Raw genomic sequence first — 270471 nt, forward strand, 5'->3', positions numbered from 1 at the left:
TTTCCATGAGTTGGTAGCTTTTATTCTGATTGGCCTTAGATGTCATTGGACATTTAAGTATGTAAATGCTATATGAATTCATAGGTACATCTTCTAATACTGCCATCCCTGAAAGCACATCTATGAGGTGATCTGGTGAGGAACTAACTATTAAAAAATAAAAAAATACATTTTAGATTTATCTCTGCTTAAGTGAATACAAGTATACTACACATAGTATATATATTTTACAACTGCATCTTGGGCAGGTAGTAAAAAACACTCTCCTCCATGCATATTTCATGTGTGCAAAGCTGCATTTGTGTATGCAACAAAATAAAGGACCTGTCTATGTGCTTCAGCTATAATAGTGTTAGACCATCTAGTCTAGGGCAGGATGATGGTACATTTGGTGCAGATTTATATTTCTGGAAATCTGGGGTTGGATCCTTAGTAAAAAATGGGTGTGGGCTTTAGTAGTCAGAGCAAGCCAGCTCCATTGCCCAGGGCCTGAATGTCTGTATGGATCTGGTTTGTGGTGTGGTAGGAACACTGTTCTCACCTCTAAACTGTTTCTCAGTGTAGAAAAACCAGTAACAGTGGCCTTGACTGCAGACATTTCAGCAGGAGTTTGAACCCTCAAGTCATTCCTTCTTAGGCTAACAGGAATTTGTAGGGAATCAGCATGTTAGTGCTGGAATTTCCTGCTGCACTTAGGAGGTCTGTCATCCTAAATGACTTCCTAATATCAGGGCTCTGGGGCCCTCCCCTGCTTTACCACTGTAGGCATCATCAGCAAGCAGAAGACAGGACTTAGTTCAAAAGATTTGCTGCATGTTTCAACTCTTTATAACTAACTTAGTAACAAAAATATGTTACCAATCCCTTTCAGAAGGCTATCTACGAGGGTGACTTCACAGCTCGCTGAACCATGCACGACACATTTAATAGGTGGGACAAAAAAGAAAGACAGGAGTGCTGTAATAGGAACCAAAGGATTTGGATGCATGAATCACACTGAAAAATGTTGCTATTATGGTTACTAAATCCTCTATTGCCTCTTTTTTTTTTTTTTTTCCCCAAAACCAGAATAAATATAGAAATGTTCCACTTACTGCAGCACTATTAATATACACGGCTGGAATAGCAACGAGCTGCCTCCTTGCCTTGTCTTCCAGTTGTGCCCTTCTTTACCAATTCTTGTCACTACAGCTCAGTTCAATTGTTACAGAGCCTTCCCCACAATGCTGTGATTTCAAAGTAATTCCCGACTACATCCATAAATTACCAACCACTGCACGTGCTCCCGTATCTCTGGGGGGAACTAACCAGCGAGTTTATGCGAGAGCGCCTTGCACACGGGAAAACCACCGAAACAAACTGATGCATCTTAAACTTGTTGGTCAATCCCTGTTTGTTTTATGTGTCTGAGCTGCTCAGCTCAGACAGGACAGCAGCTGCAGGCGGAATTTTCAAGGAGAGCTCTCTGCTTGACATGTGAAAGACACCCCTCCTCACCTCGACGTTCACTTCTGCATTGACACTGATACTGATGAAGGGACTTGTCCACTGGTCGAGGTTCTGAAATGGATGATTTCTGTGTAACATGCAAGCAATACAGATCATGTTCTGTGTGGTATTTCACAGAGCAGTACTGCCCCAGAAATGCACATTTTGAAGCTGTTTTCCTCATGGTGGCAAGCTGTGTTTCAAGGAAAAGAGGGAGAAATCCACACAATGGCAAGACCATAACACCAAGGAATTCCTAATGAGGGTACAGTACAGAGGAGAAGCAGCTGAGAAAAGCTGGCAAGTAAATGCAAAGATAGATTTATTGCAGTGCTAACAGATTGAATGAAATGTGGTGGAAAATGCAACAAATTGGGAAATAAATATTGAAATTCTCAGCTGCTCAGATAGATATGAGTAATATTTATAAATTGGGAATGTATGTAATTCAAGTCAGCTAGCAGCAGATAAAATCCTTAAAAAGACAAGGCTTTTAGTAACCTTTTTACCAGTTAGCAGGCCACTGATCCCTGAGGTCTTTTGCCTTGATCTGCTAACTCATAAACTGCTGTGGCTTAGGATTTTACTTCATTTTAAATTTTCCTAGTGACATTTTACATTTTTGTACTGAAGAGGCAAAGTGTGCAGAAAGAAAAAGAGTTTAACTGCTTTCACTAGATGGATCTAGAAATTTTAATAAACTCATTTATAAATGATTGTCTGTAATGCTACTGTACAATGCATAAAGAAATCTAATTAACCACAGTGAGTCTAACAGCACTTCCACTGTCAGTCAACAGAGCTGCTCTATATGATGAAATTATTATGTGTGCTATTTGCTCTATACACAAATTAACATTTTGGATGGTTGCTACCATGATCCTTTTACAGGTTGCCCTTCAAATAAAGTAAAACACATAACAAATGGAATTGAATCTAATTGAATAATGTAATACTAGCCTCAGTCCATTTCTCCCCAATCAAAGATGTAATAGGTTTTGTAATACTAATTATTAACAACTTGCAATTTGTAGAACAGATTCTTAATACTTGAGTTAGGATACCCACCAGCCTGTAGTTTGAAAATTATCTTTTAATTTACTGGGATTACAGATTTTAATATGTGATGAAGTTTCTTTCCAAAACCTAAGGCATTTAATAAATTTTGTTAAAACATGGTTCCTGTATTCTGCACCTGCAGTTCTACTGAGAAATTATTGTTATGATTCCATTCAATAGCAGGGCATTTAAATAACATCAACATCTCTGACCCCAAAGAAGAGTCCAATGGCTCTGCAAAAAAAATTATGTGAGCAAACCATAGAAGAAGAACAGACTGGTGGCTCTTGGTTTTGGTAAAGCTAGGTGTAGAAGAGATGATTGAGACGAAAAAGTAATAACAAAGTTCATAAAGACAACTTAAAAGAAAATGCTTCCTCTCCCCTCCATAGCCCACGGGATTTACCCGAGGTACAGGAAAACAAGCAGCATGTTCTCCACGTCCCACGGTGAGAGGCCACGTGTGGCAGGGATTGGCTGTGCCAGAAGATGGGAATCCTCAGGCATTTAAAGCTCCAGGATCTCCAGTTCCCCAAAAACGGCCTGACTGTGCAGTCAGGACTGTCATGTCATCGTGAGTGATCACAGGGGCAGGGCCCAAGAGGTCAGGCTCTGATGTTCTAAATTCATTTGCCTCTTTTCTCTTCAGCAAATTTCTCCACTGCACACTGAGCTGATCCAACACACAATCAAATGCCTAATCTTAATCATATGCCTAAATAATTCACTGAATGAAAACTTCTACAGGGGCAAAAGTTAGCCCTTATGTCTCCAATACTTGGTTCAGTTTACCACTTATTACCACTTCTATTAATAAAGACGAAAAATGTCATACTATTGTTAATAAAGTGATTTGCAACATTATGCATGTTTGCTCCAAACACTTTCCAAGTCTTTTTTTCTTGATGCAAAGTATAAGTGAAATTGTAGCCTGCATATGCAGCTCACTCATATTAAATGAGGGTTTTTTTGTTTCAGTGATACAAAGCAAAAGGATAGGAAGCAAATTGTGGGACGTGAAATAACTTGTTCATGGAGGAGTTAAAGTATTCATCAACAGGAGCACTTTGAAAACCCAGGAAATTCTGATCCATCACTTAGCTGTGGGCTTATGTGACATTTACAACAAGCGTGTATATTTTGAGATAGTTGACAATGACATCTTTATGTTTTTGTTATCAAAGCTCCCATCTTACAATCCCCTTTGGTCCTGAGTATTGTTAAAAATGTGCCAGGGTTATGGCTGTTCATACCTTTCCACTTCTAAGTGGTAAAATGATCAGAGAAGAGCAAAGCTTTATGATCCCTTCAAGGTATTTGAAAATGACATTAAATGACGTTTATAAAGATTTCTAAAAGTCAGAAGAGTCTTCTTTTCTTTTTGAGGGTTTGTTCTCATCCTTTTGAATTGTGTTAGATGCCAATTCCTGCACTCTCCTTCTAGAAAAATACAAAGCATAAGCTTCTCATGTCCCATAAATCCACTGATAGCACCTGCACATCAGCCATCCTGGACTTCTCTGGAATAACAGCTTTTCTTAGGACCTACATGGTATTGATCTGCAGAGCTCTCCGAGAGCATTAACTGCTGTATTTTTGCATCTTGCTGAGGAATCTCCCCATTTTACAGAGGAAAAGTGAGGGAGATGAAGCCAATTTAGAACCAGGCATCAGCACAGGTAATTCACCCTGGAACTTGGAAGATTTAGAGGATGGAGTTAGGATAGGGTTGTTTTCTTCTGCAAATGAACACAAAAGTTCAGTTCACATAGTAGCTGAGGAAGTGCCATAGACTGCAGCTATTCCAGTTTGTTGACTTTGTTGACTATAAAGTGCAGTTGTGCCTCTGGAAGCCTCTTACAAACAAACAAACAAACACCCAAAACCTGAGTGCATCTCTGTTTTAAGCACATGAATAATTCCATTTGCTCAGTTACTTTTGGGATGAATATTATCCAGCTGGCGAAAGGCTGAATTGAGGCTTAATTCCAAAGGAAATGTGTTAAAAATCAAAGGGGAAAAATCCCATTCACTTTAATGGGAAGAAGCCCAGGCCCACAACTGATGCTTTATGGACATTTGCAACATGTAAAAAATTGCAGGAAACAACATCTAATGCTAAGTTGAGCATATTAATCTCTGGTTTCAGAATCTTCATATTAAATGATTCTGCATAAAAAAGTATGTACTGGAGAAGTAAGGTATTTTCTTGGAGAATAAAGATCTGTTTAAAGAAAATCTTCACTACAAAATATGACAAATCTAGAGTGAGACAAGAAGGACACCAGTTACTAAGTGTGCTTCTCTTCCTTAATTGCTATTCTTAATTGCAGAAAAAGACAGCAATGTATTTCCCACGAAAAGCAAAGTGTTTCACGCATTAATACAGAAAAATCACAACTAGAAACAGGCAACAATTTTGACAAGATTGTGCCTCATATTCCACATATGCACAAACCTAAACTACATCCCCACAGAGAAGACAAGAAATGTGACATTTTTTCCTAGATATACATCCTTTGGGTCCTAGTACAGAGCTCAGGAGATTCTGATGAGTTCATGCACCTCTCCCTGGGCAGTCAGGCAGGAAACAACCTGTGCTCAGAGTTCACCTTTGTCCTGCCAAATGTCTTGGTAGCAAACCTTACCCCAGTGGAAAAGGTGGCAAGATACCTCTTACATCCAAGTGGGAACATGAGTTTCCAACTCAATCCACCCTGAGAGCAGCATAGCCTTAAAATTTACAGCAGAGCTGCCTTGACTCACACATACATAATATTAATATGATATTGCAATCACCATTTCTCTATGTGGCATAAGAAATTATATTAAACAGGCACTAGGTGACAACTAGCTGTCAAAATCTGTAATGAGGAACCAGTAAGATCCTTATCAAAATAATTTTCAAGATGTGTGTTCTTTTCTTTTATATTGAGATGACAAAGAATTCTCAATATCAAAAAAATACATATTGCTTTTGATCTTTTAATTAATTCAAACTTGCAAGAGACAAGGATGGAGGCAGAAAAACAGAAAGCAAGAAGTTCTCTTTCCTGCTTTGTAGCTACTGCAGGTGGTTTTAGAAATAATCTTCCTTACACCAAGAGAAGTTGCCTGAATGGGGCAGAAATTCTTGCAGAGGTCCTGGGGGAAGGTGTGAGTGCAAAGAGCATCTCAAACCAGCCCACCTGTGCCTGAGAGGCTGAGGGGGCTGGTAAATGAAGGGGACATTAAAGAGGCACCAACAGAGACCAAACAGCCCCGTGTGCCAGAAGGATCCTGCTGGAACACCGGGAGTTTGGCACAACTTACATCCCTCCAGAGAGTCTCTGGTTTGAGTCAAAGGCAAAAGCTGGACTGAAAGAATGTCCCTTCTCATCATCCACCACTCTTGGGTTATATTGCAGCCAGTTATTACAAAAACAAACCACCCTCCCCCCAAATCCTGCTTTTTTCATCTTTTTAATTATTTTTAACAGGTAAATTCCTTAATCTACTCCCCAGCTGTGAGAAGTACAAATATTTCAAGGACTGTAATCACTGCACCACCTGAAGTCAATTTTATCTGGTGACTTTGATACTAGCAAAAAAAAAATCAGTTTTCCCACTCTACATGCCTGCTCAGAAAAACCCAATTCTGTGGGTGCCAAGCTGCCAAAACTCCAAAGAACCTCCTGAGGTTTATTGAGGAACTGGAGGATCACAGGACATTTTAAACACTTTTGTGATTAAATTCTCACTTCCAGAAAAGCTGAATTACTGAATTTTACATATGTCTTTTTGAATTGGAGGAATGTTATTTCACAAATACTTGATGTCTTAACACTGTTTGCTGGAGTTCAGACATGAAAAAGGGGGCTGGACTGAAAATAAGTTTTTATGACAATGAATAGACTGGCTCACATGAAAAACACATTGACTGACTTAATAGTTAAGTGCAAGTCATTTCCTTCTTATTTTGTTGGGGGTGTTTTTAACTTCAAATAAATTGCATTACTGTACCAGTAAAATGTAAATTCCCCCTCAGTTTTGATAAGGACCATCAATACAAGAAAAGAATTACCTTAATGCCCATTGCACTGATGGGTTCTTAGAGACTGTATCTTTACAATGATATGTTAAATTTTTTATCAGTTTCCTTAGTGAGGTCAGCACTATTTATAAGCACTGAAGATACCAGAAAATACAAGAAAGCATGGCAGCAACAATACAGGGAACAGGAGCACTAGAAATTAAGTGGTAATATTATCACTCAGTATTTATAGTTACATTCTCAGAACCCACCTGTTGATAGTGGCTTTTTAATACTCACTTTCTTAACCTCTGAGCCAAGAAGTTACTTAAGCATCTTTGTACTTTCAGTGGGGCTACCTAAAAGCTTAAAATGAGAGATATGACTGAAAGGACTGAGTTCAGGCATAAACAAATAGGAAGTTGTGGGCACAGACTGCTGACAGTGATGAATTACCAACAATGCTAAAGGGAGCTTTGAGCCCCATCCTCCTTGGCTGCTGGGACCACTAAACCAGCACATCCCACACATCCCATGAGCTGAGCAGGGAGGGCTGGAACTGGCTGAGTCCTGTGTTTCCTCACCATCACCTCAAAGGAGTCAGGGCACTGGTGAATATTTGCACTCCTGAAGTGGCACAAGCCAATACTGCCTTTCTTCCTGCAAATTATTAACCTGCTTTTACTGAATTCCTCACTGAATTGTAGCCCTTTTTATAAATGCAAGTTAAGGAGATACAGACAGCTTGTCAGAGACCATGCAGTCAATGCTGACACATCAGCACTATAAATTGTTTCCTAATCCCATACTTACTTAGTTTGCATGGGATCCCCAGAATTTTTTTGTGCAGTTTTTTTGGAAGTCATTATGATATTTTACTGTCTCTTCTAAAGTTGAGAACTTGCATAGAAAGATATTCAAATATAGAGTCTAAACAAAAAAGCCCTTTCTGTCTTCTCCAAACAATTCAGTCAATTGTAATAAAAAACTACTAGTGCAAGTTCTACCTGGAATATGAGTGTAAATATAGACGTGAGACAAGGAGGCACGGTGTTTGTTATGTTAATATGATTTATGGCAGCAAGGTTCAACGCTATCATTATGATAATTTATTGCAGACAACCACTTTCATTTCAACAGTGGTTAAGGCCCAGGTCTGGTACAGATTGGTAAAGTTCCCTGGGCTGGACACCAACAGACTGATGGTTTGGATGATCTTCAAATGCCCATTAGGATTTGGGTGAGCATTCCTTCACCTTAGTGAATCACAGCATTAGCCTTTTCTTTGATTTTGCTGTAACATTGATTTGGGTTCATGCTTGTATCTCAGGCTGTTCCCAGTGGTAATTCAGCAGCTGACTCACAAGTCCTTCCATCATCCCTGCCATGGGGCCAGCAGCCCCTGGGACAGGGGGAAGCAAGGAAGAGCAGGAGCTGTTCCAGCTCTGCCAGCTTAATTGCTGGAGATGTGCCAGAATCTTTAGGCAACTAGAACAGAAGGGCCTTGCTGATCTGACTTATTCTGACAGAAATGAGCCAGGGAGTGCACAGGAAAGCTGCTGTACCTGATCAGGGGGAACCTTCAGCAGGGCAGGAGTGATGGATGGCAGCAACCTCTCCCATCAACACAGGGTAAGCCACAGTTCAAATCATTTTGCTCAGAAGTTGCCCAGTTCAAAACTGTTTCTACAATTGATCTTTTTTGATCCAAGCTAATTTTGAGTCAAATGAGTCAAATGCTGGCTCTCCTGAGAAGGTATGAACCTTAATTCTGCTTTACTGATCTGGAATGTGTTATGTTGGTATAAGAACCTCTAAGCATGTGGATTTAGAAAACACTTTTTGAACTCTGTTCACGTAGCTGAACTGAAGATTCTTTCTCTGGCTTGAAGAAACTAAATGTCCAGCTTGTAATTGAGTACTTTTAAACTGACAGGAATCCCAGCCACAGTTTTGAGATAGTAAAATCCTCACAATTAAACTACACAAACATACCTCAGAAAGCTGTCTAAAATCACATTGCAGTCATTTTTACCTCTAGACACATGAGTAGTCCAGTGACTTCAGTGCAGCTTAAAGGTTACCAAGATTAGGTTTAAGAAGTTTAGCCAACTGTATAAATTGGAATGGAACTCAAATAAATGCAGTAAATATCAACCCTCTTAATTTTAGTGAGCTACAGGAGTTTTGAATGGGAACTCACACAGTAAAACCTGGATGCTGCAACCAGCATTTTTGTCTGTTTGGAATGTCCCACCAATGTACACAGGAGAGTGATATTCTGCTCCTACCCCAAATACACCCTACTACATTAAACCATTTCTCTCGGGATCAAATACACTGTACCAAATTCTACAGTGAAAGCCTGATGCAAACCTCATCTCAGTCTGCAGAAATATTCCAATTGATTTCAGTGGGCTTTGGAATAGGCCTGTATTGACATCCATTCAACCTTACTGAACTGAGCCTTCCTGTGGAGCTGCAGCAGCCAATATGGCCACAACAACTTCAAAACCAAGCGTGAAGGCCACTGCCAGTCAAATAACATCACAGCAAGTAAATGACAGCAGAACGAACTCATTATCATTTATCTAGATTAAAAAACCCCACAAGTTTCTGAGCTCACTACTCTGTTTTCCAGGTGAAGAAAACTTTCAAGTTGCCTTTGATCCCTCATAGATTTTTTCAGTCTGAGTCATAAACTACTTATTCATCACAGGCCACTGAAACAAGTATAAGGTTTTCATGAGGATGATAAGCTTACCACACTAAAAAGATTCACAAAACCTAATATATTGGGGAGCTTTGGCTATCTGCTAGCAACCAACATCCATGTAATTCTTTTCTCTGCCATTAAACTCATATTAAAATCCCACTGACATCTGTAGGATTTGGCATTCTCTCATCACCAATTCAGTTCTTTGCTCACTTAGTGGTCAACACACCCTTTTACAACAGATCATCTCACTTGCTTGAGACATTTGGTTTTCCACATGTAATGCCATAATTTCAAGGAGACTGGTCTAGGAACGAGGATGTCTGTGTAAATATAAAAGACAAAATCTCTTTGCGGGTTTCTTATGTTCCGTATTGGGATGTTATTGTAAGAAATTAGTTGGGAAAACCCCAAAAGAGAATTTATAGGCAAATCCATGGAAAACCTTAATCTGTTTGAACAAAGCAGTTTAGTAAACATCACTGGTAATTTCACTGAGCATTTCCTAAAGTATGCTTAAACACATCTACACTGGAAATAGAGGATGCCACTCATGCCTTTTATAATACCAGAATAGGAGACATTAACCTGGATTTTAATAAGGCATAAAGACGAGAATTGCATAGAATGCTTAAAACTTAAGCAGCAAAATGATGCCCATCATTCAGCAATCCTCTCAAGGAAAGAATTCCCTCTTGCTGCACAGCCTCATTGTTTAATAAAAATCCATCGATACATATGGGAATTCTTTAAGGTAAGCCATTTGCCCCTAAAGCCTTGAATGACTGTGCCTCATGTCCAGCCTCACTCTTCTCACTGGACAGATGATGGCAATTAATTTGTTAAAATCCTGAGTCTCTTTATAAGCCATGAGAAGAGATGGAGTAAACATCAGCAGAGATTGCTGCAGTGCCATGAGCACTTACACCACCCTGGGAACTAGCAAAACGAACACAAGAATCACACTGACTATTAAGTGCCTGCAGTTCAATTCTTTCTTTCAAAATAGTGATGATTTTGTCCCATCCAGTTGCTTTGAAGCACTCAAGAAATCTGATCTACCACCATTAAATACCATCAGGTATATTTGGAACCTATGACTCCTACACATTTCCAAGAGACAACGAAAATAACAACGTAGCCTGTGGTTTCTTCTCTTAAAGACGCTCTCCTTCCCCATTCAGAGATCCAGGCATCCTCATTTTGCTAGAATACATACATGTGTTTTAAAAGTATGCCCTAGTTTGGAGAACTGTTTATAAACCAATCTATTTTCAACCCATTATGCATGCATCCCCCGCTGGAGCGTTTGTAATATGACCTCTGCACACCTGCCAAGAACTGGGATATCAGTTTGATACCCAAAGCATCTCTCTCCCTCCCCCTTCCCTCTGCCTTGCTGGGATCAATGAAGGCACCCGCAGTCGCAGGATACACCTTTTCACACCTGCCCTGAGCCGGGATTTTCGTTCGCAGCCCAAATCCCGCGTCCCCTCCCTTCTTCCACGACATCCCGAGCCACCCGCCGGGCACCGCGGCCCGGGGCAGCCCCTGCCCACCTCCCCGTGCCGCGCAGCCCCCTGACTCCGCCAGCGCTGCCTTGCTGCGCCCACTTTCCCCATCCGCAGCAAGTGGAAACCATCCTCTCCCCGCGCCAGGTGCGCCTCTTAAAAAAAAAAAAAAAAAAAAAAAAAAAAAAAAAAAAGAATGGGGGAGAAAAATAAAAAAACCGGACCCACTTTTTTTTTTTTTTTTTTTTTTTTTTTTTTTTTTTTTTTTTAAACAAAGTGAGCAGCATCCTCTGGAATGCGCTTCCTGAGAAGAAGACAGACCGCGAGGGAAGGAGGGAGGGAAGAGAGGGAGGTCGTGCCTCCCCCCCGCCGCCCCCGCTCCGGGCCGGCCCCGGTCCCACCGCAGAGCGGCCCCGCCGCCGCCGCCGCCCGCGCAGGCACCGCCTCCGCGGCGGAGCGCGCCCGGCCCGCGCCCGTGCGCGCCGCCAGCACAGCCCCGCCGGCCCCCGCAGCACCGGCTGCGGCTCGGGGACATGGCGGGACGCAGCCGGGATTAGGGGAGGAGGGGGAAGCCCCCCGAGGAGCGATGGTACCTCCTGACAGCTAAAGGTGGAGGTAGCGGCGGCCGCAGCCCCGGCGGCGCGGAGCGTGACCTCGATCTGTTTTTGGGACTGCGGGCGGGAGCGGCGCGTCCGATGAGCCGAGGAGGTTAAGGAGCAGGAGGATTTGGGGGTAAGTAAGGGATTGCCCCAAAACCGACAATTCTTTTTTTATTATTATTACCGTTATTCTTTTTTTTTTCGGGCGGGGGGTGGTGGGTAGGATCTATGCAGAACTGTTGTGCCTGGGGGATGCCATCAGCTATGCGTTGCAGCGCAGGTACTTCGCTAACTCTCGGCTGGAGCCTCTCGCTGCCCTTCCACCGCCAACCCGACAAGAAGTTTGGGTCTTATTCTCTTTCCCTTCTTGTTTAAATAAGTTTTAAAATATCGGCGTTCTTAGCGAAGCCGGCCGGCGATGCGCTCAGCCCTCGCTGCTCGCAGGCTCCGGCCGCCCGCCCATGTGATTTAGGGGGACACCCCCCCACACACACACCCCCACCGTCAAACAACCCCGACCCCGCGTTCTCCGGGGGCCGCGGGGGTGGGCGCGGGGGGCGGCGGGTCCATCCCGGCCGGGGAAGGGGCTCCGTGAGCGGGGCAAGCCCGACCCCTGCAGTCGCCTGTCGGAAGCCGCCGCGGCGCGCCGGGATTGCAGCATCCGCGGCGGGGCTGGGGAGCCGCGCTCGGAGCTGCGGGAGCTGCGGGAGGGGCGGGGGTGGCGAGCGCGTTGCAGCGGGTATTAATCTCTTTTCCGCTCGTTCCTGTAGCAGCAGGAGGGGAATCCCCCTCCCTCCGCCGCCTCCCTCCCCCGGCAATGCCGGCACTGCCCCGCTGAGACGTGCAGAGTTTGGGGTTGACTTGCACCTGGCCGCCCTGGAATAGAGACTCTCCGGATCGGATCGGTTGGGGGTTTGTTGTCTTATGTCGTGTTGGGAAATCTGGTGGATTTTTTTCTCGCTCGTGGAGGAAGAGCCCGGTGCAGGCAGTTGGCTTCGTGGTCTTTTTTGGAGGGCGAAGGAAGGGAAGGGATCTCGCTTGAGCCGTGCGGAGAGAGAGCCCGGACATGTGTTGTCAGCACATCTGGGGAATACAGTCTGCAAGTCCGAAAGGAAATTTGCTGGGATCGTTCAAACTGCGATATTGATCTTTGTTATTTTTTTTCGCCGAGGGATGCACTTGGCATGAGAATCGGAGGATGGAAATTGTTTGGGAGGTGCTTTTTCTTCTGCAAGCGAATTTCATCGTCTGCATTTCAGGTACGCAGGACAGAAAGGGCGAGGGAGGGGGGGAAATACCGTACAGGGTTCCCAGGCTTCCCCTTATTAAGGGGCAAGAGGTACAGTTAAATCAAAATTGTGGTTGAAAAGCACATGAATGATGTGTTGTGAGTGAGTCGTGACAGAAATTCACAAACATCACTTCCCTCTCCCTCTTAATTCCAACACCTGTGTTGTAATTATGATACATTGGTTGCAGTGAATAACCACAGTGTACTGATAAGAAAAAAGGGTGATAATTCATAATGTACCTGATTTTGATAATTATTCGCAGCATTGCCGTGATCCCAGAATTTCACAGCTCCTGAAGTTCTTAAACTCGGCTGATCTGCAGATCTTAAAGGGTTTGCGGTTTGTTGATGGACTTGTCATGCTCTGCTGCCACAGTTCAGGGTCTGCAAAGAGAGGGATAACAGTGAAGAATGTGCCTCTGCTTTTAAAGTGAGCTTTACTGTGGCTGTGCTCTGAAAATGGATTTTTTTTTTCCTTTAAAAAAAGCCCCATTCAGACAGCTCTGTGGTGGCTGGGATTTCCACCTTTATTTTAAGCTTGCAAAGATCTCTCTCCCCTCCAGTATGTAGAAGTCAGGTAATTTCAGTTGTCACCAGAGCTTGTCCAATTAATGAATAGGCACAGCCGGGTGTCGAGCATAAAGGGAGTGGAACAATTTATTCTTGGGGAAAACACTCCCTTCGACTGCAGAAGCCCTGGCTCTCTCGTTAATTTGTCATGTTGGTCGTGCTGGAATAAATATGTTGTGGGAGGCAGGAGCGGGGAGGTGGCCAGTTTTCTAGTTTGGGACACTCCAGGGAGCCCCATGGGGATCCAGGCTGCCTGTATCTCCTGCTGTTCCACTTCTCTGCAGGCTGACTCTGCCCTCCAGCCATTGCGTAAGTCTGGAAATGGGAACGCAGGCAACGCAGGCAAGGCACTGTCGGGGAGAGCTCGGGGGTCCTGGTGGACATCTCGATGTCCAGCCTGGAGGTGTGCAGGGGGAGGGAGCTCCAAAGCTCCCCTGGGACCATGCAGAGGTTGGCCTGGGCCATGTCCCCGCCAACAGCACCTGCAGCATCTCACCCTGGCAGTGCCGGGCCCCACTGCGCTTCCTGCAGCACTTCCCAACCCATCCACCCTTACAGCCCTTGACTGGTGACACACCAACACTGGAGGCTCAGCACCTCTGTTCATTTGTATTGCCTGCACCTGCCCCAAAGCTTTTTTATTCCTGAGCAAATAGCTTTGCTGTCTGCTCACGGTGTACGTCAGCCCTGCTTTTATCCCCACAGACTGGCACCATCTGCTACCGGGCACCCGGGTGACACTGGCAGCACCCCAGGCTGACCTTCCACTTGTGCCCATTGGTACCATCAGAATAATTCACTCTCTCACTTTTTAGAACAGCGAAAACCTGCTGCCTCTTGTCATTTAAATCTCACACTTATCTATTTAGCTCAGCGTGATGTGCCACCTGTCCAGTTCTCCTCAAATTAGGCACTTCCTAAAGTGCCACAGTGAGAATGGAAAACTGAAGCTCATCGCTTTCTTGCCCATTCTGACAGTAATATCCTGAGACAGAAAGAAGCTGTCCCGTTCTGTGCAGCTCCTTCTGCCATGCATTCAGCCGTCGGTGTTCCCAGAGCTCCCCCCCTCCTTTCCTCCTCTTCAGACATGGGAGCCCAGGCTTGTGAACCAGTGGGATCAGTCCTGCAGGGGCTCCCATCGCTCTCCATCTCCCTCTAGCACTAATACCTAACACTGTACACACTGATACCATCTCTGCTTGCTTTTTCTCTTATTTTGTTCCTTTTTGGGATGGAATAAAGTGGATAAGTGAATGGTGGGATGCTTCTGCTGCGTGGTTAAAGCTGTGGTTTCAAATAATTTTAACCACACAGAGGATGTGTACATGTTTTAGCCTTTTTTCTTTTTTTTTTCCTTCCTAGGGATTTTTTTTTTCAGAAATCCTTACTGTTTGTCATCTTGGTAAAAAGGATTAAGATCTGTAGATATCTGACTGGCACTAATGCTTTGTATCTTTCTTCTGCTCTCCTTTCTACACTATTTTTTGTAATATATGGGATGTCTGGATTACAGTGCAAGTGAAAGAAGGTGGTGCAAAGCCTGTTAAGGGTTTGCCTCCACACTGGATTCCAGACACTGTGTATTTTTAGCGCTTCAGCACTGGTTATTCATTCAACATGTTACTTAAAAAACCCATTAGTTGAGCTCTAGTGCTGCAAATTACCAGAATGTAAATTAGAGTGTGTGGTAGTATTTAGTTTCTTTTTTTTTTTCCTCATTAAGTCAGTAGTTCCAGCAGTGAAGCCACAAGCCAGATCTCTCGTGCATGGATCTTTCCTGAACATCAGCAAATGCTTGATTCAGGGTCCGTTTAAACCTGCGACAGCCCTCCTACTAATTCCAGTGGTTATTTGGATTAGGGTCTGTTAAGGGCTGCTGTTCAAAGGGATGATGTCAGTCACTGAATTCAACAGACTATTAATTTATCATTACTAATAGACTTATTTATTAAGCAGAGGTTCAATGTTATGTCACGTTGTCTTTTGCTCTGTATTTACATAACATTTAAATATAAATTAAGCTGAATGTAGCACTTGTGCTGTCTTATTTAAAGTAAATAATGAAGTTATACAATTGACTTTTGGTGTCTCACACATGAATTTCTTGGAGATAGTATATGGAAAGTAGTTTAATCTATTAAAAAGAGGTGTGCATATATTTTCAAAATATTTTATACCTTATAATTTTATCAGTCAGCTGTGTGTATGAGAGATTACTTGGTTTGGAAGAAATGATACTGAGATTTAGGATTTTTTTTTTAATTACTGGACCTTGTGTTTGGGAAATAATTTATCTGTGAACATCGTAAACTGAATATTTTTGTTTTCTTGGCATACTGGATTCAGGCTTTTGCTACTTAAAATTGCTTGTTTGAAAAGAAAATGTACTTTCTTTGTGCAGATGCAAACAAGACACAAGAACATGTTGAAGGATCACAAAAACCATTTCTGTCCTTCAGAAAGAAATGAAAACCCTCGTCTACCTTCAAAGTCATATTCATTCCTATGAGTTGTAGTCTCTGAGGAAAAATAGTCATGATTTGTATTATGACTTCTGAGGTTTTGTCCTTTTAATGATATTATTCAGCATGGAAGGAACACAGGGGAGTGGAGGTGAAGATGTCCTGTAGACACAATGCTGGAGTAAGACCTCAGTGGTTGTTGTTCCTTTGAAGATGCAGATAATCATGGCAGAGGGATTACACTGTTTGTATACAAAGAAGATAACTGTTGTTGATACCAGAAGATAACTGGTATGATGTCTAGAATTTCCTTCCTGAGTAATAATACCACTAAAGATTAATTAGCATCAGTGGGGTGGGGTTGTGGAGCCCATAGTGGCAACCACATTTCCTTGCATAGTCATTTGTATGAACCATGAGGGATTTTATTTTTTTTTGTGATTCTAGATATTAACAATCAATTTCAAGTAGAAAGCTAGAATGTTGTTTTCAAGCCTTTGCAGGATACTTGAATTAAATAAGAAAACGAAGCTGTCATGGGCATTGATAAAGAAGGTCTCCAAGTGTATTTTCTGTTAGTCCATCAAAAAAATAATTTATAAAACCTTCATGGTCAACATCTTTATGCCTTCCTATGAATTGATATACTACCTCTTATAGTTTTGGCTTTTGGCTACTAATATGGAAGTGTTTTATTTTTATCCTTTGCCAAGTCCCCAAGTCACGGAGGGGCAAATCCCCTTCACGATGCAACTTCTTTGGCCTGCTTGGCAGCACACAAGTGTCATAAATCATGTATCACGAGCAACTGAGACGGTGTAAAAAAGGCCTTGTCTATCCAGGAATTGCACTGTGTATTGAGCATCCGATGTAGCATCTCCTGGCACTGAGGGCTGGAGGTGGATTTGGAGCATGGTTGCACTTCATTTTCTGTCTTGCTGCTTCTGCGGTCTCTGAGCTCTTATTACCTGGCATAACACAGAGCTGTCCTGTAGGAACTCTAAATTATGCCAGGGCTTGAATTATCTGTTGAGTGATGGTCTGTAAGGTCTGATAACTCTTTTTCCCATAGTATTGCACAGCCTGAGTAATCCTGTAGAAGAGAAGAATATCAAGGCTCTAATGTCCAACATGAGAAGAGTGAATGGTTCATTGTTATGTTTGGACAAAAATGTTGAAACCAAGTTAATTATCCTCACATAGTGTCACAGAAATAGCTTTTTCTGGCACTTTTAAGTAAGAAATGTAATATCCTAGGGGAAGGAATTATTCATAGCACAGATATATATATATATATGAGAGAAGGTGATCACTGGGCATACAGGAGGCGTAACATGTACCTGGTAAGGAAGAGCTTTAATCATTAGGATATTCTTTCCTGCTTTATCCCATCTCCACAACTTCAGGTATGTGGGCAAACCTTCATGCCTGCACAGAGTTTGTTGATGTAACTGAAAATCCACGTGGATTCACTCCCAAGATGGAGGCCATAGGTTGTTTCCAAAGACCCCCAGTTCCTCATCACTCCAATGCTTTCTCACTTCAGAGTCGTTGCCGCCTTTTCAAAAGGTGTGAAGATGTTTCTACTTTAAAATTCCATGGAAATAGCCTCCTGCAAGTGTGTGCTTCACTTTTGTGTGTGTGTCTTGTATTTTTCATCATTTTATTTTTATTGTTGGTTTTACAGCTCGAGCGTGCCCAGATAGGCATTAAAAGTGCCAAAAAAACACACATATTTTTAGCTTATGTAAAGGTAGTAGAAGGCAACGTTTATGAATAGTTTTGCACATATTATGCTGAGCTATTTTCTATCCAATACACTGACAAAAGGAAACTGGTTATTGCTGCTATTCTTTTCCTCGGTAATGTAGATGCCCAGTTTTCAAAGGGACCTCTTCACCTGGTTGTGTTGCCTCATTGTAATGCAGCTGAACCAGATCCCAAGCCTCCAAGATAAAATGAATTAAAATCAGGAATAAACCCCCAGCTCAAATAAGCAGTCACAATTAAAGAGTGTTCTTCAAGATGCAACTGATGTTATAGAGGAGTTTTGCCCTTGATATTCTTGGAAAGGTTTGAGGTTTTTATTCTACAACAGCTAGATTTTAAATGTAGCAAGGACTGAAATGGCTTTGAATTTGCATTATGAATATTCCTTACATACCAATGAACAAGGAATTCCTGCTTTCCCTAAAAGACTGTTTTGCTTTTTTGTTGCTATTGGTCAAAGTCATTCTTGGTTGAAAGGTGGTAATTTAGCTGAGGAGGAAGCTGCTGTTTTTGTTGTTATGACTGTTTATGGCTAAACTTTACATGGCAAAGACTGAAGTGGATGATTGGCCCATCTGGGCTGTTAATAGAAGACTATATAAAACTGTTCCATCATTATCTCATTACCAGCTCAAGCAGCAGACAAAACTAGATGACAGTTAGTTATGGACAACACTGACATACTGTGATAAGTGTTATTTTGCTCCCATCTTGTTTTTATCTTCACTATACATCATGTTGGAAGGAATAGAAACTAGGAATCAACTTTTAATTGACTTATTTAGAGGCAACACTGTACAGTGGGTCTGCATTTCCATTGAAATGCCATCAGAAAGTACAAAAGTGCCTGTCCATACAGAGGAGAATATCTACCTCAGTGGAATTCTTTTTTCCTAACTGATATATTGAAACATTAATGGTAAATAAATAGGAAATCAAATTTTTAGAAGGATAATAATCTGGCATTTGAGAAAGGGGAGAGTTTGTAGCCAAACCTATTTACAGTTGAATTCAGAGTAGTAGAATACTTTATTGCTGGTTTAACCATTGACGGTTAAAAAGCTGCCAAGGATCTTTTATTGGAATTTCCAGAAGATAAAATAGCAAGTTGTTGTTGTCATAAACATAGAGGACTGAAACACTGTAGACCTATACCCTGTGTAGTGCCTTCCTGGTGATGTAGACAAGTGCTGGATGGCTCATGCACATGGGTGCATGTAAGTGCAACCTTTTAATTTGTCCATATGGCAAACATTGTCCTGCAGTGCTTAGCAGGGGACAGCTGAGGTAAGAAGGTGTAGGAAGACCTATATTTACACCCACCTTAAAAGACCTTGGAACTCCCGAAAATGTTATAAAGGGCTTTAGTGTTAATAAGATTTGGGACTTAGAAATTGCAAAAATTGAAATCTTGACAATGAAACGAGCTTGAGATGGCAGATGGCAGGTGTCTGTGCTCCTGTGGAGTGCCAGGTACAGCCTATCCATGATCACAGCCCTAAAATATTTAATTTTTATTTACTCATCTTGAAAAACGGAAGGTGATCAGTTTTCACATATATTGCATTCTAAAGTCAATGGTCAGAACTAAAGAAAATAAATGCTTTCATTGTTAGATGTATTTTTCCACATGAAAACATTTCTGGTTTCAATTCAAGGATCTGTAACATTTGTATTTCTGTACTAAAAATAGTATTAAACTTAAATGCACTGCAGTTTTAGCTTTTCTAATACTGTTGCCAGAAAAATATCCCAGCAGCTGTAATCCACAAATAACTAATTAGAATGTACTTTTTAGCAAGATAGTAAAATAAGTATAGAGATCAGATAATATCAATAGTGGTATTTGTTCATTTGGACAGTCCTTTTTCCTCCCTTTATCATTAGTGCTTAACTTTATCAAGCTTGGAAGACTGGGATGTTTGTCATCTGGGTTTTAAGTGTGGAATGGATGGAGTTGTGCACTTACTGGACCAAAGTGGCTTCTAAGCACAGTGCATGGAGGAGGAAGTTAAGAAACATTATCCTTTCTTTTTTTTTTTTCCCCCTCTAAATGTGTTGACACCTCTGTGTTTTGGAAGCAGCATTTGAGTAGATGAATTTAGAGGGAAACATGGGTTTTGAAAAATCATCCTCTTGTCAGTTTTGTGGGTTGTTTCCAATTCAAGTTCTTTTCCTGCTGGTAACTACTTTAGTGCCATGTTCTGCTTCAGGAATAATCATCAGAAGAGGGGTTTTTTTCACTCTGCCTGGGTAGAAAAACTAGCACGGCTCCTATGGAATTTAGATTATTAATGCTAAAAGAAAAAGATAATGAGTACTAGTGAAGGGTCTTTTGGTATGTGTGACTGTGGAAAACTGCACTGTTTGAAGTGATGTGGAAATGACCAAGCCCTGCCTGGAGCTGTATTCCCAGTAGGATGGTGGCTGGATATCTGAAGGAGCAGGTCAAGAAGGATTGCTGCTGCCACAGCTAAAATTTGCTTGGCAAGGTGACACACTTGGGCTGCTGGAAAGAGCATTAATTTGCATTTGCCATCACAGCAGAGAAAAGAAACTTTCGCTCTTCAGGAAAAAGACAGAGCTGAAGATTTCTACTTGCGGGTAGAAAAGGAGAGTGATACTTCACTAGTGTTCCTGGAAGTGAGATTTTATGGAGAATGAGCCATTTGTTTCTACACTGGTGGAATGCCATACAACTTGCAGCTGAACTGTGCTATCTGCCATGTGGTTATGGAAGGGGAGGGCTGCTGCTGCTGGAAAGGAAAGGGGTTTATTTACCCTATTTGGATCCTAATCCTGCTGCTGGAAGGGAAAGGTGTTTGATTGACCCTGTGCTGGTCCCAATCCTGCTGCTGGAAGGGAAAGGAGTCTGATTGACCCTATACAGGTCCTAATCCCACTGCTGGGGAGTGTGTGAACAACGCCTGACAGAGTCCTCTGAAAGGGAATGTCAGTTTGGATTTATCTAAGAATGAAAGGTATGAATGAGAAGAGCTTTGCTTTACATTTCAGTTAAAAAAAAAAGAATTTTGTTGGCAGAACTTGGAACAGAATGCACAGTGTTGGCCACACTTTCATAGATGGAGAAGCTGAGGTAAAGTGTCGTGAGAAATCAGTCAGCAGGAATTTAAGTAGCTGCAGTCCATCCACTTCACCCTCATTTCTGCCTTGTGACTAAAGGATTATGGAACACCTTCTTTCTGGTCTGGGTATGAGGCTGGATCACCTCAGGCAGTGAGTGCCTGGCTGTTCCTCACATCCCCTGGCCTTGCTTGACTGCACTATCCAGGATGGTTTTCCAGCCTTTCCATCGCTGACTGGAGGGACTGGTCACAGCTGGGCGCTCTCAGCAGGTTCAGTGGACAGTGAAACCTGGCAGTCTGGCCTCAGGAAACATAAACCAGTGCTTTTCAAACCTCTAGAACTCAGAGCCCAGCTGAACAGTGATTTATGGTCATTTCTGCTCCCTTGGCCCCCTGACTTGGGGCACTTTCCTTCAGCCAGGTTTATCCTCAGCCTTTAAGCTCATGTGGTTTCCCCAGAGTGAAGGGTCACAGAATGGGGTCTGGTGTGTCCCCTCAGAGATGGATCCTCCTTTTCTTCCTCTGTACTCTGTAGTTTTTATCCTCATTGTACTAGCAGAGAAGTTATCATGAGGTATAATTATGGTATATTTAACAACTATATCAATCAGCATTTAACTTAAATTGGTTCCAGGAGGTAGCGTGATATTACGGCAAAATTCAGATCCAGACGAGGTTTCTCCATAAATCTGTGTTATTTAAATTCTGTTTAAATTATTAACATTCACTCAGTTGGCCTCTTTATGGTTCTGTCGTGACTATGAGTAACGAGTGGGTTCCTCAGAATGCAGCACTTGCCTCCCTCGTGTTTCACATCCCCTCCCCGTGGGTGTGAGTGACAACACACAGTTAAGGGCACCAGAGGTTTTGGCCCTAAATTTTCCTTTGAAATTCACTCTCTCAGCATCCCAGCAGGTTCCTTTACATCCTGGTGCAGCTGTTGGATATGCAGTGTGCACACATGTGAATTTTTCAATGGGTGAAATCCTCACCCCAGGGCATTTTGCCCATCATATCTGAACTCCCATTTTTTATTTTCCAGGATGCTCACCTGCATTCACCATTTCTGCTGGGGCTTTTTCTGTTCACATTCATACTGCATATAAGCATTATCTTATTGTCATATTGGGTTTTGTGCCTGCTGGAAAACAAAGTAATCTACAAGGACTTCACAGTCTCCTCTCGTTTGCCCAAATGATCCTGAGGGTACTCTGTGGCAGTTAGTAATTCTGAGTGGGACTTAAAGTTTTATCTGCAGATGCATAATTTTTATCTTCACTGGCCCCTCTGGCACTCTCTCCAAGTTGTTAACAATTCATCTTTGCCAGTCTGTAATTGTGCCTTTGCTCTAGAGTCACAGGTATTTAGCTCACTGTGGAACAGGGTGTAAAATAGAGTAATAAATAATATGATTTATTTTATTAGGTAGCATAAGTATGTTTTCATTCTTGGGAGCTAAAAACTGAGTCATCCTCTTTCCATTTTATTGAGATATATTAATACCCAGATTCAGCAAAATGCAAAACTTAAAAAAGACATGCTTAAGTGTTCTGCTCTATCTGAGTACTAATATGTAATTGTATAAAACAACTTAGATTAAGTATGTGCTGAAGTGCTTTGCTGAAGCAAGAAGTGGCAGTGGTATAATTCATGAATAATACAAAATCTTTGGAAAAGACCAGCTAAGATGAGCAGAATTTTTCATTATCTCTCTTTAAATACAGTTGTGTAGCAAATAAGTTTCTATCCAGGTAAAATCATATCAGTTCTTTGTGTGGTAAAGTGAAGATGCAGACTTTTCCAATATGACTAACATAGGAAGAGAAACTGTACAATCAGAATTAAAATAAACTGGATTGTAATTTGTTAATTCTCACATCATTCAGGATGCCCTGAATGAAACAAACACCATTTTCCATGATAGCAAACACATTTTCCCTGGACTATGGTAAACACAACCAAAAGACCAAAAAGTGAAATTACAAGAGGTGAGAGGTGATTTTCACACGTGAATTTCTGTTTCGCTTTCTTTCCGGCGCAAATTTTAATTTTCTCTTGATCAGACCTCAAGTCTTGATATCAAGAGGGCATCCAGTGTAGAGCCTGTGCAGGGACAGGGGCAGAGCCGTGTTGTGTGACGAGGAAACACCCCTTCTACCAGGTGGTACCTACAGGGATGCTTGGGAAACCTCACGCCAGTGTTGTGCAAGCAGCTGGCACAGTCCAGATTGGATAAGCAGAGTTTAGTCAGACTGATAGAGAAAACTACTTGTGGGGAATGTGTAAAAGTTATGGAGGTTCTCTCTGTCCCTCTGTCTGGGCCTAAACAAGCCAAACGTGTCCTCTCTGTTGCTGAGAGAAGGTGGGGGCAGGTTCAGTCTGTGTCAAGTGGAAGAATTCCTCATGTTTTAAACGAGATGAGGCTCATAAATAACATTATGAAACAATTTCTACCGTGGGCAAGAAAGTTTGCAGAAGTATTGCACTATTTATAAAAACAGCTGGACAACTCTACAGTCCATTTACATCGTGTTCATGTGTTTGGGCTCTATCTACCAAAGGGCACAGAGCCTGCCAGCTTTTTGCTTTCCTCCAGCCATTGTCCTGCTTTGGCTCTACTTGTTGCTTCGGAGACAGCAGCAGGTAACTCTCCCATTTTTAGATCCTTACTCTATGTATAAACCGTACAGACCTTCTGCCTCTACTCTGGTTTTATGTTTTTAAGTACTTATTACTTTGCAATAATAAAAGAGCATTTCTCACTACAAGGTAGTCAGCATCTTCCTTTTAATGCTCCTGAAAAAGAACCTGTGCCTCAGATTTCAGACCACAACTAGTAACAGCTGAATTTAAATCCTTCTTGCAAGATCTCCCTTTTAATGGCTTCTTTACTGATAGCCTGATAACTGCTGTGAAGGACCAAATGATGAAGTGTGTCTTGATCACATTATATCATCACATTACTGGCCACCTAAGAATTGATTCTAGGCACTGAATAATCCAGAACTTAGAATCTTTGAAATAGAACATTCTTATGTATAAAAGCAGACTATATGATGTAATACTATTTCATTATTTTTAAAGCTCTTAAATGTTTTGGATATAACTTTCACTGATATTATATAAACTGTACAGAAATAATCTCCTGGCATTTGCTTGGAATGACAGTCATCAATTCCTACACATTTATTTAAAATCTTATGTAGAAACAAAAAAGTATTTGTTTTAGACAGCTTTGTTTTGGACATTTTGCCAGGAAAGAATGCAAGCTTTGCTAATATAGGCTGAAATAAAGTGTAAAATAAAATCTTTGAACAAGCTGTTCACAGAAGGAGCGTGCAGTGGAGTTACTCAGCCAAAAATGTTGGCACTGAGTTTAGTTAAGCATTAAGCAGAGGTCTCTTGGTAAATAGTCCCAGCAGGAACATCCTGTGACCTCTGCTGTGGGGATTCAGGTATGTGAGGGAACCGTGCTTAGGAGCTTTACTAGTCATGTGGTCACAATGATTTTCAATCACTTTGGTTATTGCTGGATTAAAATTGAGGCTGCAGAGATTAATGGTCTGTTGTTACTAATCCACTAAACCCCTGTTCCTAGATCTTTTAAATTGACTGAACCTATAGATTGTTAAGTAACTGAGAGATATGGATTTGTAATGGTTTTAACTATCTTTCTTCATGTTTGGTGTTAGCAGTATCCTGTTATTTATTGCTCTTTGAGACAGTGATCTTGGCTGTTCTTGAGTGGGAGTGAACTTCATAATTTTTTATTTACACTATTCTTTAGCACAGTAAAAGTGTGTATCACTTCTAATGAATGTGGATGGAGAAAGCTTTACTATGTTTAAATATGAGCTGGTATTAGTAGAAGCTAAAATAAGAAGTGTAGAAATTAAATGTTGTCTTTACTTTGTTGATACAAATGGTGCCACTGTCCCTAACTGTCAAACCTGTCATTGTCTGCCCTTAACAGGGCTCGTTGTCCCCTCAAGTGGGTTTTACTGACATTTGAAGATGATTTGGACAAAATCAAAATGGTTGTTCAAGCTTTTGGGAAATTGTGCTTTCTAAACTATCACAGTATTTGGAGTATCAGGGCCCAGGGCTTTTCCCAGTGAAATTAAAAAGAGGTTGATTTTGAGTCCTAGAAGAATGTAAAATATATTCTTCCCAAAATTATTTCCTTTGATGAAAGGTGTTGAGTACCTGGTGCCTGCCAGAGTGGTGTGGACACACACAGTGTCTGCATGACACACAGGAGTTGTTTATTTTGGTTTTGATTGAATAAATAATGGCAACAGCCTAGCTCTATACAACTAGGTTTGGGTGTTTATTTAAACTGCAATGTGACTGTCTCTTTAATAGGAAAGACAGTTGAATAATCATCTAATTACATCTTGCTCTGAATGTGGTTTTGATACCTGTCTTTCTGAAAACAAGCAGAGTGTTCTTGCCTTTGTGTTCACTGCAGAAGATGTGAAACAGTCAAAATAAAGTACAGTTCTGCATTTTATTGCACTTGCATTAATCTGCTTGGGAAAGGGGAGCAATCTACAGTGTATTCTACATGTTTATATCAACATACAGCAAGGTAAAGGGGCTTTATAATTGACTTAAACTCTGACAGGGAATTCCTGTGATTAAAATAAACCCCTTATTTCATGCAACCATCCCTGTTTCTGAACCCTGGTGACTTGGCTTATTCTTTTGCCTTCTGGTTATCTCAGTAATAGTATGTCTTGATTAAGGACTGCAAGGAGCTTTTACATCTGTTCTTGTCACAAAGCTTTGTAGGATAAAGTAGGCCAAAGATACCTCATCATGCAAACTATGGACCTCCAGTTATTTCTTTCCCTCCAGATTTAATATTGTGTTCAAATAAAACTGGGACGGTGGAAGTAAACCCAAAGCACTTAAATGAATTTTTGGCAAGCTCTCTTGAGGAAGAAGAAATTAGTAATTAAAGAATTAAATGTATATGACTGGATGAAGAAAAGGAAGTTATTGTCCTGCCAGCTAATACTGTCCTTGTCCTGTAGGAAATCAGAGTTCACTATCTCAGTAAAACAACAAGCACTTATTGAGGTGAAGAGATCAATGAGAATATTCACAGTTATTGTGAAACTGAAAGGGAAAAGTGACCTCTTTTTTACAGTAGAAATACCCAAAACAGCTAAACACGAGTCTTGTCCTCAGGTCATGTTCTCCAGGAGACTAATTGCAGAGAACTGGACATTAATTAAACTTGCCCCATAAGAGACTTAATGTTCATAGCCAGGCTTTGAAGCTTCAACTGCACTTTGCAAGTGATTTTAGACCTAAGTTCCAGGTCCACGGTGGGGTGGAAAGCACACCCATGGTCCTTTGCTACTTTAATCATTCTGGGATTCTGTGAACCCTGGCCTTTAGCTGGCATTTAGGTCTGCCACTGAGCAGTTCTTCCTACCTGACCAGGTCCACAGGGACCAGGGGCTTGTCTGTCCCTAGTCCAGCATCCAAAGTAGTTCTTTATAACCACTGGGTAAGGGAGAAATACTCCTCCATTGGATGGACAGCAGTTTTTACCTGCTTAGCTTGAGTGCAGACTAACAAGCAGCCAGATCCTGTATTTACATAAATCAGCATAACTCAAAGGAGCTGTTCTAGTTTGCTGGAGAAAGGAATGACTCCAGGACGTGGGTCCTTCAGATGCAGGTCCTGGGATGTGGCATTTTGGTGAGTTTGACATTTCAGTGAGAAGTAACAGGCCCACTACCTCTGTTAAACTGAATGTTTTTTGCACGGTTCTAATCCAAGTTTAAGACTGACTTAAATATTGTAACAGTTGCAAAATAAATATGTAGTCTGCTCATTTGGGGGGATTTGTTTTTACAGAGAACCCCATTATGGATGGTCCATTTTTCTAAAGCTTCTGCCATCTCTTGCACTTTTGGTATTGCTGTTTTTTTCTCAGTTGCTCTTGGAGGCAATATTAACAGATGGTATGCATTGCTCATTAAATCTGCATCTACACCTCTCCAAGGACTGCAAAGATGTTGGGAAACAGACCAAGTTACTGCAGTAAATGCTTAGAAGCTTGGAACTTACTGTGCTATTCATAAGCAGTTTTCACTATCGGGGTGTTTTGACCTGTAAAGTAATGAATACATTGGTGAAATAGTTATAATTTAGCCAAGTCCAGGTACAGGCCACTTTCTCACAGATTGAGCAAAATCTCTGTGTTTCTTTCCTAGTTGCTGTAGCTGTGCTTTGGTAGTGTCATAGCCAACAACTCTTCCCTTTTGTGTTTTAATAGTGGACATGAAACCTATATTTTTTTAACGCCTAATGTCCCACCTCCATTTACATGTGTCACCTGAGGTACCTTTCCTTTTCCCTGAGATCACTTTCTCTGTCATGTTGAGCCCTTCTCTGTGTCCTGTCTGCAGTGATGGCCCTTCCAGTGGATGAAACAGAGAGATGTTACTTTTAGGCTTTCTCACCCTGAATGTACCTTTGTTGAAGAGGCAGAGCTCTGATGTGTGAGTCAAAAGGGCATCGTGCCAGTGTGGGATTTGCTTTCCTTGTGCTTCAGATTGGTGGTGAGAGATGCAGAAATCCAACCAGCAGATAAGAATTCTCATTTCAGGCTTCTTTATTACTCTGATTTGGAACTGATGGGATCTGACTGGCAATCCCAAACACATCAGTGTAACCAGAAATAGGGCGCTCCCTTCTTGTTTCTCTTAAGCTTTTCTTTTCTTTAGTAAAGTGTTGGATCAGAAAGGTTAAGCTGTTGTTGATTCCATGGTTCATGGAAAGTTAGAATTTAGTTCACATTTCTTTCATAGTTGACCCGTGTTAAGGAAGCTGAAAAGTACATTAAGTGGAAATGAGATCTACCCCTACCACTTTTACAGAAAGAAAACAACCCTTCTGTGTTTGAACTGGTCTAAATGTGCACAGCGAGAAGGAAAAACTCAGCAATCTCTCCTAGTATTTTGTATTTGTGTTTATGATTTTCTGTTGGCTGGGGATATTTCATATTCTGAAAGCAGAGTCTAAATAAAAAAGGGTATTTTAAAATAATCGGTTTCAATAAAGGGCTGCAAAATGCTGTGTAGGCACTCCTAGCATGATATTAACCTGGTTTGCGTTAATTTAGTTTGTTTATTTGGAAGAGGCTGAAGTGAATCCAATAAACCCAGTCTAAATTTAGCCCATACAATTTCTGAGCATAGACAAGAAGACTGTCTACCTTAGATGCACATTTCTTCCTTGTGTTTTACAACAGGCAAATGTTATACTCATGGAGATTTGCAAAATGAAGGGCCAATATAAAGCAGCATCAAGAAAATAAGAGATTTTTTTAAGTTCCTAGTTTAAGAAAATGAAGAGTGGAACAATCAAGAGTGGGACAAAGTGCTCTTTCATATACAGTTAATAGAAGTGATATCTCTAAGCATGAAAATACACCATTGTGTTAATTATCTACATGCCACTGATACTATATTTGCCAGGAGCACAGTGGGATTGATCCTGAACCATAGTGGTGCAAGGTAGTAAATTTATCAGTGCTCCATAATTTAAAGTAGTAAAAATGACAACTGAAGCTGCTCCACTGAGTAACTGGAAGACTTAGTTCTCCTGGGAGTCCTGCTTCTGATCCCATTAAAACTGCTGAAGTTTTCACCACTAACTTTCACTCTACCAAAATCAGACTGTAGGGGCAGCAAGTGACTTTCACCTAAGATATTTCAAAGCTTAGGCAGTTTGAGGTTATTCACTTTTGGTCCTGAAGATAATTTTCTTCACCTGTTCCTTAGTTCTGAGTTAGGAGGGGAAAGGGGCATGAGTAGCTCAGTGAGGGATCAATCTTACTGAGAAGCAAAGAGTACTTGGTTGTGAGGGTGGGAATAAAAGAAGAGTGAAGGACCAGATAATAGAATGAGGATGCAGACTAATGGGGAGGATGCTGGCAATGGAGGACAGCACTGATTGGGTGTTTCATTGTGCACTTTGCCAGAAACAGAGGAGAAAGGGCATTGATGGTTCTGCTCCTAAATAGGAATTGTGTTGGTAGCTCCCATAGGAATAAGACAATCTCTTTGTCTGAAGAGTCACAGAGATACAGAGACCTTGACTTTCCAGTCACCAAATCTCCATTATTTTTTTAAAGTCCTTAACTTAATGCACAGAAACTGTCAGAATATTTTAAGACAAAATTGTTAATAACTTAAATGTGGAAATTCTCCACTATGTAGCTGTTGACCTTTGAGGAGTCTGACTGCTTACTGAGATTATTTCATTAGTATTTGCACATTGACTTCCTGCCAAAAAGTCAATCTGCTTTTCCTTTGCATGGTTTTGTTATTTTGAAGGTCTTCAGCTGTGGAACAAAATCCACTATGTAACAAAGAGCTGGCAGAGTTGGAAGCTTTCCAGGAAGAGCCTTCCAGGTTAAACTCTGGTGATGCTGAAATATTACAAGTGTTTTATGTGGCCTCCTTTCCCTTGTGCCTTACCCAACATAGCTGTTCCTGAAGAAGGGCAACAGTTAGTTTTAGTTCCCACTGCCCTCAAGAGAATCTTCCACTTGTTACCTACAGGATGGAATTTATTTGAGCTTGGGATCTGGACTTTGCTTTTCTCTTTTATCAGCCTCGAAACAGGTTGGTTTTTCTTAAAGATGTCTATGATGAGCTTAATGATCCCTCTCATGGAGCTGTTTAGTTGTGATATAAATGACAATATGGATCTTATGTCACGTTTAGGTGCTCAGAATTTCTGCATTGTTGAAGACACTTATACAAGGTGTCTAAAATAACATGTAAATGTCCCAATGAACAAAGCACAAGGAAAGGCTGTTTCAGAAAGGGCTGATTTGAAAGCAGATTTACTACTAGTGGCCACCAGGCAAATGTCAATTCATTTCTGATACAGAATCAAAAAGGAGAAAAACAGATGTACATCATCTTTTCTTTTTTCTCTCCTTCCCCTGATTTCCTCCCCAAAACAAAGGGAAGGTCAAAATGTCACCAGAAAGATCAGGATGGAGGTAGCAACTTCCTACAGGCAGTTAAAGATGTCTGAACCATGAATGTCCTATTTATTGAGCCTACAGGGCTGAGATCAATTTTTTTATGCTAGACAAAAATTGATGATCCTGTCAAATACTTGGAGCCTGGAGGACAAAGCTATGTTTTATAAATTATCATTAGACCCCGAGTTCCATCCTTTAGTAGATTGGCAAAGCCTGCATTTCACAGGGGACACACTAAAGTAATTCTCATGTTCCAGTCCAGTGGAGTAAACAAACAGCTGCATTCTGCACATGCTGCAGATTCAGGATCAGCTTCCAGGAGAGCCCAATTAGAAGCATATGAAGGCAGCCTGGGCTGTCTCCCTGGGATAGGGAATGCATGGCTGGGGGTATTCATCTAATGCCTGACAGGATGGAGCTCTCCTCCTAATTGGAGCTTTTGGATGCTACTACAACCCAGATGATATTCTGCCCAGTCAGTCAGCACAGCTCCACTGATCTTACTAAATATACATCTGGCTCTAGGCTGTCTCTTCCTAGAGGAGAGGGCCGTGGGCCTTTATTATTCTCAGTTATTTCCAGGTTAATACAGTGGAACCTCTGGCTCAGGAGATTCCTAAACCTCCAGCGGTATTGGCCGGAAGATTTTAGATGAAGGATCTGTCTTTGCTGCCTATTTTTGTATTCTTTTTTCCAACACTTTTGCTGCTTAGTATTGCTGCAGATCAGCAATTCCCAGACTTGTTTGCACCTGCATCCAGGATATGGGATAACAGGAGATAGAGCAGTTTTGAGAATGCTTGGCCAGAGAAGGGAGAAGAGTGTGAAAGAGCTGGAACAAGATTTGTCCATGGATGTCCCAGGAGCTTAGAGCTTCACAACTGCTTTCCAGTCTTTTCCCACTGGGATTACTTTCTTTCAGGACCTTTGCTAAAAAGCAGCTCAGCTTCAATGTCCCCTGGTTCTGTCCTTGCTGACTGAAGTGCCTGTCCCTGTCTTCAAGTTTCTTTTTACTGCTGCAGCTGCTGATCTCTGTACTCACTTCTCCAGGAACATCCCCTCTGCTATCCCCAGAAGCTCTTCACTAACCCACTCTTAAAAGCAGCACTCATGTCTCATGTACTGGGTTCTTCCCAGGTTGTTTGATCTGACCTGCTGCTGTTCCTTCATATGAATTACATTCCCATCTATTATGGTTGCAAATATTCTGCCCACAGATGTACACCCCATCACACACAGACACAGATTTGCATATGTAAGCACGATAAAAATGGAGTCAGCATCTGAGAGAAACGGATTTCCTTGGTTAAGCTCAAAATAAGTTCCAAAGCCTATATCTTATCAAGTGAAGGGCTCTGGGCTGGGTTTTGGTGTCTGCTAAAACTGGCACTTGCTGGCTGGGTGAAGGCAGCTGTGCTGGGTGCTGGGTGGGGAGACAAGCAGACAGTTGGTGTGGAGGAGATTGTGCCCAAATGAGAAGCTGTGGAATGGTGGAAGCAGAGAGAGAAGGGGGAGAAAAATAGGTCTGAGAGCCAGTTAGGTGTTGGAAAAAGAGAGGAAAGATCTAATCTTGTAATCACTCTGGTAGGCACTAAATTATGCTTTTTGTTAGATTCTTTTTTTTTTAAGTTTTATTAAAAAACGAGAGGAGAAGCAAGCAAGGAATTCATACACATTTACAATTTAAAGTTATCTTAACACTTCAGAAATACCAGTGCAAGGGTTGTGTGGGAAAAGGCACCAATTTAGCACATTTAGTTTTATTGCAGAGGTTGTGGGATGCAGTGAATAAAGAAAGGGATTGCAGGAAGAGGAAAAGATAGTCACAAAGGTATTTAAGGCTTATCTAGGGAATAGAATTTTATCACTGTCTCTGCCAGAATTTGTGTTGCTTGGCAACACATTTCAATCAAACTTTTCAAGGGTGGTCACTAATTGTGTGTTCCTTGTTTCCTCTGAGGCCTGATTTGCAGAAGTCCTGAGCAGTTACAGCTAAAACAGGTCAATGGGAGAAATACTTTATATGTATCAAATGATCTGCAAGTCTAAACACTGTAAAAAAATATTGGGGCTATCAACTGGCTAAAAAAGGTAGAGAATATCTTTTCCTGACTCTGGCATTCATTTGCACATTTGTAGAAAAGGGACACAACCTCTTCAGGAATGCTAAGAAATAAAACATTTTGGGAGTTTGAATCATGTAAAAATCCATGCTACTTCTGCCTTGAAGTGCCAGGAAGTCTGGCTGACATGGCCTTTCATGGCACTGCTTGGTTGGCTTCAATTAATGAGCCTTTGAGCCCCTTCTCACTAGCTCAGTCCTGAAGGTTTGGGTGGGGGAAAAAACCTGCTCAAACAGCCATAATAAGGAAAGCATAAAACAAACCCAGTTCCCTCCTTTTTACCCAGTTTTTCTACTTCCAAGTGCCAGTCACCTGAATTTCTACCAGCTTATCTGACCCAAGAACCATTAGCTTCTTACTTAATTAGCAGGTGCTGATCTGGGTTCAGATCATGCTCTGATAAAGTCATTGTGGATTTGTCCAGACTGAGTGGAGGAGAAAGAAAATCAGACCCTTAACAAGACAGCTTTTGTTACCCTCCACAGCCAGAGAGATCACAGCTTTGTCCTGACAGCAAGTCCTCTGTTTCACTGTGGCTTAGAATGTAGTTGGGAGACCTTTTCCAATCCTAAAGTCCAGGCAGGTCTTTTTGAGGGGAAAGAGAAAACACTGAAATTCATCTTAGTTTTGTCATGTTACTGTAGGATAACAGTAATGTGACTGTGGGCCATATGTAATGAGGTGGCTGCCTTCATCCAGCCCCTGAAGTGCTACTTAATTTGTGTATTGAGGATCACAGACCATCCAGCTCCTCTAAAGCATGGAGGAGTATTAAAAAATTTCTATATTAGCCTTTTGTAAAAGGATACCAGCATGTGTAGGAGGTAGGTAAAACATGTCATCTTTTAATCCATTAGGAGTGCCTGTGGTTCTTAATTCAAAGCCTAGAGAAATGTAAGCTATTAAAACAGTACTTTCTGTTTCTATAGTACCTTTTACCCCAATATCTCAAAATGTTTTCCACTCCTTGTTATAAAGAAATAAAGAGATGCTGCTGCTCAGTGTGTACAAACCTCTTTGGGGAGGTCAGAGATGGTTGACTCATAGTTCACTGCCAAATCAGAATAGCCGTGCCTTGCACTGCATTTCACAGAGATAATTGCCCAGACAAACTCTAGAGTAATGAAAAAGCTGCCTTGAGGGTCTTGAGGCTTCCAGGTCCAAATCTTGTATCATTCTTAGTGCAGATTTACATGAGGCAGGGCAGCTTACAGCTGGTTGATACTTGAAGTTGAAATGGGGTAAACGATGACAGTTTTTATGATGTTAGTTAAACCCAATGCAAATGTCTGTGTTAACATTTTAAGTGGATTCTGACCTCGTTTATATTGATTTATGGTTGAAAACATGTTTACAAGTTGTGACACTAACCCAGCTAATACTGTACTAGTTTCTATTGATTGACTTCACACGAATTGATGGAGCCTCTGGGTCTGCAGATAAGACTTTGACTTTGTTGGGAAACAGAGCCAGGGAGAAGGATGCTGAGGAACAGAGGATGAATAATACAAAATGCCTGTTTAGGATGATAATTATCCTAAGGAAATAGGCCATTGCATGTCCCTAATGTCACTTACTACTGTCAACCACGTTTCACCACAGCACCAGCCACATGAAGCCACACTGAATTCAAGAATGTGGCTGAATGCAGATGGAAGAAAAGTGGTGCTATTATTTAAGCAGTAATTTGGAGTTTAGGGTTAAGTTAATTTCCTTAGTTAGTCTATGTTTAGCATTTCTATGTCACTTTCTTACACGTGGGATGAATGAAAAGTTGTTCAAGGAAGAGGAGAAAGATCGGCACTTGAGATGGGAGGTGACAGGATTTCAGAGTTGTACTTTTTGAGACAGTTAAAATTTGCTGAGCTTCTGGATCACCTTGACATTTACTCAAATCACAGCAGTGTTATCTGTGGGTTCCTGCTGTGTTTAATAGCAACAGAATGGGTAATGCCTAACATTTTAATGTGTGCTTAGCCTCTGATCTGTGACAGGTCTATAATCGTGTGTTGAGAATTCTTTGAAGATGTCTGATGAAAAGTGATTAGTGATCACTTTTAGATTATTGACTTAATTTCCGAAATGGAATGTCTGGTCTTTTGGGGTTTCGTTTGTTTTAATCCTCAGTAATGAAGCTTGATGGTCCACAAAATGTTTTGTTTGTTTGTTGTTTTTAGAATAGCTATCAAAAAATTAAAGGAAAGGATATGTTGACATCCCTATATCCCTATGTGGTAAAGATAGAGTTTGCTAAATGCCAGTCATGCCAAAGTGTCATTTTACTCATGCCAAATTCACCAAAAAGTCCTGCAATTGGATTAATTAAATGCCATCCAAAGGAGAAAAAGTATTCTTTTACTATGAGCTATTTCTGGGATAGGGGAGAGGATGGGTGTAGATCTCCCTTCCACTCAAATCCAATCCACTGTTATCCCTACAAAGAGTATTAGAATAAATATTGCCCTATAACTGCTAGGATAAATAGTGAGAGTTATTGGATTGCCGTTGAAGAAAAGCATATTTTAACAAAGCATAAACCCAGAATTTATTAATTTTGCGTAGTCTTCTGGTTCTCTGGGAGTAAACAAACCTTACTTACTTCCCTAATACCAGAGGTGATTTCGTTTACTGTCCTGACATCTCCCACACACTCAGGCTGCTTTCTAAGGGCAGAAAATAATAATAAGAAGTGGTGAATATTTGTAAAGTAAATATTGTCACCATTGGGTGAACCTGCTGCTGGAATAGCCCCATATTTAACCAACCGAGCTGTGCAGCAGTAGTACAAGTCCAGTGCTACATTCCTCATATCTTCTTCAACACAACTGAGGGTTGCAGTTTGAAAAACTACAGTTAAGAGAATCCTTTCTCAGAAAGAAAGACTGTGATACAGATGGGTCACAAAACCCCTTGTGTTTGTTCTGGAACGAACAGTCAGTGAATATCTGAAGTCATCAGGAGAATTCCTATCAGTTTGAATGTTTCAGAATGCTCCTGGTGTAAGCTGCCATGAGAGCACCATTTATCAAAATGTCTTGTTCTGCAGAGTGCTGTGTCAGTCTTGTTAAATCTTATTAATCATCACTTGTACAAGAAAACTCTTGAGTTACATGGACCGCTGGCATTAAGGAGAGTTACAGACTCCAGCTCCTTATTCTGTACCAATAAGAAGACCATAAACAATTTGAGAACCTTGAGGTGAAGTGGTGTAACTTTGCAAAATAGAGACACACACAGAAAGGATTTGGCCAGAAGACTCAAGGTCAGCAGAAGTTTGAAGCAGGTTAAACTGCTTGTCCTCCAGCTAAATAATGGGGTCTCCCAAGAGACCTGTATTTTATACTGTTTCTAACATACGACCTCTACAACTTTTGGGGGCTGCAAAAATTACAGAAATAAAAAAAAAATAAAATAAATAAGAGCAGTCTTATCAACATATTGCTGCACTAAGTTGTGTTGGGGAAGAAACAAACAGATGCCACGTACACAGTACCATAAGGATTAAAGAAAACATGATTCCTTTTAGGTATGTGGCTGGATCAACTCCAAGCATGTGTGCAAGGGTGGGGATCAGTCTGACTAGTGTAAAGTCAGTTGGCATCTTCTGGTACTGAGCTTAGTTTCCTGTGCAGCTGAGTGAAAACCTGGCTTTGTCACATGCCATTTGCAGTGAAACGGGGCTGGTATGAGGTTGAAAAGTGGATAAAGGACCCCAGTGTAAGATCCTTTCCATGCATCCGCTTTTGTCATCCAATTTTGCCCCTAAGCATCTGTCTAACAGGGCTCAAAATCGAGTTTACAGAGTCAGTAGTATTGTTCCTTGCATAATTGTACGGTCACCCAACCAGAGAGAGTGGGCTGTGCTTTGTGTGCGTTATTCATCAGCCCTCACTGGGTTTCCCTCGTGGTTACTGTTGTTTCATGAACAGGCATTTATGCCAAAGGGAGAACTAAAAGGAATTCAGTCAGTTTCTCGTGACAATTTTAATGTCTATGAGACAAATGTCAAACTTATTTGATTTGTTTTGACACAAGTAATTGTTTGCTTTAGATTAACTTCAGTTTCCAAATATTTTTTAAAAACTGCTGATCCCCTCACTAGTTTGCCTGGCATTCATGAGGTTATTTCAAGTAGACTTAAGAGTTTATAGGCTGGCTGAGATTCTAGGCATAAAATTCAGTGTATTCCAGCTGGAAGATCAAAGGACTGGAAGTAACTTACTCCCTACAGAGTCAGACTTCTCCCATCAGCATCATCTCTGACTTTTGCTTGTCTTTCCCCCCTTTCCTTCTCTACTTGTGCTTCCCAGCATCCAGATACAAAGCAGATCTGTGATCCTGCAGCCATGGAGCCACATGCTTAGCCTGGTGCTGAGACACAGAGCAGTCTGTATCTGCTTGGAGACAGACACAGATATAAATATATACAGAGAGAGAGAGAATGTCACATGTGACTTCAGGCAAATCATGGTAAAGGAAATGGCCAGTCAGTTGTCAACAGAGTGTGGTTGATACTCCCCTTTCAGCACTGCAGATGTTTTAGGAGGGCAGTCTGGTTGGCCAGGCCTTTTTCATCTGTGCCTGTAAGCCTTTCTGCACACATAAATCCAGGGCTTGAGTGGGAAAGGCTGAAATACAGGGAAGGAGGGAGGTGCCGGAGGTGCTGTGTTTATGAAATAGGTCCATAGATCTGCATATCCCACTGTTCTGGGTTCAGTGCTCGGCAGATGTGGCAGACCCAGCAGGCATTTGTTTGTGGATAACCAGGTGTGGGATGTCTGTGTCTCCAGGGGGTGTGGGGTGTTCTTCAGGCAGCTGCACAGCAATGGATTTGCCAGAGTTCTCCTGCATCATTCATTGAAGCATTCTCTGATCAAAACTGAATCCAGGAAGAATCTTCACTGGAGGAAACAAAGCTGCTCTGAGCCAGCCTGAATTCAAGGACGTTTCCCTCTCTTTCTCATATTTTGAAAGCTGGTGTGCTGGGCCTCTGGGAGCTGCTGCTGTTGGAGTGCATTGCTTTGTACTGTTGCACTGTGGGGTGTTTTTGAAGTTGAAAATCTATCCATATCAATAGATGGACAACTGTTTGGTGTTTCTATAATTTAAATGATGTAGGCAATGAGTATTGTTGATGGACTGGTGTAAGAAACCTGGGTAACAGGTGCAATGCTCTCTGGTTTTTAGAGGACACTGGAAACTACCAGGTGTCCCTGCTTTAGATATGGCAGGTTAATAAGAAAGGAAGCACATATATTTAAAATCTATGACTTCTGTTTCCAGTCCTGAGTTGGTTTTGCCCTCACTGAAAAATAATTCTTTCCTCTTGCTACTGGCAAGAATAAAAGACTAAAACTTCTGTGGATTTTACTTGGAAGAAACAAGGACCACACAGATGAAAAGAAGGAAAGCCAGGAAACCCCTGATGAAATCTTTGCAGTGGCATATTTCTTCTTACAGTTTCCTTGGTGTAGATACATTTTTTAAATTACTACCTTTGGTGGCTTTTTAATTTTTCCTTTATCTGTATCCAAAGTCTCATCTCTCAAAAGACAGGGAGAGCAAGCTATAAATAACAGATATCTAAAGGAAGGTGGTGGGTTTTTTTTTTTCTACCTGGGATTTCTGCATCAATAATTTAGAAAGTGATTAAAATTCTTTGCAAAATGAAGCAGGTACATGCATCACAGCCAGCGTGAAATACCTTCCACCATAACTTCAAAACTAAACAAGAGAGAGAAAAGAAGCACATCCACATCACTGCTTTTGACTCATGGCTGAAGAGGCTGAGAAGGATTAACTGGGGACACCTTTGCAAGGACCAAGAAGCCAAGAAATGTAGTTTGGTTCAGAGGGATCAGCTGCACTCTACAGTCACCCAAGGTGGACAGAGCTGCGTTATTTCTAGTCAAGAATATTGCTGGTTGGGATTGGAATAACAGAATAACTGCATCAGAGTGCCAGAGTAGCACTGCTGTCTCAGGAATCAGTCCAGAGAGGGGGAAGGGAATGATTTCTTCCAGGATCAGTGGATAAACACAACTATGGACAGATGGATGATAGAAGTAATCTCTGAGGGATAGTCCACAGAAATTCAGGGAAGCAAAAATGGTGTGGGGAGAGGTATGGGGAGAGATTTGTCTCCTGGAAAGGTTGGGAACATGACAAAGTAAAAATAAATTTAAAAGTTCTTTTCATCTGGCAAGTGGGATAAACAAACAACACCTCCAAAATGGTAAAATTTTTAGGAATATCTTTTGAAAATAGTCTAAAATAAACCACTAAAAGCTGTATGTTCAGGTCCCATCACTGTAGTAACTAAGCAGTAATTAATGAATTGGGATGTTGATATAATACAACGTGGCTGGCAACTGAGATGAACAAAACACACTCTTTTCTTATCAGTCTTGTCTCATCCTGGCAGCTGTTCTGACTAGAATGACCTTTCCCTCTTGCTGCTCCTCAGTTCCTTCACTGCAGTTCAATTTTTCCATACTGTTTTCCCACCTCTAATTTTAGAGGCCCAAAAAAAAAGCTGCCCTTTCCTTTTTCCAGGTTTGGATAAGCTTTCACCCTAACACTGATGGTTACCTGGAGTAAACAGGTAGCAGTGAAATGTGTACTCCAGTTTATTCATAGGGATTACTCCACTTTGGGTGGGAAGTGGCTTGAGGTATTGTAAAGATTACCTAATTTTCTTCTCTACTCTCCTAAACTGCATCTTGTGTTGTAAATTAAATTTACAAGTATGTAAGTAAGAGTAAGTTAAGGCTGGTAATACACAGCATTCAAGTTTGGTTTGTGGCCAGTTTAATACAAGTAGGATTCTGCTCTTGCACTTTGTTTTCTTAAATGATTTTGGGTTCATCAGTGATGTAGTGGGGAAGTAGAACAGCACTTACAACCTGGGACAGCTTTGTATGATGCAGGGCCAGAGTCTCTGCTTGCTTTTTGGGACTCTTAAGAATCATTTCTTTTTGGGAGTTGCTCCAACTTCCCCCAGCTATCTCAGAAGCAAATATCCTTGATTAGTCCTTTTTTCTTGCCTCCAGTGACATACACTTATTTTTCACAGTTTTTCCAGGAATGTGAGTGAAGGAAACGTTTATAAAACCCCTGTATTGTTAATATGGACCTTGGAAATTTTTTATAGCCCATGGCACTTTGTTGTTTGGTAGTACACAGAAACAAAGCTGGTGATGCTAACCCTTTTTGGCAGCTTAAAAGGAATTTAAGTTCATTGCTATTCAAGATTCTTCTATATTTGCCATGTACAGTAATGGGAATAAGCATAAACTGGGCCCTCTTGAAAATCTGCATGAGGTACTAACATTATTTTGAGCAAGTCAAGATCTCTTTAGTCTGAAACAATAATTCACGTTGGAAAACACATCGTTTGTTAACACAAATCTTGTTAACACCACTGAAAGTACTGCTGCTTACTGGAAGAAAGGCTGTCACTTGCCAATTCAGAAAAATTAGCTACAAAGTTGGGGTTTTTTCGCCTGTTCTGTTAAGAAATGTCTGGTAACTGAGAACCAACTCTTGCTAGAAATAGCTGCAGTGGTGATGGTGAAGAGCAATTGCAAAACAGTCACGTTGTGATGGGTTCAATTTTCTGTCATGATGCCACTGCCTGAAATGGATCCATATCTTGGCTTATCCTCTGACATTGGATTTCTTCTTGATGTTATTATATGGCCAGAAAAACACTTCTTTTGACTTTGTGATCTCAGAAAGCGCCAGGACATAAAGTTTAAGCGCTGAGGATTTAGGTGGCCCAGTGAGCTGTGAGATGATCTGGATTAGTGCCCTGACTGCCAACCCCAGGATGCCTGGAAATCCAGGACTCTGAGTCCAGTTCAGTACGATCAGAAGAATTTTGCCTCCCCTTTGCCATTAGCTTTTGAAGGATGGTGTTGTTTGTCACGATTACTTTAGTTTCTGTGTAGCTGTGTCAGCTGGGAGAAAAGGACTCCCCTGTGCATCATTTTGTGTTGACTGGGGTGGGAGTTCATGTACATACAAGACCTCCAGGCTGCCACTTCTAGTTCTGCTGAGTTCTTTTCCTCTTTTTCAGTTATATGTCCCTTTGTCAAGACCGTGGAAAATGCTCATAATGGTATTGCTTAAACATTTTGAACTCTCTGCATAGGATGTAGCTCCGAAATGCTTCCGGTGTCACGTTCTGGACTGCAAGTTTTCGTGGGCTGTAGAATTCCATGGAATGTGAGGCTGCTGTGTATTTTGTAGGATCAAGCACCTAATACTGATGCCATGCCATTATTCCTGTGGTTAATTGGAAGACCTTGATTTTTACCCCTTGAGTTTGCCTAAGCCCTGATGAATACTTAAATTCTGGACACGGCTCTCTCATGGGAAGACTGATGAAGAAATAATTTCTCTTTCCTGAAGCCAGAGATTCTGATTGGTAACTTTGCTACTTCTGATTGGTAATTTTGTGTTTAGAGAGTACAGAGAGCAACTGGGGTCAGAAACCTGATGAGAAGTTCAGTATCACATGTGCTCCTCAGGAAGGAACTTAGTGGTTTCCTTTTAGAGGAAACACTATTAATTTAGCATTAATAATGTATTGAACTTTTAAGGCTCCAGGATATTGAGGCCATTTCTTTGAATTTGCTGAGTGTCCCCAAACCACACTGAAGTTGGTGGGAGTGGAGGGTACACAGTGCAATGGAAGGAGCTGCTCTGAAGTTAATATCACAGGGCATCTTGCTGCTTCTTACTGCATTATTTTATAAAGCTCCTCAGACTTTAGATCTAGGCATAATTAAACAGCTCATCAGAGAGAGTAGGCTGTTGTGTGTGCTGATGCTCCCATCAGAGCCTCTGGGAAACACCAAATTGTATTAATGTGGTTTTGGGCCCCTGAAACCCTAAACATGCCACCGGTGACTGAGATGAAAGGTGCTGAGTCTCTGGTGTCAGAATTTCCCACCCTGTCTGCAATCAGTACTGTGTTCTAATTGCTGCAATACAGCTGTATTTTCCCCCCTGCATTAATTTAATTGCTTTGATTTCATACAGTACTTCAGCTTTGATGCAATTCTGATTCTTGTGCCATAGAAGGAAAAGAACACTACCTCATTCAAAAGTGATGTGAATCCCACAGATATGAATGGGATCTGAGGAAGCAGAGGCCTGTATCCCTAGTTGATAGTATTTGTGGGTAGAACCTTCACTATTCTTTCATTCAAAGCTGCTCAGCTTTCCCAGACAGCAGAAAAAACTACATGGAAGTTCCCTGTCTCTCAGTTGTTTCAGAAATGAAGAAATTACCAAAATAAAGTATTATTTTAAAAATTGAAGGAAATAACATTCAGTGTAACAGTGCCCTAGCATTCCAGCCAAGCTAGCCAAAAAGTACTTGGAGAGGGCAAACTATATTTTACATTATGTGGTCTAACTCTTGCACATGTGTGTTGGTCACATCAAGGGACAGCAGCTTTACAGGGACATTTGGTGTTCTATAAATCGAGTTAGGAACAGTGTGGAGAGTTTTGTGTCCAGTTGGGTGCAGTGATATAAAATAATTCACCCTGCAGTGCAACCCAGCATGTACATTGGTGTTCTTATGTGCTCAGGGAAGAAGGAGTCAAAAAGGTTTCAACTTTTTCTGACTAAGCTTTAGATACAACCCATGTTTTTGTTCATTTATATTAAAACTTACATAACAGAATTGGGCATATAAGATTTATGGAAAAAGTGCTTATTACAAGTTGGCACCCACCACCCAAGCCCATGTTGACACAACTCCCTTTAACAGCCTGATAAGAGCTTGTTCATCTTGTGTTCTTCATCAGCGTTATTGGGAATGATTCCTGCTTACACATGAGCTTATTTGAATGGTTTTGATAATATTCAGAGGTCAGAAGGCAAGGAAGTTGGTAAATAGTTATATTTCTACCCTCCTCAAAAGCCAGCTGCTCAGGGGCAGTGGCTGCAGCAGTTGGCTGTGCTGTAAATGTTGCCCCACATTGTCACTGCTCCCTGCCCACATGAGCCTGCTCGTGTGAAATCTCACCCTTTGGCCAAGGCCTGTAATTGGAATCTTATCAGGAAACAAAATCACAGTAAATAGAAAATGCACAAAATAGTCAAGTCTCTGAGCCACGGCAGAGTTCCCATGGTAGTGCCTTGCTTTTGCCCTCAGATGTGATAAAATCAGGTCACATTCATTTTCCCTGTGTTGAATACTGCTTGGAATTCACAGCAGCAGTGAGAGCTTTTGCACATGGGGATGGGGGGGAGAAGGATTTACGGAATTGGAAAGTATTAACTGAACAAAAGAGCATTTGCATGTTTTCTGAGCAAAATGTTATCCAAAATAAAAAAAAGGGGGGGGGGAAATCTGGCATAGCTGATGAAAGCATTTTATTTATTGATCCCCTTATAATCCTTTGTTTTCTTTTCCCTCCCTCATCGTATGGTGATGCATACAATTTATTTCTAAGCAGCCCAACCTTTCTTGTCCTGTAGCTATTAATTTATAAATGATGCTTTATATAGTGCCTCAAGTGTGTGTTGTTAGGGTCTTTTAATATAAAAAGGCTGCATAAAAACATCTGAAATAACAGCTGCAATTATGTACAGACTTGTTTTAAACAAACTAAATATTAATTACAGAGGGCTGAATCTTGAGCTAATTGCATCTGCTTAGTTCCCCTGCTGTCAGGTCCACTTTGTACATGTGTATTCTATTTGCTTTAAGAGGCATTTGTTGGTGGGAGCCAAAAGCTGGTATTTGCATGACTGAAAGTGTTGAAACTTGTATTTTAGATTGAATAAGCCTGTCTTCCCTCCAAATTTTAGGCAACCCACCCTTGGGTTTAACGGTGTACAAAATACCCACATGAAATTTAGTAATCAAAGCTGATTATATTAACTGTAAAGTAGGTATATTACCTTAGATTCTGTATATGGAGTTTAGCAAAAATTATTGAAATTTTTCTTTTTTTTTTTTTTTTTTAACCACCCTGTACTCTTATCTACAGGGCTGAATTTCTATTAGGACTCATGATCTGAAACGCTACAGTGAAATTCCTCTAATTTTAATTTTATTTTTATTTTAATTTTAACCCATTAGGCACAACTGTCTTGTCAGTGATTTGTCAGAAGACACCTTGAGAGTGATGGAGCTACTTAGAGTGACCTGTGGAACTCTGATGGAAAATCAAGTGGCATTACATAGCAATAGGCTTATGGTAGCTGGGAGAGAACCAGCATAAGGCCTATAAAGTCTGTGGGATACAAAGGGTGGGTATAAGTGAAGATCACACCAGCATCTAATACCTTGTAAATAGATTTTTCCCTTTCAGTGTTCACCACTGTAAGAGCAGATTTGAGGGTTTATTTTCCTTGAAGCAGACGCTGTGCCATTTTTCTCTCTCATATCAAAGTGTTAGCAATTACTTAATGCCTTGCATTAAGTTTAATACGAAACCAATGGCTCATAGTTGCAGCTGGTTTTCTTTTTAATCTCATAACTATGTAGAAGTGATAAAAATGTTATGTACTTAATGCCAGGGCAATACTAGTCAGGTTATTAGAAGTAAGACTTAGGATGTAACTTAAATAGGGATGAGCATGCAGAGTGATTAAAACAGCAATCAGAAGAGCTCAGATCAATAAAATTAAGATGAAAAAAGGTCTTTTTCCTAACTGCTGTAAGCCTGATTCTCCCAGTCTAGCATTTTTTATCCATGTGAAATGGCAGTGAAGTGAATGAAGAATCCTGTTCTGGCAGGATTCTGCTCTTGGCTCATGCCCAGATGTGAATGACATAAAGGATGGCATCAGATACAAGCCTTTCTATGTTTCATTTAAGTACAGAAAGTAAATAAGTAGTTGTAGAATGGCTTGTTTATATCTTGCAAATAAGCATTTTTACTGAGGGGTGTTCTGTATTAGTTACAGCATTTTATGTCATTCTGACAAGGTGAAGACTTCTTAGCACTGCAAATTTGTGCAGGTATTGCAGCATCTGCATCGTGGTACCAGGGATCTGAGGAAATGTTATCTGGTCATTGTAAAATAGTTTTACTGACCAAGCAATAGCATCTCTTTTAAACATAATGCTATATACATTTTAACCTCTAAGCTAGACACAGTTAACTGCTGGCTTTGTGGGATATTGGCATCTCTGCTGTTTGCATTCACTGTGCATTTGTTGATCCTGTTTCCCTACACGTGGAAGCCACTAGGAAACAAGAATGCACAACAACTTGCAGAATTTAGCCTGTAATTTTATGCTCTGCAGTGAGACATACCTCCAATAATCTGACAGGATGAAAGCAACACGTGTCATATCAGCCCCAAATAAATATCCTGTCTCCTCTACAGCAGCTGCACTGAAAGAGATCTGACATATTGGTGTTATATCAGCAGAGCTACTAATCTCAGATACCAGTGATTCCAATGCCAGGGGAGAGAACACTGCACAAATGGAGGTCATTCAATATCCTCCAGCACTTTGGACAAACGTGGCATTTTGGACTGTCCCTGCTAATGGCAGAACACAGTGCTGATGCTAAAAATTGCTGTTGCAAAGCTCCTTGTGCAGGTAATCTGCAGTGTCTGCTCAGATGGGCCTGTTTATCTTGGTACCTTGCAGAAGCAAAAGCCATGGTCTAGGGTTTAGTGGTAAAACCAGAAGTCTCTGAGGTATCACAAACAAAACCTTTCTTTTAGACATTTAACCCTCTTCAGGGAATACAATATTGCTTTCTAGACCTTTCATCTCCTCGTGCCAACAAGGAGCTGCCCAGGAGCTGCAGTGCTGTGGCAGGACCACAGGAGTGTCAGAGGCCACACGAAAAGCCCACGTGCCTCTTTCTGTGCTCCTCGAGTGGCAGAATTGCAATTAGAGGTACAATAGTATAACTGAAATCAGGAAGATCTTGGGAGAATTTTGCTATTTTCAGTGTCGTGAGGTGGCACATATGAAGAATCTTTGTCCTTGGCAACAATTCCTGAGCCATAAGGTTGAACCTGTTTACTCAGGCACAGAGCCATTCTGTCAGATGGGCATTGGTACCCCAATTGTAGAGACCCTGTGTTGTGTGTGCATCAGGTGTAAGTGTCCCAGATAGGATTCCCAGCAAGGATTGTCCATATGGCTGTTCATTCTAATTTTATATTCCCTTGTTCCATTACTAATCCAGGTATGGGTCTGATTATGTTTCAGAAATAGGGAACAGCTTTCTTTCTCCTTTCCTAAGTCCTCTTGCCCTCTTGTGTAACAGAGATCAGAGTAATGGTTTAGGAGAAGTTTTGGGAAGACAGACTTTCCTCCTTGGCCTTACCAGACCTCATCCTTCTGCATTCAGAGAAAGGAGAGCTTTCTAAATCTTTTCCCTTTCTAAGTAAAGTCCCTGTAGGCTCCATCAGAGTAAATCTCTGGCACCAAGCTGGATTTCACATGCACAGCAGAGTGGAAATCTGTGTTCAGTCACTCCCTGCACTACTTTACAGGATGTTTTGCCTGAACTGGTATAAAACATTGAGGTTTCAGGGTTCAAGAAAGAGCAGGGCACTGGGGATTGTCTCCCTGGCTGCTCCCACACAACCACCACCTGCTTTGCCTCTTGATTTCTTCAGTGGCCTGTTTTCTGTAAATCAGCAGTACTGCCAGCACTGCTTCTGCTCTACTTTAGACATGGCTGGGGTACAACATCTTACTTTGCTTATTGTACTTCTTGTGTTTCATTTTCACATGAATTGAAGAGATAAGGATCTGATATCTGTGGAATGTGCAGAGTGATGCCAGGTCATGCTCTTGTCTGATAGCTGAAGCAACTGCACAGACATCCAATTACTTAGTACAAAGCTTTGATAATCTAATTTTCTTGCTCATCTCATGCAGTCTGTCCCATACTAATGCAGCAGATTTTAAAAAATTGTCCAAAAAGTCTTATTTTTCCTGCTATTCCTTTTGGAATTAGCTTTACTAAGTATTGGGGTAACACACTGAAGCAGAGCTGCAGAGCCAGAGTCTTTTGATTTTGGTTTAATTTAAACTTTGAATAATGGATTATACTTTTCTTCTGGACTTGGAATGTATCATTTAGATTAGCCACAGAGAGGGAAAAAGCAATGTATTTTTCAACTGTATATGCCTCAATGAATGCTGACAGTAAGCTATTGCATTTGAAAATACCCGTCCTACTCTAAGTCTTAACTTGCTTTTATCTATATATATATACTTTTTTCACCCACTTTTAAAATGCATCTGCCTCTGGTAGGCTGAACCAGCTTTAGCTGTGTATATGACTGCAAGCTGCACTTTAATGCCATGTAACTTCCTGGGATGTTTTAAGTAGAAGAATTATGGCTGTGCTTTGATGGACTCACTTATTAGTATCCTCTCTCATTGCTGGAGCATCCCAAAATCTTTGAGGACTTCTGTTGCACAGGATAGAGGCATAAAAGTAAGTGTTGAGATCAAAAAAATTGCAGTTCAGACTGGATATGAATAATGTTCTGCTCAGATATTTTGATTGTGGTCTGGGATTTGCCATTTTCCAAATGTTTATGGAGTGTAGTCCAGCACAACAAAGCCATGCACAGTTTGAGTTCTCCAGGCAATATTATAAAAACTAAAATAAGGAAGCAAACATCATCTGCAAACCATAAGGAGTACACAGAGGAACAGTCCCTTCAGTTTAACATGGCACCACTCAGTTCATGGAACAAGCATCAAGGGCAAATCTGCATCCACACATATCCCATTCCACTGGTGTGTCTGGATTTTGGTAAAGCAGAGTGTTGGTCTTTCTGTCAGGATGTTTAATTAACTTCAGCTTGACTTTTGTTTCTGCAGTTTACAGTCATTTAAATCAGAAACACTGTTTTGTAACTGATAGAACAGTATGTAATGGTCCTCATCTTGTATCCTTTTTAGCCTGAATTTCACATCCTCGTTATAATTTTTAATGACAACAACAATTTTTATTATTTTGCTGGAACTTTTCCCAGGGTAATTGTGTCTTTTGTAAATAATATGTGATTTAGAAATGAAACTGCAGCAGAAAGCTGCTAAATCCAGCATCTTCTGTGACTACATTTTTATGTTAAGAAATTCTTGGGCCTACTGCAAGAGGCTGAAAGTGTCTTAAAAAGAAGATCAACCCAGAATTTAATTTAATGGTGCACAAGGTAACTGAGCTTTCTGTATCTCAGTGAGAGTTGCTCTAAATAGGAACATATCAAGCAAAATACAAGTGAAGGCAGAACATATTTGCATATCAGCCCTGCTCTTATGGAGATAACTGCACATTTATCTTGCTGTGTGTCTGTGTGCCCTATGAAAATATTTCCAACTAATGGAGATTTTACATTTTGACCACAAAATTTGCTCGGGTTCCAATTCCCTTCAAGACAAAGAGAAGTAATGACCTTATTAGACCAATCAAGACCTTTCTGCTCTTGGCTTTTCAGGAAGTTAGAGAAGTCCTTCAGGCAACAGTCTCATCAGGGGCAAACCTTATCCAGAGCTTGGCCTTTTTATTGCTACAGCCTTCAGAGCATCGATCAGAGCAGCCTTTTCTTGTGCTGCTGCCCTGTGCTGTCAAACACAAGTGTAGAAGAGCTGCCTGTCCCACACATGGACCAGCAGCAGGGTGGCCATGGGGGGGGATCAGTAACAGGGGCTCCACTGCAGACAGGAAAGATGGAAAAAACATATTCCTGCCTCAGCATGGCAGCACGAGCCAGGATTTGGGAAGCCCCGGGCTGTGCCTTTCTGGTCTGGCTTTGGAACTCAAAGCAGAAGCAGTTACAGACACAGCTGCTGTTGCCTGTGGTTCGCTCTGCCACTTCTTCCCCCTCAAAGTGAGACATTGTTGGAGAACTTGGGAGAGGAAAGGGAGAAACTGCTTTTCAATCCACACCTTGGACTCAGGTATTGACCACTGAGCCCACCCCTTTTTCTCTGCATTTTTATCCCATGTTGAAATTCTAGGTGGCATAGAAACCATCAATAGTGCTATAAATCCTCATTTTCTACTTGAATTGTTAAGTTTAGTGATCAATTCTTCAAAAGCAGAGTGTGATTTACTGCATGAGAAACAGGGACAAGGTTCTCTAGGATACAGATGCTATGCATGATTCTGTAAATTGAATAAAAATCACTTAGAAACTTGAGGAATGACTCTTCCTTAGAAGATGGTACCCTGATTAGAGTTTCCAAAGTTTGGCTAATTAAGTCCTATGTTTTGCCTTAATTTTATGGTTTCTTTGATTATTTCTTTCTAGCTCAACAAAATTCACCAAAAATCCATGAAGGCTGGTGGGCTTACAAGGAGGTGGTCCAGGGAAGCTTTGTTCCAGGTAAGTGTAATTTAAAAACTTTAGTCTTTATCGAATTTTTTTTTTTCACCAGAATTAATATATTTGGATTTGGGGAAGGTTTTTTTGGTTTGGTTTGTTTTATTCATTGCAAAGATTTGAAGTTCACAAGGACTCAACACCACATTATAGTGAAGCATAGACTAGGTTCTGTCAATACATCATCCAAAGACTGTGGCTGTTTTCCAGGAAAGGAATCAGCTTGATGACATTCCTGGTTTCTCTCAGTAAAACTTAAGTGATGCTACTTGGTGAACAGGAAAGGGAGGACTGAAAAGCAGTACTGTTAACTGGATTAACTTATCTGATTCAGCACTTCTAGATAATCACATTTCTGCAAATTTAGGAATACATGAGGACAGGAACCCAATTGAAAATGAGCCCAGCATGCAAGTTTCTCTGCTTTTTGTTTTGGAAACAAGAAACAGTGAGTGAAGAAAAATCATAACTTGGCTTCAGTGAGATTTAGTAAATGATAAATAACAAAGAGGCAGCTAAAAGGATTCTGTTCAGTATGTTTTCAGTGCAATAGAGGTGAATATGCATTAATTTATGTATATTAGCTGTCTCTTGGATGGTAAAGTAGTGCTCCAAGTTCTATCATGAATGCACCATAAAAATTGCCACATGATCTTGGCTATTGTGTAAGCTATTCCTAAAGACCTGTAGATTTGATCTATTATCAGCTATTTTCACTGTTGTGAGAACTCTAAGAATCTTACAATCAAAATGCCGAATGTCTTGGTAGGAATATTTGTGCAAATGAGGGGAAATATTTCAACCCTCAAGTTTCTGGCACTGAAATGCCTGCGAAAAGCACGTATGAAAATCAACATCTACAGGCCTGGAGCTTAATTACATGTTGGTGTAGCATAAAGTAGCTTTTCAGATTTCCTTGAGATTGGTTTGGGCTGTCAGCGACACTCCAGTGTGTTGTTGTGCATGTTTAGTTCCTAATGCTGGCAGCAGGGGAAGAAACCTGGAGAATACAATCACCTGCTTTCAAGATACTTCAGCCTTCCCAATTTGCATGACTCAGGCAGATGCCCAGGAGAAAATGAATGAAAAAAAAAATATTTGCTGAACAGACCTAAGCTTAAAGTTACTGAGAAAAATAATTCAATTTTCAGGGATGTAAGGAAATGTATGTGTATCAAGTAACAGTACTTGTGGTATTCTAGTCTTAATACTGTGAGAAATTTGGGCTTGGGAACACCCTTAGAAGATTAAGGAGGGAACAGTCATGACTCAAGCTTCCAAGAAAGAAAATCTTTTAGGCTGGTGTGGAGGGACACCTCCTTTCTGAGAACACCCCATGAGTGGAATATTGGACTAACCTGGCACACATCCTCAAGAACTAGTGCAGAAGGACAGTCAGAAACAGCACCCTGAAGAAGCCATGAAGAAAGCAAGGGTAATTTGGGGACACCTTCCTTTCAGGCTGCTCCCTTTCTTTCAGACTCAGCTCTGCAGCCTGTAACCCTCAGCGGAAGAGAGACATCGCATGAGATTTTACAAAACAAACAACTCTCTTTTTTTTTTTTTTTTTCCCAGCAGCACCTAGATTTTGGAGCCTTTGAAAACCATATTTAAAGCATTTCAAGGCTGCATTTATGGTTCTGCTCTCAGACTAACACATCACAAAGGAGATGTTAGTGCATATTAAGTTTACCCATCCTGGTAGGAGCCACATATCAGATCTTGCCTGAGATGCTAATTAGCACCTGAGAGGTGAGAGCTGCAGGCAGGCTCAGGAGCTACTGCTGAAGTTGCTGACTGATGTGCACTGAAGCAAACAGCTACAGCCATCTGCTAAGATGTTTTCTTTCCACAGCTGTTTGTCCTGACCCAGAGCTGGAAGTTAACACCCCCAAAGATATTAAAAGGGAGTGTTTGTCCAAGAGTCTGTCACTGAAGCTCAAAACTGCCATCTAAGCTGATATGATTGATGTGAATACAGCTCTTGAGCTGCTTGGGGGAGCCCCCACAAGCACAGAGATGATTAACTGGGGGCAATAGCGTTGTGAAACACAGCAGGAGGAGATGCTGGAGTTTGTCTATCACAGCTTCAGCTGGGTGAATACTTTTTGCCTACTTCAAAGCAAAGTCAGTGTCTCCCTTTCAACTATCACTCCTTTCATGTATAGCTGTGTAAGAATGCATTCAGGAGAGTAGCACAATGTGCCCAGGTTAGAATATGCCATTCATAAGTTTTTCTGCTTAATAATCTGTTTTGGATGCATTTAAATCAAGTCCTAAAAAGTGCTCCAGATCCTGTGCAAATTTGTCGTTGAGCAGTTCATGAAATCAAACCATATTTCACTACATTCCCAAAATTCCAGGCTCCCTATATTCTGGGATAGATTTTAGAAAAAAATTGTTTTAAACCACTAATATTTGTCTGGACACGGGAGTTTTTCCTACTGTAAACACTTGCAATCACTGATGTGTATCTACAGGCAGGAAAGGATGCAGGCAGAGATGAGGTAGAAGACCCCTCACACCATCTTTCCCAACTTCCCTGCTTGTGCTGCTCAACAGAGGAGGCAGAAGTGGGAACTGGCAGGTTCTCTCACTGCAGGAACTGGCTCAGGTCTGTCTCGGTGCCCAGCCTTGCAAGAGGTGCAGAGTCATCAAATGCAGGAAGGAAGGTGCATCAAGGCTGGATCTGTGTGTGCTACTAAAGCATAAACCACCCTCCCATCTCTCACCTTCTTTATAAGCAAAGAACTTGCTCTTATGGTTTAAATCATGTAGGCAAACAAAGTAGAAAGTAAGTAGTGCTTTAAAATGTTAATCAAATGCAAATTAGGTTCCAAATTAAACTTCAGGGAGTGTTCAAGGATGAAGAAGAAATACTTTCCTTTATACATGGTGATTTGCATAATAATCAAATAATTTATATTATTACAAACTTTCACTACATAGACTTTTTTTGGTATGGAATATCAAAGTAGTTCATGATGGGTTAAAATACATTTAAATAACCTTTTTCTTATCTTTTGTTTGGCTGAGTAGTGCTGTGACTGTGACCATGTTGTGTCACTGAAGTAGTGCAAGCAATTGCAGGGTGGCCAAGACAATCACATTTCAAACTATTCTGTACCATTTCTGGTACTTCAAAGAGATGTGCAGAACCTTTGATACTTTACTCTCATGTGTCTGCTTGTATTGATTCTTTTCATACTGTTCCTGTTTTTTCATAGCATTATGAAAGTGGGCTTTGCTAGGCATAAAATATAAAGGTGGTTAAATCTAATTTGTGAGCATGGAATTCACTTGCCAAAACTCCATCCTGTTGCAGAAATTTTGGACTATGTGTGAGTAAGAGGGCGTAAGTGTTTCTTTCCCAGGGAAGATTACTCTCTCTTTAGGACCCTCCCTGAATTACTCCAAGTTACTTTACAAAGTGTTAGTGCTCAGCTGGGAGGAGGAAGTCCATCAAATAACAAGTGAACATTGCTGAAGGGGCAGATGTTCTTCTCCTTCCTTATAATCAAGGTTGTAAAACATCTCTAATCCCAAATAAAAACTACATCCACTATGATTCATTATTGGTTACAGATCACCACATCAAAGGCCACCTGTTCCCCTGAGATTCTGAGATGAGAAATCCCCTGTTCATGGTTCCTTTCACAACTCATTTTACTATAAAGGGGGAAAGACTGTTGGAGTTTGGTGATGCTGTTCCTGCCCTTTGCAAGGATCACATTGATGGGATTATGCCCTAACACAGACCAGCTGGCAAAGCTACATTGACTGGAGGGAGACACGGGCAGTGATTGGGAAGCACAGAGAAATTCCCTCCAAGGAGGAGATGAATGAATTTGGTAATGATTTACAAGAAAAAGGAGGTCTGAAACAATTGACAAACTTGATCATGAGCGCCAAAACCTCATTTTAAACTTCCTGCTATCACCATGTGCTCTTGTTACGCCCCACAGAGGCATCTCAAGTGTCCCTGGTTTCTCCCGTGTGAGCTTCAAGATTTGTTTCTATTGCAGCTTTGAGATTTCTTTTAAACTACACACTTCTTTATGCACTTGTCCAAAAATAGCCTTTGATGGGCAGGTCACGGTAAGAACCATGAAGTGTTTGTCCACGGCTTGAGACTGAGAGATGCAAAACTTCAAACCCACACCCTTCAGCTCCTCAGTTTATGCCATCCTGCAGTCACAGAGGGGTCTGTTTCATACACTGAGACTGCCTGAATATTACAACACAAACCTGCTGATTGCTACTCCTGCACTGCTCGTTTTTCTACTAACTATAAAATTTTTTCTAGTCTTATTTTGGGACTTCAGGAGGCTGCAGCATCACTCACCATCTGGTGCATTCTGCTTGTCAGTGAAAACAGTGGTGCTGTCTGAGCTACAGCAGTGTTTTAAACAGTCTGCACACACTCTTCAAAATCATACAGTCTGGTGCTGACTCTGAAGAATTAACCAGCCATATATAATTATTTATTGGAACAATAATAGCAGTTTTTCTTTTAGAAAGCAATATATTGGAACAGCTCATTTCTTCAGGGTGATAGAGCATAGATTCTGGAAATCATTCACTTATTGATTTAAACTTAGATTAGTATATATATTTCACCTTTGGTTGTCAGTTAAAGATAGCTTGAAGGAAATATATTTTGTAACAAATATTTTCTTGGTTTCTTACTTCCTTTGGTGATTCTGCAAAAATTGGCAGTTTTCATATCATGTAACTAGAAAGGAAACTAGATTTTTTGGTATGTTTTTACATGGAAGTTAAATATAATTCAACATGGACTTTCTCCCTGTCACAGCACCTGGTGGCTCTGTGATTTGGTTCCCACAGCCCCCTCACTGGCAAGGAGCTCAGGACTGAGGGTCACCCTTTACAGGTGCTTTTGTTACTGTCACAAAACTCAAAAACTTTCTGTTTCTGGGTCCTTTCATTCCTTTGAACACCCATCTGCACAATCCTTTTCACAAGAGTCTTTTCAGTAGAGGAAGTTACTGTCTTAACCATTTCCCAAACAGATCTCTGAATACTGTTTTTCCCTCTAAGCTGCCTTGGCTCCTTCCATGAAAAAAAACAAAATTTTAGAGGACCAGCAGTGTGAACTAACTGCAGTAAAGCACTCTGAAAACCTAAAACTTTAAACCTTGACAAACTTGTGGTTGTACCACAGTTCTTTGCTAACATGGTCTCGGATCCCTTTTCTTTTAACAGCCCAATTATCTTTCTTAGATATGGTTTTTCCTCCTAGGTTATCATTAGTATCCACAGAAGAAAAATTGCGTGTAACAGATGTATCTCAGACTTTGCCTCATTATCCCAACATGACCCAATGATTCAAGTTGTCTCCCTGCCTGTTTCCAGCCACACCAGGCACTGCAAAGGCCTTCCCTTTATAACCAACACACTGAATGGCAGGTTGTTCCTTGCTGTGTTACCACCTGTCCAGGACCTGCAGGTTCCACCCCCTACGACACAAACAGGGTCCCTCTTCTGCTTCAGGAATCTATTAATAAAGGAGATCTTCAAGGGAGGAATCTGCAGATCCTTCTCAATTATTGTTCCTCACACTCTGCTGCTAGGTTAGACACCCATTTTAGGGATAGCAGCATTCCAGCATTCAACTTCTTGATGAAGTTGAAAACCCTCCTTCCCACTGTCCTGAAGTGGATGCTGCTCACATCAGTTCACACTAAGTATGGGTTATAAGCACAAATAACAATTAAGTACCAGTAATTTTTGAAACAGTTGTAGCAGGTGGCACTACCTCAACCTGCATGGAAGGAAGTTTAAGAGATTTAATACCATTTGAGCATTTATGTCCTCAAACAGGGGAACAGGGTGCAGTATCCAAAAACATCTGTCTCACATACTGTGGAGTCTCCAATCATTACAGAATCTTGAAGACCTGTAGTTACTGTTGGTAAAGTAACTGCTCTTTCTGCAAATTTAATGCAGTTTATTTTTTTAATGTTATCCAAGTCCACTTTAAGTCTATTAAAAGTGAAAAGCCTGCAAGCAAGGGCTGGAGCTTTGGCTATTAATTATGTTTTAGCAGAAGTCTTTGTGTGTGTGTGTGTGTGCACATGTTTTTGTACAGGACAGTAGCTCACTACTTCCTACATTAAAAACCCCTTCCTATATGGATTTTCATGGTACAGTGTAAAATAAGTTAGTGTCCTATGGAGAAAGAAGTCACTGAGAATAGTAAGGAATAGTATTTTTCTGTGGTAATGAGGTTCTTCCCCACTGGTGTGTAATTGAACTTAATCAGAGAAGGGTTACAATGCTTCAGCCTATGTTTGCTTAAGTACTTCTCCCATAAATCAGTGTGGGATGAGATAGAACTGGAAGGGATTGCACTACAGCATGGAAATAGGGATGGTGAGTGGTGCTAAGATGTTGCCTCACTGCTCCTCCTGTCATTATCCCACTTAAAAAAATTACTCTTGTAAAATGCTTTGATGAAGAGAATTATATTTTAAGAGTACTACAATTACAATTTGCAATTGTCAGGTGGGAATCCACCTCCCATTTCACTGAGACTGTTCACATCAGGATATCAGTGACTTCAGGAAGATTATTCCTGTGATAGACTCAGCACCAGTGAGGACTTTATATAAATACATTTGCAGTTGTTAATTCATACATCTCATTAGTACAATTAGTGTAGAATTGCCACTTCCTACAGGGAAGAGTATGGTCACCACAGCTACACCCTCATCTGTGTTTAAAATAATCTCCTGTGAACTAAGACCACACCACTGTTCTGTGCACAGTTCACAGAGTAACTCTGCTTGTTGTTTCTTGTCACTGAAAGCTTTACTGTTCCTTACAAAAAACTTCCCTGTCAAACCCTGTCCCCTGCCTAATAAAGAGGTCAAAAAGAAAAGGAAATGAGACTCTTACCTAAAGGTAAATACATCCTGTGGTGTGCAAGTACTCATAGGCTGCTGTGACTTAACTTGTACATAAGGAATCAGAGGACTGTTTGATCATACCATTTATTCAGTAACCTGCTAACCTGACTTTATTTCATCTGTGTATGTGTAGGATTACTTAAGCTCCTCAATTAGGGGACTGACAGAGACTTGATAGTCTGAAACCACTCATTTGTACTCAGTGAAAATTTCCTCTTATAACACCTCTCTAAAAAGGTCAGTTGTGAATTCACTGAACCATGAATCCACTGAACATACCTGGGAGCAAAATCCATGCTCATCATTTACCACCTCTGCCTACGAGCACCTGGAATTATTATTTGGAGAAGTTTTACTGCTGTTACTTACAGGGATTAAAATACAGCTATCATATAACATCACCCCCACCACGGTATTTCTGGGCACATGCTATTTGTGGTCACTGAAAGATTTACAAGCTCTAACAAAGGAACTCACAATAAAATACAGTCACCTGCTTAATGCATTTCCGGGTACCTGCTGCCCCTGCCAAGCTGTAAATCACATTATGGGGAATGACTCTGCCCAAAAAAGGAACCTTCCTGAATGTTATTGATTGGGGGTTTTTTTCTGCTACTGAAAATACAACTTAAAATCGTCACCTTTTCGCTTTCTGAATAGAGAGTGGTTTTATATTAGGCCGCTTTTTCATTTTATATTTATAAAATGTACAAAAAAATGCATTAGTGTTTCCAGACCGAGAAGTCACCAACTTTATAGGCAGGACATAAACCCTGAAAATAACAGCATAACATCATAATGGGAAAGCTGACAGGTCGTTAACTACAGCAGAGCAAATGGCACTGCTGTAATTCACATGTGCATGTAGACAAGGGCACAGCCTGCAGCCTTTCCAGAGCCTGGGCAGAAGGGAAAAACACAGGAGGATGGAGCACAAAATCACCAGGTCACACTGGAAGTTGTTCACTTGACACATAGCTGATAGATGAACCCCAACACAGAGGCTGTTCTTTAGGACCTTTTCCTCCTCCTAATTCATTTTTCCTGTGTGTTTAATATCTCTGAGATTCAGTTATGGGGGTTTGGGTGAAGATTGAAGGTCTTTACACAGAGAGGTCATTTTACAAATATTAAATGAGGTGTAGGTACAGAAAGATGCATAAGGTGAGTTCAAGGCAGCAGTGTGGAGGCTGGGAGAGAATTAAGCAAGCAGTTCAGAGATCTGTGTCATCAGGCTGGTCTGCCCAGTGCCACTTGATTAGAAATGAAACAAGATGTTCCTGCAAATCTTTTGGAGAAACCCCTGTCTTTTGGCTGACTAAAATGCAGGGGTGCAGCTGCCCCAGCAGAGAAGCAGCAGCGGGCACAGGGTGGGCACTGTGGGCTTGGCACCTCCTCCACGTGCATCACCACATCTTCCACGGCAGGGGCTCGGATTAACAGAGCTGAGGAACGTCCCGTGGTTATTTGCAGTGGCATTTTGGCACCATCTCACACCGTGTGACAAGCTCAGAAGTGAGGAAGGAAGGAGGGTGTGCAGGCCAAGTGACAGCCAACTGCAGGGCCACTGCTTCAGTTCAAGAACAAACCCAAAGGTTGAAAGCACCTGCAGTGAAACAGTGACGTTTCAATCAGGGATTTTTCCTCCTTGCTTATAAGAAATACCTGGGTCAAGTTGGGTTTAGTAATGTCTCTGAAATCCAGGCAATACTTTGTTCCTACACTGGAATAATTAGGAAGCAAGTCTGGCTGAAGTAGTCCCTACAAAAGCAAGCTGCTGCCAGTTTGGAAAATCCTAGGTTATTACTTTTGTCTGAAAATAGGTCACACTGAAAACAGTGGGATTTGCTTGCTGAGACAAGTGCTATATCCCTTGAATAAAGGCCATCAGAAGCTGATTCTTAAAAAAAAAAAATAAAAAAAAATCAATATTTACAAGATTACATTTCTTTTACAATGGTTTTATTTAAAACCATCTCTTTCCAACATCTTTAAGTGCAGCGAAATTACTTATTTACACAGCTGTGTAGTGCAGCCTCCATCTCTTTTCAAGGGTGTATACTCTGCAATTACATTAATTATGTGCTTTTTGAGGAAATCACATTTTAATACCATATCCTCTGTTACTCAAGGAGGAGAGGGGCTGCATGGAGGGAATAAACCTTTGTACTGGGATCATGCTGGTGTTGCCACAGCACTAAGCAGGTACAGGATGAAGGAGATGCTCAGCTCTGAGAGGAGCTGCTCCTCCAAATCTCAGTCAGATGCATTTAAAGCCGTATCACGGGCCAGCTGCCCCTCTACAACATGCAGCTGGGAGGGATGGCTAATTCCCAGCTTTACTCCCAATTTAGAACTGCAGGATTTAGCTGTTCTGTATGACTCAGAACACAGCAGATGACATAGGAGAGAACACATCAGATTATGTAGTCAACCTTTCTGTATTTTCAAACTGGGCTACACAGGCTGTGCCTACAGAACACTGTCACTGGTGCATGTCAGGCCATTTTTCCAGGAGGGAATTCTGATTCCAGTTTGCTTTTCCTATCCAGCAGTTGGGCATCTTCAAATGGCTTTTCCTCCTAGCCTTAAATTAGGCTTTCTTAAAATAAAGAAAGAATAAATGACTGAAGTCTAATAGGATATGGCTAAAACACTTACACTGCATGGCCTTGGCAGGCTCTATTATCCACACACTGACATCTTCAGAATTACTTGGTATTTTAATGTGCATTTAAAATTGGTTAACAGGAGTATAAATTAAAGTAATAGTGAAACTAGTCTCTCAAGATTTTATTGCTCATTGTAATTTTATGTTTATGGGCTTATTGCTGTGTGGCAGGACTGGTGGCATTTTAGTTTTAGAGAGTACAGTAGTAAGAAGATGGTGCCTCACCCAGAGCCTGTGAAACCAATGGAAGTCCTTCCACTTGACTTCAACAGGCTCTGTCTCAGGACCACAGTCACATCATTTTCACTGTGAACAGCTTGGATTTAGTTTCTCAGCTAAGAACACTGTCCAGAGAAAATTCCTTTATAGATAGAATTTTAAACACTTAATCTCAACTAATTTTACATTATTTTTCATGCAGCTCTTATGGCTAGCTTAGTTAAAAAAATTAATGAAGAGGAAGAAAAAGATGAAAATGGAAATTTTGTATTTGTTGAGATGTGACATGAGTTAAAAGTTGTGTGCAGAGATATGACTCAATTCCTACACCTCTCAGTGCAACCACAGTGGAATTCTGGAGGGGACCAAAGGAAAAGTCCTAACTAAAGTGGCAAAAATTGCATTGAATTAAAAGATGTGAAACTCTTCTCCTGTGCTAATGATGCTCAGGTTTCTGTCTTATCCTTTGTTGCTAATTCTCTACCTACTCTTTTCACAGCCTTCTCTCAGTACAAATAGTACATTTGGGCAGGCACAGTTACACACTTAAGGAATGATACAGAGCTCCAAGTAATAGCTGTAGAAGAGAACAGAAATTCTCCCAGCTTGTTATATCAAGTCATGAGTATTCATGTTTATTTGTGTCCATTAATTATAACAAGCACTTTACATTTGCATATTTTTTGCATTAAAACTCTGCCTAAAAATACCATTAGATTGTAAAGATAAAGACGTGGAGGAGCTCTAGAATGTGACTATTATGAAATACATAAGAAAAAGAAAGATCCTCAGGTTCCTAAACAACACCTCTTGATTTAGAAAGTCTAGTCTCTAATGCAGAATATTTTTTTCTAATAGTTTCCACTTCCAGAGCTGGTTTAGCAGTCTAAGTCCCAGTGGCTTTTTAAGATTGATGGCCACATCTACAAAGTGCATTTAAGTGCTTTAAAATGCAAACGACTGGCCAAGGAAAAGGAGGGAAGTACCTCAGACACACAGTTTCTCCCCAAAGGCTCTGGGAGCTGGGCATCCAACTTGCTTAGGCAAGAAGATGAGAAGATCCCAGGAGGCACCTACTGTATCATTTAGTGCCTGAAGACCATCATAATTCTGTCTGTAGAGTTCCAAAGTACTTAAATCATCTTTAAAGAAGAACTTTAGTGCCTGGAAGAGTATCCTCTATTCTCTTAGGGGTTGAAAGTGGAGTAAATAACTGAAGTATTAGTTAACCCCCCCACCTCCCAAGCCCTTAAATGAAAATTCAGAGAAAGTTAAATTACTTTAAAGCAGAATAGGTAGAAGAAATGGGTTCAAGTGAAAGATGTTCTTGTTTCTTGCCTGCTTCTGGGAAGATTTCTGGTACTCTGTTCCTAATGGGCCCTTCAGGAAGCTGTTACTGAGATAGTGGCATTTAATTTTCGATTTCCTGCTTGACCTTGTTCTGCAACAGGAGTTTGCATTGGTTTTCATGCATAATGTACCTGAAGACACCTTCACCTACTCAGTACATAACAGTGTTGCTGGACCATATATTTACAGGGAGGATTTTGTGGAGCTTGTCATTCATAACTGGGGAAGGGGGGATTCTTGGATGCAGGTTCTTAAATACAAAAGCTGCTGGAATCACATCAGCTGGCTTTAACAAGAAAACATTTTCACAAGTGTTGTAAAGATGTATTTTTGCTTACTAACCACACACCTACAGTCACATTTCCCAAAGTGTATTAAACTGCACTCCCATCCTCTGTGTCACATCTGCCTCTGAGAGAAGCAGAGCACTAAATCTTCTGACATGACCTGTCTGCAAACATCCTGTCTGTGGACTGGGCTGCAGAAGGGGGGCACTGGGTTCTTCTTTGCATTCTGTGTGATTTTTATAGACAGAATAGTTTTCAGAAGCCCTGCCATTCTCTGTCCTTGGGTAGAGAGAGGCAGTGAACATTTCTGTCATACTTTTCTGTCCTAGAGGCAAAAGGATTGGCTCAAGAACTTGTCTTATTTTGTGTCAGCAGAGGAGAGCTCCACTTTCCCTCCAAATAGCCCATTCTGTTGCTTGACATATTTGCTTTTAGAGCCAGAGTCTGCTTGTCAAAAACAAGCCAGCCCAGTACATGTTCTATGATTATGAGAGAAAGTTTTTACTGTTGTGACTTCTAAAACTGTCTTGAGCTGCAACAGGGGTCCTGCATATTGTAGTGTTAAATATGCAGGAAATTCATATTTTTGGGAAGTGCTTTCCTTTTACAGCAGAAGTTTAACAAATAGAACCAGATTCAAGTGTCCTTATTCAGAGAATCTCTAAATTTGGTGTGTGTTTTCACTCCCTAACTTGCCTCTTCGCTTCGTGAGAGATATTTTAAGTAAACCCAAGATGATACTGCACCTCACCTCCAAGTGGCTGTGGGTAATCTTCTCCCAGTACAACTTGAATTTCTATTCTCTCCCTACCATAATTTGCATGAAAGTAACTGTTAAATATATAATTTCATATTATGAATAGACGTAACCCCAAATATAGAGAGAATTTCATATTATGAATGGACATAATCCCAAATATATTTGTATCTCCTCATTTGCTATCTCAGCTAATGCCCAGATTTGTTCATTGTGAGTCTGGATGCACTATAAGCTAAACAGAAATGGTCAAACTTCAGCCTTTTCACGAGCTCAGTTGGATTTTTCATCCCCAAAACCCCACTGCTTCAGCAGAGACCTTCAGCCACCTGGGGAGCTCCTCAAACCCACCTGCTCCAAAGAACGAGCAGAAATGCCTTTAAGCATTGCACTGATAAGGGATCAAATTCTGCTTCTTGTATTTCCTTCTTCTAAAACAACCAAAACCTCCTAACAGACCCAGCTACTGTGCAGTGCAAACCAAAACATCCAAGACCAGAGAGGATGATCACAATATTACATTTCACCAGCCTCTAACACCTTAAATTAATTGTTCTACTCATCCTGATAACAGGTTTCTGATTTTTTGTTTTTCAAGCAGGTTTTTTCAACCATGTTCTTTGCTACACAGCTCTCCAGCTGGGGTTCACAGACACATTTATGTGTGCATACACCTACATCTGTAGAGGTTTTTAACATTTAGGATTCAAATGTTTGATATACAGAACGTTTATCTACAGCATTCCCTATGTAATACTAGGAAATAATACATGTGTGGTACAAATTAATCTAGTGGTTGAAGAACAGCAGATATAAATTATTCTACAAGACAGAACTTAATTAGTGGATTTTTATGGTGTGTGGAGATGGATAAAGCGCTCCTGGAATGCTGAGGCCTTTGCATGAAGATGCACAAATAATTTCAGGTTGGATTTTTTAATTGCTTTTAAGAGCTGAAACAACCATTGGGATGCACAAGATGTCTTTTCAATAGTCAGTCACCTCATTTATGCATTCTTTTATGGATTTTAACCTTGTGCTTTTTTTGTGAATATTTTTCTGATAGAATTTGAGCTTTTAAGGATCAGGTTTCTAGAAATAAGCCACAGGAAATTGGGATAATAATATCTAATTCTACATTAATGTCAGTCAAACTTATTGGGAAAACCTGTTGTCTTATTTCTAGATGCAAAAGGTGGGTCATCTTGGAAACTTCTAATGTCTCTGGCACTTTTACCCTGTTTCTTATTATTCCCCAAAAATTTTTACTCTCTTCTTTTTTATAGTTTCACCACGCTTGGGTACCAGACTGTATGCAATGAACAGCTCTAGTTTCTTCATATACCTTTGGAATGCTCTTATTATTATTTTAAAATAGCTTGTACACTGCCAAGTACTGTATCCAAAACAACATTTTCATTGATAGTTGAACTGGGGCTTTGAGCTTATTTTAAATCTCAAACACAACATGGATCATTGAACCCCCAAACAACAAACCAGCCTGATTCTACTTTCACCTGCAAAAATACATCCCAGCTTTACAGCTGAAAACTTTGAGAAATTCTGTACATATTTCCAGTATGGAATCCACTGCAGGTAATTAGTTTGACAGAAGATTACAGGAGTTTGGGTATTTGATTCCCTCATTTATATCCCAGTGAGAATGTACCCAGTAGAGAGCACTGGGGCCAATCAACAAAGGAAGAAGAGGATGTTTTGGATAGAGGAACAACAAATCCATGTTGTGCAAAGGATAGCAACAGAAAGGCAGAGAGTTACCACTTTCACTCTGATTTAGCAATGCAAGTTGGGATGGGCTCAATCCAACATCCTTCCCAGCTGCTGTGTCTAAAGTTAGGAATGGACTTGTAGGAGGACCAGCAACCCACAATGAAGCCTAAGAATGTCCACAGCAGACTTAGCTGTGAGTGCAAGGTCCGTGAGCAATGGTTTAATGCAAAATTGGGTTTTGCTTTGACTGAAATAAATGGAGAATTTTATTTAGTAAAAACAGCGAGCACAGAATTTTTTAACTTTCACAAAACTGGCAGCTAAATCCAAGAACATATGTCCAATTTACTGTGTGGGCAAGGCATTTCTACAGAACTCTAAAAATAAGTTGTTGTGTATGTTTTCTGAAGGTGGGAGTGACCTTCTGGAGATACTTGAGCTTTTAGGAATCATCTTCAACAGGAAATGAATGAATCACGTACTGAGTTCACCGTGTTCTGTAGGTATTTCTTGTTCTAAACTTACAGTCTGTGGGATTAAGCCTTTTCTCACCATTTTTACTTCAGATTTGCTCCAGTATAAAGGGTGTGGGCAATAATCTGGGTGTGGGGAGTTGCTTTTGGATTCTACCAAACCCAAACGATAGTAACGAGAGAGAAAAACAAAATTGGATTGGAAAAATTACAACTTGTTTTTTGTAGGTATACATCATGTATAATCTTGTAAAACTGCTATGTAGCTTCTGTTCTAATCTCCATTTTCAAACTGATTATAAATAAATAAATAAAGTGAAGTAAGATTTCCTTGTTATAAAAGCATCTCAAAGTATGTCAGTCCAAAGCACTGACTAGAATCTGCATGTTTGAGGTTTTCACATACATTTTTGTTTCTCAGCTCTGCGTAGTGTTGCCATTCAGCCCTGTTAAATGTGAGTGTAAGAGTAAAAAATTGATAGTGAGCCTCAAGATTCAGTTCTTGCTACAAGAAAGAAAAGGGTTCCATTTTTCTCTACTGTATAAAATCCTATTTGATGGAGAGAACAGAAAGGTAACATGAGAATCCATCACCTGTCCTCACAGTACTGAAGAGATTCAAGAATATGGAAGACAGTGTAAATCAGTAGATATTCCTCAGCCATAGACTTTGGAATGGGCCATGTGGAAGTATTCATGAAGGCAAGCCAGAAAGATTGGAGAAAAGGCAAAAGTCCTAAGCAAACACTCCTAGTTCTGCTGCCAGCAAGTCTCCCGAGACTCACACAACCAGTTAGGAGGGGCCCTGGAAGTCTGAGCTTTGGAAAGAAAATCTGCTTCTCTCCAGCTTTCAGAGTGAAGAAATATCAAGCAGTACTTGTTTTGGAATACATGCTATGATTTCATGGGCAAGCTTCCCAGAGATTGTTTGATGGAACAGAGGAGCCTCGTGGCAGCAGGCCAGCTGGCACCCTCAGCAGCACTTCATGATCTTTGGAACCCATGAGAAACAAGCAAAGCTTCCTCCACAGATGGCTACCAGCCTCCTCCTCATCCGTTCCTCAGTCTGGGACTCTGAAATCAATATTTTCATAGGCAGTGCACAATTCCAGCTGCACCTTCCATGGACGTGCACTCTTCCAGCCTCCAGTGGTACCCATTTCTCCTGCTGTCACGTGGGCTTAGCCAGTGGTTCCTGGTGTTAAAGTCTTCACCCCCAAATAACAAGGATCCCACTTTCCAAAGTAAGTTATTGCATCATCCAGTTTCTTTTGTCTTCAGGGAACCTTTCTCTCCTCAAAATATCGAAATAGTAACTCAGTTACTAACCTGAAGAACAAATGGTTTTCTAGCTCAAGTTTCTGTGTTTCTCTTTGGTCCTTGCTCTGAGTTCCTTGAACTCATCCTTCAAAACACAGAAAGAATCAATGGTTTCAGAGGGGGACCTCCTACTGTCTGCTGGTGAATGTCTTTCACAGTGCTATGAAAGCCTAAATTTGTATTTTAGTCTGGCTATGGCACCATCATATTTGAGTAGAAGAAAAATCAAGATTAATCCTATCTTGCAATTGTATCATGAAACAGCGTTTCAAATGCAGTATTTGCACACTTGAAAATCTGGTTTAGAACATCATAATTAAAAGAATACCAAGGGAAAGGTCACATCAAAGCAATATTGGAGGCCTTGCTGTACCCTCTAATCCTAACTAAAGGGATTCTTGCAGTTTGAGTTAAGAAATATCTGCTTCACTTTGATTAGACAATGTTTTCCTTTACTAATTCACGTTATTGCACCAACTTAATTATAAGAAATTGTTTTCCTGGAGACACAGAAGTATAAGCAATGGAAATAAAAAGAGAAGTCCCAAAACACCTATACAAAGATACTTGCTCTGGGCTTTGTGTTCTCCAAAGACACTCTGAAAGGACTGTTCCTCAGCTGTCTTTACGAAATAAAGAGATTACAAAGCAACATGGAATAGCGAAAATGCAGCATTTCTGTGTTTTGATATGTACTAAAACTTATCCTCCTTGATCTCTGCTACTGTTTAAATATATTTTCTGTATCCTGTCACTTGTTTACTACCGTGTTTTGTTTAATTTCACTGAAAACCTCTTACATATGGCCAGGAACAGAACCATCACTGGAAAGCTTATTCTTAGAATATTTCAAGGCTGCTCCTGAAAGGGCTCTGCATCCTCTGCCCTGAAAATAACAGAGCAGCTTTTTGTCAGACCTCCAACATGGCACATTTTAAAAGTGCTTATCATTATTTTTAACAATAGAAGCTTGTGGCTTCATACACTTCACATACTGCATTCCACATTCTTTCATACATGTCAGAACCAAACTCCAGTGGAACGTAATTTCACTGTGTTTTGCCAACTCATCACACATCTTAGCAAAGGATAACAACTGAGACCTGGCTTTCTGAGAGCCTGGGGCAGGAGCAACCCTCCTGTCCTGAGAATGTCGAGGCTTTTGTTGTTCTTGTTTCTAAACCATTGCCACTATCCTAATTAGCTTTTGTGGTGTTTGTCTTTGAACAGCTAAATAACTGAGGTCTCTTGCAGCTGTCTCATCTTTGAGATTAATTGTAAACATCTGCCAGCTGGTGAGGACAGTAATTCTTGTGCTTGTTCAGTAGAGCTCCTGAAAGGACATTGGTTTATTTATTTTGTAAAGCCCTGCTTTACAATTTCTTTGTAACCTGAGATTCTCTCTCTGGATTTTCCTTTCTTTCCCTCATTAACAGAGGGTTTATATCCATTATAACAAGTGGAAGTAGAAATCAGCAACAAAGCAAAATGCAAATTGTCTTTTAATGCTGTATTTCATTCTTAAGATGGCATCAGTCAGAAGTCTGTGCTTATGCAATCTGTCGAATCTCTTTCTACTGTCAGTGAGAAGAATTAAATGAAACATTTCATTGAAACATGTTCTACGAGGGAATAAAGTTTTTACAGTAGCCCACAAACATTTGGGAAAAGCAAAAATTCTTCTTTCAAAGGTCAGTACAAGTAGGAATAGATGGGGACCTACATAAGCAACCTGAGCAGATGGTTAGAAAAAATGAAAGTGGATGGCTGAGAAAAGGTCCCTCTGACATTCACTATTAGAGACAACAGTGGCTGTTAATAAAGCAGAGTTAATTCTATAGCAAGGAGTGAAATATTTAATCAGCAGTACTTCATACATAATTCAATTAACTGCCTTCACTCATCAGTATTAACGAGAGCTGGAGCTTGGATTAATGTGCTTGAGCTCCATAGCAGCACTCCCAGGCTGCTTAAATCCTGCCAAAACTTAATAAAGCACTGCCAGTCAAATTACAGTATCTGTGCCCAGTGCATCAATGTGCTGATATTACAAATCATCCTCTGCTCACATCATTGTTTGCTAATTCCTTATTTATGCTGATCTCTGCACTAAACAGTTTAATTAGTGCACAATGGTAGAACAAGTTAAATTTCTTATCCCTTTCTTGGTGACGTCTTTAGGATCATCCAAGTTGCTGAGTAATAAGTATAAATGGTGCCTCCATGTGTTTCCAAACCCTTAATTTTTTAATACATAGATTGCCACAGTGGGATTTCTATTAGTCTGAAAAAGAAAAGTGCTAAATTAATTTCTGCTTTGGTTCTGAAGAGCGTTTCTATTGTGCTGTTCTAGGCATAACACAGAGCTCAACCCTCAGTTCCCATGAACCACCCTGATTGTGCCATTCCCTGCTGGTAGTACTCCCTGTGCTTTCTCTCCCTCTCCAGGAAGAGAGAAGGGACAATCAAGCTTTACAAAGTATTTTCCTTTCTGCCACTGAGGGATTGGATTCCCAGAAGCTGATGAACCCTCCTCAGCAGAAGCTGAGAAAATGATGCTTTGGCATTATATCACATTCACCTGTGACCATCCAGGAGCCTTCAGAAGAGCTAAGCCCAACCTTCCAGAGCTGCTGAAATGGGAGGGAGGCAGCCTGAAGCTGCTTATTCCACCTTTAACTCCTCTGAAATAAATCTCTGCTGCTCCTCAAAACCCTTGGCCACGTTTCAGCCAAGGGTGAACTGAGGCCAGACCGCGGCATCCAAAAGGAGATTTGAAAAGTGCTTTGAAATGCAAGTTCTGGAAGCATTACAAGCTGTCAGAAGAATCATAGTGAGATAAATGACATCACAGAGAAAAATGTGGAAGAGCGTGGCTTTTTTATACATTTTAATCTTAACACAAGAAAAGCAATGAAGATGTCAGAGAATTACAGGGTTTGTGTACAGCCAAGGGCACGAGAGTTTCAGGAGTCCACAACATGAGTTTGAGGGAAATTTTGTTGAAAAGTAATTTAGAATTCTACATCTTATTTTGGGGGACAGAAAGGCATGTGCAAGTCACACTGGACTGGATTCTACCTGTATAGACTCTGCTTTTTAGTTTGTCTTTCTGACATTTTTCCTGTCAGCTGGAATACATGAAATGCAAGGAAATCCAAGGAAATCAGTCACCACTGAGTTCCTCGATTCACGAGGTGAAACCAGTTGAGGCTGAATTGGGAGTGGTGTCGTTCTGCTGGGAACTGTAGCACTGTACTTGGCATTGAGTCTCTTGAGGACAAGTGAGGATTACAGAATGCAGCACAATACATAAAAGCTACATAAAAGCAAGAGACAGCAGCCAGAATTTCTCAGAACAACAGAGAAACTGGGTCAATCAAGAACTACGTAAGGAGGAATGCTATTTATGCTATATGTTCAGCAAGATGTGCCATCAGAGGATTTAGCAATTCATCCCAAAAATATTAGAGGTTAAGACTAAGTTGGATATGTTTTAAAAACAGAAAACAGTGGAGAATCAAACCCTCATTTTTTTAATAAATTCAGCACAACTCCATTAATTTAAACAGATCCTCCCCAGTTTGGAGTTTCCTTACAGTTAATATTTCTCCTTTATCATGTTTTTAATAGGGGGTTTAGCAGCAGAAAACGGAATGCTAAGTTGAAAACAAGTATTTCCTGGCCCAGTATCATTATCAGAACCTGTATAAGGGTGGCAGATTTTCAGGGATTCAGCACTGAAAATGCCTTGCAGATGATAAAAGTTTCTCTTAAAGGAGCATAAAATGAGCTACATCCACATGGAAAGAAATAATTCGAATCTGCTGATAAAGTTGAAATCCTCTTTATCCTTTTGCCTTCTATTTAAAATATAAGAAATAAAGACAATCTAAAGGAAAAAACACAGTGTCTACACAAAATCTGATTTAACCTAACAAAGAGGCACTCTAGTGCAAGTAGTATTGCAAAATGGAAACAGAGGACTTAGTTATGAATGGACTGCACCGGGACATTTCTCAGCAGTGGCTCTGTTTGTCAATGAGATAAAAACCTGGCAGCAAATACAGCACTATTGACTCATGAATGATCCAGACAGACTCAGTTTAAAACCAACAGAATAAGAAACTCTTGAAATTCACTGGAACAAAAGAGAACATGGTGCTTGCAGGGAGGGGACACGTAGAAAACTGTCCCTTTTCCCCATCTGTAGTTCTAATGGCAAAAAATCTTCAGTCTGTCAGAAGTTTTAATAGTTATATTAAAGAAAAAAAAAAAGAAGAGGAATAGATCCTCCTGACAGTCTTTTCTGTGATTTTTATGCCCTGCACAGGGCAGTGGCACAGGCTCCATGCTGAATGGCACTGTCGGCCACAGCTCCAAAGGCAGCTGTAAATTCACAGATCTCAAGGCTGGAAGATGCTGCCAGATAATGGGTATGGATTTTCTGTACATCATGACTGTGTGTCATCCAGCTACCACCTGTACTGAGCCTAATAATTTGTCTGAATAAAGCAGTACTCTATAAACTTTACTGCTGAGCAAACAGCAGGCTCTTGGCAACATCATACTTTGCTCTCCCTTTCAGCTTATCAAAAGATGACTCAATTACCATTTAAAAGTTTTTACTGCCTATGAAGTCAAGGACTGTAAGATTAGTAGTCAGCTTGAAGGTGTTTTGAAAAGAGTAAATGTATCTTAATGTGAAGAACTGACAGGTTTGCATGTAAGTGTTAAAGGACAAGGTGGAAGCCAGTGTTGGTGTTAATTTTAACCAGCAGAATGTGTACAGTGAATAATGGGGAGATGAAAATGAGGGATTCTGTCAGCATCTGAGAGGGGATGATCATCCTGGTAATAAAGAAAACATTGGAACAAGACTGCCTAGTGTAGGCAGTTGCCCAAACTGAGAGACACCCAGACTCAGGGCTTGGAAACAGAAGAACTAGAAAGGACAGTTTCTTTTCCTGCTGGAAAAGTCATGGCAAACAGCAAGACTGGTGATTAGAAACACGCCTGTGAAACTTTGCCTATTTGCTTGCTTAAAACTGTGGCAGGTAATTGGCTCTAAGGTGCTTTTATCTTATGGCAAAAATTCAGGGAAGCTACCTTAAAGTTATATCTTGTTTAATGTTGAGCCTAAGTCCAAACTGTGGGTATCATCTTGTTTAAGGAGTGCAAAGAAGCTTACTTCATTTTAAACCTATTTACTGTGCCCAGTGCCACCTGCTCCTGAACAGTCAGTGGCCAGAACAATCATTGCCAACTTCAGGATCTGTGGAATTTGTTTTCTAATGCAAAATTAAGTAGGATTTCTATACAATGTAGAAGTGCTGATGTACAAGGAATAACAAGAACTAGGAAAAAGAAGGAAGAATTTTAAAACTCTTTTGATAAACTCAGGAGTTTCAATTTGTTTCATTAAACCTCATTCAGGAGGAAACACGAGGATATGTGTGTGCAGATTGAGAAGCTCAATGTACTTATGAGGTTCTGTAGTTCCATCTTGAGGGGGTTTTTTTTGCCTTGTGAGTGGAAAAAAATTCCTTATTAAATGTGAACCACGGAGCATCCTATCAGATACTGCTTCACATAGCTGAGTTAGGGAAGAGGTGAGTGTATATGAGAGCAGGCAGAACAAGACAAGCAATCTGCACTCATCTGACGTCAAGGTAATGCAGCAAAGCTTATCTGATAGATGGTTTGTCACAATCAAATTTTCATGCACCCCATACTACAAAAAGATATTAAATATACAAGACTCAGTTTAAAAATAAACTAAATAAAACTATCCCACGTATCTCAGATTAAGGGTTTCCTGGGTATACACACTAGCAAATTGCAGTAATCATCCTGAATCTTATGTGTTACTTAGAAGCACATTGTGAAGGGATCTGGTGGGAGTTCATATCTAAAATTACAATTATCTTCTCTTAATTTAGGAATGTCCTCCTAAGATTGAGTGTCCTCATTAGGTGACTGTCTCATAGCTTGGGTGTCCATTTCCTTTGCAGTACCCAAATAAGTTTTCAGCAATCTTAAGGTCTAGGATTTACAAGAGCATGAAGGAAAGTTCCAGCAAAAGATTTGAGTAGAAGCACCTTCTCCCCCATTACAGAGGGACCAACCATGATTTTCCCACAAACTCCTGAGTAGCTAAAAGTAGTAGAGAGGTCATTCATGTGTGAAAGAGCCACCTCCACCATACACATAAGGGATAATTCCCAGGAGGAAGATTGAATCCATCAGACTGTTCTGGGCTTTTAATTCTGTTAACACCTGCTTTGATTGTGAGCTTAATGCATCTCCAGCCTATGGAGAGCCACGGTTGCCTTGGAAGTGATATGTTTGTTTTGAGTGCAGAAAATGAGGTTCATCTGCTTAATGAGTTACAGAGTGTTTTCAGGCTTTTAAGGAGTCATAAGGAGTGTTACCTCGGGGGAAAAGAGATCTTAAAAACTGTGCTTCCTACTTCTTCAAAGAAATTTCGAGAACTGGAGATTTCCTAATCACTGGTATCTTTGGAGATACCCAGGCAGCACTGTGATGAGTGCTGTGGACTGTGGTACATTACTCAGTCCATCTGAACTGCTGTTTCCAGACGACATTTCATAAGAACTTTTGATTTAAAATGCATCACAAAATCCTTCCACCAGCAGAAGCAGCTTCAGATGGTATCAGAGAAGAAATTTCCCAGAGGTTACAGTTTATGGAGGGTTTTCTTCTGTAAATTGGAGTGTATTTTTTGAAGGAAAAGAAACTGAAAATGGAGAAATTCAGTTGTGAGAACAAAAAACGTAGATTATTCCTCAGCCACCTGCAGATATCTCCTCTGTTTAAAAGGTTGTGTCCACTTTGAGTTTATATGCTGCGTAGCAAAATTAGAACATGCATGAAACATGCCAAAAAGTAGAAGTTAAAGGGAGAATTTCAGGGCTTGTAAGAGACATGAAGCATAAATATGAAATTAGATGTGGATAGTTTGTTTAGTATCTTTTAGCAAGTGATGTGTATTCAGAATGTACCTGTGATTCAGGAAAGCACTTAAAGTTAAGCACTAAAATCATATTTTGTTTCCTTTTGGAGCTGTTAAGATTTTCAACCTTAGGATATGTTGCTACTGAAATCAGACTGAAGTTTCAGAAGAGTGATTATTACTTAAATCACAATCATAGCAAATCAGTGAAGTAACAAGAACCAGGCATTGTGCAGGCTCTGAAATAACTCACACGCAAATATAGCAAAAAGTATCACTGCACATCATAACACAGAGGAGCAAATCGCTGGGCCAAGTCCCAAGAAATGATGTATAGAGACCATTTTCCTATTAAATTGGCCACAGTTAATGCTACAGAAACTAAATTAATACTCCTCTCATACATTAGGTAGCAGGCTGGTTGTAAGTGGTGCAGGAATTGTCATTATATTGCTCTGCTGGTTTCCTCTGGCAGCATAATAGATATATCTGTTACCCCAGCTGACAACAGCAAATAGTGCAGAACAAAGGAAAGGCATCACTACTGATGGAGGTGAAGCTTCCAATGACAATTTGCCTGCCTGTTTCTCCTGCACAGCAATTAAACTGCCAAGGAAAGCCTGGGTAGTCCAGTGCAGACTTTAGGAAGACGGTGCAGCCAACACCAGCCGTGAGAATATTTTTGTTTGTTGTGCTGAGGGCTTGTGATTCATGTTCACTTTTTTACTTAGCAAATATTTCTGAAATAAGCACTTTCCATTTTCCTTATAACATCTTTGGTCTTTTCTGTTAAAGAAGAAAGGCACACTGGAGGAAGTTTAGTCACTGCATGTAGCTGATAGTTACTAAACCACTGCTGCTCTTCTGAGTGCAAGCCAAGAGGGATTTTATTTCCATGTGTACTGCTCCAGTGCAACAAAATTTCTACAGCTCTTTGAAAAGCAGGGTAGGAACTTCATAAAATACCTTTCTTAGAGCTCAGGCTGAAAAGTCATTGTATGTATTGTTGTGAGAGATCAACGTGGAAAGCTTTTCTTATAAGGAAAATTTCTATTTGTCCCACAAGTCTCAAAAAAATTCATTCCATTTCCTGCCTGCCTGGGACAGTGCAGAAACTTGGCTAAATAAACCAGAAAGAAATACAATTTTGATTGCAGGAATGATGTTTACTTCCCTTTGGGTCCTTTCAGGTCATACTATCTTCTTGATAGTAGACATCTATAGTGAATTTGTACATGGCAATTTTAATAGGCTTCCTGATTACTGACTTGGCTTTGGTAGCTTTGTGTTAGAAATTTAAACAGAAAGAAGAACACTAAATACAGCTAATCTGTACTTACTAAGTCTTCTGGGTATTTCTTCTACTGGAAGTGTATAAATAACACTAAAGCACGTTGCCATATACCTGAAACACAGACTCTTATAGAAAAATAATCATTTTGGCCATGAACAACAGCCTGTGTCCTCTTCTCCACTGAGAGCACAAACTGAAATTATGTCACCTAACCCTAAATGTATTCAGATTTGTGTTTAAAAAGGAGCACTTGATTTTTTTGCTCGTGTTAAAGCCAGGCAGGTGGAAGAGACTGGTCAGTATGTGAGACCACAACCTTTTGGCTGGTGCAGTTTCTCTGCACTTAATAAACCTACTTCAATAGGTTTATTCAACTAATTCAAATTAAAACTGGAGGGGAAAAAAAAAAAACAAGCGGGAAATAAAGTCAGAAGAATTTTTTTCTTAAAAAAAAATTACGTGGGAATGGTTAAGAGGTGGTAGTTCCAAGGCCTAAGGAATTACTGTTAACTAGTTTGATTAGTCCTATTTCCAGGATTACTCTGCTCATATTTTGATTTCTACAAGTATTAGCCTGTGACACAGAGGTCAACTGAAACTTATATTTTCAGTGATTATGAAGCTACAGATTTTGCCTCTGGGCAGCTTTTTTTTATTAACTGGTATATTTGATAATCATATTCGTAATAAATTTCAGAGTTGATTTAGGAGCTTGGGTCCATAAGAAGGTACTTCTAGTCATCTTTGCAGTCTTTTCCATGTGCATAGTCATAAATTTTCTAATCAATCTGGATGTAACCATTTAACAATTTTCTTCCTAAACCTCTTTTTGCAGGGCAGGTGTGATTTTAATCTTCTACTGCTAGAAAGACCATCAAATGCTGTATCCACAGGCTGAAATTATTCAGAAAATAAGATGTATTCGGTTCTGTGTGAAGGTCACAAGTAATAAAGCCTCCAAGGCACTATCTTCCAGTGAATCTCTGCTGCCAAAAAGGCAACATATATTATCTTTTACACATCTCCCTTGGAAGCAATTGATGCTCATTCCTTCTGAGCTGTTACAATCTCTGGCAGAGAGAAATAGGCTGTGTTCTGGAGCTAGGGGCCTTCTGTTCTCTCTGTGACAACACTGGCAAGTAGACTATGGTCTTTGTGCCTCTAAGATTTTAGCATTTTGCACCCTGTGCATTGCTCCTCTGACTAGTGCCCCCCCTGCATTGCTGAAGTGTGTTGGTGCTACTGTGATGCTCTTCAAGGTGGAGCAGTTGCAGCTCAGAAGATGCTCATGCAGTGCTGTATTTCTCGCAGAAATAGTGTCTGGCTGGCTACTGTCATCTTTCACAAGCTGAAATAAGTCACTGTAAGCCACAGGAAGGAAGTGTCACGTGGTGACTGCCTTACAAACTTTGTGCCACCTGCCAGCACTGGTCAGATGAGCAGCGTTTTTTGTGGTGCCCTGTGATTGCCACAGAGCCAGGCACACACCCACAGGCTGGGAAAACAGCTGGGGAGGGGCTTCTGCAGAGATCACTGCTGTGCTAAACAGCTTTTCAGTCATAGTTTGTGGGGCTGCTAGTTGGAAATAATAGAGGGTTCTGCTTGCAGTGGCTGTTTGGTCTAACCTTGAGCACACATCTGACATCCACAACTCAGTCACTCCCGCTGGCTTTCTGCACTGAGCCCGTGGCACTTCCATTGTCACGCACATTCCCAAACCCTGTCTTACATCAAGAGGGAGCATCCACTCCTTGCCTGTAACCTGCATCAATCCCTGCTGATGCATTCAGAGCAGATCTGATCTTGTGATTCAGTTCCTAGATTGAGTTGTGCGTTTGCCAGCACTCAGAGGCTTCCAAAGCAATTTGGGGGCAGTCACTCTTTGTGTCTGTCCACGTGTGTGTTAACAGGGAGATCAGGCACAATCAGATTAGGAGCAGCAGTAGCAGTATATCAGAGTCACAGCAGAGATGATAGTGTCACCCTGCAGCACACAGGAGGTAGTTCCCTGAGCCTCCATCACTAGACTGCCCACACTGTCCTGGCACTCTGGCTCACACTGGCAGCCTCCCTGAGCTGTGGTCACGTAATCCTCCCTGAGCAGCCTGTCCTGGGGGGCTGCTCTCTGACCTGATGCTCAGTCCTGCAGCTACTGGGCCCCTGCCAGCAGCTGGGAGGCTGCTGTGATGCACAGCCCTGCTTCAGTGCACAGCCCCCCTGATTGTCCTGCTCTGGCTCCTTTCTGTCATCCCTGGCCTGTTCTCCCCCATCCATCCAAAGAGCCATTGACAAGGAGACTGAAGGCACTGGACTCAGGGGAAGCACTAATCAGGTCCTGCCCATGTCAGACCCCCAGCACAACATGCAGACCCTTTAAGAGCACCAGATCTGCCCTCTCCTGGCTAATTTTTGGTGGAATAATTATGGCAATACCTTGACAGGGTTTAACTCTGCACTTCTGATTTAATAAGATATTGTAGCACTTGAGAAAGCCTTTCCTTAAACAATTCAAGCATTAAAAAAAAAAATATCATCCACGTCCTTGTCTTCCATACTACAGTTTCTTAGCACTAAAGACCTAGTCCCTGTAATGTAACTAAATAAGGTAGATACAGATACACTTTTACTTATTTTTTTGCAGGGGTGGTCTAAAATTTAGAGAGCAAAACAATATGAGTAAAGATCCAAGTCTGTGTTCTGTGTTAAGTTCAACATAAATTTCAGCTCTACAGTCTGAATCTGTAGCTGCTGAAATTTCCAGGCTATCTTCATTTTTCCCAAAGTGTGTGGAATGGCAGTGGATCAGTGTGCACACCTGCCTCACACCTCCCACTGCCCCCCTGCACTGCTTTGTAGGGTCCTGGCCATATCCACTCCCATCATTTCCAGCACTCTCTCCTCCCTTTCTCTGCTCCCAAACAATCTGGAGTGTTCATTTTTCAAGAATTGGAGGGGATTGGTTTGTTTACAGACAAAACCAGCTTGAGAACCTTCCCCAGTCACTGTCTGATGGGAGTGCTGCAGAACATTCCTCTGCATCTGACTGCAAAACTTGGAGGTAAATGAAAAAACACTTACTAGTAAAATTAAATACACATTTAGGTGAGTATTTAAGAACCTTCACGGCCTTGTGAAAACCAATATATTTGTAAAATGTTTCCCCACTGACAGCAGAACTCAGCAGTTTCCTTTGCTGTACCTCTGTCCAAAAGCAGCCTCAGCAAGATCAGCAAGGTTGTTTGGAAGCTCAGAATTCACAGCACCTTTCAAAACTGAATGCATTAATGGACCAAGAGGTTTGAAATATGACCTTGTCAATAAAAAACTCACATTACATTTGAGCAACACATATGACAATCCAATGGTAGGGGAGTTCCTAACAATAGCAAGCTCATATACAATTAAATACAGAAAACCTGTTTAAATAATAGCTATGCAAAAATGTGAGTAAGCATGTAGTGTTTACCTTGCATTTGTTACAAAAGCCAAGAGGGCCATGGACAGACCAACCTCAACAGCTCTAACAAGCAGAAGCAGGTTTGGAGCTTCAAGAGGGAGTATTTGAATAAGATGAGGTGCCTCCCCAGTTATATTTTATATGTTTCATTTTATTTATTTGGTGAAGATAAATAATTTCATTTGTTCTCTGGTTTGTGGGGAATTTACAGATAGCTTGGCACCAGTGCAGTTTCTTTCCTCTTTAAGAAGTTATTCAGTATTTATGTTGTTTATACAGGATTTTTCTGGACTAGACATCACACTGATAGACTTTTCAGATTATGTAAGTGTCCCAGTTTTTCAGACAAAGTGCATCCTTTCCTATCTTCCCTTATTTTCACCTGATTTCAGAGAATACATTTCAGCCTTTCTGAAAATTTGGCCAATGACAAGCCTTAAACTGATCATACCAGTGACCACCTGACATTCAGCTGATTAACAATACAGGATTTTTTTGGGTAGGAATGTATTTCCTATGCAGAGCATTTGTCCTGTGTGTGCACACAGGATACAGAAACCAGATAATGTAGCATGAAACAAGAAATACCCTTGCACTATCCCTTTACATCCCAGACAGGAATTCCCATGTGAGGTGTTTGTCAGGTGTTGTAAAGACCCATCAGATACAAACACTTGTTCAGGAGGAAGGGAGAAGACAGCAAGTGAGACTTCTAGGGAAGATCCTTAGTTATTGGTATCCCACCCAACCAGGTTTATCCTGAGTCAGAGGGACCACAAAGCCCTTTCTGCTCCTGCCTGTTGCATGTGCAGGGTACCAGAAACACCCCAGGAGTATTTCAGATAAATCACTTGGTACAACAGATCTAAACTGTCCCTAAAGATGCAAGCCCTGCTAGATAAGGATGAAGTTGGTTTCTGTGCTCAGCAGCAGCCCATCTGCAGAGGTTGGGTGCCACGTGCCATGTGTACAACATGTTGTCAGGGAGGCAGGGACCAGATTCTTCCCTAACAGAAATATCAGACCTTCAGAGTCCTCACCACAGAGGAAAACCAGCAGATCACCAGTGAAAGATCAATCACTGGACAGCAATTAGCTGAACAGTTTGATGTAGCAGCTGAGGAGAGGCCAAGGTTTCTTGCCATTCCAGAATATTTTGTAGTAACGCCTCTGTTCAGAGTTGTGGCTTGGCAGCACCATGGGGAAGTTCTAAGAGATCAGTATTGCCCACACAACATTTTTTCCCAGCCTGTAAGTGCCTCAAGTCAGCTGTCCTCAGGACTCCTGGCCTTTCCAAAATAATAAAAGTTACAGAGTCTCACTGTGGAAACAGCATCCCCAGGCAGAGCCAGAGCCCTGTGGGATGGGGTCAGAGAAACCTGATTATTCTAGAAAACACCAGAGCACAGAACATCACTGTTCCTGTCGTGAACTGTCATTACAGATACAAACTGCAGCACTCACTGGTGAACTCTGTGCTTGCTCCTCACTTGTCTTTGCAAGTCAGCAGAGCCAGGGCATTTCTGCATTCCTTGCTGTCATTACCTGTAAGAGTCTTGTGGGAAACCAAAATACTGCAGAGCTACAAGTCATTCTCAAGAGGCTGCCATCACACACAAATGTTTTGGAGAGTGGGGCTGGCTAACCCCTGCTAGATGGTCCTTACACCTACCCCTCCAAACTGAACCCCTTAATGCCCTGCAATTTCAGATTGGGATGCTCATTATATTCATCCTAACAAAGGAAGCACTAACAGATGCAGACATACACTGAATCTGGCAATAAATAGTTAAATTCCAACTCATTACCTGAGAGTTATGTTTGTTCTAGTAAGAGGATGCTGTGAAACACTGGGATACCCAGAAAGAGCACTTTTGATAGAATAAATACGCTGTCTTTTGTTATTTTTTATGTTCCTTCTTTCATTTATATTTTTCAGCAGAAGGATCGATAGTATCCCAGAGACATTAAAATAAAGCTGAATCTACAGAACAGAGCTCAAGGTATCTGCTGGATAAGCAGTCTTTCCCCTTTCCTTAAAACAATAAGTTCCAAATTACTTTTCTCTGAAGAACTTTCTGCTCTGTTCCGATTTCATCTAGGTGAAGAGCTTTCGTCACCTTTCTTCTGGACCTTCTTTAAAATCTTACATCTCACTTGCCCTGTCTCAGAACAGTCATTCATTTTAACAGCAACAGCCATAGTGCCCATTTTCACAGTACAAACAGACAAGCCAAAGATGAAGAAGCACGAGGAGGAAAGATTAGAGATCACACGATAGCCCAAAATCTGGGCTTCCTGCATTTCAGTCCAAAGCCCTGTTTAAAGTCCAGAACGACCATCACAGCTTCTTTTGCATTTCATCTTTTTCCCTTTCAGTCTGCACTTAAATCCAGGTCGAACTCTCCCTCTTTTCCACCCCCCAAATTACAATGAGTGTCAGGCAGATGTGCTCAGTTGTGATGCCAACTTGTTCTTTGCCTACTTCAAGGGCAATCTGTTGAACCCTGGCAGTGATTGATGACTGAGGGACTGACCAGACCTGATTAGAAAGTGCCAGCTGAGTGGCAGGTAATTGGTGCAGCTCATTACTCATAACACATCCCAGGCACTGGCAGGCAGAATGAGGGAGCCCAATGTCCCACAGTGGCAGGGGGTCTAGTCCATGTGTACCCTCTGTGTCCTGTGCTGAGAAAAGAGGGAGAGTGTGTTTCCTTCCTCCCTTCCCCTCTTTTATTTTTAGCTCTTTGCCAACAAGGATTTACTTTACCCAAGACTGACACTTTAATGAGCCATTTGTGCCAACTCCACTAAACATCCCAATTTCTTTTTAGCCTCTAAACCAAACTGTCCTTTAATCTGTTTTCATTTCCACTTCCTGCCATGGTTGTGCTAAACCTTTCAGGAGCAGGAACTTCACTCACATTACATGGAAAGACCATTTTCCCCAAGACTGTAATATCCTTTTGACTGGAATGAGAGAGAAGCACATTATATTTTCACAATAGTAGTAGCCATGGCCCTAGAAGATTGTTACTTGATGTTGCTTAGTTTTGGACCTGGATACACCACTGCCTATGGGTGCACATTCCTGCTGCCATATGAATAATGCAAAAAGAAAAGACAATAGGAAAAGCATCTGTAAGTGCCTTTATAAGCAGCTGACCTATATTTTTCAGAAGCACTAAAGTAGCATTTGATTGTATAGTTTTAATATGTGTGTTAACCCACCACAGTGTGGCAGAGAACAGTGTAATTACATACTGCTGTATAACTACTCTTTATCCCCAAATTAACATAATTTATAGAAGTGAATTAATCTGGTTTAATCACTGTAATGAACAAAGTGGAACTGTGTTCTACACTGGTATCCCAAATGTGTAGATAAAAATAAGTAAGAGCTTTGCAAGGCTAGAGGTCACTAATTGTGATTGCTAAATACTTTTTTCCAGGTAATACTCCCAATTTAAGAAAATGTTTAATTAGGCAGAAATAAGCAGCTATAATTTAAAAGGTAAATTGAAGAGGGCATTGCAGGATGCATCTGTTAAAGGCATAGCAGAAAACTACCACTTTTAAAAAGAAAATATCTTTCCAGAATCTTAAATCCTAATTTCCCCTTCCCAGTTTTCTGTTCTCTCATTTAACCAGTGCAGTTGTTAAACTTTTCTTGTCATTGAGAATCCTTCATAGAGAAGGAAGATGACATTTGAACAGACCAGTATGGAATTAGGAGTATGGAATTACTAGTATGTAGTATGATGCTGTTTGAGTTCTTCACAATTTTATTGTTTTTACATATTTCAGGATTTTCTGATGGAAATTTTTTTACTATCTCTTGAAAAATGGCAATGTGTCTTACTCTTGAGGATATATTTCATCTATCAACTCTTTGCTTCTCAAAAAGAAACCAGAATACTTTCAGTTCTCAAATTTGAAACCATTGTGATACTGTCTAATATTACTGCAGTCTGGAGGTTTCTGTGACCAATTACTGAGATGAATGCCATTCTATCCTCTGCCATTTCTTTGGTGTCCCTGATTTATCTCTCAAAGCCTTTATGACTCTACGTTTGGCTTTTATGTAGAAGCAGAGCAGGTCATGTGGTTATCCAGAGGCATTAGGATGATAATTTTCTTCAAGCTGAGTAGGTGGAAATAATTAATGGACTGCTTTATTGATGTACATAGATAGCTGATTCTCTCTGTGGTTTCAATTCCCAGCTTCAATAAAGTAGCTTGAGATTTTATCTGAGGGACCAGTAATTACACAGGGCAGGAATAAGCGTTGCACAAACACAATCTGATTGTGTTTTATGCCGTTGCCAGGCCAATGCTAAAGCTTAAAAACATAAACAAAGATCTGCTGCATGAATAAGTTGATGCCTTTCATTTAAACTCAAATTCTGGGGTAACTGGGGAAAAAAAAAAAAACACTCAGAAAAATCTGTGCTCTTGAAAGTTGAGCAAACTTCAAAGAGGAAGTTACAGTTTTACTGCAGCACAACACAGAAATAACTTTACTGTCTTGACTAGACTCCATCTCGTGTTATTGACAGTAGCAGATACCTTGGAAAAAATAAGCATCTATAAAAATAAACACCATAAAAAGAGGATCACATTTGCTACTTTTTGTCTCTCCAAGACTGATGCAGATTTTAAGTGAGGACTCTGGTAATTGAAGTCACTGTGGTTTTCATCCTAGAGTTCTGACCAACGCAAATGAATGTTAATTTTCTCAATTTATACTAAATGTCAGTTTTCTGATGCTTGATTTTGAGACAGTCTCTCAGATTCAATCCCCATAAAGAAGCTCCTGTGTGGGAATGTCCCTTGGCACCTTGTAAGCAATAGGGGCAAGGATTGATACAGCTTTGCTGTCACAGTCTTTCGTGTGCTCCTCTTACAACTGTTCCTACAGACTCAGTCAAGATTCCTTGATTCTCACACTCTTAAAAAAGTTATTAGTGGCTTTTAAACCTTTAGAAAATTGTTCTTTGATATCTTTTGGCAGGTCTTATTTCAGTCCTATAATTAACTTGACAGATTCTATCATCTTTTCCATCTTTGTTATTTAGACACCATTTTTTGAAGGAAGCTCCCTTACTTCTGGCCACCTCCTTTATTTCCCTGTTGAAGCTTGCTGCCTTCTTGGTCCTATTTAAACAAAGGCTCAAAACAACCCAGAATACCTTAACACTTAGTTTCTAATCTGGCAATTGCAGTATCCATTTTACCATTCAGGTGTTGTTTTTTTAAAAACAAACAAACAAACAAACAAACCCACCATTTTTATCTACACAAAAATTAACTGCATAAGGTTTTCATTCCTATAGAGATTCAGTGTAGTATGATACCCATGATACAATCATAGAATCATTAAGGTCAGAAAAGAATTCTAAGATCAGAGTCCAACCATTAACCCAAACTCCAGGTCCACCACTAAACCATGTCACTGAGCACCCCATCTGCACATTTTTTGACACAAAAAAAGTGTTGCTTCTGTAGTTACTCCTAAACCAGAGACCTTGCATTGCTCAGACTGAATCAGTTAACACTGCTTGCCTGTCCACAGCCCTTTCACAGCCTCAACCTTTGAGTCCAGCATCATTTTCCCCCCAAAATGAAGCAGTTAAGATGCCATACACAGCACACACCTATGTTCCCATCCTGGGAGAACTGCTGCCTCCTCTCCCAGCACGGATGCAGCCTGTTCCCATCAACACACACTGCAGGCAATACCATTATGCTTATCTGTGAGTTTGCTGTACCTGCAGAAGGGCATCCTTATGGGGCACTCATTGCTTTCCCCTGGAGAGGGGAGGCTCATATTTATTTAGGCAAATCCTTGGTGCTCATCACCAGGAGAACAGCATTCAATCCTTGCTTTATTGTCCTAGCTGCTATTATTTCACTGTTGTTATGCATAGGTTTGGTAAAAGCCATCAGAATCCCTCATTCTGTTGTGTCATGCTGATACTAGAGCATCTCCATATATCTCAATATAAATTGTTCCCAGTAAATTGAAAAGAGAGCAGCTGCAATAAGATACAGACTGAATAAAGATGTCAGAGATTTCTGCATCAGTATAAAATATAAGTAATGCCTCTCACCATATAACATGCACAAAAGTCTGTTGTCCACAGTGCACCAACATACAGAGGAAATAAACTTTGAATTTCCTTTTCTGCCGTGAGAAGGTGGAAGGCATTGATCAGACAAAACCTTATCACCTTATGTCTGTGTAATATGTTTGCAAAGGCTCAGCTCTCAAGTGCTGAAAGTTTAGGGAGATTTATAGAGGAAGGCAGAGACGACACGATCGCTATATATAGACTTTTGGTACAATAACCAGGAGCTGGAGCACCTTGTTAAATGAGATTTTGAGCTGGTATGTGGGCTGCATGCAAACCAGCATGTCAGAGTAGCTCCTGTACAGCACAGGAGCCAGGCTGCTGTCTGAAATGCTTCAGAGGTCCACACAGAGAAGCAGCATATTCCATACACGACTAGATTTTTTATGGAAATACAACAGAATTGTGGGGAAGGAGATGCTGTTTCATTAATGACTTAATCCCTAGTAGAATCTTGTCTGCTACCTAAGGTGGTATAAAAAAAAAAAAATGAATATTTTTATATGTTTTCTACATTCATGCACTAATTTCTTTAGACTTAACAGTTAATTCAGTACTTGAGTTTAATTTAAACCTTGGTTTCCTACATGAACCTCCTAAGATTTTTCTATTGCAGTTTTTAATACTTTTAGATTACTTTGAGCATCTAAGCAGCAGCACTAATTACTTTAATTAAATGTAATCAGACATTAATATTGCTTAATATCCCCATCCACTAGTTAACTCAGGTGTGCAATCTTAGGCCAGTCATCCTTAATTAACCTTGGGTTGAGGCACCAGCAAAGTCATTCTGATCACTGGGGTAAGTTCACCATTGCTGCACTTTTTGTGCTCACAAACAAAAACCAGCGACAGGCACCTATTGGAGAGGTTGGGCAGCACGAGTGTCCAAGGCATGTGGAAGGAATCAAAGACTGCAGCACAGACTTACCTGTCTGGGGCCAACTCTGCCTTTGCAGCACAACACCCCGACTCTGGAGCTCCTCCTGGGGACACGCTGGTGTGACAGGCACAGCACGGAGGGCAAGTTCCCTGTCAAAACCAGAAATAACATTATAAAACACCCCCTCGTAGCAGATATTTTCCAGCGAGGCTTCTCTGGGTCAATGCCAGTTACATCATAAATTGTTTAACTACTATCAGCTTGAAGGTAATGGACTGGCCTGTTTGGTTTGCCATTTTATTGCACTTACCATGTCCAGTTTGTTTATTTATTTTTTAAAAGCTTGCTAAAAACTTGTTTCTGACCAAAATGGGGTTTTCTTTTATAATACCTTAAACCATTGAAGCAACAGATTTCCCTTTTAATGTTTTCCCTCTTGATCCTACAGCCCTACAGTTTCATCATTAATTCATTTTTTTTTAAATAACAACACAGATAATACCACAGGGGAATTTATCAAGGGAAACCAGGCTATCTCAATTAACCTAAACTTTTATTTTAGGTCTCTGTATAAAGAGGGATTTTCTCTCTGACAAAAGCAGAAGTGAGCTCCTATGGTATTTCTCTTAAACAAAACAAAACAAAACAAAACCAACAACAAACCCCAAATAATTGTGTGCTGATTTAGTTTTAATTGCACTACATGTATTTTATTCATTTCAAAGCATTAGCCCTATCATTTGGTATACTCTGAACTTCCCTAGTCTTGCATATCAGCAGTGGAAGTGGGAATTGACTGGGAGGACAAAAAGAGGAGTCAGAGAAATTTTAAGACCATGCTGCCAATTCATTTTTCTGGTCACAGAAAGCTTCACTTATTTTTAGAGACCTTCCATCTGACCTTCTCTGGGGTGGTTTCACACTGGGTTTATTATTCAAATAAAAGATTACTGACATAATTTGATGTGGGCATCTGCAGTACTGGGCATTTTTGGGTGCTATTCCCTGATCACTGCTTTCCCAGGGCTGTAAAGCATTACAGTATCCATCCCTCCTTGGAGATTTCATGCAGTTCATACTAAGAGGAGTGTCTGAATTCAGTGTCTGTTTCAGCTGTTAAGAAAAGATATGTCACCAGTGAATTTAAGGTTTTAACAGCACACAGTCACTTCAAATTTGTATGCAAGGAGGCTTTAAACTTTGCTGGCTGCACCATTTCAGTGTTGACTAATAGAGTTCACCTGCCTGTGGAGCACCTGTGGCTGCACAGCCAGACTGGCACAAAGAAAGAAAAAGTTTCAGCTGAAAATTGAGTTTTCAGGTATTCTGTAATAAAAGTAACATCTGTGGACAATAGCACATGAACTACTGGAGTAAGCAAATACTCAACAGCTGCAAAACACTTTCCATCACTCCTGCACAGACACTCACCCTGAAGTTCTGCTGTGCAAGCAACAGCCAAAGAATCCCCCAGAAAGTTTATCTAGTTTTGTAGAAAAGTTACACAAACCAAAGTTTTACACCTACATCCACTCCAACTTAGAGGGCAAAAAGAACTGAAATCTATAAAACACTCACCCAGATCACCCGTTTTCCACCTTTCTCCTCTCCAAGGAATATCCTCCCAATGGTTAAAGTCTACAAAAACGTGAGGGCCAAATCCAGCCACAACTCCATGTAGCTCCCCCCGGAGTACCCAAAAACTGCAAGCGGGAGCACTTATTCACACTGCAAAGCCCCGATTACAGGAACCAAAAAGCTTTTTATAGCCCACTGATGGGTTGTTTGCAGCTCCACCCACCGTGAGAAGCACCTGTGCTCCTACCCCAGGGCCCCAGCAGTCCCCCAGTCTGGGTTTTTAGGCTTTGCCACACCCAGCTGGTGCATTAGAAGAATACTTTGAGGCTTGAAGGCTATGGAAACTTTTAACAAGTGAAAAGAAAAAAAGAAATAAAGCCAAAAAGCAGCAACAACATTTGCACCTGTGAAATTTTCACCTGCTACACAAAATTACAGAACAGTTCTGATAAAGTCAGAGTTGCCTCATGTGCCTTAGGGGCAAAGTGTTCAGACACAATCTAGATGTGTCCTTTGTGTGTCTTGTAGTTGCTCTTCACTCATTTAGTCAGAAATTTTTTCAGCACCCAAAGAGAAGTTCAGGTTGATCTTGTCTATAACTTGCAGATTAGATGCAGTGTGACCTTCAGCCTGCAGTTACAAGAATTAATATGTATCTACACCACTTTTTTTTCCAATTAGGGGTGCAGAAAGTAACTCAGTTTATCCACAGTCAGGGCCCCTCCATGTTCCAAGCCATTGCACATCCATGGAAAGAATTATTCTTCCTCACTACCTTTCCAGCAAGATTTTCTTTAGATCAAAACTTTGTCTAAAGAAAGGTTTGGGTGAACAGAATTTGGTAGAATGTGTCTGGAGAGCAGTTCTGTTCTCTGGGATCACCATATGTGAGTTTCAGTTACAACATTTCTGTGATTTGTAATGATTTTTCCCAAATATGAAGGCTTTTAAAAAAGCTGAGTAGAATGGGACAGTTTCAGTCCAAGGACACGTTGAATATATGCAAAGTTAGCATAAGGACTAGTGAGTCACATTCCTATTGCTCAGTAAATATTCTGTAATAGCAAAGGAGCTATTTGTTATTGAACCTGGGATTACTTCAAAAGAGGAAAAAAAAACAGCCCAGCCTTCTTTCTTAATACAAAACTATATGAAACAACATGTTTTAGCTTTTGTGTATGAAGTTCTGAATTTCAAGTGCTAGATGAGTTTGCCTGTTTTCAGTTAAACCTCTGTGTGCAGACAATCTGACAGTTTGATTACCTGCCCATCTGCCCTGCATGTGTTGCTCCAGTCTTTCCAAACTTTCCTTAAACTTGCACTCTTCTTCTGTTTTACAGTGCCCTCCTTTTGGGGTTTGGTGAACTCAGCTTGGAATCTTTGCTCTGTTGGGAAGAGACAGTCACCTGTCAATATTGAAACCAGCCATATGATTTTCGATCCCTTCTTAACTCCACTCCGCCTGAACACAGGGGGAAGAAAGGTAGGTGTTCATGTTCTGGTGCACAAAATAAAGGAAGTTAGTAGACTTGAAAAACATTTCCTATATTTTATATTTCTAAAGCATTTACTTTCATCTATCAGCTTTGAGGCAGAATAACAATGTAGTGCGTTTTAAGGACACTCCTCAAATAACTAAATTATCAATTCTGTTTATCCAACTGAAGGGTTGATACTTCAATTCTGAAATTGTTTTATAAATAAAACACCTCGAACCTGTCAGCAGTCTTGGAAACACTCATTAGTTTCTAATGCTTTTGCCTTGCTTCCCTTGTGTGGGGGTGCTTAAAAGGGTATTTTAAAGTTTTTATTGCTTATTCCGTGCAGGCAGTTGTCTCTTATTCAATCTGTAGCACAGAACAATGCAGATGAAAAGGCTCTGTAACTTACAATATCAGAGCAAGCAGAGACTCTAACAAAGGGTTATTTGAAAATGATTTATCTTCCTTCGCTTGTTGTCATGACAAATGAGATATCTGCTGGAAACAGCAGAGATTTTAGGAATTTGCTCTGTACATCACATGGAGGTTCTGGTGGTACATGTGCAAATACATCAGAATTGATGTAAAGCTTCATCACAGAAATGATGAAAAGGTGCTGTTGTTATTACTGAAGGACAGTAATGCTTCCAACTGTGGCCCAGATTCCAGGGTAATATATACATTTTGCTTTTTAAACAGAAATGTGTTGAGGTTTTTCATTTTGATACAAAAAAAAAAAAAAGAGGAGTTTTATTGACATTGCTGTTTGTGTAAAGGGTTAAATATTTCCCATTATTTATAAGTTACAGAATGACAAAATGAGAAACTCAAGAAGGTGGAAGTTGTCAGTGAGTCGAGCCCAGGAGGTTCAGAATATTCAATGTCCTTACCAATCCTAAGAATTCAACTGGGTTTTTGTACCAGCTCAGAGTGAAGCAAATGCCTGATTATTGATAAAATTTCAGAGGCACTGACAAGCTGGGAGATGCTACATCATTAATGAAGTGTTCTTACCATGCTCACAAATATTATCCTGCAGTGATGGCCTTCAACCATGTCACGAGAACAGGATTTGTGCTGGTTGTGGTTTTTTTCAGAGAGGTTTCTAAAACATTTGAATCAAAATTTTCCTTTGAGAAAAAGATTGCAATTTTGATGCCTTGCTAAAAATTCTTTGCTCATAGTTAAGGCTTCAGTGGGGGTTTGCTTTGGCAGGTAGTATATTTGTGTTCACTTCTTGGGGAATGTTTTTTGTATGTTAAAAATAGAGGTGTGTTTCAGATGGGCTGAAGCATTTCAGTTTTCAGCGCTCTGAACCACTTGCTACAGCAGCCAAGGAATTTCTTAGACAAGACTTAACTGTGATTATGCTGAACATGAAAGGATTTTATGGAACTGATCCTAAGAAAAATGGTGAATAAATAAAAAAGGGATTTGATGTGGTTTCAAATCGGAGTTATAATAAGCTAGCTTACATGCAAAGTGAACAAGAGAGACAGCTAGATGCACACAGTCAGAATTATAAACCTCTTTTGGAAAGGGTGCTGGGAGGAGAGTCAAGCTGTAAGAGAGCACTAGATGGAAGGAAATGTTCAGTGCAGTTTTCTTGGAAGAGTAACTTCAAATTTTTAACAGATTTTTTTTTTAATTAAATTAGAAATCAGCTTTATTTGAGTTTGAAAAATATTTACTTACTTTTGAAAACAACATTTCTACTTTGTGTTCTTCACTTTTGAAATTAACTTAAGAAGGAACAGGAGTGGTTCACCCACAGGAACAGAATCCAAGACCAGTCTGGAGAAATTCAAATAATACCTGAGTGATATGATCACAGACTTAATAATTCCTCTTTCATTCCCTACCACTCATTTCCCTTGGGCTTTGTTTTTGGGCAGTGAAGAGCATTGCTTAAGTTCTGTAAACCAGTTACATGTTTAATTCTCACTTTCCACCCTGGCAGGCCAAAACTGTTCCAAGCCATTCCATTGCAGAATTTCTACCTAAAGTTTCTACCCTAAGCACATACCTTTCTAGCCTGTTCCTTTGGACAGTTTATTCTATTTCGATGTTAGTAATGGAAGCCTTTTAGTAAACGAAATTGAGACTTTCCTACAATTTTTTAGACCACTTGGAAATATAGTAATGTTTTTCTTTTTCCTAAAGAAAAGGAAGGATCTGACAGGAGAATATGAAGAACAACATCACTGTTTTCCTGCCCCTCAGCCTACAAGGGGAGAAAAGCACACTCTGTGGCCTGTTACACATCAGGTGTCTTAACAGTTACTTCTGGTCTGAGGCTTAGAAGAAAATTTTCCCCATTCTATTCAGGAGCAAAAGGGATGGCAATGCAATTTGCCAAATATTGATACCACTTTGATCCAATTTTTAGCAGTAAAGTTTCAGTGAGCAATAATATATTGCTTTACATGCTGTCCAACAACTGCAGGGCGGTATCAGGTCACACGATTTGCAATTCAAGCACCATCAGATGTTATTCTGAATTGTGCTGTGTTATTTTGTGTGTGTGATTCTCCATTTCCTGAGAAAGTGGCTCTTCAGGTCCTGAAGGCTGAGCATCATTGATAGAGATAATTGGATTTCAAGATCCAGAATCTCAGCACAAGATACTTAATGAGTTTACATGCAGATAAATTCCCCAGAAGAAATGCTGCTTTTGAGGGAACTCCCCAGGTTTCAGTTCTCTCTCAGGCCCAGCTTTGTCTCTTGATTATCCATTTTAGTGAATTTAGCATGCAGCCCCTTTCAGATAAACAGCCCTTTTTTAATAAACAATGCAAACCCTTATTAATTTGCAAATCACACTCCTTCACTCTGTCACAAACAATGACATCGTTTGACTTCCTCTGCCTTTTTGCTTTGGATTCACACGAGCACCAAAGCAATCAGCAACAGCACAACAGAATAACTTCCAGTGTAGTCTGGTGACATTTAGGCAGAAAGCACTGTGGGTTTCAGTCTCCAGGGATTTCCAGCCTGTCATGGATGATTGTGGTGGATGAACAAACCCCCTCCCTTCCCACTGAGCGAATCCTCTGCTGGAATTCCTTCCTCCGTTCACCAGTGCGAGAGCTCTGCCTTTGCTCCCCCAAAATTTGTCCCCTGTCTTACTGTAGCCCATCTGCCTTTGATCTCCTGGTTTTCCGTGGACTTAATTTCAAAGCCCTATTTCCATGATTGTTTAAAACTACACTACAGTTCCTGGCCATAATTTTTTTTTTTCTCCTAAAAACCTGTTAAGCAACAGCTTTTGCTTTAGACACTGAGTGCATCCCTGCCAATTAATTAAACCTTGTCACATCAGGGACACTGTGTCTTACTAATCATTTTAGGTCACACTCAAGGACTTAAATTGTGGCCTAAAGCAGGTAAAACTCTGTTTAAAAATCACTTTATTTTTAAGACAGGGAAGGACATTGTACCTGATGTTGACCTCTGGGGAAATAAATAAATCGATGTCTGCTGGCCAAGGACTGTTACAGACGTTCTAGAGCTCAGTGTGCATAAATGGAAGCTACTCAGCAAGATCCATCTGCCTGCTCACATGGAACATAAATGAATGCAATCACGTATTATTTAAATTAATATCTTTATAAATAATTGGTTCGTTCTGTGCATCACAAGATAACGGCGACATTTAGCAGCTTCTAAACTAAAACAGGATAGGGGAAAAGAGATTTATGAATTGAAATCAGTTAAATGGTTTCTCTGCCAGCTAGCTCTGATTCCATGCTGTTCAATCAATTCAGAGTATTACTAGCATTTTTCTCAAGAGTGCAATATATGACAACTGCCAAGCTTTGCTTTGGTGATTACTAAAAGGACAGATACTGGTGTGAACCATATTTCAGCACTGCAGGAATATAAAAAATGAATTGTTAGAAATGGTCCAGGAGGAATGGATAGCAATAAGACATCAATGTCATCTGTAAACTGACTTGTGATAAATTTTTAGAGGGCTTAATAATATGATTTTTGATTTAGAGTGGCTTTAGAAAGTCAAAAGTCTGATGCAAACATCAAAAACTTAAATAAATAAAAAATGAAATGCATTGCTGCTTAAGTAATTGTTTCTAATGCTTCTACAGTATTTCATGTTCTCAGATGTGTTAGTAAGTGAACATGAAAAGAAAGCAGCAGGTAAGATAACTTGTTTATTCACCCTCATCATTGACTTCAGAACAGGAAAACAATGTTAAGGACTATTTCAGTAGGACTTGCAAACTTTGCTGTTAGTAGACCAGATATAGGGAAAAATATATGTTCAGGGTCTAGATTTACTCTCTGTTGGGACTTCTTTTTCCTTATCACTTCAGTTGCCCTTGAGACTGAATCAGTTTGGAACACGTGAGGACTCAGATGTGCATCTCAATGTGCTCTTAATTCCTGGTTGTCTTTGATAACAGAGCAACACTGAAATCACGAAGGAGCCCTGAATGGGTGCAAGAATGTACTTCTGCAGCTTCTTCATAGCATAAAGAGTTTTTTGCTCCAGTGTAACTACTCTGCTTGACATTTAGCCATGTCTAGTGTCATAAAACAAGCTCACTTGTCTGTCATGGGAAGCTTCTTGGGAGATCCTGGGCTTGGCCAGAAGTGATTCAGGGGGGCTGACTCCACAGGCTCACTGGTTTGGAGCTCTCAATTTGGCAGCAGTACCTTTCAAATTATATGTTAGACCATCTCTCAGCTGCAGTTTTATAGTAATTCAGAGCAGCCCATGGTGTCCTTGCAAAGGTGGGTTTGCTGCCCCTGGAATTGCATTCAGTGCATGTCACCTGAACCACCAAGGGCTCTGCTGTTACGGACACTGGGCAGTCAGTCCATTAGAAAGAAGGGTAAAGACTCTGAGGGATTACTGAAGCTGTGATAACTGATACCAGCCAAAGGTCTTGTCCATTCTTTGTCCCTCCTCATGTTTATTTCAATAAGTTGCTTTCCAGTTTTCAGTTCCTAATGATGAGACTTCAAAAAAACCAAAAAAGACTGGAGCAGCAGCTGGCCTCCAACTACTAAACAGCTGAGTTAATATTGTTCTTAATGCCCTATTTTTATCTTCTAATAGACATTGTGCATTGCTTTTATTTGGATTTATTTCATCCTGCACTTGGGTCTATTTATAAACCTAGGTATTTATTTCAAGCCTTGCAGAAGTAGAAGGCTACTTGTGTTTCCACGTGATTCTGTACTTGGGGCTGTACTCACTGATATGAAAAGACTGAAGATTTCTTCCCCTCACACTGATCCTGCTGTTATAGCAAAGGTCTCCTCACACCACGTGCTTTAAATTAAATACAATTTTGGATTTTCGCACTGTTAAAACACATTCCCTGGTCTCAGAAGGATGATTCATTCTTAGCTTTTCTGTTGTTGTTGTTACAAACATTATTAAATGTATAACATATTGAAACTTAGTAAGATACAGTAATATTTTATTGAAAGTGGGTATTTTTGGCACAGTATCAAAGAAATGTTGTTAACTGAGAGCCCTCTGTAATAAATGGGGATGTTCCATGTAATTTTGTACACAGAAGCTGGATCATATAATCAAAATCAAGATATCTGAGGAAGGTGCAGGCACACATAAGGTGGTTGTTCAGCTGCCACCAGTTCATCAGGTGGCAAAACACTTGCCATACCAACCAGAAATAATGAGGATCCACATCCCTCTCCTACTGGTAAATCCTGGCCCCACCATTTTACAAGTCTGGGTTTGCAGTTCAGTGGCAAAAGGCTGCAACTTACATATATTGGAGACTTCTTTTCCTTTTCAGAAAGCAAATGTTGGTTCAGTTCTGTTCAGTCCTCAGTCCTTTAGGAAGGTGACATCCAGAACTTTAAATAGCTCTATAGCTGTAGTGGCTGCCATCACCTGTGTTTGAAATTGCTCTGGAATTCTGTAACAGTGTGGATTAGGGCACTTGTGTGTGTGGAGAGAGACTTTATAATGTGTGTTGGGTGTCTGCTGCCCATGTAGGCAGGAGATCACTTGGGCTGAAGGTCTGTTTGTGGCAGCAAGGTGCTGATCCAGCTTTCCCAACAGTTCTACAGGCAGCAGGCACAGGGATTGCTGTTGGCAGCTCTGAAGGGTGAGCTGTCAGGGACTCAGTTCTTGACAAATTAAGGAAGCTGGGGAAAAGGTTTTCTTTTTTTTTTTTTTTTAGTAACTCTCCCTTTCATCCATACTGGCTAAATCAAGCAATCACCAGATATTTGGTGGGGGTTTCTGCCTGCCTGGCAGCTGGAGCTGGTACTGTATAATAGGCACTTGTCAATTCTGCTGTGACATAAATGGAACTGCTGCCAAGGTGAGATACAAATTGCCCTGGCACTCAAATGTGCTGTTCAGAATTCTGAGTAGAACTTGGTGTTAGAGAGAAGTGCGAGTTCATTGTTTCTGCTCTCAGTACTGTTAATCCCCAATGGTTGAAAATTGAAGCAGGCACAGTTTGCTTATAGATAGAAGAATTAAACTACGTATTTTAGGATTAGATTCTAGAAAGGAGCTTAAGGGAAAAAACTGAAAAACAGTCGTCAATGAACTGTATCTAATAATCAAAAACAAATCTGTGGATCAGCAGCTCCTCATCTAACTGGGATCTGGATGGTAGAGCAGTGGGGGCAGTTAAGCTGAGTGTCATCCAACAGGCTGAGGGAAACCATCAGCAGATGATTCTGGAGCAGAGAAGGAAAATGTGCATAAACTGGGGGTAAGAAACTGTTCTTAATGTAAGGGACATTGTATGCCACAGGGTGTTATAGACCTGGCGAGAAAATCGGGAAGATAAAATTATCCTTTGGCATGTACCCTGTTTTATTTGGGATGTGTTGTTCCTGTTCAGAAAGCCACAGGGAATGAGAGCTCATGGTAGTCCTGTTAGATGTGTGGTATCCTTGTGTCACTTAGGTAAGTGTTTGAATCAGTAACTCTTGTTTGTGTTATGTAACTTTGAACTGAATCCATTATAACTGAGCAGTTTTACCTCCAGCCTTTTTATCAAGTTATTGCTTCTGTCCCTGAGCAACAAACAGACCCAAATTATCAAGTTAGGCCTGATAATGGAAATTTTAGTCTTTAAGCTGAAAAGAGAGAATAAAGTTAAACTTCCCTACCAGAAATCACTGGGGAGGTTATTTTAAATATAAAATGTGAAGAAGATGATTAAAATAAACATTTTCTCCTGTAAACTTGCATAGAAGAAGAGTGCATACTGCCCTCTTATTAACAATTCAGTGCCACCTGTCCCAGGGAAGCTGTTCAGCAGAAGAGGATGTTGCACAGAACACAGTAATATGGCCTGTTGCCACACATATATTTGGGATACACATTATAGCTGTTGCCTAAAGATCAGGACTCAAAAAAGACTCTCCAGGCAAATGGAGGAGGAGGAAGGGGAAGGAGAAGAGTGGGCAAGTGCTAATAAGTACAAATTGTGTCTCTTTGCTTTCCATGGGTGTTTGTAAAGGAATGTTTAAAAGGTAAAAAGGAGTGGGTTTGCCCTTTACTCCTGTATCCTTTCTTCTGTACCCCAGCCAGCAGCTGGAGGCAGCATATCAACATCATCATTTGCTGCTGATAGCATTAAATCCATACACTCACATTCTGCAGTGCTCCTTCCCTGCCACACAAAGAGTGCAAAGGAATTCATCACAGACATGACTTTAAATCACAGCACCTTCCAGGGCTATGCCAGTGGCAGCACAGCTGTGCTGAGGTGGCACTTGAAAGCTCCTATGAAGATACCTTTTTGCCTTAATTAAGTATTTATCCTTAACTAAGTTATTTCATCTACTCCTATTTTGTGTAGGGCTATTTAAGACCTCTACCCAAAATAGTGTTCAAATGTGCTGAGCAAAGAAGCCTTTGGGGGGAAAAAAAAGAAGAAAAAAAAGGTTAAAATGCGAATTATTTTGAATCATACAAATGTACTTTTGATGTCATCACAGCCCTTGCAAATAAATGTATTTGTGTGTTTGGTTTTGTAAAGCAAATTATTTATGTGATGGACTTTGATAGCTGCTTTTGAGTGAATAGGCTTTTGATGCAAATACACATTTGTGATCTTTTCTTTCAGTGTGTTACTAAAAGGGCCAGGCTGCCGTGGTTTCCATAGCCTGAAGATGGATTGGGATGTAAATCCCTGTTTGACACATATGGGGCTATGTACAGTTAGAAGCACAGAAACACTGTTAACAGGTCTCCTGGCTTGATGTTGCCCGGGGACACAGTGAATGCTCCGTGCTCAGAACCTCACTACAAAGATGGATTTGGCACGGGCAGAAGCAGTGATGTTGGAGAGATGCTCAGATTCATAAGCCACCAGCAGGAAATCCATGCCTCTAAATCTCAACTTTAGGCTTGAAACTTTGGCACTTTATCTTGTCTATTTGAAATCTTCCCAATGTGAGTGAGCCACTGTTCTGCCCGTGACCAGATGGATGTTGCATCCAGGCTTTTTATAGTGCTTACACCACGCTCCTTTTATAGATATATTTACAGCAGAATATTCTTTGGAAGCACAGGGATGCATGACAGCTTTATGTGGAATAGTCCTCTATTATCATGCAAAGTTTTGTGCCATCTACTGACCCATTCCTTACAACCCAAATGTCCCAAGTCCTTGAAGTAGCCACATAATGGTCCTAAATGATTTCTGTATCTTGTTTGATTTTTTTTTTTGAGAGGCCTCTTTGTGACAGTCTTCTGTTAACACAAAGTGTTCCATAGACAGAAGAAATAATGCAGCCTGGTTTTCTACAGAATCTCATTTTAGCTTCTTTACAGCCTCTGTCTCCCATTATCACTTCACTACCGCACAGATCCCCTCCATTAAAAGACAAAGGCAGAAAATGCTGTGGCTATTTCCAAGTTCTTTGTGTCAGCAAATGCACCTGCTGACTGCCCAGTTGACTGCTGCTAAAACAGCAGTCTGTGATACCTGAGTTTTACCTGCCTGGTCCTCAGTACAAGGTTGGTTTGGTCTTTTCTTCTACCCAATTTTCACAAAATACTTTTTGACAATGATTTCTTCTGTGTCAAAACTAGAATGAAACTGGCCAGGAGATACTGGAGTTAGTGTGGGGCAAGTAGGAAATTGTTCCCAAAGCAGTTTGTTACTATTATAATGCAGCATCTTCTGTCAGAGGCACTTACTAAAAGCAGTGTGGGTCTATAAAGGCAGGAGCTGTCAAAGGCAAGGATTTAAATGACAAGCAGGGAATTTCACAGGTAGATGCACATTAAGGAAAGGAATTGCATATCCTACAGATTTCCTCTGTTGACATCATCACATCAGAGTTTGGCTGCTGTTTTCTCCAGCAGAAATGCATCATTTTCAATATTTTTCAGGGAATATAGCACTGAGGACTCGTCATCATAAGCAAAATCAAGTTAATAAACTAATGAGAATATAACATTGCCTGGATAAAAATCTTAACAATGTACCCAAGGAGTGTCTCACCCAAGGAGTTTTCCTTCTGGAAAAACTTCCTTTGGAAGATCCTGCAGCATTTGCAGGAAGCACATGGTGTGTTGTTTCCTTAGAATTGGGATAAATGTCAGTCAGGGAGGTAAAGCATCACAAAGCCTCCTGAGAACCACTGCAAACTGCAGTGCCAGGACACCTGTAAGGACTGAGCAAGGGCACAGCTCAAATCCTCTCCCAGCTCTGTGTTAAGGCTCACAGGCCAGAGGGGCAGGAGAGAATCTGCTCAAAAGTACCAAAGCTCAGAGAACAAGCAGAGTTAAATTGTGAGAACAGGATATCTGAGTTGGCACTGCACAGCTGGCCTGGAGCTCAGCCAGCCATGGTGGGCATCTGCACTTGTGTCAATGGTTTGGGGGAAACCTCTGCCCAAACAGCAGGATATTTGAATGGACTGGTATTTTTCCAAATGTCATGTTCTTTAAATGCTGTTTGAAGATGAAGGTTTGCTCAGTTCCCCTTAGAATATCACTGCAAATATCACCAAGATGCTTATATGTGTCCAGCTGCTTTATGACCTCCTGTTCCTCCTCTCCCAAAACACTGCAAGGAAAGAGGAGAAGCTATTTAGCAGGAGGAAATCTGAAACCATTTTCGTGATGAATGCTCACCTCTGCGAGTGAAGGCGTAATATCCTCATGAAAGGACCAATCCTTCATTCCCAATGACTGTCATGTTGTCTGTGTGGCTGCCTGGACCACTGATGATTGCCCCTCATCCCCTACAAAAGAAGCAAAAAATATAAAATCAGAAGCACAGCTCTGAATATACTTCTTCACCACAAACTCCAAAATGTTTGTTCATTGAAGGCTGTGCTAATGAAAACTTCCACAAGGCACTGGATAAGAACCCAGAAATGATCATAAGTCAGGAAGTATTTCTCTTGCATGTCCATCATTCTTTTGGTAAAAACCTATTTCATTCCCAAATCTCTCACGCTGCTAATGATTAGGTATTCTCAATCCAGTGTCTTTTCTCAGCTAGTTCTGGGCTATCTGATTATCTCATTTAAAGGATTATGTATTATTTTGGCCAATGGAATTTGCTCATATCCTCTCCTCCACTTAGACTTGTCTTTTCCTGAAAGCCCTTGAGCTGTAAAACCACACAGCTGAAATCCTTTGTCTGGTAATGTTGTACCATTTTAGTGCCCAGTTGTGCCCTGCATAACTAATCATGAGGAAAGGGATGTGAACTGTGTACTGAAGAGATTCCTAAAAAGAAGAATTACTGGGAGGAGCAAAAAGCCAGCACTTAGAGTTTTCTTCCTGCCTCTGCCAGATACCATCTGTTATCTTTAGGAGGTCGGGGACTGTGCTTTCCCTGTGAGCAGCATGGAGGTGATGGCTGGAGAGAGGGAGCTGTGCTGCTGAAATGAGCAGCAGCCTTTAACTGAACACTCCACACAGAAATTAGGAACAATATTACAGCATCTGGTGTGTGTAATGGGAGAATAAACCAGCTGTGCTAGGTGAAATATGGAGTACGTCAAATTATTACAACAAACTTTATAAACATTACTGTTAGTCTGACTGCAATCATTTTTTTAATAGCAGGAGAAGACAGAGAGAGAAAGGAGCTCTGCACATCAAATGCTGTGAAAAAGAATGATACTACTGTAAAGAGCACGAGAGCCAGCACCCAATTAGAGCAGACAGAAACTGGCTGCAAACAAGAAGGAAACTGGAGCAGCAATTCCAGAATGAGAAGGATAGTTCTCATCTCAAGATCTGCCATGGTAGCAAGAGGCCACAAAGCATTAAAGAGATATATTTTGCAATTTTTTGCAAAATGAAAGTTACATTTCATTGGCTTTTTATGGTATTTTGAGCCCAATCAATAAGCTTTACGACCTGCATCCTCTGTTGGCTCATTGAAGCTAACTGGGCTATCAGCTTTCTGTCTTGGTGCACTATAGATGGGCAATCACACTTTATTTAATGACTGAAATGGACATCTTTGGTGATACAGGATTCTTCAATGAGATATGTAATTGTTCCCAGCTTATGCAGCTTTTATTGAATTATTATTGAAAACATAATTTCATGCTTGGTTAAGTCATAAATTTAATTCATTTCGCTGGCAAGATACAGTAACAAATATGACACTACCAGTATTGCTTGGAGGAAAGGAGAGGAGGTTCTGTGTAGCCAACGAGTATAAATTAGCTGAGCACTCATTGGTTAACTTTTCAGCATTTTCTGCTCGTGGATTTAAAAGTGCAGGAGAAACTTGTCCATGTCCAGTAGATCAGTTTTGACAGAAAGCTGGCACTTGGTTGTAACATATAGATTGAGTCTCGTGGGCACATTGCAATCCCAGTTAGTTGGATAAAATGGAATTGCACTGGCTCTGCTTTTTGGTGGCTTCAGGACACAGATGAGTCATTGACTAGGCAAAGGTCTTGTGTCTGCTTTTATTAACCACATTAATGAATTAATTAATTATTTCATTAACCACAACTGAAAGTTTAACATCTCAGCTGTGTGTGCATCTGTGGGGCACTCTCACAAGTGCCTGCAAAAGGCAGGGGGAAAAGGTAAGAACTCCCTTTTGTTAAAATGAGCTCAGTGAGACTTGTCTGAACGTGGACCATGTGCAAGGTACACCCTCTTTTTCCTTTTTAGCCCCAAATCCATGAGAGACTGGGCTGGCTGAAGCCCTGGATTTCTTTAGGTAGGACTGACTGCTTGGAGCAGGAGGCTGGACTGGAAACCTCCAGAAAGCTCTGTCAGCCAGCACGGCCTGGACTCTGTCTTTAATCCTGACTTCTCTCCAGAAACATTAACTGCTTAACTCTGCTTTAACACAGGCATCTGTGAACAGCCTGAGGAAATGCCTGCTTTTCTTGGTAAGGAAAACTCAGCTTTTAGATGCCTGCAGTTTAATGAAATTAATTTCCGTCTTATTTCTTGAATATAAAGCAATTCAGACTGTCTTTGACACCTCAGAGTAAATGCATTGTAAATGAAAGGCAGCTGGACAAACTTTCAGTGAATTTAATGAGGTGAAAGGGTAAAGCAGATACTGGAAATACATTTTTTCATAATAGATTGGAATTTATGGAAACCCTTGCTGACTTCACAATTAAACCAGTTATTTAGCATCTGCAACATTATTTGCTTCAAAAGTCATAATTTTTATCTTACTAATTCAACCGATCATCTTAGAAGCACAGTGAAATTGCATTAAATATACTTAATATAATTTTTTCTCTAAAAAATCAAGCTTAATTAGTTTTGCAGCTTTCACAACATAAACATGTATTACAAGCCTTATGGCTTTGACTCTTGCAGGATTTGATTTTAAAGTCCAAGTCCCTCCATTTAGGTGAAGAACCAGAATCAGACACTGATATTTATGCTGCATCCCTAAAAGTAAGTAACACATTAAAATGATTAGACCTTTTATGCCATGGTTGCCCAAATTGTGTTTTCTCAAGGAGCCCTACCTACCTACAGAATATTTCATCATTTTTCTGCAAAGAATCTGTGGTGATATTTTTACTTTAACTAACAAGGTTTTCCTTTCTCAATTTCTGCTCTGACTGTACATGGGGAATTTTTTTCTGGCCTGTTGCTGTTTGCAAGCAAGTTTTAATTCAGAACTTTTGGAGGCTCTTTTGTATGGCTTTGAGTTTCTTCACAACCTTTTGAAGTTGAGGATGCAACACACCTCACTGGCCTAATCTTTTATTAACCATATTTTGCTTATTGTACTTTAACATAGAATCTTGTTGCATTCAATGAAGTGGCTTTTGGCAATCAAAGGAAACTATTTGAAGAGGTTAGCAAACAATCTTTGTTCTAGCTGAGAAATTAGTAGATATGTTAAGTAGTATAAATACTGCTAGGGAGTAAAAAACCCTGATTTTTACCAAACAGTTGAAACAGGAAATAGCTTAATGCATAAAAAAAAAAAGCATAACATAGTGAAGCTATATCTTTTAATTATTAAATCTATGTTTCTACAGTAGAACTCACCAAATGTGGGCTTGAGAAATCACTGGAAGTTAAAAAATTATTACCGAGTCAAATACCATAATTTAATGAATTAGCCTGGTTGAAAAATAAGGTAGGTGCTAGAATTTTCCTGGCATGGAAAAGCCACACAACGGCCAAAGTTCTAACTGAAAGGAAAATAATTTTTTTTAAAAAACCACTCAGGGAGTAGTAAATTCATAATTTGTACTGAGTAGGAATTGGCAACCACCTTGTCAATAGCTATAAAACGCCTTATGTGCAGAAATATTTCAGGACATCAAAGACAAAGAAATGTGTTTGGCCCCGTGCCTTTGCATTCAGTATACAATTTATGTCAGCTTTATTTTTCCGTTTTTTTAGTAAGCTTTTCTTCCCCATCTTCTCTCTAACAAAGGGCGACACAGAAGACAAGAAGAGCAGCAAGACTGGACTTTTTATGCAGTAGGGAGATGTGTCAGTACCATTGCTTTGTTTGATGTTTTACTGGACACCTTTCTGTGCCTCTGTTCTCAAACTCAGCAGCAACCCAGAAGCTGCCTGCCTTGATATTATGATGTACTTGACCAAAGGAAAAATACCTGCAAAATAACTTTAAAGATATTTGCATTGAATTCCACCATCTTTCTATCTCTGCCTGTTGCAGGAAGAAAAGCTACTCTTTTATTCTAAAAAGGCATGATTACTTGCTCCTGGTCTTGCTATCCTTTTAGAAAAGGTTCTTTCCAAGTGCAGGTAGTCCTTCTCTATTGCTAAAGGAAGTGCTCTATACCACAATATCTCATTTAAATACTTTCTCGGTGTTGTGCACTTTTTGTTATGTTTGCAGCTGTTTTAAAGCACCTCAGCTGAAGCCTTCAGAAGGCAAAATACACACAAATGTCCTTTATGAGCCTTTCTGGCTTTGTCTCTCCCGATCCCTGATATTTTTCTTTGAATGCATACATCTTCCTTTTCCAGTTCACAGAGATTGCCAGCGTGGCTCTCAGCAAACAAGGGTGAGTTTTAAAGGATCGGTGGAGTGCCTGTGAAATCATTGCCCTGCATTATTATGGCTTATCTTTCTACTTTCATGGTCTATAGTCCTCATATGGATTTATTTCATCTGTGCTTGCACACAGCCTTGTACCCGGGCCTGCTTAGACTCACCATAAAGCCTCATACTTAAAGGATAATGGTCATGATGGGGGAAGTATACAAGGCAATAAACAGCTTTTGCAGGTGATTAAACACGCTGAAGCAAAGCTGAGGCATTTGAAAAACCCCAAAAGCTGTTTACTGTAAGCTCGGCAACACGTCAGCTGTGTTCAACAAGCCACAACATTAAATAAAAGCTTTTGCCTTGTCTTGGAAGGACTGGGAAGTTTTGTTCACCAAATAGATGTTTCCTTCTCCTTTTTAATAGCGTGGGTGGCTTTCTTTGTGTCACATACGGTTTAACAGGAGATAAGTTCCGGAGTAATTGCTTGGGATAAAAGCAGCAAAATGTCTTTCTTCACATTGCTATGGAGGTTCTTGATGATAGTCCTTTCCTCCTCTTCCCACCCCACAAGAATCCCCCTTTATTCCCAACTCCTTTCTTTGCTCCTGCTACTACTTCCTTTGTGTGTTTCATGATTTCATTTCTTGGTTGGGTTTTTGGTTTGGGTTGGTTTTTTTTTTCTTCTTTTCATTTCAGTGGTATCTTCACCTCCACTCTCCCCAGCCCTTCAAAGTTTTCCTAACAAGAATGCCTGAGGCTGGAACATTTAGCTGCTTGAAGGAGGAGGACAGAGGAAGGAATCTTATGAGTCACAACACTTTCAGTGCTGGGGAATCTCTGTTACACAAATAGCACTGCTTTTGTAATGATGAGTTGTCTAAAACCAGCCTTTTTTAGCAACAATAATTTACTAAACCATATGATCTTGAGGAGTATTTTTCTTTAAAACTTAACGCAACTTTTTCTTTATTTTCCTTTATTCCAACTTGCGCTGATTTCTGTGGGGCTTCCTATCAAGTGCAGTGAATAAAACTGCACTTATTATTTTCCAGCCCCAACTTACTGGCACTTATAATAGTTGTTAGATACCACCATGGCTATTTGTGCAAGTCAGACACTTAAGTGATACTATAGTTAACTGCTGGCACAAACTGTATGACAGAGAAATAAGTCAGAGGCCAATAACCCTCACAGAAGACTGTAATTTCCTGTGAATATCAATGGAAGGAAACTTACAGTCTAAAGGAAAGAATATTTAGTATTTTGCAGTGGTTCACAAAGACGTTTTTGCTGTTTATTGCTGAGAATTACGGCATAGTCTTTCTCATTTATAAATTAGACCTTGAGGCAGTATCTTCTGTGAAAGCAAAATATGAAAGGAGTAATGGAAGTTTGGTAACTAGCTGAGCTTGAAGCTGTGTGCTGTAAAACAGAATTCCTATATAAAGTGATCGTCAGGAAAAGGTTGGCAGTTCCAGGTAGTGGTTGGTTCTTTCGTTTTGTCCTTCAGTCATTTCTACAAGAGCAATGTGTTTGAGGAAAACGAAAATGTACTCATTTATACACAAAAAAACCCCATTAGCATTGTATAAAAAAACCCCTGTGTACATTACATCCTTGTCTCAGATAAATACAAATCCAGTATAATTCTGGATTTGCACCAGTATTACTGAAACGCAAATCTATCCTTGAATATCTTTATCCATTGTGCCCTGTTAAGTTTATCTAGGGCAAATCCTGAACCACTGAAATTAAGGCTAAAGAGGGAGAGAGGTGGCATTCCTTGGCCTCACAGAGAGGTGACCGGAGTGTTCATGTCAAGGCAGCTCCTTGGGAAATGCCTGCAGATGTGTGCACTGGTCTGTGCTGACTCCTTGGGAAGGCAGACTTGGAGCAGACACTGGTGTCATAAGGAAAGACACACACAGGAAAAATGTGTTTCATCTGCGGTGGCTGGAATACACTCCGAGGTAACTGCTCATCCCTGGGTTGTGCTGCACCATCCAGGGAAACATTCCCATGTTGTGTCTGCACAGGGCAGAAAGGGTGAAGTGCAGAGGAGATGTCAGTTCCTGAATAAGGAAATGTGTAACTGACTGTTTCTGTGGATTTTCTGTCTTCCCAGGAAATCCTCAGGTGTCACTTGAAGATGCTCCGAGGATCTCAGGTGTCACATTTACAGCAGGAATTAAGGCCAGTGATAGTGAACATATTGAATGAGTTGTTTGTTCCCATTTCAGGTTAGGAAAGAAGCTCTCAGAGACTGATTTGGATTGTTTCTCACAAAGGTGAATCCTCAAACTCTGTTCTCCATTTACTGTTGTCTTGTAATGATGAAGTAAACATATCAGGTAGCTTTTGCCATCTATTGTATACTTTCAGATATACTCAGAATAATAAAGAGAGCAGATTTGAAGAGATAGAGTAGGATGTTTATTTTTCTAATTTTTAAGTCATTTTGAGTTAACCAAGACTGGTTTTGTAAACACGTTTTCCCTTTTTTTCTTTTTTTTTTCAAAGTTGTTACATTTTTCATGCATGAATTTGACCTATGGATTATATAAAACTAAAAGAATCCTCTTCTGATGGGCAGTCAGTAAAACCAGATGCTTTTAGTGGGAGTTCTTGGGTTGAAAGAGATTTGGTGGGGCTTCTTCCCCCTATTGCATTTTCCACCAAAATGTTTCATGCTCATTTTATTTAAAAACATAAATTCTATTATTTTCTGTACTCTAGGGATGAATATCACAGTAAAGACTATTTGAGGAGAAACAAAGCTATTCCCTTCTTTTAATCTGAAACATAAAACTATTTCCATTACAGAATTTTCAGAGGAACCTTTGTAAGATTCCTGGGGCCATATTTTCAACATAGTTTCATAACTAATGAAGATTTACAAATGTTCTGAACCCCATTTTCATCAACAGAACTTAGTGCCAGGATATGTCTATGTCTTTCAAAATCACTTCAAGTGTTTATCTGCATCTCAAGGGCTGAATTAGTTTTAAAACTCTGACTCTTAGACTTCTGTGAAGTAAATGATCACTTAAGGCAATGTTGTCCTTCACTAGATTAGACTTCTAATATTGTATCTTCATCTGAATAGATTTTCACTTCAGCCACAGTTAATATGAAATATACTGCATTTTGTATTTGCTGCATGAAAGGAAAATTGATTTATTTCAGGTACTTTATAGACTATTTTATTATTCACATCAAGATCTCATCTAGTCCCTCTGCATTCATATTTTATAGCACTTTAACTGATTGATTTGATTTGACCCAACACTTTGATGGCACCTTTGCTATGGAGGCTGCACACACATAACACAAATCATTTACTTGGTTCTTTTCAAAACTATTTACCTTACCCTTGGGTTATTTTGTGAATTTGCTGGGCTTTTGGTTCTGACCAGATTAACCACCAGGCAAATGCAGGTAAAACACAAGTCTCAAGTCCCCTTTCCTCTGGGGTAAAATCCGTGGTCACTCACATCACCATATTTACAGTGCTGTACAATAGGATTGTATTCATATCAATATAGCAAAGACTTCAGAATTTAGCCCTGAATAATTTCCAAAGCACCTCCTGGTCCTTGTTTTTTTCTGTCAGGTCTGCTGGGAACAAAGCAGGTCTGGATGAAACCAGAAATGGTTTCCTCTGAAGTCACTGAAGTCAAATGAACAATATTGACTCTCATCCCTGTCTGAACTCATCTATTTTGTGACACAGAAAGGCAAGATAAGTTTTCATTCCCAGAAGCTCAGTGGTTTTCCTGCAATATCTGAGGTAACTGTGATGGTGAGGCAGAAGCAGAACCTGGATCTCTGCTCCCAAATCAGGTGTTCTGCATTATCCTTCCTCACCATGAAACAAATTAGAACTCTGCTGCCCTTCAGACATGCACTGATCATTTAGAAGCCCTTAATAAACTCCTCAGAAATGGAGCCTAGATATCAATTCTTAAAAAAAAAAAAAAAAAAAAAAAAAAGTTTATTTTTATAAAAAATAACAAAGTGTGTCTGGGTATGTTTTATGATTTCTTTCCCTTAATTGGTTTTGTTTCATTTCTCCATTCTCCTGCATCTCACCAGTGAAGACTTTTGTCTTACCTGGGGATTAGAACAGGATTTGATCCTTCTGGCAGAAAACTTCCTACTGCCTTCACAGTTGTGAATGTGTCTCTTACTGGAATTATGGCTCATTCAGGATGTTCTCTAAATTTAAACTAAATTTCCATTTGTGGTTGCTCCCTTACACACACTTTGTGATTTCCCTTACAAATGCAAACCTCTGCCTTAAATATATTAATTATCCCTATAGTAGGTCATAGTACTGCAATCCCTGAAGCAAGACTTGCTTTATGGTGAAATTACAGTGAACTGCACAGCAGAAAGGCAAATTCATCAGCTTTCATTATGAAGACTCACACCTGTCCTGCACGTGTGTAAAATCCTGCTCAGTGAATCTGATTCGTGGCACTGGAATTCTCATGTAGTATAAAAAGAAGTACTAGAGGAATCCTCTGGTAGAAATTGCTGCTATTCTCAAAGCTATCATATCCAAGATAAAATTTATCCCTCTCTTGTTATGACTTTTAAACAATTAATTCACATACTCTGTTCTAGGTTGATTTAGTATTAGTAAGGAATGCTACTCCAAACTGTTACTTTACACTTCCCTTTATAGATCAGGTTTCTTTTTGGTGTTTAGGGTTTTTTTTTCCCAAAAATCTACATGCTGGAGTACATTCTTCAGCCCAAATCTTTGCATCACAAGGATGAAAAACTGTTGGTGACTTTGTGTTTTCAAAGTGTCGTATTTCTTTACAAATCTTGTTTTGTGTTTAATCTCTGGCTTCACTTCGGTTTACAAACATGGTAAAATTATTTTAAATCTAAGAGAAAGGTAAAATAAAGTGTCCAAATAGCAGGTTATAAATTCTCAGGCTTTTTGTAGTGGATGTGCTGAGGGTGGATGACTTATTTCTCTTTGACTGGAAAGCTTTCAGCATCTGGCTTTGGCAAACAACAAAGGCCATTCCAAAATGGTTGTGTTTGGGCTGTGACTGTTATATTTACAGTACAGTAGATGTCAAATAACAGTCAAAGTAATTTGGGCATCACGGGAAATAATAGGAGTGATTCCAGTGCTTTCTGTGAAAACCTTCAAATTCCCATTTCATTAAAAATTCCACTCTGCAGCTGGTAGCAGAGATTACCAGGTTTCACCATCTGTGCAGATTAATGTTTCCTAAAGGAGAATGAATGCAACAGATGAGGTGGCTGGCTTTGCAGATCAAACAAAACCCCAAAGTAGAATCTCTTCCCTGACTCTTGCATCTTACACCTGTTTCCTTTTAATCACGTGACTGAATTGTTTAGGGCAAACAAGTCCAGCTTTCCTTAAAGCTGATTAATTTGAAGATTGCAGATCACCAAGATGTTTGTGGGCTTGTGACTGCGTAGAATTAGTGATGGGAAGAGTTAGATTTTGTTGTAAATCGGTTGAACACCTTCTCTAGATGTTATTCTGCTCATATCCAAGAAAAATGCCTTCACCCAAACATGCACAGGGATTTAAAGGCATCACAGTGTGTGTGGATTACAGTGAGAAACCACCGTGGGGAAGCTCAGTTGCCTCCAACCCACGACCTTGTTGTTTGCAGTCTCATCTCTTTCTTTTTTTACTGGCCATAACTAATCTTTCCAGGGGACTAAGCGTGTGATTCATTTAAATTGCGTTTTTAATCAATCCTATGTCACTACATACCTTACAATGTTATAATTTTCAAATTACATTGGCTTCACCGCACATCAAACACGGAAATAAATTCTTGGCAGCGACCGCCGTATTAGGATTCATCAGTAAAATTAATAGAGTTTCTGGGTTTGCCAGGAAATGGGATCATTAATTTGATTATTTCTTGAAGGCAAGAAAGGAAAGCCAGGTATCAGTCCCTGCCTGGGTTTCCTGATATATATTCCTGGCTGTTTCCCTGAAAGACGTTTTGCTCTGCTCTCCAGCGTGCTGGCCAGCAGTCAGATGCTGATGTCTGAGAGAAGGCAGATCATGGCACAGTGGGGTTGGCAGCCACTCCCAGAGGTGACACACGTTGGAATGGGGAGGGGGGGAGCTGCCCTGTGCAGAACAGAAGTTGCCAGAGCCTCTCTTGTCCTTAAAACAGGCACCCATCCATAGGGAGCAGCAGTAGCACGGGGCATTACCATCCATACGGATTAAACATTAGAAAAACCCAACACCCCAGAAACCAATTACTAATACAAACATGAAAGTGGGTAATTAAACTCACTGGCAACGTTGGTCCTTGCTCTCCCTTGCATTTTCCTCTTATTGAAACCCAGCTGTTCTTTGGCTGTTGCCAGGGGTAACCAGCAGTGACATTCAAGGTCATCGATGAAAAGCAAGCCTTTCTCCCATGAATATTTTCCACTTTCTTGGAAACTTCATCCTAGAACAAATTTCTTTTAAAACAACATATTTTGGTCAGTATAACACTTGGTTTGTTGGTTTGTTTTTTTTTATTTCCATTCATTACAGTTCTTTGATCAGGCCGTTACTGCTCTTCTGTGTTAATTGTAAAGAGCAATATCCCAAATAGCTCATTGTTCAAGTAATATCTCTCAGAAATGTGTTAGAGTGTCACCCAGGCTGCTCTGTCCTCCTTTAGGACAGGCTGGGGACATCAGACTGCACTTGGAAAGCTTCCCAGAGCCTCCATATCACCAGAGTGCTGTGGCACCAGCAATCCTCATGCATTTGCATATATTCTACTTGAGCAGCACCAAAGCTGTTCATTCTGGTATTTTGCATATGTTACAATTGTCTTTTCCCCTTTCTATATCATTGGTGATTCATTTATAGAGCTTTCTGCCAAGCAAATAGTTTATAGGATTCATTAAAGCACTTTCAGAGGTAAAAAGTCAGAGTTTCACGGGAAGGTAAGTCCATTTTTTTAGATGGAAATTTTGTGGTGATTCATCATGCAGTTCTACTTTAGATGATTTTCAAGTGGTTAGGGATGAGCTGTGCGGTTTAAATTGGGTTTTATTCTGGTTTTTGTTTAACCTGTATGTGTGCGTTGCTCATTTTACACTTTTTATGTAAATAAGCTGCCTGATTGTGAACTAGAGAGAAATTAATGTTTTCAAATATGTTTGATCTTGACTGTGAGCTTCCCATTCAGTGTTCCAAACCAGTATTTTTCTCTAAAAAGATGCTGCTAAAGAAATGAGTAGTTGGGATCGGAGGAACCAAATTACAGCTTTGCTTAGGTGAACATAACTCCTTTTGATGCAAGTGGGAGTTCCACTCGTTTACATGGTGTGTAATTTGGAAAAGAGCATTTTACATCTAGTTTGACCCAGATTTTCCTACACCATATTTGGGAAATAGAGGGAACAATCACAGCAGACATCAGGGTCTGTATTTGGTACCTACCCTGGCTAGAGAGTATAAATTCCAAAGTGTTTTGCAGCCAGCAACGCGGAGGTGAAGAGACCTGTCTGCTTACCTTGGAGGGGATTCTCTGTCTCAGGCTAAGCCCAGATTTTCCAGAGCTGCTTAGGTGGCATCTAAAAGCACTGAAGTGGTTTAGGATGGATTATAGAAAGTGAAAATGACAGTATTTACCTTTTTTACAAGCAGATTATGATGATTAAGTATTAATTGCTTACAGTGTGTAGGTGGATGGGTTTTAAAACTCACCAGAGGGCTTTGCAGTGTTCCCACGAAGTCCCCTCAAAGGATAAATGTCAGGCCTCATCTTAGCAGAACAGTTGTCACTGTTAAAGTGTTCCAGGTGCTGGTGTGACAGCTGACATGGCAGGGAATGTGCCTGGATGGGAGCTGGGGCTGGAGCTCTGGGATCATCCAGGCTGGAATGTCTTTGCAGCGGGATGTGCCGGCAGAGGGGTGGAACCTGCACAGGTGGAGCAGGAGGTAAGAAGGATCCAACAGCCAGGCATCCCACAGCAAGAGCACAAGATGGATGAGATTGTCGTATTTTATAGACTAAATACTGTTGTTTTATTCATTCTCCATGCATATTCATAGCAGTCTCTCAGTGGTGGGAATCAGAAGGTGCCTATGAAGCACAGCCTGGAGTTTGAGAGAAAGCACAGACGTCCTTCTGAAGCCCAGAGCAGCTTTAGGGACTGGTGCAGAAATTCAGAGTGTAGAGCTTAATTGGAGCAGTGTTTGTGCTTCACTGCAGGAGTCAAGGCTGCTCTTCTCTTTTGTTTCATCTTTCCTCTTTCTTCACTTCACAGTTTAAATACTTGCAGTGCATTTTGAGTTAATTTACATCCTGCAGAAGGTCAATGGCACAAGTTTTTCTTCCATTTCTTCATTAGAACTGACTTCTGGAAGTTTTGCAAGGAAATCTTGTCACTCCTTATTCTGTCAGGAGAGAGACATATTGCAAATACAGTTACTCTCAATTACCTGTAAGGTAACATTTCTCTGAAGGGCCTCATCTTCCACCTGGGTGAGGTGGACATTTGCACCTGTCAAAATGTGCTTGTTTCATGCTGTGAAAAATAATTAGTTGGACAATGGAGCAGAGGCTTGTTGCTTTGTGTTTGCACGTGTGACTCATCCCACAAGCCTTCCTGCATCAGTGTTTGTGGGATTGGGCCCTGAATTTGAGAAAAGACTGATAAATACTCTTTTAAACACCTATGACTTCAGAACAATGGACGTTGCTGAAAGGTCAGCACTTCTGAAAACGGTAATTTGTTCACGTGCCAGGGAAATGAAAGGAAGGAGCAGCTTTTGATGGTCAGGGCAGCAATGCCTGTGTGCTCTTGAAATTTCTGGAAAATGTATGCATATTCTATTTTACTTTGATTATGGTTGCCACGCACACTTGGCATCACTGATAATATGTGTTAGGAGAACTACTCCTCTGGGCAGATTTTGAAAGGGTGGGTCCAACATTAATATAAACTCCATTAACTGTAGCATATTTTGATTTGCAGAAGATTAATGGTGTATGTTAGACCCAAACTATCTTTTTTCCCCCCTTATACAGATTATTGCATTTATTTCAGTGCATTTTTCAAATGAATAATGAAATAGCAGGACATGACCCAGAAACACCTCACAGTTAGCCTTGAATGCAATTCAATAAAGTGCTTTGCTCAGTATTACAGACTTTGAGTAGAATTGAAATTTTCCTGCAATATATCCACGCATAATGTGACACAAACTGAACATCTTTGCTGACTTGTGAAACAGGATGTTTCCACATGACTGTTGTGCCACTGCCCTCTTTTTAACAAGATTAAGAAATCAATAGTTGTCCTGTCAAGAGAATGTAAATGTTTCAAAAGATACTAGGGAATGTTTCTGCCCAGTACGCCATTCAGAAATGAAAAGTATTCTGACTGTATTTCAGGGTCAGAATGAGTCAGAACCATTTAACTTCTCTAAAATTCAGGGAAGAACTGTTAAAGTACAGGCTGAACATGACTAATTAGAAAAAAACTGAAACCCCATGAGTTAAGCCTATTTGAAATCCCTATAGACATGTAGTGTGTAAGTCCATGTATATATAGCTACAGTTTTACTCTGACACTACAAGTTTACATTGTTCATTGAATTAGTACAATGCTAAAAAATTCCCAGTGCAGATACATTTAGAAGTGTTTGGGTTAAACATGTCACATCACTGAGCTGACAGACTTCAGCTTTGTTGAACATTCACAAACCAAACCTATTTTCTCACAGCTGTCTTCAGTGCCAGAAATCTGTGTTTTTAGAGTATTCCCATAAGAACCTGTTCCACTTCTCTGTTCATCCTACCACTGACTGCATTGTCTTATGCTCAGCTTCTTTTTGGTAGACAACTGACTGATTAGCTGATCAGGGACAGCTGCAAACAAGTCTTCATGGAAATACAGGCATTTCTAACAGCATATTCTGTCCTTTTTATACTTTTTCCTTTTATTCCAGTCTAAAATTGGTGAACCTTATGCACATTCCCACATACCCACTTTATCCCATTTAAAAATTGCCATGTTGATACTGTAATTTCGTAACAGGACAGATTTGGAGTTTTCTGTATTAAATATGATGAAAGATGTGTCAGTAATAAATATGTTGTTCTAGAGGAGACATGTTCCAGACTAGGGAAAGTGGGACCATAAAAGAAAGGGAAGAATGTCAGGGCTGTGTTTATATTTCACATTCCTCATGTTTATATTTCATATGAGAAAGTTGTAAAGAAATCTAGAGAACAGATGTAGTGCAGGGAAATGCAGACAAACAGCAAAGACAGTATGGGTTTTCAGAGAAAGCTATTTTAAGTGTCCAGACATGGTGACAGAAGAACCTAATGGAAGTATTCTGGTTGTGTGGAGAATTGTACTTGAGCATTTGCAATGGTTTCTCAAGGCAGAGGCTTCACTAGCAGAGCAGCCTCGTATAAAACTTTTATATGAAAGTGTCCTGCTCCACCTGTGCAGCCTTTGCAGAGCATTTGCATTGTGTAATCCCAAACCACTCCAGCACAGCACAGTGTGGACCCTGTGCCAGGTGCAGGGAGATGCACTTTAAACAGTCCCTGCGGGGGCTGTTTCTGCTTGTCTTCATCTGGGATCAAGGTTAAAGACACGACACAAATCTGCAAAAGGCAAACTATTCCCTAATCAGCAATTTGGCTTTTAGAACTCTGGCCTTGAAAGCAGAACGATACAAAGGAGGTCTTAGGCAAAACAGAGGGGAAATTATGGAAAAGCAGCAGTAGATAGATAGATTTGGGAAAAGGGAGCTGTTATCCACCCTTTACCCAGAATTCAGGTTTCATTGAGGCTGCATCTTTATCTGCCGTATGAAGAAACATCAGGACAAGCTCAAGGGAAAATACATCTGCACTGTGATTGTCCTTTTTTCCTTCATTTCATCCATTTTCAGTGGAGCTTACAGACCCAGCACCACGAGTTTACAAGAGGCCTACCCTTATCTCCTCGCCTTTTGAGAGCATGATCTCTCATCATGCCCAGCCACCTAAGGGCAACACAGTTTCCCACTGCCACAGCAGATCTCCACAGGTACTGGTTAGTGGGTATAACCCCCTTGTAAACCTTCCATCCCATTCTCAGTCCCTGTGTCCACACAGGACCTTCCCAGGTCCCACAGCTGAGGATGGAACACAATACAAGAGTCAGGTGCTGAGAACACACTTCCCACCTGCACAGATGGACATTCAAGACATATTTCTTATTACCACTGTGTCCTCAAGTATTTCTTCAGACATCTCACCATGGCAGCTGAGCCCATCCTAATGGACTGTAAGAACTGTCCTGGTGGAAGGATCCCTTTTTCCCTGCATGAACAGCTCCTTATAATCCCATCAAGCCAATACAGTTTCTCATATTTATAAGGGAAAAGGGAGATGCCACTGTAAAAACTCAAGAGCCAAGGGCATGCCTTGAGACACTAGTGGCAAATGACTGCCTTCCTGAGCAGATTTGTCCTGACAGCCCTATATGAAAAATCAGAAATAAAGCCATGAGTTTACACACCACACAGCTGCCACAGTACGTGTGATGATGGCAGGAAAAAAAAAATAAGAGAAGGAAAGGGGAGAAATCAAGACTGCTGGGAACTTTTCAGAGATAAATTGGAAAAATAAAAGCCACCACTGTATAAGTTTGGCACTGTAAAACTTTCCAGGTAGTTCTGGAAAGTCTTAGAATGGTGAAACAGCCAACACCTGGAGGGTAGTGACGAGCTGAAGCCATGGGTCTGACACCCTGGGTTTTGCCATTCTCATGACAGATAGGCATCAGCTGAATATTCTTATTTTTGTCCATTTCAAAAACAAGATTTTCCTCCATAAAGAGCAGAACTAATTGGAATTCTGCATGTAAAAATGTCTACAGTTTGATTTGTCTCGTGGCCTCCTATGGAAACGGGTTTTTGTCACTGGAGCTGGCTGTGTGTCGCCTGTGCAGCCCTTCCAGTTTCATCTGAACTCGGATCAGACTCTTTATGATGTGTTCTGCAAACAGCCAAGCAGGTGTTTGCAAAGACTTCATTTCTAATAACTGGTTTGAAAAGCTACCTATACTCAGCCATGTGTTTTAGCCATAGCATCATTTATATATGTATTTTTTTTTTTTATCTCTAGTTCCTCAGAAAGCTAGTCTGTTTTTATCAAGGTTATTTTCGGTGTATATTTATATTGGGATGCTCTCCTATGCATTTGTACAGGTATAGCTTCTGTATATAATTACAGAGTATCCAAAATAAAAACCCATTTAAAAAAAAAAAAAAAGTTGAATTTAGTCATGATCTCAGTTTTTGCAGTGCTGTAAAGTCACAATATTCTCACTAGCAGTATTGCTGGCCAGAGTCTGGGCTGATGTGTTCAAGAAAGAAAGGGGAGCAAAGCAGAGAACCAAAAACACTAGAGGGTGAAATCATATACACATCAGTGCCTGCAGTACAGACATTAGGATTACTCCAGATTTATAGTAATAGAAGCAAAAGTAGTTTTCAATTTTGTGCCCTTTGTCCACTGCTCTTTGTGCTCATCTGCACTCTGCTGGCATCCCTTAAAGCTGTCTCAAGCATCAGTTTGAGAAATGCATTTCCAGAGTGAGCTGAGATGGCAGACAGCTACAGGAAGCATTTTAACAGCTGTTTAAAAAGAAAAAAATTAGGATGATGGAAGCAGTCTCTTTGGGAAATAGCTTTACATATTTCATAGCACCTGGCTAATAGCGGTGATGCCCAATCCATGTTAGCAGTCCCCAGGCACAACAGAAACACAAACAGTGAGCAGCTGCTTTGTGCAAACCACAAACACATCATCAAAAATTAAAGCAAGGTTCAAGGCTTGTATAATGGAGATTTACAGAGATACAGCAATATTTGGGCAGTTTTCACAAATAGCCCTGCGGTCAGGCTCCTTAAATAAGCTGCTGCTTGTCCTAATTTGATTCCCATAACTACTCTTTGGACAAAGCAAAAGAACACCTAGAAGTTTTAGTTTGATATTCTGGGAGGGTTCTCACCTGGAAACAACACAGACATACCCTGGGCAGCCTGAATAAAATCTAAGGGTCACATTGTCTCTTTTGGAGTCATGGCTAAAAGAGGGAAATACAAGAGAAAAAGCCTTTTTCCCACTCTCTCTCACGAGTAAAGAACACAGGGCCTGTCCTTTAATCTCTTCTGAACCTGAAACTTTATGAATGATTGGGGTTTTTGATAGGAGGACCTTTTGAGATGCTCATCTTGGACGTGCCTCAGAAATTCCTAAACTGGGCTAATCTACCTTCTTAGGAGGGTTAAAATAGAAGCAAATCTTTCTCAGCTCTGTTTTCCTGCTGCATCTTGGAAGCAAATTAGTGGTGATAACGCAGCTGAGGCAGAGCAAGCACTGTGACTTGCCCAGAAATAGCAGCATTGTTTGCAGGTTGCACCTGCTCCTCCGAGCTGGAAAACACAGGCATCAAAGCAGTGATACTGTTTATTGCTCTGAAGAGTGTTGATGCCTCCTGGCAATATTTTTCTGAGGGGAAAATGGGAGAGGGAAGAGGATGCATCCCCCAACCTGGCTGTAAGGTTTTACAGCAAAGAATCACTGCAGTGTTGAGAAGATTTGGTAGGAAATAAACTGCTGATGAAGCACACGGGTTTGGAGTTGGGAAAAGTCGAGTGACAATATTTTCTCTGGATGAATCTGTAGATTTTTCTTTCTCAGGCTTATACCATCAGTTAGGAATTGGCCCTAAACCAAATTGTCCAAGTCAAACAGGACAAAGTCTTGCTGGGTTAAAATCAAACCCTCTCTAAATTTAATAAGCAAAAAGTGTAGCTCATCTTCATTGACATTTTCTTTGCTTTTTGTTTAAAAAAGACTAGATTTTTATGGGATCATTTTTAACTTTTTTATCCTATTTGCTTTTTTAGTATGGCTGAGTAAAGAATGTTTGAAACATGCACTGGAACCATATTAAACTTTAATGAATAAAGTGCTAGAGTACTAGGGGTTTAGTGTTAGGCTAAAAATGTTAGGTCTGAAAAGAGGAGACCAGATTTCCATTTTTATTTACTAATATAAACACTAACATTAATAATTAATCAAGTTTTCTATTAAGGAAGACTTTGTTGTTCAGGGAAAGGATAAAAACAGTGGGCAGAGGAGGATCATGGAGACCAATGTGACATAGTGCAGACCTGCTTAGTCACCAGTGGAAGCAGCAACTGGGATTGTCTTCCTGATAACACAGAACTTCAGAAAAACATATTGGTTTTGCAAAAGAATCTTTACAGCTCTTTGTTTGTTTTTAATGCCTGATCTCTATACCTTGGCAGCAGAATGAATAATTGCTACCATTTTGCTTTTGTTTGTATTTCCTCATAGTCCAACATATTCTGCACCATCAAGATGCAATTCAAACACCAGCAATAAATTAAAGTACCTGCCATGGCACCTTTATTGTTTCTGTGGATTCCATCAGTTGAGACTGGATGGATGGGACAGGATAAAGAAAAATGCCCACACCAAAAGCTAGGAGGGGGAATTTAAAACTTTCTGACCACCTGAGCTTGTTTCAAATGCTGATTCAGGTTTAAGTCAAATGAAGTGTTACTTGTCAGCTTGGAGCTATCCCAGCAGCTCCAAGTACTGCTGCTTAGTGGTTTTGTTTCTGGGATGTTCACCTACAGCTCAGAAAAGGGGAACCAAAGTCCAATTTAGCCCTAGATGTGTGTTATAACAAAAAAATTCATGCTACCTGTGGGCAGGGTTCTAGAGACAGGACAGCAGATCCTGTGTCTGTCACTGTATCCTGACTCAGAGGAGTAATGTATCCCAGATTATCCTGCCTCAGGTAACAGTCCCAAGGCATTGAAATGTCTCTTCTTTTCCAATGACCCACTTGAGTAGCTCCTTAGAGAATTTTGCAGGTTGTAAATTATAGGAAGGCAGTAAAATTGTACAAGGAAAGACTAAGGCTCTGATCCTGGATTACACTGCTGAGCTGTGAGAATCATATTACTGGAGATATGGGAAGAAATAAATAGAAAATTGAAGCTGAATATCAGGAAAAACTTCCCAACAGTGAGAGCTACTAGGCTGTGAAAGAGTCTCCCATGTGGAACAGTAGATGATCTTCATGCTTGAGTCTCAAAACTGAGCTGGACAAAATGTTCTGGGAGGAACATCCTGAGGAAGTCTTGCAAACTGATCTGTTTTTTCTGGTGTACCCAAAGCACCTGTACCCAAAGAATACAAAAACCACTACGGGCTTGAGAGGAATCCCCTGTTCCTTTGCTTTCCTTGTTAGTGATGTTCCTTAACGTTGTTATTACATGAGGTTAAAAATATTCAGTTAAAATATTTATTTGCTCTCTCACTGTATCAATCAATAGCTGCTGCAAGAGGAGGAATCTTCATAAACATGTTGGTACATGTCAGTGTCTGAGATAAACAACACACTGCATTTATTTTTCAATCAGAAATTTCTAACACCCCTACTTTATTTGTTCTTCCTGCTAACAGAGGGCTTGTAACATTCATCTTAAATGTTTTAGCCTAAAATGTTTAAGTGGGCTCTCTAGCATTTTCCTGGGCAATTTTTGTTTTTATTAATGACGTTCCAGAAACAGTTTATAACCATCCCTCTGCATTTCTTTCAAGTTTGATTTTGCAGGTCTAGGCTGCATAGCACAGGGTGTGACAGTTTCTATCTGGTTTTATTTTTATTGCTGAATACAAATGTAGAGTTTGTCTGTGAATATTACTGCTGCCCTGCAGATCTGAGAGTTTTTTATGCTCTGGCTTTTTAATGAGTATGTGTAGTTTTTCTTCCAAACGCCTCTTCTGCTGTTTACTGGAGTTGTGAAGTATTTACTAACTTCATGAGATGTGACCAATACATAAGGAGGAAAGGGGATCTGATTATTTAAATTGCATGGAAAAATATGCATACTGTCAAAACAAAGAGCATAGGATTGTGTTGTTTCTTACACTCTACAAATCAGGAGTAACTTCACTGAAAATAGTGGGGTAATATCTCTGCAAACCCAATTTAAATACCAGTAAAATCAGATCTCCCAATTTGATGTACAAGAATACAGTGGTTTTAGAGACGACAATTTAATTTGAGAACTGTTCACCTTTTACTTGCTGTCAGCAAAGCTAAAAGTAATTAAAACTGGCATAAAATATTTTCCAAATCCTGGTTACTTTTCTTTCCTGTAACACCACTTCTCACAATCAGTTTCTCTAACTTTATGTGGGGGTTTTTTTGCAGCAGCAGCGATAGCAAGTTACTATTTTTACTTCTATTATTCATTATTGTGAGTATGAAACTGCACCAATTGGCAAGGATCTTAGGGAGTGTTTTCCTATCAAATCTGATTTAAAACTTTCCTTCCTAAGCTGTGTGTTTTGAGCTGATTGAAGCGTGCTGAGGTGGGGATTGGCTCGGGTCACACAGCATAAACTGAGCAACACAGCTCAAAGTGCTCCAGATTTATACCAGTGCAACTGAGTTAATGATCTGGTTCCTAAAGTGGGATTCATCTCCTGTAGATGTAAGTGTTGAGTTTCACTTAGGCCGTGTCAAATGGGCATTTCCATCCTTAACATAGTCAGCAAAGATAGGGGAACAAATTTTACCATCCCTCTCCCCTAAGGATAATGGTAGACAAGACTATTAGTTTGAAACAAGATAATTAGGTATTAAATAGCAAAAATAAGATTACTCTAGGCCCTAACGTCAGAATAAAAGGGGAAAAAGTAAACAGGACAAACCATCTTCTCAGAAAAAAAAACCTTTTAGCCTTCATTTGGCTGATATTTATGCAACTGCAGAAGTGTTTGTGCTGCATACAAGGGGGTGCCACTGGTTATCTTGGCCAGCCCACCCTCCAGCCCCTGGGCCAGGTACAAACACCTCAGCACTGTGCAGGGGGATGTGGTCACTGCAGTCCCTGAGCTGCACACGTGTGCTCGGAGGTGCTGCTGTTCCTGTCCAGCCTGGGCTTAAATCCTGACACAGAAACATCTCTGGAATGTTACATAACTGGGAAGGGACTTCCGTTGATTTCGTTTGTTTTTTTAAAATGATCCAGATTTTGTTTATTAATAATTTGATGTCATTGCTGATGCACAGTGCAGCTTATAGGAAGACAAACTATTTATGCTTTCTTACAGTTATTGCAAGAAAATAAAAGATAGCATTGAGGCTCATTTGATTATATTATACTTCTGTACTTTAAAAGATTTTCCAATTTTATCTATTTATAAAATTACTTGAAGCTGAGGATTAAAGAGAAAGGTTTAAAGCAGAAAAGCTGATTTAAGACTGAAGATCTTTCTTAGCAGCATCCATTTAAAGTTAATCTTTGATCATCTGTGAAGCTGATTACCTAACATATAAAACCTATAAAAATTATCCTCTCTTTTATTATGCAATAGAAATATTGTGTTCTTTTAAATTCAGTCGATGGTGAATACCATTCAGAAAAATCTGTTAACAAAACGATGTGGGAAATGTTAAGAGAGCTGCAAACAGAGCGTGAGGAGGGAAGGAGGAGGGAGGACAGTGGGAAGCTTTGTCATTGTCACTCACAGCAGCGAAATAGAATCCCAGGATCACAGAGAGGGATTGTAAAGCAGAGAGTTCCTTCTCCCGAGATAGTGAAAGGTTTAATATTTAAACATACTTGACAGAGAACATACAAGAGGTCCATGATACACTCTTAGAGTCTGTCTATTGATTTCACATGCTCCTCTGCCCAGGTATGAAGTGCTCCAGATACTCCTCGACACATCATTGCCAAAGTACAAATAAAAAAGTATGTTCAGTTTGCCAGAGATTCTCATTGGGCCTCCTGGATATTTGCTGCTTCTTTCCCCTCAGTAACTGTGTGATGCCAGCCAACCCTGTTTCTCTAGTCCAGTTGTCCACAACAGCACCAACACCCAGCAAAGGCCCAGACCCTCCCTACAATCCCTTAACAGCAGAGCTCGGAAAACTGCTCTACTGTGGTGCAGAGCATTTCTGCCCCTTGGAAATTCACTTTCTGAGGTGGTCTACACAGGAAGTAGGAGGAGTTTTCTGAAGTTTTCATATCCTCAGACTTACTGGAAAAGGAAAGGTTTTCATAGAATCTTCTACTTTATTCCCAAAAAGAAAAAAAAAGGCAGAGGGAGGGAAAGATGGGGATCAAGGGCAATACTGCTGGTTATCAGAATCCAGGCAAAAATTAAATATTTGAAGAGTCATTTCTCAGTTTATAAATCACTTTATCTCCATCTCTGCACTTCTGTTTTACACGTTTGTTTTGAATGATATGAGAGCTTTAAAGTCTTCTCTGCTCCCATCTTATTTATATTGCAAAGGTTCAGTTAACAAAGTGCTGTGCCAAATATGTGTAAGTCCAGAAGAGTCTTGAGCAGTGAGGAAAGCTGCTGGGCCATCCTGTTTTCTGTACCTTCAGAGTGCTTATCTGTTGTTTTCATATACAAAAGGAAACAGAATGCATGAAAAAAAGGCTTATTGTTACTTGAGCTGGAAAACAAATCTTACTTGCCACAGATTAAGATTTCATCTTATCAAGATATGAAACCTTTCCATCTGATTTCTGTATGAAGGTGTTTGTCATGCCTTCAGTCACACAAACCCATCCCACTTGGGATTTGGTTTTCATGTCTTTTATGTGCCCCTGGGCTTGAAATTCAGGGCAGACTTAGTTTCACATTTAGGCAAGCTTTGGATAACCATTCCAACATCTAATTTGGACAAAAAAGACTAAGCATAAGATATATCTGGGTAAAATGTGTCACTGGCAGATCAGTGATGTCTTTTGCAAAGTGTTTTCACGTTGTCTGAAATTGCAGCTGTTGAGGTGATTCTGGATAAAACCACTTTACTCATTAAATGTGGCTTTGCTGGCACAAAAATCTGTCCTGGGCAGTGCATTTCCTGAGCTCAGGTACAGTTAAAGAGGTTGCAGAAGTGCAGGGATCCAGTCAAGGGAATCCAACTGCAGGACAGGGGGTTTTGTGCTGCTTACAGTGCTTAATCCCCTGAAAAGAAGGAAGAGGGGTTCCCAGGCAGGATTTACTGTTTTAAGAACAGATTTTTTTTCCTCTGAGTAGGTCACTTTTGCTATTTTTTTCGTGCTTAATCTTTGTTTCTTTACGATTTTAGGAGGCTTGATATCAATGAGCATTAAATTTCATTTTGTGGGGTTTGTGAGACCTATTTTCTCATAAAAATGCTTCTCAAGGCCTAAAGTTGCTGTCACATCAGAACAAAGATGTACTATTTTGAAAATGCTTATTTCTTTTCTAAAGGACTTGGACTGTTTAAAGAGTTCATGTTTTAAATAGCCTAAATAATTCCGTTTGCTTGCTTAGAGAAATAAAATCTAATTTGCAGTAATTAAAGCACATTAACCTGATTAAAAATTATCTCCATCATCCTATATTTAATACCTATATCAGCTTTGCTGCTGAGGCGGTATTGGTTTACGCTGAGAAGGGATTGCTCTGTCAAATAAGCATGTTCAGCAACAAATAAAATAGGGGGAACTGGAGAAGTTGAAAGCAAAAAAGGAGTTGGTAATTTTAGAAGTGGTTACTTAATTTCCTGTGAGTTTATCTGACCAGCAACAACAGTTTCATAGGAGAAAATGAGGAATATCTTTTAGAAGTAGCTTTAAGTACTGGAGGGGTTTTCCTCCGAGATGACAACTGAAGGAAGATTCTTGAGAGGGACACATAACCACAACAAACTACTGGAGGCTCAGGAAGCTCCAGCCTGTCCTGGGACAGCTGTGTTACAGTGACATGTGGGAGGGATGCATTTGGCTCCAGCTTCCATATCCATACTGACAGCTAAAACAACAAAAAAGAAGTGAACTGGAGTAATGCCAAGAATTTCCAAGAGGCTTAACCTCTGAACTCCAGAAGAAATTTAAACATGTTAAATTCTGTTACTGCTGGTTTAGCACATCTTATTTTTCTAAGTGGAACAAAGAAGTGGAAGGTGTGAAATATGGCCCTAGGATTCCATTTTTTTAGAAATTAATGGGATCCTTCTGAGAGGAAGTGTCTGTAAACCTGTGAGCTACTGCCCTGTGTTAAATATGAGGCATAAGTTATGACCTATTATCACAGAAAGTTTTAGAAAGGGAAGTGGTGTTAATCTTTGTTAGTGCAATAGAAGGGAAAAGAAAACCCTTTAAGCCTTTTAGATGCACATTCTAACTTTCTGTATTCCTTTTGGAATTTAGAGGTAGGCATTTTTCTCCTGAACACTGACAGAAGTTGTTGGAGCAGAATCACCACCACACTGCACCATAGTGTGTCGTGGAACCCCAGATTATTCTTTCCAGAGATCAGATTCTGTGTCTTACAGCCTTGCAGTAACCTTACAAAATCAGAGGCATTTCAAGTTTCTGAGTGGAATTCAATCTACCATCTAATTAAGTTGTTAAAAAAATCTTCTTGGAAAAGAGACAGCAAATAGGTGGGAGATATTTTTACCATCTACAGTTATCTACTCACTGTAACTCACAGTTCAGGTTTCAAAGGAATGTAAATTATACTTTTTGAGTGAATGGGGAGTTCATTAGTTAAGGAACAATAGGCCATTTCCTGGAGTCATAGATCCTACCTAATACAGAGAGTAAAAAGAAATACATAACCTTATAGGTATCTATTTTTTTCTATATTTCAGTTTCCAGTGAGTAAAAAAGCAAGTGCAGTGTACCCTTCTACCTTATAAACTTGAAGTATATAAAAAATAAATCATTCTCATGCATCATATGCTACTTTTTAAAGGAAAAATATGCATTAAAAGATTTGTTCTATCATAGGTCTGCCTTCTAGCATCAGAGATCAATGTGCAGTCTGATTAAGTTGTGCTCTATAGATTTCTGCAGTCAAGTTCATCAAAGAACCCATTTCTCTTCCTCTAATGATGCTTGAACCTAAAGTTCTTCTCTGAAGTACTTTAATTTTCACTTGGTCATTACAAGAAGACAGTGACTTAATGAACTGCAAATAGGAGAAGAAAGTAACATAAATCATTTTTGCATCCTTTTTTGTGTATTAGCATAACTCTTCTTTCATCATTTTAATGCCTCCAGTGATTTCTCCACATATGATGGTAAAAATTAAATTATACTGCATTTTTTGCAATCCAGTGTACCAATAAAAATATAAGATCATTAGAATAATCTAGATAAATTAATGTCAGCAGACTGTAATATTATTTTACCTTGTGCTACAGTAACTGTTAGAGTGAATTTCCTGCTGAGATAAAAATCACTAAACATTTATCATAAATAATCAGTAAAAATCTTTAAACTGTTCTTCTGTGAAGACCTGCTCCAAAACACTTATTTGACAAAAATAAGCCACTGATTGCTTGCCTTAGTGCTTCTGACTGAAAGTAGGATTCAGGACTCTAAAGTGTGATAGTAATTTGTTTTCTTTCTGGTCTCTTGTTTCTGGCTTCTCACTGTAGTTTTGTATAACCTTAAAAATCATGTTGCCATTATATTTTTCTAAAATAGCAGATTAAATCAGTCGTGGCAAAGAAAATACCTGAAGTTGTAAAAACAAAATAAAAGCATGAATCACATCAAAAGGTAGTAAAAAGCAGACTGAAAGGATAAAAATAATTGCAGGTGTAATTTTTCCTCAGTGTAGTGCAGCTGTGCTGGTCTGGAATACATTCCACTGCATGGGAAATTTGGAGGCAGCTGAAAGTGAGAGTGCTGGGGGATTTGCCCGACACCAGGCTGATGTGCTTTGTGAAGCAATACAGAAGCAGTAAAAACCACAAGCAGGTCCTTGGCCACGTTTGGTACATGGTGCATGGAAAATCCCAGGGAATTTTGAGGAAGATGCTTTGCTTCAAAGTCATTTAAACGTTCCTACAAATCCTATACTTCAATTTTTGTGCGAAAATCTGTAGTAATGTCAATAAAGAAAAGGCAGTGCCACACGGTAGGAGAGTAGAAGAGTCAGTACATTTCTACAGTTTTCACACTTCAGTTTTGGGAAAACATTTGTAGTGATTTCAATGGAGAAAAGGCAATGCCACGTGGTAGGAGTGTAGAAGAGTTAATAATCCTTCCAAGTAATTATAAGAGTGTGAAGCACCAACTCTGTGCAAAGGGAGATCTTCACTGGGCTGCTGCCTTACTTGGTACATCCAGAGAGAGGAGGAAGGTATGAAGAAGTGATGTGATTTGGGGATTTTCAGCAGATCTGGGGTTGTCCAGAATTAGATGGTGTTCAGCAACCCCCTGAACGAGGCAGCACTTTGGTGCTCAGCTGTGGCAGTCACACAGGCTGGACCTTCTCGGCTCAGACTTGCCTTCTCTGACCGGGTAACTCATACTGGTGAGAGCAAGACAAAGTTTGAGCATATCAGCCACAGCCCAGACCATCTGAAGATCCAGTGCTGAGCAGAGATTTCCCAGTTGTTTGGCCCATGTATCAGAGTAAAGCAAGGAATTGCTCCTGGGCTGCTCCTCGTGGCTGGATCGAGCAGCGGAGCAGCCCCGACACACAGGCCAGGGTTTGTGCTTACTACAGAAAGTACTGAGCTTACTGAAGGAAGCTAAAAAAACCTCCCAAACATCTGAAAAGGGAAAAGAAGACCCAAAAATAGAAATTTGGCAGCTCTTTACAGCAGGAGATGGCACAGGGGTGGCCCCAGGTGGCTGTGGCTGTGACTCAGCCACCCTCTCCTACTCTTCCCTCATTCACCCTCGTCATCCCCTTTGTGCTCTGAAACCAAAGGTGAATTTTTCCCTGATGTTTTACAATATTTTTTTTAATGATGCACTAATTTTTCATCTGTATTTTTGTTTCTACAAAAATCTGCCTTCCCGTTAATGAAAAAAATGTTTTCAAAATATTAAATTATTAGTATGTTCTCAATACCAGTGGAGTGCTTATTTTAACTCTTAATTGTTGATTATAGGTGATGAGGTCCTTGCACTTTCCCTGTTCTGGAAAGGCTCTGACATATATGTATAAATGAATATTTCCAGTCACTGCAGCCTTTTAAAAAGCTGAAATTAAAAGCTCAGCTCAGTTGCAAATGAAAGATTCAAAATTGTCGTTTGCACTTTTGCAATGGAATGTTTTGAAAACACTGAATATTTTTAGCATAAGTGCTCAGTGAAAACTGAAATCAGTGGCTAAAAAGAGATTATATGTAACTTCTGGAAAAAAAGGAGTTTTCTGAACTTGGCACTGCTATACTTCAGTCTATCTAAACAGATTCCTTATAAAACCAGGATGGGGTGAAAAATCACTGCAGTAGCTGAACAAATGGGTCCCCCAGTGGCTTTAGGCATTTGTTATTAAACACAAAATAACATTTAGAGTACTGAGCATCCTCAAAATGAAGGCAATCCTGGGCAATCACCTATACAGGTAATACTCCAACAATAATAACTGTTTAGCTTCATATGCTTTAATGTCTTTTATGCATTTTTTCTTCATTTATTTTAGAAAAAGATCTTGTTTCAGTAGTAGCTCCAATGGGAGCTATCACACAGTATTAGGCAACAGAGGCAGCTTAGTCCTAAAGACACACCTTTAAATATCAGGTGGTATGTTTGAACAAACATAAAGCTACTAGAGATTTCAGTACTGCTTTATGAAACTGTGTTGTAAATGCAGGATAAAACAGTTCTTTATTAGACTTCCCAGTTACAAAGTACCAAATGATGTTACTCTTGCTACCACCTGGGATTTGCTCTAATAACCATCAGTGAAGGCAAAGATCTTTTGCCTTTTAATTACACACAGTCCCAGATCACTGACATTATCCAGTGGTATTTAAGACTGGAATGTAATCCTAAAATATAATTTCCATCATTAAAAAATTATCGTTATTCTTTTGCGTGTTTTGTGCAAGGGAATTTTCCTTTCATTTTCAGAAATCTATGCACATGTCTAACTCTGTAATGAGATTGCTATTATTTTACTCAATGGTCATTGTTACCCTTAAAAAAAAAATTTAAGAAATCACAGTCTTCTGTGTCACTCTATAGTCATTATCATGGAATCATAGAATGGCTTGGTTGGAAGGGATCACAGTGTTTCACCTCTGAAATGCAAGTTTAAAATGGTAGGAGTTTAGCCCAGCTTTAAGTGTATCTTACTGATTCTGTAATCTAACTGTAATTTAATTTTCCTGATCAGCCCTTGAGAAGAGCTGGCCAGGCCCAGGGCTCTCAAACCACTGCCCCAGTTTCGATGTTCTGATGACACATAAACACTGCTGTGGGCTGTGTGCACTTGATTCCTCTCACACATTACACTGAAGAGGACTAATATTTCCTGGCAGTAATTCAAAATATAATCTAAGGAAAAGATACTTGCTCATGTGTAATTGAAGACAGAGCTTGTCTGGCCATATCTGTGGAGTTTGTAGTCACATGAAAAAGGAAGGATTCATAGAATCATTGATAGGTTCAGGTAGTGTCCTGGATCCTGACCAATATTCTTGGCTCAATCTTATTATAACACTGTTTTGCTGACAAGCTGAGATGACAGCATTGAAATGTGAGATGGTAGAGTCCCAAAATATTTAATACACTTCCTGTGCTATGCTGTCTATGTTGTAAAAAGAAATAAATTAAAGAAATTAGAAGTAAAATAAATAATGCCACTTTTCCTGTCATATTTAAATACTGCAGTACATGGCCTTGGTTTCAAATCCTCTCAGGTCATTGTGAGGAGTAACAAAAGACCTGTTTAGAAAATTTCTAGCTAGGGTCTACAAGGAATGGAATAGATTTCCCCTCATTCTCTTATATCTCTCTTGCACCCTCATCAGGCAAGCAAACAGAATTTTTGAGCAAATGCCTCTCACTTATTTTCTGCTCATCTTCCCTGAGAAAAAAAAATCCCAACCTCTTCTTTCTAGGGAATAGAGCTGGCATTAATTGCTGCTTCAAACAGCATATACTTAAACATGGAAATTCGGCCTGAGATGAGACAGTAATGGAAATCATGCCCCCAAAAAAGGCAACAACTTTTCTCATAAGGATTCCAGTGCAAAAGAAAAAGAGACAGAGAAAATATGCTACGGGGCACATAAAGAATCGATTCCAAACAAAATGTGTTTCAGAGATTTCCCACAAGGCATCACCAACTTCTTAATGCAGTTCATTCCCAGATTCCTCCAGGGACTCAGTAAAATAAAGGCAGCTCATTCCACGTCTCCCCAGGTCGTTGGGAAGGAGTGCATTAACATGGACGTGAGGAGGCAGAGATGCTCAGAGCTCCCAGAGCAGCCCGGGCGCAGTTTGACCGACCACTCATCGACTTTGGGCCCAACAGTTGAGGCTGAGTGAGGGTCAGGAGTCCCTGGGGATGCTGGGGACCATTTCCTAATTGAAATTCAATGGCAGCTGAGCAGCTCCCTCCCCTGAGTGTCCAAATCTGGAGTCGGGGATGGCTAAATGAGCACAAACAGTCCCAGTGACACAGAACTCTGTAGCTCTGCAGTCCCCTCTCGCTCCATCTCAGCCCTCTAAACTGCAGAAATCCAGAGGGATTTCAAGGACTCTCTCAGATTTTTGGCAGACAAAACTAAGCTGTGGCAGTAACTTCAGATTTGGACAAGGTGCTTTTCTCTTTTCTTTATTGATTCAGATCTAAACAGATCTAAAGAGAAACCGTAGGCAACGTGGGAATGAGAAGGGAAGGGCCAGTGCAGGGCTGAATCCAACTACATTGAAGTCTTTCTACAATAAATGGTCATTTCTGTTGCAAACTATGGACCAGAAAATCTTTGATTTGCCAAGACCATCCACAAGAACTTATCAAACAAAATGACACATAAAGAAAAAAATTGTTTTTTATAAACTTTCCAACATGGCAACTCAAGAGATTTTTCCAAATCCTGTTTTCTGAGAGTTTTAAAAAAAAAATACAAAACCCGTCCTAAATTAAAAGACTTTACAATGTGAAACAGCTTCTGAACTTGAGAAGAAGCAACAGAAAATCCATACAAATTCAAATCACACAGTAATTCCAGACTCTTGCAGTAGTAGCTTGATCACCCACACACATTTCCTTAAGTCTCTTTAAGGGTTTGGGCTACAGACTATTGAAAATATCCTTATTCCTCATACTATTCCTTATAGGGAAATCACAAAGTGAAGATCTTGGCAAATTTTATCTTTGTACATATGAATATCCTGAATGTACTTTTTGTTGCAGAACAATAGGACAGTGTTTTTAGTGCCAAGCAAAGAAAAAGCCAAAGCCAGAAAAAATTCATGAATATCTGTAAGTGATTGGAAAAGGTTGGTGTTGGTCACTGCATGTAGGTCAGGATGGGGGTTTTCTCATGTAAAGAAGGATAATAAATCAGTATGAAAAAAAGGTTTGTGGATTTGTTCTAAAGAAGTCCAAAAGGTGAAAATACTGCAGAAAAAACAATGATGTTGCAAATATTGCATATGGTTTGTAGAACATCCACTGAAGTTATCATGTCTATCCTTATGCTTTGTAATTTGGTGTTTTTAGGATAAAGGAGATGCCTCTATTTCTCAAGACTTCTAAGTCAGAAAAATTAGCTAGGTTTCTCTAAAAATTGGGTGTCAAATCCCTCCTAAAGTTCAATGATATCTAATTTCCTCAGGCTCCTCTGAAAAACTCAGTTTCAATATCCATAAAACTAGTTAGTGGTTTAAATACCATAAAAAGCTAAAAGCAATAGAAGACTTGCTGACCTTCTTGGGCTAATACTGGCCACTTCTCTTCCTGAAAAAATTAATGAAAAATCACTTACTGATTATAGAAATAGTCAACATGAAGCCTAGGATCTCCTACCACGTTCACAGGGGACATTCTTTTCCTCCTGGAGTCAGCCACTAATCAGAGCAGTGAGCAGTTGTGTTCCCCTTTACTATTGTTTAAATACCAGAGGCTGGTGTTTCCTCAGGGCAGCCGTGCATCACACACATGGGGGTTTGTTCATCAGCAGACTGAGCTGCCACTGTGCTGGGGCTCCAACAGCCATAACTACAGATTGGTAAAGCACAGAAACCTGAACAATCCCTCCTCTGCAGAGGAAATGTGTGTGCTCTGGCAGCCTGCAGCCCCTGCTGCTGCCTCCTCCCAGCTCCGCCTGGATGAAGTTCTCTGGCCAGAGCAGCAGCACACGCTGGGTATTCTTGTAGCATCCAACTGCCAAAAAACCATCCTGTGGTGCTTCTAGAACTAGGCAACCAGCTGTGAGACAGGGATTCAAATGACCTGGAAAGAAAATTTGGCTTCACTGAAATGGATGGCAGAAGTCTCTTTTTCTTCAGCAGAGCCAGGATTTCGTTCCTGGCAGTTGTCAAGCTTCTGTTTGTACAGAATTGTTTTCCTACTGTCGAGTGTTGTTAGATTTGTGGGGGGAGGAGGCTGTTTCTCCTGGAATTGTTTCTGTAACTCAGCCAAGATCTAGAGAATTTATCTACAGCAAACCACTTCCACTTTTAATTTTCAAAGGAAACTTGCAAACTTTTCTTGCCCAGTGCCAAGGAAACGAGGCTCCTTTTTCAGCAGAAAACCTCAACTTGGATACAATTTTGTAAGCCAAACCAAGATATCAGTAATAAGGGCTTCAGGAGCAGGAGGATTTATGAAGTTGTTTGCTGAGCCATTGACAGGCCCCGAGGAAAGGGTTTGCATCCAAATCTCAGAGAAGTCAGAGGTCAGCTCGTCCTCCTATTAACCCAAATCCTGCTCGCTGACAGAACCATCAATGCAACATTAGAATTTGAGAGCTCCTGGTGTGCAGCTTTACGTGCTGGTCATTAAAGAGCTTTGCTGTTGCTGGAGGCTGCAGTGCCCCTGGTATTATTATTGTTCCTCCTGCTTCGTGCTGAGGATCCACATGCCCTGAGATGAGTGTCTTGGTGGCACAAGTGAAATTCTGATTGTCCCCCTCCCTCCCTCGGCACATGTGCCACGCAGAGATAAGCAGCCCTCAGACACAAAGAGGCAGGCAGGTATATTCTGCAGCTAGGTGGAAAACTGCTAAATACTGAGAATAAAATCCTGTTTTCTGTGCTAGTGAGGAGGCAGAGGAGCCTGTTGTCCCCCCACAGTAGCAGAGAGCCTTCATGCATCTGGCTCCCTGGGCACTGGGAGCTGCAGCTCCAGCCAGGTTACAGCAGAAGTGTTCCAAAGGCCACAAGGAGGAATCACATTCCTAAGGACCCTTTGAAACCACTGGGCATTGAATACCCTTTTTCCCTGCTGGAAAAGCCACTTGTACATGGCAAAGTGCAGTTGGCATGTCTGGTGACCAAGACCTGCTTTTGTGCCACCAGTGTAAACTACCACAGCTTGTAATTCAGCCATAATCATCACTCCTGTCCCTGGCTCAGGGGTAATAAGGAGTTTTCTGTTGTGACAGAATAGTTGTTGTGACAGAATAGTTGTGCAAGTTTAGAAACTGAGAGATTTTCTCTTAATTCTGTTTTTTAATTATTTCAATTGGGGAACAAGTAATCCTTATGCTACTGGAAGGGGTTAAAAGAACAATAAATATTTTAATAATCTGGGTTTGCATTTTAATTTTGTAGACTACCACTTTATTATAAATAGGCTACTTTTCCCTGTTTAGGCTTTAATCCTGCAAATATTAAGGCTATTTAAATAGGTGGGAATTTTCCTTCTTTAGGCTCCTGGTTTGTCTTTCATATGCAGTTTAGTGTCTGTATGTCACAATTCACAAGAAGGACACAGAAGAGTTCTCATTATCCCAACAAATAGGCTATTTATTGCTGGATAGAGTTACCCAGACCTAGTAGACAATGTATCAGATCAAATCACTGGTGTTGACTCGAATTTTATTAGAGTGTTAACCTCTGAGCTTTCCATATACCGTGTCATTCTTGCTGACAATGAAAAGGGAGAGTCTCAGCCTCTACCTTTATTTAGTTGCACCTACAGTGTATTTTACAAGAAATGTATTTGCCACTGAATGCAGTAACAAATCTTCAAATTTATTGAACAACTTAGGGCAATAACCATTCTCTAAGGAGAGTAACCCTCTATGGAAAAATAAACCACAAGTTTAGAACATGGGGGCAAACCAGTTGATTGCAGCTCTCTAATACTTCATTTATCACTGGAATAGTAATTATAATTCTAACAGAATGGACAGACCACTTCAGAATTATTTTAACAGCCTTTAAAAATTATTAAACTGGTGGAGCACACCCTACCAGTGACTTCTATGGGGATACTGCTTTGACAACCATACGTGAGCAGAGTATGGCAACATTCACTATGGTTGGCTTTATTTTCCTTATTCGTGTGGATGTTTGCATAAGGGTTGGAGACTTATCTGCAGTGCAGCTCATTTGGAACTGAAATTTATTGTTCACTTAGCTCCTAAAAAATAATCTAATTTTTCAAGCCAATAGAAAATAGTGTGAATTATTCACCTTGCTTCATTATTATAAGATATTTTATGGTGACACCAGAGAAGTCATTATTTATAACATATAGGATCATCTTTTATCAAATGTTTTCTCCTTTATCTTCTTGTAAACATCTTGAAACTATGAAGCAAATCTTGAATCATCCAGTCAAAAGTGCCCAACAATGATAAATAGTTGCATTATGTGCACAGGATTGCAACTGCAATGTTTCTCTCAAAACTGCATATTAGCTTTTACTTCTGAGAAACAAGACTTTTGATATGAATTCTTCCATAAGTGCTTCACTTTATCATAACACTGAATATCTACCCTGTAGTTTAGAGGCAAATGGAACAAAAATTAGGGCTAGGGGTACTGCAGGCTTCCACTTTTGAAAGAGAGTGAACCAAAATTAAAACACAGATTTAAGTGTGAGGGAAAACCTATTACTTGGCAGAAATAATCCAGCTGGAGTAGTGAGAGTGTGTGTGAGAGAGTTGGTGAGTGTCTGTGTGTGTGAGAGATAAATTGTGGGGCTGAGTTTGACTGCAGCAGTCAGACTTCGGCAGATTAATGCAATGGAGAGAAGGTGACTTTTAAAATACCAAACCAGAATTTTTCTTCTGGAATAAGGGCTGCAGCACAACCAAGGATACTGTGACACCGGGTTGGAAAGCTCATTTTGTTTAAAGATAAAGTGCTCACCTGATATGTTACTAGAGGTGGCAAACCAAAAGATAAAAAGTTAAATCTTGGTGAAATCTTCTCATTTAATTGTTTTTAACCTAATTCAGATCAGAAGTAATTTTCCTAGTTTCTGCAAAATACGTTTTCAGTGAAATACCTGCTTAGAGGCATCATTCCATGGTATTTTGGAAACACCACATTCCTCACAATATTAGAGGCTTTGTCTGAAAACTGACCTGCCAGTTGAGTCAAGCCATCTCTCACTTGTAAATTATTCAGGTCCCATTCTGTCATTGTGCTCACAAAGACACCTAAACTACAACGAGTTTTTTTGTTCAAGTCTTGAAAAAGATGCACCAGGTGAAAATTACGCCATTTTTTCATGTTACACTTTATCATCACATCTTGTTTCTCGCTTTAAAATCCCAGAACGAAATTAATCGGGATTTTACATTTATTTGGAGGCTAGGATTCCATTCTTTGAACTTTCTGCCCTCAGACATGGAGAAAGCCAGAACACCAGGGTTTAAATCAATGTTGCTGCTCTATTACCGAGAGCAGAACAAAGTGGAGAGACAGCCTGTTTTATGTATATGAACCATTCTGAAAGCAGAACCAACGGGGCATAAATTTAGTTAATATTAGACGAAATATTATCGCTGCAGTAAATGATGAGGCGATGTCTTGCTGATTTAAGTCTCTGAGGAGCACCAAAATTGTACTGTTATGCGCCGTATTGACAGGTTCATGTAAAATTCAGCACGGCTGCTGCCCCTTGGCAGCCGTTCCCTGCGAGAGAGGACGTGTCAGGGCTCGTGGGCACAGTGGTGGCCAGCGCCAGCCCTGCCTCAGTGCTCCTGGAATCTCCTCCCTGCCAGGCTGCAGGGTGGGTGCTGTAAGATCCTTGTCAAACAGACGGGGGGGGGAAAGGCCTTCCCACAGGTACTAAGGCTGGCAGATGTTTCCAGTGTTCCTTGCAAAGCGGTGACAGTTGCAGTGAAAAGGAAAGACGGCTCCTGCACAGCTCTGTGGGTGACCTGGGAGGGCTGCAGAGCCACCTCCTATCAAAATATCATGTTGGGAAGGTGGAGGGGGGGGGGATGTAAGTCAGTATTCCTGATGGATCAGAAAGAAAACTCCATCTTTACAGCCCGTCTTTACAGCTATTAACCTTCACTGCTGAGACTCCAAAGCGTGAATAGAACATGAAGCGAAACAAGGCATTAAAATGTTGTTTAGAGTTTTCTCCAAAAGAGCTTTACTTATAAAGTATTTTTTTAAGATGGACTAAAAATACCTGGCTCTTCCAGTTACATTCCAGAAATCAATAGGCGGGAAAGTAAATTACTGTTCCTTCTCTTACATCTCTGCTATTATGGTCTCAGTGGGGTGAAATTACTTTACAGTTAATTAGATTTTTAAAAAATATCGGATGGCTTCTGTATAATTCCCCTGAGTGTTTCTGTACCTCCCCAGCTTTTTAAATCCATTTCCAGGAGATCAGGCATTGATTCTGAGGAGATTTAATAACCCATTGGTAACTGTATAATCACCTGCAGCTGCCACGATAGCACTGGTTAGACTTTCTAATAGCAATAAGCAGCAGGTCAATACTTTCAGTAAAAATATGCACAGCCCAGTCCTATAAAATCATCTGGAGTTTTTAAAATGTGCATCTACTTCAGAGTCAGTTCAGCTCCCAAGTGTGCTTTCAAAGCAAATCTCATCTCCACTGACTGAGATTTAGTTCACATCTGGGGAACCACCCAGCGTGAGAGCAGAGGTGAAAAAGTCTTACATCACTGTGTGTGGGGGCAAGAGCTTTTGGTTTTGCAAATGATGAGGATGTGGGGGGGATTTCAAAGACATCTGAAAACACATTTCTCACAGCAAGATCCTTGTCCAGCAGTCTAAAACTTCTGATATGTAAGGCAGTGTGCCACCTCACCCAAGGTCTTGCAGTTAGGAAAAGGTTCTCTATAGCTTGAGATCAATATCAGAGGCAGAGAAAGAGCCCAGAACCATTTTGGAAGTATCCTGATTTCTCGTTTTTAGCCATCACAACTCTGTGGCTGACATTTTATCTGGGTTGCTTAGGTTGGTACTTTGCCTTGGATTTTAACTTTATGCCGTGGATAAAACATGAACTGGGAAAAACCAGTTTAAAATAACCCTCACACAGAAATACTTGCTGCCGTGGCTGGGCAGTTTTCACCAGCCATCCTTGGGGATGCCTGAGCACAGTGGTTTAGTTTGTAATACAGAGATGTGCTCAGTTCCAATCTCCTCTTATTTCATCCACTTTCCTTTTGAGTTTGAGGTGAGCTCTTCCAGCAGACGGGCAGCAGCACAAAGACATGGAGTGCAGTTAGCACATCCTTGGGAAACATTCCCCCAGATGCTGTTGTTGTCCTTAGGTGTTGTGCAATTCATACCAAACAGGTGGACAACTATGACCTGCCAGGCTGAGAGACCGCCCTGGAAAACACCCTCACAATACCTGCAATCCTGTGCAATTTAGTGGAGTTTGTAGGAAAATATTTGTTCTCCAGAAATCCCTTTATAGGTAGCAGAGAAAAGCCTTTAGCTGCTTAGCAGAGGAGCATCTGGAGCATCAGGAACTCCGTCGGCATTGGGGAAATCATCCTAATCTTTCCTTTTGTTTGCACTGACATTTTTATAGGGGCTCTTCTTTTTAGCACATCATTGATTGAACTTGAAATAGCATCATCAACTCAGTGGGAATTACCAGTCATAGACTCCAGCCAAATTCTGCTTTCAGTTATGGCTGGCTGAGTCCACATAATTCTGCTGCAGTTACTGTGTATTTACCTCAGGGTATCAGGGATCAGAATCCATGAATCTGCATTTCCAAGGCAGCATTATATTTATAAACCCTGGATAGTAATTACTGATTGAACTTCATTGTTTAACTGGAGGTTGTTTTCCTCCTGAAGAGAGCTACCCATTATCATTAATTAACACTATTTAATCAGGATGCTGCTTCCCTTCTGATTTCTTTGAATGCTTTTTTACTGAATACTTTCAAACCATAATTTTGTTTCTGTACATTTGACTTTAAATATATGTTATAGCTCGTTACTACTTTTTCCCTTCAGTCTTTATATTACTTCCTTTGTTTGTGTGTAGTTAATTTAGTTGTGATGAACTTGGTTGTTTATGGGGAAAAGAGAGATCTATGCTTGGGGTTAAATGCTTTTCCCTCATTTTAACAGTTATAATTATTGAAGTTGTGTTTTAAATACTAGGGGTTATTCACAACCTTTCTCAGATTTTTATTTTAAAGTCCTGTTTTATGGAGAAACTTTCCCAGTAATATCTGGAGTACAAATTGGAATTTTGTTGTTTTTCATCCCTTCCTCAAGGGAAGGGTGAAGTGGTGATAACGTGGCTTCCCAGGTCCTTGTAATTGCTCCAAGTCCTGCAGTTTGGTATAAGTAGGTACACACAAGGAAGCCTTCTGTATTTTAAAAGAAGTGCTTCTTTTCAATGGATATATCAGAAAAAGATGAAAATATGACATGAAAACAGTAAAAGTCCTGTGTTAAAAAGGGAATCCCTCCACATATTTCTTAAGCCACTCATTATTTCAGTGTGTTTCTTGAGAGTCTGGAATAATTCAGATGGCCAAAAAATGAACAGAACCACGGGTAACTGCTTAAATGTGTCTTGTTTTCCTTATATTGATGTGTACATTGAGCCCTTTGAATTTCTGAGTGTTAAGTCATACCTTAGCAGATAATAACAGGTTTTTTGGATGCCCTTGGCTTTTTTAGTCAGATTTTCAAAGTAGCTCAGAGAAGTAGATGGTGTGGAAACCATCACTCTTTTTGAACCCCCAGTAGCTTCTGCTGTTCTCAGGTTGAGTTCCTGCATTCAAAACACTTCTGCAAATACGGCCCTCGTTGGGTCTCTAAAGACTGATCAGAGCACTGGTGGCATCCTCACCCTGGAGAAGACATGAACATCACCCTGAACCTGCTCTGTGCTCAGAGCAAAGGTGCAGTTCCAGCATCTCTATCCCATGGAAGAGCTTGAGTGGTACATCTCAAACCTGCTCCCTTTTCCTGACTTACTGAAGAGTTCCAGGCTGCCAGCGGTTGCAAGAAATAGCAAAGTGCACGTAAAAACTGCCCGTGTCTGTCAGGTTTGTGACTGGAAGGATGTCTGGGTCTGAGATTATTCAGAAGCAGATGGGAGCCCAGCAGGTGGATAAATGCAAACCTCACCTTCAATGAGCACTTGACAAAGAAAGGTCAGAAATGAGACGCGAGAAAAGAAGTCACAAGTAACAGGGAGCGTGTGCCTGATGACACCAGGGAGGAGGAACTGTCTTTTCTCCACAGATTGACTGTTTCCATATAATAATTTAGCTATCAACCTCTATTTGGTTTTTAAACTACTTTAATGCTGACTGACATTTTCTTTAAATTGTAACTTGTGCAATTTAATGATAACCTTTAATTTTCTTCTACCCTTGCGATGTAATGGGAAGCAACAAAAATAGTAAGAACTAAATTGCAGACATTAGACATTTTTATCAGAAGGTAAAAGAAGTGCATTCAGGCACTATAACGTGGGAGAAATTTAGATGGCTTTCAACATTTTATTTTCTACAATAACTGCTCTTTGGCACTATTCTGTGCATGATTAATGTTTTTATTATTGTGTCACGTAAGATCCCTTCTACCCTAGACTGCAGACCTAGTTTTCATGTCCCACTGTCTAGTGGGAACTGAAGTTTCAGAGCTTTCTTGTACAAGACCAAACCGATTACAAGTCCCCATTTACCCATTTGGTCTGTCCACAGACGCAGAAAAAGCTTTTCTGTGCCGTGGTTTCTTTTGGCACAGAAAAGAAGCCTGGGTCATTTCCATCAGTATGTTTGATGACATGAGGCTTCTGGCTTTCTTTGTTTAGTAATACAGTGCAGAAAATACTCTGCAGAATTGATTAAATATCTATGTGAAATACTGGTATAAGTGCTTTAGATTCCATTTTTTCTGAAATTGTTTGCATGGTTGAAAAACAAATCATTCTTCAATGCAGAGACAGTACTTGCCATAGCTTTCATTTTTTCCCCTTTGTCCAATTTTTCTGTGTTGCTTGAGTGTGACAGCTCTGATATCAGAGAGTCTCAGGAACCTGTAACTTTGGAAATAAATCCGAGCACTGGTTTACAGTAACTAAATTTTCCTGCTTTCTAAATTATGCTGCTGGTCCTGTCTCCTGCTCTAAGTTATGTCTCCTGGAAAGCCTGCAGAGAGGAAGGAGCTGGAAGTCAAGGTGTGATTATATAAAGTTACCCAGGAGGTTTAGTTTGCACTTCTGCATTCCCATGAACGAGCAGGGAACTTCACTGAGGTGAAGGGTTTGATGCTGTGGTTTTACCATGTGTGCACTGCCAGAGCTAATCCCAGCCCATTTATGTATTTAAGCTTGTTTTATTTTGTTCAGCCAAGCTGTTCTCCAGCTTTTTGAAGTATAACTTACTGGAAAAATGTTGTCAAGGGCACCTCAGAAGGCATTTTTGTACCTGGCAGTGGGAAGATGATGATCCCTTACAGTGAGGGAATTTCCACTGGGCAGGATTTGGTAAAAGGACATAGGAAGGCACAAAAGTGTGTAACTTTCTGATTAAGTGTTACACAGACCACAGGTCAGCCCAGGCTGAAATTTTAACAATTTAAATGGAAAATTCCTAAGACCCTTTTCACAGGTGACATTAACCACCGAGCTGTGCTGTTGCCATTGCTGTGGGTACAGTGATGCTGATGTTCAGATTTAGGTCAGCTGATGGCCCAGCACACCCTGCTCACACAGACAGTTCTGTGCTTCTGAATTGAGAGAGAGATATACAGAAATATATACAGAAATAGCAGGATGGTTCAGCTTGGTTCACAGAATCAATCAGTAAGGTAAGTTCCCCTTTCATTTCCTGGACTGTTTATGGACACATATGGATATGGACACAAGTGACTAAGAGGGATACAAAGATACTTCAGATGACTTGATCCATTTTTCTCCTGAACCAAGTATTTTTCCCTTTTCACTGACTTTGACACCATCTGAGCTCCTACATGGTTTTTTACTGCAATCTGCAACATGTTTAAAGGTCTGAGGTATTTATCAGATTCTACCCCCTCATGACCCAGCCCTCTCCCAGTCACTGGGCCATCAGCTCCCATGGAACTGAGATCCTTGGCTCTGTCACAGTGAGTGTGAGGACTGCACTTCATCAGGATCATGAGTCTTCCCCGGGTGTTCCCACTGACACTCCTAATTGGAAAATGGGGAAATCAGTGGCCCAGAGTGAACTGACAGAAGAATCAGAGCCCTCTGTTCATTCATCTGTATTAAACAATAAAATAACTTTGACCTGAAACCAAGCAGACAAGGCACCTGCTTCCAGTCTCACACCCACGTGCACTCCTCTTCCCTCACCCACACCTCCCATGTATCACAGAATCGTGCAAACATGCTTATTTATAGCCTGCTGCAATGTTATTGCTTATTTGCTTGTGCACACAGGCCTAATTAACAGCTATCACTCAATTTATTCTTGATTTAAACTTAATTAACAATATGCTTAAGTAATGATTTTGCTTATGTCTACTAACTGCAGCCAAACTTGTCAAATTATTGCTCCATTAATTTAATTCTTCCTCTTGATTTAGGGAAATTCAATTACTCTGATGCAGTTAGTCATATAGTAAATGTTTTCAAGTTCTCTTCTGTTGCTTAGATACTTCCAGAGTATTTTCTACATTATTATAGTTTGTTGCCAAGGGAGTGCATGAGCAAAAAATGATATCTTGATGAACTGTCAGGTGTACCTGGCTATTTCTATACAAGTTCTGTAGCATAACTAACATTAGATTCGTTTCAGCTGTAAATAATCTACCAAATGTCTTTTCTTCTACAATATCATTTTACAACTGGGGAAGAAAGGGATCAAATAATTGTGACTGATGGTCTTATGTGTCACTGTCAGCACAGCACAGGTTAGCAGGGGATTGTACAGAGCCTGGACACGGGCAGGAAGGGAAGTATCCTCCAGAAACAGAAGAGGAGCCACCTTCCACCTCTTTTCCCTGCTGGGGGCTGGACCTCAACAGCTGAAGCTCCAGTGGGAAAAGCTGAATGTTAGAGCACAGGGTGAGGCTTCACCTCTGCACTGTGAGAGAAAGAAGTGTTCCCTTAAACCCCCCCTCAGTTCTGTCCCACACCACTGCTGTTACACACGTTCCTACCTGGCTGTTTTAAGCATATGTTTATTCAAGTTTTTAGCCGTATGAACCTTATTTAAATAATGGAATTGCAACTGCTCAAATCATTAGTGAATTCTTCCCCCAGACTGGCTGGAGGGAATTCTTTCAAATACGGATCATGTCACCTCAGGCCATTAATATGCTCGAGGACACACTGGCTCGTTCCATATTCTGGTTCCTGGCACCGTGTGAGAGTTTAGGAACAGAGGCAGTGTCCTTAAGGTCTCTGAGCTGCTACACTGGATGACTAATGCCATTCACTTGCTAGTAAAATTCTGACTCTTTGACTGGTTTTTTTAGCTGTGTTCCTCTATTCAGCTGCCTGGAACAAGGCAAGACAGAGATGCTGTTATGTTGTCTCCCAGGACTTGAAAAGAGAGCCCAGTAGCACTGTCTCTATTGATGTAGTGATAGCTGCCTTGTGCATATTGCTGCCACTTCAAAACATACCCTGAATAAGAGTGGGAAAGGACCATGTGGGAATCCAAGCACAAATGTTCTGCCTTAGAGAGCAGAGTGTTGTTTGCTGCCAGCTTTTGAAAGGTTTGTGGTCATTTGGGGGGAATCTTCAGCCATCTCTGCCGCAACGCTCCAGCTCAGGGAAGGCTTGTTTTATTCAGTAGAGCTGAGGATGAGGGCCTGCATTTTCTGAGTGATTAGGCCTCTTAAAATCTCCCTTGATACATAAAATAAATGATATGTGCCTCTGCTGTCACCATTTGAGTTAAAAAAACCTGGTTTGAAACTTCCCCAGCTCCCTGCTAGGATATGCTAGGAGAATTCCAAATCGGAGGGTCCTGTCTACACTGAAGTTTATATCAGTTCATTTAAGAAAAAATCAGCTTTGTTACATGGATACAATCCTTAAACCCTCTTAAACCATTATCTATCTGCCTTGTGTTTAGTTTCCCTATCAATTAAAAGAAACCCATGTAGACTACTACGTAGTTTCCAGATAAAGGCTTAAGCAATTTAAGTAAATCGACTGAGAAGTAACCAGGTCTTACACATATATATACACACACACACACACATATATTTACATGCACACACACTTAGATGTTATGTATTTGGAACATGAAAATGGTGGGAGCTCACAAGGGAAAAAATGGAAAGGGAGAAGTGTTCTAAGAGCTCTAAATTTGGCAGGATGCAGAAGGCAGAGTATTAGGCAAAGGGAAGTCAAACTGTGAGTAAGATTGCTGTGCCAAGAGTTCTGATTAAATGATGCCTGACTGAGCTTTTTCCTGTGAATACCTCACCCCACCTGGTGCACCCAACCTGCCCATCACAGATTTCCCCCAAGACGAAGCAAACTCATCCAGGTAGTGCTGTTCACACATCTGGTTGGGGGAAATTGCGCCTCTTAAACCACAGGCAAAAGCTGTGTCGGGTCTTAACTTGCGTATAAATGTGTCTGCACGTGCAGCACTTGCTGAAACTCCCAACAGAAAGCCCTGGCATTTGAACATAATAGATCAGGGCCTGTCCTCGAGACATCCAGAGGGGCACAGTCAGGGCATTACCTTGGGCATTTTGTGATGTCCCCCACGGAGCACTCGATGTGACCTCTGCTGATGCTCACGGTGCCCCCAGACAGGGGCACAGGCAGGGGCACTGCAGGGAGCTGTGGGGGGGCTGTTGCTGCTGTGATGACATGATGTCATTTCAGTCTAACTGCAGAGCTTTCCTGTCAAATCTAAATAAGATGTGAAGCTTTGCTTAAAGCCAAAAATTTCACAAGAAGTTGAGGTAGGTGGGTGCCTCTTTCCTCTGTAGGAAGAGCCTAATTCCAGCTGTTCTTGCTATAGTTTTGAGTCCAAAACCTAGAATTATTTATTTTTTTTTACAGGATAACCTTCATGTTAATTAGCTTGTGAATGCATAGATCTGCAAAACTCTGCTTTTGCCAATAATCCCCAGATCTCCAGTACTGCCAGGAGAGATTGCATTAAGGGGGGAAAAGAAACCACAATAAAAACAAACAAACAAACACCACCACCGTCAAGGAATCTTGAATCTTAAAGAAAAATAAATACTTGGGTGCAATGAAGTATTTTGTTTCAAATCAAACTACAGGAATGTGGACTAAATTGCCATGAGATCTCCATAGTTTTTAGGCAAATGCATTTGCCTAAATTCGTATTTCAGGCGTGCCTTTGCTCACAAGGGATGAGGAGCCACTTAACTTGTATAAGTAAATACACACACCATTTTTCAACCATGTTGCTTAGGGCAAGTTGAAAATTTACCCTAAATCTGATTTAATGTCTCATAAGCCTGACTTACATGTGCTCTGCTATAAATGGTCACTGGCTGAGGATTCAAAGCAGGAAACCAAGTGATCTGTACATAAAGAATGACCACTTATCCTCACAAGGCCCCCTTCCCTGAATGTTTTGTCTTGTGCAAATCCTCAGCTATAAACTCTAGGTCTGATTCTCCTCTCACAACAGTGTAAATCAGAAGTAGCTCCACCAAAGCCAGTGAATTTATACCACAATAAATCCAGCATGAGAAGAGAATCTCTCAGTTCCCCATTGACGTGGGTAAAAAGAACACCAGGCTCCATATAAATAAATGGCAAGAAGCTTCTTTGAGTACGTTCCAGTAGACAAAAGTTATTTGATAAATACATTTTAATGAGGCCTGTTTAAGCTGTGTTACATTTCACCTGATGTTTATATGGTAATTCTTAGAAACTGGTTTGCTGCATGAAATATAACATACTTTGATGCAGTCATCTATATGTATATGTGAGAACAGGAGGTTGGATGTGCCACATATGGAGAAAATGTACAATTTAGGGTTCCCAAATGGCATCTTTACATAATTGTTAGAAGACTTAGAGGAGATGAATAGCTGCAGTGGTAAAAGAAAAGAAAGGAAATCATAAAGCTAATGATAAATAAATATTTGCACACACATGCCACACAATAATCTCTAACTTAACATCAGAAGACAGAGAGGAACAGCTGCTAAATATATTTCCCACAATAAAAAAGTTCATAGGAATCTGAATGTGGCACAGATACCAGATTAGAATTCCTTCCTGTGTTTTGCAAGTATTGTTAAATATTCCCTGAAGTTTTCCTTTCCCATAGATTTTTAGCAGTAAGCAAAAGTTTTTCTTTTTAGAAGTATGTGGATTCTGTGAAGTGACAGATTTTGCTGTAAATAGGATTTTGCTTTAGAACAATAAAGAGCAAATTCCCTAGTTAGCAATCCAGCACATTGCATGGATTGCAAATACCTCAGATATTGGGGCTCTTGGCAAAAATAACATAATTTGACAGTAGTCTGAAAAAGGAGCTCTTGCATGTCAGAGACAGTATGAATCCTCAGCTGCACAGGTTTCAGCAAAGACAGTTTTTAAACAACTTTCTAGTATTAGCTCTCCAGGGCCAATTACCTGCCAGGGGGATCATATTGTTTGTGGCTCCAGGGCTGTCTCTGCCAGCAGCAGCTCCAGGTTCTCTGGCTCAGAACAGGCAGCAGGGACGTGCTCACCATTGATCTAATTTTATTCCCCTGAAATGCTGCTGTTTAAGTGGGAGCAGAGCAGGTCTGGTACCAACACCTCGTGAAAACCCAGCCCAAAGGTGACAGGGAGCCAAGTGAAGAGAGGAGGGAACAGAGGCCTCTGGGATCTGATGGATGTGCCAGTGTGGATGCAAAGAAATGTCCTCCTTTATCCCCCAAACACTGCAACACACAAGGTAAAATAGAAGAAATTTTCAGCTCTGCTCCACCAGCCCGTAGCAATATGGAAATGTGGTAACCTGCAGCCCAAAATGGAAATTTAAGCAACCCCTGAGACGTTTGCAACAGAGGAGAGGCTCCACCTGTGAATTTATCCTGGGAAAGGGAATGCAGAAAATACCACAGAGCTGAGCTGAGAGCTCCATGGAATTACTCATGTATTAACATTTTGTACGAAGAAATCAACGCTTTGATTTTGCCTCAATTCACATTGAATCGTGTTGCATCTCATCGTTAATAACAGTAATTTTCAGATACCATTAACATTTTTAGAAGCAACTGTTTCCTATTCAGGACTTCCAATGTCATGAGTTGGGGGGGTGGGGGCTTCAAGGGGTGGTGTTTGTTTGTGCCAGAATACACACAATCAGTAAAATCCTTTCTGTTTGACAAGTCAGCTTCGCCCCCCTCATTGCCAGAGTTTTCATTTGAAACCAAACTGTCTAATCTTTCTCTAAAAATTGTTTACTGCTCTTTTATCACCACTTGCTTTCATAAATGCTGTCAGTGCATATGATGCCCTCTCTACTTCAGAACCTGCTTATAGCTGTATATTCACAAAGGTGATAAAATACATTTGATTTCCACTGAAACGAGCTTAAGGGCGCTGTTTATAGAATATCTCATCCAGTCATATTAATTCCATTTGTGTGGAAGTTAAGCTGTGAATTCCAAACAAAATAATAATCATTCTGCCTCACTGGGGTGAAGGTTGAATCTTAGAGTGTAATCAAGTTCCAGAAAATGGAAACACCCTGTGTCATAAATGAGAAACTGTCTGCATAGTAAATACTGTAATTAAAAAAATGATTAATATTACTAGAATTAATTAATACCAATCAGAATTAATTCTTCCCTGCTGCATACTCTTAACCTGTAGGTGGAATACATGTGGTTTAAAACTTTCAGTGAGCCGACTGCAAGGCTTGAATTAAAATTCCTGGGATGTAACTTTTTTCATTGTAGTGTCTAAGTTGTTGCTGCACAGTGTGTCTGTACCACTGGCTGCCAAATCAGCCCATGGCCACCACTTCACAAAACTGAGCCCAGGATTCATTTTGCTTAACTCTGGAAGCCAGAGAAGATGGCTCAGAGGGGAGCTTGTACCTCCCTGTTTTTTGTTGGTCAGGTCATGGCTCTGGCCACTTCCCCTGGCTGGGCTGTGTCAGAGCTCTGCTGTTACCTCTGCAAGGTGCTTTACCAGCTCCCTCTTCCAGCCCTACAGTGAAGCAACCTGTGCCCACCACCAAAGAGCCACTTACTCATGGTAGTGTGAGCCTGGAAAGTTGAACTCCAGTCCACATCTTTCCCACTGATCCCTGCAATAGATCTGAAAGTGTGGAACTGGAAAACAAACCCCAAACCACCAAGCTACAGCTCTTCCTAAAGCCTACTGATAATCCTTTGTAGTGTTTGTGATTTGAACTATCACTAACAACTGCATCAGGAGCAGAGACCCTGAAGATAGGCTGGTCACAGATCAGAAGGATATCAGGAAACATGAAGAAGCTCCTTAATTAATTTCTAATCCTTTTTCAGCCTTAATCTTCTTTTTCATAGTAAGATCTGGCATTACACATTTTCTGCACACATGCTTTCTAGATGATGTAGATTAAGTCCTAGGCCTCTGATTTGCTGGAAGCAGCATGTTGGTAGGTTAGGTATTACTGCAGCCTCATAGAGGAATACCCAGGATTATTCTCTCTCGGCTGATATATTCAACCAAAATATTCATTAAAAGTATGGGAAGTTGGTCCAGTCATCCAGAATTTTAATCCATGCTTTGTTCTGTGCTTCAAAAGGGTTTGTTCAATCTCTTTGTCATAGCTGGGGCTGTTTTATTTGTGCATTTATTCCAGAATTTGACTTACATATAGCAGTGCTGGGATGGGGGGCAAGAGGGCTTATAAATGAATACCATGTGGCCAGGGTAGGGGGTACATTTCAGGAATAAGAAAAAAATACTGCAGATATTTTGAGTATATATGGTTATCCAGTTATAAACCAAAGGTGAGGGATTTCACCACTAGTTAAGGCATATTTTCTTCTAAATTATTTTGAGAATACAGAAAATAAGTGGATAGGTCTCTTCTACTACCATAACAAATAGAGATGCAAGAAATGTAACCAGCAATCACCCTCCTCCACACTTATCCTGTAGCAGAATCTGAAGCCTCCAGATTTGGGACATTTGACACATATGTTAGAGAATTCTTTCTTTATAAAATTCTGTAGCAGAATAATTTCAGGATCCTATAGAAGGACCATAATGAGCTTTTTTCCGCGCTTTCTAGAGAAGCTTTTAGATTTCCCTATGGTTAAATAGGAATTTTCCATAGAGATAAGGAGGTGTTTTTAATAAGGAGTTAGTCAAATTTAACAACTATCCGGACAACTATCACCTGATCTTGCTTCTGACACTTCCAACAGGAGAGTATCAGGCTGTAACTGCAGTAGGGAACGGTGTGTTCATCCCTTCAAACTCAGGAGCGAAGGTAGGTCAGTGCTGACAATGTGTTTTAAATTGTTCCTGTCTCATATGCTCTTGCAGCACCACCAGATCCACATTTAGATAAGAATTTGTAATCTGTCCCACCGCCTTGATCGGATAAAAAATGTGTTCACTGCCTTGGATGCAGAATTGTGCTGTGGAAGTGAAAGGCTCAGTGTTTCCTGAGCACTTTCCACTGGGTAGAACACACATATTCCTGATTGAGGCACGTTCCAGGCAGAAAATTGCAGAAAGCATTCAATTCTTCTGCCCAACATCCCCAAGAATAGAAACACAGAACAGACCAGGTTTACCCAGAAGAGCAGGAGACCCTCAGGGCCTTCCCACACGTGTTTAACAGAATTCCTGCTGAGGTGCACAGGAACAGGGAGCACAGGAAAAACAGGCTCACAGTTATCACTGTGAGTTATCACTGTGCTGACTGACCATATGTATGGGACAGTGAGAAAAAAAGAGATCAAACTGACTAACCAAATCACTGAAACATGAAGGAAAAAAGAAGTCACTTTGCACAATTACAGATAAAAACATTAGGATTCACATTTTCCTAAGAGTCCAAGGGATATATTTGGGAGTTTCTGATGATTATTAGGAGCCTGGAACATTATGACTTATAGAAATCTGTGTACTTAGCACTTCAGAGAATGAGGTCATGTCTGCTAAGGTGCCTAAATGTGGAAAAAGTTGACCTAGATCAGTATTTCTCAGACTTTAGGCACGTGTGGATCACTTCTGGTTTATCAGTCTCCATGTGCCTGCAGGTCCCTGCACTGGCCTCCACTGCTGACAATTACTGGAGGCAGTTGCTGATCCTACCTCTAAGGGGAATTAAGTTCCTGACATGCCTCTTTGTGCCTCATTTCAGCGTGGTGGCATCAGGGCCCAGAGTTTGAGGAACCCTCTTTGGCCTCAAGTACAGAAATTTTATCTTAGAGGCTCCTGGTTTGATTTTATTTTGCTTTTGTGTGACAGGGCATACAAGGAATGAAAGGCAGGGATTTAGGAGTATTAACTTTTTTTTTTTCCAATATATAAATGAAAAAGACAACAAACAACAGTATTTAAACCAGTCTGAAATCCCTTAAAGGTGATTTGGCCATAACATTTCTATTCAGGTTTTCACTCAATACCTATTACTATGTTGTCAATTGTCAGCTTGTATATATCACACTTTGTTCCATAATCCCTTGGTGGTTCTGTTATGCTTTATCCTCTATAAATTTATGTTGCAAGTCTTTTTTTGTGCTGTGAAAGCATAAGCTGGTAGGGAAAACAGAAAAAAAAAGTGTTTTGGTGAAAGAGCTGGAATTATACCTTGAATACACATCCCTGAAACGACATACAAATAGGCACCCATGTGTTTGGATAATTATATGCATATATATGCTTTTAGTCTTGGAATGGATCCATATACATACAAAACCACAGTTTTAATACACGAGCTACACTCACTCTTGAGGTGGAACTTAGAATATCAAAAGCATTTTTCTGTTTCAAACTGGAACATTTTAGAATATTTGCCCCTACATGTATTTCATTATAATCTGATGTGTGCAAGAATTTTCTGTTGTTTCAATTTTATTTGCTTGCTTTAGTAGCAGCTGGGCTGTCATCACATGAACCTTCTGCCCATCTAACCAAAGAGTCACTCAGGTATGTAGGGGTTTTTCAGGAGGCAGGCTGAGCAGACTGTCTTGGAAGATATTCCTTAATATGGGCAAAGGTTTCATGTGTTCAGAGAAAAGTAAAATAAATTCCAACAGTGATGAAAAATATTTTTGCAGTTAGAGGGAAGTTTTTAAATGTTCCATGTTGGCCTCACCATTGGGTTCCCATCACCTTTCCTCTCTGAGCAATGTGATGGGCCATAATGTGATCTTGAAGTTTTGTGTGTACCAGATCTCTCCAGCAAGAAGACCTAAAGCAGAGGTGAGGATGTGTCTGCCTGTTAAATGGTGAAAGTGCTCGAATTATTCTTCTGTACATGAAGAAATCACTAATTGGAAACTCTTTCAAATTAAGAAAAATAGCATCCCCTCACCACCTCTGAGTCCCAAAAGAAAGCACTGCCTTTCTCCCCCCTTGATATCTCACGTTACCTTTGAAAACTCCTGCACTGTCACTGCTGGTGCTGAGCAAAGCTCCTGGTGAACAGCTCAGCCCATTCCTGGGGATGGAGGGTGTCATTGAGGCTGTTTGCACAATTCAGTTTGCTGGCTGAAATCACCTCTGAAAGGAGAAATCAACCACAGAAACCTGTAGGTGTCCATGCCTGTCTGGTTTTTAAATGCAGCAACTTTGGCCCCATGTCCTTATTGCAAATGAATGTCAACAATAGAGGGATAATGGATTAGAGCTCTAGCAAAAACTTCCCTTATAAATTCAGCCATTTGCCAAGTCAGTTGATGCCCTACTTTCAAGACTGTCATAGCAAGCAATTCTGAACAGTCTCTGTTTATTAAAAATGGAGTGCTAAAATCAATATAGCAATATCTTGTTGGAGAAAATTCGATTTATCAACAGGTTTGTCATTTTAAAGATGATTAAAGGACTTGTTTATTAGGCATCATCTAGGCTTTAGAAGTAGTTGGTATGAAAATAATAAGGCATAAGCCACATTAGACTTACAAATCTTTCAGTTATATCAGGGAATGGATATTTTTCTGTAAGTGAAGGCCTGGAAGCATTTTCTATCTTTACTTCAGACTGTGTCAGTCACCAATTACATATTAAAAACAGGTACTGCTCACACATTTCAGTGGCTCAGGGGCAGCAGAATCTGTGCATTTAAAATTCCAGGTGTGCTGAAATTGTCATTAAACTCTTGTAATAAATAATTTTTCTGATCTGCAGGAGTTAATTTCTGAAAGCTCCAGTTCAGCTTCTGCCTGAGTCCTGTCTGGTTAGTAAGAACATGAGCACATTTAAAGTATTTTCGTGTTCTGCAGGTGAGAACAGCAAATCTGAGTGTGAGAATGAACTCTAAAACTCATCTTCATCAAGGATGAAGAGAGTAAGACTGCCTTTACATTGTCATATGTTCAGTACCTTTCAACTTCTCAGCTATAATTAATCACAAATAGGAACGTGAACACCCAGAACTGGGGAAGATGCCTCTTCACAGGCATTTGAGAGCATCCAGCCTCCAGTTTGCATTCTACAGAGAAGGAAAAAGGTACAGAAAACAGGAGGAAAAGCAGTTGCTGATAAAGAGGAATGCTGACCCATAACTGAATATGGACTACTATTTTAAAAGATTCTTCCTGGGAAGATCATAAAGATTAGACGTTCCTGAAACTCTTAGAATAAGCATGATAAAACACCTCTTAAAAATGAACTTGTGTCTGGAAAGCTAAGATTCTTTCCAGTCTAAATTTTATCCCTTTTGGAAAAGCCTTTTCATATGCTGATTCCTAGATACCTTCATCCCATAACCCTTTCCTCTTTTCCTTAGGGTTCTTCTACAAAGCCAGATAAATCTGTACTTTGGTAAGCCCAGCAACCAAGAGAACAGAGGGGAACTGATGGCAAACTGGCAGAGTAGAAAAATTTCTTTTCTAAAAGCCTTTTTCAAAAGAGTTTCTCACCATTACTTTATGATTTGAGGTAGCAAAAGAGTGTTTTTCACTCTGCATGGAACAAGACATGAGTGGGAATGATGTAAGAGGACAAAAGTGCTTCTTGGTATTCAGAACCTTGTTTTTGATTACTTATAGAAAAACTCATTTACACAACTGCAGTACAAGGAGCTGTACAGGAGATGAGAACGTGGAACAAAGAACCAGCTCTTCCCCCATAGCTGTGCAATCTGTAAACACAGCAGGGAATGGGGGGGGAAAACCAACCAACTAAACAGAAAAAAAAAAGAAAAAACCAAAAGAATAAACACAAATCTCTTGACCAAGGGATTTATGTGCACATCCACCACCCCCACGGTGTGCACACAGAACACCAAGTCTGGAAACATCCAAGGCAGCGAGGTTGGGCTGCTGAGCTCAAGCTCATGCTGTAACCCCAATATTTCCCTGTCTTCCACCCTCCTTGCACAGTGACTTTGAGACACATTTGAATTAGAGGCATACTGGAACACAGAGAAGAATCTAGTAAGCCAGAAATGATAATTCTTTAGGGAGCTCTGTTGCAAAAAGAGTGTGGCTTTGTAGGTTTGGTTTTTTTAAAGTGCATTGTCAGGAAAAAAAAATGAGGAGTCGTGGAATAGAGTGAAGTGTCAGAAAAAGCAAAGATAGGTTCAGGATAGGGGTTGTTTGTTTTTCTTTTTTCTACTGCAGTTCCACTGTTTTCTCAACATAAAACGTACACAAATGCTTCTGAGGCAGATAAAATGGGAAAAGTAAAACAGTCCTGTGTTAAACTGGAACAGTAATATTTGGAGCTGGAAAGGCTAATTTATTCACCTTAGTTAAAGAAGTAGAAAAAGCAGGCCAGGACAAAACAGCTCTTTTCTGCTCAAAAAAAAACACAGTGAAATATGCTACTAGGCAGAATAGCTCATGATTTTTACATGCCACAAAGGATTTTCCTTGCCACATAATGAATTTTATTGAGGTCAAATTTCAAGTTATCTAAATACTAGTTTACCTCCAGAGATACAGGGCTTGGGAAAGTATTTTGCAGTAACTATGTTTTTTTGCCTTGGCAGTGATCTGAGAAGCAGCTTGGTATTGTGAATGCTGCTCTCAAAAACTTGCTAAAAAAGCTGATAAAACTTTTGTCCCTTTCAAGGCTAAAAAGCTGAGCTTATAGATTCTCCTTTTCATTTCCACTGACTTACAGTTTCAGCAAAGCATTACCATGCTTCTCTGGCTGCACCACGGCTCAGACACTGCAATTTTCCTTGAGCAGAGATTGGTACATGGAATGTCATGTCTGGAGTGGGCAGCAGATCCCAAAAAACAGCAGCAGTCTCTTCATTATTTTATAAAAACTTAAATTTAGAACATCCTGGCGGCGAAAGAACCAGAGAAATAAAGGACTACAACAAATGGCCTTTTCTAGCTCTTGTAAAATTGAATCATTAACCTTAATGATGGTGTGTTTTGATTGTGGTGTGAGACAGATGAGCTGTGAGGGCACATCCTTTACCCTGTGCGGGAAGCTCTGCGCTTCTCAGCCACTCAGCCAGGGATGCACAACAGCAAGAAGGTGCTGCCAAATGACTAATTTAGGCCTGTGTGTGAGGACAGGCATTTCTCTCCTTCTTTCTGTTGGCAGAAGTTCGTAAAAAATAAAATATTTTATTTTCGTGTATGTGTATATAGAAATATATACATATAAATATATATATGTGCAGATAATTAAAGTGGTGAGTGTATTAATAACCTACACAACACCATGCTGTCAGTACCTCTTAGCCTGAAAGATACTTCCCAGCCTAATTTAGCACAGCCTTTTTGCTAATGCTACATACAAATAGCAAAGTAGAAGACGCACCAACGGTTTAAAAGAGAATTTAAATCAATCAGCTAGCTGGAGCTCATCTGCTCAGCAGGGAAGGTTCTTTTAAAAGTTGTGTTGAGAATGAAAGTACTGAAGAAAATGTACCAGCAAAATAAAGATCTTAGAAAGTCTGAATACATTTATTAATATGCAGTTGATCAAATGAGTCATTAAGCACCTAATGTCTAAAGTCTGTCTTGCTGTATGGAAAACATAAGCAAAGTGAAACACACACTAATTCCAATATATGTCCTATAAATTTCCATCTAATCTGGATTCCAGTGGAAACGCTCTGGCTTTTCAACCAAAGTGCTCCCTGAAAGAAGAGCTCTGAAATCCAGGCAGCTCCAAAGGTCAGTGCATCTCGATATAAGTCACTAAAAAGGAACTCAGTTAGGCCCTCTGGATTTTAACATATTCCGTTTTACGTTTTGAACCCACATAAAAAATGGAAGGAGCAATTTTTCATTGATCTGGATTTCTCACAAGTTTGTTGGCTTCTCTACCATTTACAAGCTTTTGAATATTTATGTAAGCCTTGAGATTTTGAAAAGGCAGCTCTTTTGACATCCCTTTAGCAGAGACAAAAATTATCCTTACCGTGATTTTTTAATGCAGATTCCTCAAACTAAAAATCTCTTTATAGATTGCAAGGCCAAATTAGGGTAATGAGATCTCCAAGCCCCAGTTATTCCCTCAATTACTTATTGACTTGGCCTAATTATAAACTAAGGTTAATAAACTAAAAGGAGCATGCAAATGTAATATTTCCCTCTTTCATGTAATGCTGGTGACTGTGTCACAGCACAGGATGAGACTTGTCATCAGTGGTACAAAGGTGGCTGTGAACGTGCAGGACTGTGAACAGTTCTGTGGTCAGACAGTGCAAGTCTGGCTTAGAACACCCCAAAACATCCTTTTTACTCACTGGAGCATGACACAGGTACATGACACTTCACAACAAAATTGAGTTTTCTGCCAATAAACCAAAGTCAGTCCAGCATTTGCCACAGTGGAGACACGTCCGTGAAAGCTGTCAAAGCACTCACGTGGTTATTGTTAAAACCCCCAACAGTGGGGAGTGTGTGCCCCATTCTGTGCATGATCACAAAGGATCTGGAATTTGCCAGGATCCTGCCCCTGTTCCACCTGGCTGAAGGTACCTGTGGCTGTTGTGGCCTTACCTGCCAGCTCAGTGCATCTCACCCGGGTCCTGCTCCAGGTGAAGCCTCCTGAGGTCCCACTACAACGTAACTTTCTTTCACACATTCCCCTTCCACACTCCAGTCTGCCTACAAATATTCTGGTTGTAAGTATCAAGATACTACACAGAAAAAGTGACCACTGGGATGCAGTCTGCTTTCCTACAGAAAAACATTCTTCAGTATGTCCCTTTTTCACCCCAAACAGCAGGTAGTGGATCCTTCCATCAGAAGCTCTTGGCATCGAGATACATCCCCCACTTAAAATCCTCACTGGTCCCTCAGCCTTCAACCAGTGGTGGAAGCAGATCCCTTGTCCAGTCTCTGAAGTCAGCTTTTCTACTTGTCTGTTTCAATAATTTGATTTTAATTTAAAAAAAAAGTCCCAGTGAAAGCTATGGGATTAAATTCCCCTACTGCATATGATAAAAACATAGTTGCAATATTTTAGATTAAGGAGAGCATGATTTCACTGTAAAGCTGGAGTCAACATGCACAGCAATTATTAATGCCAGACACCATAAATTTGGCTGCATCTGCTTTAGGCTTCATAGTTACTAACAAGTAAAAATCGTTGCATTAATGGAGTAGTGGAAATACAATGAAGCACTTTATTACCCCTAAAAGGCAGCATGTGGCTATATAGGCTCTGTGGGGGTGTTACCAGTGTCCTTGGAGCAGCTTCATCCCTTCCCATCCTATGGAACATAATTATCTCAGAATAACCACGACCCTGCGGGTCCTCTATTAAAATTATATTTTGTTACAGAATGGAGTATACATTATTGAAGCACATTATTTTGATCATTGAAATTTGACATATTGTGCTCATTAGCCAGTAAGGCTGAATATTTAATTTATGAGGTTCACTCCACATTTTTTACAGATCAGTCACTTAAGGGAAGTAAACAGGCAAAACTGCAGAGGAGTGAATGGGAAAAGTTCTTAGTGAAAACGGTGCTTTAAAAGCAGAAAAAAAGTGTGTCATGCCATATGCTGATACGTGACACATTACATCAGGCAGGTAAATGGGTTAATTGGACTCATTAGCATCATTTCCTTTTTAAAACTTTTCAACTCAGAAGATGAAAAGATTATGTTAATCTTTACACTTCTCTCTTACATTTTACATTTTTCACACGGGCCTTTTTTAATCAAATATTGATGGTGATGCCTGTTGTTCTTCAAAGCCCAGCAATTAGATTGCAGCTCCCTCCCAGTAAGTGGTATTTCCTTATCTTTATTTCCCTCCCTTCCACAGTTTTCTTTTCATAAACACAACATAAAGTCAATTGAATTGTTGCCAGAGAAGGCACTCTGGGTGTTTTGCTGATCTGATGGCCAAGCAACCTGCAGAGCCTGCATCCCCCAAACCCTGGGCTGGAGAGCAGACACCTGCTTGACCCCTGGAACAGATCCCACACCTCTGTCCCACAGCTGAATCCACCACTCCTGAAGTTAAACCCACGGATTACAGTCGTGTCACCCAAAACAGATAATTTTTGATTTTCTTCCTGGCTGTGGCAATCCCGTGGGATGTAGGTAAAGGCTGTGTGGGATGGGTGGACACTGCTCTCTGCTGGCAGCAAGGAAAGCGTGCAGGAAACAGCTGGAATTTCCCTTAAAATTACCTTCAAAAATAAGGCATTTCCACTATTTCTTTCCATACTGTTGCATACAATGATAAAGCATTAGGGCAGAGAAAAGTTATTAAAATAACTCTTCAAATGTACAAATATTCATCAAAAGCACCTAAATAAAACTGGATGTTCTGTAGGAAATAATTATTTAAATACAATTTAAAAATTCTCATGTGTATGTGTGTCTGTATGTGCATGCACAGAGAATACCTCAGGACAAGGATAGAGCTGTGAAAAGTTTGGAAAACTGATAGAACAATTGTATCCTATTTGAATATGTCAGTCATCTCTTTAAGAGAAGACTTCAAAAAACAATACCCTTTTAACAACTGTTAAATAACTTAGAAGACTAACTCTGCAAAATAATTTTATTTTCCAGCCTGGGTCCCCTCTAAGAGCAGCTGGAAGGTTCAAGAGAACACCATAAAACTACTCCTAAAACTAACTGCATGCCATGAGCATGATACTAAGAAAATTCATGTTCTTGTGTAGCCACTTCTGTGAAGCAGGGGAATGTCATTCTGGTGCAGAGAGTTAAGCACTCTGCCCTAGCAGGTTACCTTTGAAGTTCCAGTTTGGTTCAGTGCTTTGTCACTGGCCCTAAAGTCAGATTTCAAATCAGAAGCCCTGCCCTGAAGTCCTTGTAAACTGTTTTCAAACTCTGGAGCAGTCTCAGCTTTGCACAAGGGAGATGAAGGTACTTACTCCAGTCCAGTCGATTTAAATCAAGGAGGACAGTCTTTTATATCACAGAATATGGTCTGGTCAAGATACTGTGAACAACCATCAAAAAAACCAAAAAGGTAAACGAAAGGAACTTGCTTGAGGGACTTAGAAACAAATGATTCAGTTTATTACTATGTGGAGAAACCCAAGTTCAAGTGGCCTGAGCTGGAGGGTGAAATTCTCCATTGGAAGATCCTACCTAAGTATCAGGAAGAAAATAAACCAACTTGGCAGTGATGTTGACTTACCCCAGAGAGACAAAAAACAAATATACATTTGTTTTTGCATTTTTTCTGCTGGACTCCAGGAGGAAACAGTGGAAGCCAGTTGGCAGATGATCAAAAATTGGTTATTGCAGGGCATGAAACTGGGGCACAATGACTCCTTCAACTCAGTTCTTGGTGATTTTCTTCCCTCCACAGCACTAGGCCTTCACTGGACTATATTTTCCTCCTAAAGAAAGGAACATCTAATATTGCAGATAAGATCCAAGGACACCAGAGCAGGCAGCCACACACAATTGATTTTCTTGCTCCCTTACATTCAGTGCTGCTCCACTGGCAGGTACTGACACAAGTTTAAAAACGTTCTTGGAACTAATCTTTAGGCCACTCTTACTTGAAAAAAAATCCCAAATGTGTTACTGCACTATTTGTAAAGGCCCCAGGAAGCAAAGAGCCTTGAAGAAAGGTGACAGTGAACTGCAGGCGTGGCATGGGACAGAAAGGCAAAGGATCCATCCCCATTCCTTCCCTTTTCCTCTTGCATTCCCTGCTTACATTTCTAGCATGGCTTCACCCTGAAACAGGCTTCTTTTTCTACTGCTTGGGGTTTTGAAGGCTATTCTAAAGCAGACTGTAACATAAAGATGTAGGACACAAAGGAAGCTCTGCAAAATACTTAGTTCAGGACTATTTGTGGGGGGAAAAAAAGATGAAGGGAACAGGATATACAGTTAACTAGGACAAAACAAAAATGCTTCCACAAATGCAGGGTTAAAGAACATCACTGGGAAAAAATATTTTCAGGATTGTTTTTAGTGGGGCTTTTTTTTTTTGTTTAATTTGGTTTGGGATTTTTTTTTGTTGAGGTTTTTTTACTTTTTTCCCTAACGGTCATAAAGATCTGTAAAGTTTCAAGAGTTTGTGTTTCTTATGTATGCACTGACTTTGCTTGTGTTCCACCTTTCAAAGGGCAGAACTGGGACTTTTTTGTGGACACAGAACCAGCAAGTTATACCACAGGAGGATTCAGATCTCACTGAGAAATGTAGTCTAGAATGTATCAGCAGCATGTGCCTGTGTGGATGCCTTGCATCAAGATAAAGGGAGAGAATAATGTGTACGAAGATCTGTGAAGCAAGAATTAAAAGTAATGAGATTAAATAGAAAATAACTACATCAGGAATATGCTAATAAATTAATTAAAGTCTACCAGAGTTGAACTGTTCCATAATTAAGGGTGAAGCCCATGAACGTGCTGTGCTCCCTTCTACTCAGGGATTTTGCCACAGGTAAAATTACCTGTATGAAAATTTTTCTAAATCTATGAGGAAAAATGGGGTCAACTGAGAATGTGGTCTGATCATTAACTTTGATGATTTTAGACTTTGCAGTTTTCTCAAACCAGCTTTATGGATGTTTTAATATGTTTTCTTTACTGCAGTCTCATTTCTAGCGCATAAGATATTTTTTTAAAATCTTTTTTTAAAAACAAGAGGTCAAGATTTAGTGCTGTTCCCCACCCCCCCAGATTTGTTTGTTGGGTTTCCATCTTTATATAATTTTCAAGTCAAACTCACACAGAACAAAACAGTTACTTCACAGCAGAGCAAGAAGTGGCACAAAGCCCATCACACTGAAGGACTGAGCACCTGAGATTAGTCTGGCACATTAAGGAAATAGTTATATAGCTCTTAACAGATCTTTTATGTGAGCTTTTTAACCCACCCTGTAACATTTTATCCGGTCTCCACATATAAAAAATAAATACTGTGCTTTCTGGCGTAGCAGATACTGTTGACTGTTCCAGGCAGAGGCAACCTCTTTCCCATAAGGTGCCCAGCCTTCATACTGTTTATTTTTTAGGGGAATGTGCAACATGCAGAAAATATCTCAGTAACCCCTGCAACTGTGACATTCTAGACTTGCAGCTTTGCTTTCCTCAAAACCAACTCAGCTGAGAGTGCAGAATGACAGTGCACCATCCCTTTAAAGGCTCAGTACCATAAATATGGAGAATCCTTCTCTTAGCAGTAAGTTCACATAGGGAACAAGATCAGAAGCTCATTTTCCTGCAGTAGCAGTTAAAACTGTGCATAGGGAAGAGGAATAGTATTTACTGTGGAAAATGCATTTATGGATGCTGAGGATGAACACACTTGTGTGATTCTATGTGCTAACTGTAAATGGTTACGCTTGAAATGTTCACCTCTGAAGGTGATAAGACATTGGTTTTGTATATAAACCAGACAATATCCTGCACTACAATAAACAAATTCATGTGGTGTTATGGTGGGCCATCAGCTGTGGAGCCTGGGCAAGTCACAGTCTCCAGGAAATAAAAAAAGTTCCTAAATATTTCAGTCTTTTCATTCAGATGTAATCTGAGTAGATGGAAAATATAAGACACCACTTCCTGTAGGAATCAAGTGCCCATAAAAGAAGTGCCCACTGAAAGTTGCTGGTGATGGTGGTACATGTTGATACCCTCAAGACATGGACATGTCCTGAAGGTTGGTGCTGGATCTCAGGTGGTTTGTGCAGCTACTCTTCCCTTGGGCACACCCTCACAACAAGAAAACCAGTGTTTCACTTACACCTAAGAAGGCACATAAAAGGGCAAGGCCTTGTATTTTTTGTATTGAAGATCTCGGGGTTTGCCCTGCCTGCTGTCCAGTCTGTGTGCCCAGGAAGGAGAATTTCATAGTCTCACTTCCAGTGTTCATCCCTCCCCACAGGCCAGAAATGAGGAATGTCAGATGCTTCACTGCATTCCTGGTATTCTCCATCTGCAGCCGTGTGGGGAAATTCTGTTTTGAAACAGTCAATATCATCTCATTACAAGCACTGCATTTTTATGAGGGGGGAAATGAGAAAGACAAATGTTACTCCTGTTCATGAATTTGCCTCTCATCATTTCCCTTCTCTGCTCTGTGCGGAGTTATTTGATTCATATTAGGGGTTATTTGGGTCACTTTTACCTCGAGAGAGAAAATAACGGCAACCTCATTTGAGATTTGTACCAATTTAAGTAAGGAAATGGATTCTGCATATTTTGCATAGCTGTTAAATTTAACTGAGGGTTCAGTGAAGCATGAGCTTCCAAATGTGAGTAAGAGGCTCTAACCGTTTCCCCCATTTGTTTTTAAACTACATTTGTTACTTATGATTAGCAATTTTGTGTCATTCATATGCAGTGTGCTGAAACTGAATTCAGTAAACTGACCTTCTTCCACCTATTAAGTTAAACTTGGTATTTAATTATTATGCATGCCAAGTCAAGCAGAAAAACTAAGGAGCATTTATAAATAAAATCATTGTGGGTTTTTGCGATGAGTAGGAATATTTGTGTTTATTACTTCTTGTAGGAAATTTATTACTGCTTATTTTGAATTGGAATAAACACCAAAAAAAAAGAACATCTGTATCAAAGTGTAAAGAACCACAACAATCAAAAGCTGTTTAATCTCATCCATTTAGTTCTAGTGCACAGTCTGTTCAGTGCAACTTTTTACAACATACTGTGCAAGAAAACAGGTCATTTAAACTCAGTAATTAGTATTACAGAGAAAATGACACTGCAGCAATGTTAATTACTATAGTACTGATGTAGTATGAGATATAATACATAATAGTCATGTCTTTAATTTTAAATTGAAGTGCAACAAAGCATATTATTCCTATGCTTTCACTTCTTAAATTAAATGGATCTTATTCAAGTGTACATTTGTATCCATGCAGAATGTTTTTAAATAAATCATAGTTCTGCTTTAACTCAAACTGGCATATTTTACTTTCTAATGGCATAAATTAAGCAACTTCTTGATCTAGAAACTTTCCTATGACAGTGGAAATCATGATAGAATTATATTCCATATGAAAAATTTCCACCATCATTTTCTTTTTCATTACAGCAGCTGTAAATCAGTTTGCAAATGAAGCACAACATTCAGTCTTTTTAAAAATAAAGATGACTCTCAGGGAGCATTACAGCTTTTGGAGGTGTAGTAGGAACTAGACACATATGATCAAATTGGAATTCATTCTGTACTGCTATGGCTAAAAGATCTGGCAATTGTACCTATAAAATATTCATAACAAAACAAAGAGACTTGCAGAGTAAGACAGTGAAAATTTTTACCTGGAGCTCCAGGAGGAGTAGAGTTCCCTACTAATGAATAATTATGCCTCTGCTTTTTGCAGCACCTTTACTTTTGGGTAACTTTGTTATAAATATTAAAAGAAGGAAAAAAAGAGGTAAATTCCAGATTTATTCAAGTGTACTTAAATAATTTATGTCAGCTGAAATGTCCCCATTTTCAGTGCGGCAATTTTGTAATGAAGCCATTACTCAGACCTCGCATAAAAAGTGCTCTAAAAGCTTACTTATTTAAAAGTGTAACAATCCCATTCACCATGCTAACAATGTGCCCCTGGCTAAAATGTGTACATGTGGATTTAGCAAAATATTTGAATATACAATGTAAGATTGAAAGGAGAAGTTGGAGTGTTACCTCAAGTCGGTTATTTCCTCTCCAAACAAGATGTGTTGTTACATTTGAACGAAGGTGTGAGAAGAGCAAAATCCTCAAGTACGTACAACCAGTTTCTAAGATTTGCAGATTATTTCTTTAAAAATGCCTTTTTTTCCTTTTTCCACCACCCGTTTTAGGTCAGTGGGACAATGTATAACACAGGGAGACACGTATCTCTACGATTAGACAAAGAGCATTTGGTCAACATCTCTGGAGGGCCGATGACGTACAGTCACCGCCTGGAGGAAATCCGGTTACACTTTGGGAGCGAGGACAGCCAGGGATCAGAGCACCTCCTCAACGGACAGGCCTTCTCTGGGGAGGTAGGTCACCCTCCTGGGAGGTACCAGTATGAATTACTCGCTTTCCATTTCTGCCTGAAGGTATTTGCAAATTTAATTTGTCGCCGTAAAAAATGGTTTCCCTGCATCCATCCTGAAAATCGGGGAATTAGGGTTTTTTTCCCTCGCCCCTGCACTGCAAGTGGTGTGATTTGTATCTAAAAATGAAAGTGCCATGTTTATTGTATGCAGAGACGCCCTCTATTCTCATCTGTGCTACTTACAAAGTAATCAAGTCTCTTCTGATGGGTCCTTTATGTCTCTTGTAAACACAAATACGAGATTAACCACAAAGTAATACTGGAAGTGCCTCAATTCGTATGGAAGTGCTGGTTTTGCTACACACTGGTGTGTAACACTCTACACTGAGTATCATCCTGCCTTTGATTCATGCAAAAATAAGGAGATACTTAATTTCAGAGGTGGTTCCACAGAACTCTGCTCAAGAAATAAAGCTGACTGCACAAGTAATCCCTGGCAGAATTGGAACTCGTGTTTTGAATACACGTCCATAAATGTCCCAAGAAAGACCATAACTTCATGATCCTGATACCTGTTGCAGAATGACCCATTACTCCTGCTGGATAAATATTTATGTGGAGTACTTTTTCAAGATGTAAACTAGAGTTTGCAGACTTTCTGGCACAAACAGGGCAGAATCTTTCCATTTTTCTTATGTAGGAACATTTTTACATAGAAGAGGTGCATGAGGTTTGCATGCAACTCTACTCCACTACTCAAAATAATGCTTCAGAATAACTGTATATTAGTGTGGGGATCATTTTTAAAGATAAGATGGATATCCCTGTTACCATTCTTTCAGAATACCAAAAAGAATATTTTTTTGATCATAAAGCACTTATTTTCTTGAAGATGAGTAATCAGCCTGACATGTGTACTCTCCATCACAGACTCTGGTGATGAGTCAGTTAATGTGTGGCATTTTCTCTGGCACTGAGCAACAGCAGTTATTTTAGAGTAAGAAATTAATTGCAGAGTTGCCAAATGATGGTGTTATAATTGATGGAAATCATTGGCTTTGTTTTATAAGCTACATAAATGTATAATACAGCCAGTGGCAGCTTTTGCATGAAATTACTCATGTCTGACACAACTGAATTCTGGTTGCCTTCATTAAATTCCATGATAAGTGAATATATCAAGTATTGCTCCTTTAAGAGCTGAAAGTTAAGTATGCTTTAGTAAATAAAGTCTTTACTTTGCTGTTCAGGTTTACAGAAGAGCAATATTCAAACAACAGAAAGCTGACTGAACAAGAAAGCAAAAATCTAGTTGAAACATACCATTGTACTTGATAAGATGTATCAGCATCATTTCAGATGTCTTTAGAAGAGTTTTTAAGTTATAAATTCATCGGTCCTAGACTATAACAGTGAAAAAATGTAGAGCCTTGTTTGGCAATGTTTAATATTGACACTTAAGCAGGCTCTTCTGGTTTTGAAAGTTCCAAAGCACTATTAATATTTGGTATTTGCTAACAGAGACCTCAAGTCTTAATAAAAGCAGAAAACCCAACTAAGTGGAAACTGGTGTCAGTCAGTCAGGCAGGCACAGCTGGATCTACAGTATGTGCAGGACTCCTGTAGTTGTGTGAGTTCCCCCTGCAGTGAATAGGAAGGGATTAGCATCTTCAGAGGATGATCAGTCCTGATAGCCAGAGATGCATCTCTTAGGACAGGACAAATCACTTTGTGGAGAAGCATCTCCCATGACAACAGAGAACAGACAAACAACAGGCTGAGGAGTTTAGAAAAGACACCTTCTTTTCAGATGCTGAGATGGTTCTGTCCTTTGAGGATGTGCTTTTCAAAGTTTCAAAAAGCTGTTTTGGGCAGCTGGACAGGTAAGTTTCAGTAAGGTCCACTATTAATTACTGATTTGAACCTACACCTACACAGCTAAGTCTTATTTATAGAACACATACTGTTCCCAAAGTACAAGCACAGATGCAAATCAGTCATGCTGAACAGAATGGCTGCAAATTTTCAGGGAGAGACAGCAACTAATGGTGTTCTTTGACTGTACATCCACCCATACAAGTGCTGTCTGTGTAAATGAGTGATCTTTGATAAGCTCTCAGCACTAGAAGGTGAATTGTCTACAGTTCCCAACAACTGGAGTGAGAAAGCTGTAAACAAGCCAGCTGACTTCGTGATAGAGTGTGTGCTCTATAATGTAACATGTGCTTTCAAGACTGTTGCTGCTAATTACTATTCACTTCTGCACTGGATAATGCTGTCAGAGGAGATGGGATAAAGAAAAATAACTGCATAGGCTCATTAGTTTAATTTAGCTGGTGCAGGTAAGAATAGCAATGAATGTTTGCTGGCTTAGGCTTTAGCAACCAGAGAAAAATCATTGCAGGGTTGCAGTGTGTGACTGCTAATTGCACACTGAACTCCCATGGCACTGCCTCCTCACTGCTGGTCTCAGTTGGGTTGGACAAACCCACCGTGGATTTTACCAAAACCTCTGTTTTGCCATGGAAACTTCATCCCAAGGATGAAGTTACCCAAGCAGTGTGATCCATTCCAGTAGGTTACAATCAGATTATTCCTACTACTCCTTCCTCCAATCCCATCCCCATCTCTCCCCTCGTTTTCGCTGAGGTCTCCAAGACTTATTAAAGTCAGCACATTGCAGAGAGAGGAAGGGAGCCTGGGGAGAGGGCAGGGGAGAGGGCAGCACCCCTCCCTCACAGCACTGGCAAACTTAGATTGGCTCACATAGACCTAAATTAAATCCAGGAGCAGACAAAGCAGAAGCTTTTAAACAGCCCTGATATATCTTGAACCAGCTGCAATGTTCTCTACACATGTGGAAGTCCCACCTAACAGCCATACTAAGGAAGTACTTTGTTTTAGGGACCCTTATTGCCTAGTAAAGGTGTTCTGCAAGGGGGCAGGCACCAGAGCAAGCTGGAGAGCACTGGAGGGGGACCACGGCATGAAAATCAGCCCAGACATAGCAAATTGCTTCAAAATGTGCTATGGTCTGAATGATACCAAGAGGCTTGTAATTTCTAGGCTTTAACATACAACTAAGTGTTAAAGGCTGTCAAGAGAGATCTCCACAATAATCTGGTTACCTTTTAGCCCCAAATTATCACTTTAGTATAGACAGAATAACTGAACAAACATTCAAACAGTTTGAGTGTAAAGGCTTTAAAACTGTGTATCAGATTATCATCAATATGTTTGGCACTGGTAAGTGGGAAGGCAGGTAGGCTTTGGAATGCTTAAATAAATAAATCATTTACTTGTCCCTATGAGGCAAACTTGAGTGTGTTTAGTTCCCTGTTCTTTGCATGAGCATCCTACTGTATTACAACGATTAGAAGAAAATCTTGGCTTAAGCAAAGTCTCCAAGTAAGACACCAATCATTTGTGTCTGCTGCCTAATGCCTCCATGCAAAAGGGGATTTAATGCTTCAGAGTCTGTATCATTTAATGAGAAAGACCACTTTCCCTTCAGACAGCAGCAGTACAAACAGCAGAATTGACCAGAGTGCTGTTGTTCAGGCACTGTCTGCCTTGTTAAAATATAAAGGTAACCTCTAAATAGGTTCATGGTGAAAATGGGAACCTTTAACTTTACCATGTGGCAAAGTCATAAAAATCCAAACCACTTTTTTCTTCTCAGCATAAAAATGAAAAATGTGCTGCAGGAGACCTCCAATCACTTTATGGCTCTGCCTTGTAGCAGCCTTATCAGTGCAAAGGCAGAAAGTCAAGGAGCTTAATTATTTGGGGTTATGCACTTTTCACAAACTCAGTGGCTGAAGACTTTTAAACAAGAGACCACAGTCCAATACACATGAAAAAAAATAGATTTCTTCTCTTCCCATCCTTCCAAAAACCCAAGGACAGATTATAAACACACAATGACTTCATCTGCTACAGGAGAAGTAAAATGAAAGTGAGAAGAGGGTCTGAATAAATGGATACATATTGCAAGCTGTACACACAGCTTGGAACTGAGATTTACTTTTGCTGCTGCTAAAAAAGCCGCTGAGGAAAAAAAAAAAGAAATACAAGAAAATGGGAATCAAAGGGAGAATCTGAACATTCTGAATCATCAGTCTCCTCTGGCTACTGCAAATTCTTTAACTGCAGGCGTGTCTATGTGAGTAGGGAACTTCTAGTGATAGTAAAGGATTACTTATGAGACAGATCAGTGTCTCAAATCCAACTTGTGATATTTTTGGAAGCAGGACTGTCACATAGACAGCCTATGAGAACCAGCCAGCCAGCTGAAATAATTTAATCCAGCCTGCTGCAGAATTGGAGTGCTCTGAATTGTTACATCAGAAACAGTAGCTCTGCCACTGAGACCTTCTGCACACCCCTGACTTGCCTGTGCAGTTCCAAATAGCCTCCTCAAAAACCTGATGGTGGGATCATTTATGGAAGAAACCATGGCTTGTCCTTGGATTGTGCTAGTACATAGTCCTTTGTCTTCTTTTGGAGCCTTTTTTGGAAATGGTGCAGGTCCTTTTTAAGTATTTCAGCCAGAAGAGAAGTTATTAATGTTGAAAAATAAGCCTCTGAGGAAAGCACCAGATGAGGGAACACATGTCTAATGGAGGGGGGGAGGGCTTAGTAAAATCTCTATAACCTTCAGATTAATGTTCAGCTTCAAAGGAGAAAGTCAATAGGATAACAAATTAAATTGATATAGAAACAGAATATAAATCAGGAAGAGGTGGTGGTATTGTCATCACTAAAGTATAAGGAGACTGCTCACAGGAGTAATTCAAAACCAGTGGGAGATGAATATGTGCTGCAATTGTAAGAATTCACTTCTGTCCTCCCTAAATAATGTAGGTGGCTTCACCCAAAATTTTATAAAATATCCATAAAAAGCAGATTTAAAGTCCAAAAGACACATCACAGAATCACAGAATCTTCTGAGCCAGAAGGGACCCACGAGGATCATTGAGTCCAACTCTTAAGCGAATGTCCCATACAGGATTACTGTGTTTTTCTAAAACAAATTCAATTTTATGTTTTAAGTTAAACAGGATTTTATTGCCTGTCAGAAGAACAGAAAATAGGTTTGAACAGTATATTAGCACAGACTGAGGAATATTCACACCTGACTGTGGTCTGGTAATTCAAGACCTCTGAATCACCCAATGGAAATTCCCTTTTATCCTCTACTGACTTTTGAAGGAAATGAGGCTCTTAAAGAGAGATCCATTTTGGTAGCAGCCTGCCTGGTCTGTCTCTCCTCCTAAACTACGTGGGGATGAAATGACCTCCTCTCCCTCTGCACAGCAGAGCCCTTTGGATTTGAAAGCATCATCCCTAGGGATGCTGCTAGAATGCTGCTGAGATAAGCTGGACAGCAAAGCTTGCAGGAGGCAAACTTGGAAACCTATGTTGTTTTATAAAGTAGAACATATCAAAAACATTTTCTTGACATTCCCAAAATACTTCTCAAAATACAATGAGATGATAAATCAAGATTCTAAGCAAAAGTTTTGTTGACTAAGGAGTCCTTAAGGTGCTAAGGCTTATAAAGGCTTATACACTTACTGTACTTACTAAGGATTATACACTTACTGTACCTGAAATCAGCAATAAAATGTAGATGACAATAGGACAGTGCAAATGGAAGAGGAAGATAAAAGGTAATGTTTTAATTTACTGTGTATTTTTGTGTCAGATACAGAATGCATTATTCCAGAACCACTGCATGAAATAATATGCAATAATTAACCAAAATCTGCTCTTACAAATGTCTGATTTAGATTAAGCAGCCTGTTAAACTGTGGGACTATGGCCTCACTTCCAGGACTGTCACTGAGAGTGAGCAGAAGCCAGAGGAGCAGATCAGGATGCTCTGAGGCTCCAGGCAGAGTAGAAAACCCAAACAAAAACCTTTAAGCTCCACGTCAAAATGCAGCTTTTAAACGAGCCTCCTGCTCACAGACACATCCCCCCCTGGAGCTGCCACCTGCTATCCCAGGAAGAGCCCTCATTCCCTCTTGGCTCCAGGGAGTGCAGGTATCTGGGAAAGCATCCACACTCCTGCAGTCCTGCAAACTCTGCCTGAACCTCAACAGCTTCAGTGACAGCGAGGAATTGGAAAGTTTGGGGCACCTGCAGATTGAACAAATAAACTTATCCCCCAGTGGCTACATAGGAACATATAAAGGGGAAAGCTACAAAATGTGAAATGTATGCAGCTGCCTGGAGATACTGCAAATAATTTCCCAAAATCTAATAGTGAATATCTGAATGCCAGGTTTTCTTGCTCAGATTTGTCGTATTATTTTGTTCTTAAAGAATTCAGAGTATATGAATTGTACACGTTTAACTGCTACTTTGCTGATGGATAACAAACAGGTGTGCAGATAAAAATGTAAACTAATTGCTGCACACAATTCCATTGACTTGATTTCGTGTTCATTAGATTTTTGTAGTTGTTTTTTTTCTTTTTGTGACAGATTTGCAGTATGAGGTATATACTTAAAGGGACTATAGACAGAGTGGTTCCTTGAAACCAAAAGCTGGAAATGGGTGCAGAGCCAGGCAATAACTGAACCATCTAAACATCCGTGGCTTCGTGGCAGCAACAGGAACATTAAGACACCAGTGAGAACAACGTGCTGACATCCAGATAAGTTGTAAGCAGCAAATAGGGCAACAATTAAAATGCAGTTGGTGTTTCTTACCCAGGAAGCCTCTCCTTTTGAACTACTCTATTGGAGAGCACAAGAAAGATGACTTTCCAGGAATATGGAACAGAAAATTTTGTGGTGTATTTTACATCAAAACGCAGTAAACTTCCTGCACTGGCTACGTGCTAAAAATACATCTTAATCCTTAGTGACCTTCAAAAGCAGTTTCTTCTTTAACTGTTGAAGTGGAATAGTTGACTTTTAAAACTTATGTTCCTTCCTGTAATTTTTTGGCCTAGACAGTCATCTTCAAGTCATGGGTAATATATGCTTGTTAAATAAAAAATACCCAGAACTCGAGAGCCAGGAGAAGTTATAAAATCAACCCAAGGCGTAGCAACTATAAATCACTGATCATAAATATATAAATAGAAAAAAATACACAGCAAGTACAACTCATTTTTATATGAATGGCTGCATTGCCAGGCAGCACCAGGGCACTCCTGCAGTCAGGATCTTACATTTAGTGTTGTTGTAGTCATACTGGTATTTTTAAAGGAAAATTAGATTCTAGAAATAGCCTGTTTTATCCTTCCCTTGGGAAAAACCCTTAATTACACAAATCAAGTTATATGATGTCCAAACTTTATATCAACAATAAAGAATTTTATGTCATGTATAATTAGCTGCTCCTATCATAAATACCATTTCTGTTACTTTATCACCTTTCTAAAACTTGATTAGCAGTGGAAATACAAATAAGGCTTTTTTTTTTTTTTTTGCAAGGGGAAGAATTTACAGTTCATACCATAGGCCTAAGTGTGCATTTTATGATAGGTAAAACAGGAAAAGTTTAATGGTTTTATTTGAAGCAAGCTGTAATGGGATGTTTCTCTTGGTGTATAAGGCTCAGAAATTCAGTTATTGCCCCAGTTGGAATCAGGATTGGACCTGATGCAGATGTGGTTCTTCAAAGATGCAAACTAAGAAAAAGATACAGGGGGAGAAATTATGTATTTATGTCTTTAGCAGAAAGACTGACAATAACATATAATTGAAAGGAACAGTCGTTTAGTTTTATAATCCCAAACAATCATTAGATACCATCTGGAGATTGAATGATGCTTTAGAACAAGTGTTTAACCCCTTATAAAATTTGAGACTAAATTTCAGGTACCCAAATAGGATTTTGATTTTTGCTTCAGGCTCGCATTTTTTCATTTTGTCAGATTACTGGGGTATTTGTGTGGTCATTGGAGGTGAAAATTCACTTTTCACTGTCACATCAAATAAATGAAGCTCCATAGATACTGTTTGCTGTATACTGAAATTTAAGAAACTGCACTGGCAGACTTTTAGAGGGGTGGTTTGGGTTTGTTTTTCATTGTCAACACATACATGGATGTTCCTCGCCAGAAAACTTTCCTTTGTTGGAAACTACTTTTCTGAATCTTAGGAGCTCTCCATGCATTAGCAGAACTGCAGGAGCTGTCCAAACAAATTGCAGGCACTATGACAACGTCAGCTTGTATTAATGTACGTGTGACACAGCAAAATATCTGCTGCAGGGAATAATAATACTGAATTTCTTAGATACTGAGTGAAACAGATCCCTTTAGTAATAAATATATTTTTTTGCACATGTTTACTTTTTGGTTACCAACTGCTCTTTTTTTTTGGAGGGAGTGAGAAGTGGAAGAGAGTGTCAATGTACTGAGAGCACAGTCTGTCACCGACTATAATCTAAATCCCTTTGGTGCCTCAATTTTAAAATCCAGCATCATAAAGCAATAAGGTGGAGTTTTTCTGCTTAGAGTAGCAGCTGTAGGATTTGTTCTTTTAAACCACTGGGACATAAAAACATTCAGCTCTCTAAACCCCCAGTGTCACTTATGAACTGTTCGCTTTGCCTCACTCCAAATTATTATCATTTGCTTGTGGTGACTTCACTTGCTTCAGGATGACTCTTCTTTAATTAAAGACTAATTTACCTCTGTAGGCAAAAAAAAATACACTCATTTTGAAATGGCTTTTATGTTTCATGTTACTTGATAATCATTTTTCCACTACACTTTCTGTAAATTTTAACTTTTCCCCCAAATATATGTAAAGTAACATTCCAAAGAAAGGAGGAATCAAGACAAACGACCTGTACAAAAGCTCTTGCAGCTACTATGGACAACTAGAAAAGAAAATAAAAAGTAAGCATATGAATTTTTATCATTTTTACAATTTACCAAAACGATAAGCAGGGAGCAGTTACTGCAAACAAATGGACTTTGGGATAAAACTGGATGATTTGGTGTTTATTTGCTAACCATGGACATCAGACTGCCAAAACTCCTAATACCCTGTTTGTTAGCCCAGTCTATTCTAACTGGCAGTGCCTGTGGACTGGAGGATGGATGCTGGGGATCAGATCCTAAACAGGAGAGCCCAGAGTTAATGACAGGTGAGACACAACACTGAAAATACAACGAAGTTGCTCTGGCCCATTTGGTGCTGAGCACTCACACACCACACGAGTCTCTGTTGCAACAACTCATTAAATGACTAAGTGAAGCAAAACCAACTAGTTCTGAGATCAAGAATGGCCCTTGTACTCAGAGAGTGTCAATTTGGAAACTCTCTTCTTCAGCAATTTTTGTGTTACTCTCTAAAAATGGAAGAGCTTCAGACAATGAACATGACCCGAACTTTGAACAGTCCAGACTTGTTGCCAAAGTCCTCCTGGGGGAGACAGGAGTTCCTGGCTCATACCCATGGCCAAATCAGGCAGATTTAATTTGTTTGGGACCTGAATGCTGGGGGGGAACCACATCCTTCTAGGTCCCAAGTCCAGCTCACAACTCTCCCTCCTCCCTCGTGATAATCTCTGCTTTCTAACACTCAGGGGCAGCTGTGAACCCTCACCATCAGCTCTCTGACCTTCAGTTTATTTCTGTAGCTTCTGCTGCTCCTTCACTGGGCCTTTGTCCTTCACCTCACGTTTAACAGTTTCTTATGAGGCATTTTAATATCTTAGTAAAAAGCCAACTAAGTCGTGTCATTTCTAGCGGCCTTTTTATTACATTTTCAGGAAATGCTGGGAGGTTGCAGAGTTACAGTTTTCATTTAGCATGAATGAAACTGTCTTGACCTTCCTCCATCACTGTGGACCTTTCCTGGCATACACTGCCCTCCCCCAGAAAGTCAAAATACTTTAAATTTGAGGTATTTAATTTTAACCATCTAGGTAATTTCAGTACAGACTGAGAAGGATATACTTCTAAATTTTGTTTTCTTTAGGCAAAATTGTGATAGATAACGAAATAGGATATTTTACAAAAAACAAAGGGAAGCAAAATTCAATTCTGTTATCATTTCAGAAGCATGTCTTTCTAAAATTATTACATTTAGAACAGTTGCTCAGGCATAGCTACCCTTAAAATAGCATGTGAGTGATAGCAGCCACAACAGCATCAGTGCTAACACTGTGCAGAATCAGAATTGACAAGGTTAAACCACATTCATTTGAAGTCCATTTTCTTTCCACTTATCTTTTAATATCTCACCTTTATCTGTCTGCATTCTTATCTCTGTATGAACTAACTCAACATTACTGCATACACCTGCCAAGATTTGGTGGATTAAAACTCAGGAGAAATTAATTCATTACATTCAGCTACTTTTCAGTGGTTTGGTTGGTTTTTGTTTTTTTTTTAATCCAACTGCCATGGAAACATTTTGTAACTGACGATTTGCCACAGGCACATTAGAAAAGTACCATATACAAGTTATTACTCTGAAAGTTCTATCAAAGGCAAAGAGAGTTCTGGATTTTAGCAAGAAAGGGCAAGTCCATTACTGGCCATCTCTTTCCATCATCTCAAATTTTATTTACTCTTTCTTATCAAACTACAAACATGCTCCTGCCATCTAGTCCCTGGAAATTCTGCTAATAACAGAACCAGTTGGCAACACAGCCTTAATCTGCTTAACCTTCAGTGTAGGACTGGCCAGAAACAGCTGTCACGTTCTCTCAAATGTGACGTTCCTATGAATCAAAAACCTCTTTTTTTTTTTTTTTTTAATTTTTCAAGCCAGGTTCAACGTGAACAGTACACATTTAGCCTATTTTGTTACATAAATTTCTGCTCTTTTCACCTTTAGCAGTTTCTTTCCCGTTTCCTCTGACAGTCAAAGCACAGAGTGATCAAGGCCTGAGCTATCAGTCCCATACAGCACCTCCAACCCAGCTCAATGCTTTGAAGTCTACATCCAAAGCACAGCATGTAGGTATGGTCCCCAGAGGCCCATCATTTTCCATGCTTATACAGGAATTAATCTTGCAGCATCCCTGGTTACAGGAGCTCAGCCACCCAATTCTCATTACTCACTGCTTTTTCTGCCTCCTACCACGTAAGTCTGAAATACCCTGGTGAGGTTGTGCAGACAAAAGTTTCTTCCTCCTGCTCCAATCCATCAAACTCTCAACTCAGAACTTTCACTGCACTATAATTCAGTCCATAAAGCATTAGAGGAGCATGGCTTTCAAACTGGGGCTCTGCTAAGATTCTCCAGAAGAATCTCTTTTTTTTATATATTTCGAGAGAGCAAAAAGTTTATGGTAATATACATAAATGATGGATTAGCATACTTGCCTGAAATAGGGAATTCTGATTCAGAAAATGATAAAAGACTTCTTAGAACTAACTGTACTACTGTCAAGTGCTTTAAAAGGCAGGTTAGTGTTCATTGCTTGCTCTCATAAAAAACAAGGAAGGGTCAATAAAATATCACAAAAATATGCTACCAATAAAAACATAATTAAAAACACATAAAACATTTGCAGAATAATCCACCACAGCTGAAACCTGAAGCCCTCTTAACACACATTCTTTTGGCAGGACGTGCCTGTACTTCAAAGACAAAAACTAATAATCAAAGAGACAGACAGAGCTCTGGTCCCAGTTCTGCACGGTGTGAAATTACTTTGTGGCTTTGAGGTTTGTGGACTGTTCTAGAGACTATTGTGGCACTGACCTGTGGAGCCAGTTTTACTCAAAATACAAATTGCTACACCAAGACTGCTCTGATTATTCTAGATTTTGGTAAATATTGTTCCATTTTCACCTCCGGAGCAGTGCTCACAGGGAGACATTTCCAGAGAGGGGGTTCATGGATGAGCCTGGGAGAATGGTGCTGCTGTGGCTGGAACAGTGCACTCCATCCCTCCCCCTTCCTGCTTTAGGCATGATTGGTGCCATAAAAGAGGCATCAGGCAGGAATAATTCCATGTACATCCAAGGCTGTCCTGACCCTGGGAGCTGTGTTAAGGTAGAGTTCTCCATGGGAGTCTTAAAGCCCCCGTGCTCTTGGTAGCCAGATTGTCCCTTTGGCAGTCTGTCTGTATGCACAAACATGACTTTATTCACACTCAGCCCTGCTGAGGGGAGGGACAACCCAGGAAAACCAGCTGGTTACTGAAGGTCACGGGGATGGAGGCACCAGGTCTGCAGGCTCTTGGCTGCACCACAAGACAAGCTGGCAGGAAATCAGGCAGGTTTCTGACAGTCTCAGCTTGTCTTTCAGAAAAATTTCTTTGAAATCAAGTTCCCTCCACGAGGTACTTTGGTTTTGACATATAAGCATTTTCCAGCAAAACCCTGTTTCAGCAAAAAAAAAAAAAAAAAATCCCAACTAGTTCTGCTTGTGATCAGTGTAAGGCCTTATTCTGTGTGAAGCCCAAGGGTGTGTTCAGTTAAGAGGGTTTTCACTGTTTGATTTATAGCTTAGAGCCTCCCCATCTACTGTTCCTAAGTCACAAAAAGGCACAATAGAGGAGCTGTTCTTCCTCCTGACTGGTAGAGCCGTTCCCTGGGGCAGTTAATTAGAAAGAAAAAAAAAAATCACCCTTATTCTTCCAGATTCTAATGAATGTCAGTCTGTTCTATTCTCGTAGGATTTTCTTTTAGAAATCCAGGAAAATGATGAAAGGAAAAATGGCAGGGTAAAAAAAAAAAAAAAAAAGTTCCAAAAGCCTTTTTCCTGTGGCCTATTTGAAAATACATTCCTATTTTTTAGATGTACTCAGTACTGAAGATGAACACTTCAAAGTAGGTTGGAAATCTTTTGTTAGAATTTTGAGCTTTTGGGCAGCACATTCAGGGTCTATCCCCACAAATCTCCATGTGCATGGACAATCCCATGGAAATAAGTGAAACCATGGGCATGCTGACAAATGTAAATTTGGGTTGTATGTTTGCAGTGCAGTTGTTACCTCAGGACCACAATACCGTGGGTCACAATACAAGAAAAACAGGATGTAACCCCTAGGATTTAAAATATTTAATCCACCTCAATTTAAAATGTGATCTCCACTGTGAATTTATAAATGAACTTCAGTTTTTCTCATTTGATGCACACAAGGTATTACCAAATTATGAAGTATCTAGAAATTGCTAATACTGTAGAAATTACCAAGAGATTAGAGTGAAAAGAGAATTTATAAGAGGACACAGGCTTCTCTCCTAGCAGAGAACACCACATCGGTTCTGTGATGCCATCCATCTTTCAGATGATCTTGTAAACTCATCAATATTTTGGTTGTGATCATCAAACAATCTTTGGGTAGCTTGAAGTGGATCAATTTTACCTTTGTGCTGCTAGATGGTATTCCTTATTTTGTGCTCTGAAAGTGGCAGTTTGTAACTCAAAGTGAATGGCCATTATTAAATCTAAAGATGTACATCGTTTAAAATAAAAAATAAATAAATAAATAAATAATTGGAGAATTCTAGAAAACCATCACTGAGATGAAAATCTGTCCTTTAATGTTTGTGAAGAGGAAAATAAAAATGCAATGGAGAGCTGGAAGAGACCATCTGTCTCCTTTTAGTGTGTTTTGTTTAGAGTTGGGCCTGAACCAAAAACCTAATTCAGACATGTCCAGTGTTTGGAAGCTGTCATGTCATGGTCCCCTTGGATATTTAGAATTGCTGATGGCTGCTCACAACAGGCACTAATGATACCCCTTGGAATGCTTTTGGCTTTGCAGCCATTAGCACGGGTCCCATTAACTATCAATTATCTCGCAGGGTAATTATTTTGCCGATTTTACAAATGGGGAGGCTGAGACAGAGGGGCTGAGTCAACTGCAGTCATGACAACAGACCACGGCAGGGTGGAGACCAGGACACGAGATTTCACGGTGTTTGCAAAGGACCCAGAGATTTTGGCCACCTCGTATCTCAAAATTCATTCCTAGTGGCAGATGGAAACCTTAAACAGGCAGGGCTGGTCACTGTTGCTGCCACAGCAAAGGTTCATCACCCTGAGACACTGCACTGGGCAAACCACAACCCCCAACTGTGTTAAAGGACAGTCATGAATCTCCCATCAGATATACACAACATTCTGCCACCCAGAAGGTCTTCTGCAGTTTATACCTGAACCTGCCTCTTACCAGCTACTTTTTAAAGTTCCAAACTTGTAAACGTCAAAGAGGCAGAGAAAAACAATGCCAGATAGAGAAGGCTGTAGTATAGTAAATAATGCCAAATAAATCTCAAAGTACTTTCTTCTGAAATGCAGTAAGACTGTAAGCACTGACAATATTAAAAATCAATGAAGCAGAGAAAATAATTCACAAGATGTATCTTCAAAGTTCGTGGAATGCTGATAGGGTAAATATCTCTTAAAATGTCTCTAAATGTGTAGTAATTTTTCTTTGGATGTATAGCCTCAAATTTATTGAACCATTTAATTATTTTGACAGTCTTCAAACTTTGAGATGTTGATTGATCCTAATCAGGAGATCTGTAACTGGCCAACTGTTCATCGAATTGCTGTTAATGAAGCAAATAGAACAACCCTTAACACGCACACATTTCATCTGTACACCTTTCTTACACCATTCATCTGTGGGCAAGTGGAGCCATACCAGTTTCTACAAAGCAAACTACACTATGATAACAATGACATGCTTCCCTTGTAATTTTAATTCATACTGGAAATCTAATTTCCAGCAGTGACACTACATGCAAAAATAAAAGAGCCACTTAGGGCTGTGTGAACACCTCCAGTTGCAGACAGTAAAACTATTGCCCATGACTTGAGAAAGAACAGCACAGCCTTTGAAATCTGAAGTCTGTGACCTGCTGCAATGCATCAGCTTTCAAGTTTTTGGGCCAACTTTTCTCAAATGGTCAGCACAGTGAGAGCTACAAGTTATATATGTGTGTGTATGCATATATATATATGTGTGTGTGTGAGGTAAAACCAGCAGAAAGTGAATGCTAAGCTGGTTTGAATGAACAATCCACTGCTAATAGTTGGTTAGGTGAAAATATTTTCCTTTGTTGCTTAAGAAGCTGTCTTTGGTGTTTTGATTCATGAAAAATTTTCCTCCTCCTCCTATTCTGAAGCAATGTGAGCAGCTCCTGCTTTAGGTAGATTGCACTAAGATCTTTCTTGTTTTTATTACTCCAAGCAGCTTTACCCTTCTCCCCATTTGTTGTTGAAAGTAGAGGAACCAGAAAGAAAAGAGTGTCTGAGGAGCTGGCAGAGCCCCAGCTGCTGCTTCCCCTGTCTTTGATCCGTTTGCCTCACTGACTGCAGAGGAGTTTGTTCCTCGTTCCTACCTTTCTTTGCTCTGAAGTTTTGTCTGTACTGAGATTAGAGCTTGTTTTAGTGATACAGATGGGCCTGTGTGGTCAAAGGTACTTTGTTGGAGCAGAGTTCCTGGAAGGTACAAGCAGATGCTGCAGAAGTCATTGGCAATTGAGTGCTTCCAGAACATCACTCCCATAACATTGTCTCATCTACTCTGCAAACTGTGACCTGCAATCCAACCTCAGCCAGAGGGACTGTGGTGTTTTATCTGGGTCTTTTCAAGTAATAGCAACTACACTGTCAAATCAGATCTATTTTTATCCATTGTGAAATGGTTTATTCACCAGACCTCAGGTTGGCCAAGAACAGTATAAATATGATGAGGGGATAAAACTGCACAGATCTGTGAGCAAACTTCTCTGATGTTCTCAGCCTCCATAACTTGTCCCTGTCCTGCTCATTAAACCCCTGGTATCAGAAGGATTTGTGACAGTCACCAGATGCCAGGCCCCAACCCCAAGGTGTTCTCCTTCTACTGAGTAGTAGAAAAATGTGCTGAAAAGTAATTTCTGTGCTATTGTTCCTTACTAAAAATTTAAGAGTTCTAGTAAATATAATAAAAGCATCAACTCATTAATCAAAAGTAGTACTTTCACATCCCTACTCAGAGTATGAGCAGATCAAGCCTGTGTCTCTTCTCCCAGTTATCTTCTATGAGAAAGGCAGTTCTTCTGTTATCTTTTTTTTTTTTTTCAAAACAGCACTTTGTAGTGCTTCAGATAACACAGAATAAACTTTGCTAAAAAAAGTTACAAAATGTAAAAGTTTAGTGCTCCAAAATTGGGAAATGGGAACAGAAAAGCTGGTTGTGCATCCAGTAGTTTTCTTGCCCATACAGTCTTTTTTTGCCTCCCTTCTCTGCTGTCTCATCTGATCTGCCACAGAGAGAGATCAAACAGGGTGAATCAAACAAGTCAAAGTAATTCAGGAGGTTGAGGGTTTTTTTCAGCCTCAACATCAATTCTGCTGAATTGTAACATCACTCCTTACATTTAGGTTGTGTGTCCCTCTTTGCATGACAAGATAGAATAATGTCTTTTAAAACGCACTCAAGTTAATGCGAAATTTGGGGTTGGTGTTCCTGAAATTTATTGATCCTAATTATACGACAACAAAGCTAAAAATCAGAATGCAAAGACACAGTTTAGTACGAAGAAAAGGTGAGACACTGCAACCTGCCAGAGCAGCTGAACTTATTCTTCTGGGCTTTCAGAAACACTTGCAAGAGCAACCTGTGACATCCTCAGAGCGATGCAGAGGGCAGAGCAGCAGCACTGCCCCTTCCCACTGTGACAGACCCTTGGGAAAGCAGCAGTCTGGTCTCAGACATATATTCATAACCTCTGAACACCACTGTGACAGGAAACTAGGGGATGTTTAAGGGCCATTTTCTTCTCTAGGAAATGCACAGTGAGGGAGGGAACAGCTGGATAGCAGTGCTAACGTTAGAAGAGTGGCAGATTTTAAGTGACGGGAAGAAACGGGTCAGAAAAGGACAGGGGAGAGGTTTGGTGTTCATAAAAACAGGGGAATATACGGGTCTGGATAAGGGCAAGGAAAACCACGTGGACTTAGGTGGCACAGGCATCATTATAGGACAGTCTGGTTTTGCATGGCTCAAAGGGAATCCAGCCCATGCTGGGCACAGACATCCACAGGCATGTTTTTGATTTCATCTTTTCATCTGCTGGCACAGTCCAGAGTTGACAGGGGCTACTGGAGCAAAATGTGAGTCTATTAAATGAAGGTGGGCAGCCTCAGTTCTGCACAGAAATACAGACTGACTTGATAAAACAGCCGAGTTTAGTTGAAATTACAGGGGAAAAGGTAGACAAATTGAAATTTGGACTGGAGCACAAGAGCCAACAGCAACTTTATATCATGTGTTTGAGAGATGTAATGCCCTGAAGTACTAACAAATGCATTTTTACATCTCATCCTGAGAGTCTTACAGATTTTTTTCAGGAAGTGTCCTAAAAATCTCAACCTTGATGTTCAAACTCACAATTGTTTTGAGCAAACCTATTTCCCTGGTGAGTTGCCCTCTTTTCTTCTGCAGCAAATTTCTTCTACTTGACTCCCAGTTCTGCACAAAGTGATTTATCAGAGAGATTGCATTTTTTTTTCCCCCTTCTGGAAAGTGTCAGTTTCTGAGCAAGATCAAATAACCTCCTGCGCTTCAGTATTGACTAATTTTAATTATTAAAACCTTTCTCCCAGGAAAAACTCTTCATGCTGTTTGCTGAGAAACCAGCAATTTTTAATAGAACTCAGGGACTTCTTGAGGAGATGAGGGAACACTGGAGACAGAATTCTGACTTTATATTGGGCTCACAGTTCTATAACATTTCTTTATAAGTAGGAAGAACTAGCTTTTTCCTTTGCCTTCTTTCTGTGTGTCTCCCTTTAAACTTGTGATAATGGGCTTTGCAAAGGCTGGAGAAACAGCAGCACATAATTTGTTGTGCCATAAAACTAAATTGTATATATTTAAATGGATTATAAAGCTAAACACATACTTTGCATATATACTATGCTTATTAAAATCAGAAATCAATATTTTATTAGGAATCATTTCAGTGATACACAGTCCCCATTGAATTAATTTCATATGGAATCCTTTCCTCCCAACAGCCTAGCAAACTGATGTTGTGAAATTGTCAAAGACAAAAAAGAACAGCTACATTCACGTTGGAATTTCTCACATTTAAGTTCTCAGGTTTTCCCATCATTGACAAAATAATTAGATGTTTTAGCAAGGTAACAGAATAATTACACTGTTGCTCCATAACTCAAAAGCTAAAGACAGCACTACCTGCATTTGAAGTCTAACACAGCTTTGCCTACAGACACTACAAACCAGCCTATCTCACCACCACAACAAATTGTTTACTGCAGGATAATGAAATGAAATACATGCTTAATGGTGTAAGCTTGACAAAGTAATAAAGTTATATAGAGAGTCAACATTATCTCCAATTAGGTGTCTACTTTGGTTGAAGAATTCTTAGCATTACAGTTCAAAGAGCTGGATTTTTATCTGCAGTAATTTTCAGCTCCATTTCATCTGTGCACTAACAGAAAGGTTCTTTTTCGCTGTGCGAAAGCCATACCAGAGGATATGGCACATAACAAAGAAATTAAATAAAGGAAGAGGTGGCAGGCACAACATTAGGATTAACTGAAGGAACTACAGCTGGGAGAATTTGTGAACAGTAATTTCATGGGGGGGAAAAATAAGACAAAGCCCCACAGGAGACATTGCTTGTATTAAGTCATCTTTCACCATTCCAGTCACTGTGCACCAACGGTCATAAATACCTGCATGATTTTATGAGTTTGGCATGAATTCAAAGCCAACCACAGTATTTGCCACAGGCCAGCATTACAGCCACACTGGAAACACCCTTCCCTGGCTTCCTGGGAAAGCAGCACCCACCATTCACTCCCAAAAACATCCATCCTCCCAGGAGTGTCGTGGCAGGTGGAGGTGGCTGTGGGGGTGGGAGAGGGGCAGGCACCAGGTCCTGCTCTCTGCCTCCCCTCCTCACTTACTTTGAATTGAATCATTGCCCAAATTCACCTTTTCTAATTGCAGACTGTCCAAGAAACTAAAGGTTTCTTCAGGAATTAAGCATTTTATAGCATGGCACATTCCCTGATTTTCTTTCATTAAGGGAAAATATCTCTTTGGCATCTCAGGTATTTCCATTCCAGTATTTTCAGCATTTCAGCTACATAAATTAACCTGCAAATGAATACAGACTGTGTTTTCTAATGGGAAAAAAAAAAAGCTTTGGCTTCTGTTGTCTGATGTAGAAAGTCTGGTGATACAAAATGCAAATGTGACTTTATTGCTGCCCCTTTCACCACCATCAGTCCATGTACTGCATTTGTTAAGCAGTGTTTGCCAATACCTTGCTTTATTTCACCAAAGCCTTCAGAGAGAGCTAAAGGGCTTATTTTATAAAGATAACTGGCTTAGTTATGGCTTCTGAGTGTCAGTTACCTTCCCTACTGAATATAATGCTACTCAAGTCATTCAGAAACAAGAGAGCTTTGTAGTTGTCTGCTTTAAGCTGTACTATCTCATTTGTAGATAATCCATGTCCTCTTGTTTTGTCTGTGCTTGTTTTTTCTCAACTTCAAACTTAACTATTAAACTACAAGTGTAAAACTGTCTCTTACACAATTTACATAAACACCAAAAGGCAGTTACACCTTCCCTCAGCTTTAAAACAAGCTGCCAGGATGCTCTAAAACAAACAAACAAACAAAAAAAAAAACAAAAAACAAAAAACAAAACAAAAAACCCCTTATCTTCTGCCTTCAGGGCAGATCTGTGCCTACTTTCCTCTGAATTTTTGCCTCTGCACCTCCAACAGGAAATCCTGGTGTGAAATTTCTCAGAATCATTTCTAAAAACTTGACTCTAATATATCGTCTCATCTACCATGGCATTAATATCCTAAGGGACCTTTGACAATTCAATAAAACATTCATTCCAGAAATGCTTTTGGCTATTTTGAGTCAAGCTGGGCTTCTTCACGCTTTTCTGTGTTGGAGCCCTCAACTTACATTCAAATAGCAACTTAACATCACTAGCAACTATATCCATTTCAATTTTTTTTCCTCTTCTATCAGGCTTTATGGTGCTGGAAATCAAGTGTCCCACAGTCTCCTGCAAAAACTATTTGTATTCTGACCTTCTTTTTGCACCTTTTATGGGTGCTGTGGCACAAATTGTAATTGTCATGGATCAATGACACAGACTGAACTCCATAACATCACATTCATTGTTAGATGCTTTCCCCAACACCTTTAATGTTACATTAGAGCATCTCACAACATTGCTACTGGAGAAATGCAGCTATTCCCATGTTTTAGATGGTGAGCTGGACAGAGCTGGGAGGGAGATCTGCTTAAGGGTAGAGGAGTTGAACATAATTTTGTAAAGTCACAGGTGAACAACCCAGTCACTAAAGGAGAAGGAGACTCTTGAGAGAAAACGTGTCAAAAAATCATAGAATTGTTGGAAAAGACATTTAAGGTCATTGAGTCCATCCATTAACCCAGCACTGCCAAGGCCACCACTAAACTATGTCCCCAAGTGCCACATCTGCACGTCCTGTAGGTACTTTATGGGATGGTGACTCCACCACTGCCCTGGGCAGCCTGTTCCAATGCTTGACAGCCCTCTGGGCAAAGGATTTTTCCCTAATATCCAATCTAAACCTCCCCTGGCACAACTTGAGACTATTTCCTCTCATCCTATCACTTGTTACCTGGGAGAAGAGAACAACTCCCCCCTGGCTACAACATCCTTTCAGGTAGTTTTAGAGAGCAGGAAGTTCCCCTTCAGCTTCCTTTCCTTCCAGGTTCTTCTCCTATCCATCCTACACCTGCCAGCAGGGAGTGGGCAAGGAGAGGTCACCAAGCCCTGCACCGTGGCAGGAGCAGTGATGACACACTGGCTGCCTGTGCTAGGCTGAGATCAGGCAACAAAAGAACATTTGGGAAGGCAGGAAGGAGCTGCTGCCCACATGGGCTGGGCAAAGACTTCCACAAACATCTGACAGACAAGACTTCTTAAAATGCATCCTCAGTGTTATTCTGTGCTTTCCTCACATCCAAACATTACTGTCATTTTAAGAATATAAAATCCCCTGCTTCGTTTTTGTCACAGAAAAATATCGTTCTTAATTTAACAATACACTGCCACATTCAAGAGAGCAGGTAAAACTGACAATTGTCTTATTTCTGCTTCTGGTTTGAAATCCTAACTCTAACCTTTACTTGTTATTTAACACTGGGTATATATTAAACCTCACCATTTTTTCCTACTGATTATGCAACGAGGACAGAAGGGATAAGGCCCAGATCAACAGCTAGATTTTCACTAGATAAAATTCTCTTAAATTTTTGTGCTTGTTCTTTTATTCATCAGGTTGTGATGTTTCTCTGTCTGCTCTTGCCCATCATTCCCACCCTTTGAACAGAAATGGAGCTACAGATGGTATTTTGGCAAGGTAGACTGAGAACTGTGGTGGCATCACATGTTTTTAGAGGAGGCTTGAACTGCTGATACCTCACTGTTGGTGACCTTGCTCGTGTGTCCTTTGGACTCAACGTCTCAGGGCAACCAAGGGAACAACAGAAATAGCATCAATTGCTGCTTCCCCACATTTCTGATTTGCAGGAACCATTTTCTGCTGCTTTCTGGACTGATTGCTAAAGAAATACAGAACTCTCCCAGATATTCAGAGCACCATTATGTAACTGAAGCTACCAAATGGAGCGTTTGTACTGAGTTCATCATCATGGTGTCTGAGCATCTGTTGTATTTAAAATGAGAAAACAATTTAAAATGCAGTGTTTAGTCAGAAAATCCTGCACAAATCCAGAAACTATGATAGACTCATCTAATAGTGGTTTTTTCCTACATTACCCCTATTCTCTTTTAAGATGCAACTTTTGCAGATGATGGGTTGGGTCAGTGCCAAATTACAGTTTGCAATGAAATTTCCCATCAGCCAAGACATAATCAACATCGAGCATTTGAGCCTCAAACTGCATTTTGATCCTCACACAAAGTGAATGGCAGAACAGTGTCATTTATTTATGTTTACCCAGCTCTGGCTCATCTGCTAACGATGAATGACAAGAGTGGTTGAGTGGCAGGTCAGCCAAAAATACCCACGTTTAGAGCAGTCAAGGCTGTCAAAAATTCCCCCAAAGTCACTGAACAACCAGCTCCCAGACACATTGATGCACCTCTGGGGCTCAACTTGGATTTTTCATTCCTTGCATTTCCTACTACGTGGAACAGAGCCCAAATGATTGTGAGTTTTGCAACAGCTCCAGCAGCATTTGGATGGCAGGAATCCATCACCTTTTGCTTTTGGGGTTTTTTTTCAGCCTATCATTTACTTAATTTTTTGGTGTCAGCACAAAGGTGAGAGTTCTAATAGAGAATTCTGAGACATGCACAGCCAATCTGACCTCTTCAGCCAGTAATTTGTACTTTTTACTGTAGTCCTGTGGATGCTTAAGAGAAACATCAAGTTTTAAATATTATCTAAACTAGTCTCATTTACTACTTGCAAATAAATTGGTGTAAGATTTAGAAAAGTAAGTTAGTATCTAAAAATATTAAAGAGAAAGACAATCTTCTACGTTTTATTTGGGTCATGTTTTTTATATTTTCTATCTGCAATAGTTACACATAAACAAGGAATAAGTATGTTTTCCTCTATCAGAGCCTCATCAGTGTAAGACACCAGGTCAGCAGCCAAAATGGCATCTAGAGATAACTATTTTAAACCTAAAGCAGGTTATAGCAGATCCTTTTTTTTACCTGTGTTTTTTTGTAAGAGCTGTAACACTTGCTGAAAATAACCCAGCGTTCATGACTTCCCAGGGAACCCTGGGTAAAGCTCAAGGTTGAACACCATTTATTGTAAGTTAGTTCTTGTTACCAACTGGTCTAATGGAGTGTTAGACACCATTTGTAGTTTCACTGCTAATTCCTAACATTATTTTTAGTAAAGCAGATTTTGCAGCCAGGTATAGCTAACCCCTGACTGCATTGCCACTTTACTGCATGACCATTATTGCATTTCCCTGCACAGTTCTCTGCTCAGAAGCAGGAGAAAACTGAGTTCCTTCCATGTGTTCTTGAGCTTATTCTTTTAAGATAAAAAGATTAAAAAAATAATTATAATCTCTTCTATTTATCTAGGATACAGTTGTTGGCATACTGTTGAAAATGGGATGACAAGCCTTTCTATTAAACCAGCAGCTTATATACGTTTCCTCTAAATCACAAAATATCTCTCAAAAGCAGTAAAAAACCACCAAAACTAAACACAAAACACATTTGTCAGCAACAGCCTAAATAACTTCAGATTTAATAGAACATCAAAGAGATTCAGAAATATAAAATCATTTCAAACAACAGGTTTTTTTGCTTTTCTCCACAGTTTAATATAACAAAGTTAATATTTTTAATCAAGTTTAATCTTAAAACCACAGTAGTCTGTTAAAATGCCAAGTAAACTGCTGGGAGTATAGATGGTCATGTACAATTGATGTTACCAATTTACTAACAGAGTCAGAGCACCTCTCTGCTGTGGGCTCATAAATAAAGAATAACTGGCAGGTAGATCTGTGGATTATTTAATCAGGATGTGGGTAAGATCACTTTGTTAAATCCTAACATTTCATGGCAGAGTATGTGACTGTGAGTAGGAGTTTATTCTTCAAAGACTATCACTACAAAGACAGGGAAATTTCCCTGCATCACTGCCAGGTGTTGGTCCAAGAAAACAAGACAAATCAGGAGCTCAGGTTCCGAGGAGCCCTGTGTGTGTTCTCACAGCTGGGGCTGGACCTTTGCATGGAGCAGGAGGTACATTTAATTTAATTTAGCACAAATGTAAATAAATTTTGTCGGTCACACGAATTGCCCAGATCTCATACCTGTTTGTATCCACTAAATTAATACCATAAATAACTCTTGGGTGATACGACCTTACTGCTCTTTCCAAAGGGTTTCACAAGACCTGTAAGAGCAATATTTTAACACTGGAATAGCAATTGTTGTTATTAATAGCTTTTAACTCAGCAAAATTATTTTCCTCACTGGACACCCACCATGCAGAAACTACATTTCTTTTGCTGTTTTCATTAAACTTTGGATAAACAAAAATGTATAATTTTCTTTCTTTAATGAGATCTTAGACACTTCTTACAGGGACTCTGAATCAAAACAAACATTTAACTTGTCTTCTTGGGCAATTTCATTTGCTTTTGTTCCCTGCTGTGCTGGAAACATACTTTGTGCTTGTTCTCAATCAGGTATCCCAACAGTTTATCAGGTAGCACAGCATTATACAAATATTATGGTTACAGATGAGCTGTTCCCTGCTGCCATTTACTTCATGCTTTACCTCCCTTGTCATTTACAAATCAAAATGTTTATGCACTCAATTATAGCACTTGGAGTGAGAATAAAGGGTATTCTATTACTCCCAAGAGAACTATTTACATCTGTGTGTAAAGTATTGTGATACTCTAAATTCCCTCCGTTTTATATCACTGCATGTCTTGCTGCAGCAGAACTTCTGACAGTGATCTAATGTTTATAAAGGGGTTACACATGCACACAAATTCTGTAATTCAGAGGGTCTTTGTCCAAGTTAAAAAATTGCTAAGACCTTGCTGAAAAAAGTCCCTGGAATTTTTGGCACCTATCACCATCAACAGCAAAGCCTGTCCTTCTGCTTAGCCAGAGAACCTCAGCCAAATGCCACACAGAAAATATCCCACTCCCAACTCTGCCCAAGGATACACATTTCACCCGGGTGAGGGATCAAGAAACACAGCAGCACACATTGTGTGCCAAAACCAGTACAACCAGTATGATCCTGGGAGCCCAGGGCTGAGCTTTACCAAAGCACAGGCAAAGAACAGGTTATTGCCATAATAAACACACATGCACACATGTTGGGAAGGGAGTTAGGTGTTTTCCCTGGAGTGATCAGAACATGAGCCATAATCTGAGCCCGTCTCTATTATTTTGCCCCAAAGGCAGTGCCTGCCAGACTGTCACCAGCTCCTGCTCCTCCCCAGCACCACCAACCTCAAGAGGCTGAAAAGTGCTGTGCCTGCTGCTGGTCCAATGTGCACATTCTTGGGTGATGGAACAAGGGCATTTTCTGGTTTTTCATCAGCTAAAAGAGAGTAATTAATCTTAATTCTCTTCTTCTTCCTGAAAAACAGAACTTCTGTAGCTGGAGGAAAATAAAGAGCTATCAGTTGTTCTGTGGCAAATTAATCTTAAAGGGGGAATCTTCCCGAGAAAATCAATAGCTTATAACAAGATTCAGGATAGTGTTTGAGCCCTGAAACTCAAACTAGACTCAAGGGGTACTTTCAGCATTGCAAGTCTGCTCCTGTTGTGCTTTGCTTTAAATACAATGTCATCATTTGAAAAGTGAGATTTTCACATCTGAACAATTTTAGTTACGTGGGGCTTCACATTCATGGAAGACTCCAGTGATATTTTATACAGACCACAAGCTTACAGGGATTTTAGGCACTTTAAAGAAATTATTCTCCAAAGAAGAAATTAACACTGAATTATATTTTTTTCCTGTAGTATTCTGTATTTCAGACACCTTTGTTCATTTGTACCTTTCTAAATAAGCCTGTTTCATATGAGAAACTTTGAAAATAATATCCCCTTACATGGTCAACCTTTTTGTAAAAAAAGACAAACCTAATGAATTTAACCATGGTGCCATGGAAACAGCTTTAAAATTAATTTAGGTGCAGGGAAGAAGGATACAACTCTAACACAGAAAAAGTGACAGGTTTGAGAAGAAAAAAAGTCTCTCTTCATTCAGCATGGGGATCTTTGTCTGGCCTGTATGTGATTATATGTGTATACACACACACACACACTTGAGGGGCTTTATCTCTATAAGCCCCATCAGTAAAAATGAGAGTTTGATACTGACCCATGGCTGGAAGAAGAATCTGTTCCTTGCTTTTTACCCATTCCTGCACTCAGCATTTTGGTTTGTTATATAAAATGAGTTTAGCTGATTCACTGTTATTCTGGGACTTTGTACAGAAGGAATTTTAGTCTAAAGCAGATTTCATCACTTATTTCCTTGATAATTCACAAGCTAGTTTGGTTGCCAGAGTGAAGAGTTGTACATAAAAAGAAAAATATATTACCAAACCTAAAAATTTCAGTGAGAGCACAGTCCCCAGAACTGTGATTTTATCAAAGTTCAGTAGTACCACAAAGTGATGACTAATGAGCCTTATAACCTCTCTGTGCTGTAGAGCAAATGCTCTCATTAGTTCTTCATGAGACCTTCATTTGTCCTGCATTCTGGCTGTCAGAATTTAGTAGAGAACTCCACTGGTTCCTTTGAAATTTTTATTTTTTTGGTTTTCATTCCAGTTTGGTTTGTTTGTGTGCCTTAAAAAAATGCCAATTTCTAACTGGCATCTGAAAACTGAGATCTTTGGGTGAAATAAAGCTGACTAGCCTTTCAGCTACTTAGAAGTACTTAACTGCCTCAAGAATTCATTGAAGTTGTTAATTTTTTTTTTTTTTTAAATGGCTACAAATTGCAATGTAAATGGTAACAGTGTCCAGTGATCCCAGACTAGCCAAATACCATGGTTCTGTTCTGGGTAAGATATTTACATATATATATAGAGAGAGAGAGAAGAACTGTACCTTCATAATTTAAAAGTTCCAGCAAATCATAAAACCGAAAAGCAAAAGGGAAACTGTGGGAGCTAAGGAGAAACTGGTTAACAATAATACAGTGAATGCCTAACTGTAGGAGCCTTTATAACCAAATTTGTAAAATCTGGGGCCAATGAATATTAGTATCTTGAATTCTGCAAGTGCTGGTTTTAACAGTTCCAAACCCATGTCCCATATGTTTCTTCAAATATTTCAACCCCTGACTCCTCTGTGTTTGGCTTGAGGCTGAAAAGTAGAGATTACTTGGTGCCTATGGCATGTGCTGGTGGAACAGGGAAATGATGTCAACCCCTGCAGTGCAATTCATAACTGGATGTGGGTAAATTCACTTACTGGCAATTTAGAAGAAAACATGCTGGTGCTGTGCCAGCTGGAGCCAGATGGTGACTGAAATTATTAAAATCACGCGTGCTGCAAATGCCTGAAAAATCACACTGTTATAAAATCCCCTCAGCATGGATGGGATCCTGATACAAACCAATGGGTGTATGGAGAGTATTTACAAACACTGGACGCTGTGATTTGCTGCTGGTTCATTGTGATCTTTGACTTCCCTGTTTTCTAGGTTCAGCTGATCCACTATAACCACGAGCTGTACACGAATGTCACAGAAGCTGCAAAGAGCCCTAACGGGTTGGTGGTAGTTTCCATATTCATGAAAGTAAGTATTCAGTGTTATTGGCTCCTAATATATAGACAGTAGGCTTCCTTTCCCTGAACTGTAAATGTAGGAGTTAGACTCTTCCTTATAGTCTAGCAGTGCCTAAAGGCTCTGATCCGGAATCCAGAGGCAGCACTGTCCTGAACTGAGCACACCATCTCTGCTCTGAAGTATTTGCAATGTAAGGGAAATTAAAAGGGATAAGGGAGGAGAAAAAAGAACCCTGACATCATAAACATCACTCATAACACTTTAATGGTTATGACAAATGTTACTAGCTTTGCAGATTTAGTGTTTCTTCATGAAACATTGTTCATTCAGTTAAAAGTAAATCTCTCCTAGCAGGCTGAGGTGCTGAGCAGGAGGGAGTTTGCTCTTTGGACACAAGCTGATGTTTCAAAGTCAGCAAAATCAGTTTCTTTCATAATGTTATTTGAAACCTCTTGAACTGTCCAAACTCAAAGAACACTAAAAGTCTGACTTTTAATATCTTGCATTTCACAGAGCTAGAAAGACGTGAATTTTTGTCATCTTGTAGTCTCCAACCTGTTGCATTCATGACATAGTTAATTCTATAACTTAGTGATCTAGCAGTGAACTCAAGACTTCATAATCTACTCAAACCTCTCTAATTACACTGGAGAAACCTTTTCTCTGATTTTGTATGAAGAATGAAGTTCCCTCCTTGAAATGTTGTTAATAATCTGCCATTATGTATATGTTTAATCAGACTAAAAAAGCATGTACTTCTGAATAAGTGCTTCATGCTGGAAGAAATAACTTCCATCATCACACATGACATATTGGATATCTGTTACTTCCCTTTAGTACTCTAATCCCATTTCATAAAGCTCCTGACAAAACATTGACCTCAGAATTAAAATGAGCATTTCACAGAGCATATTGTATAATTAGATATAAAAGGACAATTTTCACACAGGTCTAATATCTAAGAAAGATGTTTAGGCTACCTTTTCTTTTTTTCATCCAAAATGTATTGTATCATGACCCAACAATGTGACTCGAATTCATGAAAAGGGGAAAAATTGAAGGAAGGCTTCAAAGTAGCCTGGAAAAGAGAAGACAGAGGGAATCTTTTCAATGTCTAGAAGTATCTGAAGGGAGGGTCAGAGGATGGACCAAGCTTTGCTTGGTGCTGTTGAGCAATAGGACAAGAGAAAAAGAGGGAGAACCTGATAGACAGGAAGTTCCACCTGAACATGAAGTGTTCCCTCATATGTTACCCACATGTAAAACAAAGGAAGACAGCTTTCATTTGAAATAGTCTGCTACAAGGAAATTATATTTCTCAATAAATAGAAAAATAATAGAATACTATATGAAAATCCTGCCTAATTATACCAGCCACCTGCAAATCCCATCACAGCTGTTGGAGAAAAAAACCCTGTGCTCATGGTTTTATTCAGGCATCAGTTTCTATTCACCCTGCTCTCCCATCCCTATTTTTGGGGGATTTATTTTTGGATACCAACTTTCTACCAGGGTTTCTTAGAAAAACAACTAAGTAATTATTTCCTCTTCCCATAAGAGTGGGGGGGTGGGGAAAGGCAGATCCAATTTGGAGGAGTGTCAGGAGTGAGCACGGAAAGGAAATGTTTGTGAGAGGGCTTTGCCATTGTTTCCTTTTCTCTTCTGTAGGTATCTGAATCATCAAATCCATTTCTAAATCGTATGCTTAACAGAGACACCATAACGAGAATAACGTATAAAAGTAAGTTTCTTTTCATTTCCTCTGGCTAACAGCTGCATGATTTCTGTATCAAATACTGGATTTAGTGATCCACTGAATCAGAAGGCACTTGGTCACGGGCAAAAGTTCCAAGTTTGCGTTGCCAGCAACTCTGCATGATAAACTCAGGAACGTGAAAAATCCAGTTAGGTCATCACTTTATCAAGTGAATTCCGAACTTCAAAGTCTATTTTATGTCTGAAGAAGCAATAGATTAATGAAATTATGTTTGACACATACACATACTGTACTCACACAGGATGCTCAGGAGAAACTGCCCACTGTTAGCAATAAAAGGGACATGCAGAGCAGCCTGGATCATATCAAATCAAGTTGTGTCTAGATGGTGCATCTTTAACTGTGGATTTAGTATTCATCAATGTTTTCTTTTTGTACAGAAAAGTTATGACATTCCTATTCAACTATTGCTACATTTAATGGATATAGAAAGAGGTTGTTAGCACAGCTTGTATATTTGTTGTATTTGCATTTGGAAAGCCTTTAATTGATGATGCCCTATAATATCATGTTAGTATATTGACCTTGTGGTTATCTAGAGCTTAATTAGGATAATTTAGAGAAAGTAATGAAAAATACATGTATCTCAATGCAACAAATTAAACCTCTTAATCCTGAAAATCTCATTCCCTTTGTCAAATATTCACTTGAATTCTGAACTGCCATTAAGTCGATAAGTTCAACAATACCAGAAATTAACTTTTTGAAAGTACACAGCAAACTGAAAAAACTAATAGTTGCTTGTCCTGTCCTACAACACACACACCTTTCATCCCACTGATGTTTCTCTGATTTTACCTGACAGTTAACAAATCTTGTTACATCTTTGGTCCAAATAAGACACTTTTATAATGACAAAACTCAGTTCTCCACAGTACCTATGGAAAGACAGGCAACAGAGGGTTCCCCTCAGAATATTTCTACCAGATTGTTCCATCAGTATAAAATATCATCTTCTCTGCATGGAAGCAAGAGATTAGCTCCATTTTTCAACTGCCTGTCTTGATTCCTTGGAAAAACACAGCAATGCTGTTCTCTAAGAGCTTCCTGCCTACCAGTGCTGCCACTGCAGCATCCTGGAGACAGGACATTATTGTGCTTTTTCCAGCTCTTTCACTGACAAATTCCCCATTCCCAGCTTCAACCTACGGACCAGCCAGAAGTTCCCTGACTGTACCACTGCAGAAGCTGCTGTTCCCAGCATACAGACACTGCTGGGTCTTACACACCAAGTAAGAGAAGGCCGCTACTCTGTGTTTCCCAGCACAGCAGCTGTACCTCACACCTTCCAGGTGTGTCACAGCCCCATCTGTGCTCCTTGGCCCCACATGCTGCAGTGGACAGGCTGTGATTAGGGGCATACAGCTCCACAGGGCAGGAAGGCACCTGCAGCATCTTTCTTCTTGCCTGTGTGAGCCTGGAACCATCACCCACAGCAGCAGCCAAGTACAGCTTCCTAATACCAAATATTTCATTTGTATGCTGCACTTACAAGAGGACACTCCTCCTCTCTGGAGCTGTCAGCATCCTACAACCCTTCATTGCTTGTTTTGTCTCCTTACAAGAAAAATGCAATTCCCATCACACCTCATTTGGGTTTGCTAAATGAAATTTCGCGTGAAGATGAACATGTAACATAAGGCTGCAAAATCAGTGATTAACTGTTTTAATTTTTAACCACTGTTTTTGGTAACAAGTTTATCTGTTAAAATGAAACCCTTTGTAGATACAATGCACATGATATTCTGCAGGGCATTGGGTTACTTACTGTAGTAACAAGTATTGACTGGGAATTTTTAGTGTAAATTGGGAACGCGAAAGTGTTATTGAAAGTAATTTTGCAGTTGTCTTGCATGATGGATTATAGCATCATTGCTGAAAACTAATTTTACCTCTTACATTGCAAGGATTTCTATTCTGCCTTTAGCTGCTGGAGCTTTTCAGGTTGTGCTTTAGGGGTCCACTCCTGAAGTCAATACTCAGCACGGTGCTGACAAAATGACCAGGCCCAGTGCTCAACAGGAGCGTGGAGGGAATGATGAGTGGAGCATTGGTTCAGAGTCAGGACAGTTTATAATATAAATAGAGTACTTTTTTTAAAGAGCAGCAACAAAATTAAGAGCTATCTTCCCTGCCATGTGAAATTTCCATGGGCAAAATGCATTACAAGGGAAATTTCTACCCTTAGATATTAATGGCTCCAGTGAAGTAAAGTGGACCCCAAGGAATTTTTAAGCAGATTTTAAATGCTTATTTTATTCTGTTATCGCAGCCCAAAGAATCTACTGTGAGCTGGTTGAAACAAGGGTTCTTTCAAGCATGCTTTAGTCAGAAGCTAAGTGAATATCTCTAAAGAAAAACTGCTTTGTTATTCCTCTTTAAGTGCCATTCAAGGGGATAAGTTAGCTTTCTTTCAGAACAGTTATGCTACATGAGCTTTCATCCAGTGTTTGCTTAACCCTGGATTCCCAAAATTCCATATGAAAATTTGGGCTTGTCGTTCTCCTCCAAAATACTGCCACACATTCAGCTAGGCAGAAAAGCTATAAAATTCTGAATTTCCTCAGATTCAGTCTTTAGTTATTTTAGAGATAATATATAAGTGAATAAAGTATTCTGATTTTAAGAGACTATCCTGAAAATCTTAAGATGCAGATTTCTGGGGGGGGGGGGGGGGGGGGAATCTGGAAAAATAAAATAATAATAATTTTTCCAGGTTCACGTTTCAGTGTGTTCTCTGAAGGACTGAGTTCCTGCAGCTCCTGTCACAAGCAATAAAGGCTCAGCACTCCCCAAGGTTGTGAACACCTTGGGTGTTCAGAATGACTCCCTGTCAGGCCAGGTCCAAGAGACTGGGGAGGGCTGGTAAGCAGGGAAACTCTGCCTCAGGATTAAAAAGCTGAGGATCTCTACATTCTTATCCTGTAAACCTAACATGGGTCCTTTTCTGGGTTATCATGGTATGAACTTCAAAATCAAATGTCCCTTCCTTCACTCAGTAACCAATGTATTCCCTGTAAGTAGCATTGTTTTACAGAGAACATACAGAGAATTTGCTGTGAAAAGTGACCCCACACGCCTGTTACAAACCTAGGGATAAAAGGATTTCCATCTTTGCTAAGTAAATTGTCAGAGTCAAGGCCTTTATGTAAATGAATACAAAATCTAATGAAATCTAATTTGTATAGAGAAGAGTTCATGGGTTCAGAAATCACCCTAAGGCAGCAGCAGATCAAGATAAACAGATTGTGGGCTGTAGACAGGAATGATGCTGAGAATCTAGTAAATGCTAGATGGGTTTATTAAAAGAAGTTTATAACTGGCAAGAGATCACATGGGATGATTTTGACCATTTTGAACTACATATTTGCAATAAATATAAGACAAGACTTTGAAGTGCTGCAGTGTGGTTTTAATGCAAACCCACCAATTCTGTTTTCAGTTCTAGAACAGGAAACTTTTATCAGGATGGGGGGAAAAGGCAGACCTGTTCGTGGGGAAAGTGTTGATAACCATATCCTTCTTGTAAAGTATTTTCTCATGGAATCATCTGACTTCCCATGGGAATATAACCCATATACAGGCATTAATAAATACTGCTTTCACTTAGACAAAATTATTTCATTCACCCCTATCTTCCACTCTTCCTGAAGTGATACTTAGCTCCAGTTTTCCATTTCAATATCCCTCATCTGTATTAATCTTCAGTTAGATTTCCATCTCCTAGTAAACATTCAGGGCAAATTCTACCTGGTTTAAATCATTTTAGCCCAACTGAAACCACTACAACTGTGAGAAAGCAGATTTGGTCCTTGGAGGTTGCAACCATCTATTCTGCCTGACTCTGTGCCATTTGGAGCTAACACACCACTCTCCATGGTTCATAAATGAGGAACAGGATGTTCATGTGGGAAAGGGAGAAGTGTGTGATGACTCATTGAAAACTGGCATGAAAAAAAAAAGCATTAATTCTCTTCTGATGCAATTCTAGCAAAGTTACCAGTGCACTGCAAATGATGTTTTTAATGGATAGGACACAGGTGTATTCAGTCAGCTCTAGCTGTTCAAGCTGAGCTGCATTTTGACTCTGATTTCACACTTCTGTCTAGAAAATTTGGGTTTAGAAAGACTGTCACAGGCCATGGGCCAGTGAAGACTGAGCATGTCAAAAAAGGTGACAGTCAGCCACTTACAGGCAGACACTAAGAGCACTTGCCCCTCTGCCTGAGGATCCAGCCAGCACTGCCATCACCCTCGAGCTGCAAGAACGTGGCAGAAGGGTCTATTTCTGACCAACACCAGGGGACAGGTCAAGATTTTATTCTGTAAAATAACAAACATGTTTAAAATATGAAATAACTGTAAGGCACTGGTCAATGAGGCAGAAAAGTTACACTCTCACCTTGACACTTTAACTGATGCTGTAGCTGCTGATATTGCTACCCCAGAACCCTGTACCATGCTGACTGCACTGTGTTAAAATAAAAAACAAGGTCACATTTGCTTTGCCTGTGTTGATTTTCTGTTGCCCGAAACAGTAGTCTGCAGTCCTTTTTTATTTTTCCATCAGACTGTAGGAGACAAGTCTTTTGCTCATCTAAGTTTTGTCCTTCAGCTATAATATGTTAAATTCAGGTTAAATTACTCTTTTTTCTTTTTTATGAACTTCCTTTCTCTGCAAATCAAGACCAGCTCATCTTGTGCACTGAAAGGGGAAATACACCTCAATATGCAGCTTTCCTTGCCTATATTTTAGTGCTCACTCTGCAAATGAACCTAATTGAAGACAATACACACGAGTGAAGGTGTGCAAAGAGATCTCAGGAGGTTACAGCTCGTAACCACCCCAGCTTTCTCTGAGACACACACTAGCAGTGTATAAGCAATAAAGCACGTATATCCCAGAGTATTTCCTATGGAAGAACTCCTACAGCCTAGGATTTGGCAGGGAAATCTGAGTTTTAGTTTTGACAGCACTGCCAAAAATATTGTAGGGCCGGCATTGCCCAAGGGAAACAGTGCACATGGGGTAGAAAAGGCTGGAGGACTTTGATGAATTCTGAAAGATAGAACCACATCTCGTTATATTTTGGTGCATATCCACAGAGTGAATTCTGTTGCAGAGGGATACCTCGTTAATTCCCAAGGAGATTCACAATAAAAGCAGGGACCCTGGTATTTCTGGAATATTTTCCACCCCGATTTTAGCATTCTCAGTGAGCTCCCACTGCATCCACCCCCACTGTGCACATGAAAGGCCAGCAGGCTCCATCGAGCAGCTTTATTATCATGCATTAACCTTAACTTCCTCCTGTGCTAGAAGAGCAATTAAGTTTTAACACTCTTGGCCTTCCCGAGGCTTTGTGGAGCAAAAATTGTTAATCACTCCAAAATATGGAAAGTGCACATTCTCCAAAGGCTGCTGCATCTCAATCAATAACTGCAACTTCAAGAAGCTTTTAACTCCCGCTCTTAAATGAGATTCAGAGTTTCCCTGTGAATTCCTGTGCTCGGCTCACAGGGGTGCAGCTCAACCCAAGCAGGATTAGTGACTTTGTGTTGCTTTTTCTTGTCCAAACTGGAGCATTCAGATGTGTACATTTGTTAAACCTCACACCTTGGTAAAACTAAAGATCGTGTTCTGGAATAAGGATACATCAAAAGGGTTGTATTTTTTTTTGGTGAAGCTTTTGTTTTACCCCAATTGTTTTCCTTCTTTATTCTCCAGATGATGCATACTTACTACAGGGGCTTAATATTGAGGAACTTTATCCAGAGACATCTAGTTTCATTACGTATGATGGGTCAATGACAATTCCACCCTGCTATGAAACAGCAAGCTGGATAATAATGAACAAACCTGTCTACATAACAAGAATGCAGGTAAAATAATTTAAAAATTACTCAATCTAATGTAGGTACAAAGTAATACTTTAAATATATATTCATAGTTTTACATTAAAAAATAGATTCAACCTTTTGCTGTAAGGGATCTCTGCATGCATTTTATACAGTTTGCTAAAACATTGAAGGGAGTTTTTTTTCAAAATGGAAATATTAACTGTTTAGAGCTCCATCAGTATCTTTAAGGTGGGCCCTACTGAGTGGTTTCCAGCAGTCTCTTCTGAACTAAATTATTCTGTGATGCTGTGAATAGTTATTTGGGGATTCTAGAACAAGTACAGCAGTGTTGCACTAAAATAACTGAGGTTATTAATTATAATAGAGGCCATTCTTAGGTCAGAATAAATTTGTGTTGATAGCACATTAAGGGACAGCGATACAATATCTGGGGCCTCCTTGAATAAAAATCAGCTAATGCCTTCTGGGACAGAATAAAATGACAGGATAGACACAGCAAATACCTTCAGAAAAATCAGATTGATATACTGAAGTCCCTATTAGAGACCAGCTGGATAAATCATGCAAGAGAAAAGACAATTTCACAGTCAAAATTACACTGTTGAGGAAACACACCAGTGGAAAAGTCTCAGGCTGCATTTCTGTACGACTTGCTTACAATCCAAGGCCTGACATCAGAAAACAGCAAATTTAACACCAATCACAGTCTTCTTCGGAGTTTCCATCAGTGAGGTGCCTACAGAGCTGTGAGCTGAACTAAAACCTACTCTCCTGCACACCAGAACCCCAAAGGAATACTCAAACCACCATCTGCCTGCCCCAAGCATGCAACAGAAGCAATCTGGCCTGAGAAATGAAATGACGAACAATAAAACAACCCTAAATATCACTTTGGGATTTAAAATCATATTAACATTGTAGATAAGATGACTTTTAAAAGCCTGAGATGTTTTATTTTTGTGATATTCCTTCTGTCCAGTTTTGTCTGGATGGAGAGAAAGCACTTCGTTTCTTTTCTAAATGGGTAATTTGGGAGAAGGACACAGCTGAAGCACAGGCAAACATGCTGAATATTCTGTACTTTTCAAACACAGGACCTGAATATTTTCCTACAAGCAACGTTTTTAGTTGCAACCCTGATGTACAAAAAGAGGATTAGAAAATTTCTAGAGTCTGTGCTACTACCTATGGGTTATAATCTCATGATACTTACTCCTTGTCATGCTTTAATGGTTAGTTACATCCTCCATTATTAGTGCTGCAAATTGATTTCGTGGAGTAGTTACTAATTACATTGGGTACTCAGACTGAAAAGGGAAGGCACAGCTCGAGTTTTCCCTGGAAGTTGTTAAAGATTTTCAGTATATAAAGCCCAGCTACTGGATTTCTCCATTTAAGCATTAAATGCCATAAGCAAACCTCTCAAATTGTATGCTGACATGGAAAATATTTTCTTTTTATGATTTTAAGCCAAAATATTTTGAGGATTTCTCATTTACGGATTGCAGCTTTTTTAACCTCTCTGGTTTTGCTTGACTTTACCCAACTAATGTGCCTTTAGCACAGTTACCATAAGAACCACTGCTGCCTGCAACCAACCACTGCTGGATACAGGGGATGACTCTAATTCCCTCTGATCTGTAAAACCATCCCCAAACGAGGCCAGAGTCTGCTGTAAGAACAATCATAGTCACAGCACAGACAATATCATGACAGACCTGTCAAGAGACAGAGGATCTCCGTTTTTAACATCATTAATTTCCTGACTCCAGCAGCAGGACTGTCAGTTTTCCTTCCATCCTGACTGCCCCTACCTGCTTCTTGAGTAACATCAGCCAAAACTGTGGCTTCTCGACTGAAAGCTACACTAATAGCTACAAAACCTGGGAAATTAGCTCTTGTCATTCATAAAGTTCATTTTCCCTGCACCAGCTGCTGCCATCCAGTACCGTGGATTCCATTTGTTTCCTGCTCAGCCAAGGATACCTCATACCATTTTCGTTTACTCCACACAAAACTAGTTACTTTGGTTTGAAACGGGGCTCAGAAGCAGAGGACAACAGAAGGAACAGTTTTAACTCTTTCAAACTCACTTCTGAGTACAAACTGCTGAAATTCTCTTTTGCTTTCACATATTAACTGTCCTATTTAATAGTCTTGTGTTGTTGTTTGTTTTTTACTTGCAGGAAAGACCAGCACTAACCCCCCCTTGTTTTGTATTTTGTACAGATGCATTCTTTACGACTGCTAAGCCAGAATCAGCCATCACAGATATTTCTGAGCATGAGTGACAATTTCAGACCAGTCCAGCCTCTCAACAACCGATGTATCCGAACTAACATCAACTTTAGTTTACAGGGAAAAGATTGTCCAAACAATAGAGCACAGAAACTACAGTATAGAGGTAGGTTCTGCCTCCAGAATAACCCTTTCTATGCCTAGACTGAGCTCTTTTCTTCGAGAAATCAAAGCACATAAAGCACACAAATAAAAACACTTAAAACTCCAGATCTGGGGGAATAATGGTATCAGTCAAACATTACATGTTGGAAACAGATGAGGAAACATGCCCAGAAACATGCAGGAAACATGACCAAAAAAAAAGTCTTGAGACATCTAATGTGTTTTTAAAAGCAGATGGGACAGTTTTCTTGCCTCATTTTAAAGTCTTCTCACCTTACCAAGTGCATTTTGCTCTGTTTTGCCCACCCACAAAGGGGGATGAGCTAATCTTGGTGACAACTGATCTCAAACAAAAGAATATATTTCACTTTAGAGGTGCACCATCCTAGCAAGCACTCAAATGGAGAAGTGTGGTGTCACACAATGGATATTAAACAATGAACCAACTCAGTCACCTGCAGGTAGAGCCTGACACTGCCACAGCTGCAGCTCACAACTGGGCTTTAGTGTGCCTCATGCACCTCTTAGCCTGTGCACACAGTTGTGTTGCCTGAAATAATGGTGTAAAAGTGCCTTCTCAGCATTAATATTATGGTTATGAAGGAACAGTACTGAAGGTTGGAAAAGAAAGCACATTTTCAGCAGCGATGCAATGGCTGAGTTACAACACTTCAAAGAAAGTCATTCAGACTTAATCCTTTTCCAGAAAGAGGAGGAAACTGAACCTCCTGGTTTTTTAAAGACATTTTAAGTGCCTAGTACCCTGTTAAATCCAACCAGTTTCGTATTTGGAGTTTGCTGAAGCCTAATGGTTTTTGTTTCTCTTTCAGTAAATGAATGGCTCCTCAAGTAAGTAAGACAGAGCAGGCAGAACCCGTAACCTCAGTGGAATGCTGCTGCTGGGAGCTGACATCATCTGGAATGTACCAAACCTCACTCTCTGGGTTCACAACAGCACGTGCTGTGGGAAAAGAGCTGCCATGCTGGAAACTCAACTGAAAATTCATTCATATGATCGGTGGAAATTAAAAAAAAAAAAAAAAAAAACACACACACAAAAAAAAAAAGTAAAAAGACAGTATTACAGTAAATGTGATTACAATTTTCCTGAACTAATTTAGAGTCACAAAGAAAGACTTTTCAGCCTTTGTACATATGAAATTCTTCCTCTTTTTCCCCCCTCCCTCAATTAAAAAAGAAAAAAAAAAAAAGAAAGAAAAAAGGTGGCTCGGTACAGCATCAAAGTGGAGTTGTGTTCTGTGTGCCAAGTAATCCTTGGAAAGCTCTCATTATTTCACTATCATTAATGGATCCTGACAAGACAGAACAAGACTACTGTAAAGGAAACTTATTTCTAGGTTATGATCTTTCTGTTAATTTAATTAAAAAAGGGACAGACTTTGAGAGATAAGTATTGTAAATATATCACTGCAGAATATAAAGGAAATGGAAATATTTCCCTCTGTCACATATCTGTAGTAGGATTTGCCAAAATCAGAATTGATCCATTTTCTGTTTCTTGTTTTACAACAGGTCATACGTTGTGTTGGTTACTATTAACAACTCAATAAATGTGTTTAACAAATTAATTTAGTAAACTTGCTTTGATTTATTTTTTCCTTTCTGAAATAATAAGCCTCTACTACTTGTGGCTGCATTATTTGTGTTTTTCTTTTGGTTTTCTTTTTTTTTTAACTTCCCTTTTCTTTTTGCAGCCAGTTTAAGTGAGTTAATGACAATTAGGAATGCACTTAGAGCTGGTATAACTTTAACTCCACTTTATGGTCCATCATTAACAGGAACTGGGCTCAGAAGCAGAAAGCACTTGAAACATATCTCAGTTTAAAATTGCCATTTTCCTTGCTGAAGCCATTATTGGAACAAACATTCAATCCTGTAAATTGGTGGTGGAAAGGGATATCTTTTCTTTACAGATAAAGCAGGAGCTGACCAAGTAAAAGCAAATGCCTTTTTTCTTGTTTATAATGGTCATTCACTGTGTTTGGTTACTGTCAAGAACTCAATAAATGTGTTTAACAAGTTCACATAGCTCATGTTTCACCTTCTTGCATACTGAGGGATTTTTTAATTTATTTTTTTTTTAATCTGGAGAGGGAACAAACCTCAGGATATTCCATCCCTAATGCTCACTTTATAACCCATAACACATTGAAGTTGACAGAAAATACCAACTAATTGTTTATACCAAATGGAAGAACAGGCACTACAAGTATGAGGGAACTGAGCCACTCTAAGGCAGTTCTAGAAACTGGAGGCCAGCAAAATTTAACATAAACACATTATTTCATCTGTGGTTGAAGAGAACAGTGCAAGCACCATCAGACAGGGAAGTCCAGAGTCTGCTGCAGGAAGAGGTTTGGAAAGATCGCAGCTCCTAAAGTGAGATCATGCACGGACTGGAGTTCAGGGGACCCTCAGAGTCAGGATGTGGATGCAGATGGAAACCTGGGAAGAACCTGAAGTTGTCAACAGCTCAGTTGCTCAGTGCAAGGTGCAGAGAAGGCACCAGTGGAGGGGCTGTGACACAGGGGGGCCGTGTCTGCAGCAGGGTCGGGGCTGGTGGCCCTGGCCCAGGACCCTGGTAACACACACGTGGTACCTGATCCTCCAGTTATTTCATTTTAAGTGTTTCAGATGAACTCCCTGGGCCGGCGTAACACTGTGCAGTGATGTGAAAAATCCACAACACGACCACAGTAGTGTCACACAGCAAGTATTACACTGCAGATTAACATCATCAAACTCTGCCGCTGAAATACAGCAAAATTGTCACCTCAGGTTCACCCAGCTGATAAAACTGAAAAAAATTGCAAGTCACATGCATTCAGTATTTTTGAGTTGCCACAGTGATCTGTAACTTTTAAACTAGTTTCTACTACTGGTTTGGGTGGTTTGGGGTCTTTGAAGCTTCTCCCAGGTTGTAAAGTTACTGAGAGCATAAAATCCACAATGTTTCAATCTATTTTTTGGACAAATATCTGGCAGTTGTTGGTCCAAGTTTGTCAGTGACAGAAGGTAGGGAAGATAAGCCAGGCCTCCATTATAAAACTTTTAATAAGTAATAAAACCTATTTTCTATTTTACTGAAAGCTGATTGAAGGGATTTAGGGGGAGGGAGAGATATGATAGAAGGGACTAGTCCTAGGAAGGAGTCATGCTGTGCTTTGGATTAGGCTGCAATATAGGAGCCCTGCAAGCAGAAATGAAGCAATCATACAGGAACACCACAAATATATTTGTCAACATTTCCAACCCCATTTTGTGAGCTAACGAACTCCATCTTGCCATGAATTGTTTAGGTTTTTGTTCCAATCATGTAATGCAGTGGAAATAGACTGAACTAAAGCTTAGAATTAAATATTTTGCACATTCCTCCCGATATTTCATTAGTGCTCACGTTTAGACACCTGGCTCCAGTTTTTCAAATCAGGCATATGGCTCTGTCAGGAGACACTGAGCATCCAAAGGAAGCCACACCTTATCACAAAGCAAAGAGAAAGTAATAGCCAAGTTTCACAAGATCAGTTTTTCCTTTCATTTAATCCAAAAGAAAAAAATATTCCTATGCAGAAAGTAACTAAAAGAGATCTGTGGGACAAAGGCAGAAAGCAAAGACCTTCAGCACAACGGGACCTATGGATACCATGCATGTCTGTCCTACCACCATTCTGTTCCAGCTTTAAAAGCCAAACCAGCAAGGAAACATCTCAAGGATCTGCCTAGAATCTTGGGTATTTTATTGTAAAACAAACTCCTACAAAACAAAAAACATCCTTTCTCACCATTTAAAACATCTCACTTTTCTACTGAGTAGATACTCTGGGAAGAGAGGGGACAAGGGAAATTGTGCTGAAAAATTGAGACCTGAGATCAAAGCACTGGGAACAATTACACTTGGAGGTGTGAAAGGTTGTACTCCCTGTTCTGATCCAAACACTCAAACACAGACAAGGAACTCAATCAAAAAGCTAAGTCGGCCAGCAAAGACCACAATAACTTAAAAAAAAAAAAAAAAATCAGCCGAATTCTTGTTTTTATGAATAGAACTGCTTGCTCTGAGTGTCCACACACTGTTCCTCATCTTGGCCTTAAGAAATGTCAACACTAATTGCTGCTCATGTGACATTAGTTTGTCAGGCACCAGAGACACTGGGGACCCGGTGGAAAAGAGCTGCCAATACCAACATCATTTTCAGGTACTTTGGATCCCACAGCATATGTCAAACCTTTCAGAACATTTATTATGAAACAAAGAAAAAACCTGGGATAATACTTCAGAATTTTTCCTGCTTTTGGCAGATCCTGCCTTTATTTTCCTCATGTTGGTTTCACTCCTTGCTACTTCCAATATCAGCCTTCTTTTGCAAAACTATAAGTAGCTCTAAGCAATGCAGTAAAGGCTGACCCCACAGAAGCACACTGCTGCCATAAAATATGAGAGCTGACAAGTCTCTTGATATTAGCTATTGCTGGAATCAACACATTCCAGCTGCCATTAAAAAAATTTAAATACTAATTAAAAAAGAGTTGGTGCATCTATTAAGTGGTGAAGACAAGCTGGATAGTAGGATATGACTGTACCCAGCACGCCAAGACCAGAAAGCAAATAAAACCCCTCCAACCTTTAAGGTGTTCCTCATCATCTTTAATGTCAAGGAGGAGGGGTTCATTTTTTTATTTTACTTTTTAAAGTTCTCAGGGTTAAAGTTACTGAAATTCCATCACAGTCGGAAACTAAAGCTGAAACTTCCCGTTGCTGCTTTCAGGAGCTGAACCTTCCCTGAGAGTCAAGAACTGAGAGGAAAACTGTAACTAGTCAATGTATTTTATTGCAAATACCAGATTTTTAGTAAAAAGGCAGATGTTTTGCACATTCTACTGTACATTAAAGCTTTTGTAGTGGACACTGCCCCAAAAAATCTCAGATATTTGGGTCCTAAACTCAAAACAGCACATATTTTTCAGGGAGATAAGTCATAACTGCTCGACGTTTGGATTTTTTCTTTATTAGATTTTATTCCCTAGATATAGTGGCTGACAAAGCATGGAGAGTTTGCTGTAAGAGATGCTGATTTACTAGCAAATGGTTCAGCACAGTTCTCAACCGCACACCGTAAAATTATTCAAGGAGCCTGTTTGTATGGCAAAGAACAAGCACCATTTATAATGTAAAACATAATGCAGGCAAACATTTTCTGTTTCCTACAGTGTCAGGCTTCTATTCTAATAACTAAAGATGTGTCAAACACATATTCAGAGCAGAAAATGAAAAACAGGATAATAAATCTTCTAAAGACAGGAAAATAACACTTAGTATTTAAATAGAGAAAAAAAAATCCTTAGAAGATACATTAGAAAAATAGAAACAAACAAAAAAATGGATGTAGTTTATGAATTTATGCAGATGCCCCCACCCTGTAAGGGAAGAAAGAGTTGGATTAAAAGCAAATCCAAGTGGAGCAAAGTTACAGATGAGAAGTGCTACAGTGCCCCAGAGGGAAGGTGAAGGCTGTGAACTTCAGCCTTGGCTATTCTCAGCACAAGGAGACAGCCACCAACTCACAAAGAAATCCCATTTTCTGAGGATTCAGGTGTTTGCCCCCACAGCACGTGTTCAAATGCACCAGGATGAGGTTTGGGCTTGGCCAAGGAAAAGTGAAGCTGAGTCAAGGTCAGAACATCCTTCCCTACTCCTTGATGGTTGTCCTGGATGTGCCTCCTCAAGGCTGTACTGGGTGATTTTGTGAACCCATCTCTAGGGTTCTGTAAAAAAATCACAGCCTCACGCTCCACACCCATGGCTTTAGTGAGACTATTTGGAAGTCCATTCTGCAAAACCAGCCTAAAGGGCTCCTGGATAAGTGCCAGATTTAATGTGCAAGGTGAGAAAATGATTGTAAACTACACATGGTAAAGAGGTGGGCACATGTCACCATGATGAGGAAACATTAATATTCAAATATGTGCTAAAAATATTATGAAGGTATGTTAAGACAACAAAGAAAGTCATAAGCATGACAGCAGAAAACAGAATTTGGGAGAATCACAAGGGGAAAAGATTGATATTTTTCCCCTCTGTCCTGAATTTTCCCACTAATGATACAGCAATATAGCAGCAAGCTGATTCCAGCTTTCTGCCTCCTTTCAGGCATAATTTAAATTTGACAGCAGTATGAATAGTGACAGTCTCAGACATTCATGCCAAAGTTTTGCAATACTGGAGGCCTCGCTCATTAAACATTTATTTATATCTGTGTTCTATGAGCTGCAGAAAGAGATACCAAAATGGATCTCCATTGACAAACATTTCACCCAACTGCTGTCCATGTTCCTCCAACACAGATGGCCACTTGCACTAAAAACTAAATCACTGAAACTCTGCCATCCTGCAAGCAGTGGCCTCTCCTGAAAGCATGTGAACTATCAGAAGCAAACATCCCCTCTGGAGATCTTAAATCATCTAGCTCAGGCTACAGACCAACAGGACTCGGGATTTTAAAAGGCTTGAGGAATCCCTGCATAATTCAGAATATAAATGATGAAGTACAGAAAAATTCCAACCTTTAACTTTCAGAAATTGACTCTTCCCCCTCCCTCCTTACGTGTCACTTGTCTTACAGAAAGAGAGAACTTCTTCAGAAGGGACATTCCTGTCAGCATGGGAAACACCAGAGGACATGGTGGTTATCCCAGGAAAGATTTCTGTGGGGGCAACAACTGAAATAACACAGCTCTGCCTTTTGGAAGGCTGATACAGCCAATGAAACAAAACATGAAGCAAAATAAAACAAACCCCCAAACTAAAGCACATGGAATTCACACAGTCTTCTAAAATACAGGTTATTTCTGCTAAAGAGCTCTCATCAAACTGTTTTTTCATCACACTGCACCAAGGAGGCAGCACACGAGGGCTTCAGTGGCATGTGGGGCACAGCTTCACTAAGGATACACAGCCTTGGTACTGGCTTTCAGCTCAGAGCCCACCTACCTCCCTCCTATCCTGTGTCATTCTGGCTCTGGCAGCTCACCCAGCTCTTTAATTATTAGTGTGTCTTTCAGACTCTTCTATTCCCATGTACTTCCCATGCACAGCAAAATAATTATCACCAAGACAGGGATATATTTTCCCACCAACCATTTAGAGCACCATTTTCTCATTGTCTGTTTAAACAGTAATTAGCTCTGTCTTTAAAAAAAAAAAATAAAATTCTGAACTAGACAGAAGAGGCTGGTTCATAAAGCAGTTACAGCACTGTCTGGATTTCCATGACAGGCAAACAGCAGCTGCCTTTGCACTGAGGGTGACGTTACAGGGAAGCCACGGTGTGTGACTGTCACTCAGGGGTTTTGCTGTGCTTTTGTGTGAGTTGCACCTCGCAGGAGGCTCATCTGCACAGGGCAGAGCCTGAGGCTGTGAGCCAGAAAGCAAGAGAACCTCCAGCAGCCCGAGAGCCAGCCCACAGAAACACATCAAACAGCTGATCAGTGGAGCCACCACTGGGATTCACCACCTCCCCACCCTACAAAAACAACAGGGATCACACCCACTGCCACCACCAGGGCACAACAGCGGGAATACCAGGCATGCCTGCTGCTGCCCTGCCCATGTACGCCCAAGCTGGTTTTCATCACACAAATTTTGGCATAGAGTCAAAGAATCATAGAATCAGCTGGGTTGGAAGGGACTTCTGAGATCATCAAGTCCAACCCTTGATCCAACACTGCTGTGGTTCCCAGCCCATGGCACTGATGCCACGTTCAGTCTTGTCTTAAAAACCTCCAGGGATGGAGAATCCACCAGTTCCCTGGGCAGCCCATTCCAATGCCTGATTACTCTCTCTGTAAAGAAATTCTTCCTAATATCCAACCTAAACCTCCCCTGTCACAGCTTAAGACCATGCCCTCTTGCCTTGCTGATGGTTACCTGGGAAAAGAGACCAACCCCCACCTGGCTACAACCTCCTATCAGGGAGTTGTAGAGAGTGATGAGGTCTCCCCTGAGCTTCCTCTTCTCCAGGCTGAACAGCCCCAGCTCCCTCAGCCTCTCCTCACAGCACTTGTGCTCCAGTCCCTTCCCCAGCCTCGTTGCTCTCCTCTGGACCTGCTCCAGCCCCTCCATGTCCTTCCTGAACTGAGGGGCCCAGAACTGGACACAGCACTCCAGGGGTGGCCTCACCAGCTCTGAGTCCAGGGGAAGAATCACTTCCTTGGACCTGTTGGCCACACTGTTCCTGATCCAGGCCAGGATCCATTGGCCTTCTTGGCCACCTGGGCACACTCTGGCTCCTGTTCAGCTTCCTGTCAATCCAAACTCCCAGGTCCCTCCCTGCCTGGTTGCTCTCCAGCCACTCTGTCCCAGCCTGTGGGGCTGCAGGGGGTTGTTGTGGCATCAGCCACAGCAGAGAGCAAAAGGCACAAGCTGGTTACTGCTGGCCTGTCCTGCCACCCACACCTCCAACAGGTATTGTCCCTCAGTGAGGGAGAAGCAAACCAGCTTGTTCTTCCCTCCCTCTCAGAGTGTTTGCACACACACGTCAACTCTGGTTTCCAACACAGACGTGTCTCTGCCAAAGCACACACTCCTTATTCTGATGGAGGAGTGTCAGTCATGACCAGTGCAACAAAACCGTGCAAACAAAAGACCTGGGAAATCTGGGGCCAGGTTGGAGTTGGGAGAAGTTGTAGCCAGCAATAACTAAACTGCTTGCGCTCTATTTACAGCTCCTTGATGCTGAACTGTCATTTGGAAAGGACTGTGATTCTGCTACCCACATGAAATGGATGAAAAGGAAACATCTCAAAGACAGGAATAATGTTAAATTAATGTTAGACTGTAACAGTTTTCTTCTTTGTGAGATTTGTTTACATGATGATTGTGAATTTTTTTGATGTTTTATTACCTCTTCAATTTTAACATCTCAGAATAATAGAATCACATTCTTTTTCCTCATATCTGTTATTTATTTCAAGTTTTATGATAAATTTTCACAAGATAATGAGAAAGTTGCTTGTTTGAGGCATTTAAGGGAAGAACATGTCCTACAAAAATGATATTAAAGTTCCTTACAGAAATGATCCTTCAAAGTTACTCTGTCGAGGAAGAAGGGAACATATTTGAGATCACCTTCATGCTTCTCAAAGACAAAAACAAAAGAAGAAACTCCTCCAAACTTTACAGCCTTAAAAATAAATTTTCTTTTAACAGAATTTACCTGTAGTTGATTTACAAAACAGAGCACAGGAATAACGTTCTCTGCAAGCAGCACCATAAATACTGTGAAATGACTAACAAGAGACACACAGCAATGGAACCTGGTTGCTTTTATAGTCTAGGATTTGTCACTGTGAATCAGAAGGTATTGGGAAAGGGCAGTAAAGTTTGGTGAGTGATTGTGACAGGCTGGAGCTTGGCAAGGTAAGCAACCTCTCTGAGTTCCAGGAGTGGGTATCTTATCATGACGGGTGGAAGGAAGAAAGAGAGGGGGGAAAAAAAAAGACAAGATTGACTTCAAGATGTTTCTCTTAATGAAAGTTTTCCTGTCAACAGTCATTCAATGCTAATGTCAACATTTTTTTGGAAGAAGTAGTACCCTGTAACATTCATTAGGGATGTCATAAGCATTCCACAACATATGGTGTCTCAAATCCAATTACTTTTCTATTCGAACCATGACCTTGAATAGGTTTTTAAAGGATGAAAGAACACAGAAACAAAGCCCCTTTTGCTTATTTGATGGCTTCGTGGCATACTACTGAAATTCAGAATTATGTCAAATTGTTTTGCTTTCTGGTTTTTTCCTAATCTAAAAAAGTTATGGAAGCTTATTTTCAAAAAAGTAGTGGTGGTGACAACTTCTTTCCGAGACTAATTGCACGGTAAAAGCACTGTGTACATAAAAAAGGGAATTTTGAAATACTTTAAGCATCCATTGGCTGGATTTCAAGTATCAATAATTTTGAAGGCTGACACTGGAGTTCTCTGTATCCTGCATAGCCTGAAGTTCAAATCCCTCTCTCTGCTGTGATAATCTCACAACCCAGATGTAAGAGAGGCCCCCACTGACCAGGATTCCCTTATTCCAGCTCCCTCCTCTGTGTCATTTCTGGACATGACTCTTCCCAGTTCAATCCATGCAAGAAAAGGACAGAAGACTTCGAAGTGTTTCTAGGACTAGAATTAAGGCCCTACATCTGGTTAATTCAGGAAGCAAAAGAAACCCTTTCCTCTATAATTTACCTTTTGAAAGCACTAACTTCACTCAAAGATTATTTGGCAATACTTGTTTGCCAGATAAAGTTTTTTTCTGTGCCCATCTTCCCCTATATTATTTTAACAAAAAGCTCCAAGGATATTTTGCTTATGTCAAACACATTATGCCTCCAGAAAATAAGTTCTTTATAAATATAAATGGTATCTGATAGAACTTCTCCTCTTGCCACAATAATAAGGATATCACTGTGCTGCTAACACAAATCCATACAGAAATAATACTGGTATAGAAAACTTACAACTACTTGTCATGTTTCTACAAGTTCTTCCTAAACCAGATCATATTGGTACATTATAAACACTCATGCCTTTAATGGTACAATTAAATCTAGAGCAATTACTGCAGATAGTGAAAAACTGTGGTAACTGAGCTTTGCTGAAATGTCTGAAATCATTCTTGAAGTTTAATGCATTTAAATATGTAATTATGTTTAGCATATGTCCATTTATTATGCACAGTCACTGGAAATCAAGTTCACTTTGAATATATTTTCTAATTGATATTTAGAAACACTGGTAGACAAAATAAGTGCTGGGGTTATACTAATGCAGAGAAAAATACATTAACCTAAACCTCTGTTACCCTTTTTAATGACAAGAACGTTAATTCAAGACATTCATTCATGAAAATATTCATCATTTTCCTCTTAACTTTAAAGTAACCTACAAGCTACAGAAAGATCAAATATTATTAATATTTTAGAAAAAGAAATATTGATGAAAGAAAAATCCTGGGGAAAAAAAAGAACCCAGGGTATACACCATGCAAAAAAATGAACTGAAAGAGCTGACTTGTCTCAATAGCCATCAGGATTATTCATGGGAATAGAGCTCAACAAGAGAGGCCAACTTTTAAAATATTCCACATTTGCAGTGTTATTTATGATGTGAACTTCACAGAACGAGGAGCTGACAAGCAGTGCAAGAGGAAATATCATCATTCAAGACAAGTAGTAATCAGCTTTTTGGGATTTCCCCACAGCCTGGGGGCCTGGGAGATGTTTGTTCCACCAGAGGCTGTCCTTGCAACCTGACAAATCGCTGCCCCCTCTTAGGTCCCTGTTCACACCTAAAAAAAGGCGATAAAACCTTGGCACAACAGGGAAGGGCTGATGTAAGAACCACCCCGTACACAATTCAGATGCTGCAGTAATGGAAGTCTTCATAAAGTTTTGGATAGGTCTGCAGCACAGGCACAGCCAGATCTGTGCAATATTTCCCGTCACTGTAGGGTTGGTTTTTTCAAATGATACCTCCAGGTACACGGAGAGAGAAACCCAATCCCACCCAGTGCCACGAGGAATTGTTGGATCTGCCTGACCAGCAGGAACTGAGCTCCCAAGCTACAGCCAGCACTCTTTAGGTAACAACTTTTAGCATTTAGATAATTATGTGAATTTTCCAGATGCCTTCAAAATGACAGACCACCCTTTCCAGATGAGTAACCAAGGCAGACTTCAGTGACTAGTACAGAGCTACTCAAAAAGAGTAATTCCACCCAAATGCCAAGTTCTGTGCCCAGGCTGCACCTTCAGATTGTAATTTTCCATTTCCAGCCCATTGCACTCCTTGCATATTTTTCTCTGCATCTTCCCACTCCCTGTAGTGAACATAAAGATGAGTGCACTGAAAAGCTTGCTGAGCAAGATCAGATAGCGTAGAATATGTGTGTGTGTATATATATATATAAGATACCAAAGTCTGTTTCATCCAAGCTCAGAGCAGACTTTCATAAAATCCACAAACAGCAAGATAAACAAAATATTATGAGAAAAGGAAAATGTTACTTTAAAAGCAAAAAATGTAAGGTTAGGGATTAAAAAAACAAAAAGAATAGTAAAATGAAACAAGTGTTAAATAAAAACAGGAGGAACTGTTCTTGTGTCATGTGGTTCAGAATAACTGAAGTGAGACAGCAACAAATGTTTCTATTCAGATTGCATACTGGCCTTTCAGGCTGCTGTTTAATACAGCCAAAACATACAGAGGACAGAACTAACAATGTCTGACAGCAAACAGAAGACAAACACAAATTCATGCTTAACAAGGAAACCAGTGTAAGTGATATGACTCACCTTAATTAACAATACTTTTAAGAAATGTTCAATGTCTGCACAGTTTTTAGAGGTAGGAGGTGATTTGTCTGAGGGGGACAGGAATACAGAAACATGAGTGCCTGATGTATTGTGAAACAAAGACATCTCTTCTTCAGCCCCTGCATCATCTTTCACTGTGCTGAAGAGCTGTTGCCATGAGACAAATGTTGCCAGATTTTTTTTTTTGCATGCATTTGGAGGCCCAAGTTCAGCAGTGATTGATTTTTGATGGTGACTTTTCAGAGACCACACAATATGCCAGTGCAAAAACAAATTACAGAGCAACACTTACCGAAGAACCAGAAGTGTGAAGCACCACAGAATACCTCACCATTTTGTTTAACTAATGCTCTACAGCCTGTCCATGATGTAATTGTAGGACAGAGTTATCCTACTCTATGTAGTAACACTCCTCCCCAAATCCCTAAACATTGTTTTTATTTTCTTTGTTATTTATTGCATCCTTTACCTGGACAAGACTGAGAAGGCCTTTTCTCACAAACTGTCACAATTGCTTTAGTTTTTATTTTCTGTCAGCAGCTGTGCAATAACTGTTGTTGCTCAAGGTTGAAATTCATGCCCTAGCATTTTATAGCAGTAGAAGTGGTAACTCCTTTCTCCCAGAGGCATCCCAGCACCCCAGAAATATCTGCATTTGATTCCACTGGGAAAAAAGTCTCTCTAAGTGGTTACCATTTTGTGCTTCTTAAAATGGAAAAGAGATACAGAAATTCAAAATTTAGGGGCTATGAGAGAATACTTTCAGTCCACCTGGAAATGGTAACGAGAAAAACTGGCACTACGACCCAACACACTCCAGGCAAACCTGCTGTGTACTTACAAATGCATCAGAAACCAGCTAAAATTAATGCATCTGATCACACACACTGCTGTCACTCTTGTTAACAAATGAAAAATAACACAGAATCTTGTCACTGGCATATCCCATATCACTGAAACCTCATCAGCTGGTACCCAGGACACTGCACTGCCCCATCCCTTCCATCCACCTGGTACATTCATAAACCTGGAAAAGGACACAGAAGTCCTCCATTCACCTTCTCCACTAATATCAAATGCAAGGGAGGCAACACAGGCAAGACCTTAATTTAAGTTCATTCATTTGACACTTGAAACTAGAGCCAAAGCCAGCACAGTGCTTATATTCATTCACAAAGTATCAGAGATGGGCGGATAATTTTAGGAGTAATAACACTAAAAGCCCATCGAGCTGGGACCAGCCAGTGCTCTCAGGGACTGAGTTACAGGCAATGCTTCAAACCTGGTGTCACCTTCTTCCCTCAGATTTTCATGGGGTATCTGTGGTCTCACCCAGGTAAGACAGTCAAATCCTAGGCCAGGTCTTTCTTTTGGAAGGCCCCAAAGAGCAAAGACATCATAACCTACTCATCACCACTCATAAAGCACTCCCCAGTTCCCACCAAGAGGGTGCAGCAGGGATCCTGATTTGACCACAGAGTCTCATGAATCCCAATGCCAAAACTGCTGAAAGAATGATGTTACCTGCAGGAGGTTGAACTCTGGTGAATCAGTGTTGCATCCTCAATCTGTGTTATCTGGACGTGAAGAAGGATCCCTTCAGATTTCTGAAACTTTGTCATGCAAAGCAGAGGAGTAGGAGTTCAGGTCCTAAAGACAAACCAAAAATGAATAGAGATCAGAGAGAAACACAGTCCTAGTTGAAGATCTATCACCAACATTTGAGAAGTAGCTTTTTTTCTCCACCTTCACTGCATCAGCCAAAACTTATTTCAGGACACTTTCCTGGACAGAAAAGCCCAAGAACCTACAAACTTGTCAGAATCTGTGTGAAGACTCAGAGATTTGGTGAAACAGAACTTTTCCATATACACCCACACAGTATGTCTGTACTGTAGGACATAAACCCAACAGTCCAGGTCTGAAAAAAAATAGCAGAGCCAAAACACTGTTGTGTCCTCACATAAACCCCCCAAGTCAGCATATTTGAAGTTTATCTGAGCACTGCAAGCAGAGTTGCATTTACTTATTTCTTTAATAGCATCTTTTCTTTTCCTTGTATGTTCTGATTTGCTTCTTAATTCCACCAACCTAAATTTTGCAGACTAAAGTACAAGATGAACACTTGTAAAAATCTCATTAAATTATTACTTTGTGCTTTACAGTATTACACAAGTTAAAATCAACTACAGATTTCTCCTAATTCTGTGAGGGCTTTTTGTATTCACCTGTGTGCCCATTTCCCAAGGAACCAGTGTCAATAGAGATACCAAATCTTCTCTCCCCTACTGCTCCAAACACTGTAACATCTATTGATGTATTTTTATACACACATACAAAGTGTCATACATTGATTGTTCTATAATGGTTAGGGGGATTCATATATCACAGCTCTGGCATACAGATGTTATCATCTTCATCTTGTGTTTTCAGAGCCCTGAGGATTTTCATTTTTTAGGTTGCTACCATAATTTCTCATGTTGTCAGTTCCAAACATATGTATTGACAAGACTGTCAAGAAGCTGCTTTTTGTGCATTTATTTTCTCTCCTTCAGTTAATTCAAAGCTTTTCAAATTATGAGAAGGATAATTCATCCTTTAAGGTGTAAATAAATCCAATGCGCTAAAATTTATTTCAGTTATAGTACAATTAGTTGTTTCTTTCCAGTATTTCTTTATTTTTACATGGTCCATTGACAGTAAACCAATACCCAGCTTTTTGGTCCAGGACTTAGGGAGAACTCAATGGATGATTTCATTAAATAAGTTCCTATAGCAAAGTCATCATTATGTGTTATAAATACTGTATCTTAGCACTCTTTGTTTACTACTCCTCATCATAGACACCATCATAATGAAAAATACCATGGGTGAATTTCTAGAGAAAGAACTGTAAATAAACTGTAAATTTATGTGATACCTCCTCACAACAACTCTTTAGACTAAGAATGACAAATAACAGATTTATCAGAGCTGTAAAATTTATATCAGTAGGACATGCAGGTGGGAGAGGGAGGTGTTAGGGTAAGATGATCAGCTGAGAAGGAGGCAGGTTAGTCCTCAAGAATAACAGCAATAATCCAGTAACAAAACAGGGGTTTAGCTGAAACCAACCAGGTCATGACAATCACAAAACTCTCATAATTTGTTAATTATCTTAATGTCTAACCAAGCTGATTATTTCGCAATATTCAAGATCTCACCCAGGATGAGCCTCCACGTGTAACCAAATCTTCCCATTTTCCTTTCATTTATTTACAAAGGGGTGGGGTAGAGTTTTTCAGACATGAAGCAGTTTCCACAAAATAGGCTTTTTTCAACTTGAGAATCAACTTACTACAAGAAGTGTTTCTTGAAGGTTGGTCTTTATTTTCAGTGACCACATGAAAAACATGCCAGCTCTAGAGAACATTTACCACCTCCTGGTGACTTCAATAGTCACCATAACTCTGTTAAAAGGGAAATCTGTGGTTGCTGTGGATTATTTCTGACCATGTAACAACCAACCACTCTTGGCCTGTACACGTATGCAAAGCAAATTCTACCACAAATGTCTGTGTTTGTCATAAACAGCTGCTGATATTTATGAAAAAATTTTCAAGCCATCACACCCCCAAGGTGAGACAAACATTTGTTGTTTTTACTGTTCAGAAGCAATGAGAGTGGACACCTTCCTGCAAGTTCCTTTAGGCTAAATCTAATAAATTCAGTGGGAATTATTCCATTCACACACTCACCCAGCCCAGCACTGAAATATCATCTCTGAAACACCCCCTAAAACCCTTATTTTTCAGGTTGAAAAAAGTATTTCATGCTAGTCTCACCTGAAAAAGCATTTTAGTTTGGCTGTATTACCATTAATAACCTAGAGAGCTTAATCTAAATACGATGTAGCAAGAGCTAAAATGGTTGGAGCTCCCCCCAAAATATAGCAAGTGTGCATTTTGATCAGATAATGTTGAACACATTGCTGAAAATCAAAGTTGTTCTGTCAAGCAACAAAAAACCACCCTAAAGCCCTGACCTGGTGCCAGCAGTGACGTACATGGAGCATCTTGTGGGCTGCATTAAGGTAAAGCAGCAGCAGTTGATCCCACTATGGAAGGGCAGAGGATCCAGGTTGGGCAGTTTGCTTGCATCAACATCTGCCTCAATCTTTTCTTTTTGATTAAAAATCCCTCCAGACTAAGCTCCCCCCAAATGTGCCTTTAAACAGCAAGTTAAAGGGTTCCTTTAAAGTTACAGCTGCTGCTGCCTAAATCTCTCCTTTCCTGATGGCATTATGCAGATCTGTGAGAAGGATTTCCATGTTCTCCGTGCAGGGGAAAGAACTGATGTTCCCATTAAGGCTTTTAATTCTTATAGCTCCAGAAAAGTTCAAATCTCTGCCAGTAACATCTTTCTCTTTACATATTCTGAAAACATGGTCAGGCTGACCTTCAATCTTCTTTGCTTTCTGCACTTATCTCCTTTTTCTCCTTGTGATTCTGTGTCTGTTCCCTTTCAGAATAGTTCATGTCCTCAATTTCCCCCGGTGATTTGATCCCCACAATCTTTTTAGTGTTAAGGTTTGAGCACTATGGGATACAATCTTGATTTCCCAGCAAAAATTCTGGAGGATCAAGGACAGTATTCCTCAATTTGTTTCAAGGTAAACACTTACTTGGTTTTGTTTGTTTTTAAAAAGTGGGTCATATAATCTCTCCAGAAAGTAGAGCCTAATAATTAATTTCTTAATACTGGACTAAAAAAAAAATAAAAAATAAAAGTCACTCTTTCTTTCCAGGAATAAATACGATCACCACTAAAAAAAAAAGTATAAAAGGCATTTAGGGAATAAGTTGGGGAGATCACTATAAAAGGTGATTTATATTTCCTCTTTTAAAAACACAAACATGGTGGGGGACATCAGTTTTCCTAAAGGAGGGATAGGTTCTCAGGCATCAAGCAGCAGCTAATTGTGTGGCCTTAACTCAGCAGCTATAGAATTCCTGCCACAGACTTATTTTAATGGTGCTAAAAATGAGTGATTTAATCCAGCTAGGTTGGATATTTCAGTATTTAAGGAGGAAACCCAAACATGTCAGATCCTACATTCCTATTCACCAAGCAGATCAGCTGAGTACAGACAACACATTTAGCCACTGACCCTGTAGGGTATTTTACAAATTGTAGAAATATTTTTATTATAGGAGAGGTAATTGGAATGTCTTTCCAAGTCAATTCCAATGGTATGTACATTATTAAAAATTAATGATTAAGTATTAATACCTGAACAACATAGGTTATAAATAAGGTATGAGGACTGGATATTAGTTTTCACATTCTGAATGTCTCTCTTGTGACTAAAGGGTCTAAAGTACACCATAACTTCAATGTATATTTTATTAATACAATAAGTCTATCTGACTATATGATATATTGATGTTATGCTTGAGATACCAGTAAGTGTACAGGGTAATACTCAATAACGCAATTAATACCAAGGGCAACATTTCTTGGGTGCTGCAGGAGTTGGTAAATAGAGCTGCAGAGTGAATCAAAAGGTGTTGTAGCAAAACTGACACCTTAAAAGCATATTTTGAAAGCATTAAGTATTGCTACAAATGATTACTGGAGGAAATAAAACACAGTTTGCAAGGATCTAGTTCTTCTCTTCAAAGGGAAGATAATGAAAGAGGAGAGTTTAGGGTGTCTCTTCACCCTTTTAGAAGAACTCCTTCAGAAGTAAAATAATGATGTGTCCTAAGAGGTAAGTCAGCAGGCAAACCATAACATCATGATCAATGTACTGCTGCCTAAAACACCTCACTTATCCCTCCTGTATCCTCTTTCAAAACAGAACAATGTGGCAAACATTTTTCAGAAAAAAAGGTCCATGCTGGGGAAGCACAAACCTTCCTGTTCTATCTCAAAGCACTGAGGAATCTCATCCTAAATCTTGTCTTCACTTAGAGTACTGACTGTGGTTGTCTCTGCCTGAACCACTGAACTATCAAAAAAAATTTTTATTCAGAGCATGAGGTCCTTGGAATAAGATCACTCAAGTATTTGTGAGTCAAAGGACTGGGGCTTGCAGGTACAGGTTACATTCAGGTCACTGTTCAGTTTGCTGTTGAACTCAGCATTCAAAAGGGCAGTACCACTTTTCTGCATTCAGCAAGGAGAGCTTTCCAAGGTGAGTATCCAAATTCACTGCTCAGTTATTCACAGCAAATAATCCCAGTGCAAATAATAGACATCGAGTTACATCTTCACCACAGCTCATTTTCAGATTGGTAGTGGGTTTTGCTTTTTCTTGTATGAAAAAAAATCATGCAGGTTTGAATTAGTTTACTTTGTATTCGTGGTAGAGAAAACCTTTTCTTAGTCCCTTTCAATTAAGAAGAAAAACAGCAGGACCATGAGGGAAGAGAAAATCTGAGGAATTCCTACAGAGCAAAATGCAAGTTCACAAATGTAGCCTCCTTCATGGTTCCCCCCTCTGTGGGTATGTGATGTTGGTGGTATTTGTAATTATACATCTATCAGTAGCAGCACAAAACATTTAATTATATTTCTGACACATTTATTTCCATACCCTCTGATTCCCTCAAGTTCTAGATATAATCACCCTGTTGGACTCCAGCCCTCTATAAATCACTTGCTCAACATGGATTGTCACTTCATTTCTATAAGCCAGAAAATCCACAGTAAAGCTGGAGGTACCAAACCCCCCTTTCTCAGCAGCTTCTTTACATCTCAGGCACACACCTGGATGACATTAAAACATCAAACCTCCTGCTGCAAACACCCTGGTACCCACCTAGAGCTTCCTTAGTGCTCCCTCACCCTCACTTTTATGCTAGAGAGAGTAAAGGTGCTCAGCTCTACATATCAGATTTCTTTCCTGAGCACAGAAACATCCCCTTTGTTTTTGTTTTTAAGGGCTTGGAGCCTTTATGACACCAAAACCTTTCCATAATTTTTTTTTGAGTTAAAATAGGGGAGGTCACCCCCTCAAAGTTTCCGTAGAAGATAAAATCTTCACTTTTCTGCAAGTAAAATATAAATGTTTGTCAGTTACTTAGAGGAGAATGTAAGGGGGAAAGTACTCAGCATTTAAAATTCTAGGAAAAACAACACTTCTTTCAAGTGATGTTTGGCTGAGTAGTGACCTAAGAGAGGCAGAAGGTGTCTGTTGTTTTGGTATTTGTTAAAACAGTGTCTACTGTGTAAACAACAAGTATAAATATTTTTCCTAATGCAGTCAAAAACTGATTTTTATTTGGTGACAGCTTTAACAATTCTGAATTCTGTAAGAGCCGAGAGTAACCACAATTATGTTCAGCATGGCAAGGGATTAAAAAACCCTTCTTATAAAAAACATCAAGGTACACCCTTGAATTAACATGCACAATGCACATGTCATCACTCTGTTACAAGCATCATGGTATGTGACCATATTCATACAGAAAGAACAAATGAGCCACTGAGCAAGTGTTCTCAGAAATTTAAATTTCACTTTACACAGCACTGGATTTATAGAACCTGTACTGGCCAGAAGATCAAACATAAGGCAACCTAAGGGGAAAATACACGTATCTGGTATTCAAAAGAAGCACAGTATGACATCCCCTGTGAACCACACTGTGCAGTATTACTTTAATTGCTGCAGAGGGGAAATCTCCACCTTGAGAGACAAGAAGTGAGTGAACCTCACAAGTGTGATTGACTCAGAATCCCAAGAGAACAGAAAAATGAAACTCAAGTGTCCTGAGATCCACATAAAGCTGCTGTCAGCAGTACAAACCCAGCCTTGGTGCTGTGTGGGAGATTCTGGAGCCCATGGGACACCTTAAATGAACAGAGAACACCAAGGAGGGCACCACAACAGCCTGCAAAACTCACCACACCGAGGGGGGTGGTGGGTGATGTGCTGCACCTCCATCTGCCACAACAGTGACACGTTGGACTGTCCATATGGAAACAGGTGACCACTCTCAAACTGAACAAATGTAGGTCTGCACAACTTTTCTGTTTTTAAACAGGCAGCTTGATCATCTTCTAGAAAATCAACCTTGCAAACCAGCAAGTGTTATGGTTTGCTGGATTTTTGGCAGCCACCTGGCTTCAAAACAATTGGTTGCTAAAATATTGTCTGCAGTCATCATTTAAGGAACATATCCTTATACATTTCTAGCTCACCCTGAACAGCCAGAGGTTTCATGTAGCACAGACACAAAAAGAAAAAAGAGAGACACAAACTGCAAGAAAAACCCACAAAACAAGGTACAAATTTGATAGCACTGTAGCAATGTATTCAAATGAACTATTGCCCTGCTACCATCCCAACAGGTCCCACAAAAACACATCTGCATTCCTACTTGATAAGTTATCCACAGCATTCCTAAATCAGTGAGCTTACTGTTGTTTATGAGCAAAACCAGGTACAACACGACAATAAACTTATATAAATCTGCATACTTTAATAAGGCAATTAATTTATAAAGTAGATTCTACAACAAGGGAAGTAAAAATATATTGATGCAAAGGGAAATTTAAATGTTTAGGTATAACTCAAAGTCTGGTTTTCTACTGCATGCAGTAAGAATTTTCAGTGTTGTTTTACAAAGGATACACAGATTGGATTTCAAGTCAATATATGCAAGCATTGATTTGGTAGTACAAGAAACTTAAGTTTTCTTGCCACAGCAAAAAAGCTTTGAGGAAGGAGGAACTTGTATCCTGCGTCAGTCCCCAAGGTATCAATTCAGAGCTCTTCGTAGCCCTGTGCATAAAGCACCTTTGACTTTTCTTCCCCCTTTTCTCACTTAAATGTTTTTCATTCTACTCCTGTATGGAAGCATCACTGTAGCTACAGGACAGACCTGGCCCATTTCAGCTCCTTAGGTTTCCAGGCAATGATTTTGGAAACACCTTAAACTGCATAAACCAACTCTGAATTTGGAAGCAGCCTTTAACTTCAACCACAGCCTTTTTCCAGTTACCCCCTCCCCAGACTGCTCAGCCTTGTATCTGAAGAAGCATTTGAGACACACACGAGTTAGATCAGGAAACCAAACTGAAATATGCCCATCAAAAATACATATTTAGTTTTAACCTGGCTCCCTAAGGAAATGCCTCTGCTCACACAAAGGATGAGGCAAGACAAGCCCAGAAGTGCCACCTTCAGCACTCGCAGCGTTAGTGAAATTACAGCTTTACTAACTTGACAGGAACAGCACATACACTTGTTTGTCCAATTGTGATGGGATTAAATGGAGCAGAGTACTTGTTTTGGACTCCCACTAAGCACTTAGTTCTTCCTCAGGTATTCAGACAAATAACAGCAGAGTCTGCATTGACATAAACAGACAAAACAAGGAAGGCTGAGCAATGTGACCTAAATAAAATATGAGTTGTTTAAGACCTGCAAGGAATCCCCAATGATACAAACTCTTAGATTAAATGTTAGTAAAAAGAAAAAAATTCTATTAAGCCCTAATCTGTGTCCATCAGAGTGTCATTACATTTCCCTCAGTAAATACTAAAGGTGCTTCGAGTGCCATTTCAGGGGCATTTTAATGCTTCTTGGCACCTTGGTAATAGTGCTGAAACAAACAGAAGTGATGGCATATTTTAAACACTACATGAGTCTTCCCTAACCCCAAAGACCACTGGAAAACTGGTGAGGGTGGAGGGTGTGTAAGGCAAAAATAGATTAAAAGAAAAATTAAGAGACTTCTTGGAAAATGTCAAAACTCCTAAAGGATTTCCCATTTTGCCAGTGCCCCAGGCAGACCATCTTTTCCAGCAAAGGTTCGGCCCCTGATGGGCGTTTAAGAGTCTTTCCCTGCAATAACAAAATTTGGTTTTGCAAGGTAAATAGCTTTGTATTCAAGCCCCTTCCATTATTTCATTCACCTTTGGCACAGACCAAGAAATAGAAGACAATGGAGAAGTATGTGTTGAACATATTCAGGTTACAAACTAAAAAACTTACTCTGCCAGCACATTGATGATATTTTAAGAGACATAAGTAAGCATATAACTGGATGCTCACAACTGAAGAGTCAAACAGCACAAGGAGCTACAGCAGGCCAGGAAAAATGTTATGGTTATAGGAACAGAGAGATCTATAACATTATTAGACTCCAGTTGCCTTCCTACCACACCACTCTTTCAGATGAGCTTCTAAGCACTTGAAAGCATGATCTTATCTAAAACATTAAATGCTGGAATGGTTCTTTATTCCTCCATAATTTAGAATCACAGCAGTAAGACTGGTGTCTGCTTTGAAAGCCCTTGTACCTTTTAAGAGCCAGATGGGGAGTTCTAGGACACGATTTCGGTTTTCAGTGCGGACTCTGGATTTGTGTTAAGGGCTGAGTAGAGTTATTTTATTCATTTTTGCTGTGGTTTCATTTATTTTATGTAATTATTTTTAAAACATACATAATCAGAAGTTTATCAAAGTCCCTGCACACAAGATATACCAGGTCATACTTTGTTATGACCACACTTATCACCTCTAGAATTCACAGAAAGATGGAACAGTCTTATCACTTTATTATCTCAAGATCCCTTATCCTACTGTATAGAACCAGTAGATAAACCTTGTACAATCTACAAGTGATCTACAATCTACAAGTACAGTTGAAGACAGACAGGGGAAGGGGGAAGTTAGAGCTGGTAGCTGAAACTCATATGCACTGATAATAAGTGCTGTTAGACAGAGAAACAGTATTGGTGTGGTCAGCAGGGGCTCTTAGTACCAGTCTGGGAGACACTGTCTTATGGCTGTACCCATGACCTGTGAGAGAGTCACACTCTAAGCAAGATTTGAGCTCTGGATTGTCCTAAAAATAGTTAATTCCATAAAAAGAAAAAGAGAACCATCTCAAGCTCCCCAAAACACCTAGTTTCAATTCTGCAAGACCACATCCACAACCTTCCCCCAAACACTTTGTCTTGTCAACAAGGGCCCCACGTTCACCCTTGTCTTACTCATCCTTCTTATTGCCTCCTTCTCTCTCCAAACCCAGATTCCCTCCCCTGGAGGATCCACATGGCCAGGTCATGTTTCCATGTCCTTTTTTCATCATCTTCCTTGTAAAAACAGATCCTGGGTCTGTTTCTGAGTGTTGCAGAGCAGTGAACTAACCACTCCCTCAGAACCTTCCTGTGCACAGCACAGATCACCCAAAACACCATCATCAAGGCTTCATTAACAACAATTTATCACTAGTTCATTGTCATATGGTCATTACATTATGGTGTTGCACAAAACAGTTTGCTTATATTTTGCCTTCAAATAATCCCTGTGCTTACTGCTGATGTTCAAGCACTATTTTGCAAGCTTCCTAGTTAGATTTTATGTCAGATTAGTATCAGATTTAAGCACCCTATAAAAGAACCCATCCTCCACAGGGAATTCCCAAATCACGGACACAAATTGTAATGCAGAGGGTAAAGAAATTACCCTCTTACCATATAAATTGGATTAGATAATCACAAATTTATCATGCACAGTCAGAGATGTATCTCAGAATTTTAAAAGACTGAGATTCTTCAAAGCCCACAGAAGAACAAGAGAGAATGGAAATGCACATCATTAGTTGCTTTGTGCAATTCTCCCTTGACATCTCCAAGTTGGTTTTCCCATCAGCACTGAAACAGTGTCTTAGTTTACCAAAACAGCCTCTAGTTCTAAGTCTGGTCTCATCTAAATCCATCTGTCATAAGTGTTACTTTTGCCTCAGTGACTACATGTGGTTTGCAATTACTTCATACTCAGTGATAAATCAGCAATGGAAACAACGATCTTGGATCAAATTTCACTAAACGCAAACAATGTACACAAAAAGCTGTCTGGTTTTAAATTCTGTTACTCTCCTGACTATACACTAATACCTTTCTTGGAAGTTCACTGCTCTCTTCACTGATTAAAAAAAAAACAAGCAAACAAACCAAAATCCCACACACCAAAAAAAACCCCCACAAAGATACTTAGCAAATAAAATTTTCTCATGGCAGTGTTTTCCTGAATATTGTCTTGGGCAAAGCTGTGACTGAAAGAGCTCAGGCAGAACTCAGGTCCTGCTGCCAATTTATCCATAACACCTTGTAATGCTGTCATACAACACACCACCTCTGCCAATGTTTTGTTTGCTTCTCAACCTAAAACTGTTTCTCTTCTCATTCAAAATTCTCATCAAAAAACAACTTAGCAGAGGATCTCTATCTGCACCCTTTGTATCCATATTTGGGCTGTGTATGAAGAAATGAACGTCCAAAATGGTGCCCCAGAAATACACTGATAAAGAATAGAGTTAATATGCAATAATTTACAGAAGAACTAGGGTAAAATATTTATTTAACTTTACAGAAAGATCTTTGGTATTTTAAACTATTCATAAAGTGTTTAATTGATGTATGTTTCATTTCAACATAAGTTCTGCCACTCAAAAAAAAAACAACTACAGCTCATGACAGGACTTCCAGGGCACAGGGAGCTCTACCCTTCTCCTGCTGTCCATCACACTCAACCTGTGAAGTGCAGCTCAGAGACCCAGTGTGTGTCATCACAGGAACAGGAGACACGCTAGAGAACACGAATAAATGCATTTTCCATTAAAGATAATGACTTTTTAATTCAGTGGGAGTTAGATCAGACTGTAACTAGGAATCAGAGTTCACAAAACCCCAGATTGAACTAACCAACACACAGCCACACTGCTACAGAACTCCAACTCCCATAAAAAGTCTTCCTTTGTTGAAAATCTGCTATTTATGCATTCAAGTCATCTAGAAGACTGAAGAACATAAATTATTCCACCACACATTGGCAGTAAATTTGCATTTATTCAACTGGCTTCGGATCTGATTGTTTCAGGTGGCAGAATAGGAAAAACTTTGATGTTTGACTAAATCTTAAAGTTTTGCCATCTGTTCACAAGCAATTTGCCAACAGAAAGACGCCAAAATTCATTTAGCATTTGTCAGGAGTTGCTCGCTCTATTATTGATTGTGCATGACTGTAAGACAAAAAGCAGCTCATGACCTGCCTGGGTTACAACTGACAAATGATCAGACTCACAAGTGTGAGTTAGGGAGGAATTCAAGTGGATAAAATAAATACACAGTAGCAACAACTCCAGCCCTCCAACAGACTCAAATAAATAAGCAAAGGTTTTATTCTTGCAGTGGTTTGAGCTGAGAATTTACCTCTTCACACAATAAGGGAACACTCACAACCAGCAACGATTCTGACTGCAGAGGAATTGATTCTGTGAGTAAGAAACTGGGGCCAAGAACAAAACCTGAACAATGTGAACCACTGAGCAAAATCAACTTGCCAAATGCCTACACGGAGCTGAATGTGGCTCCCCAACTTGGCTTCATTTTTTTGATAGGAAATATCCTTTCATTCACAAATTCAAGTGGGTCTCATTCATGCTGGCTCTGCCAGATTTGTCCAACAGAGAAAAAATGAATATATAACAGCACATCAGGCAATTCAGGGTAGTACACACAAAGGTATCTTCAGGAAAGAAACCCAAACAAACAAGGGGAATGCAGCCAGCTTGTTGAAAGTTTTCCACATCTCAAATATTCAAAACATCAAGATGGAAAATAAAAATATTTCCAAACCTAAAAATGTTTCAATTAAAATTGTTTGTGCACTTCATTGTGAAGGATTCAAAATCCTAAGAAAGCACCCAAATACAAGAGAGGGACTCAGCTGTTTCCAAGACCACCACAACAGATATTCCATTTTTAGTTTTTGCCAGCTGGCTTATAGACTACATCATCTTCTGAGCTGTTGGAGCATTTCTAATGGCTCAACATTCTTAAAATCCAATGATACTCATTATAATAGGGACTTCAATTATAATTTAGCTGTAGAACAAAACATTACCAAAAACTGGATACAGAAAGACACTTTAGATTCCTGTGCTCAGGAAGAAATTCTTGCTCATTTTAGCTGAATGGTCAGCAAGCAACATGAAAAGCAGCAGGAGTTTAAACTATTAATTTTTCTTTATTCCAAAGGCTTACTCATTTAAGAAATCTGACCCCCTCACAAAAATATATAAATTATATCTTCAGAAACTGATAAAGAAGGCTTGAAAAGGAGTGAACACTAGTGGTAATTGCCTCTAAAATTCCAGCCAGATGATTAAATTTGTAGTTGTTTGGAGCATCCTTAATTGTAGCTAATGCTTTCCAAAAAATAAGAGGCGAATTAAAATGGACACTTCTTCATTCAAATGAGGGCTTCTCCTCTTTTTAATATTCCAGTCAGTTTAACAAATGAATAAAAATGCAGACAGGGCAGAGGACAAGCACTGCAGCACCCAAATGAAAACTAACTTCCAATATATTTGTCATTTCACTTGCAAGTGGTAGCAATTCCTGCATTTTTGTACACTACTGGAGAGTCAGAAAGCAACTCCTTAAGAAGCTTTTTTCGTTAAGGAGTTTAAGAAGTGTAAGTTTTACTCAACACTGACGTTCCTCCCAACACAGAGAGATAAGGACAGGGTTGTACAATGTCCTGGGGAGAACAACTGCTCAGCAGAGCCTCTCAAACCCTCCTGGCTCTGCACTGATTAACTGAAAACAGGTACAAGTTAAAAATACTTGTATTTTTACCCTCTGGCTGTTTGCAGGCCCTGGCACATGGTAATTCACCCAGACTCCTGCTCCAGTCTATGTGCATATACAAACAGGTCATTATCTTTACATTTGCTGCACACACAACACTAATCCACAGACAGGTAGATTTTAAGGAGAAAGAGACTTCCAGCCCAATAAAGTCTATGTTAATAGCAACAACAATGATAAAAACTATCTCAAAAAGCACATTTTAAACAGATATATTTCAGAAAAAGAAGTCTTTATGAAGATACAATACTACTTCAGGCATTATTTTAAAGTCTTCCTCACAGACTTGTCTACACAGAACCCACCACAAGATTTCGGGTGTTTTAGGTATCCAGTGCATTAAAGCATTGTTCAAAGTATTTTATTAGGTCTTATGTATATTTATTTTTTTATTTATTTTATTTTTATTTCTCTGGCTGCAGAGAAAGGGAACTATTTCCATTCCAGCTCCAGTTGATTTGCAGACAGAACTCTTTTCACCCAGCAGTAGAAGCAATTACAGAAAAAAAGAAGAAAAAAAGAATGGCTAGGTCAACAATCTCTTTTTACCGTGAAATCCAAATTTTGGGATGCAGAGATGAGGGCAGATGTGGACTGAAAAAACAAAAAGGCATAAATGACAAAGCTTAATAATGTTACATCTTTGCCAAGAACCACTGCTTGTTCTTATCAATTGCATAAGGCACCAGAACAAGTATTTAAGACTTGTTCCTAGTTTTAAGTGCCCTTTAAATCACCCAAGGCAGTCTTTAGGACCAGGATCTCACAGGCAGCTCTTCCTTCATCAGTCAGATCCTATTGCATTTGACAACTATTGAAAAGCACAGATAATACTTCTCCAAGTGTGAACAAAATAAATAAAATGTGCTGAGGTCAACGCCACAATAACAGGAAAGACTGAGGCTCACAGAAACAAGCAAAGCCTTCAACACAAAGTGATCTGGTATTTTATGGTAAGTTCAAGAAGAAAATAAAAATGAAAACAAAATACCAACAACAAAAAGAAGTAACCCTAAGAAACTCAGGATATTCTCCATTAAATGCTGTCATTGCCACGTTGACAGATGATGTATTGGATGGTAAATCACATTGGAAATGGACTATAAAAACAACTTGTTTGTGCAGTTATGGAAATGGTGTATTTTGGAAGTGTGTCATTCTATCCCAAGCCAAAATACAATTAGCAAATTTAAAGTTATATTGCAGCTCTTCATAAAGAAAAACAGCTCAACATTCAGAGTATGGACAGTTTGCAGAAATTATATTGTGAACACATTTCTTCTTCTTTATCTCTGCAGAGGCAATTCTGATTCAGGAATAAGAATAATAAAATTAAATTTCAAAAAAAAAATGTGGAAAATATATACACACACAACTGCTCTGTCAGTGGAGACTTAATATTTGATGGTGGCACTTCATGGGGACTTCAGGGGTTGTTGTTTGTTTGTTTTGTCTTTGACAGTTGCATTCAGGATGGAGAAATCAACTTTCAGGAAGATGAGTCTTGCTCCAAATTCAGCACTGAGGCTGGAAATTACTGCATGTACATGTGTATATGCACATAAATATGATAAGGGGTGAGTGTGTATGTGTATATTTATATATATCATTGTAGTTTTACCACAGAACCTTTTAATCTACTATTTGCAAGGTACCAGGAAGATGAGAGAAAGCCACTGCTGCTCCTCTCAGCATCTATGGCCATGATCCACCTTCCCAAAAGTGTTCATTGCCCCTTTTTCTTTTTTTTAATCTTTTCCCTCCACAGGCAGCTATTTACATACAGCTTTCAATTTGCTGGAAAATCTTAAAACAAACATATGCGCAGCCTGCAAATTGAGAACATCCTCAGTGAGATGGAACAAGAATATGGTCTGGATGTACAGCTTGATTTTAAAGTAAATGACAAGGTCAGAATCATTTACCAAAATGGGCTGTTTAATCATCCTCTCAAAGCACTTAACATTTTGTTTAACTTACAGAGGGGGGAAAAAAATAATCCAAGCAGGAAAAAAAAAAAAATATGTTGTGTATTGGCTTAGAAGAGCCTGACTGTGAACAGGATTGCTTGATACTCTCTAAACAGGAAACCTGACTTCATTCAGCTGAACATAGAGGGAAAAAATTTAAAATTTCTATCTGGAAGAGTGGATGAGAGAAAATATGAAGACATATTAAGTCTTTATTTTGGTAACATTTGAGAACATCTGTATCCTCTCAGCCCATATGGTGCATCAATAAGACCTACATTTCTGGTGCATCAGCCACTGTTAGTTAGGTGATGCCACTTCCTGAGAATCACCTGAGCCTCATAAAACATCAGTTTGTTATTTTAGGTATAAATAATCCAGGGTTACACAGTAACAACGTGATTCAAAGGACTATTAATCAGTGGCACAGTGGCATAAAGCTCAGCAGAATGATCCATTACAGACAATGAATTCTTCCAGCAGATTCTCCAAGTTTCACGTTTTCCAGATGGCTCATCAAGAACACAGAGACCACAGACCTGCTCAGGTTTGCAGACTGACTAACAGAACAGCAAGCAAAGCGGGGCAGTACAAGCAGAGTCTGGTAAAGCCAACCTGGATCTTTCAATAGTCACTGAGATTACTGCCCCAATGTTTTAAAATTTCAAGCAAAAAAACCATCAACCTCCAATCACCCAACACAAAGTTGCCTAAGTCAGTTTTGCACACTGCTGCAATTGGTGTCAGTAGTTGCTCACTAAGCAAAGATAGTTAATTATAATAATAGTAAGATTACATTTAACTATTTATTTCCATCAACTACACAGTTACCCATGTAGGAAGGGAAGAACCTGTGAGGACGTGGATGGCTGCAGGGTGAAAATACCACTTTCCTGTAACTGGTAGGAGGGTTTGATTCACTTAATCTAATTTCTCCCCACAGCCAGAAAATATAACCAGACATGTACCTGAGGGAGAAGCATCCCGTCTGAAATATAGGGTTGATTCTAATTTTTTTCGAGAAATCAGAGAAGCCACCCATCAAACACACACACACACACACAGAGACCAATCCTTTAAAGGCAGGAGCAAACTTGCTGGTACACAAGTGACCAAAGGCTGTAACTGTTCATTTGCTTGGGCTGAGAACAGGCACACTGGAGACACCAATGGTCAGACATCTGCCTATGGCACGTTCCTTTTCACACAGGAGTTACAAGTCTCTGAGGAATGGGCTCTGTAATGAAAATGCCAGCACAGCCTCCACTAAAGCAATCCTCAGATGTGCTACTTAAACGGAGGGAATCACAATGTCCAAGAAAATGATACACTGGGGAACCAGTAAAGATGATTAGTGAGGCTTGGCACGAGGAGTTAGGCAGACACGCTTTTGGAAGAACCTACTTGCCAGATTTATTCTGACATGCCATCAGTATTCAGGTGGCACCAATTACAGCCTTATCAGCCACACTATATTGTAATCAAACCATGTTTCACCGTGGTGACACCCTGACCAGGATTTATCAATGCCACTGTGATGTCTGTCACACCCTACCTGTAACACCAGCACAGTTCAGTCTTTTTCACTGGATACTAATGACAAAATTAGGCAATTTATGTAAGTCAAAGTCTTCACCCATCATTTTCTTGATTTGTACAAACTAAGATTGTATTATAAGAGTGGTTTTGACCAACATGTCATCAGCAAAAGATTTAAGTTAATTGCTACTGACTGGATGAGAAAAGCTGTCAGTCCTCCTCAATTTTATTTTGCAGGTGAATGACAAAGTAATGACTCTGGCTGATGGATACATTGAGAAAGACAGTAAGATGCAGATTACACTTTAAAAAGTACAAGATGCTAGCAAAATAATAATTCACTTTTGAACTGTATTGGTTATTTTAGTTATGTTTGGACACAGAATATACTTAATATTTTAGTGATCTGCATTTTGATAGATATTTATCATGCACACAAACTTGTGGGACCACAGCAGCTTTTCTTTGTGTTTGGAAACTGCTCAGTGATACTGAAAAACCCCTTCCAACAAAATATTTATCTTCAGAAACTGTAGCAAGACAAAGAGAAAAAAGGATTTTTAAACAATAGATAGCCCACCCAAACTCCTTTTCATTTACAGGAATGGAAAACAGACTGAATTACCTAATCACACACAAGGAGAGTTTGGCTTCTTGTTGGGGTCTATTTTTCACTGCAAAGCTAATTTAGGTAATTGTCATCTGGGTTTGTCTATTCCAAGACTGAGCAGCCTTATACCAAAGAATTAATAAATACATGTTCATTGCCACTAGTTTGGGATCCTCAGTGTCCATTAGTCTGAACCACCCAGGATGGGCATCTGGGGAATGGAGTGGAACATGCTGGGAATGGGATGATCACAGCACAGCATTAGCTGTTAAAATTGCCTTACTTTCTGTATGTATCTCTGGCACACACCTGGGTACCTCCACAACAGCTCAGTACTGGGACTCCTCTGGCATAAAGAGACAGGGAACACACAGCACCTGCTCCAAACCTACTTCCACCCAAGGACACACTGGAGTGTCTGGTGTGTGTGTGTCTCAGATCCAACCAAACCACGAGCAGCCAGTGAGAAATTCAGACAGAGACACAATGATTAGCATAAATATTACCTCATAAATATCTAAGTGTACACATAAATGTATGCACACATACTCTATATTTACATGTTAATGTATGACTGAATGATGTCACCAAGAAATCCCAAGAACATAAGGAGTTACTGAAATTGTCTTTAAGAATGAATTTCTGATTATTTCTCACCACATTCCAGTCTGGTAGGAGAACAGTTCCTTGGGATTACAACTCCCAGGTGAAATCCTTACCCCACAGACAACCAGGAAATCTTTGTACTGGCTTTTTAAAGGGCAAGACTTCACAGTTGGTAAAGTAGTATGTCCTCTCAAACTTCCTTAACCCAATTTCTGATTGTTTAGGCAGTTACTTACACCTTCTTAGTGATTTGTTGACTTCACTCCCCACCATTTGGATTGCTCTGTGTTTAGCTGTATCAAGGAAACCACACGTTTCTGTATCACACATTTTGGGATTCATTACAGGGCAAGTTCAAAACAATAAAATCAGAAATTGAAAGGCTGCCATCCTGTGAGAAGCAAGGAAAGCATCCATGCCATCCAGAACAAGATGCTGAATGTCTGAATAATGAAGAAACTGTCATAGATTTCCCTGCTAATAGGAAAAGGCTATCTTCCAGAACATTGCCCAAACAATTATTCCATTCTTGTAAGAGGGGAAAGCCAGCAAAACAACAACATATCAGCTGTTCAGGCTGCCTATTTTTAGGAAAATGCATTTCACTTCTCTGGAAAGAGCTTTTTATAATTCACATTCCTAATGAAAAAAAAAGTCATCTTTTCTTAATCAAGTTGTACAACTAATCAAATGATTAATCACTTTGACTGTTACATAAAAATTAGTCCCTATTACATACATTTAAATTTGGGAGATTATAAGCTACATAAATTTGAAATTTAAAAAAAAAAAAACTAAAACAAACTAAATCCTCACCACTTCTCTATTTGCTTGCAGCCAGACTGAAACAAAACTTTACATGAAGACAAAGAAGGAAATTGCTCTTAGGAACTCCACACAATTAAGTTTATGAAAGACCTAAGCAGTGGACTGGATTTGGCAATTAAGGCTTTTTTCAAGTAATTTATAACAAGGCTGATTACCATTGCCTTCCTGGATATAAATATAGATAAATCTCTGAACAGAAGGATACAGTGCCAATTCAAGATACCCTTGCCAGTTGGATTTTGCCAGAATAGCACTGAAGGACTCATTTCCTGGGAAACCAATTTATGAAAAGCATAAAACCTTTCATATCCTAAACAAATATCAAAATGAAACAGTAACTTAATGACTTGTTAATTATTGTCCTGAATGCTTATTTCTGTTTTGAAGCTTTGGAATCATAAACAAAGAACTGAAAAGAATTAATCTGAGGGCTATTGGTGCAAACCCATCAGAGATTTTATTAAACAATAGAGCAGCCATGAACACAGCTAAGTCTCTGCTATTATATATATATATATATGTTCTTTTGAAAGAGATGACATATGGAATTGTTTCAGCAGCAATAGCCTCCTTTAGGGTTTGATCTTGCACTCACTGATGTAACTAAGTCCCCACTGACTTGAGTTATGCAGCATCAGGGATTTAGGAACTCAACTACTGTAACCCATTTATTTCAGATTCCTAAATGCACTATTCACCACAGGCATTAAAGGCAGAGTGGGACAAATAAAGAAAAAAAAAATCAGACTGGTAGTCTGTTCCATGAGAAGCCATTTCAATGAAGAACTTAAAGCCCTCTCTGTTTCACAGCTGGAAACTGCTGGGGAAGCCCCAGTGAGGTTTGTCTTTAGCATCTCAACTCAGCCACAAAAGGATTTATTCTGGAACATGCTGCTGCAGAAGCTGCTTAGGCAAACATGTGTATGGGTTAGAAAAATATAATCAGAACATGATGCAGAGCAGATTTCTCTCTAAGACACACTGAGGTACCACGATAAACAGGAATAGATACACATCTCTGCATCTCTCTGTGATTCCATTTCCTCCAACTTTTTATCAAAAGGCAACTTCTTGTCTTTATATTAAAAACTTTTCGCCCCTCTTTTTTAAACTTCCATCATATAAGTGCTCCTCTTCATGAATATTTTTTTCCTTTTTACATCTTCATTTTTGGGTCAGTTATGTAAGATTGTGTACAGTCCTGTTTGCAATATTTAATTAAAATCCAAGTACAGTAACAGCAGTAAAGCCAGGCCAGGGGCTCACCTGCAGTGCCTGGGCACCAGACCAGTGTGCAGGGTTCAAAGTCAGTGCCTTCACAAACCTCTCATTAATAGCAGGTGGCTGTCAAATATTTCAGAAAACAACCCAGAGCTTCCATCATATGTTAAGCTTAAAAAGGATGCAGCAGGGAAGTAAGGAAAGTTTATGTTGTGACTTTTGATATATGTGATAATTGCAGTGATTGACAAGAGTCTGAGGAACAAGCAGGAAGCTCTGGAGGTTTATAATACACTGACATTTGCAGGCGAGGATGACTGTCACAATTGTCAGAACTTTAATAAATATGTTAACTTTCCAACTCCTGCAATAATGAGATCTCTTCTGCTTTCTGATATTTTGTTATCAAAACTCCATTATCTGTCCTTCCCAGCCCAACATACAATGAAACATTCACAATGAGTCACCTTTTTAAATGTGATCAGAAAAAAACCCCTGACATTTCAGGCCTGACTCTAAGGTGGGCTGAGCACCAGAAATGCTTATGGAAATAAAGGGAAACCTCAAAGGCTTCAGAGTTTCAATTCCACCCCACTCTTCACATGGGCCAGATCAGCAGGAATTATGCTCAGAATAAAGCAGAATTTTCTTCTACAAATCTAGGTTTGAATTTCCCCAAAGCTTGACCTATTTTTTGTTTTGGTCATCCCTCACTTACAATGAAAATCCAGGATTTACATCAGAAGCTTACAGAATCCCCAAAGTAGTTAGAGTTTTTCAAGAACAAAGCAGGCAGAGCAACACTCCAGAGGGCTTTTCTCACTTATAAACTGCCTTATACAGCAAAGACTAGTTTAACTCTTCTCTCTACCTTCACACAGAACTGAGCCCTTCAAAGTTTGACAAGTGTCAGATTTACCAAAGACCAAAAGGTTACAAATGCAGAAATAAAAGATAAACACCTCAGCCAATTAAGTGCAGAACTGTAAAGCAATACTACCCAAAGCAGCCTCCCACAACGTACTGGCCACAAAGAATAATTAGATCATCTCTAAATCTAAATCACTGCTATTATTTTAGGGATCATGCTACAACAGAAGACATGAAGACATTAGCTGTGATTAAGGAGACTAAGGAGCTCTCAAATCAAATGTGAGAAATTGCTTTCACACAAGCCACGACTGCTCATCACACAGCAGAACTACAGGAGAGCAGCTGAAGCAGCAAAGACAGAAAATAAAGTACTTCCATGCATTCCCTGTTACATAAAGGGTCAATAAAAGACCCTTCCCACCAATTATTTCTTCCCATGTGTGGAAAAACTACTGGGGTCTGGGACTTTGGGAGAAGGCATGTTATGAGTTCTTGGCAGTGCTTATACCACTGAGCTCCCTACCTGAATTTCCACTTTAGTGAGTAAAAAAAAGATAATTGGGAAGTCGTTCTTACTAAAATATCCAGGGAAACAACTTCAGAGAAAGGAATTTTCCCCCTTCCCAAAAAGAGGGAAAAAACCCCAGGTTTTAAAGTGTGCATAAGCAAGGAGAAGGATGCAAAGCCTGAGATAAAGCCATATAGCATTTCCCCAGCCTAAACATCATCGTTCTTCTGTTAATATAATAAAAACATTAACATTTAAACCAGAACTTGACCAGAGTGCACAGATAAGATTTCAATTTTGAAAATTCAGCTAGGGCTCAAGTTACTGCTTTGAAAATTGCTGTATTCATACCATCGGGGTTGGTTGTTGTTGCTGGGTTCTTTTTAAATGAAAAAATCAAGCATCTAATCAGCTTGAAATTATTTTTGATTCCCTCTTCAGTTTAAAACAACAAAATGAAAAACAGCAGCAGCACAGAGCTAGTGTTAAGGAAAAAAACCCCAGTGTTTTGACAAATAGCACCCACTATTTCAGGTGGGAAATGGGATTTGCATAAAATCTATTATAATTTTAATGTGTGGGGGGGTTTATTTTGCTTAACAACCTCCACAGGTATATAAATTAAATTACAGATCTGCTGCATGTGTTATTAAATGAAAGTCTGGAGTTGTGCTGGAAACTGAGCTACGGGTTTCTCTGACACAGTTCAGGAAAAAAAAATACAGAATAATTCCTAAAACAGCAGAGTATGAGGCAACCACATAGGAAGAAATTACATTCCTACCTGCTTTCAAGGGGCAATTCCTTCCCACAAGTCCAAAAATAATGTTCATTTTGCCAAAGGCCTCATAAGTGCAACTTTGTGCCAAGATAAATATATTTTTTTTGTTGATCGAGTCTCATTAAGCCAATAAAAATATTAATTAGCTGTGAGCATACAGCATCACCATTTCATTACACAAGCACATCATATCAACATAACCTATCAATATAACCATATAGATTGCCCCGTTTCTTGTCTTCGAAATTCTCATTTTAAATGAAACATTTTCTGTAATTAAGAGAACTGGTTATTTCGCTCACAATGACAGCACTGAAACATCATTAACCCTAAAACCAGCATAATTATAATTAATTTTTTGCTGGTTTGCTATTACTTTATTGTCCTAAGACACATTCACCCATTTATGTAATGCAGTTCATAAAAAAATAAGTTCTACATAGATCAGACTTATTAGATTCTCTCATCATGAAACATATGTATAAAATCAGTACATCTCAGTATTTCTGTGCAATTGTAAAGCACTAAGTCATCCTGACATACAGTATGTTACTGACAACTTCTAGATCCCATATAATTGTGAATTATTTCTTTTAAACCAACCAATTTCCGTAATATTCCACTAACAAAGAGCAGATTTGTTCTGGAAATCTATAGAGGAACCATTTCTGCAAAACCTTCAACAGGTAAAAGGACAAGAAAAAAAAAAATCAGCAGGCTCCTGCAATATTCTCTCATAAACATCACACAGTCCCAAAGTTCCTTTATGCTTGGCTGCAAAATATTTGATGTCAAGATCGTTATTTTCATTGTAGCACAGTGAAAGGTCTTCCAGCACTAGGGATAATTTTTGCAAGTTAAGACACATTAAAGGCACATGTAATCATACTTTCTCAATCTGAGCTAGAATTTAAAAAGATATATATTTCTGCTTAAATTCTTGATCCTTCTGCCTCTAACTCCAAATATCTCTAAAGTGTAATAAGTCCCACTGGTCTAATTTCAGGTTACCAGCTCATTGGTTCCTGTTAACAAGACAATTTTCCCAAGCATTTTTCAAGTCTACTTATTTAATAGCATTATCATTGTCTTCCAACTGCGTTAATGGACTCCACAAAAATAGACCTTTGTAATGAATATGCCTGCTCTCACCTCAGTTTTTAAACTCCTTGAAGAATTAGGTCCTTAAAGCTGAAAAAGTAATTCACATGTCAAGTTCTGCTGCCACTGAACTCAAGAGTCCTGTTGGCCTCAATATCTGCCCGATGTAATCAAGAGTAAGAACCTCATTATTGCCCAGATCTTTGCTTTGTGCTATAATGCATTTCTCACATAACAAGCATAAAACCCTCCTTCTGCTCAATGCACAATCCTCTGCCTTTGCATTCCACCAGCACAGCACATCCTGAGAGACCTCCCCAGCTTACTCATTTACCACCAATTCCCCTTAAAAGTCAAGAGGGAAATAAATGCTCTTTCTTATCTGCTTGCTGCTTCAAAATCAATCCCTCAGATACCCAAACAAATAAATTGCTATTTCATCAAAGGACAGAAGGAAACAAGTTACTGGCTACTCATGACTTATGAGGCATCTTCAGGTAAAGTAATCCTGCTGAATATTTCATCCAATTATGATTCACATACCTCAGCCAACTGTATCAGACAGAAGATGAGGATAGACATTATCTTTGATGAAATGTCTGAATATCCAGTACAACAGTATACTGCAATATCAAAACACATAATCAAATAGTTATTGTATTGAACAGGCAGACTTATGGTTTCAAGAAATCAATGCAATAGATTCAGAGACAATTTAATGTGAAAGACTCGATCGTGTTGTTTGCAGTCTGGTTCTGAGACATTTCCTTGGAATTAAAGAGCATGAGCTGCATCCACAGCTTGTTCTATACAGCATTAGGATGGAATGGGGACCTCCCACATAAGGAAAGCAGTAGGATTGTCACACTTAGAAACATCGCAGGTATTGTGGAATGCAAAAACCCTTTCCCTCCAAATTACATGTCTTAGTAGGTGGTGATGCATCATATTGGAAGAGCCTGTGAGTACCCAGACCTTGAACAGAATTAATGTTGAATCTCCCTTTTACCAAATAAAATAAGTTACTGGACTTTGATCCTCCTGAATCCCATCACCAACAGCTAATGAAAAGCTGTCTAAAAGCAGCAAGAAAAATTTGAGGGAAAGATTAGATTCTACCAGGTAGTTCTGGTTTAAGAAAACCAGAGATCACTAAAGTTATCCCTACAGTACACAGCCAGCAGGGCAGTGAAGATGATGTTACTACTGATTACACTCTGTAGGGATGGACAGAGGAGCAGAAATCAAACCAATAAAGTGGAAGGGGATAAGGAGGCTGCTTGGGGACACCAAAGAAATCTCAAGTAGGGAAAGGTCTAACTCTACAACTCTTAAGGGTGCAGGGATGACTCTTCCATGGCAATTTTCTCTATTGTCATGGATTTTTCTTCTGCACTTCAGTAAATACACCATCCCACGTAGTCTGAAGAGACTGACACAGAGTTGGGTAGGAATCATTAGCTAATGGCACCCAGATGCTTGACAGCCTTACATAGAGCACTCAATAATGCACATTATCGAGAGAGAGGGAGCAGGAGTTGAAATTTAACAGCAGCTCAGCCCTCAAAAATAAATAAAATCCTTCCGTACAGTTTGACTTTTTCCTCACTGAATTCTCTCTAGAGCTATTTTTAGCCAGCCCAGCTGCAGAAGCTGGTGCAAAACGTCAATACAATCTGTAAAGCCAAACCTCCCCGTGTCAATGGCACCGACAGACAGGGCTGCCCTCCTCCAAGGCACCTTTCTGCCTAAAAAGGAGCTGCCAAAGCAGCGTTTTGTTTCTTTAGAGGAAGGGAATAATGAGCACTTTCCACAGGACACCGAGGGCTGGGATATACACAGAAGGTCTTTGATTTCCCAGCTTTAAAAGCCCCTGCACAGCCCTCCAGGGAGGGCTTCTCCCTGAGGCACCAGTGGCCACAGCAGGACTGGCACGAGGGTACCACCACCACTGGGCAATACCCCACACACAGCCCCTTCCCAGGCTCCTCACAGCCTCCACCTGAGCCTCACCAGTTGCCAGGCAACAGCCACACTGGGATTTTCTACATATAAAAAAAAAAATTTACCAAAAAAATTAAGTAGAACAAAAAAACTTGAGACGGAAAAAACTCCACCATTCTTCCTGGTGTTTCCTGGTCTAACAGCCCAAAACACACTTGACAGGCTTGGGGAACCCACACTGGAGACAAGATCAGGAGGGAAGCCTCAAAATATTTTATACCTTCTACTCTTCCAATACTTTTAGATTATTATAATAGTCTATCTACAAGACACTTTCCCATGTGATGTTTAATGGCATGTTTTTCTTGCTTCATTTTGCTTTGGCGTCAGATATTTTTCTCATCTACTTGAGAGAAATGAGTATGCAGGGAATCAGAGGGAGAAAATACGTGGAACCAAAGTTGTCACTGTCTCTAGACATTGGTTTTGATAAAGGACTGATAGGGGAATTTAAGATGCTCTGTATTTTAGAAGGGAAAAAAATACTCTTACTGTTATTCAGGGGCAATGAGGGAACATAAGGAAGAGTTAGACTCTTATTAGACAATCCCCACGTGATGCTTTCTTGTTACTGGTCATCTTATTGTTGAAAGCTAAGAAAAATATTTGTTTATTTTTAAATCAAAAGGCCTTACATTATTGCACCAATTTAACCAGTTATTTTCTTGCAAGAAGAGACCATAAACAACAAAACCCAGCCTGGACACAAAACACAAATCTCTACGTTGATCTCGCTGCTCTTGAAGACATTCACATCTCTTTCACCGTGCTTAGGCACATCTACACCACTTCAGCCTCAAGCAAACCAGAAGCAGGAATACTAAAATATTTTCATATTGTTTCTAACTCACTCAACAGAAAGGATTGCTAGAAATTTCAGAAAGATGGGCTGCAAGTCTTTCAGCTTATTTGTCATAGCTGGTTCAGAAGCAAAATTCTGATGAAACCCCTTTCTTGTCACTCCACCCCCTCAGAACATTGAGAATTAGACAGGTTTTGATAAACCAGCCACAGAAAGTGGAAACTTTAAATAAGAAGGTTTCTAAACTTGCCTAACTTTCTTTAAAACAAAGTAATATTCTACTTCAGCTGTCATTTCCAGCATTTACATAATAATGCAAGTCAGAATGCCATTAACTACCTCTCCAGTGCAACAACAAACAGCCTGTATAGAAGCACGTTGTTAATTTCAGTCACTTCTTCCATACCCACATGAGAATTTTAAACAAAAAACTTCATCTTAAGTGGAATTTCATGGCTTTGGCACATCATTCCAAAAGCATGCACAGACACAAAGCAATCACAAGTTATTTTATACCTTCATTCATATGTAAAGTTGGAACGAGGAATTCTCTAAAACCACACAACATCTGTATTTCCATAACTTGATATTTTTGTACGAATATTTTGACAAGCAGTCCTTGACTATTACCATTTTTAATGACAAGAGACGAGGGGAGGAGGAGCAGACTGCAGATGTTGATCTGCAAATTAATGCTAAATATTTTTTCCCTCCTGGAGGTTTATCATATTACCACATGAAACTTTCTCAGAAAGAAACAGGTATAATGCAGGTCTGAAAATCTGTGGAAAGTTCCAGTGTACCTGCCACATTTATTGTCTTTAATGAGAAGGAAAGCAAAGCAGCTCAGACTCAGGATACTACATCCCCCATTCCTCATGAATTCTGTGTGTTTAGAGCTAGGAGGCACAAAGGTAATGGAGTTAGAAACTTGCATTTTACCAGCATGTCTGGAAGGAAGGACAGTCATTGATACAAGCAGTTTGTTTCTAATGGGCCTTGCTGTGGAAAATTAAAACTCCAGCTCTGCAAATCTTACCAGTCAGAAGCTTCTACCCTCTATTTTTGGCCTAATTCACTAACAAAGCAAGGCTTAAGCAATTACAGTACCTGTGTTTCTACCAGTCCTTGTAGTAATAACTTAACCTGTTATCCAGCCTTAATAAAGTCAGTGCAGGGGTAACAATCTCAAAGATATTAATTTCCCATAAGTTTAATGAAATAATGGATAACTCCATCTCAGGTACAACCTGTTCTTCCACTGCAAATCCTTCAAAGTATTTTAACAGAAAATGGGATGTAGTTTTACTTATTTATCAGCCTATATTTTCCTGTCTGATCATAGTTACTATTAGTGCAGCTGTTGGCTTGACACCACTTCAGAGATACAGCTCACTCTAAAGGCATAGAAATTCCAGTCTTTTTACAGTGATCTTCCCTGGTGAATATCTCCTGTGTGCTGGCCCTAATAACCATTGGGAGGGGATTTGTGTCTATGGGTTTAATTCAAGTTTTTTCACATTTTCTAAACCAGTCTTTTATTTCCAGCAAAAACACCTAATATTTAATTTTTTAACAAGTGTTTTTGCAAGAGAGTTATTGTCCTTGATAGCACAATAGCAAGAAACTACGGAATATGCTACTGTTGACTTTTTACCTGTGTGATAATTTTGAAATAATAAATATCCAAGGAACACAACCCCCCCATGCCACAATGGTTTTGAGCTAAAGGCTGGTCCTGCACACAGATTATTGAGATCTTTGGAAGAGATATAAACATTTTAGCCAGGGAAAGGTCAGGAATATGCCCACTTGTGTCCTCTGGGGTGTGTTACATCACCTATTATTACTTCAAACAGTTTTCATCATTACAAGTTTCAAATCCAACTTTAGGCAGCTCATGCAACTCAACACTATGTGAGTTCTAGTCATTAAAATTGCATACAGGAACTCTACCAAGGACTAGCACTTATTCCAAAGAGTAACTGGGAGTAGGGAAATAGTTGTTAAATGCTACCAAACAAGGAAGCAAGAAGTTGCTCAGCCTGATATACCAGAAAATGCATCTATTTCACATCACTGCCTTTTTGCATATTGGGCCTCTGGAGTCATCTGTAAATGACACCTCAAATTGCTGTGACCATCCAAGGCTGCTGGACCCAGACCAGACACGACCTCACCCCAGCATTTCCCCTTAAATTGCTCTCAGACTCACCGGGCCCAGCAGAGCTGACAGTTCATCACAATTTGGGCAGGGAGCATTTGGCAGATTGCTCCTGCAGTGGGAGGCAAAACAAATGAACTCCATTTTCACAGGATCAAAGGTTTATATGTTGAAGGGAGACGTGGGCACCTTGCTAGCGTGAGGAAGCAATAAAATGTGAGTTATTATCGCAACAGATTTTGCTTCAGAACATTATATGATAGTTTGGGACTTTGCAAGTTGCAGCTCATGAATAGTAAACTGTGATTGATTTGTTTTCCCCACATGGCATCAAATCATCATCATGATATGAGCTCAGCAAAGGCTGCTTTTAATGGAGTGAAGAACTACAGAGATTTCTCAAACTAATGCGGAATAGGAAATCTGGTACATTGAAGATACACTACTAATTATGTAATTAACAGAATCATCCTTCTTAAATCACTGTGCTTCTAATAGGAAAAGTCTCTACTAGTTTTGATGTTAAGCCTCACTCTCACTCATATCCTCACACAGGGCATTGACCCCACTTTCTTTTTTGTGCACTGTCCCCAGCTGCAGCTGCAGATTTTATTTGCCATTATGAAAAGAAGAGCAGCAGAGAAGGGCATCTGATCTAAAGCAGGTAACACTCCCATACAGTGCACAAGAGAGCACCCAAGCTGGGGAGGCAGACCCCAGGCTCAGGGAGAAGGATGCCTAAATACTGGGTATTAACTGTGGAGCATCCACAGTAACATCTCTGTGATCTAAGCCTGGGGATTTGCTTAAGAAAATCCAAGAGATCTGTGGCCCAGCAAAAGCCAAATCCAGGTATTTCAAATCCCCCATTCCTGTGTCTCTTTCCTTTCCTTTAATACTGTGACAGTTATTAAGAAAAAGGAATATAGATATATATATAGTTATAGTTATGAAAGAAAGGAATAAAATCACAAAAAAATGAAATAGCAATTTCTTTATAAATCACTTCATAAAGAAAACTTCATTCTTGAACAGGCCTGAATTGTGAGAAAACACACCAGGCCTATGTAAGGTGACAGCTATCATCCAATCTGCAGAGGAAGAAGTGATTATGAATTCTATTTTCCCATTGACATGTAGTGAATACCGTGATATTTCTGAGTTATAGCTCTCCTGCAGAAGTCCTGTATAGGAGCTCTGAATGCTTAATGAAACAGAATCACCTTTAAACAGCATCTTCTTTCTCGTGCATCCCTCAACCCCTTCTTCCAATTCCAAACAACTCTGAATTTCTAATAAGTTTGCTCACAACCACCATATCCCAAGTCAAGAGGTGTGTTGGTAACATGTTAGTTCAGACAAACACTGCACTGTTGCCTTTGAGGAGGTGACCCACCATCATAATGTGATCATGATGTGGACCAGGGAATCACTATATGCTCTATTTCTACACAAAGTCCAAAAGGTTTGTTTTCCAGGAGTGGAAATCACCTGCTTCAGCCTCTCACAGGGAAACTTTTATTAACCTTTTGTCTGTTGAAAAGTTCGACTCCACTGAAACCACACAAGTTACAAAAATACTGCTGAAAAAACACAAACCAAAGTACTCATGTTTTTTCCAGCCATGAGGTTTGCTGTGTAAAAGCAAAGCAAACACATGAGGGCAGTTCAACACAGTCTGCAGTGGTTTCAGGAGCAGAGGAATGCTAAAATCCTCAGTTCTCATCCTCTTCTACAAAATCTCTCTGCAGCCTTAGTAGACAAGGGTAAGTCACACAAAGATTTGCTCAGCATCTGTTGATAGCTCTAAGTACTCAGCACTTAAAAAAAAAAAGAGTCAGATTTTGTCTACAAAGAAGGATCTCTTTAAGTGTCATTAGTCTGGTGGTTGTTCTAACCTCCTCTGCCAGAACTTGAGGATAATAAACAAAGAAATGTCATAAGAAAACGGAAATATATCTTTATAAAAACTCTCTCCCTCATTTGCAACGTGAAACGATACCGGAAAAATGCTCTGTTATCACCCACTGCCCCCAGGATATAAACAGAGTTTTAATGGATTCATGCAGGAAATCCATGGAAGTTTATCCTCTGTAAACAGCTCTTCTTCCTATTCTATCAAAAGCTATTTCAGCATCAAGCAGCACAACCACCTCCCCTGGTGAATCCAATTTTGTATCTGCAATCACTGCTCCCAGATGGTGGATATTATCAGTCAAGGATCTGTTTTTAATAACAACTTGTTTGATCTGTACAGCCTATTGCAAGGAGCAGATCCCTCAGGCACAAAATACTTTTCACTAATATTTTGCAATTATCATAAAAGGGGGCTGTACTAAACCCAGTCTTGAAGAGATTCTTCACAAGTTTAATTCAAAAAGAGTAGAAAACAAAACCAGATGCTACATTAGAACCAGAAGAACTCCATGTCTTCCAGACCTTTTTAACAGTGGTCTTACTCAAGGGGGGATAAATAAAATATCCATAAATATACACACACCACCGGGGCCACCCAAATTTTGTCCTTTAGTTTTCCAGCTGTGGAGGTGTTTTCTCTGCAGTCCATTTTACAGTTTCTTGTTCACAGTCGGGGCTTTAAATTCAGCTAAATTTTTAGCATCAGGAAAAAAAAAAATATATGAGTTTTACACACCTTTGCCATGGAAGATGTGGTGTGAACTGAAAAGTTTAAGTACCACAGGTTGTCCTGTACTGGTGAACTCACTCAGGAAATTATATGTAATAAAGAAAAGTGAACAGAATTTTATTAGTTAAGCCCTCTTGAATTTATGGGAGAAAACTTGTCTTTCTCACTTTTTATTAGCAGCATCTTTTCAAATGCATAACTCCATCAAGGCTCTCTTCCTGCAGTGCCACTGGTCTTGAACATGGGAGGTTCAAATGAAAACCAGGAAAAGAAAAAAAAAAAAAAGAATAAAACTGAAATGTATTAAGATCCAAAAATAAACAAAATTAACTGTCAGGTCTCTTCAACCACATTTTCACAGAGATGAGAACCATAACTTTGAGAATGTGCTTAGTATGTGACCAGGATTTATTAAACAACTTTCCCAGCAGCAAGAAAGAGTATCACCAATGTAGCTTCATATTCTCTGATTTGGTCAATACACGAGGTTTTTTTAAATATCCTTTTTTTCTTTCCAATATACCATTTAATACTAAAAACAGATTCCAATTACATCTCTTCCTGTAACTTGCCTGAACACATTTGGAAGAATTTAGTGTAGAAAACTAATAGAAGGCTAAGTCAGTTTAAAGCTAGTCTGGCTCTTGGATTTACAGATGGGTGGCAACATTTCTTTATCAGCCCCACTGGCAAATGTTGAATTCTGGAAGTCTGGATTTCTAGCCAACATATCCCCTGAGCCTGTTTTTGCCAGAAATGGGAGAGCTTTTCATGCTCCATCAGTTCATGGCACATTTGCAGCTATCAGAAGGAGCCATAGTCCATGACACCTACTGAAAATAACCTGTGGATTCTTTCTGAATTCTAGGAAACTCTAAAGAAACTCGGAATTTAAAAACTGGTTGTTCTCCAGATTTATAATTCTGTAAAAATGCAAGTCTTATTCTACTGTGTGCAGTGTAAATGAATGGAGCTTCCCAGACCAACCTGCAATTCAATGCTTAGGGGTTTGTTTGTATATACACATACACATATAAGCACACATTTTATACATACATTCATATATAAATATGAATGAAGTCAGTTCCCAATTTCATATCAGCATGCTTTGAATTTCAATAAATCTCTTCAGGGCAATTTCAGGTTATGAATACAGAAGACAAGTTCTGTGACACATTTTCAGCTATATTCTCATTTAAGCATCCTTTATTTCCTGCCCTTCAATTTAAGTATAAAAACCCTTCCTGGTTTCCTGTTAGATCAGACTCTTGATCAGAAACCAATAAGAAGTAAAAACACAAAAACATTTACCCTGCAATGAATCAACTCTCTATATTGAAGTGTATCACCTGTCAATACATAGTAACGTGTAGTGCAAAACAGACAGTATGATAAGAATTTTAAGAACTTAAATTTAAAAAAAAAATAAAAGCACATCAGAATTAGTGTTCACAGAAGATCAGATGTGTGCCAGCACAAAGGGATGGCGAGGCATGCAAAGCAACAAGAAAGAAATTCTAAGTATATCCTTAATACCGAGAATTGTCAGCTAAAAGCTTGTAAGAAGGATTTTTTTCTTTTAAAAGGAGTCAAGGCATTGTGGTTTCGAGTCAGCAATCATGAAAAGCCCTGCCCTCAGGGTACACACAACTGCACAGAGCAGCACAGGGAGGGTGAAGGGGCTGATCACACAGAAGAAAAGTCTATTCAAGATTCATGTACCTTCTCCTTGGAGACACACATCAATGTTCTTTATTTGTAAGACCTGGATGTACACTCAGAACTCTGTCCTGATGGGTTAGGACAGCAAGAAGTGTATGTTACAACACCAATATTTCTGCCCTGATAACACAGGGGATCTCATAGAGCTCAGCTCTGCCTGTGCAGTTCCCTCATGTTCTTGTGTACCCATGTCACAGGAAAAACTAACTACTTGCAAAGATAGGATGGGTGGATTTTGCATCAGTGCCTATAAATTTGAAGCAGAAAAAAATACCGGGTTTTGGGATACAGAGAGCTCTATTATCAGTCAGCTGCCCTCACTCCAAGGGACCCCAGTTCCTCCACTCTGTCAAAACATTCAGTTTGTGGAACAAACAGCAAATTTGTGCAGCTCCTCATCACACAGCTCTGCTGCCCAGTTCCCTCAGTCACTCCTGCTCCCAGGAAAGATCACTCGAGAAACCAAAAACCCATGTAATTAAGGGTGCTATTACCCAATGGCCATGGCATTAGGTAATCTTAGTTTATAATGGTGACATTATTCACCTTTCCAGGAGCTTACCAATGTATACAAACCCTTGAAATAATTTTGTGTTTCTATTACAGACTTTTAATCAAAGTCCTTTCACTGAAATCCAGCCAACTCATTTCCCACTATTATAAAAGCCCGTGAAATGCTCGGTTTTTATTATGTGATGATACCTTTTACAAAAGCTTAGCAAAACAACAGTAACCACTAAAACAGTCCCTTAAGAGAGGCTCAAATCTATGCCTAGTAAAAGGGTTTATAATTATAGCTGCATTCATCAAAACAAATCTATTAAGTAAACAAATTGCAAGCACAGAATGTTCAGCTCTTATGGAGCTTTCCTTTATGGTTAGCCCAGCACTGGCAGAATTGGACACATTAAAACTCTTCCAAACTGTGAAGGAGAAATTCCTCTCATGAGTGAAGTCATGCAGATGATTCCCAGCTGGATAATTTTCATTTTTTCATGTTGATATTTCTTGTGCTCGGGGGACATTGGCAGCACAGCATGCAATGGATGGGGAAAAAGCTGAGACCACCACTCTTAATAGCCCCTAAATTCTTTTTAAAAAATTGGTTCCAGCTCATGTATGTATATATATACACACATATAATATAAATATAATACACATATAAAATATACATAAAAATAAAGTGGATTTGGGCATTCCTTATTGGTTAAAGAGGTTGAGAGAGAGAGAACTGCAAGGGATACCACAGGACACAAGGAGATGGGGATCTGTGCTCCTCAGGCTCATCAGAAGCCTTTGCTGCAGAAGAACTTGCTCTCACAAAAGTTATCTGAACAGTCTGATCCCCAATTCCCTAAGGAGACCAAACAGACCCACAAGGAGAAAGACTGAGATGTGGTGGGAGAGGACAGGTTCACTGCTTTCCCCAGCACGTGTATTTATTCAGGGAAAATTACTCCCCACTCCCAATTAAAAGCTTACCAGGTTCAGATTTCACATACCAGTCTCCCTTTAAGTTTTTTGAACAGATGGTCACAATAAGAAGCCGCCTTAATTCCATGGATAAAAATGCCCCTTTGTTGCAGGGAAGAGAAACATTTTTCCAACCACTTTTATCTTTTGTCATAACTGAGCAGCAACTGAAACGAGCGAAAGGGACCTGCAGATCTCTGGGCTTGCAGGTTTCTGGAGTTATTTTTGCAACCCAAAAACCCAAATGTGGTCTTTGGATTAGAGGACAGAAATGGGATCAGCAGCTGGAGAGTCATTTTCATGGCTCAGGGGATTTGCTGTGCACCACTGGTCAAATCTCTTAACCACTCTGGGCCTCACTTGCTTGTATAATCGGGTTGCTAACACTTCATAGCCCTTACTGTGATGGGGGTAAAGCATTATTAAGGCACTTAAGGATCCCCATAGCAAGGCACTCAGAGCAAATACAAACTATACAATTACTAGCCTAACAGCATTGTAGTCCTCAGCATTTACTGTGTTACTGGTGAGAGTTAGGACATGATCCCTCTGGTTTTGGCTTTTGGAGCTCTAAAGCCACCTTGACAGGTTTCTCAGTGCTGCCCTGCCTGGTCTCAGCAACGAGGCAGGAAATTTCTGGTGCAGAGCAATAGAAGTTTGTCACAGGTCACCACCACAGGATTTGTGTCTAATTCCCCCACTGAAAACACACCACAGGTGTCCCGTACTCACTGACTGTACAGCCTATTGTCACTGCATGTTTGGCTTTGTTCTGTGGTTTGTTGTTCTTTTTTGGTTTGGTTTTTTGTTTTGGAGGGGGGGTTTGGGGTTCTTCTGTTTGCTTTGTTTTTCCCCCAAACACAACATTTGATAGTTGAGTTTTCTCCAAAATTCAAGAGCACTCAAACCCTGCAAATTTTTTGCTTAACCTCTATGAAAGAGCAAAGGCTATAAGCTTGTCTGTTTGAGAAGCAATTTCCTCCTTCCCTATCCCTGATTAACCAGCCTGTCCTCAGCCTGGTACCAACCAAGTGTCTAAGGAAGAACAGGTCTAGAACACTCCTGGGGTAGGTCTATTCTCTAATGCAGGTGTCCAAGCTCCTGAGCTATTTCTCCTTCTTTTCCATGTTGCTGGTGGGTCAGAGTAGGAGAGAGAGAGCTGACTGTGTATGGGAAATTCCTTAGGAAGTTTAAGCCAGTAAGGAAAGCTTAACTACCCTCTAACTTAGGAGATACACAAAGGTAAACCATCTATGAGTTTCTTGGAGTGCTCCCAGCACTCCAAAACTGATGGTATTTCAAACCCTTGCTCTACCATTGCCACACCCTTGAGAGAAACCAGCAAGTGCCATCAAGAGAGGAAGGGGTTTTCCATTAAATTATCAAAACTATCAAAAACTCCAGTTCTTCTCAGCTGGCAGCAGAGAAAGAAAGGTTGCCTGAGTTTTTCTGGTAGTTTTTAAAGAAGAAATTCACAGTTTAGAGTCTCAAAATAACTTTAATCCCAGGCACATTAAAAAAATACCCCAATGCTATGACAACACAGGAGAGTTAGCAAGAGATAAGCAAATTTTGTTTAATACATTTTCACAAGAGAACACACTGCTACACCAAATTCCACATAGCCAGCTCTGCATTTATAAACCATGAGCAAAGTCATGAAGATTAGATTACTTTTTTTTGCCCCTTTTATTTAAAACTGAGATTCCCATGGTTCCAAGAGCTCAGATTTTAGTAAGATCAGCAAGCCCTGCTAGACTGCCATCACTGCAATCAGCTTAACTGCCAAGGAACGTGCAGCAAAGCAGTCCCAGACTCCTTCCCCTCTGCTCAGTGAACTTCATTTCTGTGGCTGCCTGCTGCCTTTTTTTAAAAGTTGAGTTATTGCACCAAGCCCTGAGGTGGCTGCCTGCTCTCGGTGTAAAAATAGCCGTGGTGTTTCCTAGGTACCCACAGATACAACCTAACACTCATTTCTTCAGGAAAAGAGAGTGTTATCCCCATCTTGCAGGAGACATGGGGAAGCACCACTAGTTTAAATGACTTGCTCAAGGTCACAGAACAAAAATTAGCAAATCCAAATCTGAGTCCACTTCTGTTCCCCAGCCCGTGGTGATCTCTCTGCCCTGATCCTGTATCCCTGCAGCTGTAATGTTTCTATAACTAGTAGTATTTTTAAATACAGATTAGCAGCTATAAAAAGATCCAAACTAAGAAGCAACATTAAAATTTACTACTTTTGACCAGAAGCATCAATATCCTTTTTTTTTTTTTTGCAGTGGGGATCCCACTAGATCCCACATAATATTGTCACTGGTTGCCACTTGGAATCCCTGTGGCTGGCAGAGCCCATCAGTTCAGCAGTTGATGTATAGTTGTTGGAGATTATTTGACATTTGCTGCTTCAACCTCGACCCTTTAAATAAAACAAAATTCTCTTAATACCACTGAGGTGGTTCCTCCAGGTAGTACAGGAATAGGTAAAGCTATCTAAATGCACATGAGCTGATTTAATCATATTTGTTAAAAGAAAGGGAAAAAAAGAAATTAAAGAAAAATGAAACAAAGCTGATCCCTTAACCAGGAAAAAAAGAAAAAGAAACCACATGAATTTATTTTATAACTGCAGGCTAAAGTCATATTAACTCCACTGAAGTTGTAGTATATGCTGGTACCAGAAGGAACTACTGCAAAAGGCTCAAATCCTAAATCAAGCCCTGCTTCAAATAAAGTCACTGGTGACAGGAGAAAATACTCTGAAGATGTGTAACCCTGATGGATACACAAATAATGGGAAGGGTTGGCCCTGCACCTGCATAGAGGTGACCAGTACTAAGTTGCCTACAACAATGTAATTGTCCCATAACATTACTCAGATTTTTAAACCAGAACCTGCTGAAACAGCACAATTTTTCACATTTCATGAGAGCTGCATTAAAGGTTCCATTTGCTGTAAATGAATTCTGTTCATGTCATCAAGTCTGACCTTCCATCCCTCTTCCATATCTTTCTATACACATTATGTCATTAATCTCCAAAGCATCACCTACAGTCCACATGTGCTATTTGACATCACTACAATACTGCAGAGCTCTTAGTTTCATCATCCCACCATAACTAAAATTTTAATTGCTGGAGAAAAATATTGTGATTTAGCAATATTCAGGTTTTTGTCACAGCTGTTGAAATATTACATTGAAGAGTTAGATTTTCCTCCCAGAAATCAACAAGGACGCTTTGAATTTACATTACAGCAAAGCCTAAACAGGAAAAAAAACCCCAGCGTCCATTTATTTGTGTTCATTGCCACAGAGCAAGTTTGACAGTGGTTGAAAAGATCTGGTTTTGTGACCTGGGGATAAGTTTCTCACATGAAAGGATCAATGCATTCTGAACAAACTTCATTTTTCTTCAGCTTCACTCTACATACAAATAAAAATCACTTTGCAAGAGTTTGGTCCAGACCACAGGACAAGAGGAGTCCACCCACTGCTGCAGGGCATCACCCAGAGTAAAAATATTCGGGAAGCAAACCAGATCTTCTGGATATTTAACTCCACAGACTTTCAGCAGAGATTTGTATCTTATTTATCTTCAGACTAAAGCCCCACTCTTGACACTAACTAATACTGCAAAACATACTTGTATTTCTGGACTGATGCACAGCTGTATCCCATTGCCTCTGGTGAGCACAATGCACATGAAATTTGGGAAGCTGTGCTCAGTTGAGCCTCACATGAGCCCAGGTTTTATGATGGACAAGAGAAGAAAGATAAGCTAACACTGAAAAACAGATGCAGCACCCAATTTGAGCCACATTTTTTGTTTGAAAAATCTTTTTAAGAATCCTCAAGAGAACTCTAATTGCCATTGCAAACATGGTGAAGCAATGGGTTCCAACAAAATTTAACATTTATATTTTAAATAGACAAGCTGCAGAACAGGTAAAGTCCTTAACTGCACCTAAACAGCAGTACTGGCAGAAGACTGAGAAAACACTTAAAATGTTTTCAGGGCAGGGGAAGAAAAAAAAAAATATGACTGCTGATTTAAAATCCCTTTTATGGCTACATTTATTGCTGCTCTTATTGTAATGTCTAGGCTTGCTCTGCTGCATGAGCCTCAGGCCTCTCTTCCCATCAACTTCAAACAGGGAATTTATTACAGAAAAAAGTGTGGCTTTCGCCCAAAAAAGTACACTCAGAACAGTGCTAACTGTGAGCAGCCCTAAATACAGAATGCTCACAGCATAGCCCATTAAAAGCCAACCTAACCAAGCTAATAAGCAACATCCCAGCTACTGAAAACACTCAACAGCGTATATTTTCTTTACAAAGCTGCAATTTATTTTCAAATCATCAGTGTCATCATGTGTGAAAAGAATTCCAGCTGTCCAGAGGTTGGATGTTTTGCTGGTGCCAACAGGTCCCTACCCTCTCTGTGCATCTGGTGGAACCCTTATTAATGGGACATCAGTTGGATTTCAGGTGCACAGGATCAGAACAAACAGGAATAAGTGATGTAGCATGCCTAGGGACAGGCTGCCTTTCAAGCCAGTGACAGCTGAAACAGCCTGGCTTTGGTATCTTTAAGGGTCAGAGATAAAATGGGCCCTCAGCAGCTGGAGAGGAGTCCCAGGGCAGGGGATGTTTTTAACCTCTGCTGTGAGTTTCCAACAGAGGAGAACAGGAGATGATAAAAATGAGGATGTAACGAGCCACTGTGTCTTGATGGCTCGAGATAGACTTGACACTGCCAGGACAGCCATATCAGCCTGAAATTGTGCCAGCTCTATTAGGGAGCACAAACCACACTCCATTCAATGTCAAAAAGGAAACAAAATAGAGATGTGCTCTGGGTACCAGCTATGGCAGAGATACAGATAAGGAGTGTTCTGCATTCAGCTCTGAATCTGAGCTTTTCACTTTCCTGACCTTGGTGACAGTTTGGATCCCACAACACTGAGAGGATTTAATGCGATATCTTATTCCTGTAATTCCTTGTAATTAAAGAAATGAAACAAAATACTGGTTCTTTAGTCTTTTCATAACTGCCATATTCCAACCAAGAGAAAGCTATTTCTTTCAAGACTTTCATGTCTACTATGCCTTGAGTCCTATTCTGTAGGTCTAAACTTGAGACATCTGTAAAACAAGATGGAGATTCTGGCACTGTTACAGTTCATATTTAGGCTTTTCAGAGTTTAGGAATTTTTTTACTGGGGAAAAAAATAAAATCAATATTTAGAGCTGACACTTATTTGAGCTGTTTATTATATATTACTAATTTATTGTTAGATTCAAATTTTTCACCAGGTCCAGAGGTGCTTCTTTGACATCCCACACTGTCATCTGACCTCTTGAGTTCTGATTTCTCCCTCTGATTCTATTTTACTCTCCTGCATTGCCACAGGGCCACCCCTGTCTCCCTACTCCACTACATGGCCTTTTTGTCCACTCTCCCCACAAATCTGGACCAGAACATCGAGCTGATGGGTCCAGGAAAGGAAACAGCACTGCAAGTTTCTGGCTGCAGAGAAGAGGAAAAGACCCACATGGGGAATAAAAAACCAGCAGGCACATCAATTGATTCCTTTTTTCCAGTTATTCATTAAAATATGCATATATTTAGCCTATCAATATCATACAGGCTCCTCAAACAACCAGAAAATGTCATTCTTTCTGATTTCAGTCTGGCACAAGTTTAAACTTGCACAAATTGATCACCCCAGAAATAACAATGCCATGACAACAGATCGGGGAAAGGAGCTAGAAAGCCTCTGTATGGTGTTACACCACAGCACAGGCTCAAAGCTAATGGAAATACTCAAAAACAAGCTAGACTTGCTCCTGCTGCTGCTATTTGTATAGTTAACTGTTTTCCCAGACTCACAAGGTAATTAGTGTATTTACAAACATGCTGCTTAAAAGCAGAGACCCCTCACTCCCTGCTTTGATTCTGGAGGAAAGTGCAGCTGCCCAAAGCACACCCAGTCCAGCTAATCTGTACATCCCTGGTCATGTCCTCACTATCCCACCGTGACAGCTCACATCAGACAACAACAGACTGGACATCCTACTGGGTGCTTTGTATTTTAATGGTGTCATGGGTAGCTCTGGCTATTCTATAAGTTTAAAAAGTGACCCAAATAAACCTCTCCTTGTCAATGTATTAGAAGGTAGCAACAAGCTGTGCTGCTCAACACTCAGTTATATCAAGGTTCCTATACCTGGAACACAATCTGGATCCAGTCTGTTCCTCATACTGTTATCTTCCCTCAAGACATGATAGGGGAAAGTATAGCCTGTTCTTCCTGTGCTTCCCCAAACTTCTTTAGCAACCATTTCTTCTAGAAGGTAACACAGGGTGACCACTAAGTACCAGATACACCATTTATCCCTACTTTGGGGGACACAAGTGCCTTCTACTGCACATGGAATGGAACAACAAGGAGGCACTTAAAGGCTGAATCCCATCTCTAGCAGGACAACAAGCCTGTGGGCTGGATCAGAGCCTTCCAAAGAGATGGGCACAAGCACAGGCAGCCAAGAGACTCTGCACACCCATGGAGTGGAGGCTGTGAGCAGGATTTCCAACCAAGCTCACCTGAAAGGCTGCCCACTCCAGAGCAGCACACCCCTGCTTCAGAGGATATCAGCCTCTGCAACATATCCTTAACTTCCAGTCATTCCTGCAGCCACATGAAGTGATGCCTGACCTTTGTAGATTAAGAGAAGCAGAGTGAGATGCAGAGAGAGGTGTTTTAATGCCATGATCACGCTGTGTGGGCTCTCAAATCCCTACAGAAGAGGCCAACACTAACTGTTGTTTCTGTAACAGTTTCATCAAAATCAGCACACAGCACCACAAGCCAACTCTGATAACACTCCCATATCCATTCACACAGCAAGAAAAATGGGGAGAAAGCAGAGGAGCTATTTTGCAGGATGTGAAAATGGAGCCCATAGCAGTGACGTACTGCAGAACTTGTTATTTTCTCTGTAGAAATATTTCATGTCATGCCTCTGACCCGTGAAAATAGTTTAACAGGGAACATTCCAAACTGATTTTTACAGTTATTTTTTTGGCCTCAGGACTGAAGTATAAAAGTAACCAGACAATTTGTGCAGCTTCTGGTAAAAGAGATGAAATAAAAAAAAAAAAGGCTGCTATTAAACAGCTTTATAGTGACTACAGTATGCTGGAATCATCATACGTATATTAATATAATACTGCTGCCTTCCACTTGCCTCAGCCCTAAAGTGATAAACTGGAAAAAGTTATCCCAGCAATTGCCTGAAGCAGTGAAGAGTATATTTACATACAGCACAGGGCATTTGTGGGGTTTAGTGAGGGAATACCATTTAAACAAACACATGCACATTTTACATATACATTGCACAGCACCTTTCTCTGCTTGTTGTACCATTTATATTTTATAGGAATCTTCGCAGCTCTAGGAGCCCAGTGTTAATTTAAACACTGCATCCTGCAGAGAAGGATGTCATTTAGATGTTTTTGCTCTGTGATTGCCATCTTGTGGCCACAGAAACCTGTCCTGCTCACTGTTTGCTGCTCCAAAACAAACCCATCCTGGAAAAGGTAACCTTTTGGCTACTCCTTGAGCTGTAAGGGATGATTTAGAGCTTTGGCTGTCAAAAAGACAGGTTGTGGTGTCTTGGTGAACAGCTCAGCCAAAGCTCCCAGCCCTGTGCACGTAAATATTGGTGAGGAAGGATGAAGGGGCAGGGGCAGGAGCTGACTCTGCTTTCCCAAGAGCAGGGGAACTGCCTCTGGTTGGTACCACTAATGATATGTTAAGGTCATCGTTTGATGACAAATTAAGCATAGCTGAGGTCACACTGCAAGTCACTATAAGAAAAGAATTCAGCAATTCCCACAATACAGCCCTTCATCCTTACATCATTCCACCTGGGAAAGCACACATATTGCTTTAAGTGCCATTTAGCATCTGTTGATTGAAACCACATGAAATACTGTTTGATGAGCATCTAGTTGCACTTAAAAAAAAAAATCTCTTCAAATATATACATTTCAGAATATATTGGCTGGGATTCACATGCTGCTACACAGCGTAAGCAGAGAAAAAATAAATAATTTTATTAAAATTACTACCCACAGAGTGCCTTGCCGTGAGTTTAGGGCATTTCATAGAGAGAGACACACCACATATCTGAAGCCAAATGAGACTTTTCTGCTGTGGTTATAAAATTTATCATGCAAAACATCATTTTATCCATGCCACCAACTGAGTATTTTGATCCTTGCTCTCAGACTCATTGTGTAGTTTAGCACATCTCCAGCATGAAATATGAATACATTGTAATTCCAACAACCACAAAACCCAGAGGCTGGAGCTTGGAAGGATTCCCAGCAAGGACTGCGAGGCAGAAAAATCACCCAAACTCTTTAATGCTCATTAAAGGGACAAATGTAATTCAGTCTTAAATTTCACTAACAGGTTTCAACCAAAAGGGAGCCTTAAGGCTTCCTAAAGCAGAGCTGAAAGGTTAAACAAACAAACCCACACAAACCCAACAACAACTTCTCCTTTAGAAAGTGCTCTCTAGATTGGGCACCCTTCTAGATCCCAAAGTTCGATGAACCTCCTTCTGTGTTCTGGTCTTTTCTGAAAGCATCCACCTTACCCACCCCACAAGAGATTTTTATTTTAAGAATTCTTATTTTAATATGCGCTTGCAGGTGCTATACAGAAAAAAACAGTTTAAAAAAACCACCACCTCTATATCCCAAGGACTCATAAGAAGAGAGACACATACAGATAAAGGCTCTTCCTTGGCTCTCCCAACAGCTGTTCTACCCCAGTTTTTTTATCCTCTAGGGCTTCTCTGATTCTGCCCAATTATGCCAGTTCTAGCAATAAATTATAGCAGCCTACACATCTAACCCCTTCTATGAGTATACATAGACCACTATGGCTACAGCAAAATACCACAAGACATTTTTCCCTATGTCATCCCCATTCTGGGATCTTCCAGCCTCTTTTAGCCCCTCCTTTTCCAAAGAAATGTCTGGAGAAACAGAAACATCTGTTAATGGTACCAAACCCTTTCAGCCAGGGAATGGCATTTGCAATCTCACAGCACAGATCAATATGTAAGTGTTTTCAGAACGAAAACAACTTAATTATTCCACCCAAGGCTCACACACAAAGAACAGACTCGGTTTAATTATTTTTGGGGAGACCATTTATTTGTTCAAAGAAGAAAACACCAAGACCAAATACATTAGGTAGAGCTTTGTCTTTAGATCAGCACTAACCCACCAAGCACAAACCAGGAGGGAATTTAATGCTTCAGGCTCACCCTCATTTACCTCCTCAGAGCCAGGAGAGAGCAAAATCTACAGTTAAGCCTGTTGCAAATTGCAAATGGAGAAAGGACCACACACATACACACACAAACACCACTTTCCTCCTCCCTTCAGGAGCTCTCAGCCTCTCCTCCCTGCTCTCACTATTGAGCTGAGCAGAGGACATGGAGACCTTAAAGTTCCCTCCTCCCCCCTGGAGAACAACAATCCATATGAAGTTCATGAAGAAGCAGCACAAAGCTTCAGGCTGGCAGTTTTTCCCCATCTCTTTCTAAAGCTCCTGTGTGAGCAGTGAGAACATCGAGCTTGGGTTGCAATCCAAGCTGCTCCTTATTCATCTCCCTTATGACATTTGTAGCTCCGACACCCAGCCAAACCCACCCAATTAGTGAGTCTCTCCTACAGCACAGATACTCCAGAATGCTCAGATCAGACTCAACTTATTTGCAGACGAAAGGCAGCAGAACATTAAGTGTGGATTTCCCTCTTTGTGAAAAAGGGACTTCAATTGTAAAAAAAAAAAAAAAAAGTGAGGAAAAGCTGTATTTTAAGAGGCAACTAGTAACAGATGTAATCAAAACAGCCACTCACAATACCACATCAGATCTGAGGCAGCTGTGCCTCAAAAATCCAGGGACAGAGCAGCAAAGGGCAATGAGGGAGCCCAGGGTCATCCCTGCATCCACACATCCCCAGTGCTGCACAGGAGCCAGCAGCCACTACTGTCTCTGCTTCAGGAATTCCCTGAAAACAACAGGGGGTGCTGTTTTAACCCTTAAAAGCTTTCTTTTAAGTGACCTAAACTGAAGAACTTCTTACAATAGACAGAACTCGGATCCACTGGCCAGAAGAAGGTTGTTAGGAGGGGTCTATAAACACCCTCCACACACAGTTGCACCCTTGCAGAGCAGCGTCTTTCCTCCAGCCTGGGAGCCTCATCCCTCAAGCTACTCTAGTTCTTCAGAAAAACAACTCTTTCAGTCCCCTGAGAGGACAAGCAGCACCCTGCCCCCCGTTACCCCAATATCAGCTGTCCCCACTGGGCCCTGCTCCCTCCCCAGGGAGGAGGCAGCTCCAGGGATCAGGCTGGTCCCTCTCCCCTCTGTCACAACCAGGAGAAGGCAAAGAATCTTGCCCTTGACTGCCCAGACGCTCCCTTCCCTAAAGGAAATTAAACACACAAACCTCAAAGCAAATAGAGCTGATATATTCCATCAGTCCTATTCAGAAAGGTTCTCTCAAGTTCAAAGAAACCAAGGGCTCCGAGTTGAAAGTCATAATTAAAAATCAAGCTTTGGAGGCTGTGGATGGCTGGGATTGGAACAAACACCCTCTGACCTCACGACCACTTTATCCCCAAGGAATGGAGATCTTGGAATTATATCTCAGTCTCTTGGCAATCAAACATCAAGGGGGCAAAGTCACAGAGACACACTGTGGTCATTCCCCAGCCCCAGTGAGAAGTGACAGTGCAGCATCCAGAGGATTTACCCCACAGAAGTGATGGGGACGTGAACAATTCCAGCAATGAGCACTGTTTAAACAAAGTAACACAAAGGTCTCCCTCTGAGGGACCACACAAATCATCAGCTGCCTTTCTCAAGGACGTTCAAAATGCAACAATGAAACTTCTATCAAAGAAAGATAAACACTAACATGGGATTAGCCATGTCCAGCACTTTGACATGTGATGTGATCCAAAATTATTGTGAGCAGCAGGAACAGTGAAAGAAATCCTAAGTACACTGATATTGTTTTCCCTTTAATTTCAAGAGGTCCAGAAACAGAAAAAAAATTAGTCTTTTCCTCCAGATTCTCCCTTCCAAGTGTGACCTCAGAAACATCAGAAAGAGGGTTAGTTCCATTTTGTGTATGATTTCCTTGGAAGATTTTCCCACCTCTTGTAAGATTAGGGCAAAAAAAACACCCTCCAAATTATTTACTATTAATTTAGTTGGAAGAGAAGAACAGAAGGTAAACATCTTTCCTAATAAACTTCCAGTATTCTGTCAGTGATGTTGACTGTTGCTACTAGTGACACATCCTGTCAAGCAAAGCATTTCTTTTAATTGGTTTTTTGTGTGTGTGTGACCAGTTTGTTTCTGCAGATTTTTACACATCAACATAAGGCAAGAACTGCAGTGCTTGAAAGCCAGGTTACTGTAAACCACCAAAGGTGACAGTCATCTTGAAATTATTTGACTTTTTTTTCCTACCAATAACAGCATCCATAATACCACCTGATAACCTTTTCTTTGATCAGCTTTTGGACTGCCCCAAGTTCATATTAGTTCTAACTCAGCACTGGTGTAGGATCGAGGTCTGTGTTTAATCTGGCTACCTAGTTTAAATTAGAACTACTTTATCATGACTATATTACATTCCAAAGGACTGGGCTGGTACCTGTTTCACTTACCTAGGCCAGCAGTAATTAGAACATTTTTCCTCTCTGATACAAGTTTCTTTATCAAGATTAAATGCCATTCTTATAATACAAATGAACACACCTAAAGGTTGTGTGTTCTCTGAGACATGGCTAATCCACTGAGGTCTAATGTGGTGAAAATAAAACGTTACATGTATTTTCTATAAGGGTTAAAAGTTCAGAATACAAAACCATAGTGTGATACAGCAAACAAAAAATGAGAAAGAGCAAACAGTGCAATCAGAAGTGAGAAATAAAAAGTGAAATGAGAAAGAAATCAAAGGAAAACAATTAATTGCCTCTATGACCAGGCTCAGTTTACAGCCTGAACCTCCTGTTCACACTGACAGACCCCTGTTCAGGGGCAGCACTTTGCGCACACCACCCCTGGCACTGCCTCAAACAGCATTTGCTGTTAAATGCTTATCAACATGCAAAGGGATCAGGACAGATTTCTCATAATGAATTTACTTCTGGTAACACAATATTATCTCAAACACTCCAAACAACCAAAAAAGGATCATTATTTCTTAAAAAAAAAAAATGCCAAAGCAACTACACACACACCAAGAAAAAAAAACAAACAAACAAACAAAAGGACTCAACCAAAATTTCTCTAAAAGCTTCAATTGGTCTGAGGAGATAAAAAAACCCCAAAACAACAAAAAAACCAAACCCACAAACCATATAATGGGGAATGGGAAATGGTTGGTCTGGGTCCTTTTATTCCCATTTTCACATTATGTAACATCCTGATTCCAAACCAAATATTTAGAAAATTGATTTTCCATTGAAAGGTTCAGTAAGATGAACAGGAAAACACAAGTGCCATCATGTGGCACCAAAGTGTGTAAAACTCATATTTCTCTAAATGTATAGTATTATTAAACACATACACATAGTAGGAAAATCTTACAATTAAAAATATCTGTAAATATGTCCCAGAAATCCTCTGAACTTACAATGTCAAATTTCAGGACTATCAGCCCACAATTAATTCAGTGTGTTACAGAAATGGATTGTAGTCCCACTCTGTCACCAGCTTCAGAATATTTCATCATAAAGGGCTATTTTTTTTCCTGAAGATTTTTTATCCAAAGAGACAACAAACCAGAAGCAGCATGGAACAGGTGCTTCTCTAGACACCAGAAAGCCCGAGTCAATTATGTGCATAACTATGAGCAATTCTAACTTTGAAGAGACTTCAAATGAGGAAATATAGTATTGAATTAAAATCAAGTTTAAAAAATGACATTTAAAATTTATTTTCATTTAGGTTTTTTTCTTCTCCTGCTCCAGATGAGTCTTTGTATTCCTACTGTACCCCCTCCTGTGACAGGAAACCACAGCATAATTATCCCTTTTATCAAACCATAAGTTTTATCTTAATACCAGATAAGGTTTCTGTCTTCCACAACTGCAACATGAAGCCTGTTTCTAAACCTCATTACATCAACTATTACAAACATCTTTCTTCTTTCATCATAAGTTTGTCTATAAACAGTGACATGGATAAATAATTGTTTCTTCACATCACTGTTGTCCTTCTATTTGGATACCACATTTATTTACTCTTCTGAGAGAACTTTGCCCAGGACATCACCAGCTTCTCAAAATCACGATATCAGAATTTCCCTGCAGCCTTTTATGTTCATTACCCACTCAGGTTCCATTTCCTTGCCCAAATTTCCAATATTAATACACAGATAGTGCTGGGTAACCACTTTTCCCTGACCTTAGGCAGAACTTGGAAGCAAGGCATTGTATGTACACAAGAGAGCATTAAATGGGTATAGATTATGAAGCAAAAGTTTTCAACAGTAACAAATACACAGTGATTGATCAACCAATTCTCTGGGCAGATGAAATTTGGGGCAATTAATTTTAGTTGCAAAAAACAAGATAAAGTGTTAATTGAAAGTACTACAATCTTGTTCATCTGTTTATTTTTCCATTATCTAGAATGGAAATGGATGCACTTCATTTAGAGCTTCTAATTTACACATGTTAATCTTATTAATATATACAGATTACTGAAAATCTTCAGGTTTCACTTGTGTGACCATGTGGATTTCCAGACTGCCACATAAGCTCTGAATCCTGGCTCACAAAATGAGACTGACCTCAGCAGCAAGCTCCATCAGATGGATATTTCTTTTTCTGAATTAAGAAAATCATCCTCCCCTTTTCAAAGTGCCATTTATACTTTTAGTTGTTTGCAATATTCAAGTGTACTGCTTATGTACAAACAGCGCATAGACAAAATTTTGCCCAAATTCTATGTGTGTGAAAACATTTCTAGAACTTTGTCAGATTGTATTAGATATGATCTCTCAGGCATTAACTAGCCTTTATTTAAAAGTCTTATTTAAAAGTGCAAACCCTTAATTAGATTCCACTAAATGCACTTTTACCTGTCTTTTATATAACATATAAAACCAGACTTGACTGTCTGTGTCTTGCAAGACTAAGAGACCACTGTGAATATTTTCAGTGGGAGTTTTTAGAAAGAGCAAACCACAAACCAACAGGTTCTGCTAATGAAAGATGCTGCTATGCCACAACACAAGCCTCATGGAGAGGCTGTCCAAGAAGACACATCAGTCCTTTGCCTAGAGTTTGAAGACCCTTGTAGTGACAAAATGACTGACATTATTCAGCTGGTTCTCTAACCTGTATTTACACCAGCTCTGAAAATGCCAGTGTTTTCCCAGGTGCACTGCCCTTTTCCCAGGCTCTGTCATTATTAGCTTGTTACACCCCAGTGATTTCAAAACCCTAACTTTTTGTTCCTGTCATATTCGCTATTTTATAATCTTTAAAAGAAAAGGGAAAGGAAGTCCATAGTAGCCTATAAAATATTATTTACTCGATAGGTGGATGGTTTCTTTCAAGCAGTCACTACCTACCTTCCACAGCTACAAATAGAAATGATGAAGTACAAGAAACCTTCACACAATTCTTCTGAAAAATGCAGCATTTCTGTGAACAATAACTACCTCCAATATCTCTTTTCTCATTCCCATAAAAACTTCTATTACCCTTTTTCCTTCCCGTAAGAAGATGGGAGAGCACATGTGCCAGTGGCTACACCGTGCATCAGCACAAGAACATGGTGTAGCACTGGAGCCTGTACACTCAATTTCTGACTTAATCAACAAATAAAACCAACACAGAAAGGGGGGAAAAAAAAAAAAAGTTGGAAGATGGAGATCCCCATCTTCGAGGTAATGTGCTTGCACAGAAAAGGAAAGATCACAGAGGAGCTTTTCCCATCCATACAAATATCTACTTAGCACTTAGAGCAAAAACCAGGAAACTATGTTGTCTGAGTAGCATGTTCCTGAGAGGTTTAGTCTGGAGCACAGGGGATGTAGATAATATGTGTGGACAGAGTGCCAATAAAATGTACAGGTGAGTTACTCCTGTGATAGAAACCATCCCCACCGTGCTCCCTCCAAAAGAGCTCAATACCTTCGTTCCTAACTGCAAAAACACTGATATCCACAGCTGGAAGGCTCTATCAAACCAGAATTGCTCCATTAGCAATAAATGAGAAGTTGAACACTTGCCAGGTCTGGGGATTTAGATGAGGAACATGAAGTGGTTTTATCAAACTAATTTCTTCATTTAACAAATGAAGATTCCTAAGTCCTGTGCCTCTGGAATCACACTCTTACAGTTTTATCTTTAAGAAGTAAAAAAGATGATTGCAGAGGGCTAAGGCAGGTTTACTTTCCTGGTGTTCTTCAGAATGGATATCTTGCATGATTGAGCAGAGCTTTGTTCAATTCTCAAAGCAATTTACTAGAATTGAGAACAGAACGTTTGGTAGAGCAACTTGTTCAGTCCTGGATTATTACTTCTTATTCCAAAACAATTACAATAAAGGCAAAATGGGTTATGCTCCTGTAAAAATATGACTCTCTCCAAATAGCAGCAGAGAAACACATGGATACATAATCACAACCAGAGAGCCCACTAAAGAAAACAGAGTCAGTCCATATTTTGCCAAGTACCACCAAATTAAAACTCACTGAGTTCTTCATTTTTAATAATTTTAAAAGAGCTATGTGAAGTAGGATATATGCCCTATAGTAATCAGAAATGTGCTTTTTCCCATTCTGTGTTATTAGCTCCAGTTCCATGCAGGTTGGAAGTAGCTGGTGCAACGTTGAACAACAATACAAGCAGAGCCAGGGTATTGCTTGGGATTGAACCTCTGATTATTGGATCAAAGAAAATGAAAAGCCATTGCTTTGCACTGCATTTGTTCCACTGAGAAAGGATTTCTCTCAGCTCTGGAAACAGGAACTTTCAATTAAAATGCTCTAGGCTGTGTTCCTCATAGCACTGCATACTATTTACTCTCTAGAACTGCAAATAGGGGGAGGAAAGCAGATTCAATTTTCAGAGGTTTCTGCAACTGTAAATGAAGCCTATTTGGAAAATTGAGACCTCATCAGCTTCTGTCTGAGGAGGGAAAGCGAGGGATAAATTCATTTCAAGTCTGTGATAAGGTTGTTGAATGAAATGAAATACAATAAAAATCATTTAGCAGTCAGAGAAAATATAAAGAGAGACAGCGAGGTTTGAACTCTTAAGCTCTTCATTCAGGCAAATAGTCAGCAGAGTTTTAACCTTTATATAAATATCTTGCTTTCCGAAATTTACTAAGCCAACAGCACATCATATATACACAATGAAATCACATTACCAACACCTAAATACTGTTCTGTACCACAGGGTTTGATAGGACCCCCAAAGCCCACAGAGCTCCACATTTCCCTAACACACTTGTCTATCTACAGCACTTGGAACAACCTAGGGCAAGTGAGACTTGAAAAAACAGCCTGTGATGCTTGTGGATTTATAGGGATCAAGGAGATCTAGAGATGCATCCACATGTGTGTCTGTCAGTGCATGCCAAGGACAGATTCCAATGCTCCAGATATTTGCCAGTGAGAGGTTCCTTCAAGGGAAGGCATTCCTACATGGCAGGAGGATGATAAATAGGCTTGTAGGAGGATACAGTAAATTATCCCCTTTTCACAAAATTCTTCTGCATAACAGTCTCTTCAGCAGAGCTTGAATCCTCCCCCTCCTGTGGCTTCACCTCAAGGTGCCTCACCTGAGAATATTTTGGCCCACAAGGCACTGGCTATTCCCAAGGCTTCATAAAAACACTGAATGTTTGAAAAAGTCACTTTACCAAAAGACAAAGGGCCACATTCCTTAACCTTCACAGTGCACAGATGTAAATGACAACCAAGTACAAGTACAAAGTATAGGAAAGACAGAAAAGGAGCAAACTCTGAGGATAAATGGATATTTTAACATCTGTGTTTCTCTTTCATTTACATCTCTGGGCAGAGACTGCCAGCAAGGCAGCTAATTAGTGCCAAATCTGGTGAGCAATTTTTGGATGATAAGTATACCTATCTATAAAGAAACAAAATGAGACCAGCAGCTTATTTTGCAGGCTGCAATGAGCAGCCATCAGGTGGTGATTATTTTCTGTCTATGAATTAGAAACTGTCTGGGAGAACTAAAAATATTTGGAGTCCATGCCCCACCTTACCTCCTGAGCCAGTTTTGGGCTACCTGCCCTTCCCTGGTGTGTCCAGCCCAGCAACAAACACACACTTTGCAAGTCAGAATAAATTGCAGAGCAGTACTTGTAGCAACATGCCAGCTTTACAGAGGTTTTTCTCTCTCCAATAGATAGATCTATATATAAATTAATTAGGTGAGGTTGAAGTGCTGCTTGTTGAATATTAAAGTGTCTGTTTTTGCTGCCCGTTTGTGCGGGGGAGCACGTGCAGTGTCAGGCTGCTGCAATGCCAGGTTGCTGCAGTTTGTATGCCAGCCATGTACCAAAATAATTACATTCCAATGAAGCTGACATCACTCACCCTCCTGCACTGGAGCTGTTCATCAGATGTCTTACCTCTGCCATGTATCACTTGATTCTCTCTGAATTCATCTACTGGGTCATGAAACCTGCTCATTTTAAGTTTTTAGAAGATCGTTACAGTTTTTTAACCTTCTTCCATACTCTTCAAATGACTTTAGAGTCTAACTCAAAGCTAAACAGCAGAATAGATTAACTTACCACCTCAGAACGAGAGACAAAGGTGAAGAAAATGGATTTCCTTTTCTAAAATATAACCTTGAAAGCCTTTTCAGGGCAGACAACACACTTTAGCTTTGTGCTTGCCTACTGCCTACAGCAAAGGGGCTCTGGTCTGTGGCTGGGCTTGCAGATGCTATCTTAATACACAGTAAAATTATAGAAGGGAGAGGAATTCAGGCCTTACTTGGGAGAAGTTGAAAATGGAATTATGTATATGTGTATAGAAACAAGATAAGCCCCAGGTAAAACAGAAAGCAGAACAAAAGAGGAGAGGAAAAAAATCAGCCATGCAATCAGTCCTTGAACAGCCTCCTTTACCCAATTTCCCTCCAAGGCCACTCCTGCCCTCCCCACCTATATCATCATTACAAAATCAAATTTTGCTTGAACACTGGAAAAAATCTGGAAATAGCCTTAGTCCATACATGCGTGCCTTGGACTGCTTCTAGGACTACTTCTTGGATTTTAAAAAAATTCCAAGTTCTGTGTCATGACCAAAACTGCTGCAGAGAGACATCACAGTGGTGTGTTCAGGGGAAGAGACTGTTCAGTGTCTTTCCCCTTCCAGGCAGTAGCACATGAGGTTATTAAAGATTTACCTCTTCTAGCTCCAGTCCCAGGTTACAATTAACATCCTGAGCCACAGGAGCTTTTCAAAAGCTATAAATTTTACCTGGGGCACAGAAACCTACTCTTTGCCTTTATCCCATTCGGCCTAGTTATATTAAAAAGAAAGAAGTGAGGTTGGAAAGTAAAGATGTAGAGGGAGAAAAATAGAATTTATCAAGATGAAAAGGCTTTAGCCCAGCAAATGAGTTTTCTGCAGCAGTTCTCAGAAGCAGGAGTGGCAGAGCCAGCATCCCTCAGTAGGGCTGATGGACCAGGGAATCCTAATCCCACAGGGAGCTGCAGGCAGAACAACCCAGAGGATCATAACCAAGTATGACTGTGGGGTTGGTTTGGCAGAAACCAACACTTTTTTTTTTCAAATCCATGTTTTCATTCAGTTGGAGAAAAACTTATGAGGATGAGAACCTTTCTGCCTGAGCAGAGAAATGAGAAGGGGGGAATAAATCCCCCATATCAGAGCTGTGTGTTTTTACATACTATTAGGTAAGAAGAACATGAGAAATACTTACATTTTGACTTGAACCTTAAAGAACATCTTGTTTCCTTGGGTGGCAAAGTTCAGTAGAGAGAACACTTACCCACACCAAGTACTTGCATTTGATTCTTCCGAGTAAGAGCACCAGAAGGCTCTTTTTTAAAAACCCAGATGTCTTTTTTTTTTGTCTACTGAAGTTTTCACAAGTATTTGCACATAAAATCATGAAGTTCCTTTGCAGAGCTAAGACAAGGGTTTTTTTCCTGACAAAATAAGAGGCCTTTTTCATGCTTATGAACCATCCATTGCTCTTTTAGCTTTAGAGGGACCACAGCAGCAAAACCACTGCCAGAGCAGGACTAATTAGGATACTGATTTCAGGAGCTCTTAATTTTAAGTGTTGGGGACCCATGAATTTCCTAATTACAGCAACACAATGAGGTTTGTTGTTTTTTTTTTTTAACTTTTGTAAGCACAGATTAACGATAAACAGACAAGTATTTCATCAAATACTGTGGAAAGCTACTCAGGGCACAGGGGAGGTGGGACAGAAGACAGAAGCTCAGCAGCTGCTCCCTTCTCTGTAAACTGGCAGCTCACACTGTCCTGGTGAGCTGAAACCACCAGTCAGGAGCCAGGAATTAGGGAAAAGCCCACAAAACAGGTAGGGAGTCTCCTGTCCTGGCAGTAATTCCTTTTTAGCCTGCAACCTCACAACTTTCCTGTTACAAATCTGTGAATGCAAACAGATCCCTCAGGAAAGGGATCCTGCCTCACTCCATCCATGAGCAGTTTCTGTGATGAGAACAATAACATAACACTCCAGAGAGCTCACCACGTTTAGATTAACTCTTCTAAAACTGTCAAGAAAGCCCTTTAAACTCCTTTGGGGAGTACAGTTCTCCAGAACTCTGTTATTATCAGAATAACAACATTAAAACTTTTAGAGAAACAACCGATCAAGGTCATCACCAGGAGCTTCAGCTCTGAGCTGGAGCAAAGTGGCTCCCCAGCATCACACACACAGACCAACAGGCAAAACTTTAATCCCCAGGAAAATGATGATATTGTAGAGGAAACTCTTACCTGCCCTCCCAAATTCAGCCACAGCTTGCCCCGGAGTGACTGTGTCAGCACTGCCCTGAGCCTGCTCTTATAGAGCTGCCCCAGCCCAGCTGTGCCCAATTAACCTGAGGACCAGTTAACTGTCACAGCCTTAACGAGTCCCACCTGGCCTCGCTCCAGCCCAAGTCCATCAGTGTGGCCATTTCTACAAATCCATTGGATGGTCAGAGTTTTTAGGGCAAGTAAGAGAGTGTTTTTGCCCAAAATCTGGTTTTGTAATTAATAAATAGTCTGAAATGGAGAAATATGTACCTTCTCCTTATGAATTCTGCAGGAACAAGACCCAGTCTCATGATTTTGATTTTTTTTTTCCTGTTTTTTTGAAAGGGCTTACTGAATCAATGCTCCATTTGCAAGGCTTGGAAGTGAATAATTTATATTACATAGGTCTTAAATGTTTAAGCCCATGAATGAACGAAGCTCACTCACTCAGTGAGTGCAGGAAGCGAAGGAATGAAGCCCAGGCTCTCAGGAACAACATGTGATTCAAGTTTCTCCTCCTGACTCCAGCCAGAGCACAGGTTTTCAGCATCTCAAAAATCAAGGGTTTCTGCAGTCTGAAACCATGACCCCGTGAACTTTTATCCAACCAGAAATACCTGAAATACCCAGCTGGGTAAAATCTTCAGGGTAAGATATAAATATGAATGATTAATAAAACGCACAACTCCTTGAAATACTTTTAAAACTCCCATGCATTCATGATATTGTGTGACATATAAATAAACATATACATCTGAGTTCTTTAAAGTGATCTCACTTCTGCTACCACACATGTGCAAGTGTATGCTCTGGCAATTAATGATGCTTATAAATGCTGTGTTACCACTCTGTGCAGGGACTAGCACTTCATATTTATGAAGTCTTAAGTAATTTTGCCTAATAAAGTTAATGAAGTATATGCTAGCAGTTGGAGTATATCAATCTCTTCCCTTTTATCACAATCTATATGAAATCATTACCATAAAAATTTACTAAACTCACTTAATTTCTGCAAGTTTTCCTCCCTAGCCCTTCTTAGCAGGCTGTAAAGTGGTATTGTCACGTGCTTGACAGCAACGTGTGCTCCGTGTCCTTGAGAGCAAAGGATCATTTGGTATCAAAATGCAGGAAAAATATGAAGGGGGAAAACTAATGAAGCAACGACATGCTCATCAGGAGCATAATCTAACTGGAAAGTAGCCCCATTAAAACTGCTGGCAAACTTTGCACACGCTTAAACTGTTATGAGTGTTAACAGCAATTACGTGCCTCATATTTTTAGATTAAGGGCTCTGGCTGAGGTAGAGACTGTCTGAAGTCTCCCCTGAGTCTGCCTGAAAGCACAGAAGAGGTTACCAGAGGATAGACTGGGGGAAAGGCAGAAAAACCTGTGAATTTTGGGATTCCTTAAAGCATCAGCCTGGAGCAGCCACAGGCTCCAGAGCTTTTACTGGAGCAGTAGCTGGACACACACCCAGGGCCACCCCAGACCTGTGGTACCAGCTCTCTCTCACTAATTACCACAGACTGAAATACTGCTGTCCAGAGGCACCCAGTGCCTGGATATCTTACAAACTATAAGCAGTAGAAGAAAAATTGGGGTTTTTGCCCTCACCTTGGGCATCTTCCCTGCATTGAACTGCTGCCTTGAGGTTCATCTGTGGCATTAACCTTCTCCTTGTCCCACAGCCCTTTGCCAATCCTTCTGCAGCCTCCTTGCATAGACAAGCATCCAAATAACATCCCCTTGCATCCAACCAGGACAACAGAAGCTCTTTCATGGCAAGAGCAAAGGCTGTTCACAAGGCTTAGCAAGGGGTGCCTGGCTGGGCTGTCCCATGTTGGGCACATCAGGCAGGAGGGGCTGGGCAGGGGTTCCCTTTCCTGCAGAACCCTCCATCAGAAACATGTTAATCACTGTAGTTAAAACTTAGTAAAATCTTCCAGAGCTGGGAATGCAGGATACCAGAGGCCTGACCTGTTCATTAATTTATCATATGTGCTTCACCTTCATTTGTTCTTGGCGATGTTTTGCATAAGCACACACAGGTTTCTGAGCTGAAAACATGCTGGAAAATGTTGGATTTACTCTATGCAGCTAAAATACCAAATCAGCTATGCCAGCTTCAGAGCTTCACATCCTTTCAGAGCTCAAACACCCACTCATCTATTATTCTATTTGGAAAATCTTGCATGGTACTCAGACTTTCTCCCTGTGGGGGAAATCAGCATATGGCAAAGGCAGGAGTAAAGCAGTAAACGCATTCAAGTGAAGTCCTGTTCCACTGGTTTAATTGCTCTGAGGTGAAGACATGATTTGCTGGAGGATCTATTTGCTGAAGGATATGTTCAAACAAATCAGTGAGTTACTATGGCTAATTTAAAAGGCCCAAAAACTCAAGTTCTAGAGGTATCATTCAGCTTCTTTCTGGGTAGAGGTGGGAGAGTATGGAACATACTGCACAACTCAGTGTGTATTGTAAGGAGACACTTGTTTACTATGACATCCCAAGTTCAGAGAAGCAATATAGCATTTAGTAATTATTTTAGCAATAGGTCCAAGGCTGATTGCATGTTTATTGAACACTTTTTTCAAATTATCATTTGAGTCTTGCAGCCTGCAGAAAGTGTCACAGATTAAAACTCTCTCAGACAGTTTCTTCTAAACTTTTTGCCAGCTGCTGGGTAATCTTTCTACTGTTGTGTACGTCATGGCCCCTAATATCAGACCTACCCCTCACATTACTGGAATTCACTTTATTGACAGGAAACCAGACAGTCAATATAAAAGATAATCTCCTTCAGGCTTTGTGTACAAATTTGCTTCTCAGAGTTTTGGGGAGAAGTTTCTTCCATCTCTCAAAGACTTTATTTGAAGTGTCCCATACAGAGTGAAGACAGATGGTTACAGATGGTTTAGGGCCTTAGAAAAAACTTGGAGTCAAAAGCAGCTCTAGCATTACTAGACAGAGAGTGGGGTATCTCTTTAGTTTAAAACAAAGGGAGTTATTTCTACATGGCACTTTCCATGTAAAATTTTAGACAATCGTATTGCATTTATTTTTCCCACAAGATCCCCCTCTCTGTTTCCGGACTGTGTGTTCATCTGTGTCCACAAGAGCCACAGGAACCTATGAATCTTTGTGGAAGACTGAATTTTCTTCAACAATCTGAACTTTTGTAAAATGAGAATCCTTGCAGAAACCTGCCAAAGCTGACAGATTAGCACAAAATACTGATACAGATGTCAGTTCCCACAGAACTAGTATTCTTCCCAGAAATCTCATCAGCAAAGTCACTGTTTAAGTGTCTGGGGAAGAAGAACAGATTAGAGAATCAATGAAACAACTTCAGTATCATTCAAGAACTGCAAATCAGTAAAGAAGGGAATAGCAGGCATGCATGCAAGAGCAGAACAAGGCACAGCCTTCAATGAGACAAGGTAATCTAGTGTTCAAAGAAAAAAAAGTGACAGGAAATCGAGAAACTAAGCTGAAATTCCCAGTTCTGACTCGACATGTAATTCATTTCACCTCTGGACTTCTTCTCCCACCCCCAAGATGAGCCTGGTATTCCTTACTATGCATCATCCCTTGCCTTAACAAAGCCCTTCTGGATCACCACACTGAGGGAGCTGCAGCTGCAGATCATTACAGGACAACACAGGAACACTTTTCCCTAACTTTGCTCTGCTGGACACTGGTTGGAATCACACAGAGTCTTCACCTTAGACAATCCAGTGGACATTGTACCTGCACTAAGTGCAAATGGCTGTTGCATTAATGGGGATTACAGTAGGATGAGTTTTAAGCAAAACTCTGGTTTCTTTCTGGATTCACCTTTGTTAGTCTGTGCCTATCCTGCCTTTTATGCAAACACCTTGAGGAATGTGAGCAACACAGACTCAGCTTCACAACCCTCAGAAGGGAGAAGTGTGAAGCTGCAGCATTTCTTCAAAAGCCAGAAGAAAGTAAGATACATAATCCCCATCCTACAACAGTTTTGTTTATAGTCCTGAATTTCAAAAAGGCTTTCAAATCTCCAACAGCTTAGACCAACCCCAAAGATACATACATCTGTTTGAGAAGTTTAACTGTAAGATTTAAAACTTTTGATTGACCCCATTATAATCTGTGTATTGCTGAATCTTTAGAGTAAGCCATTTGCTATCAGGGCTGATGTCACACATCACTTAAACCAGGAATAAGAGTCATACAAAAAGGCTTTTCCATTCAACTGGAAAACAGCATTCAATCTTGGCTTTTTATGTAAGTGAAACCTGCACACTTGAGGGATCCCAAGGACAGCCTCTATTCTTTCCCACAATTATGCTGGAATAAGTCATTTCATCCATTTATAATGGGCCAAGACAAATTCTGGGATAGAAAATCAGCATGGTTCTGTCAAACAATGTTCCTTCTTTTTCAAGAGAGAAAACTTCATTGAAGATTTGCTCAGTTTTGGCCAAGTATCTGTCCATAACACTCGATCTTTTCCAGTAATTAATGTTAATTGGAACATAGCACTTTATTCTGTGGCTTCATCTCAGTGTGGTGCAATACACAGCTGAAATGCTCCAGCACAACGTGGAGTGTGAACTGACAGCCCATGAATTCCACTGTAGTTATTACAAGCAGCTTGGGGGCCTGACTCTGCTAGACAAATTTATGCAGATGAAAGACCAGTTTGTGTTAATATAGACATAAATATTTTTATGAGCACTAACGGTTGCTACATACAAAATTAATGTACACAAATTTGTCTCACATTGGTGGAGCCCGTGTCATTTTTCTATGATATGTAACCAACCACCTCTTGGGTGTCCTCAGTTAAATGTAACCTTGAATTTCCTGTTATCAAAGACCTTCCCATTCATTTCCAAATTACAATCACTTCATCTCACAGTGCAGTGAGATTCCCTCTAGCCTTCTCTCATTGAACTGAAGCATTATGCAGCTGGGACAGAGTGGTAACAACCATCCCACAGGATAACAGATACTTGCATTTTGTTATGAATGACTCTTGGCAGCAAAAAATCAATATTCTGCAGAAGTCACACAAGGCATCTGTGCACAGGGGGCACAATTTTTATTTCTGCAACCCAGTTCATATCTTCCAACGTATGAAGAAACTGCTTCTTCAACAAATTGAGCTGGTTTCTGCAGAATCTCACCCCCTGTGTGCAGAAAAAGGTAGTTTGCAGGGTCTTCCAGGCTGCTGGAGCACACACAGGCATGGCTGTGACTGCTGTCACGTGTAACAAGTTTGTGCAAATGAAGGACACCATCCTCCAAGAAACAAAAACGCAGCTATGGAATACAGTGAGAGTCACAACAAGCTCCTGCTGCTGCAATGCATTCATTAGAGAAGCTACGGGGGGGGGGAAAAAGAACCAAACCCACATGGCTTAATTATTTAATTCTTAATGCAATTCCTCCCAGTATACCAGGGCTAATAGTTTTTCACCAAGTAACTGAAACAATCTCTTGAACAGCAGGTTCCTGAGGTTTTGAGTGACTACGCAAGTTTCTGAACAATTATTTTTGAATTGTCAATATTCCAAACACCTTATCTCTTCCAGAACTTTGAAATATGCATCCAAAGCTTAAAACAAAGATTAAGGAGGAAAAAAGAACCCTTATGTTTAAGTATGTGATGCAGATTCTTAGCTGAACACTACACTGCATCAGGATTTGCAGAGAGAAGTAACTCAGTCTTCATAAAATGGACGTGTCTTCAAAGATCCTAATTTGAAGTTTCACTCCCCCCAGCTCCTATCCATGTACATATGTTAAAAACAACTTACTGGGCTTAATTTCTTAAGTCAGTCTCAATTCAGCAGAAACTGACTGAAAAGACAATAAAATGCAAACTAAACCCAGGATAAATACAGATCCCTGATCCTCTGACAAGGCAGGGGAATAGCAACAGGGAGGAACCAGAAGTAGAGGCTCCTGCACCACATTCCCTCTGCTTCAGCTCTTCCTCCCAACTGTTTGAGCATAATAAGACCTTGGATATTGCACACACAGAGTGAAGACTCCTATGGCAGGCAATCTTATGTGCAAAATACACCACTATGAAGGCTGAGATCTCCAGCTCAATTTCAATATCTGTTATGAAAATCCAGTCATATTGCAGCCACTTTCAAGTGTCTGATCAGCTTATAAGATTTCGTTCAGGTTAAGGGGTCTCAGAGCAATTTAATAAGATGTATAACTTGCATAGTTTTAATAACTGGAAAAAATACACAGGAGCAACTGCCTCTATTAGTGTTCCAAAATGGGTTTGACTGAATTGCCATCTCACTGTGACACAACAGGGGACAAAAATGTCTGGGTACCCAAGAGACGCTTTGTTACAGAAAAAAAAAAAAATAAAAATCAAATTGTTCCACCATTTCAACAGAAGAAATCCAAACGAAGACAGCAAAGTGTCATTAAGTGCCCAGCACATTGTTTGTCCAAAGGAAATGCAGCACAAACACAGAATTCAGTGCAACAGCAAGCACTGGTGTTTGGGCACCTGCGAGACCCCAGAGGGACTGGACAGCCCTGGACAGACTGATCTCAGACACTCTCCAGAAGAACACTGCATCCTCCCTCTAGATCTTACAAATTAGAGCAAAACGAGGCATTTAGAGGACCTCCTAAGGCCTTCAAATGCTTCAAGAAGCATCCTTAGGCAAAAAAAACAGCTTATTTTCAAGGTGTGCCGTGATTGTCACAGCCACTGGATGAGTTCAGCACGTCCACAGAGAGAATCTAATTTGCTGTCTGATCAGCAAACAGTTGGGAAAATCATGTAGCCGTTGAAACAGTTCCACATGGAAGAGATTTAGAGAACTGTAACTTCCCAAATGATTTTGAGAGCAGCAATCTTGGATATTGAATGAGACACGGGAGAAAAAAAAAAATCATTCAGTCCTTTAAGGATTTGCTAAACCTGCACCACAAACACAGCTCCTGGACAGGTGCAGGGTCAAACAGCAGATTCAAGACAGACTTAGTGGCAAACCCAATAATCTCCTAAATACCCAGAGTTACTCTAACACCTAGTCAGGTTTTCTGTTCTTGGAGGTTTCCTTTCTAAGCACCAACCAGACTAATTCTCTTTAGCTTGCAAAATCGGACAAGATCACAGCCTGGAGGGGAAAGGCTGCCATGATAAATATTTCATGGGCTACATCAATAAAATTTATTTTGCCAAGGAGAATGAAAGGAGAGGAAAAGCAGAGAAATAATTCATTAAAAGAACTTCAG

General features: G+C 40.0%; 1 protein-coding gene across 1 annotated transcript; it reads left to right on the forward strand.

Moving 5' to 3' along the window:
- The first annotated feature begins 11253 nt into the window (after positions 1–11253).
- Positions 11254–197239, forward strand: CA10 (carbonic anhydrase 10). Its single transcript, XM_027749790.2, has 10 exons — positions 11254–11518; positions 12156–12644; positions 47985–48059; positions 85459–85601; positions 157700–157885; positions 185066–185161; positions 186821–186893; positions 192658–192812; positions 195021–195195; positions 196025–197239. The coding sequence occupies exons 2-10, from the start codon at positions 12584–12586 to the stop codon at positions 196045–196047; spliced, it is 987 nt and encodes a 328-aa protein (XP_027605591.1). The 5' UTR covers positions 11254–11518; positions 12156–12583; the 3' UTR covers positions 196048–197239.
- The last annotated feature ends 73232 nt before the right edge of the window (positions 197240–270471 follow it).

Source organism: Pipra filicauda, unplaced genomic scaffold (assembly GCF_003945595.2).
Source record: "Pipra filicauda isolate LSUMZ 115617 unplaced genomic scaffold, ASM394559v2 scaffold80_size11013439_pilon, whole genome shotgun sequence".
Lineage (NCBI taxonomy): Eukaryota > Metazoa > Chordata > Aves > Passeriformes > Pipridae > Pipra > Pipra filicauda.

Coding starts and splice junctions, on each gene's coding strand:
- CA10 (XM_027749790.2), top strand. CDS start 12,584: ATGGAAATTGTTTGGGAGGTGCTTTTTCTTCTGCAAGCGAATTTCATC. Junction 192,813..195,020: donor TCTACATAACAAGAATGCAG/GTAAAATAATTT, acceptor TATTTTGTACAG/ATGCATTCTTTACGACTGCT. Junction 195,196..196,024: donor ACAGAAACTACAGTATAGAG/GTAGGTTCTGCC, acceptor TTTCTCTTTCAG/TAAATGAATGGCTCCTCAAG.